Source organism: Passer montanus, unplaced genomic scaffold (assembly GCF_014805655.1).
Source record: "Passer montanus isolate IOZ18808 unplaced genomic scaffold, ASM1480565v1 scaffold24, whole genome shotgun sequence".
NCBI classification, from domain to species: domain Eukaryota; kingdom Metazoa; phylum Chordata; class Aves; order Passeriformes; family Passeridae; genus Passer; species Passer montanus.
In genome coordinates this window covers 521,505-767,690 of record NW_024367037.1, presented here as the reverse complement: position 1 = coordinate 767,690, position 246,186 = coordinate 521,505, and the positions used below count along the sequence as shown (strand labels likewise).

At 38.9% G+C, this 246,186-nt stretch overlaps 1 protein-coding gene across 3 annotated transcripts; it reads left to right on the top strand.

Annotated features, from left to right (window-relative positions):
• Nucleotides 1-2,782: 2,782 nt before the first annotated feature.
• On the top strand, nucleotides 2,783-160,006 carry PTPN3 (protein tyrosine phosphatase non-receptor type 3). 3 transcript variants are annotated; one of them, XM_039711167.1, is made up of 27 exons: nucleotides 2,783-2,843; nucleotides 70,566-70,720; nucleotides 81,911-82,018; nucleotides 82,157-82,214; nucleotides 83,294-83,372; nucleotides 84,726-84,770; nucleotides 85,698-85,750; nucleotides 94,545-94,665; nucleotides 98,832-98,919; nucleotides 102,893-102,981; nucleotides 108,179-108,242; nucleotides 113,399-113,571; nucleotides 118,517-118,651; nucleotides 120,136-120,312; nucleotides 129,572-129,595; nucleotides 131,434-131,632; nucleotides 132,616-132,693; nucleotides 133,673-133,729; nucleotides 138,354-138,510; nucleotides 140,169-140,335; nucleotides 142,932-143,022; nucleotides 143,270-143,331; nucleotides 144,176-144,322; nucleotides 146,441-146,569; nucleotides 152,467-152,612; nucleotides 153,223-153,358; nucleotides 157,231-160,006. In XM_039711167.1, the coding sequence occupies exons 1-27, from the start codon at nucleotides 2,795-2,797 to the stop codon at nucleotides 157,306-157,308; spliced, it is 2,865 nt and encodes a 954-aa protein (XP_039567101.1). In that variant the 5' UTR covers nucleotides 2,783-2,794; the 3' UTR covers nucleotides 157,309-160,006. The 3 variants fall into 3 exon arrangements, with proteins under 3 accessions (XP_039567101.1, XP_039567102.1, XP_039567103.1); XM_039711168.1 differs by having other exon boundaries at nucleotides 2,784-2,843; nucleotides 82,172-82,214; XM_039711169.1 differs by lacking the exons at nucleotides 2,783-2,843; nucleotides 70,566-70,720; nucleotides 81,911-82,018; ... (3 more) ...; nucleotides 85,698-85,750; nucleotides 94,545-94,665 and having other exon boundaries at nucleotides 98,834-98,914.
• The last annotated feature ends 86,180 nt before the right edge of the window (nucleotides 160,007-246,186 follow it).

The following is a 246,186-nucleotide window of genomic DNA, read 5'->3' as shown; positions in this document are numbered from 1 at the left end:
CAGACAATGCAAATGAATACACACTTCTGCAAACACTCTTCCAAGAGTTCCTGAACTCATAGCTCCAAGTTATTTACCTGAAGTCACCTACTGCAACTGTATGTATTCAGACAATGCAAATGAATACACACTTCTGCAAACTCTTCCAAGAGTTCCTGAACTCACAGCTCCAAGTTATTTACCTCACACTATAAATTGTCAATGCAGTAACCTTAGGACATCCTAGAACATGACGCTGAAGTTAGCGGATTACGGAGTAAGAAGCAAGTAGGTTATGCATTTATTATATGCATTATTATCTTGGTCTATAATAATGCTGGCTAGCCACGTTAAGTCATGTAGAGAATTATGTTTCAAGACTCTGGTAAGCTTTTGGAATGTGTCAGTATTAAGTGCAATCAAAGGGCATTTCACAAAAAGCTATTTCTCCACAACCACTTATCTTCAGTTCAGCATTGCCCAGCTTAATCTCTGGGTTATCACCCATGTTGAGGATTTTAGTATAAGCAGGACAGCGGACAAATAAATATCTATTGAGAACTGTCCTACAGAAAGAGGATGCAGAGGGAAAAAGCAGTAACTTTGCTTCTTCAGAGACCACACAAACAATATAAGTCCTGAAAGCTTTTGCAAATTTGTTTTACTTTTCAAGCTTATACGAGTCCTCAAGAATGTTGCCATCATTTGAGATGCCTTCAGCCTGATGGTGAAAGTGCAAGGGTTATGGCAGCAGAAGCACAGGCAGGAAAGCCAAAGCAGATCCTCTTGCTCTTCTCACAGCTCATCTACTCCTGTCTTACCAAGCGGAGCAGGTGGAAAATTATTTGCTCTAATCTCCAGGGTAAAATAAGTTCACTGTTGTGCCCTTTACAATGCTCCTCATTGAGAAAGGCTCCTCAATGAACAACTTTGCAGAAGTGGGTGAAAGCATGCACAGAACCACAAAATGGTTTGGACTGGAAGAGACCTTTAAAGGTCATCTAACCCAAGCCCTCTGCCGTGGGCAGGCAAATTTTTCACTAGACCGGGTTCCTTATAGTACTGACCAGTCTGACCTTGGACACTTCCAGTGATGGAGCAGCCACAACTTCTCTGGGCACCCCTTTCATTTTGTTCACTGAAGTATTAAAATAAGTATAAGGCTCCCATATGAGTGAATTTAACCTCTGGAAAGCACAATTTTACATCAATCTTTTCAATCTTACCTGCACATGAATAAAATGAAACAAAGCCAATCTTTGTAAGCCTTGTTGAGCTTCAGTTTTCAAAGAGAGAGAAAGAAAATGAGGGTGAGGATTTAGACCTATTGAGTATAATGTAAGTAGTCACAGGCTGTAAAATGAGAGATTTTATTAACCTAGGTGAAAGAAAAGCAGGAAATTGCCATATTATATAATTTTCCCACTGAGGAGCCTCTGGTGGATTTGTTATTTCCAGGAGGGCGTAGTGATCCTAGAAGTGAGAATTGATTTAAATTTTTCTCTCATCATTCTGTTGTGAAAATAGACTCTGAGCTTTTGCCAGATTCTGTAGGAGTATCTCTTTTTTAAAATCATTATTACAATCAGGTCAAGTTCTTCTTAAACAAAACACTTTATAGGCTTAAAATCTCATATGCTCAGTGTTTATTGTCTGCCACATCCCAATATTTTACAAGTGTCCTATAATGATAGCTTCCTCTTTCATGCTGCATTTTGTAAAGAGATTTCAAAGCATTTCCCAAAGAAAGTGTACTGTAATTAGGCATGTGATAGAGATGGGGAAACAGAAACAACAAGAGGTAAAGCAATTTGCCCAAGGTGACAGGACAAATTAGAGGCAGAGTCAGGCATAAATCCCATGTCTCCTGGTTTTTCCTTCCTTGCTAACCACAGCCTCACTTGGAGATGGTATCACCAGCTTGTAAAAGCAGTGGGGAACTGCTATGGGAGTACTGCAAGATGTAGCCTGATGTGAAGCTGATATGGGATCAGAATCAGGGTCCACCTGCAGTTCTTCTTGGTCACAGGGGTAACAGGTAAATGTTAACTGACCTGAGAGGGGCTTGCAAAGCAGTGCTGGAGGCTCCTCACTGAACCTTGGGTGGATAGAGGGGCTGCTGAAAGGCAGAGCAACCTCCATGGCTGCTGCATGGAGGAATCCTCCCTGCAAACACTGAGGCAATAATAACCTCATGTTCCTGGGGATGCATTCCTCAGAATTCAGGCCCACACAATTTTTCCCCTTCAGCAGTGATCAGAGTGGGGACAGAGGAGTCTGTAGAGCAATGTGGAGCTGCTTTGTCCCACAGGACACTGTTCCTTGGAGAGATGCAGTGGCAGCCCTCACCACCTTATTGCACAGCAGAAGGATTCCTGCATTCCCACAGTGCAGCAACCTCCAAACTCTACCGCTATTTGTGGTTTATTTGGCACGTTAAGATTGATTTGAAATTATTTCCCGTGCATTTGCAAACCTAGCAAGTAGTTTCCCTTTAAAGTGCACCAGCTGTGACATTGGGCAGGTTCTGTAATTTCAAATGAGGCGCTAAGAGACTACTCCTTTCAACAGCTTTTTTTGTAATGAGGGTGGGTACCTGTTGCAATGAATCAATTAAAACTCTTCTGACACACAAGCTGTGTGTTGCCAGACCCGTTTCACAGGTTTCTCAGGAGGGAGGATAACATGTGACAGCACACAGAGGAGCCAAGAGTACTGGAGGAGATCAGAAGCCTGCATGAGTGAGCTGAGCTTTCCAAAATATTTTCTTAAAGCTCTATTCAAGGGACCACTGACCTCTGCAACAGACAGCACCATGGTGGAGCAAGAGATGCTGCTATCGTGTGCCTATCCTCAAGAAAAGTGTAAGTGACCAAACATGATTTTGTATAAGAAATGAAACATTGGAGGACATTGGAGGAAGGAAATGAAAGAAATTATCTAGGTTGTATAATTGAAAAGACTGAGGGAGTAGAGGGGAAATGCTGAAAGAAGGAAATAAGGAAGCTATTAACTTTATATTGTAGGCATGCAATTGAAATGCGATTAGTGTGCTTGCAAGCAAAAGAAAGGATGCTTGTATGCACAACTCTGATATAAAAGCTTCTTGAAGAAACTTGCTTTAATCTTCGTCTTTGTATTTGCAAAGTGCTGTGGTGTGGAGCTGCTTGTGTGGTAGAGAACAAGAACAATGAGCTTTGATTTAGTTAAGGAGCAGACTGGAGTGCAAAGAGAGCATTTTCAAGAACGACATGATGTGATTAAAACCAACAGTTTAGGCTTTTTTAACAGTGCAATGCCTGTTTTTCCTAAGACAGCGGCATGCTTTCTGATATTTTATCCAAAAATCAGCTGAAATTAGGGTACAGTGGGAATATACCCAAATCCATCCCTCCTTCCTGAAAGCATGCTGTCACAGAACCGCTTTGTGAACAAGAAATTTTATTTTTATTACTAGAAAATATGATACAGACAACAAACCAAATAAAATCTGTATGTATTGGCTTTTAAAATGTCTGGGAATGTTTTAAAAGACTAGTGAAATAACCAAGTCAGATTTCCAGCATGCTAAAGATGAGTATGACAGTAAAGTAGAAATGTAGCTGACTACAATAAAGTCGAGTAACTAAGTGTAGACTGGACATGTCTGAACAAAATATTAAGCAAATGTAGAAATGGAACTGGTATGTCCTGAAGCCACTTCAGTGCGCTGCCAGAACAAAATTCAGTGCAAAAAAAACCCCAAAACCAACCTCTTCCTTTCAACTGAAGAAATATTGCTTTTTGAACGGCCCAACTTGCTTCATGAGGAGGTTATTTAAAATTTATTCCATATTGAAGGATTGTCTTTGTTCTGTTTGTAAAAGTGTCACTTTGTACAGGGCTTTGCATTCATTTTTGGGAGCAGAATAGGACAGGGATGTCAGCAAAATGCAGTTTACCTGTGGAGAGACGTTTTCACTTTTGTTTTGTTTTTTATTCCCTGCTTTGTATATGCAAAAGGCAAGAGAGAGATAAAAATCATCCTTACCACAGTGTCCTCTTGAGCTGACTTAGAACCTCATAACCAACTGACTGTGACAGAATTTAAATGAAACCTGGAGTTAAAATATCTGTGCTATTAAAAAAAAAAACAACCAAACCACACTTTCCTTTCTGCTGCCTAGTGTCCTATTAAAGGTTTTTAAAAAGCAGGATGACAATACTTTATTTTTAGCTTTGCTGTAACCCCAGCAATATAAATGATTGGTTTTGTTTCATGGCCTGTTTGGTTTTTTTGGGGTTTTTTTGTTTGTTTTTTTGTTTTGTTTTGGTTTGGTTTTTTGTTTGTTTGTTTGTTTGTTTGTTTGTTTGTTTGTTTGTTTGTTTGTTTGTTTGTTTGTTTGTTTGTTTGTTTGTTTGTTTGTTTGTTTTTGGTTTTTTTGGGTTTTTTTGTGTTGTTCATTTTAATGTTAAATAGAAAATGGGAGTCATAGTGGGTTAAAATCATCCAACTGACTTTTATGGAAGACTTAAAAATTCACTGAACCTCTCAAATTGCTCAGTTTTGTGTATAGAATTTAACTTCTTACTGTGTGTCATTGTATTTGCAAGCATGTGAGAGATTTCTCAGTCTCAGTCTGGCTGTCAAATTCACAGAAATGTGACATGCGGCGCTGTAGGGGCTGAAAAAATTGTTTAAAGAAGTCAAATCAAGCGCAAAGGAACTAAAACCACAGGAGAAGGAACCCATGTAGTACCTCAGGATGGATGAGCTGGGTCCACTAATTGCTCCTTCTGGTGGCATGAATCAGCAGTGACCCCCTGAAGCCAACTGAGTTGCCCCATGGGCTCAGGAAAGGACTATGTGGAGGACCAGCCTTGCTGCATTTACAGTATTAAGCTCTTGCCCAGACCAGGTAGGGTGTGTATCTGATGTGTTAAAAAGACAAACACAACACTGAATGGGTCCATTCTAGCTGTAAAGGGTCAAATTATGCCTCAGTGGGTGATGCTTTTCAGCTCAAAACTAAGTGATGTCTTGGATTGATCCAAAAGGTCAACCTGCTGGAGATTTAAGCTTATAAATAAAAACCTGAGTCTTTTAAGAAATTCTTTCTGCTAAGCATGGTATGTCTTTGGAAGCCTGGACCTACTTATTGGGAGCTGTTGGTTTTCTACCTGTTGCTATGAGAAGTCAACAAGAAACTCAAAACTTTATGCCTGAACCAAAGGTCTAGCTGTCTGTAATGATGCGTTTCTATCTGCCTTCTGCTTAATGCCATTTGTCTCCCCAAAAGTCTTGCAAGGAAAAACTAAGAAATTAGGGGGTTTTTGACCTCTAATACACACCAGAATGGTCAGAACATTGAAAAATCAGCCTGTAGTTAGTCACAGGGCATGCTTTTCATAGAAATGTGGGGGTCTAGTGCTGTAGTGTCCTGTTATTCAGTCCGCAGGTGAATAATTTATCTTCCCTTGCAGGGAATATGAGCTGGGGTTTTCTGTGGTCTGTAGCCTTATTTCACCAGGTATTTGGAGCAAACCTTGTTGAAGTCATTAGAAATTCCCTTGGCAGAGGCGGCTTTCAAAGGAAAACAACAGTAAATTAGCCATTACAATGGATTTTACTCTTCTTAGAAAGAAAAAAGTGTATCAAATATGTTGCTGCTCCTAGAACAGGATAAACAGACTTCTAAACTACATCACATACTTACAGAGTATTCCTAAATAGCTGCTTGTAAATGTAAATTTCTAAGGAAATAACAGAAGCTATCTTTTTTGCACTTCTCCCTTTGTGTTATTATTTATTTTAATAATGGTTTTATTTTTTTTTTTTCTGTATTTTGAATATCTTATGTTAGGCTGCTTCTTTAAGTAATATTTGTACATCCCCAAAGCCAAAATATAGATTTTTTTTACTTATTTATTTTTTAACTCTAGAAGAGCATATGACAGAAATACTCTGGTCTAATCCTTTATTTAAAAAACCCAGAAGTACAACCAACTAAACAAAAAAAAAAAAAGAAAAGAAAAAAGCCAAATCAAAACAAACAGTAACTCACCAATAAACAAACAAAAAAACCTCAAAAAAAACCGCTCACACTTTTGTGCTTGTACTTTAATTTTCTGTCACGCAGTTAATAACTACTTTTTTTCAATTATTCAAAAAGCAAACCAACTTTCTGTTAGAACCAAACAAAGATATTTCAATCAAAAATTGTGTTTGTAGTGCGGGTTGGGGTTTTTTTGTTTGTTTTCTTGTTTTTGACCACTGTTTCTCAGCTATGAAATGACAAACACACTTTCAGGATGGCTTACTTAGATTTCAGATTTGGAAAAAACATTGTACAATTGATACATTTCGGTCTTGCTCTCTAAGAGCAGCACTGTGGTGTTATGCGTGTGCTGATGAGAAGATGTGGGAAATATCTGTTCTCTGTCTTGAGAAGACAAAAATATGGTGGTTGTCTAGGAGGAGTATTTAAAAAGTCTTTATCTGAAACAGTTTTCCCAGACACTTGCTCATTCTCAGTCTCATTTTTTTTATTTTTTTAATTTTCAAATCAAAATGTTTTATTTGATCATGTCAGAAGACATTATTTTAGAGTTAGACTTTTAAATTAATGATCATCCTCAAAGCAGGGTGATTCCCTGTTAGCAATATCACTTTTTTTAATCACTTCTCTAATTTGACTGTAAATACTTCTTTTCTTTTCTTTTCTTTGGATTGTGGATTAACATATTAAATCATGTCAGACTAAGAAGCGGTTTCAGGTGGATCCCAAGAAAAACAGCCCTAGCTGTCTTCTGATGAACAGCTACCTTTTCTAGACCTAACAGGGAATCAATTTCTAATCTATCCAACACACTCTTTGTAAGTTCCAGCAAATGCACAGTTTGAATTAAAATGCCATGTGCAGTTAAATTGCATGTCTTGGAGAAATCAAAATATACTGTTCCAATACAGATACAGTTCTTGAACAGAGCTGTCATGCTGTCAAAACAAAAGATTTATTTAAGGAAATCTATTTTCCAGGGAACTGTGCTGCCTGTCAGCTTTTTTGGCTGATTTTTTTGATATCTTGCCAAATTAACACATCAGTTTATGTCAACCCAATCTACAGCTGTAGTCAGCTAATAGGAAATGAAGTCTGTATCACTCCTTAATTTCTGAAGATCAGATATGTCCAAAGAAGTGAAAATAAACTGAAAACAAGCCAAAAGCAATACACATGCTATTCACATGCTTCTTCACTCAGAGCCACATTGAAAGATACTTCCATGTGAATTCCTGTGTGTTGAATTATCTTTGGAAGAAGGGCTTATGCACTGCAATGGTGGAGCCCAGGCAGATACATAAGATGGACAAATGTGCCTGTCAAAGGTTACAGAGAAGCATATTTGGGGAAACAGCCTAAGTTATGTTCTTCCTGAGTCGAATGGCCACTAAAAATCTTCTCTCCATAAAGTTGGTGCAACCACTGCTGACTACTCGTTCTGCACAGATTATCTTAGCTGTCCCAGAAAAATGCCAGGCTTAGCTGGAAAAGGAGATGGAGCAAACGCCCAAACTCTGCAGGCTCCTCCAGGGGCCTGGCAGCTGCATAAAGGCTGCTCAGGAGCCCGGAGGATGCAGGGACTTTGCCCACACAGCATCCTTGTGTTTAATGTTTTGCTGTTTGTGCTGCTGTGGTAACGCGGGTGGGAATGCTACCAGCAGCTGGAGGCGTGCAGCTCCCCGTGTAGGAAGATGGGCTCTGAGGGACAGTGGGCAGCTGGCCTAGGCTAGCTCTGCAAGAAAGAGAAAAAATGTTCAGGGAGAAAGCAGCAGAAGGAAGTTTAAAATGGACTCGGAATATATCTGTGGTATCGCTCAGGATACTTGCCGCATCTTAAAGGCATCATACACACATCTATGGCCCACACATCTAGTCCTGGGTCCAGGAAGGTTTCTGACTCTCTTGAGGTTTTTTTTTCTTCAATCACATCTGCAAGTATCTTCGTTACTTTTGCGGTACGGGATTCCCAAAGGGTGGAGGCTCTACTGCCCTGGTCACATAAAGCTGTTGGTAGTGAGGTGTCTACTTGTATTTCTCAGCATACCATGGCACAACCTTGCCTATGAAAAATAAAACAAAAAAACCAAAACAAAAAACCCCACAAACCAACCCTGCTATCATAGTTTTGGCCCAGTTATGCTGTCAAAGTTGTAGTGATGTAACTGAGAACAAAATTTTGCATGGTGTTTCCTTCCAGAGTGATGGAGTTGGGAGCACTGCAGTCTGCAGGGGGCTCTATCCCTTGCTGCTCATTTAAAAGGAGCAAGGTGTCAAATCCATACCAGATTTTCTGATCTGGGACTTGGCCCAGCTGAGACATTTAAGATTAAAATCCCAACAAAGGTGATGGTGATTAAGTTCAAAAACTTATTTGCTCTTCAATTTACCATGATCTTGAAGCTGTTTGTCTGTTTATATCCTAAGATGTCTCAGCCTTAGTAGAGTTGAGTGAGTAATTCAAATGTCACTTTGTACGTACCTCTAACTAAGCCTATTGTAGGGACAATTGGTCCCACAAATGTGCTCTAGCCATACTCAGCTTTCAGGGACATATTTCTCACCTTATTATGTGCAGTGACTCTTGCTGCCAAAATTTAAAATTCCTGTTCTCTGCCCAAGCACTTCATAGTAGACTGAGTATTTACTTCAGAGAACTTGAAGACTTTCATTCCCTATTTGAACAGAGAATGTTCAAATCTTTTCAGCCTCTTGAGACAAATCCATGCCAGCAGCAGAGAGGCTACTCTGGCAACAGGCAGTCCCACTTCAACCATGCCACCAGCCTGGTGCTGGTTACTCATTCCAAGCAGAGCTGGACAAGCTGGAGTTTTAGTTTCCCTGCTAGGACTTTTTTCTTGTCATTCACATTCAACCATCAGTGGTTAAAACACAGAAAACCAAGAAGAGACAAGGCCAGAAACCTGGATGCCCTGATGGCAGGTGAGTGTCCTGAGCATGAGGAAACCTGACTCAGTTGCCTAATATGCTCTTTCTCTTTACGGACTCGTGCTTCTTGGAATGTTTCCTGCACAGTTGCAGATGGAGGATGTGAAGCACATCCCTCCAGCCCACTCAGACTGACCTACTTTAGAGCTGCTAAAGGCATAACCTTGGGGGGAAGGAAGATGGGCAGGAACAGCAGCCCCCTTCCCACGCACACTCTGCAGCCAAAGCACGGAACCAGACTTAGGACAACCAATTCCCAGGTCACTGCTTTAGCAGCAGGGTCTCCTATGGTTGTGCGGAAACTGTGGCAAAGAGGGAACATTAAAAAGCTTAAGGCCTGCACAGTTCTCTGAAAGGAAGGAGAAAAAAAGGAAAAGAAAAATAAATAAAAGGGGCAAAAAAGCCAAAAAAGTTATATTTTGGAACAGATCCAGTTTGCAGATCCCAAACAAATGCAAGTATCTCCTTGCAGGTCTGAGAGGTAGGCGAGGTAGGCTTTAAGGTTGCTCTCCCCACCCAGCCAGCTTTATTGGCTAGGTCTGTGCAGGTACATGCTAAGCTCCTTGGGGTTGTTATTGCTAGCTCCTAACACTCTTTGTGCACTTTATAGATCTGTTGCTCAGGATTCAGACTCTGCTCAAAGGCTTGAGATCTTAAACATGGGGTATTACACCAAGTTAACGCTGAGTCACCAAAGCCCTTTATTGAATCTGCCCCAGTGCATTTTTCAGGCTGATTTGCAGAGCAGCAGGGATTATTACCAGGAGTAACTGGGTTAATAACAGGGCCTTCTAGAGAGAAAGCAATTTGTAACACCTCTGATACTTTGACTGAAACATGTTTATTATCCCCGTTCCCAGTTATGTAACAGGCAGAAAAATATATATAAAAAAATTCTTCTCCTTGCAGAAATCTCTGCAGTACCTGCTGTCTGCATGGCCACTGTATCCTGTTTGCTCAGACTTACATGGTTAAGTAACATCCTGGAACATCCTCAGCAGAATGGCCCTGGAGTTTTGGTAGCTGGACATGGGTTAAAAAAATAAATGCAATAAGCACACACATACAGAAAACCCCCAAAAGGAAACAAAACACTAAAAAACCCCCAAACATCAAAACAAATGAACCCCCCCCCCCCACCCCAACAACAACAGAAAAGACAAAAAGACATTTATCTTCACTCTGAACAGACAGTTGTTGCACACTTGAAGTCTGACAGATGTGGTTTTCTGGCAAGTGGGTGAGGAAAAAAGCAATATCTTGAATCATGTTAGGGAGAAGGGTGAGTCTTTTCTTCTTCAGTTTGAGAGATAAAGATTTGAAAACTTTCAAAGTTGTCCTTAGCAGCTCTACACGCAACATATGGTCCTTCCTGAGCTTTTGACTGTTCCCAATGTGGGACTCTGCCAAATGAAAGTTAAACAAAAGCTACCCTTACAAAAATATTTAGGAAGCCCTGTTTTAGAAGTGACTGCACATGTTGGCTGTGACTCAGAGCACACCCACACACTGGGTAGATAGATTAGCATCTAAACCACTAGGCAAGTTCCAATTCTTGCTCAGAAGGTCAAAAAAGCCTGGGAAATGTCCACTGCTCCCTTTCTCCTCAGAACAATTATTTTTTTCCAGATTACAAAGTCATTTTGGATGGCACTGAAACAGTGAAGTCAACTGATTTATTGTCATAAACAATTGTGTTCCAAGTTGGGAACAAATTTTGTAATTTCAGAACAAGACAAAGTAGAGATCAAAAAAATTTTAAAATAGGAAAAGGAAAAAAAAAAGTTAATGAAAAGACCCAACACTCGAAAAGCCAAACCGTTTCCTTTCGTTTGGTTTCTTTTAACATTTGTTTTTGCTGCACAGAAACCAATAGGATTCATAAAACTTTTGCTAGGGAGGTACGTATTAATTGAAGAGAGATGAAAGCCAAAAGTGTCCTTGATAATGTTTTGTCCAGAATTGGAAAAGGTCAAATCTGATGTAGTTTTCTTTTTTTTTTTTTAATTTGGTGTCATATTATGAGACCACAGCAGCTCAAAATACTGAGACTGCTATCTGCATTTCCCTTGGCTTCCACATACTGTAGTTGGCCTGTTTCCAAGTCCCCTGTGGCTGAAATCCCTGCACATCCTTTGGTGTTGTTAGGAAGGAAATGGATGCCCACCTTCCCTACCCTTCCTCCCATCCTGAGGAGACAGAGGGATGAAGCTGGGAAACAGCTAATAGCACTAGGAGCATTTATTAGGCTAGAAATTGAGTTGTCCTGAAGTTTGAGGTACCTCCTATCCAGGAGAGAGAAAAAGGCTACCAATAAAAATTTTCCATAGCGGTGCATGTTTTATGAGTTGTGGCTAAAAGGCTCTTAGTACAGAACTAGAAGTTGTGGATTGTCCTGAAGACCAAGGTTTAGTCTGTTCTAGAAACTTCAGACATTCATGCAACCTAAAACATTAATAAGAATTTTTTTGACATCAAAGTAAAGAAAATAAACTTCTAGAGATGACAAAAAATATGTAAACAAGAGAGAGGCAGAAGTCAGAACTAAAAACACTTTACAGGTTTCCAGCCACGGTATCATATCAAATCTGATTGCAAAGGGAAGCTGGCTAGTTTGGTAATTCTTGTGACACTGGGCATTCTAAGATAGCTCCGGGCTTCCTTCTGTGCTTCATTCTGTACTTTTACTGTTGTGGCTGAGATAATGAGACGGAAAATAACACATGGTGGGAATGGAGAGTGACAGCAGAGTCTGAGTGGAAGAAAACACTTTTTCCTTTTTCTTTTTAATGATAATGGGGGGGAAAGGGTCAGAAAAGCACAATGATGTGAGTTTCAGTAATATAGAAACAACCTGGAGTTATATTCACTGTTGCAGACTTGACGTGGAGGAAATACAACAGATCCACAAGATGTATGGATGGCCATTATTAATATATCAGCTGTACAAGCAAAACAGGGATTAGTTAAATCGTTATTAATAGTTAATCCCTTGCAAAACCAGGGGCGGAAATACTAACTCACCTTGATGGCTTGTGGTTTGGATTTCTTTTCCCACAGTGTGGCTTTTCACTGAGCTGCCTGTTGTTCTCTGTGATTCAGAGACAAATGGCCTTATGACCCCCCTAGAGAACCCTTTCCCAACGATAAAACCAGCAGGAATGAGAAAGAGGAAAAATAAATGGCATGAAGGAGATGGCTTTTCTATTTTCATTCCTCCCACCGGTGCTGTGTGAGAGGCAGTCCAAGAAATTGGACAAAAACCAACGTAAGTGTCTAGAACCAATGTTCAGTAAAACTTGCTGTTCTGCATTTACAGTGCCATTTCAACAAGTTAGGTCTTGTTCCCTCTTCCAGAGTAACCATCATGTGTTCAACAGTGAGGGTGCTCTTGCCAAAACATTTTTCTTATCAGGATTATTCTTTTGCATGATAAAATATCAAAGACTCTGTGAGATTAATCTTTTGAACTTTGCCTGTTAATAAACACAGAATTCTCTCTGGCCTCAGAAATGTTTTCCAGTAACTCTTTTTCTTCAAGTGGAAGTTTTGAAGTTTATCAGAACTATTTCGGACACTATCCTTACTTGCATTCTTCTTTATTGAGAAAAAGAAAACAACCACCTTTCATTACAATTATTTTTCATTTTCATTCAATTTTATTTTACTTATTAAATTAAAGAGAGCACGCCTTTTCCTCTCTGCTTTCCCTGAAGGTAGGAACTAGTCAAACATCCTACAAGCAGCTCATGCTCAGAGAAAGCAATACTGGGAAATTTTGCTAGGCTTTGCTAGAGAGAAATTATCCAGGGGGAAGAAAAAAGCATGTGGCTGTAGGAAGGTGTTGGAGATCACCCTCAGGAGCAGTCAAGGACCCCCAGGCATGCCGTGTGACAGCCATCATGGTCATGGCACAGGACAGGCTGGCAGCACCTGCATCCCTCTTGTTTTGTAACTATCTGAGACGGCAGGAAGATACTGCCCATTAAGTCTTTTTCAATATATAGCTTCTGTGACAGAAAAGCCTATGGAATCTATGGTTCTGCTCTGCCATTTTGGATTTGGCCTATGGTATTTGTTTGTATGTTGTGGGAGGGCTCAGGGAAGTTGTCTTCCTTCCACATCTCAGTATCATAGTTTGCTGTTTTTCCTTGCTACTTCCACATCAGTTTTTTCTTTCTGTGCAATATCATCACTGATGATCACTGTGGGCTCTGCTCCTGGCCATGAGAGGAGAAGCCCTTGGATGAGGGCTGATGACCAGCCTCTCCCCAGAGAGGCCAGAAGGGGGGAATGCTGTATTGAGTTTGCAGGGTGAGGTTTTGGTAGCCAGAGAGGGGGCTACAGGCATGGATTATGTGAGAAGTTAACAGAAAATTTCCGCATGTTTGATAAAGCCAATGCCAGGGGGCTCCAAAATGGACCCTCTGCTGGCCAAGGCTGAGCCTGTCAGCAGCAATGGCAGGACTTCTGGACAACATATTTAATAAGGGGGAAAACTTACACCACAAAAGCAACTGCAGCCAGAGAGAGGAGTGGGAATACGTGAGCTGAACAGCCCTGCAGACCCAAGGTCAGTGGAGATGGAGGGACAGGAGGTGCTCCAGCACTGGAGCAGTGGTTCCCCTGCAACCTGTGTTGCAGACCATGGCTAGGCAGATGTGCTTCTGCAGCTCAGGGAGGAGCACAGTGGAGCAGAGATCCACCTGAACTCATGGAGCCCACCCAGGGCAGGGGGAGGCACCTGAAGGACCCTATGGGAAGCCCAGGCTGGAGCAGGCTCTTGACAGGACCTGTGGAGAGAGGAGTCTACATGGGAGCAGGGTTGCTGTCAGGACTTGTGACCCCTGGGGGACCCACACGGGAGCAGCCTGTTCCTGAAGGACTACGTCCTGTGGGAGGGACTCATTGCTTTAATGAGCACTTGGTTTCCAGTCAGAGTCAGCCTTCCACAGATGGCTTTTACCTCCAAAATGCTCCTGGTGGGGAAGTGCCAGGCCTTCCCACTGCCTCTGGACTCAGATGAAGGCTGCGAGGGCTCAGTCCAAATCTGTGTGGAAACAGGGTCTTTGTTACCTGGTGAACCTCAGGCAACACCTTGCATCAGTCCTGAAGTTTTACTCACCTTACACACCTTGCTGCTGTGATTCCCTCCAACTCTCCCTGAAGAGCCCCACTGGTATATGGTATTTATAGCTAATGTGCTCTGGCCACCTCAGGAGAAAGATGAGCAGGTTTCTCCTGATGTGCCTTCTTGAATGACCTTCTGTAACTTGATCTCCCTGACCCACAGGACAGCATGCAGAAGAATGCTCCTTGCAAAGTGCAAAGTGTGGCCCCCATATCTGTTCTCTTGGTCAGACCAGACCTGAGGGAAAACTTGTAGGGAGCTGTCAAGTTGCCATACTGCAGGCAGGTCAGGAAAAAAAGTGGGAGAATGTACAGGCTCCCAGCGGCAGAATGGACAACAGTTTCCAGCTTCCAGAGGGACAATTAATTGAATACTACTGTCATTTCTGCCTTTCTACTGTTGGGGTTTTTTTTCTGCTGTGTAAAGGAATAGCAGCAGTAGGAACTGACAGACAGCAATCATTTATCCCATCTCCAGCTGGTAATATATAACATATATGTGTAAAGTGAAATATTAATTTTCAGCTATACAAAAGGAGAGGTGGTGGTGTCCGTAATAGAAAAAAAAATATTTTTAGCAATATAAACTGTACTCCTATTAACATTGCAGTTAATATGCCATTTTCTTAATTGTATTTGATACCATTAAGCTGGAACTGTTTGTTTTTTTAACAATAACTTTTATTGCTATTGTGGTATTATTGCCTGAATTTTTAATGAGGCCAGTGAAACAGTATTCATCAGTTTAATTTCTCTGAAGCATTTTGTCAACTCTAGGATATTGACAAAAAATTATATAAAAGAAATATCTGAGGCATGAAGGAGAGCATATTAGCAGCAATCGAGTTTATGTTTATCATCTTTACAACCTCATCGGTACACATGGTTCTTTGTAGGCAAATATAATGACATTCCTGTGCTTTTTCTGTAGTAGGCAATAATCTATCAGCTGACTCATTCTCCTGATTTGATTTTACATCCTCAGATAATCTAATATTGAAAACCTGGAAAGATGCATCAGATTGGTTACTGTGATGAGTAAGCAAACAGCATGAGCCTCAGGCTCTCAGTGGAAAGGCAAGGCTGTATTTTAATCTCAGACTCATAATTTGGTATTTTCATACCACATATTTTTTAAAGATTTCCACCAAACCTTCTAACAGATTTAATCTTGTGTAGCCAAGGGAGGAAAACAGGTCTGTGAGATGTTGTTTGAATCAAGTATGTCCCTATATCCACTGAGAGCATGTCAGCGCTGTAACAAAACTCTTGCAAATTCTACCTGCTGCCCCCATAGCCATAGTTCTTTCCTAAACTGGGGAGCAGGTGTTTACAAAACATGAGTGTTGATTCCCACCAGAGTGATAAGGAAGAGCAAGTAAGCTAAAAACTGACAGCAGAGTGCATCTACTTGGCAAGTTCTGTGTGCTTGAAGAAAAGACAGCTATCAAATTGGACTTGTTACACTAGCTTCTTCCCTTCATGTGCTAGCTTACTCCCTCCTGAAAGATGCTTGCATCCCTTTCTGCTGTTACTTGTCTGCATGGAATGAATCTGCTGTATTTTGTGCCAGAAAAAATGAGTTAAACAGAAATCTGATTCATGAAACTGGAATCTTGAGAGCAGAATCTTCCTGGCAAAGGGGACTCCTCTCCTCTCTGGTCGGGTTAGTACTGATGATTCTTCTGGAAAGGAATACTTAATAAATAACAAACTATAGAATATAAAGTTATATCAGTGTAGGAGATGTTACTATCACCCTCAGGGCACAGAGGGAGCACAGCCTGCCTGTGTTGATTGAAACAGGGCAATTCCTAACCCTGCAGTCCATGTGATTCTGGGTACATGGAAAATTTGTCTTTATAAGGGCATGGCAAATTCCTTCCTTGCTTCTGTGCCACTGGAAGATCTGTCTACTGTTTCCAAGATGGGTGTAGTGATTTTCCTGAATCTGAGCCACAAGACATCTGCTGGAGGACCAAAGGGAGGAGAAATTCTGCGAGTAATTCATGGTGGCAGATGATAACAGCTTCCACAGGGCTCTGAGCTGTCTGCTGTGGGAGGGGACCAGGCACAGCAGGCAGGCAGCTGGGGCCCAGCCCAGTGCAGCAATACCACCTTCAAAACAGCCTGAGCTGCCTTCCCTCTTTGCCTCTCCAGGGTTTCATGCCCACACCAGCACACCTACTGCCCACCATGTGCTCCCCTACCCCACAGGGGAGGTGCTCATGGCTGGAGACCCCTTGTATGGTGTTCCATACCTGGGCACACCACCTCATGGCTTGGGCTCCCTTCTGAGTCTCTACAAAGGCAGGGTCAGGCCACTGGCTCCATGCCAGCTTTAGAAAAGCTTTGATAATGTCTTGTACCTCCAGAAATTGTCCTCATGTATTTCTTTGCTGTCTTCAAGAAAATGCCTGGGGGCCATGTGTCCTGGGTGGGTGTAGGACACGTTAAGGAATCTTGGTTTCTTTTGGCGTAATCTGCTGTCAGCCAGGGACTGTAAAATGCACAGAGCTGCAAAGGTACTTCAATGTCATTAGCTTAGCAAAAAAATAAAATGTTCCTATTATAAAAACAAACTGGCAGCTGGCTGTACAGTGGTCCCAAACTGGAAATGACTAGCAGCTTTTAAAAGAAAGTCCAGTCCATCATGCCTGAAAAGTACCTAAGAAAGAAGGGGAAAGAGCAGATAAAGCAAACAGGACAAATGAAAGATACTACTTTCATTTTCTGGTAGTATGCCAGTTTGAAATTGCTGGATATTAGCAAGGTGAAAGGTGTGAATTACAATGACAAAAGAGTCATTAGGCCAATTTTCAACAAATATCCTCAAACTTTGCCTTGTTTCTGATGTAATATAATCTCATTTTAGATCTATGTTTATGTTAAAAGGGGTGAGTTAACCCTCTTGGTAATTGCAGACCAGTTTATCCTGCTTTTGCTTGCAGTGAGGGAATACTGTCATGGGGCAGTTGCTACAGAGCACTCGATACACCCTGGTTTTGTTGCCTTGCACAGGCAATCACGCTGTCACCTGGCTCTGAACTGTCCCCCTAACCCCATGGATTTGCACACCCAGGCAGCAAACCTGGCTGAGAACCACTTACAGTGGAGAGTTTTGTTTTGAAGAGAAAACCGTGAGGTGGGAGCTCACCAGGAGCTGCTCCAAAAAATGTCTTGTTTCCTCTGTCAATCATTTACAAGACTGGTTTTCCAATTTTGGCGGTTTTTTCTGTTTAAATGGCTTTGGGCTTTACACCATGTTTCCGTCAGGCTTGCAGAGCAACCTGGTTTTTTTAAACCCTACTTTCAACCCTTCTTAAGTGTGATCTTCATTCTTCCTCTGCCTTGGGCTGTATGAGCCCCTAGTGCAACCATTCCTAGTGGGATCCCAGTATTGCCACACCTTCCCTGCCTAGCTCACAGAAAAGCCCAGCTGCACTTGCAAGTTTAAGGCTGCTCCTGTGGAAGACATATAAGTGATTAACTAATAACCTCTGAAGTTTTTACAAAACATGACTGATTCTTCTATTCACAGTCATAGTAACTATAAAAAAGGATGAAATGGGTTTAGTGTTCTATCTCTGAATACTTCTTTGAAAGCACAAGCACAAGTTTGCAGCCTAGACCTCCATCACTGTTTGGGAGCAATGTTCTGTGTGATGGGGAGGCTTTTTCTTCTCTTTCAGGCCCTGCCTTTTTGCAATTCAAACTTCTTCATAATTCTCACAGATCATTCAGCCTCAGTAGATTTCTAGATTAAATAATAACAGCTTGGACTCCTTTTCTTATTTTCTTTTTTTTTCCTCTGTGATCAAATGTGGGAAGAGACATCCTTTTAGACCATTCCTAGCTGAAGACAATTCCTGAACATTTGTCTTCCCTAGTGTTTCTTCAGAGCCTTATCCTTGTCTCTATTTTTCCATTTCTCGTTTCTTTAAAAGTTTTGGATTTGCCTTATGTGTTCAGCCAGAACACATCACATAGAGAACCTGAACTCCCCAACACTGTTGATGAGCTGATTTGTAAGTGGTGGGACCATAATCAGAAATTCTGGTGCAAATTCTCCCATATTTAATAAGATTTATATTTGTTCTTATACCCCTAACTGTCTGTCAATAGAGTTTCTTTTCCAACTTCACTTACAAGCCTACTTTTCTGAGACTGTAAGAATTGACATATTCTGACACATTTCATCAAAACTAGATTCAAAACCTTTTGGGGGTGTGGGAAGAGAGAAGGAAGACAGGCAACCAGAGACACACTGAGAGAATGATAATGTAATCCTTATTTTCTTAGGACACCAAAGTGTATCACAGACAACTTTTTCATCCTCCACAATATTCCAAAATAAAAATTTAGTGAATCTGAATAAAAGGTCACAATTTGAGTTTGTCTAATGGAAACATTTCAATAAATAAAAAAGTGTGGTTTTTTCATTCTTTTCACATCATCTGAAATCTCTCAACTAGTTTCTTTATTCACTGGTCAAGATTCAGAAAAAGCAATTAAATGAAAAGCAGGGAAATACAAATCTTTATCTTATGTAAATAACAGGATCAACTCTGTTTTCTGATTATGATGACAAAGGCCATAGCTCTTCTGTTCATCTGTATTTTCAATGCAAAACCATTCTGAGTGTTGCTCTTTCTAACCAATGATGCAATTCCACTGTTAGGATGGAAAGCTCCACAGCTTTCCCGAGTAGGGGATCATACTACAGCTTTAGGAGTTTTTTCCTTCTTTCTTTCTTTCTTTCTTTGGACTTTGATTAAAGCTGGTGAAAATTATACTTTTCCTTCTTCTTGGGAATCCAAAGATACCAAGTGAGGACAAATGGAGAAAAAAATGTTCTAAATGTTCCACAGTGGCAAAACAAACAAAAAAAAAAAACCACAAAAAAAACCCCAAAAAACAACCCCCTCCCCCAAAAAACCCAAACCCACCCAATAAAAAGTTTTGGAAACAGTTAAAATCTTTTGTTTAGGAATAAAATTGAGTTTGAAAGTTCACTTTCCATTGCTGCCACATGGCTTTTAAGATCCAGTGAGAGGAGGGACCAGCTGTGAGATATGTCTGGAAACCTCTGAATCAACAGGGATTTGAGGCTTTCCAGCTCTGTACTGCGGAGTCTAAAGCTAAGGTTCAGTGAAGATAAAACCTCAGGGTCACCAGCCCCTTGTTTCTGCAGCCGAAACCTTGGGGATTATTTTTCACTCCATGTGGCAAGGCTGTGCAGGAATCTGACTGAAAAACCCACAAGTAATTACAAGCATTACAAGATGTGGGAGCACCAGAGCCCACTGAGTATCTTCTCAGGAAGTCTTATTTCCCTGTTCTTTAACAGTTACATTTTGGAGGACCATTTTAGTTCTCAGAAATTTAATTTTCCAGTAAAAATATTTTGTTGGAAAATCCCATGACCCCGATTTCTGCTGCCTTTATTAAACAGGTTCATTCTGAGACAGAGGAATTTGGGAGCAAATAGGTTGCAAATGTGGTGGACTTGCAGAGAGCAGAGGACTTACTACTTAGACATCTTGAGGTTGCACTATAATGGGTGCTGTCCTACCAGGTGCTATGACTACACCTTGTGTATTATACAGGTTTAGCCACATTTTTGAGAGCTATTATTAATGCTGAGTTGCAGCATACGCCTTTGGAAGCAGTACAGTCAATGCATACCTGCTTACAGCGAGAAACAAAAAAGCCTCAAATTTCCTCTTGGCTGGCTCCTTCCTCCTCCACCCAACTCGGTTCGTGCCATTCTAAAACAGAAGTTGACATCAAGTCATTTTCTATTGTTGGAAAAACAGTCATAAGAAAACCCACATCCCTTGTTGTAAAAGCATTGGAAGGTTGTGGAGCAGGTAAATTTGAGGACTGCTTCTTTTTAGATTGTTTGCAAATGTGTCATCCTCATTTTTTGCCCTCACCTACTATTATTTTAGCAGTGGTAGTAGGAATGGGCACCTTAGCCACTTTCTAATCAAATTAACCATGCTTCCTCCCACTCAGATGGAAGTCTGGTTGGATTTGCCACCTTGGATATATGCCCTATGGACATGAGTTCAGAGGCACTTTACCCATTCTCACAGCTTCAGTTGGCTTGTTGCTGAGGTCTAATTCTGTGGTAGTTGTCGGTGATACTTTTGCACGGCTGCACAAAGGTGTATTAGCTACTGTACCAAAAAACCCCAAGCAATTTAACTCAGCTGAGATGATCAGACTTGTTATTAAATGCAGAAATCAGAAGCAAAGAACAGGATAACTGAGATTGGCAGGTTAGCAAGGAGAATGTCTGAAGAATTTGGATTTGGCTCATTCTATTTTCAGGTGAAGTCACATGGGTTTTGAAATAGCTGTAGAATAGGCATGTGTCAAACTGCAGTTCTCTTCTGCACAGAAACTTGGATGGTTCAGGCTCTCTGCTGGGATTTATCAGGACAGCTCCAGTTATTTCAGTGGTGATTTGATACTTCACAATAACTAAGGGGTTTTTGCCTAAGGTATGTTTCATCTTACAGTCTTAATTGTGCAGATAGAAAAGATTATTTTTCAGGAAGGTTTTATAACCCAAAGTCTAATTTTGGATTTACTCTGGTATAACCAAGAAGAAAAAACAAATCAGATTTTCTATTTAAGATGCTTGTGTTTTAATTGCTTTTTATCTATTTCTGTACTAAAGTTGTGCTGATTTCCAGCTTCATTAATTAATCGATGCCATGAGTGTAGCATCTGCAAAAGATGAATTTTCTAATACTCCCTTTGGAAATGGTTCTTCTTAAACCACCAGGTATTTAAAGCCACATTTCTGTCTGAGATGGATTCATTTTAGGGAAAATCCCTGCATAATTAAAAAATATTTTTGGATTTTTTTATTTATTCACAATTTTGTAATATGCCTGAAACTCATTAGGTTGCAAGACTTCATTTATTAGAATATCCTTGAGCAGGAGCAATTGCAGTAAGATTCACTTCATTAAAGACAAATGTAATCCTTACAGTAATCGACATACTGTTCTTCACAGTGAAGAACTTCATTAAACAATTTTGATTTGAGGCAGAAACCTGCAAAAAAAAAATAAAAGAACAAAACAACACAACCTCAAAGTCAAGGTTACCAGCTTTCTTTTGTCCTTTCTTTCCCAGTGGCTTTGCCACTAGGTTTTCTCTCCAGATATCATAATATGAAGCCACTGGCTTCATCTTACGATACCTGGAGAGAAAACCTAGTGGCAAATTATCACTGGCTTCAATAAACAATTAAGTTTTCATGCATTATGTTAGCTGTACATCCAGTCTAAGCTGTGGCTTTACCTTTAGGACCACTGGTAATGTTGCAGTTGTCACTGAATCAGTGTTGGAGTAATTTTGTAAATAAATACATCTATTTTTAAAAGAAAGAGCAGCTGTTCTTTTGAGGCTACCCAACTATTTCACATCAGTTCATCCTGTGGATCAAGGCATATAGAAGAGGTAGAAGCTGAAGGTGTGTTCCGCCCGCTCTCTTCCCTCTTTTCCTGGAGAAATGCTGGAGGTTTCAGAGCTATCATGTGTTGGAGTGCACTTCATACACCCTTTCCCAATGGTTACCTCCAGCACCAGGGCCCAGGCAGGTGCAGAGCAGGAGGCAGAAGCGACAGACTTCCTTGCTAGTTGGCCCTGCTATGGTTTATGCCTTTAGAAATGCCCTTTTTCTTCCAGGACAGGATCCAGTACAGGGCTAAATGCCAGTTCCCTGCTGCTTGTGCAATCAGTTTGTATGTTCCAGTTGACTTAGAGATGAAAAAGCCACAGGGTTACACTATCTCTGTACAGCACCTAAATCATTATTCTTCTCCAAAGAGACTTCAAATTCACATAGATTACTGCTTAGCAACAAGTGTAAGTCTTCAGCAGACCCACCCAAGCCTGAAGAGAATGTCTCCCTAATACACAGGACTGGGCAAGTCCAGACCAAGCCATAGCTTCCAATCACCATCAGGAGTACTCACAAACCTGTGTGTGAAGTAGCAGCCCAGCATTCAGTGATGATCTACCTTTCTTAGTGTGAGTATTTCCAGTGGACATGTTACAGATTAACCAGGCAGAGAGGCATTTATCCAGGGACCAGGCTTTCCCAAAATGGTATTTCACAAAATCTCAGAATGGTTCAGGTTGGGAGAGACTACAGTGGGTCATCTGGTCCAATCTCCATGCTCAAGCACATGCACAGGTTTGTGTCCAGATGGTTTGTGAATATCTCCAGTGAGGGAGACTCTACAACCTCTCTGGGCAACCTGTTGCAGTGCTCAGTCACCTGCATAGTAAAGAAGTTCTTCATATTCAGGTGGAACTTCCTGAGTGTCATTTTCTGCCCATTATCTTATTGCTCAGCACTGCTGAGAAGGGCCTGAATCCATCTGCTTCAGATAGTAATTGCCTTCAGTTTTTGTTTTTCTTAAGGTCATGCAGGAATCCAGCTGAGCAACTGAGCACTGTGAACATTTCTTTACCAATACAAATATTAGCAGATTACTGAAAGTTATGCATGAAAAATGCAATTATAAATTAAATCCTACCCTGATTAATTCTAAAGATCCAACTTTCACAGCAGTAGTTTTGGGATTTGTTATCACAAGGTGCTGAACATTTTGTTTATTGCTGTGATTGAAAGTTATTTAGCACCGTAACAAACTAGGAAAAGTTGAAGCCCTTGAAATGAAGTTGCACCTACTCTCATCAGGCCATACATTGGGGTGAGGAAATAAAAGGTCCCGTCTTTTGATCCTGAAACATAGCCAGAGAGCTTTACAGCCTTATAAGTTTGGGGAACCCAGTGTGTGATGTTCATGTGCCTTTTCCTTGCAGCTAAGCTCAAAAGCACTGAGGTTCAGGAAAGCTCTAAGAGAAAAGAAGGGCAATGTTGTGATAGCATCTTCCTTCAAAACATGCAGTCCCTAAAAGGCCATGACATTTACACCCCTATTCCTTTCTGAACTTAATAGCCTCTGCTATTGGAGCCCCCTGTGACTCTCAAGATTTATTTATCCCAAGAAGCATTACACATTCAATAGTTCTGTTTTGGATAGTGTGACTATTGGTATTTCAGCTTTACAAACAGTTGTATGCAGATGATGAGATATGTATGGGTGTAATGTTGTACATGTGTGTAGGGTAGCTGACTGCCCAGTCACCAGTCCCAAGGCCAGTGGGAAGAGAGGGTCACCATGGAGGCACAGCCATCACAGCAGCACTTGACATTGGATTTCAGCACAGTTGTGGCCAACAAGGGTCCCAGTCAGTGGCTGGTTGATAGCAATACTTGGGAGCAGAGGAAGGTTGCTTGGTTTGATCTCTGGAGATCATAGCTGCTCAGAGCCTGGCACTCACTCCCCGGTACTAGGTTATCTGCAGCATGAGTCTCTAGATGACTCTGTGGGTAAAAAAGTCACAGCTCTGGGCAGCCAGGGCTGGCTGCATCCGTGCAGGTCACTCAGAGCTCAACTACAGCAGCAGCAGCAGCAAGCACAGTGTGGCCAGGCCAACCTGAACAGCCTGGCACCTCCTGGGGTCTGCAAGCACACTGGGAGCAAGCAGAGTTGAAGTCACCCCTACCACGGGCAGTACTTGCTGCAGCCAGGGAAAGAAAAGGGTAAACTCAGACCCAGATGCTTTTTGTTCCTGTTGGAAACAAATACAATGAAAAATTTACTGTAAAACAACAGTGGTAGCTGTATGAGCTGGTCAAAACTGCAGTTAGAGTTTGCTTTCCCTCTCCTTCTCTGGTATCAGCATGGAATAATACACTTTCTGCCTGTGATAATGTTTCCTATGTTATTTTTTCCATATAATAATGCACTAACATTCATTAATTTTCTTAAAGAATGGAATGTTTGCTTCCTTCCTGCATTTGGCATTAGTTAATGAAGTGCTAGCAAATGTTAACTTAATTCTCAAAGATCTGTTCTTTCATTTTTCTAATTAAGTTTAATGCAGCCAAATGCATATGGGGGAAATCTTATTCCTATATTGGAAACAAATGGAAGAATCAGCATCATATAAATGTTAATTTCAAAGCTGTTAGTTGATAAAAATAGGAGTAATTACTGTGTTCTTCAGAATAAACTGGAAGAGCATAAAATTCATCTTGAGTCTAAAATTTAGAAGTCAGTGGGGTAGCAACCTTCAAACTGCTCATTAAAGCATGTTTAAAACCCATATTAAACTTATGCAACACACCTCAGTTGAAAATTTATGCATGTATTTACCATGTTCCCATTAATTATCTTAGGGAAATCTGAAAATAAAACTAGAAAATATCAGTCAGTGTTATAAGTATTTGATCAAACCTGTTGATATGCTTTGCTGGTCCAGCTATGTTTCATTAAATGTCACAAAAAAAATTAATTTTACTTGGCTGTGATGATTTTATTGCTCAGTGGTGAAGGAGAACTACTTTTTTACCCAGTTTCAGGGAGCTATGAAAGCTATGGAAGAAAATGTGGAGTGTAGTCTCCCTCATTTTGCTCTAGTCCCTTTGCACTTTTAGCAACGTCAGGAAGAAGTTTCCTCTCACCTTCAATGAAGAAATAGATTGGACCCTAAGCCCCCAGTCCAGCAAGTCCTTATGCACACTGACAGCTTCATCAAGGAGCCAAATGGTTATCACAGTAGGAAATGCCAAGGAGAGGTCCAAGGACCCAGTTGACAGGTGGGGAAAGCTAGGGATCTAGCCCTTGGCTAAAAAAATGACAGCCATGGACACTGGCTATAGTTACGTAGGACAGGTCCAGACTTCACCCAGAAGTCATAAGCAGTTATAACTTGCAGGTCGTGAAGTTTCTGCTCTCAGCTTATACAGGAGCTGATGTTTTTATTTTTTTTTTTAAATATGGCTCATTTGGATCCAGGGTCTGAGCCTCCTCAGGGTTGCAGGGGAGGCAAATCCTCAGACCTGCCAGCCAATAGACTGAATGAGGGCTGGTCCCACAGTCTCAGTGCACGTGGCACTGTGCAGCACTGTCCAAACACAGGAGATCTATGTGTGACTAGGAGCTGCTCTTTTTCCCTAGACTCTGTGAGTGTACAAAGAGTAGTGAGATAGAGACAGGATTATAGTGTGTGTATCTGCCTGTTACTACCATATGTTTCCAAAAATATTGCTATCATTGTGGGATTCCTGAGAGTAGAGAGGTCTCTCATTACACAAGATGATCCAGAACTGGTATCTGATCTACAGTACTGAATAATTTAGACAAGATTACCACTGTAGCTAGAAAACTAAAATTAAGATTTCACAACTTTCCGGAGAATTCTACCAAATTCCACCTGCACAAAGGTGCTGCCCATGACAGAAACTATAGTAGCATTGCTCATGTCCAAAGGGAGGTGAAATCCTCTTTGTGATAAGCTTGTGTGTGCAGTTATGGGTGTACCTGTAATTATAGGCAACAAGAAACAGCGTGGCTTGCTCAATAATGCACCTCCTCCCATCGTGACAGACACAGACAGGAACATGCCACATGATGGAGTGGTCACACTCTTATTCCTCCTCTTTCTTTCAGGGCTTTTGGCTCCCCTCTGTGACGTTAACTCATCTCCTCTGTTCAGTCTCAGTTTTGAGCTCTTCTGGCTGCTAAACAGCCAAGGACCTCCAGCAGCCAACATGTCTCTCAAGCCCTCAATTTATGTTGCTTCCTCTCTGCAGAGAATCTATTTTGATCTACACCGTAAGGCTCAAACACTTCTAGAAGTGTGTCATCATAACAAAGATAAGTGGCAAAATAGAAGCAGTTTTTGGGACCATCCTTGGGAAATGGCAAGCTGCTTTCTGAAAAGAAAAAGGCAAAACTTGAAAATTACATCAAAAAATAACTGTGCAGTGGGAGGGCTGCAATACACATCAGAAAAGATTTGAAAGAGGAAAAACTATGTTACTGAATGAGATCTGTAGATACGGGATCTGTATTTTCTGTTCAACTATTTTGGCTATTACTGCATGTGATTTCAGTGTCTATACACCAGAAACCACATCAGCAACAATGAACCCTCAGCTCAGTTTACCAGGGCTAATGCAGCTGGGAATTCCACTGTTTTCTTTACAGCTTATGTCACATAGTTTAAAACAAAAACAAAAAACCACCCAAATCAAAACCCCTTCATTTCCAGAAGTCGTAAATTGTTATTACCACGCTGCAACCTAGTGTAAACAGGTTCCTGGCCCATGACTAAGGCTGGTCGGCTGCCCTGCAATGCAAACAGCAGCGTGGATCTCTTCCAAAGGCGTTGTTGGATGCAGAAAAGCCTCTGCTTTCTTAGAGTTCCAGACTTCCAGTTTACAGTTGCTTGCTTGATTGAAAGCTTCAGGTTTGGGGCATTTCTACAGAGAGCTTGAGCGCTGGAAATCTGGAGCTTTACAAAAACCTGCGGGATTACCGGGGACAGCCAGGTCGGGGTTTAGGTAAAGGGCACACCTCCAGCAAACGAAGGAATGCGTCTCCCCGGAGGTGCAAGCCTGTGTAAATACCAGCCGAGGTGCACAGAGCAGGACGGGCACTTTCTGCAGCAGTGGCATTTTCCCTCTTTCCCCGCGCCCCGCCCGGCGCCGCTCCCGGCGGGAAGCGCGGACGGGCCGCGGGCAGCAGAGGGCGGCACAGGACTTGTGCAGAGGCGCATCAGCATCGTCCTCCAGCGGAACGGGATAAAGCAGCCTCACAGACATACCGGTGAACTAGATCTGTTAGCTTAAAAGCTAATTTTATGTTTATGTCTTTCTCTCTTCCCATTTTAGGGGGGAAAAAAGGAAACAAAACCTGCAGCAGCATTTCCATAACCTTATGAACTCTCAGAAATACTAAACTCTGAGAGGGGTTGAGCGGTTTTTTTTTGTGGTTTTTTTTGTGTTTGTTTGTTTGTTTTTGGTTTTGTTTTTGTTTTGTTGGGTTTTTTTCTTTTTTTTTTTCTTTTTTTTTCTTTTTGGGCTTTTTGTTTTGTGGGGTTTTTTCCCCCAGCTCTTTCTGAGAATGTTAATTTCGTCTGTGACTTTCTTTTAGCAACTTGAGGCCCCTTTCTTAGACTTTGCTCTTGTGGTCTGACTGATCTCAGCTCTGTGATTTGTGAAGACTTTTATTGCCTGTGGATGTCAGAGTATTTGCTGTTGCAGACATACATTCTTTGGGAGGCAGTTTAAGTGTGAAGGGTTTATGAGAATTACACTTCCTGCAGGTTTGTCACCAGAGTTGCTCCTGACTCATCCATGAGTTACCCACCTGCAAAGCAGCGCTCCTCTCCCACAACCAGCATATTCATGCACAAAATTACTCACAGATATCTTTCTACTATTGTTCACACCCTCTCTTCAGTTCGAGTGTTGACTTTATTCAACAGATATTTCCTTTTGCATCCAAAGTGAGATTGTGCTGTTTTTTACTTGTAGTGCTAGAAAGTGATCAGGGCTGTGCAGGAGGTTTATGCTGTTCTTTTCAATCATCAAGCACTGTAAATGACCTATGAAAATCCCCACAATGCAGGCAGAAATTGAAGCGATGTATTTTCTATTTAGAAAGATGCAACAGACATGCTGGTGTACACTGCAGAGGTTCTATGACCGAGCACAGCATGGTCAATTCATCTAATAAAATTTTACTTCTCTGTACAAAATCTGCTTGCTTGAGTTTTGCACTTCAGAATCCAATAGAAACCTGTAAACTTTGTGGCTGCCTTGGACAGTGTATCCATTTGACTGGATGTCTCTGGAAGTAATGCCTGTGCTCTGCGGTCTCCTCTGTGCCTCAAGTATCCAGACCATTATTTTTTAACATGGACCCTTGCTATATGTACTAGTTGTCAATTTAAATGAAATTCCATTATTCCATCATAAGAAAGGTATTTTTGGCCTCCAAGAAAGCAGTTTATATTGACTCATCAGTATGGCCTGCTAGCCAAGCATAGCTTTTCTCCTTACCCTTTAGGTAAGGTACTAAGAAGGCAAGTAGCCAACAGAAAGACAGGGAAAATATGAATTGATACAAACCTAGAAATACAAGGTTGGCAAAAATCCAAAGTATTGTGGCTGTTAAAAACTAGTGGTTTTCCTGGCTCAAACTCCTTCAAAACCACTCAAGACATCATGGGATTTGTTTCATTTTAGGTTTTTTATTAAATATTAATGAGTTTGTGGTGCCATCATAGGAAATGCTGTAATACAATTTCACACAGGTTTCCTATTTTTTTCTGACACACATTTATTGTATTTTCCATCAGTTTTCCAAGGTACTGAAAACATAGGCAGCAGTTTTCTGAAGAAAAGAATTTTCTGGAAGATTATCACCACAAACAAACAAGCAAAAACCCAAACACCTCTTTTTCTTTAGCCATTTAACTGAATGTAAATTGAACTAGGAGACCACACCTAGATTGTCACCAAACGAATTAATGCAACAAGGAAAGAAAGTGGTGCTTGTGGGTAGTGCCTCACTACAATTCTGCCATCATGTGGAAACTATATATTGAATTTTAAATGTTGCCAACTTCTATTAAGAGGATAGAGTTTCATTTATGTTTGAAATATAAAATAAAATCACAACCTCTCTAGGGCAAAGGAGAAGAGCTGGTGGGAAGAAAGCTTTATGTTTGGGAACAGGAGACTAACCCTCTAAAGCATCATTCCTCAGATTAGATTAGACTTGTAATATAGATCTCTTTAGTAGGCCCTAGAAATTAGGACAAATGAGTTTCATATAATTTTGCTTCAATTTCTTAATATTACTGAGAGGTCTTCAAACTGGGGCAGAGTCAGATAAAATATCTCTCTCCTCTGAGATGGCTAATAATAGTGGTTTAAGGGATTTGTTTCTGAGCCTTACTCCCAGTCACCAGAAAAAGCATTCTTTAAATATAATCTATTTGCTCATTCTCGGCTAAATGTATGACCATAATAGAAGTGTTTTCCTCCATTCTATATGCTCATAAACTCCTATGTTGCAGTTTCAGAATGGAAAGTTTTATTTGGTTGATCATACCATCTTATATTAATTATAAGATCATTTCCTTCCTTTCAGCAAAAAAACGAATTACATCTGGAACCCCACTCATCTATGGGCCAAATTGTTTTTTTCCTTTCAAGCTATTTATTTTTCAAGCCATTTCCTCATGTTGCATTTCTGAAAATGATAAAATAAATAGAAAATACAGTTTGTGGGCAGGTATGGTCCTTTGCCTGCATTTTAAAGTGGAGTAAATCACAAATCTGTCTTCTGCATAAAGGAAGATTTTTTGGGTTACCAGAAAACAGAACTGTTGACTGTTTAAAAAAGTAGTTCATGATATTATGAAACAGAAAGGCCTGGTTTCTCAGGCAGTCAGCATCATAGACTTTTTTGCTATGACTCAGCTTTACCAAGTCATTTGAGTTCATGCTCAATTTATTTTGTTGCATTAATCATTTTCAAGTTGTCCTCAGAAGTGACTGACAGGCAATGCTTTCCAGTGCTTAGATCCCTGGTGTCACTTTCTAAGTCTAAACTCTCATATTGTCCCTGAAATACAATCTGGAGTGACTTCAAGATATTGAAAAAACAGGTCCCATAGAAAACTTCTTGCACAGTTGGGCTGATGGTGATTTTTATTTCCTGCACTTCATTTCTCTCCTATGATGTGTAGTTACAGAGCGGTTTTGTCTGATACAAGAAAAAAAAAAATTTTATACCAAATGCTCTTTTCACTGGAAATATAAAGACAATAAAATGATGGCTCCTTAACAAATTTTTAAAACTAGCCCTTAAACTTACAAGTGCATAGAAATGTGTTTTAACTACATGCATATGAACAGTCCTCTTCAGTTTCCATGGGACTCTTTATGGGCACAGAATAAAGCACCTGGGCATGTGCAGTTTAGAGTCCCTAAGTACATAATGTGATTTTTTTAATACCCATTTCAATAGAAAGTTACTAGTTTTTTACTAGGGGGCTTCTTATTCCCACCCTTTATTAGAATATAAATAAGTAAGATTTTAAAGAGACTAAAATGGTTATTGATTTTTAATATATACCAATGCCTTCCTGACTGAAAATTTTAATGAAAATCAATCTTCATATTTTATACCCTTGGCAAAATGTTTTTTTCAGCATGAAACATTATACTGAAACAAGTTCTCTTTGTTACACAAAGTACAAAAAAATATTTCAAAAGTATCTACCTTCATATGAAAATGGCATAAGTTTTGCTCCAGTGTTATATAGATTACCACTGTCAATTTCTTCAAATAATTCTTTAACAAAACTCACCAAGGCTCCTTATAATAAGTCCATCAAAAAATTAGAGCTATAATATTTTACTTAAGGCTCTTTTTCTAGGTCTTTGCTATAAAAAGTAAATAACTAGTTCTGAATATTTGCAAGCTTTTGATGTGAAAATCTGTGCTAGTTCCATTAATATTTAGGCACTTGGTACTGCAGGTATCAACGAAATTTTTGCATGAAGTTTAGTGTTGCAAAGTTAATGGCAATAGCATTCTACAGCCCCACAAAATAGTTTATGTACTAAATACTCCTATTCCAGCATGGACTACAAATCTCATTTCATTCTACACTAAGTTATGAGTGTTATGAAAGTGGGTTATTTGAAACTGCATGCCCTTAAAAATACTAGATTTTCATGGGTATATATCTAAACATATTACACACATTTTCCATGCTGGCAAATATCTCACATGTGGAAGATATTTAACTCCAAGGGATACCAGGACAGACCCGTGAAACCCCTAAAAGGCATGCACAGGTTGCAGAGAAAAGGATGCATTGCCCTCTCTGCCACAAATCTCCAGAGACTCCCAGACAAATGTGACTTGCAGGAAATGCCGATGTTGTTGTTACGACTCATCACATAAATAAGCACGGGGAGATCACAAGCTCTTCAGCATTTGCTTCAGGCCTGCTGTATCTTTTCCATTTCTTTGAGCTGCACTTCCCGAATTTCACAATAGATGGGAGGAAAGATTTTTATAACCTAAGTTCTATAACCTTAATGCTGGTTGTCAGCACAGTTGCCAAGGTTGAATTTATTGAAGATGCTAACTCAAAGAAACTCTTGATATAACAGTTGTCTTGGTATTGACAGGAAGAAATCAGCCAGACCTGCACCCTCTCACATATAATATTGTTATATTTCTGTACTGTTTTTATCTATTTTTTATCTTTTACCTTCTACCTTTATGTGTATGTTTTCAAGGTGAGGTTATATACTCTCCAGATGATCTGAATAGCAACACAGGACAAGTTAAATTCAGGTACAGTTAAAATATTCCCCCTTAATTACTCCTTTGGTGTCATTATAATCAATGTAAACTGTTCCATTAACAAGCTACCAGAGAGCTTATGAACAGCTTGTGCTAAACCAGGGATTGAAGGGCAGCTTAAGCTCCAAGCTCTATTGCTCTGGCAGGATGAGCTTGGGCAATGCTGCACAGCAGTCACCCATGCCAAGGGGAAAACCCTCTGCTCTCATCCCGGGCTCACTCCTAAGAGCCAGCCAATTCATTCAAGCTGGAGACAGGAGAAAGGCTGGCTGGATTGGGTTCCTAATTGCTTTTAAATACCAGAAGCTTTTTGTGGTTTCATATCAGAAAAATGATGCCAAAATTTCCAGGGAAAGAAAGCTGCTGTTTGTTTTGTTTATTCTGAGAAATAAATAATTGTTTAAGTTTTTCTCTACAGATATTTGCAACAGAGCAGCAATGAAGTTCATTCTTCTTATCTCTTTAGAAATATGCATATGTGATGCAGGAGAGGGGAAATGGGAAAAAATAGGTTATCTTTTTATCATTATTTTGAAGTTTCTTTTCAATTTTTCAAATATGCAAAGAAAATCTCTTGAAGTTGTGTGACATATTTTTGCATATAAGCACTCAGAAGCTTCATATAGCAATATATCACCCCTTAAACCCACAAACCTTTTAGCAGTCTATCTGACTTACTTTTTCACTTCATGCAAATCATGACTGAAATTAGAAATGACCTTCAGAGACAGCACTGCAAATGATAGGAAGAACATTTGCAATGTAGTCTCTGGCTTTATATTTCCAAAGGACCTTGTAAAATTCTTCACTTCCTTGCCTGTGCTGTTTTGGTGGCCAGCAAAGCAGAAGTCATTATGTTTGTTTTACCTCTCTAATGACCATGCTTTGCCAGACATGTGTCTGTAAGATACATCAGTTCTTTAAAAACAAATTGTGTCATGTAGTAAAAAAAAAAATAGTTTAAAAGCATTGTGTCAAAGGCTATTTCTGTTCTCAGCTGTTAAAATCCTAGCACGACTTTGCTATTTTCTTTGCCTTTAGAAAGCTGCTGATCTTATATTAGTAAGTGAGCCTAACTTTACAGTTGGAACAAATGATGAAATACAGTGAAATCAATAGTAACAGTGTTAAAGTAAATATTGTGCAGAAAAATAAATGTTACTATTTATGAATCAGGAAAGGTCACAGGCTATAGAAAATAATGAGCGCATTTATCTGAATACTGTATCAGAGTCAAACTGAAAGCTCTCTGATCTGAGTCACCCCTTTGCAAATGCTTCTCTCTTATATTGCTTATAATGGAAACAACTTGTGTAGCCTTTGCCTTTGCTGTCACTGAGGCATAGCTGTAGGACCCCATCATATAGCCCTCACTCCCCTTTAATTCAAGTGGAGCTTTGTTTGATGATAAAACTATTGCAGCAGGGAGCTATATTTAAAACTCAGTGACTCATTCATCTTATGCCCTTTTTTGGAGTCATTAGTGGGTCATATAACTGTATATATTTCATTCAAATTTCCATTTATACTCCCTACCTAGAATTGTAGCTATTTTGTTCCAAATAATTCTCTGACAAGAACAGCAGCCTCTATCTAACCCACTGTAAGCAACTCCTGCCACCTCCCCTTCCCCTCACACCCCCACCCCCACTTTATTTTGTGGTCTGTTCCCTGACAATTTTTTAACAGAGTCTATCTGAAATTTCCAGATAACAGAATACCAGGTTACAGCAGTGTTCAGTGTGTGCTACTTGGAGCTATTGACTCATAAAGAAAGGTTTGGAGAAGTGTCAGGAATAATTTGCATAAAGGCCAAATATCCTACTCTTATCAGCTTAATTTGTTTCTTTCCATACTTATAATAGTCTTTCAGTAACTAGAAAATTTCAAAAATTCTTTTGCTTTGTCATTTCCATCCAGTAAACAAGTTACTATCTTTTTTCTTTTCCTTTTTGAATAGATATGAAAACTTAAGGTTTGTTTAAATAACAAACACATCAGTTTATACAGAATCTTATGCTAAAATATCTTTATGGACAAGCATCAGCAATGAAATCAGCTCTGCTTTGAAAACAGTTTTCTTAGCTATCAGGCTTTACAGACATATAGTGCTGCCAGAGGAAATGTTGCTGATTATGTCATATTGTAATTCAAGAATTATAAAAATTTCACATGGAGTGGAAGGCATGAAAGGAAGAACATGTGATGGTCCTATACATTTTTTTATTTATAAGGATGGTGGTCAACCAAGAGTACACAAACTCTTTACATCAGCAAACTAGTCCACACAGGATCCGTATGCATCTGAGCATCAAAAACTAGAGATCCCAGTGGAACTAGGTTCCTAGTGGCACCCAAAATACTTGTTTTGCTCCTACCTTTCCTAATAAAATGGCCAAACACCTATATGTGATCCTTTAAAAATCAGTATGTCTTCCTTCACCATCCTGAAGATTTCAGAGCCATTAGATGCCACTCTTACCACATGTCTAATCTAGAAATGCTGGCATTCATTTTTTGCTAGGAAAGTAAGAGATAATTATTAGATTTCTTTCTCTAAATAAAGCAGTTCTAAAGGTTGCTTAGGCACCTGGTCACTCTGGGGAAAATATGCCACACTCTGCTTGGAATAATTAGAAATGAGAGCACTTGACTGCAGTGCTGGGACCTGGATAATAAATTTTGTTCCTATTTACTCTGGACAGGAATGAGTCAATCTAAGTATCTAAAGTAGAAACTCAGAACCTGTTGTCCTGTTTTTGCCTTGCAAGGACATCAGCTTCACTGCAAATTCCATCACAAGATGATTCAGGGAGAAGAAAACTAAGCACCTTTGTCTGGATAACTTTGTGCTGCCTCAAATATGAACTTTTGAGAAATCATGTTGAACTTAAGAAATGTTTTTTTGTAACAGAGGACAAAAATCAGGAGGTTATGTTTCTTCTTAAAAGTGGCAAATTTTTTAACTCAGTTTAGTAACCTCCAAAAAGATAGCTTTGTGACAAGGAATATGTAATATTCCAATATTAAAAGGGATGCTGTAATTGAGGAGTTTGCCAGGAGGTCAGAATTGTAAATCTGAATTATTTTAACACCTTTCAATTGATCTTTTTCAATTCTTCTCTATGTGTGTAATCCACAGAATGATGACAATATTTTCAGAGCATCAGATCATTTCTCATGAGAGTTAGTTCGTAAGTATGAACAGCATGAAAAGTCAGGTACAGCAAGGGTATCTAGAAAGTCTAAAGTGGGATTTGGATGACATCTAAAACTCCTGTATCTCAACCCTTTATGTTTACCAAACAAACTACAGACCTTGGGGCTGCACCTGGGGCTGCAATGCACAGTCTATGTCCCTCGAGTTCCACTCCTGCCCACACTCACATTTGCAGTAACAGGGCTGTGAAACCACAGCCTGGAGAATACCTGGTCCTGATTAGAATCCAGAAATAAGGCACATAAATCTTACCTGCATGCAAGAACACTCCTGTGGAAACAGATCCCAAGTGAACAGAGGTGGCTCTCTGGAGCACCTGAGGCAGAGATGTGAGATTGAACAGGTAGCTGTGTAGGGAGAGCTTCCAGCCACTGACAGCGGCATCTCTCTGCTGAAGACAGAGACCAAGCACTCCTGATTCAATGTGCTGACAGTTTTCCAACACAACATGAACTGGAAAACCTTCCCTACATACTCTGTTGAACCAGCCCAAGAGCTGAATATAGGATTTTATTCCATAGCCGGCATCTGTATGTTCAATGCTACAAAATTCAGCTTTTAAGTTCTTTGATACACTCTGCTTTTTTTGTGTCTGTCACAACAAATAGCACCAGACATATCTGAGACACGCTTGGAGGGCTCATAGGAGGATAACTTCTCCAGCTGATTTATATCCTAAATACCTGGAGCAAAAGACCTCATAGTTACTGAAAGTTACTGGAAGTTCATAGTTAAATTTAGAACTTCATCTCATCCCTCCAAAAAAGGAACTCATTAGTATTTTCACTGTATAGGTTTTTAAAACATCAGCCTGCAAAATCAATTAGTCTAGCCAAGCTTTTGACTTCCCCAGACTCCAGACCTAATTCTGTATGTCTTCTCCCTTTAGGTACATTATAACCCCATGTGCTACTGGACTGAATTGTGCTGAATACAAAAATGCTGAGGCATTTGCACATTTCATTAAGAACCTCTTAACAGAAGTATAGTTAAGGAGGTTTTTTTGTGTTTGGCTCTTTTTTTGTTTTGTTTTGGTTTTTTGGGTATTTTATTTTTTTTTTGCATTGATTGTAACCTTTAGAAAAAAAGCTGCTCTATTACTCATCTACTGAAACATAGTTTCCTTGTCATGGGGTGAGGAGTGGGTGTGAAGAGAGACCTGTTTTTTTGGTGGCAGGTATTTCCCCCCCATTTTCGAGTGTTAATGAACACCATTGTATGATAACACAAGCAAAAGGGAAGGTTTTTTGTTCCATTCATACAGGACACCGAGTAACGCAGAAGCACTTCTGTCACTAATTGGCCTGTGTGCCATCTGTTGGAAGGTGCTTTTGATTGTCACAGTGGTCACAGCAGTGCCACAAGCAATGCAGGCAGAAACAGTTGCCCAGTTAAACACCCCGGGTAGAAAAGGTTCACAAAGAACTTGCAAGTGCAGAGTTCTGCCTTTTTAAAGGAGAAATCTGATTGCAGTAGGTGTGTATATAACAACAAATTAGGAGACTGGTCCAGCCTCTCTTAATTAGAGTGATTTTATAGGATATCAGGCAGTGGTGAGACAGAGGATGGCAGCTAAATCTGGCCTACCTTGCAATGTAAATCAGAAGAGCAAAATAAGCTTTAGGTTTTCTTGGTTTTGGTTTTTTTTTCCCTTATGGGACATCTCAAGTCTCATCATTAAGGCTTGTTGGTTGTCTGCTAAATTCAGAACAGTACTTCTCAAGAACCAGGACAGTGACACGTTAGGTTTGAAGACTTTTATTCCACCTTGTTTATATACATGTGAATCAGGAAAAGAAAAAAAGAGAAGGCACTTACTCAATCTGTGACTAAAAATAATGTATTGCAGCATATGATATTCTGAGTTGACTTAAATATCACACTTTCCAAGAGTGTATATAGTGCTATTTTACTTATTTTGGCCTGCAGCACAGTGTCTGTACTAAAGCTTGTGTGCTCGCCCCTCACTTTAAAGCTGACACAACCAGTACAAAATTAAAATTGACAGCCTGATCAACAACATTCCCCACCCACACCATGCAAATCAATCAACCAGAACGACAAGAAAAGTGCCCAACACTCCCTAAAGGCTCAATTCCATATCTTTTAAGCTTCAATTAAAGCAGCTTTCTTCAATGCTCCATCTCAAATTCAAATGATGCAGAACTTAAAATGGACTCCTGTTTTACTTCAGGGAGTGGTAATTTTGAAAGGAACGAAGTATGTTTTACAGAAAATTAGCATAGTACCATGTTGCTTCTCTTCTGCAGCTATATTAAATATATATGCTGGGTTCATTTAAATAAGATTCATTTAAATATGCTTTTCATGGTTAATTGCTAAATGTAAAACATTTGCAAATTTTAGACAAAACAAAAATTATTTGACACTTCTTTCCTATGAATTATACTTTTTGATTAAAAAAGATATGTCCTGGAGTGGGGAAATACTGTTATAAGTTAATGAAAAAAAATTATAGGAGTTCCATCAATGTGTGACCTTCTTTCATAATTTACGATTGTTTTATATTACTAATAAGAGGAAACTTTTGAGTGGCCATAAGGAGCAGTAAAGGAAGACTATGCCAAAATGATAATTTGAGACAAACATTTGTCAGTAACAGAAAGGCCAATATTCATGTAAATACATATTCAGTGTACTACTGATCAGATAACTAAAGTAGATATAAAAATGATTACTCCATTTTTTATGCACCTACATGCAAAGTAATTTCCCAGCTATGTGTTTTAATGTATCAAAGTTTAAATGGCTGAGTTGATTGTACTTTCATTGTTTCCCTTAGAAATACTTTTTTGCAGCCTGGTACAACTTCCACTCTTTAGGTCTAAGTGGAACATTGTAGGCATATCCCCAGCTGCAATTTTTTCCTGCACCCTTCCACTCTGTTTAACCAATATTTCACGATACACATTTCATGAATCAGCACATGACTTGCTTCATACATGCTTGTAAGTAAATGCAAGCACTTTCAAAAATGTCAGCCAAAGCGTGGGAGGAGGATAATATCCATGAAGACTGTGCAAGCACATAAATTACTTTGGCCAGACAATTTACTGTCTAACTGCTGGGAACATTCACTGGCTGTGTGTATTCACACTCCCAGTCTGTGTTCATTTAAACTGGTGTTTTGTGATAGTGAGAACATACTTTAAGCCAGTTAGAATTTTTTTTTAAAGTTCACAATTGGTTTATGCTTTTAAAAGTGTTGTGAGCTTGAGATAGGGACAGTGGTTAGAACTTTAGTGTCTCTTGAAGTGAAGTTTATTCTGTGCTTGCATAGGCAGATCTATCTATAAAGCAGAGCGACCACAGCTCAGATTGCCAAATATTTTTCTTATAGAGATCCTGCTTTTGTTACAACTGTGCCAGAATGTAATTATTTGGGATGAAGTTTCACATCATGAGTTTCTGCCTCTGGCTGAACTGATCATAATTTTGCCTTTTCAAGAAGAATTACAGTAAGGAATTGCTAATTAAAAATAATCACCCAAAGTCCCTATTTGTAATCACCTTTTGAGTAGCTTTAGCATATCCATGATTCTGACAGCAAGGAGTCCTTTGTTGACAAGAAGGAATTTCTCATAAATTTGGCTGATTAAGTCCCGAAAATCTCTATGTGCACACATATTTTATAGAATCATAAAAGGGTTTGTGTTGAAAAGGACCTTAAAGATCTGGTTCCAACCACCCTGCCATTGGGGGGGATACCTTCCACTAGACCAGGTGGCTCAGAGATCCACCCACACTGCCCTTTAACACTTCTTCGGACAGAAAATTGACAGCTTTTTACAGTTGTACACTTTTCCTCAAATCACAACTGGCTAACCTAACTGCAGAATTTATCTATATTAAAAGTAACACAGGTTTTTTCCTCATCTGGTTTTAATCAGTACCTGATCTCTGTCTAGGCAGCTGCTCAGATTGCCCTCAGAGATGTTTGTTACCATGACAGCACTTCTGTGTGATGCTGAGGAAGTTACTCCAGCTGGACATCTTTCCTCTTATCAGTAACTGAGCTTTTTTAATTTTTTTTTTTTGAGTAAACAGACCAGAGGTACATGTTGTGATTTCTTTTTATTTAAAGAAGTACTCAGAGATATGAACAAACACACTCAGAAATTTAGTGAAAAACTGTGTCCTAGATGTCTTCAGCTGGCTACTCAAGAGTATGAGAACAGACATCCAGTCTGTAGGGATTAACATGTCCAGTGAAGGGTGAAGCAGCTGTTGAAACATGCAGTGAATGGGAGATGATCCTGCAAAAAGAGAGTTTGTGTAATTACAGAAAATAATAATGCCTCAGCCACAAAAGGTGAAAATAACAGACACAGCTTTTATCCTGTTTGGTGTTTTTTTTTTTTTTGTTTTTTTTTTAATGGGGTTTATTTATTTGGATGGAGTTTTTGTTGTTGTTGTTGTGGTTTTTTTTTTCCCTGAGAGGAGTAGTGGTTTTTCTTTTTGACTTGAGGTTGTTATTCTCATGGAATTAGTACCCTGTCCACATTTTTGATTGTGTGATAGGAAAACAAATTACACTAAATTAATTAATACTTATCTAATTTAGCACAACTTTAACAAGTAGGTGATGAGTAGAGGATTCAGAACTGTTTGCTATAAGCTGATACCACATTTGGAGGGACAAATCGCCTCTTGGTGAGAGACAGTACTTCTATGGTGTCACATGTGTGGCAGTCCTAGGTATTAAATTATTTTTTCTCTTCCATGGTCTTAATCACTATAGGATTCTCTGCCTTTCTATAAAGTCAAGGAATTTGGGAAAGTGATTTCCAAGAACAGGATTTTTGAGCTGAAAGTAATTGTGTGCAATAGAAAGCTGCAGTCTGTTCCTATTATATCTGCTACTCCCAATCAAAAGTGGGGGTTACTCTTCTTCACTGGCATGACTGACAGCACTTGATGAAATATGTAATAGTTTTTACTCAGGGGAAGACAGGGATTACATATTTCCTTCAAGGCCCAGCAGTAGAATTTCTGATGTTTGTAATGAAAGAGTTTTCTGCTGCACAGATTTGGACTTGAGTCCAGGAACTGTACCACTAAATCAAAAGCCTGATGCATTCGTATTTCATCTCTAAAGTCATCAGGCCCTGATTGTGATTAACTGGAATGGATAGGCTCTCATGCCTCTGAATTAATGCTCCTGGAGAACTACATGGGACTATGTGAAGGGCAAGATGCAGTAACCTTCAATACGGGGAGCAGCAGCAGCTTGGCCCTTGGTGGTGTGTTCCCTCTGTGTATGTGTTACGCACTGTTTTCCTGCACTCTCTCTAAAGGAAAAGATGATGACTATTGCTTGCAAAGTACTTTGGAAAATGCCAAGTATCAGTTCAAAGAAAATTTAACTTCCTTCCATGGGACACAAAGCGTTAGATTGGGCTAATCCTCACTTACTGAGTAGGAGAGGTTCTGGTGGAAACACAGTGACCTAAATCAGTGGGCTGATTTGGGATGGCAATGCCAATGCTTTTTAACACCCTTATTGCTGTAGAGTTAAATAAGCTCACATTCTGGAGTAATGTTATAGAATTAACAAGCGAACTAATTCTCACTCTGAATCTCAGAAACAGTTAAATAGAATGAAGCCTGTCAATATTCCATTAAGATTTAAATGCATGGAAAATTAAGTTTATGTACCTTTAATAAATGATGGGAGATTAGATTATTAGATAGTTTCCTCAAACATTTGGGAAAGATCATTTTTCAGTGTAGATATTAGTGAACACGAGTGTAAGACAGAACCATTCAGAGAAGGCTGTAGGCAATCTGCAAAACCCTATGAATCAGCTGTGCTGAGCATCAGTGGGCATGGTACCTGGTGGGAAAGCCTGTGACACACCTATGCTTCTCCCAGTACTCAAATTCAGATAGGCAGTGCTGTGTAGACACGCTCACACCGGCTCCCATTCTTCTGCCTCCATGTTACTTTCCCCAAACCAGCCAAGAACGTGGCATCCCAAGGAATGGCTCACTAGAAGGGCAGTACAGATGAGCAGATGGCAAGAGCTAAGTTGCATTTTGGAATGCCCCATCTCCACAGCAGACATATTTATACAGTGCACTGCTACATAGCGGTCCCTGAACTAAGCTTGGAAAGGCAATTTGGAATTTGAAACACATACAGCTATGTCAAGGGATCGTCTGATAAGCTTTTCTCGGGCTTGTCTCTGGGGTTTTTTTCTGGATCTGGGTCTGTTGCAGGGAGCTTCTGGTGCATCAGTTCACTCTCTCCCTGTTCCCACCCCTGCATTTGAGTTAACAGAGATGGCTGAAGGAAGGGGCCAAAACAGACCAGGAGAGCACCATCCCGTTTTCACACCGTTTTGGAGGGTTTTTCTGAATACTTTAACCCGGACTGTTTCATTGATCTCACGTACAGTCGCATTAGCACAAAGGCACAAGTACCAAGCACCTGGAAATTTCTTTACAACTGGAGAAAACATGCCACGGGATTGCTCGGCCACTGCTTCAGTTAATTAGCGCTGCAGAAAGGCTAATTTAATTAGCACGGGTGTCGAGTTGCCCTGACACAGTTACTCCTGCGGCAGGAGCGGAGCTGATCCCTCGGCAGGGCGCAGCAGCCCGGCGGGGAGCAGGGACGCCAGGGAAGCAGGAGGCTCCACACGCATCCCACGCCTTGGCCGCCTCGCCAGGCCTGCCCTGCTCCTGCCGCGACGGGAGGGGTGGCGCGGGCCGTGCCACCAGCTGCGGGCCGTGGTGACACTTGGCACCTCCTGTGTCGGCCCCGTTCTTCCCCAGGCGATGCACGAGGAATCGCATGCCCGGTTCCTCGTCCCCCGGCAGGGTCCGCAGCCTGTGCCAAGCTCGTGCCGGCCCGGGAGGAGCTGTGGCCAGGGAGGGACCCGGGCGGGACCGCGGCGACCGCGGCCGTGCGGGAACAGGTGGCGGCGGGGCAGGCCCCGCCAGGGCTGCTGCGGAGCGGGAAGGGAGGCGAGGGAAGAGCCCCAGCCCCGCCATCCGCGGTGACCCCGCTCCGGTTCCCCCGTGGAATCGGCGGAAAGCGCCGAAGGGCTCCGAGCGGAGCCGAGGCGGAGCGCAGCGCCGGGACGGGCGGGGGCCCGGGACGGCCGGCCGGCCGCTCCCTCCGCCGGCGCGGGGCGCGGGGAAAGTTGGCGCCGCCGGGGCGCCTCCGGGAGGCGGGGGCGGCGGTGCCGCCGGGGCCGCCTCCGTGCCTCCCTCCTCCTCCTCCTTCTCCTGCACCTCGGCGGGGCGGCGGAGCGCCCGGGCGGGCGGCTGGCCCCGCGCCGGTCCTTGGCTGTCAGCCGGGAGCGCGGGGGCGAGCGCTGCTCCCGGCGGCTGGCGCGGGGGAAAGCGAACGGGAAGGTGCCGGGCTGGGCCGGGCTGGGTGTCAGCCCGCCGAGCCGAGCCGTGCCGTGCCCTCGGGGGGCGGCCCTGCTCCGCTCCGCGTTGTCGCTCCGTTTTCTGTTCCGCTCCGCGCCGTGTGTGTTCAGCGCCGGGCACCGGGAAGAGGACCGGGAAGGTCCGGTCCCGTCCCGTCCCGTCCCCGGGCTCCCCTGCGCTCGCTTTTGCTGCCTGTTAATGTAGGACGAGTTTGGCTTCTCTGTTCCCCATAAATCGTCGGCAGGACACCCGGCTTCAGAGTACTGTGGAGCCCCGAGTGCCTCGGGCGTGTTGAGGAGCCGGAGGAGCGCTGCGGAGCGGCCCGGCCCCTGCCCCGGTGGCTCTGCCGAGGGATCAGAGCCCAAAGCCCGGGGATGCAGAACCTCAGGCTGGTTAGCAGCAGCTGCCCCGCCACGAAGGCTGCCGGGGCTCCGCTTTTCAGCGCTTTGGGTGCTGACTTGCCCTGTGGAGATACAAAAATATCCAGTATATCTGTAATACGTCTAAGATATATAATATATCCATATATGTCAAGTGTGGCAGCTGTTTGCCTCACTGGTGTTATGGAACAGATGCAACAGCAGTAAAGTAGGATGCTTCTTGTAATATAAAATTCTCATTCATCTTGTAGCACTTCTTGTTTCCTCTCTTGAATCAACTTATCTGAAGTAATTAGTCAGTCTCTCCTTCTGTTGCTCCTTGCTTTCCTCTCTTTCATAGATACAGTTGGGATGTTTTTGTCTTCCCTACTATGATGGTCTCTTCCCTTGTGTCACAAATTGCTACTGCTCTAATACCTGTGTAACAGAAAGCAGAACAAGTTAGTTCTTTAATGCCATTAAATATTGGTACTGCTACTCTGTTAATCACAAACTGTCTTTATAGCAGAAATACCTCTATTACTGAAGTATTAATTTTGCACAGCCTTGCATTGAAAGATTATTTATAAACAGTGAATGTAGATGTGAATGCTACTTAGCACTTTACTTTTTCCCTTTTTCTTCAACAAAATTTTTCTGAAACTAGTTGTACAAGAAGCAAGTTTGTCCCTGTTACCTGAGTGGGTTTGATCATAAGGGAAACAGCCAACAAATAGAACTGTGAAGAGTCTCCTCAGTTACCACATCTAGAAAGGCTTGCTCACCAATGCAATACAAATGCTAAATTTTTGTGATGTCGACATTCTCTGGCATTGTCCTGTGGCAAAAATGTCTTGATAAGTTGGTGACAAATACCTAAATACATTTTTGTTTTCTAGTTCATAAGAAAAAATGTAACACTCCACATAGTTCTAAGTACACTTAACAGAAGAGCTCATTTGAAGGACCAACTTGTGATGATAAGATTAATTTTGTTTCATTAAATACTCTAATATTGCTGGCAGTAGATTCCTGGACGAACTCTTAACACTTGTCATCTCTCTGACTTAATAAGCATTTCTAATGTTCCCATATCAACTTTTTTCATATTCTAAGATGGGGACAGTTCATTATTTTACGACATAAATTTGGGTAATATCACAGTGACATGTTGTACTTTACAATACTAAACTCTTTACCTTCATGCTTCCAAAATACTTTTAGTACAAAGAGAGATGCTGATAAAGCTGTAGTTAAGTGATGTCCTAGTAAATTGCAAAACTCCGTGACTGCTTCTCAATTCATCATTTTGTATTATTGGTGTAATATGCTTAAAGCAGTAGACAGAAGCAACAAAAAAGTAGTAACAAAAAAGCTAGTGGTAGCATCATCATCTTCTTGAATATGTTCATGACTTACCACGTGATAAATAATGTTTTCAACCAATCTAGGAGTCTGAAATATCAGCTGATTGCTAAAGACCTTGGGTGGACTGTTTTTCTAGTAGTCAGTGTTATAGCAGAGACAGTTGTGCAGAGTTTTCTAAGCTGTGACCTACTTTTAACACTGATGGGTAAATGATAGCTTTACATAGACACCAGAGGAGTAACCTTACATAGGTACAACACCAAAAGTCTTGTGCACAGAAGCCATTGATGTTAGATTCTCCAAGGTGGACTAAATACCAGTGCAGTGAGCAGTTCTTCTGTTTTGTCACTTCATTCACGAATAATGTTTGCCATGTTGGCATCTATGCATAGGGGTATTTGTTCATTAAACTCTGCCAGTTAAAAGTAAAATGTAGTTTAGTGGTGATGTTTACCACAGCTATCAGTCTCATTGTTTTAAATGTGGTAAATATCAATTGCAAGTTTTATAGAAACCTTGTGGTGTGGGTTTGGTTTTAGTTGTTGGGGGTTTTTTGTTTGTTTGTTTGTTTTTTAACTGAGAAACACATTTATTCCCTAAGCTTCATAACTGTGAACTTAAGAACTGATTTCTGTCAGAGGCAACACTGTGTGCTCATCTGCTGGAAAGTTCACACAGGAAAATGACAGTGCAACATTTTTCAGTTGTTTTCCCAAAACTACAGCTTTGAGTATATTAAGCAAAAAATATTTCTTTTGCTTCCTCCTTGTATTTGTTGGTGTTTGTAGCATTGGTTTCTCTTCTGGCTACCTATGTGTAGCAGTGCAGTGTACATTTTGTTCCATGGTGTTGAGTGCATGATGTTAGTCAGCAAGGGAGATTTGGCACAGCACTGATGAGAAGCCATAGGTCTGGCATTTTTGCCCCTGATGGAAGCATCTTGGGATGGAGCATGGGATGGTTCACTTGAATAGGAATCAATCAAGTAACTTTGAACTGGGCTTGTCTCTTTAAGAGAGAGACAGAATTTAGGCAACTTAATCCAGGCGAGGGAAGCATCAGTATCAACTAGAAGTTCTCTGCCTGCAGTTTTGTCTTGGAGTTGGATGCTTTTCATGATCTGTAGTGTTTTCCTGTTCTCGAATCCTAGAAGTCAGAAGGTGTATGCGGGCTTTCCTCATGACAAATGGGAATTTAGGGGAGGTAAATTATTCTTCTGTTGAGGTGTCTACTAAGGAGAAAGAGCAGGCACACAAGCAGTTGGAGTGGAGATGTGCTGCAAGTTTCATCCTGACATACCTTGACACAATTGATTCTAATCTCCCTATACCCTAAGATACCATTGCCTTCAATCAGCATGTACTGAACCTCACTGAGTAGTTCTAATTTCTATTATTAGCATTGTAATATGAAACTCAAGTCACGTGCTCACTATGGGACTTTGTGTTCCTTCTCTTTCTTCTTTTTGTATCCTGGCATTCATGAAATGCTACGAAATCAGATACTATAGAAAACATTGTCTAATAGCTTGCTTTATAAAGCTTTTTTTTTTGTCTTAATTTTTCTTCCTTTTGTCAAACTGCATTCACAATCTTGAAGAGCCTTCTCCCTGCAGAAAACACTGATACTTAGCACATAATTTGATTGCTTGAGTTGTACTGAAATCTGGTCCATGCTGAAATTTGGTCATGCCTGTCTGCTAGATTTTGGTTTAGATTTCCAAAGATTACACATGAGTAATGGTAACAAAGGGTTCCTGACTTCTGGGTCAAGAGGAATCAAGAGAGACTTGAAAACCTTGTAGGTTCTTGGGGCACTGCTGTACTGTTATTCACCTGGTGAGTCTCACGTGCTCTTGGCTTACAAGTTAAAGATGTCCCAAAATATGGGCTCTGGGCATACATTTGTAATACAGATTATCCCTCTGGTGCTCCTCTGGAAGATGTGAGGTATTTTTTAATCAGTTTCCAGAAAAAAAGTTGAAAAATATATGAGCAGAACTGTATCAGCCTCTTCACTGGTCTTAGAGTTCCTCTGGCTTTGTCTGTCACACTTCTGTGGTTTGAGGGCCTTCTTGTCTCACATTGGCTTACTATCCCTTCTCAGCATGTGTCTCCATCCAGTAACAATATTTCTCCTTTTAAGAAATGCAGTTCTTCTGTCCAAGAACTGTCACCACTGATTTAACAGGAGAGCATATCACTGCATAAAGGATGTGGTGGCTCTCTGCAGGCTCTAGGTCCTTAAGTCTGAACCAGCACATTATCCTAATGGCCTCTGTTTAAAATGAAAATCATTAGGAGTGGTCTTGTCTGGTGGAGCTCTCTGACTAAGTTCCCTCTCTTAAACTTCTGCAAATATCTCTTCAATATGAAGATTATAGAACATTAGATAGATAATGCAGTTTTACAAATACAACAGAAATCCCAGAAGCAGTGAAGCTTGTGCATGCCATGGCATATGTTAATCTGTCATATTGGCTGTAATTTCATCAGTTCCCTCTCTTGGCAAGTTTATGTTTGATACAAGCACAGCAACATATGTTAGAGGGGGAGAGAGTGTCCTAAACTTTGAATTATGCCTAAAAACACTTCTGAGGAAACTGTGGTTTTCAGAATTTGGATTTGAGAAGAACTCTTCAAGATAAGTGATCTTAATCCCTTTTTTGGCAAGAGGAGTATTAGGCTTTCTAAAAGGTGTTTTGCCAGAAATGAACTGTGTCCCTTTCCCTTCATCACAAAGTTGAAATACAGCCAAGCTAGTTGCATGCTTGCTTGTATTGACCAATTCAGTGACTATGTTTCAAGAGGCAAGGTAGTAACCCTTGTCACAGCTGCCTGCTCTATCATCTTTGTCAACAGCCAGCTTTTATCTTACTAATTCAAGCTGATGGCTGGTGCACTCTGAAATCGGTTATGTAATTATTCTCAATCAATACTGTGTTACTAAGGTAGTAACTTACCAGCCACAGGTTCAGTCACTAGTTTTGTTTTTGGAATTCTCCCACTAATATTAAGTGGTGTTGCTCATAGAAATTAATAAAAAGTGAAAGAAAAGCCAGTCCTCAATTCAAACCTGTACATGTGTGTTATCTTAGTGAAAGATAAAGTTTTACAAGGAGTTCAAGAGGTTTTTAATAATGCAAGATGAAAATAAAATCAGTGTGGTTTTAAGTTCTCTGCTAGAAGAAGAAAAATAGGTGTACAGAAAGTGATTCCAACTCTGTTCTTCTATTGCAATGTAATGTAAAACTAATTGTGTATTCTTTCTTTCAGTTCATGTAACCTTTCAAACTAAAATATTTAATTTCTGATGTTAAGGTGGACAATACAAAACATGCTTCACTGTTATATTTTCTGAAGGAGAAGCAAAGGTAAAATTTGTGTGAAATCATAAAATGCTTCAGACTTCACCGCTGGCAAATACAGTTGCAGTGTTTTGGTGGTAGCTCTAATTCTTGTGATTCTGAGTGGTGCCAGTAGTAGTACTAAGCAAGGCTTGTGCCTCAACAATATGGTTTAAAGGTCAAATTAAACATACATGTGCACAAAGGAAAGCTACCTTTTAAGGTTTTGTCCCGCAAGATACAAAAAGCCCCTTTTCTTTTCAAGTAATTAATTATTTATTTTTAAGCAGACTTTTTTCTTTTCTTAGCCTGAGCAAGACTTTGAAAAATAGTTCTAGAGAAGGAGCAGCTGTGAGCTGAAGTATTTCACTACTGAGTCAAATGCTGTTTTATTTGCACTTTGAAGTATGAAAGTAGTTATGATTTGACATCTTGTTCATTGATTTCCTGCTATCCTCTCCCTCCACCCCCAGAGAGATTTTAATCTGGTGTGTGCAGTGTTATGGAAAGCCAGTGGTTCATAACACCAAGCTGTGATGAGTAACCATGGCTATTTCCCTAGCAAGTTATGTGATACAGTTACACTCTCTGGAATGACGCATTTTATGAATCAAAGCTGGGAGCCTGAGCTGTGACTTGTATACATGTGGGATTTCCTACTGTAGTGCTGTTCTTGTGTTGTTTGCCTACAGTTCTGTGACTATGGATCCTCTTGTTCAACATGGGCTGTTCCCCAGGGATTGGCCAAATATGCAGAGGTCTGACCTCTACAGTTTCACTCAGTTTTGGTGGTTTTTTTCTTTTAAACTTAAGGTTTTTATTCCATGTATGTACAGTAGTATTCTGTTGCTACATCTGTGTCAGTCTAAATGATTCTCATAATTTTTGTGATTTGCTTTTTTTTTTTTTTGCATATTCTTACATAGATGGGGAAGGACTATGCTTCTGGAACTGTAATGGTGTAGATAGAGCACTGCTTTTGATTGAGGCAGATGTGAATGTGTACCTGAAGTTAAGGACACACAAGTGTTGGGGTTTTTTTGCCATGCTTTCAATGCTAGTGGTTTGGAAGAAACTATCTTCCTGACTGTGTTGCTGATATTCTAACTAGCACATTAAGAGCCTGTAGTTAAGGCAGACTGTACTTTGGTCAAGTTGAAGATCAGCTAGCACATGCTAAAGTACAGCTTGCCTTATCTTCACATTGTTCTTTCAGAATACGTGAGTCCATGTTTACTGTAGGAAAGAAAGGCATCTTTGAACAACCTAGTGAGCACAAGCTGTACTTATTGGGTTTCAGAGGTTCTTGTAGGATTTTGCGCATGCTTCTAGCTATATATCTATATATATATATGTCTGAATAAATAATAAATCAGTAAAGATTTATTAACACACTTTGGAAACTTGTTTAAAAACATTTGTCCAGCATCCTGGCCAACTGGGTGCATTAAGTTCATAGTCATGGTATAGTTCAAGCTTTTGTGATGTCCCTGGCTTCTTATTTTTGGGTTGTGTCAGTGTATTGCGTTGATTGTCAGAAGACTTTAAGGGGATAAAACTATTGAACTCTGATAGTTTCCTCTTTCACATAGAATTGTGTGGGCTACTGCTGTTTGATTAAGGTTTCCACCCTTTCCTGTGCCTAACTCAATTTTAAGTCTTGATTCTCTCCATTTGTGAATCAGTGCAGTTGCTTATTAGAACAATCCTTCTATTAATGATAGTGTAAACCTGGTTGCCATTTTAGTATCTGTTCTGCCCATTGCCACTTCAGTCTATGACATTCTCAGATGCCCGAAAAAGATGTCACAATTAGCACTTGATGGAAACTCAAGTTGGTGAGCTTGACTTTGGGTAGAGCATAAGCCACTCTAAAAATTGTCTTTTGCATTATTCTATTAATAGTTAGTTTGAAAAGAGATCATGTATTTTGAGAATATTTTTACAGAAAGACCTTACTGTTTTAATGGTCATAAACTTTTCTATCTTTACACCATGATTTTGTAAGTGTAGGTTATTTTGTGTGGTGCCTGAAAATGATGCTAAGAATTTAGCCACGCATGACTGCTTAGTTAAAAAAAATAAGTTTTCAATGTATTTAATAAAATAAAAAATGCAGTAGTAGAACAAGACAGCATAGGCTGCTTGAAGAGGTATGCAGCATTTGATGGCTGCTTCATAGAAAGTTGCAAGCCAGTGATAAAAATTCAGTACTTGTTTATAACCTAGAATTGTGGAGTACAGTTTGGGGTGGAATCAATCCTTTCTGGCTTACCCCAGAAGTATAGGTAATTTGATGTATCACTGAGAAAATCTAGATGTGCAAATGTTAGTCAACTCTTAGTTTGTGAAAATACTTGTGATACTGTAATTTGTGTATATAAAATTAACAGTTTTTAACAAGACTACACATAGGTGTAGGGTTTTATATTTGCAGCCACACTGGAAGTTTTTTCCTTCTTCTTTCTTTCTTTCAGATTTGTTTGACTTCAGCAACACAGTTTTTCTTTGAAGTAGTTTCCAGAAAATTTAATAAGTGGAGGAAATTTTTGTGAGAGCACTAGTAACCAAGAAACCAAAAATCCCTGACATGTTTTAGAACTCCTTAGAAGACTCTTGTAGTAAAGCAGCTGTCCTAATTGTAGCTTTCTATTAATTAAATTCAATGTTTTTGAAGTTTATTCTCCAGCTTTGGTTAATGTACTTCCTATTCATATTGTAAATGCACATCTGGAGAAGAGGTACCTATCTTAAGGAAGCTGGTTTGGCACTTGGCAGCTGATAAGGCTCCAGGATTAAGGGAAGCACAGTGGCTCTTGCTAACTAGGAAGTGATTCAGTGTTTGATAGTGGGAAAAGCTATAGGTTGTGTGTTGTGGTTTTTGGTTTTTTTTTTCTTATACCTTTTTTGAACAGATAGTTCTTTATTATTTTTCAGATAAATATTTAATCTTTCAATTCATTCATGTGATACGTGGTGCCTTTGACCAAAGGTACGAAATAACTGATGTATCATGTTCAGTGTCCTGTTACTGTTCAGTTCCAGAGCCTGAACTGGCCAACAGCATTCTGCTTCTCACCAGTGCCCTGCACGTATCAGGAGTAACTCCTTGGAATAAATTGGGAACACCATACTTTTGTTGGAGCAGATTGCATAGGGTTGCAGCCTCACAGTTATCTCACAGTTATTTCTCCTTGTCACTATGAACAGAAGAACATAGAGTTGTTTAAAATTATTGGTAAACTGGTAAACCCTGTTTATTGCATGTTAATATATCTTGACTTTAAATCCTGAGATAGCAGGACATTTGATTTTACTGTGAGTGTCATTCATCTAACTATACTTGGTTTCTAAACAAATTTATCTGGTTTGTGAGCCATCAAAGGTCTCATGGTAATCAAACAGTGATGCAGCAGAACATGAAGTTGGGCATATTCAGAATTAGGAAAATTTTCTTCACCAAGTGAATTAGCAAGCTTTGGAACAGGCTGTCCAGGGAAGTGGTGGAGTCACCATCCCTGGGGATATTTACAAGGCATGTAGATGTGGCACTTAGGGACATGGATGAGTGGTGTCAGTGATAGACTAATGGCTGGACTTGATGATCCTAGAGATCTTTTCCAGCCTAAGTGATTCTATGATTCTGGTAAAGGTAATGGATCACTAGAATAACTTCTTCTTATTTGTGTTGACTTCTTGATTCTGAAAACACAATATAAATAAAGTTTCTTCAAAACAACCCTCTATCTTCTTGGAGCAAAAGGGTTGCAGAAGAGTTGTGATTGTTTTGTGCAGGAAACCAACCTTTCTCATGATGTGTTACCCATTTTCTTTAGCTTATAAAGGAGGACTCTAACCCTTTATTAAAAGAAGTTTTGAAGGATAATATGCTCTGAAAACACAATTTTTGGAGATTAATTAATGCGATCTTAAAAGCAAGCCTCTAGAATCTGTTGTATTGGGGTCTAAAGTTAGCTCTGTCACCAAGTACTCTCAGAATCAAGTGATTTTGTTACTATTATCAGTTACAATTTCTGTTACTTGTTAACCAGTGCGTGCTACCTTGGGCTGACTTGGAGTAGTGTCGTGTTGTGTACTACAGTAATCCTTATTTGGTTTTGCTTTTTTTCTTTTGCTGATTACCCAGGAAGTAAATCTTTCCTGGTATAAAACAACTGGCTTAAAGTTTCTCTTTTGGGTGTCTAAGTAAGCTGCCCAAGACAATTACAAGCTGTGTTAAGTGGGTATGAAGGAAATAAATCCTCATGTTGCTTAGTCTTAAAGGTGTGCAGCACTGCGTGTTTATTATCATCACCTCATTTACCAAAGGCAAAAGTAGATTTTTTTGGCCCATGTTTGTCCCCTCTGCCCCCAGACATTTATGAACACATTCATGTAACCACCAAACATGGTCTGTCTCCTCCACTGCTTATCATCATAGAATCATTGAATGGTTTGGGTTGGAAGGGACCTTAAAGATCATCAAGTTCCAACCTCTGTGTTGTGTGCAAGGACACCTTCCACTAGAACAGGTTGCTTAAATCGCCATCCAACCTGGCCTTGATCCCCACAGGAAAGAATTTTGTCCTAATACCTAATCTGAATCTACTCTCTCCTAGTTTAAAGGCACTCCCCCTTGTCCTGTCACTGTGCTCAGTGACAAGATTCCCTCTCCTTCTGTAGTCCACCTTTAGGGACTAGAAGGCTCAGTTTATTTAATTAAGCAAAATTACTTCTAAGGTCAAGATACTATGTTTATTCTTATAACGTTTTTTTACAAGAGTAGATAGGAGGCCTAATGTTGAAGCTCTGAAGAAAGTGTCACCTCAGTTGTGTAGATGGTCACAGCACTGCAGGAGTCCTGTGTCTATCAGTGGTCCTCAGCTGCCATGTGCCAGCACCCAGAGCTGTGAAATGGCCTCTCTTGCTTAGAGACGGCATTCCTTGAAGCACATTTGCTTTTCTTTTCTGGAAGTGTGGAGAAAAACTGGCTTTACAACCATCTGCAGGTTATAAGGCAAAGTTGAACTTTTAACATGGGTAATAAAAAAAAGCCTGTTTTACTGGATTGATTAGAGGCAACTTCAAGGCAATTGGTGAATGTGCGCTTGCCAGCAGATAAGGTTAGACAGCATGAGGAGCCTGGCTTTATTAATGTCCTTTTCCATTCATTGAGATCCCTTTTGGCAGTTGATGTGTGAGAAGTAAACGAGGTGCAGGTTTGTTTCTTCATATGCTGATGTGCTGTCAGGTGACCTCAAGCAACCTTGGGTCAAATAAACACTCCACTCCTGAGTTTTGCTGTTTAAAAAGCGTGCTTGTTGTCCATCCCTGCACCTGTAATGTTCGATCCTCTTGGTTTCAACACATTTTTTATGTATAATGTCTTACAGACCTCAAGCTGTGAACTACATCAAGAGGTTACTGCCTGCCCTAGGGCTGGGGCTTCTGGGAGAGGCTCTGCAGATATCTGTATTGCTCTGCCCACAGGGCAGAGAGTGAGCAGCTGCTTGATTTATGTTCAGTCACTACCTACCCTTGTGCTCTCTGCATCCTCTGTCTGATGGCTGGGCAGGACTGGCAGTACGGAGGAATGTGTGGGAATCACAAAGGCCTGGGATCTGGGAGAGGAGGGGAAGGGCTCAGGCTTGGAGAGTTGGCAGCTTGGAACTCTAAGAGATGAGAGTAGTGGTAGGTGCATGCTCAGAGGCATTTTGGAATGCCTGTGTGACTCTCTTAGGATAGTGGATGGTGCCAGAGGTACTCACAAAAGGGATCACCAATATATTACCAAGTTATTTAATAAGAAATATGGGACTTTACCAGTTACATCTATTATAAACCTGTAGTTACTCAAAATAAATATTCTGCAGACAATAAATTCTATTATTCTGCTTTTATTTGCAGGATGCTTACATTTACTGGTTTTTGGGGGTTTTTTTGTTTGTTTTTTTTTTTTTTTTTTATTTGATTGCTTGTTTTTTTTTTTTTTTTTTTTTTTTTTTTTTTTAATTCGATGCCTGTATGTAAGGGGAAAAATAATATTTGCTTTGAGAACTGTATAATCTGGGAATAGATTATGTAGAGAAGTATTGAAATCTTCCTTGCTGGAATTATTCAAGGTTTGACCTGATGGGACCTTGGAAAATCTATTTTAAAGCCCTACTTGCAAGAACAGTTAGATCAGATGATCTCCAGAGGTCCCTTTCAACCCAGATTTTTCTATGATTCTGTGATCTAGGTCATATATGGCCAAGTTTTTCTAAAATATTTGTGGTAGCCTAATGGAAATTACATTAATCTTGTTAAAAATAAAGGATAATCTTGTTAAAATAAAGGATATTTTTTCTGTTGAAAATAAATTGGTGGGAAATAAGTTCACCAATGCAATACTGTTGCCAGTGTACAATGATAAACTTACTAAAAGAATTCACATTGTTGTTCTATATTAGAGAAATAGTTACAATGCTGATTCTCTGTTATTTTTACTTATATGAGAGCAGAAAGAGCTCTTAGTGAGGTTGCATCTTGTAAGGAGTTTGCTTGATGCACACCATGCTGCTTGAGTAGTGTTTAACAACCTAATTTCACACCTAATCAGAAAGCATTTGACTAATAGTAGCAAATACTTTCCACCCCCTATTTATTATTGGTTATAAGTAAATGATGAATACCTGAATGAAGATTTTATGGCTGATGGCATGTTGTGGATGTATATATATGAAAATAACATATATATTGATATGTTTGTTGCCGGAAGCATTTGACTAATAGTAGCAAATACTTTCCTTCCCCCATTTATTATTGGTTATATGCTAATGATGAATACCTGAAGGAATATTTCATGGCAGATGGCAAGTTGTGGATGTATATGTATGAAAATAACATATATAACATATATAAACATATATGTTTGTTGCCGAACAAATTGAACATGTTAAGACAAGCTTGTAAATGGTGGAGCTATATTTGTTTCAAAACACTTTAAAGTAAGCATATCCTGTTTGTAGTTACTTTCTGGGCATTTTTGTTGGTGGATTTTTTTTTTTTTAATTTGTTTGTCTGTCTATTTTCCAAATTGGCCAGCTGTAGTGGTTGGCTTTCTTGGTGGAAGTATTTTTTGGTTTTGTCCCAGCAATTCATTGTAGAAATTGTTACAAAGTCAATGTAATCTATTGGCATTCCCTGTATGACATTTCAAATTAGCCTTTCAAATTTTGCCAAAGTAATTCTGTTGTCTGCTTGGTTCAGGAAATAATCCTGAGTTCTGTGGTGATGTCTGTGCATATACTATGTAAAATTTGTATAGAAGACCTAAAAATTTAGACCTGGCTTTCTGAGTGGAACTTAAGGATCTCATACTGGAGATAGCAAAATCCTGTAATCTACTTCATGGGAAAGTATACTTAAATATTCAAAACCTTTTATGTTAACCTGTGACTGATTTGCATGCAAAATTAGGTGCAGGGACTATCTGGTTTAGTTATGATTTGGCTTGAGTATATTTAGCAAGTTTTAAATACTGTTTCCAGTGCTTAGCTTTGCAATAGAAGAGGAGTATATATAAGGATCTACTTCGCAAGCATGTTTTATAATGACTCATCAGGTTATTTTTTAAATTTTTTCTTTCTTTTCATTAAGCAAGAGAAAGTATTTCAAGCAGGGAGAAAAACAGTTACAAGGTCAGCATTTCTCTAAATGAAAACTTTGTAATTTTTTTTACCTGGTGTTGCTAATGATTTATTCTTTTCTTTGTTGCTTGTTTAAATTATTTTATATCTTTATTTTCTTTGCATTTAGATCAGCCCTACTTTTTTTGTTTTCCTGGCACCTAACCACTTCAGGACCTGCTCTTGAAGTGGGCAGAAAGGCATTTGCGTTGTGCTTGCCTTCCAGAAGAGATGTTTGATGTAGAAGTTTTTTATTCTTAGCATAATTGCAGCCATCACCGACCATGTTCGAATAGCGCTGCTCCAGGCACTGCTGTGCTGTCACCTTTCTCTGGATACCTAGATCTATAATTAACTACTGTTAGCACAATTACAAATATTATAATTTAGGTGACAGCTCCCTTTAACAGGGCAGGGAAGCGGGGAGAAATCTTCGAACGGGTTAGTCCTAGAGTAGAGGAGCGGGTGGTTTTGGACGCCTCCCGTCAGCAGGAGCCCACCGTGCCGGGGCTTTCCCTGGAGTTTGTTCCGGGACAGGGCTCCCGCTGCGTCAGCGCGGCTCGCAGGTGCTCTGGCAGCGCCCCCATCTCCTTGGGGAGCCTCTGCCCGGCCCTGGTTAATGAGTAGCTTGGACCTCCGTGTTCCCAGCGTGGGGCGGTGTCACCGCGGCAGAGTGGGCAGGGTGTGCTGGGCTGGGGACCTGCGGCCACGCTTTTGGGGCTGGCAGTGGGCCCAGCAGAGCCAGGCTTCTCTTCCAAGCTCAGTTTCCAAGCCTCTTTTGCAGGTTTGCATGGCTGAAAACCAGAGGAAAGTAGCCATCTAAATCTGCATTTTGGAATTTTTTAATCCTTTCTTTACTACATTTGTAATGGCAGTTGTATTACTGAATTTTGTGGCAGCTGAACTTCTAACTTTTCCCTAAAGTTCTACAGCTTCCTAAGGATTTAATTTTACTTCAACTACATTGATATTCTGCTCTTTCTGCTCTCCAAGTGTTTGATTAATTGATCAAAACAGTTTTGGAGTTTTTTTCTGAAGCAAATTACAGTATGATTCCTCTGATTCCACCTACATGAGTAAGAATGCACATTTCTTTTTACAAGCTTAGTACGCTACAGTGCTTGTATAATTTTGTGCATCTTTGATAATGTTGCCAGTTTTTTTCCTTCGTGGCTTAATTTTGCTCAATTGAGCAAAAGTTCTTGGAGATAAGAAGGTGATAGTTTGCTAAACTGTTGCATACTGAAAGCTTGAGGTAGGAGAAAGTAATTATTACGGTCTGTGATGATGGTTGTAGTAATACCACCAGAAAGAGTTGCCATCCTTATTCTTCTGAGGTTTTCATTTCCCTCTCCTTCTGGAGATACTAATAAGGTGGAGCTGAGGAACTGGTCTCAAAGCATTAAAAGTGAATGATGGCAAAATATTTTATACTGTGGCAGATCAAACCTTTATCTGTAAAACAAGATGTTAAGACCTGTATTTAAGTTTAGTAGTGCATGTCTGGCACAGAAGTTAAGATGTGCATGTGGTCACTGTTAGCTGTCTGTACATGAATAATTTGAGTCATGTTGGAGAAAAAGGTGACAAATTCAGTAGTAAGAGGATACCAGATAGGTGAATGAGATGCATCTGACTCCTCACCCAGCTGTGCAGATAACATTTCTTGAGAGTGGCTGGGACTAAGAAGTGCTTTTAAGGAAGTACTTCTGACTCAGCATGAAATCATACTAACATTTATGAAGGGAAACCCACAAAGACACTGAAACTTCAATGGGTATTTTAAAAACCAAGCAACCATGACCTCCCAAAAAAAACCCAAACCAAAAAAATGCCTCAAACACCATATTTTATTTCATAATAATCAATTCAATGGTTTAACATCTCTCCTTTTTTATAGTGGTAGTAGGAATTTGTACAAATCCTAAATGCATTTTTTCTTTGTTGCCTGGCACTGATCTAGTTCTTCACGACTAAACTTCATTCATTTTTTTAAAGATGCTAGGTAAGTCCCTTTCACTATCTTATCTAATTTCTTCTTCTTCCAACCTCTGCATGGTTGTCATACCTGTGTTACCATCTGCTTTGTTCCATCCCATTATGCTTTTATTCATCCAGCACTAGTTTTTATGTCTGGTCTTCTGCTTATTCTACTTGAAACCCCCTGTATTCTTCAGAGCCTGCACTAGTTCCTGATTCAATTAGTCTTATCAGTCCTGATTTATTTTTACATTTGAATATCATCTGATATAATGCTTTTGAAATTTATGGAAATTTATATCATATCATGAATATGATAAGAAGTAAACCAGGAGGCATTCCCTTTTTGATTTTTCCTCGAGGTTTTGAAGTGCTTCCCAGCCAGAGCTCTGCTGTGAAGATCTCTTAGACCTCCCTTCTGAACGTGCTGCTGCAATTCACTTTGGCTGCTTTGTGTTTGCTGGTTCAGGGTAGGCAGCCAGCTTGTCATTACGTTCAGTCCCCAGCAAAACTGTCCTGCCAATTATTCTTTCTAGTCTTGCAAATTGCCTTTACTTTGAAAGAATTTCTGTTCTTGTCATATTGCTTCAAGAGGGGGCCTCTGTGCTGCTGCATGAATTTAACCCGGTTGAAGGTTACATACCTTGCAAGTTTTGGCTAGATCTGGCAGTTAATTTGCAGTGCATGCTGAAGCTGAATCCCCACCCCATTTTTGCAAAGGACAAACTTGCTTGGGTGAAATACTAGGTTTTATTAATAGTAGGAAAGTGTATGTGGCGTAGGTCAGAATTTGTACTTTGATTCCAAAGATCATGTAGCAGTTGAGAGCATTCAGCATGTGTAAATATTGATGTCACATTCAGAAAGATCTCGTGGGCAAGCAGACCACTTACTCGGTCAGGACAAGCTACCAGGAAAGCAATTAAGATTAAATAAACTAAGCTGGGTATTTTTATTTAGGTGTAATTTAGTGTAGGCAGTCTGGAATAGGGGTCATTACCTTTGTTACTGATTACAGCATAAGCTTAAATATTAGAGATCTATGTAAAGATTTAGCTAATAGCTTTCAAAATCAAGTTGCTAATCTGTTTTATTCAGTTGCTAAGGTAAAATAAGCTTGATGACATTGAAGAACCCATTTCAAATTAATTTCTCCTTTAAAGCTTTCATGATGATCAGCTATTTCCAGGAAAAAAGGCTGGTTTGTCATTGATTTGCTGTACTGCTCATTTCTGGTCAATTGGCTAGTCTTTAGCAAAACTAGAAATACAGCACTGTGTTTTCAAGTAGTCCTTGTTTTGATGCCTGTCCTTTCAAGTGCACTTCTGGTGTATTGCTGGGTCATGAAAGAAATACAAAGGCAAAAAACCATTAGTAGTTGTGGACTTCTGTCCTGTTTCTCATTCCAGCTGTTCTGTGACCATGGCTCTAACCTGATGAGATACTGCAGTCAATCCCCTCTACCTCTCCCAGTCCTTCTACATTAGGTTTTAAGGAATTTGCCTGTGGGGAGGCATTGCCCATTACTTCTGCATTGCAAAAGTGCTGAGCAGTGAGGAAAGTGGGAGAGATACCGGATCTCAGGACTGTAAGCAGAGCTCTCCTTTTTTTGCTCCTGTTTCAGTATAAACCAGCAATGCTGGCCTAGTGCCTGCATTCCTCTGTAATCGGTTGCCACAGCATGCTAAGATTGCTTGTGGGAAGCAGATAAATATTCTACCTGCCAGCCAGGAATACAAAAACTTGAATAGAAAGGCTTGGGGCATGTCAGATCTACTTGGCAAAATTTGGTGTGTTTGCTTGAAAATGCTTGGCATTGTCTTGTGCACTGAATGATTTGAAACTTAAAAACTAATCTAGCCTCTGAATTATAAACTTTGAAAAATAGCAGCAATTGATACATAGGGATGCACCAAAGCTGTGTTGAATCCTGACTGGGAGGTCGCTTTTTGGCTCTTTCAAGGTTGAAGTTATTAATATGTTGAAAGGAAGAAAATGACCAAGAGATAGCTGCCACTGGGTTTGCAGTGGAGGGAAGATGCAGGCGCCTCTATTTTAGGTGAATGCTTTTTGGAGCAGTTTCCTTCTAGTGTGGTGCACCATAGTCCCAGGGTGTGTGTTAATCTTGTAGGGTGGTGAAAAAATGGTCTAACAGGGATGTAAAGATGTAAGTGTTTAGATTTTGCTGGTTTGAAACATACACTGTTTAAATACTGATGGAAAACCAGAAAGCACAAATTGTTTGCAAGCTAGGACGTGTTCTGTAGTATGTTTACTTTATTTTTTCTTCACTGTATGGAGGAATTACTTTCTTCTTTTAAATCAAGGATGTCCAAGCATTCAGGAATTGGAAAAATGTCTATCCAGTTTGGGTGGCAGTCTTGCTTTTTTTTGTTTGCCTATTCTCTTTGTGCAGGAGGTGGAGGACTTGTGCAAAAGCTACAGAGCTGCAGTCAGTGCTACTGCAGGTCCTGGAGAACAGTTTGATCTTATTGATAACAAAATCTTGTGACACTAGATGTTTTGAAGTCTGTGAAACAAACTGAAAAGGGAAGAAAGAGGTGTGCTTTGGTAAGCTTAAAATACAAATATTTCTGTTAGTCATAAATGCGGGAGGAAGAGGAGATGAAGAGAGGAAAGAATGGCAGTCAGCTGTTCATCTCTGGCAATTGTTTACAAAATGCAGACATTCCTAGACCAGCTTTCCGCAGTGTGTGTTTGCTTTTTCTTCTTGACTTACAAATCAAATATAATGGGTTGGGTTGAGAGGGGCCTTAAAAATCACCTAGTTCCAGATCCCCTACCATGAGCAGGAATACCTTCCACCAGACCATGTTGCTCAAAGCTCTATGCTGCCTGGTCTTGAGCTCTTCCAGGGGTGGGGCATCCAGAGCTTCTGTGAGCAGCTCATTCTAGTGCCTCACCATCCCAATATCTAAACTGAATTTCTCCTCTTTTAGCCTAAGTCATTACCTACCCCTTTTCCTATCACTACATGCCCATGTAATAGTTGTAAATTTTCTGGAGTTGTTCTCCCTTAGTCCCCTCACAGGGCAAATAAGCATTTATGATTAATAAAACCAAAGATACATTAACATTTTTGGTTTTATTAATCTGAATTTGTAGAAACAAGATGTTGTGATCAAAGTATCAGGAGGTATTTTAATTTTATCATGTTTAGGTTTTGATTATAAGATGCAAGAATTCTGCAGCAAATTTTTAAATTCTTTCCTGAAGATCATGAAGTAGAATATTGTGTAATTCCTTTGACTGGTTTTGTGAGACTTGAGGATCTCCTGAACTTGTCATTTCAAACAGTCCTGGAGTATAAATTGCATTATAGAATTGTAGTCTTTAAAGAAATACTTTTTTCTGTGCATATAGTGTGAAGTTCCCTTCATAACATAACTTTCAATTTCCAGATTGCTATTGTGTCCTTCCTTTTTCTTTTGAAGGAAGAATTGCTGTCATTTGATTATTTTACCATTTAGTCTTTTTCAACAGTATTCTGTGGTCAACTGCAGATTGCCTGTGCTGTGTTCTAAATCCCTTTGAGGACCTTTTGAAGCCATAGGTTTTATAACAGAAGTTTTCTGTCATGCTTAACGGAATATATTTCAAAAGTTTGCATCACAATGTGTATTATAAAATATATGAAACTGGAATGTATAGAAAATAGTTCTGTGAAGTTTTAAGCTTTAAATTCTAAAAGAAATGTCTGGGTTCATAAAGATAATTTGTAGTAATTCTGAAGAATTTTTTGTTGATTAACACAATTTACAAGGTAGGTTTTCTTCTGAGATCTGAAATGTTTTCTTGCAAAAAGTATGGACTGGGGTTTTTTGTTGCTGGTGATGAGACGTTTTCTTCCCAAGCTTCAATGGTACACAGTCCTCTGTTGTGTTGAGAAGCATATTGAGTATTGCCTACAGTGGAAAACACCATGTAACAGTGGCAGGTCTTGATCCACTACTCAAGTGTGCCCATGCATGAAGGAAACTTCAGTCATCTGTAATTTCAGGCTATTTCTTAACAATCCAGCACTGATTTTTGTGTGGAATTTCTGTTCTCCTTAAAAGCTGAGTTAGCTTTTTGTGGCATTAGTACTCATTAATACTCTCACATCCATAATTAAGGTGTTTTCTTTCCTTCTTTCCCCCTTGGCAAAAAATGGCAGTCACCACTGCCATCAGCATCTTTCTGAGCTGACAGATTTAAGAGCCATTCAGTCCTTCTGTAGAAGAACAAGTTCTTAAGTGTATCCACAGTCCAGTTACCTACCCCTGCTTTTTCAAAGTTTTCAAAAGTATGCTTTGGCAATTATTTCTTTCCTGGTCCATGTTAAATTTGGGGAGGAGGAAAGCAACTGGTTTGCAAAATGTCAATAGTGCCAGCACCAGGAATAGAATATGGACATTTAGAATCACAGCCTTATGTTGAGTCTATACTCTGTTCTGCCTACAATCTGCTCTTCACCTGCTCCTTAAAAAACAGCTTAAATTTCTTTTGCTTTGTGAGGTACAGTGACATCAGTCCTGTTGAAAAGACTGAAATCTTTGATAACTGTAGCTTTGACAAGCAAACATACTGTGTTAATTGGAGGCAAAAATTATAAAAGGTCTCTTTTATTTGTCTGGTTAATATGCACAGGAAAAAATTACTCTAGACATGTATTTGAGAGATGAGGAGAGGATTGCTTTAGAAAGCTGTTGTTTGAGGTTTTTTTTAAACATGCCTGTACTCATAACAGTAATTTTCTGCAGTTTGTGATTCTCTCTTTTTTTTTTTTTTGATAGACCATCGTCATGCTGCATTGGCAAATAAATGTTTCAAGGTAGATCAGTAGACTTTCAGCTCATAGGTGGAGGACAGCAGTTCGAAGTTGCTATCAGAAAAGAGCATGTCTCACATATGGAGCATTATATGGAGACTTGATGCTTTTCTGACACCTTCAGCAACATTCTCAAAAGTGAAAATTATATGTATTTGTTTATATTATCTTATAGGATGTAGAGATATATATTAACCTGTAAGCATAGTGTGAGATTTGTGTGAATAATCCCAGTTTTACTTTAGGGTGTTTTTAAAACCAGAAATAGAACAGATAGTTTCTAGACTGTTTGATTAGTATCATACTGTAGATATAGTAAAAAAGTAGAATTTCCCTCTAAAAGCATGTTTTGGAAATATGTTTTAATCCTTAAAGCTTTGGTTATTTTTTTACATCTCATCCTGAATCTGTTATGCAAATGATTATAATTCTGCTTAAATATAACAGCTTTACTTGGCAGGAGAATTGACATGATGGTTCTTGTTTCATGTTATATGTCATACAAAAGTTTCTTGACATACAGTTCATTGCTAATGGAATATGAGGTATTTTTTGTATTTCAGTTTTGATATGGTGATTAATTTGATAATTAAGTTTTCTGAGTATTTTAGTTGCTTGTCTTTATAAATTTCAGTGGTGAATGCTTATTTACTTGGTTTTGAAAATTTGAAGGCATAAATTATTTATTCTATGTACGCTCGTATATTTATGGGAAATGTTGATAGCTGGGCACTGCAGTGCTCAGCTTTCACTTTGACTCAGTGTTCACTTCCACTCTTCAGCTGTTGTTAGTGTAAGGCACTACCAAACTGGGGAAGGTGAACTTTGGCTTTCATTCTGCAGTTTGAATGCAACATTGTTAGTTACCTCCCAAAGGCATTATTTGGAAGATGAAGTAGTGGTAGCCCTTGCATTTTTTGGTGAGATGATGTTCTTTTGTTCTGTGGTCTGCTTAAAGCTGAGGCGGGCAATGGAGGAAGCCATTGAGTTCCTGAGCTCTTTAATTGGCAGCATGCAGGAAGTGAAGTAGCATGCTGTTTACTGTCCTCAACACACTGGCTGAAGGTGTTATTTTATGAACTTTTTAAATAAACATCATAAAGATCTCTGACATGAGCACTAAAAAATGTGAAAGCATTATAAGTGTTTCTTGTTCTCACCTGCATTTCACAGTATTTTAGCAGTGTAGGGAGCAGGTTTCTTGCTTTTTCTTCCCACTAGTTTTTCTACTCTCAATCGTTCTGCATGCAGTAGATACCATGTCTTTACCTGTGCTAATCCTGTGTCTCAGGTCTAGCAATCATATCTCAGGTCTAGCAATAATTCTCTTTGAAATGACACATTGGATCCTACAATGCCTTACCTTCATGGATTTATTGTATGTATGCAAAAGAACATTTGTGAAATTGGCATGACCAGATGTATACCCTTGAAGTTTGAGGAGTTATTCATACAATCTTGTTTGATCCTTTGCAAATGTGACCAAAATATTTACCTCATAATTTGGAATAAAGGATGTTAAAACCACAAGATCTGAACAACACTGAAATTTATGATCAGTATTCTTTTTCCACCAATAAGCTCTTCTAGAATTTAGTTACCTTTAGGTTATCTGATTTCAAGATTAAGTTTTCAGATAAGCAGTCTCTGTTGCTGAACATGTTGCTGAAAGGCTGGGATAATCCTTCGAAGCCCCAGTCCCCCATGTAAAGGCTATTACTATGTAAAGAGTATGGTTATTTTGGTCGAATAATCTCTGTTACCCTGTGATGGCAGCCTGTTCTGCTTCTTCAGTCTTAACAGCAAGAACTGTTGGGATGCCTGAAGCTGTGCATGTTTTACGACTCTTTGGGTAAAAATCTTTTTGGTAAATCTTTGCAGGTAAAACACACCTTTTTCAAAAGGGGAGGAGGGAGAGAAATAAAGGGTCTTAGAAAAGTTGAAATGAAATCTTTGTCTCTAAAACTTGTATTGGAATAATGTATGTGTAAGTATATACAGAACAAGTGTTTGATGTGGCTATTCCTTTTTTTTAAGGATAATTTGGTCACTTAGTGTTTTTACTCTGCCACTGTAGGATGGTTCCCAACAGAAATAATGTTCCCAGTGCAGCTGCATGAGTGTACATAGGTCCCAGGCAGCAGAAGAACTGAATTAAGGATGGGTGGCTTACTGTGGTGCATGGCTTTTCTGCACCAGATACTGCAGCTGCTTACACTGCTGGCATTGCCTTCAGTATGGTATGGGTTTAGTGGCATCTCAGGGACGTATCAGTCAGGGTACAGTATAATGCTACAACTGAAAGGCATATTTCCTTTCCCGTCCATCTCTTCCTGTCTGTCTTTGACATTCATGTGTGGTCTTGCTGAATCCATAGTTTAAAATAGCTGGATTTCCTCTGAAAACATTTTGCAATATGGATTTACCAGGGTTGTGTTATAATGAAAAGCTAAATGAAGTGCAGGGAAGGCTTGCAAATCACTTAATTACACAATTTTATGCACTAATTAAGCATCTAATGTCTTGTAGTTGTGTAGGGATTTTTTTTTAAATTTATTCACCTGCATATATTGGATTCTCTTCTAAGAGGCAGTGACTGCTGTAGATAGGTAGGTACCTGATTCCTAGACACAGGAACAAATCTAGTTTATTTACTTACTGGCTTTTAAAAGTGAAATAAAAAGCTAGATTCCAATTCTGTGCTGGTTAGAAGAGGAAAGAGTATTCACAATTATTTGTGGTCTGGTTTTTGTTTTTTAGAATGATCCTTTCTTCCTTGTTCCTACCTTCATTGAAACTAAAATGCTTTGAAGTACATTCTGAATAAACAAACAGAGGTGTCATACTGTATGTGGTCTACCCTGAAGGCTTATTTGTGGGTGAACTCCATCATTAAGGGCTATTAAATGAAGAAGAGGTATCATTATATTTTACTGTGGAAGGATGTTTTCTCTCCTCTGTTCTGTACTGGTTCTGGTATATTATGGGCTGGCAATGTGTGTTATGCCTGTTTGAGGTGTAACTTCAAAATGCCTGTGTTTTTTGCTTATATGGAATAATTTTGTGTGAAGAATCTCTGCCTATAGGTTTTCTTTTCCTGGAAAACCTAAGACAATAACTAGAATAATTTAAGCCTTATTAGTACAATTTTTGATATAATTCTTAGAATATTTTGCAAGACCTGTTGGTTACTTACACGTTAGATAAATAATTTTGCTGTGCTTGAAAATATCATAGGTGTCAGCCACTGGAAATAAATCTAAGAAAGCCAAATATTTAATTTTATTAATGTTGATTTTAACCTTGGTATGAAGAGTCTCTATTATAATGATATTGCTGCCTTTATTAAAGAGCAGTGGTTTGAAAACTTGCAGCCACTGCTTTGGAAGTTGTGTGTGTATCTACATACATGCACCAACTTTCAACATGGATATTAACCTTTATTCCTGTTCTAAGGAAGGCCATGCTGCAACAAGTCTTTTATTCTTTGTTTCTCAGTTTGGAGGTATTTTATACCATAAGCTGTAAGGCTTAATCATCTAAGGTTTTCATGCTTGTTCTATATTTATGATTTAATTGCTTTGGATGAGATTTTTTTTTAGCTTTTTTTTTTTCCCCAAGTGATGTGAAGTTTCATCATGCTGCTTCTGGCTTCCACATTTACTTCATATCTAATTTGTATGAATATGTCAGGAAACCTTTGTGAGGAAATAACTACAAATAAGGATAAAATGGTGACCTGCACACACTGCTCAAAATGAAGTTTATCTTTTACTTTGGTTGTTGCTTTAGTAATGCCCAGTAATTTGTATTGTGGTCAATACCTCTTGGGATTTTCCCAAGCAAAATAGAAAAGCCGAATTTTTTATTAATAGGGAGGCATCTAGTTTCCTATTGGGAATGTAGAAAAGATGAAGCATTTCCTCTGCAGAAGGTGGAAGCAGAACCTGGTTTTCAAACACAGTGAGTTAAGCCTAATCCTTCTGTTTGGAAAATCTGGCTGAATAATTTAGTCCTCGTTAAGATGCACTGATGATAGATAGGGCTTTGAGGTGTGTAAGTAATTCTTAACTACATGGGCTGATGCATGCTGAAGAGCATTTGTATCAGTTGTCTTAGGGATATACATTGTCACAAAGATACTTTTACTTTGTTATACCTCTTTCCATTCCCGTGTCATTTATTCTGTACCTTTTAAGTAAAGGAACAGATAACCATGAAATGTAACTTTTATTGAAAGGACGCACAAGACTTGGCCATGTCTTTAGTGCTACTGTTTTCCCCTTCCTTGTCAGGGGTGGTCACTCAGACAATGAAAGTGGGTTGGAAGCACTATCCTTTTTGTATATGACATTCCCACAGATGTATATGATTTTTGAGAAGCCACCATTTTTAGTCAAGACTGTAATTAACTGAGGAAACTTAGTGCAGTAGTCTCGTCCTACAAAAAACCCCATGAGTGTACCCATTTACAGGAGTAAATTATTCCTACTGACCTGAAGAAGTGGAGGCAATAAATAATTTATTTAAAAAAAACCAAACCCTCAAACAATTACAAACCCAACAAAACTATTAACAGTTATACACAGTGGGATTATATGTAGAATGCCCTTGAGTGTACACTCAGCAAATCTCCCCTTGATTTAATTAATTGGTAAAAAAGAAGTTAATGGCAGCTATATTGATAATGGAGTCTTAAGTTTTTTTAGCAGCAATTTCCGAGCAGTTGGAAAGAAATAAAATGCTGATATGGAAAAAAAAGTATTTTTAAAAGTCAGTCTTCAATACAAAAGATGAGAAAAACATGTTGTTTTTGTTCTGCTTGACTGCAGCATTACTGTAGGAGAAGGCATGCATAACCAAACTTGTCCAGAAATGTGTTTAATGTACTTGGAAAACATTAACTTCTTTCCATAGCTGTACTTGTATTTGTTTCTCCTGTAAGCCTACTGCATGATTTCATTATGGGATAGAATTTCACATGTTTGTTTTATACTTTATAACTGTGAAAATAACTGTGTTTTCAGTGTGGTTTGTTTGTTTACTTAAAATATACTTCCCAACTTCCTATATTTTTTTAGGGAAAACATGCTTATTTTAGGGAAAGGGAAACAAATATTGAAGTATTGACTTGTAGATTATATCAAATTGTCTTCCAGCTTTTTAAAATTTGGTTTCATTTCTGAATCAGCCTCCTTCCTGAGGCTACAAACAGGAACTGAGATTTGCATGTAATGACTGGTTCTGGTTGCTCAGGGCTGGAGGGTGATTCTAGGGCTTAAGAGCCCTTGTCTTGGAAGTATGAGGTTTCTGGTTGTGCTGGGGATCTCAGTGGCCCCTCTCCCCTCCCAAAAGCAGTTGCCATTGCAGGTTCCTTCATATGATTCTACATGTTGCACTGGGGTCCATAAGCCATTCCAGTAATTTAGCCCGATGTAAAATACAGCTTTAAACAGCTCACTTATGGATGAAAAGTCATGGAGCAGGTGCCAACAACTCAGCTGCTCACCTGTCTCCTGTTCTCCTTCCCTTGCCCTTTAGGCTAGGGATTTCACTGAGTGTTTCCTTGCAGGCACGCTGAGGCGGGACATGCGGAGTGGTGTGTGCAGGTTCCTGCGCGTGACACTCATAACACAGCTCCCTGAGGAGCTCGCTTGGCACATTGGTGCTCAAGGCCATGGAGGTGGGAAGTAGAAGCTGTGGCTTTCTCTGCTGGGGACTCCAGCTGGTAACAGTTTCCTAGGGCTTGATTAGTCCCCTTGAGCTCCAGTTGACTGATAGCTGTGGCATCCGAACACTCAGCCATTTGTCCCTGTCTTGGCACAGTTCCTGTGGTCAGCTGGCTTTGTCAAGGACAGCCTCAGCTGGGGCTCTTTGCTTGCCATAAGCACAAACCCTGAACTCTGTGTTCCTGATGTCATTTTACATAAAATGGTAAAAATAAAGGAATTTCAGGTTTTCATTTCTGAACGCAATGCAAACTGGTTATGCTAGCAAGTTTGAATTTCTCATGATGAATTTCCACTTTACTGCTTCCCTTGGGGAATTGGGCATATAATCCAGCATCCAGCAGATCACCTGAAGGCGTTAAACCAGAGGTAACCGAAAAACTAGCACAAGACTACAAATTCCAAACTAAACACCTCTCATTTCATAACGAACTGCAGTATGTAGGTATGTGTTACTGTTAGTTCTTGGATAACTTAGGTTATCCAGGAGCCAGGCTAGGTTTCCTACAGAGGAACCATGGTATGAAATGGACCTGTAATTACTTGTGCTACTATGCACAGTCACTTAAATAAAAATCATCAGTTTGATTTATTCAGGTTTGGTTATTTTTTTGTTGTGTTTTTTGTTTTGTTTGGTTTTTTTTTCAGTTATAAGAGTTTTCTTTTTTTGCTGGTGGTTTTTTTTTCCTTTTTTTTCTGGATAGCAAGCACATATACATTTAAATCTTATTAATGCTATTTTATTGGCTTCTGCATTTGAAGCTCAAACAGATGAGTAGCAAGATCTGGCTATATTGTAACACTTGAAAAAAAAAAGCTGTGCTGGAGAGGGATTAGAGTCAGGTATCAAAACATCTGAAGGGTCTCCAAGTGTAACTTAATCTGAAGCATGTTCTGCACTAGGGCTTCAGGGGCTCAGTCCTGTTTGCTCCCTCTCTCTGGGTAGATCAGGAGCGGGGTGCTCTGTAATCTGAAGGGTCTCCAAGTGTAACTTAATCTGAAGCATGTTCTGCACTAGGGCTTCAGGGGCTCAGTCCTGTTTGCTCCCTCTCTCTGGGTAGATCAGGAGCGGGGTGCTGGAGCCTCATGTGGACTGTTGTGCTCTGCTGAAGCCTGACAAAGTTCGAATATAATTAGGGAGAAGAGAAAGGTAGAAGTGTGAGATAGGTTGGGCGTTATAAGCAAAAGGGTCAAATAGCCTTTTTTCCAGGAATGGAGAAGTCTGTGTCCTGGCACCATTAGGTGTTGCAATGCAAACCGAGCCCTTAAGGCCAAGGCTGATGAAGCTGTGAATCTGGCTACCAAAACATTCTCTCTCATCTAGTGTCTGGCCCACAGTGAAGGATAACCTTCCACTTACCCATCAGTGGACTAGTGGGTAGAGAGCTATTTCTGAAGATGAGCAGGTGAACACAGTGCTGAATAAATAGTTCAAAACTTAGCTGCTAGGAAATTAGAGACTGTGAGATTGAAGGCTTCCTCTGTAATCATCGTTTGTCATCAACTGTCTGTATACTCTTGATAATTGGATAACTGTATGTTTTATTTAACATCAACCATTCCTGAATTAACCCATTTTTTGGATATTAAAAAAACCCAAAACCAAAACTATGATTAAATGCAGACGGTATATCAAGAAAAGTTTCAAAGCAATAGGAGTATTTGGTGGTTTATATGGAAATATTTTTCATAATTCTCCTAAAGCTTACCTCTTCCTTTTTATCCCCTCATTTAAAAAAAATAAAAGAAAAAGCCAGTGCAAAGAAACATCCAAAATCCCCAACCTTTTCTGAGGAAAAAAAATGCATGCTGGCTAAAAAATGAGTTTTGATAGCTTACAGTTTTGATTTTAGAAAATATACAATAGTGAACAATCAACTGGCTGAAAAAAAACCCCATGAGAGTGTTGTTGGAAGTGTTGAATGCTGATGTGTGTCTGACTTCTGAGCTGTCTGTGAGAAGGCAATTGTTTTAGCTGCTTCTGAGTATAGATTACACAGAGATGAGTGGGGAAGGATCACTGCGCTGCTTTGTTGTCTTTGCAACCCCAAAAAGACCACTTTATACAATTTTACATTTCATGGCTCTTTATGCTTTTCATGCTTCACTTTCAAAGAGCTATGTAGTAGAAGCAATGCTTAGGTATTTTAAGTGATTTTTTTTTTCCCTAAATTGTTCTATTTCTGTAGCTGCAAAAAAGAAAAGCCATCCTGTGTTTTAAGGCAGATATACAAAAAAGGAGAGATGGCAAAATAGTGCTCATATAGGTCCTGTCTTGCTTGGCCAGCAGTCTACATAACACTCATATTGTGCAAGTCCCTTTGTAGCTGTCCTCTTATAAGTGAGGAATGGTTTGGTAATTGGTATGGTAATTAACCTGGAAAACTATCCTCTGCTTCGCTTGCCAACTGGCTTTAAACGCTATGATGTTAATTGGTAAACTGATCCAGTGAAGGGAGGCTTGAAATGTTTACAGGCTTGTCTGAATGAAATTCACCTCTTATTTCAATGAATGGCTTTTTCTGTTTGAGGGGATGTTCTTTTGTTTGTTTTAATTTGTAAATACTGTTTTTTAGAGGTTTGGTTTTCATGAAGAGTTTGTTTGCTTTTTTTATTTTTTTTTTTAAAAAGCCTAAACAACAAAGTAAGTTTTTTCTTGTGGCATGTTCTTCTTTGATATGAATTTCTGGCTTCATGAATTTATGTATGCTAGACTGCAATATTGACATGTTCTGAGAGTTAGTTCTTCTTGCCTTACATATGGTGTTTGCGTATATATTCCTGAAACAAAGTGTTACTTGGTAGAACCTGAGTTGCATTAACTTAAGACTGTTTTGTCAGTTGAGAGTAAACAGAATTATTGTAGTGGAACTTGTATTGTAAATCCAGAAATATATAGGAAATCTAAAAGGGAGTAAGGGGTTTCCTAGTTACAGATGATAAAAACTTGTCTTGATGTTGTCTTCTTACTTTATAGTAGGTGTTTGGGGTTTTTTACGGATTTAAACTAAGGCAGTGACTCATCCCTAACCCAGGTATATATTGCAGGGATTACCTGTAATTCTCTTGACAATGTTCACATTTACAACATGGGAACCCCTCTATATTTATGCATTTATGATCTGGTTTACAACAGGCTAATTTTACAACTTATTCTTCTCTATAAGAAGCATTTGTTAACTTGGGGTGTAATGAGGTCTTCATGATGTTGTAAGTTACTCTGAAAAGCAAACATAGAGAATTCTAAGAACTGTCATTAAACATAATTTTTGTTTTATAGGTTATTCAGCAATAGTTATGAACTCCCGTTTACGAGCCTTAGGTGGGAGGATAAATAACATACGAGCATCAGAGCTACCAAAAGAGAAAACCCGATCAGAAATAATCTGTAACGTCCACTTTTTGGATGGCTCAGTACAAAGCTTCAAAGTCAACGTAAGTTTGGAAAACTTTCTTTTTAAATACATAGAAATTTGTCTGAAAGCTGCAGATGAAATATGGGACCCTGAGGCATGGTATTTCCAAAAGATGTTGAAGATGTAGCTTTGTTGTAACAAATTGCACAATTACTGCTTATGAAGTGGATTTAAAAAGTGCTGTTTTAATTTACTTTCAAGCCAACCAACTTCAATGTCATAAAATCATGGCATGCAGATTGTATCTGGAAAAAGGTCTATATGATATGGGAACCACGAAGAAACAGATATGGTGATCATTATCAACTATGAATAAGTAATTAATATTAAAAGGGAACTCCCGAACTGGGATGTGCTTCTGCTTCAAAGGACTAGTAAAAAGGACTCCTCCTTATAAATTCCTGTAATGATGTCAGTACATATTTTCAGAAATGCAAAGGTGATATAAACAGTGAAGATGTTGTGGCTCAGTGGGATTGTTCTGTTCAGTCTTTTGTACTTGAATGCAGTCTCTTTATTTGGGTGTGGGGAGGGAAAGGGGATTAATGAAGGTTTGTACTCTGTATTTTTAGTGTATTCCATTGTGCAAGGTTTATAACCTTTAGTACTGATTTAAAATATCAATTCATTTTTAAATGAAAGCAACGGAAACTTCTCAATCAGCTTTCAATAGAATTATTTTATCATGCAGAAAAAGTGTGGATAAATTTAATTAGAATTGTGTGTCAGATTTGTGTGTATTTCTTTATATAATACTTATTTTATTCAATTTACCTTATTTGAGAAGAAGGATTTTGCTGAGGAAGCTATATTGTTTAGATATCTCAGACTACACTGTGTTTTCTAATAGGACATTCAAAACTGCACCCAAAAATTGTATTTTCCCAAGTCTTGTTACAGTTCTGTGCAGACTGATTTTGTTTTTAACTTTGTCTGTTGGCTATTGGCTATTAATTGAAACATAAATTATCTGATAGGTTGAAAAAGTTATTTTCACCATAGTATATCCAGAATTAGTCTCATTTTAGTATGTATTTTACATGCTCTGTGTTCATATATGTGTGTAATATTGGGGAGTGGAGTAGAAGGAGAGTAAGTAAGAGAAGGGCCAACATGTTAGTATACAGTTTCCATTCTTTGTCTCCAGCATGCCCTAGGAATTGTCTTGTCTGTCAGTGAACTGGCATAATTGCCGCCTGCCCTGCACAAGGATCTGTGTAAAGTGAAGAATTCAAAATGGTTTTAAATCCGTGCATAGTAGTATATTTGTTCTTTGTTTACACAGCTTTGGGTGTAGTGCTTGGCCTGAAGTCCAGCACTATACAAGTGAAATTTCCTTCCCATTTCCTCCTTTAGGCAGTGAGTGCAAAATGGGAGCCATTGAGGAACTGTGTAGATCTTAAAGCAGCCTTCTGGTACCTAAAGAAAGCTGGAGAGGGACTTTGTGCAAGAGCATGTAGTGATACAACAAGTGGGGGACTAGCTTCCAACTGAGAGAGGGTAGATATAGATGAGCTCTAAGGAAGAAATTCTTTGCTGTGAGGGTGGTGAGGCACTGGAATGGGTTGCCCAGAGAAGTTGCAGTTGTCCCATCCTTGAAAGTGTTCAAGACCAGGCTGGATGGGGCTTGGAACAACTTGGAGTAGTGGAAGGTGTCCCTGGCCATGGTAGGGCAGTTGGAACCTGATGACACTTAAGGTTCCAACCAAAACCATTCTATGATTTTTTGAAATTCTGAACCCAACTGATTTCTCTCCCTCCCTTCAGCATGTCCTTAGGGTACCACTGCTGGTTACCTCCTCCATCCAGGAATTGTAAGAGCCTCCTTTACTGCAGCTGAGATGCTGAACCGCACAGGGGTGATATAGGACTCATTACTGCTCTACATGAAACAGGCAGGGAGTGCAGCTACCCTGCTGTGTTATGGACTAAGGAAAGGGTTTCGCAGATTTATGTTCTTTGAGTACTGAGCTGGTAATGAGGAGGGTTGCACTTTTCTGTGAGGATGGCCCTTCTTGATTATCTAACCTTGATATCAGCCTAGGAATAGGCTTTGCCACACTCTGGTAGTATTATAAGGTCCATTTCTCAAAAGTTTGTGAAACCAGCTGCAGAAAATTTGTATCCAAGTTCTGCTTACGTTAGCAGAAAAATTCAGCCTGACTCTATGTTTGCGTGTTTATTTTAATTGCCAACATAATTCAGTTTTATCTGTGTGAGCAAAGAATAGCTTGGGTCTGCAGTCAGTCTGGTCATGAACTGAAGGGCATGTACTTATTGAAAAACAGTAAGTTTTGCTCTGAACAGATTTGCCCCACTAGTGAAGTTTTTCTTTGTTGCTTTAGAGAAACTGTTTCTTGTATCAAGATGTTTTTCTCCACATTTAATTCATTTCTGGATGAGATGTTAATTGACAGTTCCATATTTTAAAGAAATTAAATATGCATATAACATGGCATAATTATCCAGAAGACAAATTAGCAGAAATGTATTAAATGATGTAGTAGTACATTATTAAAATGAAGGTGCTTTCTGAAGTGACTAGACATCGATCCATGGATAAAAAAACCTACTGTGTCTTTTGGATATTTAAAATAAGTTTTCTAGTGTTTTTTTTTACTTTCTCTGCTTTTACAATTGCTGAAATATGTTGAATTTTTTTGAGAACTAGACCTGAATAGGATCACCTCTTTTAAAGCACAGAGTTCAGTGTTTTCTCTTTAAAAGAACTTCAGTATTATCAGTGGAAAATTAAGGTTGGGAATTCTTCAGGTTTGTTTGTGGTCTAGTGGTACCTGGTTGTGATCTATGAATGCTTAAAGTTTGGATAGATGTTACACTTTGAACTAACATTAGGCTAATATTTACATATACGTAAGTATGCTTTATGTTCATTGACATAATTATATTTTTCATCAACAAATAGTAGAAAGTAAAAGTGGAAAAGCAGAATACTTGAAGCTTGGCCTTTGTCCATATGATAGCATAAGTGGAATTGGAGAGTTCTCCCATTCTAATGACAGTGTGATAGAAACAACTGAGCATTGCTTTGTCATGTAGCAGCTCTCTGAACACAGAATTCTTACTGCAAAAGGATTTCTTTCTTTCAAAGTCGTAAGGGGATTATATAGGAAAATAATATTAAAGAAATCTCATGGGTAAGAAGAAACTTTAAATAAATTTGCTCTAAGTTTAAACAAATAGATGTTCTTATGTTGTCATCTCTGTTATCATGTTGACAATGTACATATGCTCAAGACTACAAAATACGGAGTGGGTTTAAATTTAGTAGAAAGATAATTGATTAAATCGTCTAAACTTACAACACTGAGAACAACTTATATATTTTGGAATTTAGCACTAACATCTTTAAAATGTATCTCAAAATACTGAATCTTTCAGAGAATAGAACAGAGAGAATAGATATAAAACTTTCTTTTCTAGGAACAAGATCTTTATAGAACTCACAGAGATGATTTTAATCAATTTTTGTTACCAAATGGCATGGCACTTTTGCAGTTATACCTATATGTGTCTTTCTTCTTTGTCATTCTGATTAATAATACTTCAGATGTTTGTTTTTCCAGTGGTTCTGTCTGTAGGAGGGTGAATAAAAACCAAGTATTGTAAAACTGGACAAAGGAAAAAGGAAGGTAGATTTTGCATATGGATATAACCAGAGGAACTTTCTATCTATATAGAAGCCTGAAGATAGCTGGATAATTTCCTTTCTTAAAAGTTGTTCTTGTTAATAATTTATGCCAAAGAATATTGGTATTCTGACCAGCTGTAAACAAAGACTTAATTGCAAGATAGCAGTGCTGTTTTTCTCCTGGACTTGTTACTTTGGCAGAGTGGTGAAGTGATTGGCTATTTTGTTCAATTTTTTATATAAAAGTGTTATTCTACAGTTTGAGTGAGCCTGAAATTTGGATTAATGGTATCACAAAGAGTTCATCAGTATAACCTGTGGTATGTGCTGATTTTAGGTCATCATTATCAAGAAAATTCACATGGGAGAACAGACAGACATTCCACTACATTGCTTACAGTCCACAGAGTATGTTAACTATGCAAGGCTGACATGGCCTTTCTTGTTTTACTGTTATGTTTCAGTACTTGGATGGAATGTGTCCAAAGTCCAGGCAAAGAATAGAAAGTGCATGGAAGCTGAGAGTTGGAAATGTTCTTTCAAAACCACATTTGAGGCAAAGGCTTGACTGCATTTGGTACTGAATGTTGCACTTGACTTTAGTTATATCCAGGCTTTCTTGAAGCTTCCTAGTAGATTTCAGGTGTTTCAGTTTTATGCTAAGGTTAACACACCTCTCTACCTACTGTCACCTCTGTCTTGTCCTAAGACTATAATGCATAGGCATTTCACCTGGAGAAAATGTTAGCTATCATTCTGATATATAGACAATTTTCTGATACACCATATATGAGTGTGTTTAATAGGTATTTATTATATTATGTATATTACATTGTGCAGTAATGCAAATCTGTCTGTAACTTTTGATATAAACATGCAGGATTTTCTGGTTTTGCTCTACTTTGAGTCATTTACCAGGAATGAACACTTGGGAAGCATCTCTCAAGTAAACTGACTTTTGAGAAGGTATAAAACTGACAGCCTCAGATCACTTCTGAATTGCATTGTCTAAGTTAGTGTTTTTGTCTTGTTACCTGGGACTTTTGCTTTTAGACTAGTTGGCTTTTAGTAATAGTGCTTCCATCTAGAAATAAAATTATGAGGCTATAATAATTCAAAAAGTTGCATGAATTGAAGCTTGAATTGTAAGGAATGTTTTTCCTTTACTTCCACCTCAGTTAAGTTTCTTCTTCAAGTATTTGAGAAGGAATATGATGGTTAAAATGAACACCCATAATTAGTCTTGGTATATTTAAAATAATGGATAGAGGTACAAGTCTTAGAGGTTCTTTTTGATTGTGGGTGTGAGTGTTATAATTTTAAACCAATCATAGAAAAAATGCAATGATGCAGAATTTTTTCTATGTCTGTCACCAGGTTTTCCTACTGGATATTGTTTAATAATACAAGATGGTTTAATGCTACTCTGTGTCCCTGCATGTTGAAAGAACTGCTATATGAAGTTTCAGGCTGGCAACAAATATTTAGTTTTGTATTGTGTCACGTCAGTATACTCTACTGGAAAGCAGTAAGACAGTATGAAATTTGATGATGCCTCTGAGGACAGTGAGAAAGTGATCTGCCCTACAGCAGGCTTGTTAGTCTTAGCCCTTTGTGGGGCAAGACTTCATAATAAACGCTGAAGGAAAGAATTAGTGGAGGGGAAATTTTTCCAAAGTTAGAATGGAATGACTAACCTCATATATATGTTTGTTTTAAATAATTTTTGTGAGGCAGAGGAAATGCAGTGGGTTAAAACTCTGTCCTTGGATAAATATTTTGTATGACCTTTATGTAGGAAAATACTGTGCTAAAGTGTATGGAATCTAGAAATGTTACAGGATGGGCCAGGAGCTGGCTGAGGAGATGGCTGTGGATCTTGCTGAAAAGGAGGTATTAAATAGTGCAAGGACATTAAAGGGAATTCTTGACTGTCAAATTTCCTTAATGTGTTGCTTTTGAAACTTTTTCAAAAAATCAAAAGTATTAAGTTTGAGGCCTTATTAACAACAAAAAGATACAGGAATATGAGGTAGCAGGTTATCTTGAACAAGGAGTAATTGCAGTGAGGGAAATCAGTAGTGTAAACTAATAGCTTTTATGAGATGAGGTAATGTTTTTTTAAGCTCAGTTTTCAGTTGCAAACAATAGAGAACAGTGGCAGTCTGCAGACTGAGCTGCTCATGTGTTACTGTTCTGAAAAAGGTGAGTGCTTTCATACACCAGGCAAGAATCTTCAGCAAATGTCAAGGAAGTATTAGCAATGTTAGTCTTGGCATTGAGGCAACCCTCCAGGGAATGTCACATGTGGATGGATCCTGGCCACTTGCAGACAAAAGAGGCAAGTTCCAGTCAGGCAGGCTTAGAAAGTAAAACTAGGGTACTCTGCAGAAGACTGGACCTTAGGAAAAGCCTGTTCTGTTTATTCTAGATGAACAAAATCTTCCACGGTTAAATAAGAGTATCAGGTCAGTAAATAAATTCCAGGAAGAGAAAAGGACAGAGATAGCAGAAGAGCAAATTAGCTGTGTGTTAAATTACTGCGGAAATTAAAAGAAAGTGGTAGCACTGTGTTCAGGCTCATGCATCTTTTAGGACCAAAGAACATAGGCTGTCTGGCTGTGAATGAGTGTTACAGGCTAAATTAGGTAAGGATGACCTCAAACAGCATGTACAGGGCAGTGTATAGTGTGTCTGAAGTAGACTGAATTTGCAAAAGCTTAGGTAGTGCTTAACTGGGAGGTTATCATTACCAGAGAGGGCGGCAAAGCTTCTTCAGAGGACAGGGAGATACACTTTATATTGCACTGTCCTCTGAAATTGTCACTTTGTACCACTTACCTTGTAGAAGTTAACCTGAAGAACTTTACATGCAGATTTACCTCTTTAGTCCAAGGTTCTAACAATTTCACCCTAGTTTTTGCAGTTCTCAGGGCAGTGAGTCTTGATCACTCCAGGTTCTAGGCAGTATTTCACATTAAAAAGTAATGAATGGCTTTTTTCTCTTCACAATTGCTTAACTTACCAGAAATTGAATTTGACTAAGTTAAATTCCCTAAATGTAGGAACTTGTTGTGGCATTGGTAGAATGTAACAGGTGCTAATTATGAGTGCTTTAAGTATTAATTTTTGGCCTGTCCAACATAAGTTGTAATTGATTTGAAGACAGATTTAAATGGAGGTGAATAGTGTGTGGTTATGAGGTGGTTGATGCAAAGCTTTTAACAGTTCAGAATAAAGATTGGTAGATATCATGAAGGTGAAATAAATGGAAAGTTCTTTTCAGGTGGAAACACACAAACTTCTTGAAAATGTTTCTTTTCAGTAAAAACTTGGAAGTTCTTAAGGTTATCTGAAGAGCTTGTGTCATTATAGCAGTGCAGGCTAGTGAAGAAAATACATAATTTTTAAAATTATACTGTAGAAAAACAGGTGCTTAATTAGGAATGCTTTAAATATTTACCCTAATGGTTGGTAGGACTGATCAAGAAGAACTTGATCCTAATGCCGATATAGCTGAGCAGTGTTCTTGTTGGTTTTGCACTCCTATGGCACAGGGCAGTGAAAATAGGATGTGTTGTAAAGCACTCGACACAGTATAATATTTGAATATGCTCTGGCTATGAATTGTATTGGAATGGATGTCAAAATTTGGAAGTGGTGATGTCACATGCTTAGTCTGCCTCACTTTGCACCCAGATCCCAAAACTGTTAATTTACAAAGTAAGTTGAAGATTGTGCAGCATGAGTTATGTGGCCATTTTCAGGTATATAGACTGCTTTAAGAAACATTTGAATTATTTTTCAATGCCAAAATTAAGGAAATAAACATTTCCTTGAAAAACAACAAACCCCCTTATAACTGGGAATTTTAACAAGACTTGAACAATTTAAAACAATATTTTTCACTTAGCTTAGATTTCTTGACTGGGTACTTGATCTAGGCACTGGGAAAAAAAACCTGTGCATTTAGTGCCAGAGGGCAAGAACTGGAACCACATAAAAGTAATGCTGGAAATTATTTTTTTCTAGGAAATGTGATGAGGCAGAAGAAGTAAATAGATGTGTAGGTGGATGAGACTAGTGCTGGCTGAGCAGCTGAGTTTAGGGTTGAGAGACCCATGGGAACATTGCAAAGAGAGAACTCTGCTGAGAAAGATGTCATAGTGGGGAGCTTGCTTGTCTTTACAGAGAAACAATGAGAAGGCTTAGCAATTCATATATGTTGGGGGAGAGGCAGGAATGCAATTGTGAGGAGATAGGGAGAGAGAAGGTGAAGGCATCTGAATTGGGATGAAAGACTGGGAGCATGAAAATTGAGAAAGGAATTTGGAGATAATGCTGCTGTGAAGAAAGGAGACCAAAAAGAATAAGAAGTATTGAAATTCAAACTAAAAATTAGCAGAAGAATCCGCCCTCTGTGGTCTTGTTCCTGCTCCATTTATAATGAAACCTAACATTCCTGAACACCTTCTTTCATCAAAGTATCTATCCCATCCCCTGTAATTACTGCTTTTGGTCATAATATAGCTTTAGGAGCTCGTTTAGTGCTGTCAAAAGTGCACACCATAGGTTGCACTTTTTAGTGCAAGAGAATTAGGCTTCTCAGTTGTGCAGGTGTCATGATGACACTTAAAAGTGTTTTAACTTTCTGCTTATAAAAACCCAGCCCTGGGGAAATTAATATGGTCAGTGCTAAAGATGAGCTTACTGATGTCAGGAGATGCCCATTATTTCAGAGGGCACAATCTGCTGTTTCCATGGGGCCCTCTTGTGTGCACATATGGACAATTTCTGATGGACAAATCTCAGTCTGCATGGTGGAGGCAATGCCACTGATGGATAGAGCTTCCTGACAAGTGCATGGTGCCATGGCTTTGTGTGACAAGGAATGCATGGTTGCGTGACCATTACCTGTCACTGGCAGTTCAGTTTCTAAGCTGGATGTTAGGCCTATGCTATTTCAGAAAAAAGTGGGATTTGATCAGTACTGTGGTTTGACTATGCCAGCAGCCTGTTTGAAAGGTGAGGAGTGGGAATGTGCAGCTGGGGTAGAAGGAGAGCACAAAGCTGCTGCTCTTAGTGGCCACACAGCCTTTACAGACCTGTGTGGACTCACACTGATTGTGAGATCTCAATTATTTTCTCTGAAAGTTAGATAAGATGGGAGAGTGCTGGAGAGGGAAAAGTAGTCTCAACAGCTGGGTGTTGCCTACGTTGTTTTCTCTACATGTGACTTTACTCCAGAAAAATGGGCATAGCTTTTCATGGGAGGCCAACAGCCTGATATGGTAATGCTGAGCATTCAAGTCACAAATGAGCTGCTACGAGTTCTACTCTAGCAGTAGAAAATGTTGGATAATCCTCCAAAATAACATGGGCCAAGTGGGTGTCCTTTGCTTGAAATTTTGTTTTTCTTTTCCCATCTTTTTAAATAGGAAGAATGCTCCTATGAGATAAGGGAAGACTATGGAATATGATGTGGTTTAAAACATTCAATCACTACAGTGTTGTACCCTATTAAAAAAATCATAAAAATCTGTATTCTGAACAGGAATTACTGGGCTTCTCTATTATAAAAAAAGTTTAAGCCAAGAATTAAATTGGTTTATAAGTGAACATTCTTACATACTGAGCAAGACTGGGGTCAGCCACAGTAATGTGGCTTAATGCATTAAGTCCTTTGTTTCAAGAGATTATTTTCAAAAAAATCAAGAAGTTTTCGTAAGAAATCAGAACATAGTAAAACCAGACGTGAATTTTTAAGGAATTTGTTCAAGAGTAAAGTGCTTGTCTTTTGCAGTTCAAATAATTTTCCTCTGAGTTTTTGTTTGTTTGGTTTGGGGGTTTTTTGTGTTGGGGTTTTTAATGTGTGCAGATTATGTCTGCTTTTAATAGAGACATTTTGAAAAATCTTAAAGTAATAAGGAAACTTTTTTCCTTTGATTTTCTTTTTTTTCCAATAAAAAAGGCAAACTGGCCTGATTTTTGCTCTGTCTGGCAATTCTGTTTATAAAAATCTAGAGCTATGATGCCATACAGCTCTGCACTCACCAAATACCATCGCAGGCAAAACAGACTGAACTTAGGGATAATGATTGAATTTACTACAAACAAAAACAGAGCAGGATAAGAAGTAAAATAAAACTTAAAACCACCTTCCCACCAGTCATTTCTCCTTCTCAGGCTCTACCTTCTCCCCTGCAGTGGCACAGGGAGACAGGGAATGGGATTTTGGTCAGTTTGCCACAGGTTGGTTGTCCTACTCCTCAGGGAGAGGAGTCCTTCCCCTGCTCCACCATTGGGTCCCTCTCACAGGAGACAGTTCTCCACAAATTTCTTCAATGGGCTTCCTACAGGCCACAGTTCTTCACAAATTGCTGCAATATGGATCACTCTTCCCTGAGGTGCAGTCCTTCAGGGCTACAGGTTCTACCAGCAAACCTTCTCCAGTGTGGGTTTCTCTCTTCATGGGTCTGCCTGTCCCTGCCAGGAGCCTGTTCCACCCCTGACTTCTTATCGATTCACAAGCTCCTTTCAAGCATCCCTGCTCCGGCATGGGATCCTCCACAGGCTGCAGGTGGATCTCTGCCTCTCTTGTGGGACTCCATGGGCTGCAGGGACCGAGCTGCTTCACCATGGTCTGCAGGGGAATCTTTGCTCAGGTGCCTCTCCAGTACCAAAATCTAGCCAACAAAGCCAATACAGCAACCTCTCTATTACTTATTGGCATATTTAGGGTTGCAGTCTTGTTGAGGGGATTTGTTTTTTTTTTTTTTTTTGATTCTGTGTTTGGTGGCTTTTTTGAATAGAATTGATTCATAGTGTTATTTGGGAGAAGCTAGTTAATCTGTTCTCCACAATGCTGTGGCATGGAGATTCTTTTTTGGTTTGGGGGGAATGATACCAGCCTTAGACTTCTGAACTCTGCTGCCTGTTTGATGCCGTGTTGTACCAGTTCTTCTGTGATTCCTGTCATGGGGGACATCTAGGCAGAAAATAGGATGGCTCAGTAGCAGCTGAGCATGTGGACACTAAGGGGCAGATGAGAATGCAGGCTAATGTATGGGATCTTGTGGCTGGATCACAGGATCCCCCTCCTTTTTTCCCCCATCCTGGTGTATACTTACTTTGCCTTTCATTAGGTGATGTGGAAGCACAGCGTGCTGCTTTGAGGTGACAGCAGGGGCCAGAGCAGCCCGATGTGTCTGTAGGACATCAATACAGGCTGCCACTCCAGGGCAGGGCATGGCTCCCACTGTGGGCAAGAGACAGGTGACCTGCTTACAATTAACCTGCTGCACTCACATCAAGGGCTGGAATACATGTCTGTTCCTATTAGGGAATTTCATGTGCCTAAAGTATTTTAGAAAGAAACCCAAACTTTTATCAGAATAAAGTTCTTATTGCTGAAAAACTTTGAATTGATGAATTAGCAGCTATTTTATTCATGAGTAATACTAGGGAAAAAACCAAAACCAAATTAGTTTCAATTAATTGTATCTTAAAAAAATATAAGTATTGCAGATTTCACTTGTAAACTTTTCTTGTTTTCAGAAACAAGACACTGGACAGATTTTGTTGGATATGACCTATAACCAGCTGGGTGTGACAGAGAAGGAATATTTTGGTTTACAGCAAAATGAAACTTCAGTGGATTCACCTGTAAGTGTAGTAAATAATAATGTGTGTGCATGTATATGTGTGTATAAATATATACACATGTATGTATACACACATATTCATGCACACACATGCACATAAACAGTATTTGTTTGTAAATATTTTTAATCTATCTAATAGTTTTTCATTTCACAGCGATGGCTGGAACCAAGCAAACCTATTAGAAAACAGTTAAAAGGTAAGACTTATTTTTACTATTTTGATTGTAACTCTGCAGTTCTGTTTTTCTATGTTGTTATGGCTAGAACAAGAGCATATTGTCCAGATGGTGGATTTTTCTTCAATAGCAACTCTTATGTCTGCCAGTCTTTTCAGCAGATCCTTCTACTTCTCCTTACTCCTGAGTGGAAATAAGACCCGTTAGATCATTAACTTTGATGCTATAATGCAGCTAAACCTGGTTTCTGAGCAGCGTTAGACATGCTTAGAGGGCCATGAAAGCAGTAGTCATATTGTGGTGCCAGTGAATTCCTCCTGAGAGGGAAGCAAAGGAAGAGGGTTTTGATTGAGGGAGGAATAGCCAGATTCGTGTGTAGGTTCTGACAATTTCTTGTGTCACATACAATAAGAAACCCCAAATTTATGCATTTTTATTAAAAAATAACCAACCAAAAAAACTAATGCCACACACTTCCAGGTTCCTCTGTTGTTCTAGTATGTCTTGTTTTATACAACTTTGGGTAATACAGAATGCCTACCAAGAGGGATAGGCCAGCCAACATAACCCTGGTCAGAGAGCAGCTTAGGAGTGGCACTGTCCAAGTTTGTGCTGTGACACTTGAGATAACATTTTTCAGCACTCTCATTTCTACCTTGTGCTAGAGATGATGCCTTTTTTTTTTTTTCAATTCATATACAAAAGCAGCATGTTGGACTTCTGTAACTGAATGTATTTATCAGTTAGATAGAACTGAGCATTATCCCAACTGAGATACCTTTAATGTATTTAGTGCTTTTCTCTCTTCTAATACTTAGGAGGCAAAGGAAGCTCAATAATGCCTTCTATGCAAAGTAGCATATGCTAAGTACTTTAAATGAAAACATTACTACATTTGAGAGTATTTTCTTCTCAAAGTTGATGTAGTTGGTGTTGGGGCATCAGGAGAGACTTTGCATAGTTTCTTTGAGTTTCATGAATAAAATACATGAGATTTCTATGTGGTTGTTCATGTAATTTTTCTGTAAATATAGAAATGAAAATATTATGCTCTTTCAATTTTAAACTAAATATTGATTTGCTCTTCTAAAATATTGCAGGAGGTTTTCCCTGCACGCTTCATTTTCGTGTAAGGTTTTTTATACCCGATCCTAACACACTTCAGCAAGAACAAACCAGGTAACTTCTGTTTGGCGTTTGCTTTCATGAACTAAGAATGTGTCTTGCCCATGTCTGCAGCTTGGCAAATTATGCTTTATGACATAGATAACTTTCTGTTACTCTTGGTATTGAATGCATTTGGAATGGAGAGATTAATGCCATGCTCACAATGAGTAGTTTCTGATATACACAGCTTACAACACAGATACAGCTGGAGTGTAAGTTAGTACTAAGATGTAGGTGTTAAAAGTACATTTATTTGCATCTTGAATTTTTTTTTTGAGTCTGCATGCCCTAGGTCTATCTGTCTTAGGCAATTTGTATCAACACTGAGTCAGTTTTGAACATGTGTAGTAGATTTAATGCTGAGGGTGTGGGAGGGTGGGGTTTATTTTTTTTGGGAAAGAACAGATAACAGTTCTCATTTTCTCATTTGTCCATTACTTGTAGCATGCAAAGATGTATAATGCTTCAGTTTACAGTAGACTTCTGTAATTTTTAATCCTGTCTCTAAGTTTATGGGGTGATGGGGTGCATGAATTGTAAGCAGTTTTCAGTTAATTTGTTACAAGATTTTAATTGAATACTTGTTTTTGTTCAGTGCCTGTAATTTGGAGTTTAGAATTTGAAGGCACACGTTAATCTGGCCATTAATCTGACATTTCTGTAGCACTTTCATTGTTTATTAATTTCAGCGACTTGGGAATATAAATAGTACAAAATGTGAAATTATATTTCTTGTAGAAAATGTGGCTTTTGGCCTGTTTTGGTATTTGTTAATCATGTTTTAAGCTGTTCTGCAGTTTATAACTGAAATTATTCAAATATCTGCTCTCTAAGGTTCTTCACATGCCCACTCTTCACTATCACTATAAACTAACATTGTCAAACACACTAATAAGAGGAAGACTGAACTGGTCTTGGAGAATTGTTTAAGAGCTTTTTGTTAGCATATGGTGCTAGAGAAATTTCTCATCCTCCACTGAGTATCTCCAAGATAGACTCACAGTCAAACCTTGATTGAGATTAATTTTTTTTTTAATGCCTTTTTTTTTAAAATTTGCATTCAAAATGACTATTCCAGGAAGAAAAAGAGCCTATTTCAGTGGTGATTTGGTTTTTCTAGTGTTAATTGTGACATTAATACCGTGGCCCTGGAGTTGCAGTAGAGACTGCCAAAGATCCTTAAAAATGTTGTGAGAGTAAGTGGGTGTATGATTGCATATTTGTAAATGCCACTAATATTTGTTCATCTGTTTGTATAGCTTGCTGGGAAATCTAATGAAGTAAAACTAATATATGTAGCTATTAAAATCATACAATTTAAAAATAAATGTAAATTTGTTTCTTTTCCAAAAAAATATTTTCTAGGCATTTGTTCTTTCTGCAGTTGAAGATTGATATTGCAGAAGGAAGGTAATAAGAATCTTCACTTTCTCTATAATTCTTTTAAAAATAAAATCAAAAAGCCGTTGACCTGAGGGCATGGTTGCTGTAAAATTATCCTAGTTATCCCATAAATATGCCTTGTGAGACATTGCTTTAAAGGAAATTGACATTGCTAGGAAATGTTACAAATTTTCTCATAGCTCACTTGTTAAGAACAATTTAGAAGTCTCTTGTGAATGAGCTATAGGAGATGCTGTGTGTCAACAAGCTCAACATCAGCCACAGAGATATTTATGCAAGGCTTGGTGTGCCAGGCATGGAATTCTAAACCTGGGGACCCACTACCTAGTGCAGTAATCAGGAGTAGCAATGGGCAGTTCATGCTAGAATTTCTCATTATTTCAGGGTTATATTACCTATATGGTGGGCATATACCCAGTGGTTTATTTGGCTGTGATTTCTGTGTGTCTGTACACTAAAAAAAAAGTAGAAAGAAAAACATGGTCCAAGTATTTGCTGCCAGTTGCAATGTCAGTTGCCTACAGGTGTTGTCTTTTTTCTTTCATAGAGTCAGTTTTGGTCATAAGATCAGAGCTGTCTTTGTGCTTGGCATTTGGGTAATTTTAGTGTTTGTGTCTAGTTTTAAATACACCAGAATGCAGCTATTAAAGTAATGTCCAGAGCCCCATAAAAGTCTTTTCTCCTTTTTCTTTCCTGACTAAGCATCCAGCAAGAGTTTGAGCATGTCCTTTTCTGATTAGTTCCTTCCATTCACTTAAGGGACTGTTTAATATCTGGTTGTACTCTGCTTTAACAATCAAACTTAGTAAGAAAAAAATCAGATACTCTTTTGAAGATAAATTAGTCTGTGCATACTGAACTAATTGTGAGACAGTTTCAATAAGACATACATATAGTCTATGATTAAATAAAATATTTTCCTCTAATTTCCAGGTTGTCATGCCCCATTAGTTCTGCTGTTGTCTTGGCATCATATGCAGTACAATGTAAGTAATTACCAATCGTTATTTTGTTAATAAATTGATTTGACCAACTACTTTCTTGGCTGTTTGGCACTGAAAAGTCAGGAAAGATTTCTTTCCTTATCTATTAATGCGGAGTATTTGGTATGTAGGTGAAGGTTATTAAAGCAGCCTGCAGAGACAGTCTAAATAGAAAAAGAATGCATCTTAGGCCTGTAAAAAAAAGTTGATACAAGAATAGTGTTACTATTTATGTGTGCTTCTGACTGCTGACAAAAAAGTCAGGTTTGCATTGTCAATGGAAACAAAACTGTGAAACTTACTGTGTGTTACAATAGCTATGGGAAAGCATTCCAAGGGAATAAGTGGTCATCTAGAGAACAGATAAGAGGAAGGTAAACTCATGATTAAGAAACTACAGTGTTCTTACACAATGTTTGTTTCATAGAATTTGGTTTGTTACTTATGTAAAACTGGCCCTTTGCAACACATTTAAGGTGACTTCACATATAAGAACTTCCATCCTTCTCATCTGCTTTCAGCTGGCAAAAAAAAATCAAATTATGATACTAGATGATGATTCTTCCACTATCATCTGTAGGAAAACCAAATTGGAGTCTGACAATGCCTCACAAGCATCTTCAACAGATAGTGGAAAACAGCTGGAGGAAGACCTTTCTCATTAAACAAATAAAGAAAAAAAAAACATGTTGGGGGTTTACTGGCGTTTGCATATTTGTTAAAATAGTCAGGGGAAAATAAGTGAGAATAGTTGTGTAATTATTTGGCTGAATCTCATTTCTTTTGTGGAAAGACTAAAAAGCCCCACAGAAACAACTGAGGTAATTTCTGTTTGAAATAAGAACCAAGCTAAAATAATTAAAGTGTGGTTTTCAAAGAGGAATGTGATAAACTCTTAGTATCTGTTGAAACCCTAAGAGTCAATGAAACGTTTGTTTTTAAGTTTAAGCATATCATATGTTGCATCCTTTTATAAAATGAAATTGTAATCAGATTCAACCTTCAGTAAGAACAGTTGACATTTTCCTCATTTCCCATAGTCCCAGTTTTGGTGCCAAAAGAAATGCATCCTGCTCTGGTGTTTCTGAGGCCCAGTAAGGGCACTTGAAGACTGAAACACTCTGCACCATTAGGATTGCTAAATGAATTGGTGATCCAATTCTGCTAAAGCTCAAAAATGAAGAATGCAAAGGTTTTATCAAAAGGGAAATTAATCATGTCATATCTAGTGTATCCCAAAGTTGTTTCTGCTTCCCCCTTCAGTTTTACGACTATTCCCTTTTTAGTACTTAGGCTAAATGCAGTCGTCTGTACTAAAGGAGAATGATAGAAGGACGGTGAAGATTGTCAAAGGGTGCTAATGTGTTTTAATCATTGTCTTTCATGGTGGATTCTGGATTTTCCATTGAGCTATTTATCTGTTTTTTCTAACTCCTGATAGTGCTGCTTTTACCAAGTGGTAGGGATTTTTTTTCTGTTTCTTTTTATTTTTTAATTAAAAAAGCACAGCACAAAAAACCCCGAACCCAAAAGTAACTACTTTTTGCTATCTGATTTCCTTTCTGTTGCTGTTCGTGTGATACAGATATTTATTCTCTGCATTGGTATGGAATGAAATGTTTAATAGACATATTCCCTTAAGTTTGTTTTTTTGCTTTTACCTGAAGATGGCGGCATAGGAAAGAGATTTTTGAAATCAAGGGGTTTGGTCTCCTTACTGAGTCATGTTTGCTGTGATTCCTTTTTTAAGTAGTTTTCTATTAGCATTTTAATTTCTAATCATACTCAGTAAGGAAAGCTGAAGTTCTTGGTATGAGGTAGCTGCTTATGAGAAATCCATTGTTTCAGGTTGCCATGAATCAGTTCTACCTGGGCTATTTACTGCCACTTCTTGATGGCTTTCAGGCTTCTCTCTCCTTTGTAGCTCTCCTTGTATGCAGAAGGGGAAATCCTTGCTGTCTGACAACCTTGTGGGTTGTTTATTTAAAAGGTGTAGCAGTTGTTGCTGACTGGAGGGCTGAGGCAGATCAGTGTATGAAGTCTGGTGTTTGATATTTCTTCTCTTGCTTTTTAACTAAATTTTTTTCCATGTGCTGACTGTATGGTTGGCCTTCAGAGGCTTTGTCTGAGTTTTGCAAGGGGACAGTTTTTGGTGATATCTTCTGGGATGCTGCTTCTCTGTAGTGCCCTGTGTGCAGACATTTGGTTCTGAAAAAAAGCTCTGACGTGTCCCTCTGCCCTGCTGCAGCACACCCTGTGTTGCCTGGTGGGGCTAAGTTACAGGGGAATGCAAGTGGGTGTGAATACTGTGTCTGAAGAACATGTGACTGAACCTGATTACGAACATACTTCAGCCACTTCAGGAATAAGCTGTTAGTGTATTATCAGGAATGTACTTTGTGACAAAACAGTCAGTGGATTTTGAAATATTTTTTCTTTAAGAAGAACTTGTTAAGGTGCATTTCAAATAATTTCATCATTGTGAAGTTGGAAGGATACACTCATACTGAAAAAACTTGATTAGTCATGTGTTTTTACTAGTGCAAAATGGGAATGTTGTACTGTCTATAAAACCAAATAAGGAAACCTATACAGTACGATTATTCCTTTTTAAAAATTTCAAATGGTGATTTAGCACCATTTGTTTTCTATCACTTCATGTAGCAAATTGCCATTTCCAGGCCATTGTTTAAATGCCCAGCTTCTGGTATGTAAGAAATCCCATGGGATTTGTGAGAATATGCTCTTATGTTAATAAATCCATTGCTGACTTGGGACTTGAATCTGAAGCACAGCAGTAAAGTTAGCCAAGATGTTATGAATGCTTCTAAGGTTATTTTTTCCTGAGCATCAATTGCTCTTGTCTTGTGCAGTACTGCTCCTCTCAGCCCTGCTTTGAGACCCAGGAATCACCTCCAGCTCACTACTATCTGTCTTTGGGACTTTGATCAGAAAGGGGTTGACTGGTTGCTAGGGATTCAAATGTACTTTAACCTCTTCTAAGGAAAGGAGGGCTGGTGATGATGAGGAGTCAAGGCAAGCTGAGCTTAGTGTGAAAGTCTCTCAGGAGTTGGGAATAAGAGTGTTAAAATTTTGGGAGTGCCAGAAGATTGATGCCCCAGAGATCGAGGTGGACTGTGCGACTTAGAGAAACATCAACACCACAGTGAGGCCTGACTCTTTTTTCTGACTTGCCATCATTTTGCATTACTTTATAAAAATTGGGTTGACCCCTCACACTTCCTAGTTTATGGAAGCCTCTCTATTTTCATGGTTAGCACTTGGGGATTTTTCTGTGTGTGCTCCCCACCTATGCTTTCTTGAAGTGAAATAGTGCTCATAAGGACATCTCATATAAGCTGAGAGATTTGCTTACAGATCAGCCAGGTTTCTGCTTCTTTCCAGGGCACCTTTAACCCTTAGAATCAAAATCAGACTGGATTAGTAGAGAGAACTTTGAGCTGAATTTCCAGTGTTTGAAATTACTTACTAGATGGGTTGGGTAGTCTGACAATTGTGTGCATGTCACATCTGTTCTTCTGAAGCCTGCATCAGTGCTGTTCAGCCAGAGGTACCTTTTATCATATCTTAGAGTACCTGTCGTCAGCAGTGCCAGTGTTATCTGTGTGAGATTGATAATGCTCCCAGTACAAGAATCAGCTTGGAGAGATTAATTGAAAAACATTCACATTTCCTTCCATATGGTTCACTGAATCTGAATTCTAGATTGCTGCCCCTGAGCTTGCTAGCATCTCTGTACAACAGATCATCTAAGAGTGTCCTGGTTGTTTATGTACAGCAACCTTCCAGCTCTTTTGGGCTGGTTTTCCTTAGTTATGTTTTACACTTGTGTTAGGCAATACAGAAGCCACTTCAGGAGATCATTGCTTCAAGTATTGTTTGTGATGATCTTCCATTAAGCCACAAATAATTTTTTGAACTGTAGCACTTCAAAACAAGGTACAGACTCCAGAGTGGAGAACCCCAGATTGGGATTCTGGCCGGTGTTGTAGCTGAAGGAGCTGACTTTCTGCAGTGCCTCTTAAATTTGATACTACTATTCTTCTCTATTTTTAAGTTGGATGAACTTATTAAATATTTTTGTATAACATAACTAAAAAGGGGGAAAGAAGAGTTTCTCAAGGTCAAAGTTCATGTAATACAGTATTACACTCATGGTAACCGCCTCGAGTTGCACCAGGCAAGGTTTAGGTTCTGTATTAGTAAACATTTCTTCACCAAAAGGGTTGTCAGGCATTGGAAGAGGCTGTCCAGGTAAGTGGTGAAGTCATCATTCCAGGAGGTATTTAAAAAATGTGTAGATGTGGCACAGAGGGATATGGTTTAATGTGGGCTTGTCAGTTCTGGGTTAAGGGTTGGACTCAATGGTCTTAGAGGTCTTGTCCAGCCCAAATGACTTTGTGATTCTCAAATGATTAATGTTCAATGCTGAGAAACAATGTATACGTATGACAGAGGATCAGATGCATTAATTTGGTAAAGCCTTACAATGTTTTGGGAGTATTGGTAACTATTCCTTTAAGTGTTTTATCCCAATACCTCCTCAAAATGAATACTCTTTTTACTTTGGATCATACTTTGCTTTTTGCAGTAGTTTTTTTGATTGTGTCTGTATGGTTTCTGAAGTATATATTGTATTTGAGATGCAGAAACAGCAGCTCAGTATAATTTATAGTTTCTAATTTGTTTCTTCCTTTTCCTTGTGACTGTGGTTTTGTGTTGCTGTTTGACTGTGTCTGGGTTTTGAGCTGCTGATTTTTATTTTTTAGTTCTTTTAATAAAAGGCATTACAATGACTGGCTCATTTTTCATTCTGGGGTGGTAAATAACTTGGAGACTACCATTGTGCATGCATAGTTTTCTTTATTTTTCCTCTACAAATGTTCCTTTGTTTTTATTAATGCCTAATTTCTCATTCTGTCTTACCACAAAATGGCCAGCTGTTGTAAGTGGTCATAAGCAGCTATTTACAGTCATGCCTAGGCTGAACATTTTGTAAGGGCTCTTGAGTGTGAAGCATTATTTCCTTTTACAAAACAAATTAATTTTAACTCACATGATAGCTAGTTCTACTTGTCCTGTAGGGCATCACAATTACTTAGGGACTGAGTGGGTTCGTGTTCATGTTCGCATCCTTATTTGGATACAGGTTCCACTTGTTGAAACACCTTTCCTTTCAACATTCACTTCTGAGGGTTTTGGTCCTTTTAGGAATTTCTCTCTGAAAACCATTTTCAACATGGTGTCATTTTGCTCATTCTAATGTACCATTTTAGTGTGTCTGTAGTAAGTGGCTGCATTTTTATGTTGCTTCTTTGAAACTGAATTCTGCTGTAGCAGATTATTTTTTGATTCCAGAAACATTTTAATAATTGACTAATTTTTAGTTACTGTTGAGAAACATTTTATGCTAGAAAGTTCATCTTTCTTTGTTCTCTTTTTGTTCCTTGCCAAGAAGTAATCACTTAAAATTTCTAGACTGATTAAACTGTATAGATTAAGTATTTTTTCTTTTTGTACCTCCGTTTTCATATGAAGATAAATTAACCATTAGCCTTTAATACTACATTTCACGCTCATCTCAAGAATGTGAGGTTTTTGGGTTTTTTTCTGTCCTGATTTGGAGGCCAGTCATATGATCCTAACTATGTTTTAATCCCGGACTGCAGTTTTGTACGTGAGGATTTTTACAATTTATGTGCAAGACTCTTCCTGTGGTTTGTTTATTCTGTTGCCCTGTGAACTTGATCTTTATATGTAGTTATCCTTTTTTTTTTAAACAGACAACTCAATTCACTTTTGTGCTTTATTCATTTTACCTACAATATTAAAATTGCTATAAAGTTACAAATTCAATATGAACCTGCTGGATTCTTTTCTGATACACTTCTCAGGTCTATAGAAAATCGATATTTAACCAGTTTCTAAAGACTAGTTTTTGTAGGCATTACATTGGGTAAATTTGCCCAAATTACCTATAACTGATTTCTCATCATGGTTAGCCAATGAGCCATTCATACATTTCCCTTTTTCTATCTGAAGTTACTTGAAATGCCCATGTGCAGAAATAAGTTCTGGTGCTATTTCTTTGTGTGCAGTTCTTTTTCTTACTATTTATAAGCTAAGTCTGTAGATTTGGAGAACAATGTCATCTGCACCTTGAAGGATATCTGAACAAATTGCTTTTGAAAAAAGTATGAAGAATTTATGGCTTGTTTAGGCTTCAATAAGGCTTAGACAGATCCTATATTCTGTAAACATGTATGATTTCAAGACTTGTATTTCAAGTACTTATAAGCCCTTATTTTGTTGAAAGTTTGTATAACTATTGTTTCAGCATGTCAGCATGGCTACTTGGCTATTGAACTCTGCTTTTACTAGAAATTCAAAAATAAACATCCTATTTTTACTGAATATGACCTTCTAAATTAAAGGTCCATCATATTCCTTCCTTTAAAGATTTTCATATTAGATATCTAACTCTAAAATATAATATGCTGATATTCAAATATAAGGGGTTTGTTTGTTTTTTGACTTGTCCTTGGTTCCAATTTCTCTCACTGTGCTCTGTATTGTTTACCATTTATAATAAATTAAGGAGCAACAATAGTCTAGAATGGAGATAGGTTAAAATATTATTATTTTTATGCTCTATCTTCATTGAGTTAGTATCTGCTGACTCGTGATCAGAGCAGAAACTATGTCAGGAGAAACTCAGATTAGAAGTAGGTCTTTAATATTTCTTGCCCTTCTTCTCTCTTCTGGAGAAATCCAGTAAAGAGATAGAAGCATCATGGGTTATTATTCCTGCCGAGGTCTTGATATGTCCTAACTTTCTTCCCTACTCGGATAATTAAATCTTACACAAGATCATTAATCTTGCAAGATGTTTCTCTTCTACTGCAACAGCTGGCTAGGGAGTTGGAGAAGCTAAATTGCTCCCCTTGTTGGCATGGCCTCAGGTAGCAAGAGAGAAAAAACCCAGTGTAGCTTATTTAGAAGATTAGAAAGAAGACTACCTCATAATGTATGGAGGAGTAACAGTTGTCCCTTTTAGAGAAGATAAAATTACAGTAAAAATATATTTTCCTATTGCAAAGAAAATTGAAATAGAAAACTGTGTTATCTTATTCCTGACAATCTGGTCTTTTCCCATTGGCAAGACTGGTATTCAAGCTGGCTGCAGCAAACCTTAAAGATGTAGATTGTTTCATAGAAAAGATTGGTTGTGTTAATGACTGCTAAAGGAAAGGATCCTCAATCAACTACTGTAATTGTGAAATTGTGGGTTTTATTTTACACTGGTATTAGCATACTATTTATTTCTAAAAGTTTCAAATTTTCACTTCTGTTGTTGTTGCCTTAGATTTAGCATTGTCAGGCTTGGACTTTTGTCAATATATGGATATTCCTAAAAATCATTTCAGTTTCTTAGGATACTTCTGCATTGTCTGCCTTGGTTGATTTGGTGTTTTTTTGTTTTGTTTTTATTCGTTCTTGGTTTTTTGTTTTTCTTCAGATAAATTTTACAGTAATGTTAAAATACATGTTTTGGCTCTCATGGAAAATATGTAGTCTTTTGCCTGCCACTTGCTAATTAATTTCAAGTTTAGGCTAACTTTTAAGGGAAAGAACTAAGCATGCAATACTTTGTGCATTTAAAGTAAATCAGTTTCTCTTTCTCATTCCCTTTTTTATTTAAATATTTCTTTTGATACAGACAATTAGGTGTCCAACTATGTTAGCTTTTGACTGCATTTCCCTGAGAATTGTATTGTATCATTGTAGTTCCATTTTCTGGACCATATAAATCATGCAGTTTGAATATACATATAAGTGGCAAATATTAGTTATCCCCTGCATTACAGATCCTGCATAATTACTAGGTATAAGTTATTTCTCATGTTCTCCTCATGCCACTCAGCTTGACTCACTTAAATATCTCTTCCGTACTTTCAAAAAAAATTTTTTGGAAAAAAGTGTTAATATTATTGATAGTATATCCTAAAAGTGTGTTCTTGAACTTTGATTTAGTTGAGGAGCTTTCAATGCTGAATTGTTTGCAGCCTATCAGTTACTTTCTTTTGTGTTAATTTGCAAATCATACCAATAACTTCTGGGAAATTTTAAGGCTTTATAATCACTATTCCATACTCCTTATGAAAAAGAGGGTTAATACAGCTTATAGTTATTTACTTTTTGTAGCCACTTGGTAATGTTATGTGTCAATCAACAGTTATTTCACATTTTCTCTTAAATAATTCACAGCTGAATTTCTAGGACAGGGATATAGTTGGTGGTAGAGTGATTTCCACCTGAATTTGGGAAGAGTGGATGCTTTTTAAATGACAGATCTTGTTGAAGACTTCTAATGTGTTCTAGTCAAGTAAATGTGTCAAATTTATTTCATTTGCCATCTCTTACCAAAGCAGTTTGGTGTTCTCTGATGTTAAAGTGCTGCACGTCTGTGTCAGCACAGCACATGACATCTGTCTGGTGCGTTACAGGTTGTGATGCAAAAGTGAGGCTACATAAGTAACTAAATAAGGTACTGAGTCATTCAGTGTCTGAGATGATAGTTATGGTAAGTGTATTTTGAAAAAAATCTTACCTTGCTGAGGTCATACAGTTCTCGATGTTCGACACTTCTTGTCTGTTGGGAAATAATTGGTAATTTCGTAGTGTTCCCGTATGGGTTTTAATGAGAAGAAATTTCTTCTAAACAAAAATCCAATTAACTGTGAAAACTGTATATGTGTTTCTTGTTTCTTAACAGCACAACTTGGAGACTATAATGCTTCAGTGCATTGTTCAGGATATCTTTCAAATTACAACTTTATACCGGAACAGAACAAAGATTTTCTTACCAAAGTAGAAACGCTACATGAGCAACACAGGTAATATGAACTTTTAGTTCTCTCTCACCTCTTGAGCTTAAAAAAAAAAATGTCAAAAGGAAGACTCAAGTTCTTAGTAGTTTCATTGCAACAGCCAGTTGTATTTCATATATATTCTGTTAAATGAAATACTTGGGTTTATCATAGAGATGCTAGATTAATTATATTCAGAGTATGATGCCAATGTTTTGAAACGTTTTAATAAATTTCTGGTTATAATCTCTGGGAGATTAGTTAGCCTTAAATTCATTCAAGGCAACAATCTAGAACACTATACTAGATGTTTGAGGAATTTGCTGCATGAAGAACATTTGATCATTTTTCAAATTCTATAGATTTTTTTTTGTCTATATATGTGGAAAAAAACTCCCAAGAAATGCCATAACTATAAAGCACTTCAATTAACTTTGTGCTTTCACTCCCCTCTCCTGAGTGTAATACAAAAGCTGCAACAGATTATTCCAGTCAGTGCACTGCTAATTATTTTTTCTGACCCTGCTGATTTGTCTCTTGTAAGATTGCAGCTTTGGAATTAGTAGTGTTGATCAGATATTTGCAAGCTGAATGCAAATATACCAATCTAAGAAATTGTCTGTGAGCAAATGAAATCCAAATCTCTGTAGACTTTTTTTTCTCTATTTGTATCTTGACTGCAGCAGAGCTAATTGCCTGCTCTCTTAGTTTCTTTGATTTATACCCTGAAATATTTCCATTTTCATGTCTTCCTACTGTCTCTCAGCAGTATCTTTCAATACTCTTACTATTCCCTCTGGTTTCTTTACTGCTAGTGGGTGTAGTGAGTAGTTCTGAACTTCACGTGTGCTCCCTAGCCATTCAGAGCAGGCCTTGTCATTTATGGAGTAAAAGAGCATAACCACTGAAGTCTTAAGTCCAACTGTCCTTTCTGTTGGCTGCTTTCCTAACAGTTCCTTTCCTAACAGTTTGTGTTCAGGCACACAACAGCTGATGCTTCTACTCCTTCCAAATTAATTTGCAGTTTCCAGTAGGCTCAGTAGTTTTTGAGGGGGACTTTTAAACAGGAATGAGCAAACCTGCTTGTCTTTAGGAAGGAGTGACCTTGGAGGCCACTGAGGGAAGTTTCTGAAGAGTCTTGGATTGGCTGGGTTGAGCTCATCTATTTAGTGCTGTGGTAGCCAGAGATATAACGCTGGTTATGTTCTGCAGAGGAAGGATCAGGTGTTAGCATTGGTCCAGACTGAGGTGTGGTGGGGTCTGTTGGAAAGACTGCTTTCTTGTCTGTGTCCTTGCAGTGATATCAATGCTTTCATTGAATGTCATTGGTGGAGTGAAGGTAATTGAAAGTCTGAATAAAAATATGAGTGGATTGGACTGGAAAAAACATTCTGTTGGCTGCTTTCCTAACAGTTCGTGTTCAGGCACACAACAGCTGATGCTTCTACTCCTTCCAAATTAATTTGCAGTTTCCAGTAGGCTCAGTAGTTTTTGAGGGGGACTTTTAAACAGGAATGAGCAAACCTGCTTGTCTTTAGGAAGGAGTGACCTTGGAGGCCACTGAGGGAAGTTTCTGAAGAGTCTTGGATTGGCTGGGTTGAGCTCATCTATTTAGTGCTGTGGTAGCCAGAGATATAACGCTGGTTATGTTCTGCAGAGGAAGGATCAGGTGTTAGCATTGGTCCAGACTGAGGTGTGGTGGGGTCTGTTGGAAAGACTGCTTTCTTGTCTGTGTCCTTGCAGTGATATCAATGCTTTCATTGAGTGTCATTGGTGGAGTGAAGCCTTGATGGTTGAGAAGTTTAACTTCCATATTGGAACTAACAGAGATGTTGGTAATTGAAAGTATTAATAAAAATATGAGTGGATTGGACTTGAAAAAACGTTTCTTTATTGTTTTAACACCTCTTTTGAAACTTAACTCTTAAGGCCAACTTACTTTAGAGTGCAGGGAGAAGCAGACAAATTATTGTATATTCTGGCAGTATTTCTTGTATACTCCTTTGGCATTCATATGTCTCAGACATGAATTTGACTAGATCAGTGCCAAGAACATACTTGACAAGAATGGTTCTGGTGTTCTTCAGAGCTGCTGGGAAGGAAAGATAGAAAGGAAGAGTTTACTTTTTTAACCCTTGAGAGAACATTGTTTCTTTGGAATGAGATTTCTGCCAACCTGGAATAAAAAATATTGCTGTAAACCATGTAGGTTATCTGTAAATAATTGTAGCTTTGAAGCTGGTATTCTTGTATTATACAGGGTTTCAAAGCCAATCCTGTAAACATCTATTATTTTTTCATTCTTTAGAGTCCATCCTTTGGGAAACTTTCACAAAGGAAAACAAAAAAAGGCTTGAATTGCTGAAATACAGGCTTGAGAAGTTGTGTTACGTGTTGTAACTCAGTGCAAGGTTTTTGTTACCTAGGTCTTATGTTGTTTTTCAAAATCTGAGGAAGTATTTCCTGAACAAGTTCATGTCACACTGTTCAGTGGACAGTATGTAGCTGTTAAGAAAGCAGCTATTGTCATGTTGAACTGGTATAGCTTCAGAAATTTTCCTTTTGTGTTCATCCCTAAATCCATAGGGAGATTTTTCTGTATATAGTTGGTTCTAACGTGGTTTTCCTGCTGTGTTTTGCTTAGTGAAATAAGCAGCCTGAGATCTTAGGATGCAGATATCGTCCAAATTGTTTAGGTTGTCATAGTGCTTGCTAGATCCTGCCATCAGTTTGACGAGAAGGATGCATTTGTAACTAAATAGGATGCTTATATTCCAGATGAGGTTTACTAGTCCTTGGGTATCAACAGCTATAAACATTGGAACATCAAGACCAGTTTCCTCTTGCCTGTTTATCTCACTGAATAATTGCCATCTGCTTAGGGACCTGAAGGCTTTGTTTCACCTCTAATTGAGTAGGAGGGTGTAACAATAATGAGTAAAAACCCTGAGTCTGTGCTGAGATACTTCTTGGCCCTTCAAGACACAAGGCATGACTAGTCTGATGTAGATGTAGTATGCAAATTGAGAATTAAAATTTGCAGGCATATCTTGTTAGTGTGCAGAAGACCTTCTGAACAAAGTACTTGATCAAATTATTTAAAATGACAGTAATGTACTCCTGCAAACGTATTCAGCATCTTTTTATATAACCAAATGGGCATTTCACATTGGTTTGCTTCTGTAATTTTCTGACACAGTGAAAGATACAGGGTCTATAAAGTTTTTCAGAATCAAGGTAACAATAATCAGTATACATGTACATCTGAGAAACCAGTTGGGGATTGTGACAAACAGCAGTTTTCTTCATCGTTGCTCTCTTTTTTCCTGATATTATGCCATCCTCAAGCCACACTGGCCGTGGCTTTCATGTTCAAGGTACCTTTCAGTTTTCTGCAGCATGATGTAATATTTCCTAGAGTGGCTGTTTGAGGGCATTGTATTTTGATGGCTTTGCATTTAAAAAGAGGGATATTAATTGGAAGTAACAGATGCTGGAGTTCTTCAGATAACGCAATGTTACATGAACTTTTTGCAGGTTGTACCTAAATTACATTTGATTAATGTAATTTTATGCATGTTGTTTTGGAAGCTTACCTATCAAAGTGTTGTTTTTACCTGTACTTATAGAAGCTTTCTTGAAGATGAGAAGGTCAAATGCTTTTATTATTTTAATGTCTTAGCTGCAGGACAGAAAAATATTTTAGGACTTACAGATTTTAGGTAAACTCAGAGGGCTTTTCCTCAGTGAGTTTCATAACTTTAACTTTTAATTTGTTCTTCCCCCTTTATTTTATTAGTACACTTGTGCTTCTTATCTTTCTTCTACATGACTTCTTTCTGAGAGACTATGACATATACAATATTTACAGATACAGCTTCTTATTAAAAAGTCAGATTTTATAGGGGAATTGTTTCCTCATGCCTTTGAACATAACAGATAACAAAGATTTTTCTAAAAATAGCTAGTCCAGAGTGGCTAAGGTAATAAAATCACATATAATTAACTTAATTTTTTGGGAGTATTTTGGCAGGGCCATCACCAGTAAAAAAGTTGTGGCACTACCTAATATGGGGTTTTTCTCAGACACTGGACTTGGGCTTTCTTATGTTTTTATGCATTTGGAATAAATATAATATAATTTTTTTTAACTTTTCTGTGGTTCATATTTATTATTTTTTCCCTTCTTCTAGTGGCCTCAAGCAATCTGAAGCAGAGTCCTGCTATATAAATATAGCAAGAACACTTGAATTCTACGGAGTGGAATTGCACAGTGGTAGAGTATGTTTACATTGTAATTTTTCCCTTGGAAAGTAAATTTATATGCTTTTTTTAACATTAATTAATAGTAGTAAAAAAAGAGTAATATTTAAGTACTGACTTTATCATGTGTTATTTTTAAGTAGAGCTGGGTAATTTTTCAATAACTTATGTGTGACATAGGTGATAGAATTTCAACCAAATAAGCTAGAACTCATCAAAAGTGTAACAAAGTATTTTTAAGACAAACTATTTAATTACTGCAATATATTTTACTTAATAATTTTACAAAGGTTTCTGAGTGTCTTACCATGAAAGAAAATGAATGCTCTGATTAATGCTATTAGTTGGCAGGTGTTTTAAGAGTTTCATTTCTCTGAATTTCTAGCACTAATTTCTCAAATGTTAAGAATATAGAGGGTTTTGGGTTTTTTTTTTTTTTTGTTTCGGTTGGGGGGTTTTTTTGTGTTTTTTTGTGGTTTGTGTTTTTTTGTTTTTTGTTTGTTTGTTTAAATTTCTGTATTCCCAGATTCCAGGCTAAATTTAAGTATTTAACAGCTTGAGCAATGACCAGTAAAAATGTATTTGAACTCTTTTAGATACAAGGTATTCGTTGATAAGAAACATGTCTTGCTATTTCAATGTCTACTGCAATTTAATGGTTTGATTACACTATTCATCCGAAGTGAATCCCCAAAATACTCTTTTATTTGCATCCTAGGTTGCAAGCAATCTTTTGTGCTTCTGTGCAATAGTAAATTGGTTTTGTGTAAGACTTGTAGTGTGAAAACCAAAGGAAGTGTACTGCAGATAATTGATTTCCTAGGTGAAGATGACTTCCAGTTTTCCTAACGTTTTTGTGAGGTTTGTTAATAATCCTGACACTAAGAGTTATAATGAAAAATTAATAAATTTATTTAATGATGAGGAAGGAATAAAATGAGTCATTTGCTTCCTTCAACGTATTTTCTTCTTGTTTTTCTTTATGCTGCCAGAAATAAGTGAGTGTTGCATTGGATTTCTAGAAATTCCTAAAGTACTTCTGTATGAAGCCGCTGTAATTACATTCATATTCATGAAATGCAGTGCTCAAAAGCTTTTTTTAATAATGGAGAAAAGTAGAAAGGAAAGGAAATTATCTTAGTAAATCTGACTTTGTATAGTCTGTCCATTGGGTCATCTCTCACCTTTCTATTTTATTGAAGAAGCTCTTAGTGTCATACTTGAGATCACTATATGCACTTAACTTGATTGGATATTTTCCTTTTAAATTCTGTTATAGCCTAGTATTTTGATAAGCCAACTTGAGTGCTAAGACTTCCACACTAGACTGTGACCAGTCTCATAATATTGGTGGGATGTCGTTTCTGAAAGCTCTTCCAATTTTCATTGTCCTTCCTAAGCTGCAGGCCACTGAACTGCTGCTTCACAGAGGCTACTATGTCCTGCCCCTGCTTTGGCAGAGATTTTTACAGTGCCTTCTGATATCCTCCCCCACTCAGGACTGCTTTTACCTCTTCCTTCCAGTTTTGTCACATCCCAGTGCCTTGACCAGATTGAGCAGGGGCTAATTAAACTGCATCCCTGTGAAAGGCTTTATCTCTGTGGATTCTGATGATCTTGTTCCTCTTAGATTGTCTATGACAAGAGAACCAGGTAACACCTGGCTTTTGTACTAATGGCCCAAAGACGCTGGTGCTCCTGTGCTGGTGGTTGAGAGTGGGATACTTTTGGATAATGTTTCTTGAAGAGCAGATGGATATATAGCTTCCTTTTTTTTTTTTATGATATAAAGTTAAATATTTAATGTGTGAGCCTTTTTTTCAGCAACTTAGTGAACATGCAACTTCAATCTGAGCTCAGTTTTCATCTGCAAACACTTCTGCTTTTTTTCTGATGAAAAATCGGAACTGCTAAAATATTAAAATATGCGATAGTGTTAGGAGACTTGAGAGAGTGAATTCAATATCTTAAAACTATATTGATATTTCTTGAATTTCTAATCTCCTTTTCACTCTGGACCACTATCCCCTCTGCTCAATAATTAATCTGCTGTTAGCTTATCCTTGATTTTTACTCAGAGAGTTGAAGATATGGAAATAATATTGATTCAACAAATTTCCTATCTTCAAAAATCAAAATGGTAATTGTAAATTAAATCGAATATGAATCTGTACTTAACTAGGTAGATGCCTGGCATAATAATTTATCTTTACAAATTTTATTATCTTCTTCATGATACCTGTTTTTTAACAAAAATATGCATGTTATTTCTTTGTTATGCAATTTAACAGCTTGATGTTTTGAAAGGGAAATAACTGTACATCAATATCATATTTCATATAAGAGACACTCTCTCTATGCTATTCCAGCATCTTGATTTTGTGTTTCTTAGGCTCAATACAAGAGAATTCATAATAACAAATAGCATGGGAGCTTAGTGGTTTGGGCTGGTGCAGAGGAGTGTTAGGAATCAACTTTGTTCTGACAAAGCTTCTGGAGAAAATAGAGCAGTTTAGTCTCATTAATCCCTATCAAGTGTTTTAGATAATCCTTTATTTCTACTTAATAATGTAGATTTTAAGGTTTTACTTTTAAAGCTGTTTTTTCTTCACAGTATTGATTTTTCAAAGCAGGAACCTGGAGTAAGCACAAAGTGCTAATAATACAATTTTCTACCCTGCTTTGGGTTTGCCATATCATGGCAGAAACAGCTAACCTGTAGGCAGTTAATCGCCTGAATACGTCAGTGTTCTTCCCAAGTATTAAAATACAGGGATGTCAGTTTTGGATTCCTGTATTATGCTTTGCAAATTAGTTTTGACTTCACTAATTCATGGGCCTGTATCAAACTTCTATTCAACTGTTTTTAAAGGATTTATTGTAGACTTTCCACAGTATTGCCAGAGCACATGCTACTTGTTCTATTTTCCCAAACTTTACTAGTATAAAGAAATTGGGATTGGACATGGAGGAAAGCCATATATTAGTTGAGCCCAGAGTACCATCTAGAGGAGCAACAGTGCTACTGAAGGCTTTAAGAGAATCTGTTACCATTGGCTGTCCTTTAAAAACAGTCTGAAACTGCTTTTGAGTCAAACCTGATATTTTAAACAATGGATTCTATTTACATGTTGATTTATGCATTTAGCTCTGTTTAGAAATCTGTGTAATTGTACATTAATGTGTATTGATCATAAGAAATGGGAAGCCAAGGTTTGTAACTTCTTTAACATCAGTCTGAGTTTAGGCTCAAAATGACCATTCAGCATTCTCCTCTCTGCATTTTTGTTTGTTTGTTTTTTTTTTAACTCAAATGTTTTCTTCTATGGAATAATGTGTTTTCTCTTGAGTACCTCAGTACCTAGAAATGGTTGTAAAACTATGTGGGGTTTTTTTTCCCCAGATGCATATGTTAAGCTAACGCACAGCTTTTGTTTTAGCTAATAATGGATTTCATTTAGTGTATGAAATATTCATGTACACATGTATTTCTCCAACATATTCTCATATGGAAAATTGTGGTCACCTCTTGTGCAGTCTTCCTTGATAAGACCTTTTAGGAAAAAGTAAGGAATTATTTCCTCTCTTTTTTAAAACAGCATGTAATCAGGTAATTTTTGTCAGTTCCCAAAATTCTGTGACATTTACCTGACTAATCTTGGGAAGTATTTGAACTTCTTTCCTGAAATTAGTAAAGCTAGACTTGCAAATTTACTCTTGATACAGATCTAAGGAGCAACCAGGCTACTAGGATGAACATTACAACTTTTAATGAATGAATAATATTTTGAATGTGTAATAGATACCCTCAAAGGAAAGAGATGTGCAAAAATCAAAACTCAAAAATGTCATTGATTTCATTGCTCAGTTTTAAATTCCTCAGTTTATTCCTAGCAATTTAGGTATAGAAAGCTTGAAAATACATTTATTAATAGATAAATGTGTATGACACAAGCTGCATCTGTGTTCTTACATTATTTTTCTTTTTTAGGATCTCCATAATCTAGATCTTATGATTGGGATTGCATCCAGTGGAATTGCTGTATATAGAAAACTCATCTGTACAAGCTTCTATCCCTGGTAAATTCCTGTATTGTAAAGAAATGTGTCCAGTTTTTTTCAATCTTACTTCCATTTGCTTTCACATTTTTTCCAAAGAAGCCTGCAATACTTATATTTGTTCTTTATGGAGTATTGTGGTATTTCCTTGTGCTTAGATAAAAACGAAAACTTACCTAGGCTTTTAAATCTTTAAGGCTTTTGATGTCCTTGCACTGTGTGAAGTCTTGATCAAGTTAATTGACATACAAGTATGAGTACATTATTAGGAAAACCTTGTGGTCTTGGAGATTTGCTGCTGTTATGCTCAATAATATGTCTCTTTTAAAACAAGCAAAACCAATCAGTATTGCTATTAAAGTTCAGCCCCTAATTCAGTCTGAATTAAGTTCAGTCTGAATTTCTTAACATGGCATTCAGCAAGAAGATACTTCTTGGAGTAGAAATGTAAAATGAGGTTTTTGGAGTTTCAGGTTTACAGGAAGTAGGCTAATATAATTTAGACATTTTTAAATCTCATCAAATATGGGTACATAACATTAACAAGCAGAGAGACTTGCACATTATTCTCTGATACATAAAACATTAGAATGCATGATTGTGCTGTAGAAAATAACCTCTGCAAAGAAATAATGGGCACAAGAACTCTAATGTGAATGACATGAGAAGTTATGTAAGCTGCAGTTTTTTTGAAGCGCTTTTGGGCTTTATTAGTTATACCATACTAAAAATTGTAACCTGAATAAGAAATTATATGCAGGCTGGGCATTTCCTTAAAGTTTTTTTATTAGATCAGAAAGAAGTTTTTTTTCAATCTTTCTTTTTTAATGAAGTATGAACCTTTTTTTAATGTTTGATAAAGCCATAATTTTGTCATGTTATATATGAGTTCTTTGTTTAATTTGTAACAAAAACATTATCATTTTTCTGGATAACTTTTTTGGTAGGATAGTACAGTGTTCTTAATGATGACAGAAAAATGCATTCCAAGGGGTCGTACTTGCTTTTTGGCCCTTAATTATACAAAAAAAAACCAACTCCCTAGCTGTATTCTTTAAATACTAGTGTCATTCCATCCTTTCATTTATGAACCCAACCAAACAGCTTTTTCCTATAGAAAAGCAATAAAATCAGTTTCAATTAAAATTCTATAGGAAAATATACTGCATGGTCTCTGGATATACTTTTTTTTCTTTGCTGTGAGTTGCATTTTAACTCCCTAGGATATATTGCAATCACCCTGGATAAATGCATGTCAGTAATGTTCTCATGCAGCAGCACAGTGAAAACTTGTATGTTTCCATTTCTAATGCACATTGAAGCATAAAAGACTGGTCTTTCGTCTTTGTGTCTTGAGTGTTGCTCTTTCATACATCAACCTCTCAACTTCTTTGAACTGCTGCAGGTTTTAAAAACTGCCAGTTGGAGGCACATTTTCTGTCTTCTGCCAGTCTTGTTCTGCCAACCTAATTGACCTAAGTAAGATATGAATTGATAACAGTTGTTCCTGAAAATCACTCAGTAATGGCATTTTAAAGTCTCTGACTATATGAATTTTTTCAAGGAAGGGAAAGATAGTTTATAGCACACAAGACAGGAGGAATCTACAGCTTCCTGTGCTACTTTTACTCCTTCAGAGCACAGAGGAATAAAACACAGATGCTAAAACATTTTTCACAAAAGCCTATTCTCATTTACAGAAAAAAATTGAGGGAAGTAAAACTCACAGGTTTTTCAGTTCAAATAATTCCCACTCTAAAATATGAGGTTTAGGCAGTAATATTTTCAGTTGACAGCTGATGCAGTTATTCCAAGCTTTCCTACTCGCTTACTTTCTCGCTCCCTCTCTCTCTAAAAATTTCTTTTCATCTTTAAAGCAAAAGCTCCCTATACAGCGGCAAACTTTTTGATATTTTATTTCTAGCATTTTCTTGAAGGAGTTAATTATCATTCTTTGTTCAGGAATGGTGTCCATTCCCTGATCCCACCAAAACAAGCAAACACTGAAAACCACCAGAGCGGAGTTGCTTGGAATGTATTTGTAGTATGGATTCTCACTTTCATTTTAGATCTCAAAGCAGGATATATTTCTGTAATGCCTGAAGTGGTATTTATTTAGGCTCTTTATGTAACACCGTTTGTATGTAGTGGTTTTTCCTATGGACTCTGCAAACTTCACCATTAACGAGTTAGAACTCAAGGTGGCAGCAAACACCATCAAAGCACTCTTTCCAATATTTCAAGTAAAATACTCTGCAGTGGATGACAACAATACAACTATGCCATATGGTAGCAGTCAAAGGGGACCAAAGTTTTCAGGAACAGAGGCAGTGAGAGAGTTCTGCCTTGGCAAAAAGATGCTTTTCAATCAGAGCAACCTACGTAAAGAGCTGACTGATTAGTCAGTGACAATGCAAGTCAAGATAGGTTTAAAAAATAGCTTTGGATTTAATGCAGTATTTTGTGCACTCGCAGAGTTATTCTCAAGGGTGCTTAACTGTTATGTGGTAATTTCCAGATGATTTTGCAAGTAAAATATTAATGGCAAAAACATACAAGCATTCTCTATATCAGCAGCAACTAAAGTTAGGTATTAAATGCTTTTTTGTGTATGCAGTTTCACTGCTTTGAAAACTTCAGAGAAACTGCTTGAGGAATGCATAATGCATTGCTAGTTAAAACTTGGAAAACAAGTATCTTGCATAGCAAATTGGACAGAATCTTTCTTCAGTGGCAAAGTATAGGATTTACAGGTAAAGAAACTTTTTCTTTCTTCAAGTCACAAGTACCAGCTGTTAGTACTAAATTCTAGGACAGGACTGCCAGTTTAATCAAAAATTAACGATTCTGTGGCCCACACAGTAAAAAAACTATTTTGATGCTTGTGAATTATAGGAAGATAGGACCCAAAAGATCCATGATTCTTAATATACTACAACTAGTGAGCACTTTTCAAGTAAACCATGAAATTTAATGATTTGTGAATGATGCATAGTCACTGAACAGATTATTGGTGAAAGAGGAGGGCTGCTGAGCCACCAGTTATAATAACAGTAACTGCATTCTATTAATATAATTTTTGGGTATGGCATCTTCAAGAACTTGTTAAGTCTAAGTGCTTTGACACTTTAATCTCCTATATTTTTTTCTAGATTTTTCTAGGTGTGAACATTTAGTCAATTTGTGGGCATAACATTGCAAATGATTTTTAGTTATTGTAAAATAAAAATGTCAGAGTAGCAAGTGTTCCTCATGCCTGAACTAAATAGCTTTAGTTGTAATTTAAGGAGACTGAATGGAATTGAGAGGGGTTTTCTATTTAGGAGAGTGTCAGAATAAAGAGACTTTGTGCCCTGATTTGACTTGAAGTGATTATACAGTCACACACTGAATCATGCAGGTTGTTTTGGTTTTGATGGGGTTTTGGTAGTTGTTTGTTTGTTTGGGTTTTTTTTTTAAATAAAAGCAGGGTGTAGTGGAGAGCTATTGAGGGAGTTTTGGTACTTTAGGATGCTGGCTCCTTTTTGTTGTTGGGTGGAGGGCTTTTTACTTAGTCTGCAGGGTTAGTTTTCTGTGTCCTGCATTTCAGCTGGCTTCATGTTGAGGTAAGACTAGACCATGATGGCAACTTTGGAATAACTCCAAAAACTTGTTGGTTGAAGTTTAGTCTAAGTCAAGAAATATGGTTAGAAAGAACCAGAAGCACAAAACTTGAGTGGTACTAGTTCAGGCAGAGTAGCACTAGAATCAAGAAAGAATTAGTATAAAATCCTAAGGAAATACAACTGAAAATTTATATGACTTGTCAGATAGTTTAGAATAAAGAGCTTTTAGATGAGTAATGCAGATCACAGATGTTTGAGGTAACAAGTCAAATGACACGAGTATTTTCAGAGTTGGCTTAACAGAAGAGGTGGATATAATTTCAACTTTCCATTAATTTTCACACCAGTTTTTCTGGTCAAAGAATAGTGTTGAAATACTTGTTTCGTTGTGGTTCTGTAATTGATGGAGAAAAGCATTTTCTGAAAATGGCACACACTGTTTTCCACCTCTTGTGCAAGAAGAGGGATAGGTAATTCCACTAATATTCTTGTTAGTAACTGGCAAATATATTCTCCTGTATCCATGAAGGATGCTGCTCTGTAACTCAAGTGCCTCTCCCATGAGCAGTGGGGAATGAATTTTTATGCCATCTTGCTTGATGAGAGTAGTGCAAAAACTGTGCCAAAGGGAGAGGACTTTGAACAAAGTTCATACCTGATATCTAACATCCTGTGAAGCATCCATTCATGAAAAGATGAGACTTCTAGCAGTAAATTTACAAAACCCTTTCATAATTTTTTTTTCAGACACATATGACTTGATCAGACCTTAAATAGATTTCCTAAAGGCCTCCGTAGGATTCTAGCTGACCATAGATCAGAGATTTCTTTGTCTAAAAATGCAGGTTTTCAGTTACTGAAGTAGAATTATTGCAGAGAAAATTTAGGTATTTTAGACAAATCATGTTTTGCTGTGAGAAGCTGTGCAGGTGGGTTTGTTTAATTTAGCAAAACTGATAAGTGCATAATTAAAATGAAAATTGCTTGAGTACTAATTCCAGTTGTAATCTTTACCTTAGAAAATATGCATTCACACTGTGTATATTTAAAAAGATGTGTTCAGTTCTAAAATTACCACATAAATTACATAGCAATGTTAATGAAGTGAAAAATATATTAACACTTATTCCTACAGTTTTCATCCTTCTAAAATTATGATTTTATCTAGAGATTTTGTTTAGTGATTAAGATAAATACATTATATCTTTCACATTATGAAACCAATTCTACAAAGCCTCTGCAAAGTTTCAGTTGTTGTAAGACTAACCTTGTCATGTCATTGGGGTCTTAAATTTTGTTCCTTTAGTCACAGTTGTCATATGACTCTAAAGTTATACAAAAGTTGACACATTTAACATTTGTGCAGCTTAGTGTAGAAGATGTCATCAAGTTTTTTGCTGCAAGAATAGATTTGGTGGGAGAGAACTGCTGTGAACTATTTAAAGATTAAACGAGGACATCTATTTGCCACTCAACACAAGAGATGGCTGCATATTATTCATTGAATATTTTACAGCTCTAATCTTTCAGGCTTACTGTACACAGTATTAGTTTTCATTGTTTTATCACTCTAAATATTGCTTGGTATTTCATGGCCTGTTTCTGTCTTTTAGGGTGAACATTTTAAAAATTTCCTTTAAAAGGAAAAAGTTTTTTATACAACAACGGCAAAAACATGTAAGTAGTCCTCTAATTTTGTTTTGCTCCAGTGACCATATTCAATCTTTTATATTGAATATAACCTACAAACTACTGATCAAAAGGCTCTGTTGGGGTAATGCCTTTGAAACTCTGTTTTGTTAACTTGGTCTTGCTATTCTGGTCTGCTTATTCCCTCTCTTTTTCCCTTTTATTGTTTCTTTTCCAACACTGAATCCCTCTACTTTCAGTCTGTTAGACTGTATCTTTCCCATGGAGGTTTCTTCTCCCTTGGAGGCTTAGAGTAAATGCAGATCTCCATCCTTTCTCCAATATCTATTAATATAGCATATTTCCTCTTTTTCATCAGCATCTGCTACTCTTTTCCTTGTTGCTCTCCCTGCCCTGTAGAGTTCCTTAATACAGTGAATCTACTAAACAATCTACTAAGCAACTGCTTGGCCCATCTAGAGTTCTCACTCTAGGAGGAGTTTGTGAAGTCCCTTCAGCTTATGGGGCTCAGAGCTCTGGAAGAAAGCAAGGTTTCTGGAGGAAAGGAGAGCTTTGCAGATGAAAAACATGAGGTTTAAAAGGTGAATAGCCCACCTCCTGCTGTGTGTAACATGGAGGGCTTTAGGAGTTGGCAAATTATGTGAAGATAGTTTATAAAACAGATGTAAAATTTTTCAGCTGTTAAGAGATGACTTCTGTTTGTTGCTTTGTGCTCTTTGCAGAACAATTGAAATATTAGTCTAATGGGGAAGGAAATCTTGATTACTGATTATTACTGTGCTGCCACAATATTAAAAAAAAAAAGATATCTTTTTTACAAAGAGCATAGATTGTTTAATATAACCGAAAAAAAAGACTTCTCAGAAACTAGTGATCAGCAGATGTATACATATTTTAATTCAGTTGAGGACAAAACTTAGTAAAAGTTTAACTTGTACCTAAAGTTCATGGAGGCTCTTTATGGTAGTACACAAGCTCTTAAATTTATAGGAGCTGTGTTACAAGACCACCTCTTGACCCACATAGATTAGAAGGTCTGCTGAACACAGCTTTCTCTGGAGGCCTTTTTTTTTTACCCAAAAGGAAAATGTTTTCTTCTTTTTTCTCTTTGTTGTGTACTCCTTTTTTCCCAGTTTGGTGGACTCTTTGAAATTTGAAATACATGTAACTTTTCAGGATTCACATTTAAAAAGAGTTAGTATACAGAGATAGTGGTACTGCACTAATGCTTGCACACACACATAGCATGCACAGGGCGTGTCCTTACACACTGCAGGGGAATCTTAAGGGCTTTGTTCCTAGCTGTAAGTTTGTAAATATGTTGTTTATATGCAGACATGTCACAGTCTGTTCATGTATATTTCACTGCATGAAGAAATGAGTGGATCATAGACCATTCTACTCACTTGTGAGTATAAACACTTGCAAGTAGTAACTTCTTTCCTGGCTTTGAGGATTAAAAAATTTACTGATAAATAATAATTTCAAAATCTAAATATTTTCTAATATACAGATAAGTACAAGCTTTCAGACAGCAGTTTCCAAATGTGTCTGTGAGAATAAATGTAATAACAGAACTCTCTGAGAAGGATTTGTAAAACAGGGCTTGGAACTCAATTTTAAGTCTCTTCCAACCCTAACAATTCTATGATTTTCTGAAAATGAGTATACTCACAGTAGTTTTGTAATGTGGAAGAATAAAGAGTCAATATAGAACTATCTGTGGACTTAATGTGAAATATGTGTGTTCATTACATAAAGACTGCTGTCAAAAGTAGAATTTTTGTCTCTGGAGACCTGTGTCACTTTTGAAGAGAGCAGCAATCTTAATTTGTTCAATTAAACATTTGATAAATGATGACAGTTCAAGGCTCTTGATTCTTTTAGCTAACCTTCTCTTAAGTGATCATAGTTCTTTGTTTCATAACCTTCGGAGGTGACAGTAATGCACGCAATGTCACACTTAAAGAGCTACAGAACTGTAAGAAAAGTTCTTACAAGGCCAGCTGCATAATCCTTCTCAGTTCATGTGAAAAAGCAGACCAGGTGTGCCACTAAATCTGTAGGTACATCCATCCTTGTCAGCCCCCTTTGTTTGAAATTTAGGGCATCAAGCGTGCAGTGCTCCAGTGGTATTGCTTGGAAAAGCTTGCTGGTGCCATGCAGTGGGAGAGAGGGGCGTGGAGTCCTCGGGGTTTCACCAGAATAGTGGGGTGCTTGAGAGGTGTGTGAGGGCAGATGACTGCATTGGTGTCAGTCTTCAAAATAATCAGTTTTTTGCTTGGAAAAACAGAAGCAAATAGGTAAATGAATCTGGAAGTAAGGAAGATGAAAGAGTGTGAGGAAAACAGAGCAAATATGGTATATTCATAGGCAAGGTTTGACTAAAGATGATGAGAGTGCTGTAGAACCTCTTTTATATCTTATATGTTGTATGTAGATTCTTTACAAAAAGAATCTACACAGATTCTAGAGAAAGTTCTCAAAAGCAATGGATTTGCAGTCCCCTGGGATGTTGCATGTTTCATTGATTTGTTCTCATTTCATTTATTCAATTTTTCTTTCCTTATGCATATTTTCTGAAAAATCTACTTATCTCAATCTTTCCCTTCTACTCACCTTCTCTTTTACCCTCCCACTGCTCCAGTCTGTTGTTCAGCTACTTGATTAGGAGTATGCAGTATTTATTTTTCTACTGAAGAGCCAAATAAGGACTGGGGAGCAAGACTGATGAATCAGTGAATGTCTGATGCTAAAGAAGCTCATGACATATAGGCTTAATGAGAATAAGGACTGGGGAGCAAGACTGATGAATCAGTGAATGTCTGATGCTCATGACATATAGGCTTAATGAGGGGTGCAGGATTTAAGGTAGGAATAGGAACTATGCTGTTTACAGGCAACATTTTGTACCTTTCAGGAATGAAATTTTATTTTCAATGTGCTTATCTAATACTTAAAAACAACTTCATTTGCTGCATACTAAAATATATCTTCACTTTTTATGCTGTAGATATTTTCAGATTTTCTGTTAATGGAGTAGGCATACAACTGATGCAGAAATTCTTCCATATGTTGAACTAGCAAAACATTTTAATTATGTGGAATTGTTCCCTTTACCTCAAATTTCTCTAATCCTCATTTTTTGATAATCATGAAAATGCCATTCCTATAGAATTTGAGTTGAGAATTATGGTGGGCATTAGATCCTTTGATCCCACTAGAATTCTCCTCACCTTTAAAAAAGTACACTGATTTAACAGCATAACTTGCAAGGTGGCCTGTTAGTGAGGCAGGTTGTTATTAACAAAAGATTATCTTAGTCTAAAAATTGAATAATTTTTTATGAAACTTCTCAAAATATTTTTTTCTAGCTTAAATCCATATTGAAACTTTCAGCCCACTTAAAGGCTGCTAAGAAGGTTCTGTGGCAACTGAAAAGCACGCTCATAACCAGCAAAATTAATTGCTGCTATCAAACCTAAATTTAAAAACAGATATTAGATGTACTTAGTTGCTTATCTTTATACTGTAGCTTCTCAGTATAATTGAGATGTTTGGATAAAATAATTTTTGTGGTAATTGAAAGGCCAGTGCTTCAGGCCAACAAAAACATTTATACATTTCTTTTATTTGTCTGCTGGAGTAGCAAAACCCTTCAAGTGGTATTCAACCAACAGAGAGTATGTCAGAAGTAGTATTTGTCATTAAATCCTTGTGATGTATGCTTTACGTATTTCAAGAAACTCTGAGTTAAGATTTGCTCTGCTTTCCTGCTTTATTTTATGTAACTACTAAGAAGCAATTGTGGTGAACTGACAAATTGTTTCCAGTATGCAAGAGACTCAAATAACAAACCCACATCTTGAAAAGAAAATACGTTTTAAATGCTTTAATGGTTATAGGGAAAATGTTCCTTGAAGACTGTAATCAGTTAAATGCTTTTCAGTGCTTATGTAAAATCAAGAGAAAATATTTTTCTCTCTCTCTCAAGTCTCACTGTTTTTCTTAAAAGCGTGTCTGAAGCCACAGATTCTTGGGACTAGACATTAAGTGATTTGCAAAATGCAGGATTGGTCTCAGATAGTTGTCATTTGTAAAAGGCTACCTAGAAATAAAAAGAACACAAGAAAAACAGATTGACTGTACCAGCCAAAATGGTTTGTAGTTACTTCCCAACAGGATTGTTGCTGTGAACAAGCAAAAGGTTGCCTGTCTAATTATATGTTGAGATGTCAAAATCAGTCATAATTTAGAGGAGTTAGGAAAGATGAGTGATGAAAACGTGTTTTTTCACTAAGTGCTGAGCTATGCTGGCAATTGACTCAGGTCTCACGTTACATTTATTTCTACTCTTTGCTTTGCTCTCATTCCACTTTCTTTCCATCAATAACTAGATTAACTAACCAAAGCTTTCTCTTGTACAAAACTCTTGGGATAAACATTGGTGGCACAATTACATTGTACTCACGTTTCACTGGCACTCTGGCCCTGAAGTTACTTGTGAGAGTTTGCATCGAGACATGCAAGTTTTATATTCTGCTGCCTTCTGAACCTCCTCATTGTGACATCACATTATCATCCAAGCAGGAGTGGATTTCTACAGCAGTCGCAGCAGCTCCAGTCCCATCACAACTATTTTCTTTCCCCAAAGAAAGATCACTGTTAACATCTTCAGTTTCTTCTGAAAGACTATCAAGAATATGCTTTTTGCATACTTATGGCACTTGAAAGAACATTATTGAATTGAAGCCTTACGTGAAGAGTTTGAATTCAAAGAATGAGGGTTTTTTTTCTTTTGAAATTGCACCCTTAAGGGAATGTTCTAAAGAATTTTGTTTGTCTTAAGAAGTCAAAATCTCACTGGAAACCTGAAAATATATTTATCAGTATAACATGATACTCATATATACAAAATTTTTACAACTCTATACTTAAATGTTTTATTAACATTTCATGAACTTGTAAAGTGCACATTTTGCAGTCTGGAATTTCAAATAGTCACAGAAGTATTTTGGTCATCTCCAGCTCAAAATCTACTATATGCTGTTTTTTTGTTTGTTTGTTTGCCACAATGTATTTTTCATGTTTAAGCTTAAAATAATTCTATTGGTTTTTTATGACCTTGTTTACTGTTTCATCTACTTGTATATGTTGAAACATGGTGTTCCCTACTGTTGCAGAATGAATCCAGAGAGCATATTGTTGCCTTCAACATGTTAAATTACAGAGCATGCAAAAATCTTTGGAAATCTTGTGTAGAGCATCACACATTTTTTCAGGCAAAGAAGTCACTACCTCATGAAAAAAAGATATTATCACATTATTGGACTCTGGGTTCTAGAAATCCAGCAAAGTAAGTATTGTGTGAAAGCACGTTTTGCTCTATGATGGGAATGGGAGGATTTGTGTCAGTAATAGCTCAAGTTGGAGTGGCAGAGTTCAGTCCTGACAATAGCTTAACACAACTATATATGAACCATTTGACAAGTTATATGGCTGTGGTTTCACTTTCTGCAGTGTAATCTCCTTACAGTAGAATTTTTCTTATGACTGCCTCAAAAGGTGTTTGGATCTAAGTTTTACTATTATTTATTCAACTTGTTGCTTCAGTCTGAAGTATAAAAACACTGGAAAGGAAAAATGTCCTGTAGCTAATGATCCGGTAAGAGAATTTGCAGAACAGAAATGTTTGAAATGCTTAGCCATTAGTGTCATGTGCACATTCTGTTTAATATGTTAGGGCAATTTCTGGAGTGCATAACACCAACCAGTTATTACTGACACAAAGATGAAAAACTTTCTTCCATTCAGGTATTCAAGATACCCCTGTTGTGACACTTCTAATCCTTTATTTGTCTCATTGGATTCTTCTAGTTACAGAGCACTAGAACCACTAGTTTCCTAGTGTTGTCTAAGATCTAGTTACCAAGAAGTAATTCTTTAGAGCCTGTGATTTTCCTATATGAAGCTGGGATTATTCCTCCCCTGTGCAGTAACTGGGCTCTATTTTCATTGCAGTTAAGCTGCCAGTTTATTGTCCAGTCACATGACTTTGCAATGTCCTTCTCTATTTCTTTGCAGTTGGCCCTTGTTTTGGCTATCCTGTGTGACTTTTTTTTACACTGCTCTTTTATTTTAGGGGCTTTTACATTTTTTTGACAAGTATATTTATTTGACAGTCACAGCTATTTCTTCCATTATGTTTATTTGTTCTGTTGTTACATTTATCAGCAATACAGCTCCAAAGATGTCATGTCCTGTGTCTTCAATGTCTCATCCATCCCATCCAAATCCTCCTTCCCCACCCCCAAAAAACATTCTGTATGGAAACATACTAAAAATATTTCATATTAATAGTGAATGAAAAAGAAAGTCTTGTGTCATTATCTTTCCTGAATGTGAGATTCTGGGGGGCTTCTTGAACCCTTTGGTGATCTGTAGACTCTCTAGAAACCTGCTTGTTCTCATGATTTTTGGAGAAGTATTTTTGTTTTCTTTTTGTTCGTAGGTAGTGTGTTTTTGTGAGTTTTTTGTAGTGTATTCACTTAACAGTTTAACTTTACATATAATTTGTCAAACTGATTTTCTGTCTTCTATTGGATAAGCTTCAACTTCTGAATGATATCAACATGCTTCAAATGGCTTCTCAGACATTGGTGGCTTCCTGACTTTTCACACTCTGATGTTCTTCAACTTCTGAATGATATCAACATGCTTCAAATGGCTTCTCAGACTTTGGTGGCTTCCTGACTTTTCACACTGTGATGTCTCTTCATACTGCAGAAATTAATACCAAGTGCACTGGTATTGCTTGTAAATGAAGCATTTGACCTTTGAGGGCAATGTAGGAATTCTGATAAAATGTTGTGCTTTCTGCTGGAGTATAATTCCATGTTTTCACCTAGTATTAGATCATAGCTGGATGATCTGGTTTCTAAGTCCTGGAAAAGAAAAGTAGTTGTACAAACAGTATTCTAATTTTATAACATTTTAAAAATCCCTTTTTTTAGAATTAACTCATTTATGGAGTGTTATGACCTTGTTTTTCCTGAAGTGGAGGTGTTGAGATGACTCAAAGTTTGTTGGATTGTCAGGTCCTGGAGTCCTTTATTTCTTTCAAATCCGTAAAGAGATTGAAAATCCTGGACCTCCTATAGGACAGATATATACACACAGGTATTCCACAGCCTTTCTAATCGTAAGAAAGAAAACAGTATGAGTTCCAAAGGGTACCAGTTTAGTATCATTTCATCTTTTTACAAAACATTTTATTTTTGACACATCTGCTGTTACAGTTTCTTAATAGTCTGTAGCATACAGGACAGTTCTCATTGTTGATCTGAATTACTAAGAAATAATTATTTTCAAATAATTTCAATGCTCTGAGGCATTGTCTGTACTGTACTAATTCCTTACTTAGACTTCTAAGGAATCTCCAGAGGGAGAATCAGTTATAGAGACACCTTTCATCAGCTTAGGATAACCTCTTTGGCCTTATTTATACCAGCAGTAAGCATGAATTTTGGGATCTACATGAAGAAGAAGTAACTCAGCAATCACTGCTGTGAAAGGCTCCTTAACTACACAAGAAGCAACAGTAATTTTGAAAAGCTTTGAGTAGTTCCTATGAACTCAGCAAATTATTTTCTCAAAAGATTTAAGAAAAATGGTGGAAAAAATCACTTCTGAGGTCATATTTCACATATTGAAAATTTTTACTTTCCAACTTCTTTATGATTGTGGAATGTTGTAAGATTTTCCATGTTCCTTTTCAAGGATGGCTCTGACCTTATGTGGAAATTACACAACCAAAGAAGAGATTCTGCATTCTCTCTTATGAAAGGGAACAAATTTTTGCATTGTATAAATGAAACAAACACAGACAAACGCTTATGTGGAAATTACACAACCAAAGAAGAGATTCTGCATTCTCTCTTATAAAGGGAACAAAATTTTGCATTGTATAAATGAAGCAAACATAGACAAACCAAACCACAAAACCAAATGTGCACACAAAAGCTCCACTGACCACAACGTGCAGTCCTGGAGGTTTTAAGATTGACTTGTATTCAAGAATTCTTTTCATGCAGCTTCCATCAGCTTTGGAGGGTGTGACATTCAGGTTACCATCTTAAGTATCACAGGTTTTCCTATGGAATTTATGGCTTTCTTGTTCTATATTCTTCTGTCCTTATTGAGGCAGATAGCCTGGCATTTATTGCATCATTTCAGATAGTTGCAGTACTTGAGTTACAATTTCTCATTTGCACATACCTGTGCCCTTCTTGATTCTCCTAGCTTAAGGTACTAGAAGCATTCCATTTAAATTAGGCTGCTCAGTTGTATGAATCACCTGTAAGCCTTGTTCAAGGAACAGACTGAATCACATCTCCCAGATTCTGAGAGGTAAATTTTGGACTGAAAGCTGAATAACCTCTCCTAGACACATTCTCATTTCTTGTTGAAAAGCTTAAAAATGTTTCTGTAGTTTTCACTGAGAATAGCCTCAGAAATAGATAGGAGAAAGGAAGCATCATTTCCAGATAGTACAGTGCATTCCAGAAAGGCTTTGGCAGCCTCCCAGAATGTTTGCTGAGAAATATGCTGATATTTGGCATTTGAAGGGCAGCTACTTGAATTCAGGAGATTATTTATCTTCTGTGCCTTAACTGAAATATCTAGAGACATACTCTATAAGTGATTTTGTGGTTAGGATTAGGGGTTTAAGATTAGAATTAGGGTTTAGGGTTCTGGCTTCCATCACATAAGTTATGTTGCACTTCAAGTTGTCTGTGTTGGAAAATGCCTCAACAGCCACTTATGAAAATGAAAAGCTTATTAATGTGGAGTTCTTCACAATGCATTTTTCATAACACATCATCTTTTTCCAGTCTTTCCCTCTGCTCCAACTATGTAAGGCTTCTTTGAAAGACATCTGTCTCTGAAGATGATGAGTAGCTGGTACCTTGTCATTGTATTCAAAAGTCATAGAAAAATAAGATGGGTAGCATAGCCAAAAGCTTCTCCTGAGCTGATGAACTTTGTTTACTAAGCATGGACACATACATGGATAGCTGATTGTAGTATGTAGATGCTTCATACCAAGTTTTTCTTCTGTTTTCTATACTTGGAGAAGCTTTTAAAGTACATTTAGAAGATGAAAGAATTGATTTCCTTTAAAATCATGATCAAGATATATGAAATACTTCAGTATATATTAAAAAAAAATTATGGGTTGCTTTTTCTTTTACTTATATTAGCAATAAGTAATACAATGCAAAGCATGCTTAAGGTTTGATTTTCTCATAATACCCACAGCTTTGGTAACATTTTTATTTTCTTTTTTTTTAAATGCTATGGAAAATTGAGACTTTTCAGCTCTGTAGTAAGATCCTTACTTAGCCTGCTTGCCCAGCTGCCCATTATGTACAGTTCAGGGCTTAATAGGCCAAAGGTGTTTTGTCTGTAACTAATAAATTGTTTCTTCCATGAGAAATCCTAGGCCTGTAAACTTAAGGGTGAGGAGCTTATCTCTCAGCTCAACTTGTGGAATGTTGTACAAAATTATGCGTAACAGTGAGTTTATCTCAATTTCATTCTACTTAAGATTTTCTTTATGCTGTGTATTTTGACTATTAAGATACTTTTACTGCTTTCCTGGCTGTGATTCTTATCCTGTTGCAGCCCTTTTCTTCTCAGATTCTTGTCAAAAGAAGCAGTCCAGACCTGGACATCCTATTTTCCTGTCGTTTTTTTTTTTTAATGGTTTATCTCTATAAGGAATACATCACTTAAAGGTGGCTTCCTTCCACAATAGAGTGTAATCTGGTTTAGCTCTTAATTGATGAGGCAGCAGGTAGAGGGTGAAGTTGTCCTGTGCTCACTGAAGCTCTTGCTGAATTGCTACCTCTTTGTGAATATTAACAGGGAAGCTTCACAACATATTACCTGTATTTGAACTGTGTTTTGTGAGGCACTTAGTTCAGTGCCAGTAGGGGATACTGAATTTCCTGTTTTCCCCTCTGTCCTCTTAAACACAATTGGGTTAAAAATAATTCTCAGAAAAAGTTATTTTTGCACAGGCTTCTGATAAGCAATGTAGCAGGGATTAACAATCACTTTTATTGTCACAAATGAGGGACAGCAAATGTCTCTGTGAGAATGTATATGTATAAGTAAGGAGGGGTAGGCACAAGGGGATGCTTTAAATTATGAAGTGGAATTTCATAGGCATATTTTATTTAATTTATGTATTCTATGCAAAATAACTCACATAAAGCTGTTTTATATCTTTTCAGGTCTGTAAACAACCAGTACTGCAGAAAAGTGATAGGTGGGATGGTTTGGAACCCGTCTATGAGAAGATCCTTATCAGTTGAGCACCTAGAGACCAAAAGCCTTCCTTCCCGATCACCTCCTGTTACCCCCAATTGGTAAATCAATTTTCAGCCTTTTCCACACCTTCTAGCCTCCTACTGTTTCTAATTGTATGTGCTCTAGCAGAGTAATTATGTAGTGTGTACATATATATTTAAACATTTTTATTCTGAGAATGTATATGACAACAGAAGGGTGGGTGTCACCTCAACTTTAGCAAGGCTTTCATGCTGTCTGCCAAAATCTTTTACCCAGGTTAAGACATTATGTTTCTGGATGGGTGGACAACAGGGTGGTTAAAAAAATGTTAAAAAATGGACTAAGAGGAGAGTTGTTAATGGGTCACACTCAACCTGGACAACAACAAAAAGGAGATGACTGCAGGGGTTGCTCTTCAGACCATGTCCTGCTTAACCTCTTTATGACTTGGAGGAGGCAATGATATGCTTGATCATAAAGTTTGCAGATGGCACCAAACTGGGGGGTGAGTCAATAAGCCTGGGGCCAGGGCTGCTCTCCAACGTGATCTCAATAATCTGCAAAAATGAGCCATTAGGAAATGTGTGAACTTCAACAGAGACAAACATAGTGTCCTGGGAAATAAGAACCCAGTGTAACAGTCTTGTCTGCAGTGCAGCTTTCTGGAAAACAGCCCGGTAATCTTTATAGGCAGAAGTGGTACATGAGCCATCTGGTATGCCCTGACAGCAAACAAGTCCAACCTGGCAGAATTGACAGAGTTGTAGATAGTAGGTCACTGGAAGTGGTAGCCCCTTTTGGCCCAGCATTCTCTAGATTTTATTAGAATGCTGCAGCCCTTTTCGTCTGCAAATATAAAACAGACACAAACTGGAGCAAGCTCAGCAAAGACCACCAGTTCCGAGGTAGTCAGGAGGTTGGTGCACCTACCCTGTGGGTAGAGGCTGACATAGTGGCACATGTCCAAGCTGGAGAAGCAGGATTTTCCCAGATGCCTAATAACAGCCCAGAATTACTTAGGAGGAGGCCAACTACAGGGTTACGCCAGGTTTTTCACTACTGCGTAGTGGGAGAATGGGGCAACAAGTATATGTTGAAATAAAGGAGGTTTTGTCATGATATAATGGAAAAACTGCTTCACCACATGAACAGTCATTGCCTGGGAAAGTTTTGTGGTCTCCATCCTTCAGATTTTTTGAGATATAAGTGAATAAAACCTTAAGCAGCCTGCTCGGGCCTTAGTTGACCCTGCTTTGAGCAGATTGGACTAGGTGACCCCCATTAGTCCTTTCCAACCAGAATTATCCTATGATTGATGTAATAATATAAATTGCATTTTACAGGGGGAGAAACACAAATTAGTTCAGTGTACTGAACTAACAGTGTATGATTGCCTAGTATACCATACAGAATGCTTAAAAATTGATTAATTTGAATTGAGACTTACAGGCGTGGTGTGAAGATTCAGATCATAACTGCAATACGATAGAAGTTTTTCTTTTATAAAGTTTCATGAAATATTCTAATCTTCCTGCTTGTGTTTGTATTCTGTATTTTTAAGGCGGAGTCCTAGACTACGTCACGAAATCCGCAAACCACGGCACTCATCTGTAGATAACCTTACGAACGAGATTAGTTATATTACTGAAACAGAGGATGTCTTTTACACATACAAGGGCTCTCCAACGTCAAAGGACAGTGATTCAGAGTTCTCTCAGAACCGTAGTCCACAGAGGAGGTAAGGTCTTCTGCAAACAATCCATTGCCTATTTTGATTATTTTAAAAGCACCAAACAAAAAACCCAAAGAGCTGTAGTGTGAAACAATCACAATCAATTGCAATGCTACAATGAGTTCAAACATGCATAAGCTTTAATTTGACCCATTGCTATACTGCAAATGCTATGACACAAGATGCAAGTCAAAAGCATACCAACCCTTCATCATTAAATAATACATAGTAGTTGAGCTATTAGTAAAATTAGAACTACTACTAAGGCATGTCTGTTCAAATCTGTAATATCCTGTTTCCTAGTAGCTTTTGCAAGCCCTTTCCTACCTGTCAGAAACTCTTTTTTTGTGGGGAGAAAGACTTAGCGAACTCTTTTAAGAGTTCACTCACGTTCCACATCATCATCTCAGCCTTGTCAGTTGAAGAGGTATTGCATTTGATTATACACAAGAACGTCATAATGCTGGTGGTCATCCATCTTTTTCTTCAGAGCAACTGTCGATGGCTTGTCTAAAGGCAGTGTCTGCTTTTTGGGTGTATTCCTTGAGGACCTACTTTGTTCTCCTCTGCATTGCCTTAACAACTGCTAGATTTGCTGCCAGTTGAAGCACCTGTCTTTGTGCACTCTGATTATTTCTTTGTTAATGTATTATATGTATAGCTACACTAATTTCTCAATGAATATCAGATTATCACAATATCAGCTTCAGAAATAATGTACGAAGTCATTAATTGTTCAATCTCAAAAAGAAAACAGCTACTTTAAAACTTACAGCTGGGGAGAATGCTAAATATTGAAATGCATGTTCCTTTTTAATATTGCAAAAGAAAAATAGTTTTTAGTGATGCTTAGTGACTTTAAGGCGAGGTATATTTTGAGAAGCAATATCCTAACGGAAGTTGATAGGACTCACCTGCCTCTGTGACAGTGCGCAGGAACTAAATATAGCTTTAAATTCTGATTGAAACTATTTTCTTTAAATTCTCTAATAATATTATTGTGACATTATAGCAGAGAGTTTTCAGTTTACAAAAAAAAAGGGAAAATTGACACGTTGTATGCATATTTGGATTTTGTCACTCTTTTGAGTATATTAAGGATTTTAAGTTTGTCACTTCATTTTTCTATATTTCTGACTGGAAGGCAGCTGAATCGTAATCGTACATGTTAGTACAAATGGCTGTAGTAGCCATTTGTATGGCTACTACATTATGATGACATGGTAATACATAAAATTTAAGCCTTTAGATTTTGTGAATAGTCATACATAGGAAAACATGTCTTTGCTGTGTTTAAAGTTTGCAGATGATACACTTTTAGAAGTATTTTCTGAATAAAAATATTGAGAGGCAAACATAAGAGATGATTAAGGTAGAAGCTGTAGACAGAACATGCTGTGTTTTGTGACTGGTAAATTGTGTCCTGCCAGCTAGTACATTGTAGGACTTTTTGTTCTCCTTTTTCTTTTCTTCCCCTGTAGTTTTCCTTTGCTTCCTGTTTCAGTTATCTTATACTACTGAGAATGGAGTGGAAATGCCGGCCTTCATGTCTTTTCTCAGACAATGAAAAAAAGGATGTTCTAAATTTGAAAATAGCACATTCATGTATTTTCTGAGCCCTAGTGACTGTGCTGAATCTTAGTAATAACACTCACTGTGGAGATTTTTACTGTTACTACCACATATAAATAATTGCTTTTTTTCTTACATCTTATCCCAAATGCACTATCAGTTTTTTGGGTATGTTTATAATATTTGATACTCTGCGGGTAAATTTAAAAAATGCCTGCATAAATCTGAGTAATTAAATTCAATTTGTGTGTTTTGGAAGAAGAATGGAATAAATGATTCTTTGTTGTACTGAATGTTAGATTTTTGTGAAGTCAAATAGTCATTAATAATTTCCCTTTTAACAACTGAGGTAAAATAGTAGCCATTAAAAAACCCCTGCTTTTTCTCTACACTGAAGTTGGTTAGTCCACATTTCAGTTTTTTTCCTTTTGCAGTCTTACAATAGTTATTACTTATTTAACTTCCTTTGTTGAAAGATGCAAAGTGAAATTAAGTATGTTTATGTACAAAATTTTTCCTTCCATGGAATGCTGTGTTGATGGATGAAATCGTACCCTATCAGCTAAATCTGTTTTGTAAGAAAAAAGTTTACCTTGCATATCCAGTATTAAATATGGACGTTTCCCCTGGGCTTTTGCCATATATTGAACAGGTCGAACCCACAGCTGGTTATTTTTAAAGGCAGACTGATGGACTTGTCCAGGGAATTCTTTTTTACTGCATTTTTTGCTTTGTCTAGCCTGGTATAGTGCTTGAAGATTACCACTGTTGCAGTCTGTCTTGATAAAGGTACCACTGCAGTTTCCAAATTTGGAATAAGGAGAGACTCAGAGATGTAGAGGAGCAAGTCATCCTTGCTGATTTGCCTTCCCTGACACCACTGTGATCTGTATGCTACTGTGTCACTTAAGGGGCAAAGGTACAGGAAAAATAAAATAGTCATACTGAAGTATGTGACATTATTTCAATATCATGTTAGGAAATTCCAAAACATCCTTGATTTATGCAGTAACCTTCAAATCAAACTTGGTTTTAACTGGGGCAGTAGACTAGTTGTTTTGGAATCATGCACTTTGACATGCTTGATCTTTTATCAGGTATTAGGTTTTTTGCTGAGAGGCTGCACTGGCCATCCCCAGTGCAAGGTCTGGTTCTTGCATTGGTAGCTTTAAAAAAGAAAAAAAATTAAAATGCAACTTAATGTGTGTATAATTCTTCATACATGAATTCTTAGAAGAAGCTAAAAGAATAACTCCTTAAAATAAACTAGCCTGCCCTTTACCCTCAAGAAATAAGTGAAAATTTAAACTTCTATAATGATTTTGCTGGTGTTTTTATGTTAAGGTATTTGGTGTAAATTAAAAATGTCATTTTAAATGTTTCAATAATACACTTCTTGAACACTTGGTGAACTTGAAATACCAAGGTCTGCCATGAACACTTAAAGCCAATGTAACCAAATACTATTTATGGATCTTTGGACTTTATTTTTTCTTGTTTTCATTTTTTCCTTTCTTTTTTCTCAAGCATCTTTGGGTACATGAGGTGATACAGATGTTCACCCTTCACTAGGCAATGAGAAATGAAAACTGAAAACCACTGTTGTGTAATGCTTTTAACTTCCAAGAACTCAAGTGTGGGAAGCTGCATGGTGTTCTACCATTCAGTATGAAAGAGGAGTATACTCCACTCTTCTCTGTTCATGGACTTAAGATTTTTATGGCTTTGTGGGAAGACCCATGTTGTGGCCAGCACCTGCACCCGCCCCTTTACTGAATGTTAGTAATCTCGGGTTTCTATAAGAAAAGAAGGTGTTATGTGCAAAGGATCACTGAAAGAAAGAGTAATTTATTTTGGCAGGTCAAGATAATCTTAGTCATGTTACCTGTATAGGAGTTGTTTCCCCTTTCCTTTATATGTGGAGAAGAGCTTATTTTTGACCTTGTGAATTCAGGTTTAATGGCTTGTGCTTTTAAAAATATTTTTAAATTGTTTTTTTATATCATAGATTAAATTCTTTGGAGTGTTAATATAGCTGTTGTTTGCCCTCTTAATGCCTTTCTTCCTGTTTTTGAATGCACTTTTCTGAATGGGAAGGGTACTTGTCAGGAAGAATATATAAATTTGCATTGGTTTAGCCAGCAACCAAGCACCTCGCTCATTCCCTCACCAATGGAATCAGAATTGCAAAAGCTAGAAAGCCCATAGCCTGAGATAAAGACAGTTAAAGAGGGAAAGCAAAAGCCATGCACAGAAGCAAAACAAAACTAGGAATTAATTCTCTGCTTCCCATGCGCAGGCAAGTGTTCAACCCTCTCTGGGAGATCAGGGCTCCCTCACATATAGTAGTAACTTAAGACAAACTCCATTACTGCAAGTTCTCCTTCTTCCAACTTCTTTTCCTCACTTTATACACTGAGCATGATGTCATATGGTCTGGAATATCGCTTTGGTCAATTGGGGTCACTTGTCCTGGCTGTGTCTCCTCCCAACCTCCCAAGCACCCAAAACTTCCTCACCAGCATGGCAGTATGAAACGCAGCAAAGGCCTTGGCTCCGTGTAAGCCCTGCTCAGCAATAACAAAAATATCTCTGTTTTATCAGCCCTGCACAAATCCAAAACACAATTCAGCATCAATCCAAAACAGGGCCCTATACTGGACACTGTGAAGAAAATTACCTCAGCCAAAACCAGCACAGTATACAAGGTGCTAAAGAAAAAAAATAACTGGCTTGTTGACTTGGAAAAGTAACTTGATAAGCTGTGTGGAGGAGGGTCTTGTTATCTGATTTGTATTCAGTTTCTCCTGTTCACCTTGTAATTAAATAAACTGAACATGTCTGTTTGGTTTGGAACAGCGGATTGTGTAGGAGCAAGTGTTTTGGTACTTTTTAAAGTAGATTTGCTGGCCTAAGAGAAAAGATTAGTGAAATTTTCTGTCGATTATTGTAAAACATATTTCTAAGTGATAAGGTATAGTAACAGTCAGCAAGAAAAGCTTCCTGACAGGTGAAATTATATAGATCATATATTTAGAGTCATACATTGATTGATGAGATAAATCTGGCAAGTTATTCACAGGTGCAAGCGTATGATGCATGAGAACCAGAAGGCTGGGGGAGTTGAGGAGGGGTTGGTCACACTGTTGCCTTGCTCTGCCAAAAGAGGATTATCAGGAAGATAGAGAGCCAACTCTTCTTGGAGATGCAGAGCAAAAACGTGAGGCATTGGTCTCTAGCAAGTTATAGCTAGGGAAATGCTCAAAAGATAATGGGGGGGCGGGGGAATCACATTTTGATTATTTAAACCTTTTTATACATCAGCAAAAAGGTGGAGTTTTTTCCATCCTTGGAAAACCTCAAAACACAACACGGCAAGGACCCGAATACCCTCATCTAGTTTTGATGCCTATTCTTTGAATAAGAGTTTAAGTGACCTCTCAGGTTCCCTTCCAATATAAATTATTTTGAGTCTGTAATTCTTCTTGTTATAAATGCAATCTATCTCTTCATAAACTTTTGTCTGAAATGCTTGCAAAGCTATAAGCATCTTTCAATTTACATTGTAGAACAATCTTTTGCTAGTGATACAGATGGAATAACGTGTGCAGCCCCAGCATTACAGGGGAAGGAAATGGAATGATGAACTAATATACAAAACGGAAATTCACTTGCACTGTGCTATGAATTTCTGGAAGTGCACATATGTTCCTAGTGTGAGTGTGATGTATCATCTGGTGAAGGTATTGCACTGAAAATAGATTTCCTGAACGGATGCTGCATTTGTTCAATTCTTTTAGCTTAGCATTTGATAGACAATCACTGTGGCTGCATAGTGAGCTTTGGTGAATGTACTAAGGGAACACATCATTAGTTTAACTAAAATATGACTTTTCATGAGAGGAAAATTTTTGAAGCTTTACTGTTGGTAAAAGTACTCTTCAGATTTATCCAGCTGAGTCCCCATAGCTACTTTTTGGGTAGAAAATTGCAAATAAGTGAAACCCCCCCACCAATTTTAAACTGTTATTTATCCTTAGTACTTAATCATATACAGATATGATAATTTCTTTGTTTCTACAAAATCTGTTGCATTTTGCAAAATTCTGTTGTCCTTGTTTGTGTACTTCAGCCTTTCTCAATGAAGAGATCCTAATACTAGACAGTGGAGCTGGGAATATTTCAATTATTTTCAAATTAGAATTATAATGCTTCTACTAATAGAATTTAAGTTTTACATGCTTTTCCACCCAAATATACATGAAAATAGTATGTGTATATATTTTGCTTAGATGCAAACTTTGCTTTTTAAATATATATCCTTATTCAAATGTACTACACTTTCCTTGTCAGTTGACAATGCAATAATTTTTTGCATCTAAATGGAAAGTCTCAAAGTTGAATTGCAAATCTGTGATAAGGCAAACCTGCAGCAATCCAAGCAGTTGCTGTGTATCAAAACACATGAAACTTTCTTGGCAAGCCAGTAAACTGGGTACAGTCAATTGAGGCAATGCAGAGTAACAAAGTATCCCTTTAAGGTGATGGTAGCAGCTTACAAATGTGAATGACTGGAATTTCTAGGAAATCACTGAAAAGCTTGTGTATGCCATGAAGTCCTCGAGTTTTCTATACTGATTCTCTTGATTATACAGTACAAAAAACTTATGACACCTTACACAGTTATTCTCTTCACAGAGAATAATCTGTGTATAAATTCCTCTAAAAGGCGTTGCAGTAAATAGCTTCCACTTATTTTGCTTATGAATAAAAAAAACCCAGTGTAATGGTGAGCTTCAGAAAAGAGGTGATAATGGAAGTGCTGGCATACTCACTTTCCCCAGCCCTGCAGGTGTTACAATGAAAGAAGCTTTAAGGACCTCAAGAACAGCACAAGGGCAAAACCTACAGATGTTTCCTTCAGTTGTTTGTAAAGGGGGAGTTTTGCTACAGTGCTATTGTTTCAGTTGACCCTTTTCTCTCGGGGTTTTATTCTGCTGTAATTTATCATCCTTGGTTCTCAGAATAGCAAAATTGCCTGGTAGGTCACACCAAAATGAGGAGGAGGGGTCTTTCCTTAAAACCTTTCCATTCTGTCCTTTTGATAGCAGAGGAGAGTTAGACTTTTCAGGGCAAAGACATATATTTAAAGGTAATTGTCAATAGATCAATCCATACTGAATGCAAGATTGCAATGGCATAATTTTAGTTATATTGTGAAGTGAGGAAGAGAAATTACCTCAAGTTTTGAAGAGTTTGCTTGTTTGCTGCACCAATGGAAAGCTTAATCTCCTTGCAAGGAAGAGCTCTCTTCCTTGATGAAAAAGTTGAATGGCTGGTCTGGTGAGTGTTGTCTTTTACTGACTTAAAATACAGTACCTTGTATGTTGTGAAATGAGGAATATGGCTTAGTAAACTGTGCAACACTGTGTAGCCAAAAAAAAAATCACCTAGTTATTCATGTTTAGGGTATTTTAACATACTGCTGAGTAATTAAATTATAGAAATACTATTTAACTGTGTTGGAGTGCAAAATTCTGCAGCTCTAGCATGCTGACCTACTGAGGATTTTAGGAAGACAGAGATGTACTGTCTCTGATGAATTCTTTTAGACACTGAATTTGGTCACTTTTCTTCCAAAAATATTTGGTCACCTTTCTTCCCAATTTAAAAGGTTACAGAACTTCCCATCAGTCTTTTAGAGCTAATGTGTTTGAATTAAATTGCAATAATTACAACAAATAAATCTACATCAAATAGTACTAAGAATTTATATCCTACATTCAATTTTCCAAAGGTAGAGATAATGAAAAATTTACTGTAAGTTTATAGGAGGTCTATGAATGAAAGCCCAAGTTGTTTTTTTTCTTTCTCAAACTGCCTCTTTTTCTTGGGAAGATAGAGTGGAGATTATATATTAAAACCAGGGTATTATATTGATTGTCATCACAATTCCATGTCTGTACATTTTTGATGAAGACTCTTGAAAGGGTTAACTCTGGGTGCTTTTGATTCTGCACAGGATTTGGTAATTAAGCTGCAGGTCTCCTGTGGCAAAATGTAAAAAAAAATGTACAGTTTCATTGGTCTTTGCCTTACAAGGAAATCCTTTAGCTTAATGAAAATAAATTCAATGTTTCTTTATTTTTAGTGTGACTTCCTAAGGAAATAAGGCTTATGTCATTGTACAGCCCCTTTGCTTCTGTTTCCACTTGAGAATATTTGGACAATGCAATCAAATGTAATGTAGGAGATGAGTTTTTGAACATGCAAGGTTTCTCAAGATTAGTGAAAGTCAGTGACTAGGCAGGAAAGAAAATCCCAAAACTTCAAGATGACATTGTCCTCTCACTGAGGAGTTAAAGTACAACTTCACTATTTGTCTCATTTAGATGCAGGCTGGTCAGGCAGCAGGTGAGTTTGCATTCCCATAGGATCTGCTTATACTTAGAGGGTAAAAATTCTCTGGGGATTGTGGACAAACAGAACCAGAAATATCAGTGGGTAAGTGGGGGTGGATGTCAGTGGGGTCAGAAGTTAGATATGACTGCAATAAAAGGGGAAGAATCTTAATGTTTTGAAAGGATTAAAAGTACACAGAACTCAAACCTCCAAAATTCCTCAGGGATCAAGCCTTACCATCTCCGCCTTTCAATGAAGAATTTCTTAATATTGTCAAATTACATGCAAGAAATCTTAACTAGACTGATTCTGGTGCTATTTTTACTGTCATTTTAGTGAAATGTAGTATGTAACTCTTAGTATTAAGGATGATTTAGAGTGCATGAGTTGAAAATTTAACTGTAGACTATGAATGGCCTCCTATAATTTGTCAATTCAGCAAGTCTTCTTTCAAACAGAACTGCTTCACATATTTTATCCAGCATGGACATATACCACTCCAGGATTTTTTGGTCACACCTTAAATGAATTTGTAAAATTATCCAGTCTGCCTTAAACTTTGCTTTTTTGGTAACTTTTACTTTAAAATTAGTTTTAATAGCACTGTTATTGTTTTAATTTATGCCATATCACTTAACTTGCTGTTTGAGGTGATTTTTGATGATGTTAATTGAATGCATTGGAAAATGCGGTGCAGTGCAAATTTTGATTTCCCTTCTAGATTGTCCTCATTGCTACAACCACTTCTTCTTTCATTATGCTTTTTCTCAAAGTTTTCTGTCAACACCTTCTGTGCTCTTACTTCATGAGAATAAGCATTGGAAATGTCAAGCTTCTGAAGCCACCTGTGCTCATTTCTGGCTACATAAACATAAAGATCTTGCCACATTTTGACTTTTACAAAATACAATCGGTGACATCTATAGTCATTGTAATCCGCACTAAAATGTTCTAAAATGCTGTAGTGTGTCGGGTTAAATGATTGCCTGTGTAAACTCCTGCATAGTTTGAGTTGCAGTAGCAGATGTGTGCTGCCTGTATTGGGCTTCTATCAAAAGCTGAAGTGAGTGATCAGAGCTGCCCTGGGATTTTTGCTGAGTGTCTCATAAACACCCTAGTTATCTGATTCAGACTTTCACCATAGGTTTAAGTATTCTTTAATTTATTATAAGCATAACTTTTGGCTTTTATGCAGGCTTTTTTTTTTAATTGGAGATCAGTTCTTGTTTTCTTGAAGATTTAATTTCTGTTCATTTAATGGGTTTTTTGTGTTTGTGGCTTTTTTTACCAGGTCATCTGAACAAGAATCACCAAAGTGAGTTTTCTTTATGCTTTGTTCTATCTCTTTAAGATAAATGATGAAATATATAACTTCAACTGACTTTTCAAAGTAGTGGTTTTGTATGATTAAAAGACACAAACGTATAAATCAATGAGGATTGTAAAGTTTTTGGCTCAGGATTTGGAAACTTTTAAGTTGTAATAGATCTCTCATCACTATTAACAAAAAAAGTTGCTTAGAAGCTGTTACAAAAGTTTAATAATGCAAAAATCCACTGGTAATTTTATGTGGTGACTCTTTATATAGTGCCAGATGACATTGACTGAAATAATATTTTTCTGGTATTGTTAGATTTCTTTTCTACATTAAAAAAATCATTACATTGGCTGTAATTGCAATTTTTAAGTGAAATGGTTTTTTTTTACTGTGTTCTGAAAAAATTATTAGGATGTTTTTACATACACAGAGTTCCTTCTTGCTTAACATTGACTTTATCAGAATCATGAAAAGTCTTGGAAACTATCAGATAAAACCAGAATTTTGACAGTGTAATTGTATTTCACTACTTCAAAGCATTCTGAAACTTTTAATGCATTCAGAAAGTGCCACTTTCTGTAGTAACTGAAAATACTGCATGAAACACCTCATTGTCATTGCCAAGTACACATAGTCTAAGTGAAAGTCAGAGGTATTATGGCAGGAATACATTTCCTTGATGGCATCTTTCAGGACATTTGCATTTGTTTTGATCAGATTTTCACAGGCCAAAAAACAAGTGGCTGCAATATCAAAGTTTGCTGCAATACAATGTTAAAAGCTACACTCCTTGGAGTGTGGAATTACTTCTTCATTGACAGCTCAAAATGGCTGCTGGAAACAGCTCAAAACAGCTAACATATATCGACAAATACCAAAGCAGAAATAAATGTTTGAATTTACAAATTTTAATGCCAAGGTTTACTTGGCAAAACATGTACTTCTTTAACACTGTCAAAATGTGATGCTGCTGTACCTTAAGCTTTCCCCAAGGCAGATATCTTCCCGTTAGGTGGTTATAAGGATGGAGCAGTTGGTCTGTATGGTATCCGTGAGTTTGGTCCAGTTAAAGAAGGGGATTGGTTGTATGAGAGGTCTGCATGTGATCCTTTACATGAGAGGGAATGTAGCTAAATGAATGTTTGGGAACTCCTGGAGAACCATCGGGCAACTTGGCCAATTCCCAGATTTGAGCGTTTTGGTTACTGACTTTTCTTATCATTGAATGCTGAAGTTCTTGAATGCAGATCTGTACCCTAAGTTAGTTCTGGGTCCTTTAGTGTGGCTATAACTACCTCAATGACACAATACTTTTAACTGCAATTAAACCTTTCATTGTCACTTAATTTCCTATTTCTCTGACAATTTACCCGGCTTTTCTGCAAACTGTCTCCTCCCACAGAGATAAGGTTGACATGGCACTTGTAAGATGGAGGTATCTTTAAAAAAAAACTACATGCTTTTCAGGAATGAGAGTGGAATCACAGCAAAAGATTTTTCATGGATAAAATTGGCAACTGAAATGCCTTTTCCTTGCAGCTCAGCCCTCTCCATGTGTTACTGTGAATTCCTGTACCACTGCAACAGTGCCTTTCACTGCTCACATCCAAATAATTTGCTTAAAATGGTTTTGCTATTCCAGAATTTTTGAACATTTTTCTGGATGTCCACTGATCAAATGATAGGCTTAGACCACACTCCAGTCCTGTTTCCCTGCACTTCCACTAAGTAGTGGTGTTAAATCTTTTAAGTCTTAGAACTTGCTCTTTTTAAATACTTTAATTTAAAAATTTGGATAACAGTACCTTTATAATATTTATCCTTTCAAAATAAAGGAACGTATTGGGAAACAGTCCGACGCGGAGCTCTCTGACCCGTCTCTCACCTAAAGCCTTGGCTCGGTCTCCCAATGGAGTTGGCAACATTTCTGGCTCTTACCCACTGGAAGGGGTGGATAAGCAGTTCCTAGAAACGTATGACAACGTTACGAAAAGCAGCTCGACAGAAGACTCCAGCCAGTACTACTGCGATAAGGTGTGTGCACTTGTGTGTCAGGGCTAGCAGGGAGTGTGACTTTGAGCTGCAGTTTGGGAATGTGCAAAGTGGTGGCTGTATTTCAGGATGGACATATTTTATGTAGTAATCAGAGTAGATCTCATGTTGCTACTCATATTTATCCAAGGTTGTGTGATAGACAAGCTTACCAAGTGCATTGGTTTCCAAAGTGTCCAGCGTTCTAGAAGCTTCAGGGAAAGTTCCTAGTGGAGTAGAAATCCTTACATTATTAAATCTTGTTTCTTCCAAGGGAAAAAAATATCAGCTAACTAAGTTGCTATCTGTCTGAAAAGCAGACACAGCTTTGCTTTATCCCAGGCATCTCTTAAGGATGGCTAAACATCATCCTTTTGAGTTCTGACTTGGCTGGAGAGCAGCTGCTCCCTGCTAACATTATGGTCGTGGATCATTACTTCCCCAGCCTGTTCCAGAGGGGTTCTGCCTAAAAGTGGGCACTTAGAATTAATTAAAGCAACTAATTAAAATCAGTTAGAATAGTTCTGTCATTTCCAACATTTCTGTTAGCTGCTGGCACTTCTTAATTCTGCCTTGTGAATCTGTTGCATAAATACAAACCTATTTAAAGGAGAAAAGTCAAGGGGAAAATGGTCACTTTATAGTTCTTGGAGTAGAATAATTTCTGTTCATATGTTGCACCTAAGCTTTTAATGACAACACGTTGGAACTCCAATAGGATTTATCAATTGGGAAGGAAAGCTGAGAGTAACTGTTAGGACAGAGCAACCAGAAAACGTTTGCTGAGATGTACGTTGTTATTTTTACTATTTAAAAAGTTGCTACCCTAGGTATATTCTACAACCATATCCTCTTCCTATTTCAAAGGTGTATTTACATAGAGTATTTTTGTTCAGCACTTCTAAATTTGGATGCACTGTTATCTAATTTGCTGATATTTTCTTCTAAAAATCAGAATATTTTCTTTCTTTTTCTATATATTGCAGAATGACCTAATTGAGGGAGATTTACTTTTGGTGCGTATCATACCAGATGAAGAAGGGAAGTTTGGATTTAATCTAAAGGTAAACCAGCTGTCTTTTAATTATTTTTAAATGCTTTATGGATAAGATGTTTTTACTTCATAATTTTTAAACTTTTTTTAGTATAATGATTTGGAGAAAGCAGTCTGTTTTACAGGAATGTCCTATGGACTGAGAGTTTTTAGAAGTGGCAGCCTAATCCTTAAGTGCTAAAGCAACACTTACAGAAATAAGGATCTAATAGTTCTCTGGTTTTCAGTTGCATATATTATGGGCATGGCACATATCCAAGGCACACTGCATATTTGGCTGTTGAAATATGAACTCAAAAGCCTAATTTAAGGCATTGACTTTTGGAAAATTGGACCTCTGTATTATTAAAAAAAATAATTTGTGCTGTTCCATTTAATTATACCCATTAGAAATCATATTGAAAATGTGAAAACTAATTTGTGAAGAAAATTTAAATTAGTATTGATAATTGACAAACATTGTAAATGTTTTACATTCCCTCACTGAAATTCCATTTAAGCAGAGTATTATAAATGTGCCATAATATCAAAATTAGAGTAGAGTTTGGTCATTTCACCTTGGCTGTTTATTGGTGATGTAAAGAGACTGAAGGAGTACAGTTGTCTGGAACTTTGATCCTACCAAATTCCTTGCACATTTGTCACAAAATCTAAGAAAACTGGCTGCCTTGGAATTTCAAATGTTTAATTAGGCTTGCTTCAAGCACAGAGTTACAAAAAATGTTCCATTTTATCTGTTTATGCCTATTAAAATATATGGCCTGAAAGAGTCATCCAATCTAGTTTACTGGAAATTGGTACATTTAAGGACACCACAACCTACCCCATAATTCCCCATTTACTGATGAAAATCCAATCCTACCAACCCTGTCCATGATGGCACAGCATAAAAAAATATATATAAAAAGAAAATAAGCAATTATTTCTGTTAAATGCTGCTTATTCTTAATGATAGATTTATGGTTGCTATTTACTTGACATTCCTCTAGGGTGGAATAGATCAGAAAATGCCACTGCTGGTATCAAGAATAACTCCAGGATCACCTGTAAGTAAATTCTTGACACTTTCAATCCCTTCCATTGCTACTCCTTCCACCTCTCAAAGGTCTGTCTGTCACAGAAATTTGGACACCTGTAGCCAGTATGAGATAGCAGCAGAACTGTTCTCATCAGGAATTGGTTTAACCGGTGATTTCTTAAACCAAAGATTAAAAGATCTGGAAGAGTTTGTCAAACCAGATATAAGTAGAAAGTATATTTGTGTTCTCCTGTCATCTCAAAAAGTGCATCCTGAACTGGAAAATGCTTGATGAGGGGCAAGAACTGGGGAAAAGGAACACCATTTACTGAAGAAGTCAATAATTTGGGCCCCTGCACCCTAGAAAAAATAGCTGGTTTGAGGGAGATGTAGTAGGGATCTGCAAGATTAGGAGCACTGTGAAAAAGGAATTCCAGCAGAAATATGGACTACTAAATTAAGAATTAAGTTTGTGAAGGTCAGGTTCTTCATGTTTGGTGAAGTATTTCTTTGTGCAGAAGATAGTAGACCTGTGAAACTCCTTGACAAAGGATGTGTGGTTAAAATAATTTTGTGTGTGGTCAGGGCAGGTCAAATACTTGGGGAAAAAAGCTATTGTTATTAACTAAGCTAGCCACAATAGTCTGAGGAAATCCTTAGGGCTAAAATTATTTATAGGATGGGAGAGTACTTGGCAGGAGAGAGGGAGCATATATTTGCTCTGTTCCTATTTTTCCATAGACTTTTTGCTTATGGAAATATTTATAGACTGGGTGAAATGTTTATAAGAATCAGCAGAGTCATTGAGTTCTTCTGTTAAATTGTGAAATAATAATACTAGGAACATAAAATATTTTTAAACTTTTTTCTATATAATTATTACATAAATTTGTGAGGACAAATGTTATATCAAATATTTCACTTGCCTTTTTTTCCAAACTATATTTCCTAACTCTCATAAAATAATTTCAGTGCAGACTTATTAGGAAATATTACTGACTTAATCCTAAAAATACAGTGCACTCTGAATCTTCTGACTCTTCTGAAATTTGATAAGCAGTCACAGGACTTATATCTAAATGTCATGATGCTAATCCAACTGAAACAGATTGCTTGAGAAGTTATATTTTTGTCACATTTATGATTTTTGGTCTGACTTACACAGTTCATAGCACTCCTTTATGAGCTATAATAATTATTTGAAAAAGTGTTTGGTAGGAAATGATAATAACTTATATCTAGGAATTGAAAATAAAACAGTTCCTAAGACATTTCATGGTCAACCTAGTAAATATTCTAAGGGTGATTTGATATTCTGAAATTATATAGAGCAAACATGCTCATTCTGCAATTAGAGAATGAAAGCAGTTATTCCAGAGGCAGTCATTTTCTTTGGCAGATTCGGCTGGTCTTCTGGAATGTATTGATCTGTATTTTTTTCTCTTGGATTGAAAAAGGGCTGGACTTCCAACTTTAAACACTTCATTGAAGTGTCGCCCTTTGGTGTCATAGACATGGACAAGCAACCAATTATCTCTCTAGTCTGGTAAACCAACAAGTGAGCAAGTTACCAGGATTGCAGAAAAAAATTGGAAGCAGCTATCCAATATGTAATACTCAGTAGCACTGTTAGGGAAATCATGTAATATTGTAGCAAGAGGAAAATAATATACTTAATTTTAGAGCATAGCGGTGTTAACATTGATGATATTGTTTTCGATAAACAAAATTTTACCTGTTCTTTACTGTTTCATGAAATGTAGCTGATATTTCAAAGTTCAAATTTAAGTCTATGGAATGCATTTTGATATTATTTTAGCTCAGTTATGCCCTACCTTTATTTCTCCGATTTTAACGTCCTCTGGATTCCCTCATTACCCTGTAAACTGTCTTCAGGGATGCTATTCGATAATATTATTTGCTAAGATTATTTCTCAGGTTTGTAGGCCACCTTTTTCTCACTTTCCTACAAAAATATGTGCATTTTTTGTAGAGGAGGGGAAGCAAACCTACTCCCCAAAATAAGGCAACATTTTCCTTTTCACATCCTTTAAAAAAAAATCTTCTAATAAAGCAGCAATGTAGTATGCTGGGAAAATTGAAGGATGGAGTACCCAAAATTTTTGTGAAAGCACATTTTAGTGAAGGAGCAACCATTTATTGCATCTGTTTGGTTAGAGGGTTTTTTAAAATTAAAGTTCTATACAGATTTTTTCACAAACAGTATTAATGCTCTCAGGTGCTAAAAAGGTCATTGTAGTTTCATTTAATAGAACTTTTAATGGAAAAAGAGCATGCATGCTCCTTGGAGCAATAGCAGGTGATTAGCAGAAAATGACACCTTGTGTGTATCAATAGGACAGAGAGCCTTTGACATAAGAAATTGCCTGGAAAAGCTCAGACTCTGAAAAGTCTATAAATTATGCTTGCATAGGAGGAATTAATTCTCCTTTGAGATATATTTTATATAGTCAGATGATTCAAATAAGAAAGCTGATGCATTAACATATCACATGATTAAGAAAGTTTGTTTGAGCTAATATATTAGTCTCTGTAGTAAAGGCTAATAGCAGCCAGCTGAGAAATGTAAATTATAGGCAAATATAGGAGATCCAAAACCATTCCTTCCCAGTTCTTGCTGACGTCTTGACTCTCCTAGACTGACCTGATATAGTCTTTTTATCACCTATATTTTCAAATTTTTCTATTTCAGAGAGAAAAACGTAACAATATTTAAGAGTGATTAAATTAGTCATTCATAGTTACATTCTTTAGTCTTGCCTTTGTAAATTGTACAAAATATGGCAAGGGTTTTCTTAGGGACCTGTGAATACCTAGTTAAATCAGTGTTGAAGAACATCATGGATGTTCTTAATTCCCATTCTTTTACTGTTTACATTTTTTATGAATCATTGTCAATCTTCCCTATCCTTCATTATCTTGTTTCCTTATTTCTATAGAAAAAGTTGGGGGCAATTATTCCTTCTTTAAATTTTTAATTAGCTTTTCTGCATGGGATTTTTCCTCTTACATGCATCTTTCTTCTCTCTTGCTTCTTTCTCTTCTTCTTTGTCTGTTTTTTGGCACTAAGACAGGTCTTAATTTTTCCTTAACTTTGTTTGCTGGTACAAATTACTCCCAATTTATTTTCCTGACATTCTTGCCTCTATTTTTTTTTATTCTGCATTTTTTATCTTGTTGATTTTTTTTTTGGTTATAATTTCTTCTTTCCATCTCTTATTTACTAGTTGCTAATATCAATATATTAGGAGCCATCAGTGCAGGACACAATCGGGATTGGATTCAATTTTAATATCTTGTTCATAGGGGATTGGTAGTGGTTGTTTGGTAGGGCTAATAATATTGGATGAATAAAGCTCAAGGAAGCTGTGCTGGCTTTGAAGGAAATACAGGGAACACCTGTGAAAAAATAAAAACAATAAAGGTCTATATCTCATGAATACAATAAATGAAATGAAGTATTTATATATCACTTGTGTAGCTGGAGACTTCCTAGACAAAATAAAGATTAGGATAGAAATTATGAAAAATTGTTACATTACTTGACACTCAAAGATTGTAAAATCCTGCATATTCTTATTAGAGAAGCACAGAAAGTTGGAAGGGACCTGGAGGTCCTCTTGTCCAATCCCCTCTGCTCAAGAATCATTTAGAGTCAGTTGCCCAGGACCATATCCAGATGGCTTTTAAGGGCTCTGAGGTGGGAGACTCCACAATATCTCTGGGCAACCTGCTGGAGTGCTCAGTCACCACAGCAGTAGAACTGTTTCCTGATGCTTGAATGGAGATTCCTGTGTTCCATTTTGAGCTCTTTGCCTCTTATCCTGTCACTGAGCACTGCTGAGAATTTGGCTTCATCATCTCTGTGTCTTCCATTTAAGTATTTATGTACATTGCAAAATCCCCTTGAGCCTTTTCTTCTCTAGGCTAAATACTCCCAGCTCTCTGAGTCTTCCTTCATGCAAGAGGTGCTCTATAGTTCGTTAGACATCCTTGTAGAATCATCATCATATTCTGGCCCTAGCTTTAATTGCTTTGTGCTCGACATGGGGCTAAGCATACAAAGATCTGTGGCAAAAAAAAAAGCCAAATAAACCCTGGAGTCCAGCAGGTATTCTAAATCTAAAGAAGACTCTACAAAGTAACAAAGATATGAAATGTGTGTGGATATCTTTGAAATTTAAAAAGTGTATGCCTGGGGTATATCATGTTACTTAAATCATGTTAGTAAAAATCATGTTTGGACTTCTTAGTATTCACTGCATGAAAAGTGAACTGGATTATCTCATGTGCCCAAAACACTTTATCCAGAAATTCAGAGTTGTTGAGGCTTGGAGTCTGAAATACAGATCTTTGAGAGCAATCTGATGATGGCCGTTTGATTAATGTGAATTCCTTTTAAAGCTATCAATATGTTGTTTGAATTGTTTGTTCCTTATTGTCAGGGGGAGGCTTTGAAGCATGAGAGCTTTAGAGCTGAAACCTTTGACAGAACCTCTGATAGAGAATATGAAATGTTGCCAGGAGAACAGTGAAGACTTTTTTTACATGATTTACTTATTATCCTGATATGTTCCTGCTTGTACAACTGGTTGTGATGACATTAATGTGTTTCTTTGGTCTTGAAACAGGCTGATAAATGCATTCCAAAGCTGAATGAAGGTGATCAGATAGTATTAATTAATGGCCGAGATATCTCAGAGCACACGCATGACCAGGTGGTCATGTTCATAAAAGCCAGCAGAGAATCTCACACGAGAGAACTTGCACTTTTGGTCAGGAGGAAAGGTAACTGGGCTAATTTTATTCACTTCTAATGTTTTTGAGATTGTTGCTCTTATGATTGGTGGTGTACTCTCTTCTGTTTGCATAAACATGTTCTCAGTGCACTTGGAATAGGTTTGTGCAAAGAGTAGATCTCACTAAATTTGAATTAGTAGTACAAGTAGTTTAAACTATGTAGGTTTTACCACTGCTACAAAGAGTCTTGCAAGTTAGAATTTCTTCTTACTTTTTGTTCCAAAAATCTCTGAGAATAAATAGTCCCTTGAAAAAAAAAAATTAGTGACGTGGGGTGTTGGTTTTTTTTGTAAATAAGGCATAATTTTAAAGCCCCCCCAGCTGCAGATTTGCAAAAACTCATGGGCTGTTCCCCTGCCCAATTATGTGATGAAACAGGTCAAATAAGCTGCTCCTCACTGCATTCTTGCAGTAGACATTTTGTGACAATACTGAGATAAACTTGTGCTGGTTGCTTGCAGAGCTGCTGCCTGCAAAGAGGAGACAATCTTTGAAATATGCAGGGTCTTAAACCTGTTTAAAAATGGAAAATTCATCCAGCTTGGCATTGCTTGCTCCATATTTAAACACCTGTAGATCCCAAGAGCTTTTAGATGATGTCAAACTGTAAATTTGTTATTTGCTTTCCTTAAAAGGTATGGTAAGACATTAGCACACACAATTGCACAGAGTTTCTGAGGGGATTAGGCATTACTAGGAAATAAGAGGTAATGAAATAGCCTAAGTGATATGTACTTCTGTAACATTGGCTTTATTTAAAACTTCTTGTGTTTCTACGATAGATGGGCTCTTTATTTTGTTTTCCACTGGCTTTATGCAGCATTTAGTTTTCCCTTAATTTTCTAGTCCCCTTCCAACTTGCAGATAAGAGAAATCTGCTGTTATCTAAAGGTGACCTGTGGCCCCATAGCAGTCATTTTTTGTAGGCATGAGCATAACCAGCTCCTAATTCTCTGAAGTTTGGCAGGTATGATGTGTTCCCATCACTGCAGAGGATAACCACAGCTGGACATGTCTGGTGATACAATACATTTCATAGAGACAAAACTGCTATGCAGATTACTTCTTGAATGTTTGTCATGTTCTTCAATAGCAAGGAATGTTGTAGAAAATGGACTAATAATTCTTGTTAACTTTAGTTCATTTCTTCAATGCTAGCATAAGAAATTGCAAAAGATAATTCTTTGTCTTCTCTAATGGCAAAGGAGTGTGATGAAGGGATTTTTGCCTTTGTTTTGCTGTTGGAGGTCCAAACTGAAAGAAGTGTCTTGTAGAAATATTCCACTAATTATGATCTACACTTTTTTAGGTTAAACTTCCTTGTTTTTTACCGTGGTGGATGTGGTGTTTCATTAGTCTATTTAGCAGTTCATTAGGTAAGACAAGGTTGCAAAAACCTCCTTGTGCTAGGAATTCAAGTTCTTTGCCTTCATAAACAGGCATTTGGAGTTTCTTTCAGAAAGGTCTTAGGGACATTATACTGTTTATAGTTTCTACAGTAATATAATACAAAAAGAAATGTGATTAAATGTGTCGCTATTTGCTTTTCTGAGGTTTTGCAAACTGTTCTTATTTCAAGCTGGTAAATTTTTATATCTGCAAAAAACACATTAATGCTCTATTATAACTTCATATGCATCTTTCAGTGGTCAAACAGTTTGTGGATCCCATATCAGAAGATGAAGCTGATTCCCACACTCTGCCAGAATCTATTCTTCCTGTCTGTTCTGAATATGGTGGTGATACACTGGAGGAGTCTATGGAGCAGCTAAGAAGAGGGCTAGAAAGTGGGACTGTCCTTATTCAGTTTGAGGTAGGTAATACTTATCTCTGTAATGCTGTTAGGGTAGAACAGTAGCTGTAACCAGGGAGAATTGAGGGGCTGTAATTAGTTGCAAATCTCATTGTTCCTGTTCAATCTTATCTCAAGACAGCAACAATTTCACTTGCCCAACAGTTTCACACTTCACTACTTACAATAGGGAAGAATGAGTTTTAAGTTTAACACAAAATACCATTTGCTGAGAGAAATGTCTTTAAATGAATATGTTTCTGGCTCAAGTACCCCAAGTTCACTAAATCAGTATTTTTTTGCAGTTGTTTAATTAGGTAGAGTAGTGGGATTTTAACAGAGGTCAGTCTTGTACTTTGTTTCCTTTTCTATGTTCTTCAATATGTTAGCAAGGAAGGTCATAGAAAACTAGCTAATAAAATATTTTATATTTTATTGAATTAGTTTCTTCAGAGTTAGTGTAAGAAATTCCAAAGGATAATTCATCTGCTTCTCTAATGTCAGTGGAGTGCAGTATGTATGTTTGTGCTTGCTTTACTGTTGTAGATTCAAACACTTGTAGTAGCTCTGAATAAACCTTAGTTTATTATGATTTATAAAATTGGCATTGAGTTCTGGAGTAACCCCTTCTGTCACTGAAAACTTGTAGAACAACACTAAAATTTCTTTCTCCTTTTGATATTTTTTTCCTTCACTGTCTCTTTTTAAAGCTGGAAAATTTCATGGTAACAGCTGAAGAGCTGTGGTTTGTATATTGTATAAGCACTCTTTTTATGAAAATTCCTTTCTCTCTATGATTTCTGAGAATTAAAATTCCCCTGGTTTTAAGGAATTGTAGACACTGGTTCATAACTGCTTTCCAAAATCCACAGTACTGGATACAATGCAGCAATTACAATGAATCTGTTGCCTATTGAAGGAATAGCTCAAAAATATGAACTGACCTTTCAATATCTTCCTAACTGTCAAATTATTGACTAAATTTGTACACAAATTTCCTGTAGTGAACTTCATAGGATATTTGATCCTTTATGATATTCTGATATATGATATTATGATATTCATAGGATATTTGATCCTATATTTTATCATTTTTATGGCACTGTTTATAAAAGGATTTTACAGAAAAACTGCAAAAGCTTTTTGAAATATAATAAACTAGGGTACAGCTTAGTGATCTTCTTGCTTTGAGTTTGTTGTTAGTGATCTTCAGAAGCAGAGGCAATGGCAGTGTCTCCTCATCAGCTTTGGTGACTCAAACTCTTCATTCAGTTCAGTAAAATAGTAAATAATTAGCCAGTAGACTGTGAATAATCAAGTTTTTCCAGAATATCTTCCTCAATTTAGTCAGAATTTAAGAAGTCTGTCAATAGCAAGTGATAGTTTACCAGACGACAGTGAAGCTCAAGAATGGTTACTTGACTTAAAATTATTTTTCTTGTCTTCCTAAAAAAGGCAGAAATTGCAACCTGGATCTAATAAAGTGGAGCTTGACTTATAACAGATAGAAGCTTTTCCATTACATATATTATCTTTCTTCTCTGGCTTGTTTATGTTGTATAAGTCGAAAAGTGCAGTGAGCTTTAAATACAGAGTTTTAAGATCCAACAAATCTCAGTAGAATAAATATTTTTGCATGTTGCTCTTTTTCTCTTAACCAGAAAGTAGGGTATTTTAGCCTCCTATTTGTTTCATTCCATTTTGTATATAGAACAATATTCAAAATCTTCATTAAACATGTGAGTTCATATATAATGAACTCTTTGGTAAGTGTTCAGTGAAGGATATAAAACTCTGGCACAGCTAAATTTAATAACTCGGTTGTAAGGTGCTTTCATGCATATTTAATACACAAAAGCTATAGTTGTATAATTACAGTTCTTGTGGGTTTGTTTGGTTTTGTTGCTGTTGTTTCCCCTCTGTGCCTTTTTTTTGTCGTGTTTGATGTACATAGAAGCAAAAGTCATTAGGGTTTGAAAACACCTCCAAGATAATAGAGTCCAGCCATTAACCTTACACCAACTTCAAAATTTTGGTTATACACACATTATATAGACCTCATTTCATATGTCCATTTACTCCAGATAAAGTCTGCAACATAGGGGTTGGCCCAAAAGCAAAGTCACATATTAAGAGATTGTGATACATTGGAGTTGTGGTTTTTTAGGTACTTGCAGGATTGAATTGGATGCATAAACTTTTCTGAAATTTTTATGTTATAGTTGATTCCAGAGAATAAGTCTGCAGCTATTTTGTTTGTTCTGATGCTATTCACTGCTCCCTTGTTCCACCCTCAACCACTGTTGTCCTTCTGGTCTGCAGTTCTAAAAGCAAAAGGCAAACTTGCAGAGCAGTGGTTTATATCAATGGTGCTCACATGCTGGTTTTGCTTTTTTCCCAGAAATTCTTCTAGCTGTCCTGATGGACTAGCAGTAACAGAAATTCTTGTCATGTTAAATACAAGCACCTCTCAAGTGAATTTTGCAGACGGATAGGAAAAACATTGAAGAAAATATGGAATTTTTTTCAGTCTATGCATTTTTGTGTGAATGTAATTAGTGTGTGTATAGCATAATCACATCCCCCAAATCCTATAATGTTTCATTCTACTTTGCAGCAACTCTATAGAAAGAAACCAGGATTGGCTGTTACATGTGCAAAGGTACCTCAGAATATGGACAAGAATAGATACAAAGATGTTCTACCTTGTGAGTCTAAAGTACAGTTTCTGCCTATTTTGCTTTTTAAAACTGCTGTATTGTAGTTGCTGATTAAAGATTTCATTATATAATTGAAGTAATGTAATTGGTCATTTTATTTTGTAAAAGGTAATTTATTCTGTTTGTACTCTGCTGTTTGTGTTTCTGCAAGTCCTCAGGGGTTTTTTTAACTTAATAGAGGGGAAGTATGTCTCTTAATTGCTAATTTTATTCCCTCTTTCTTGTGTGAGTGCAGATGATGCCACAAGGATAATATTGCAAGGAGATGAAGATTACATTAATGCAAATTACGTGAATGTAAGTCATACAGAGACCTGCATTTACTCACTTTCTGTATTACTAAAGCAGAAAAAAATTGGCTTTTTTAGGGAATGAGGATATTTTGTTTTAATTTGGTGGATTGGTAAATGTGAAAGCTACAAAATTTCATAACCTAAAAAGTCGTGAACAGGTTGTGAAACAGGTGAGCATCCTAATACACAGTGGGTGCTACCATGTAGGGATACACTGTGATATGTGCAGAGTCTTTAACCAGTAAAAATAGTTTTATTTTTCCATATACTTCAAATGCTGAGGTTATCTCCAAAAAACTAAGCCCTTTTTCCCTCTAGAACCACTTATGCCTAATAGCTATGCTATGCAGGATCCAGAAGATAAACTAGAGCCTTGATTTCCTTAATCAATCAAGTGTAGGCTAGGAGTCAGAGAAAAAAGAGGCAAAATGTGTATATATTTCTGTCAGAAAGCACCTTAATCACAGATTCAGTTATTAACTTCCTGTGTTTAATATCAGGCAATAAACAGCTTTTGCTATACTTTTGGTGTATATACCCTGCCATCATTCCTTATTAAATATTAAAATTTAGAAAGCTTTGCAGTTTCAAGTTTTCAAGTACATTTTCACTAATAATCTTCTGCTCATAGTTCAGCATGAAGGACTATAGAATCTGTGCTTTACATCTGTTCTGAATTAAAGATTTAAAAGTTTTTCATATAAAATATTGTAATCTTGATTGTCTTATTACTCTGCTTTTTGCCTTAATCCTCCCTCAAAGCTTCTTGTTTGAATGAAATGCAAAAGTTAAAAAAGTACCTGAGTGGTACAAGCAAACTTATCATAGTGTTTTTTTTCCCTCTGTAGATGGAAATTCCTTCTGCTGGCATTGTGAACCGGTACATTGCTACTCAGGGGCCTCTTCCACACACATGTGCACACTTCTGGCAAGTAGTCTGGGATCACAAATTATCACTGATCATCATGCTAACAACACTCACCGAACGAGGACGGGTAAGTACCCAGGCCCTTTTGTGCTGAAAAGTGTACTGTACCTTTGAACTGTTTTCCATTGTTATGGTTAAATAACCCTAAAAGAGGCCAACTTGTTCTGTTGAATTATTCTTCTGAGAGCCAGGCTCTCTGAATTACTTAGAGCAGATAGTCCTCAATTTGCTTTTTGGTATGCTGCTTTGCAAACAAACCAGCTGTCGGAAAAAAAGAAATCACTGCATTCACTCTGTTATGCTGATCAGACAGGTACTACATGCTGTTTTTTTCTCCGTGAGCATTGGCCTCCATGTGGCAGTTTCTCTCCAGAAGATTCAGAAAATATCTGGAAGCATTGAGTGGGTTGGGCAAACCTTGTAGTCTAGCTGTAAAAAGGAGTCTGACTTTGTGGTATTTACTAGTGGTCAGACTTGAGCTAGCTTTTTATTTACATCTCAGGTTTCTTCCTAGAATTGCTTTGATAATTATTTTAATTATGTTTTGATAAATTCTGTCTCTCCTTGAATTTTGTAATAGCACAGTGAAAATCTGATGTGTTTTGATTTAATTTGTCTTTTGTAGTTTTAAAGATTAAGTTTTTATATTAAATGGGAAGGTATTGGTTTTAAAATTTTAGAAGCTGAAAACTCAACAGTTGGATTTTTAAGAGGTGGAGAAGGTGGTGACTCCTGTATGCCCTCACTGCAGCCTTTATATGTATTTCGTATGTGATCTGTCCTACATTATCAAATTTATCTGGCATCCCAGTCAAAACCCAGTGTTTTTAGAAAGCAAGGGAGTGAGTATTTTTTTTTTTAGGTCTTAAACAGCATAAATATTGAGATACAAGGAAGTGGAGTTAAGCAACAATCAGGTTTTAACCACAGTCACATTGTGTAGCTGCTCATGGAAGCAGACATTATTGAACATCACCTGACATAGAAATGCTCCCTTCCTCTTTTGATTGTATTGGTGTAATAATTTCTTTGTATTGAGGAGGAACACAGATTAATAATAGTCTGGAGTTCATACAGGTAGTTGGAAACTTCAAGGCAATTGTTGATAGCTTCTAATCATCCTGCTGATACCTTTGTACACCAGACTCATTTATGAGTTTTGTTTGCTTTCAGAAGTTATTTAGATTTGGCCACTTTGTGGGTGAACTTGCAGGTATAGAAAAATATGTATACTCTTGTTAAGAATATTCCCAGAGGCAAATGCCAAACACTTTCCTAGTACTGGAGGTTTTACATTCCAGACTATCTCTTTCCAATGGTATTAAGATTTGTATGATAGGATTTTTTTTTTTCTCCTCAGTAATGTTCATTTTTTTCAGAAATGAATATATTATTTTGGCTTAAATTTGAAGGGGAAAGTAGTTAAGATAAATTAGCACTGTAAAACTTTCAGGCATAATGGTTATAATTTGGATTTCAAACCTGTGAAAACTTGGATTTTATTAAAGATAAAATCAAGAAATTTTAATTTTCCAAAAATTCCAGCTCATGTGACTCTATCAATTTAAAAGTTACAGACTAAAATAACTTTGAACTTTGTGCAAGTTGCAGTGTCACATCAAAATTTTAATAATTTCCACAGGTGGAGATTCCACATTATCATAGGGCTTTTTGTTTCTGTACTTGTCCTTCTTTGTGGAATATTTTTGCCAACATCTAGTCAGAATTTCCCTTATAGCTTCTTTAGAGTTGCCTCTTGTCCTTTCATTGTTCACTTTGAAGAAAAGTGTGGTTTTGCCTTTGCTGTAACCTGCTATTAGATGGCTAAAGTTAGTTTGACATTTAACCCCTGCACTTCTTTTCTTAAAACAGAATAAATGCATCTTTATTCTCCCACATTGCGCCTTGAGAAGTCATTCTTGCAATTACAGATAAGCAGCAGACAAAGTATTATGCAGCCAATTTACCTGAATATTTATTATAAATCACTAAAACAGAAGTTTATGGGGAACTTAGCCTATTTTGTCCTGTTATTTTTCAATTTGAATGGGAAAAAGTCTAACCAGCAAGCTAAAACAGATTTTGTACCATTCCTTGAATTCCCTGAACAACAACACAAAAAGGAAGGCTGGAAATGGAAGGGCTGAAAACAACAGTCTTGACATGTGCCTAATTTCTCTTACAGACCAAGTGTCATCAGTATTGGCCTGATCCACCAGATGTAATGGAATATGGCTGCTTCCGTGTCAGGTGCCACTCTGAAGACTGCACAATTGCTTATGTTGTCAGAGAAATGGTCATTACCCACATTGAGGTAAATGCTCCTTGCCTTTAATTATCCCCAGACAAGCTGAATGAACACATTTATAGATTGGGTAGATAAAGACTGTGTTTTTGGCAATGTATATGCGTATATCTCTGTGTGTGGATATGATGTGTGTCTATATACACACAGACACCTACATTTTTAAAAATAGAATATGTGTATATTATATGGGTCAACATGGTATAATTATTTCGTTAGAGCTTCTTCAAAGACACACTTTTTGAAATTCTATAATACGTTGTGCTGTACAGGTACTGCAATAAGCACCATAAGGAAGTTTAGTGCTTTTTTTTAAACAGTTCTGCAATCACTGACTCTTCATAAGTACTTTGATTTATAAAGAGAGTTCTTTTCCTAAGTAACTCTGCTCTTTCAAGGATGAAATATGGGTCACTTTGTTAATAGCACATGCAGCTAGAACAGCTAATAAAGAAGTGAAGCTTAATAAAGTTGTTTTGAGAGAAGATGCAGAATCTCACCAGTTTCTTTACATTGTCTTTAGTCAGATTTTAAAAAGTAAAAAAAGTCCATATGTATCTCAATTGAAATGTGTCCAATTTATGAAGAATACTTATATTCCATAACCCGTAATACTTTCCTGCTAATGTTTAGGCAGCATTAGCAAAACACAGCATATTAACTTGTGTTGTGAAATCTGTGTTCAGGTCACATCTGGACTTCCCACAACCTGAATTGTAGGGGTTGAAGTTTGGTTTTTGTTTCTGAGTTGACCTGCATTTCTTATACGTTTCCCTTCTTCCCTCTTTTCCAAAGTTCCATAGTCATAGGTATTTTCTACAAAGATGAAGGAATTATGCTATCATAAGATGAGTAAGAAATCACTGTATACTGACCAAAGACTAACTTTTTAGTCAGTCTTTTAAACTTCTGTGTAGTTAAGCAGCTTTTACTGTTACCAGAATTGCTAGTAGTAATAGAAAGTAGTAGGCAAGGAAAAGGCAATATCTGTTTTAAAATATAATATTTAATCCATGTTCTTACAGCCAGATGACCAATCCTTTACTCTCATACATTTGTAACTTGACATTCTCTCACTTGACAGTGCATCCAAATTTGCTTTAATGTGATTAAGCTTTCCTTTGCAGTCAAACATGTGAGATGTCAGATGTCAGTACTTAAAGGTTTTTCAGTTAAGACAGTTTACATTACTTCTGTTTCTAGATATGATAAACTGCCCAGTCAGGGAGCAGCATGATATTTGTTTCTGTATTTTGGCCAATTACTCCATAAGTGATAAACCTGAATTTCAGCACAGAAGAAATTATCCTCATAAAAGTAGTATTGCAACTATATATACCCAAAGTTTTAGTCATTTTTACTCAAATTATTTATTCATTTGTAACCTTCCTAAATCTCTTTAAATGAAGAAAGGTTTCCTGCCTTTTCTTTCTAAAACCAAGATTGAAAGCTATCCGGTAGCACTAAGTTTGGGGGTTTTTGGGGTTGGTTGAGGCTTTTTATTTTTTAAAAACTCTTCAGAGTCCTTTGGGGACCAGAACAAACAGACCAAAGGAAAGAAATCATGTAGTGAGAGTGCAGAGTTCATCACACAGTGCACTGTTTTGCAAATTGAGATACGTGTTTCTTTATGGTCCTTGACAGAATAGCATAAGAGGCCTGAAACAAATTTTCATTGTTTCCTTTGAGATAAGTGCCTTGCAGTGTATGATTGGCCATTAAATCTCACTGGTTTTGAAACATAAAGAACCAAATAACAAAAGTAAGTGAGAAATGTGATGGCAAGCATGTACAGCAGCATAACATAATGTGTGAATATCACATAATGTGTAAACAGTTGTCCAAGAAATGACAAATGCCCTTGCCAGAGTATCTACTCTTTAGAAACTGGGCTTTACCCCGATCGTTCAGACTCAGCTTTCAAGGTATGTTTGTGAAGCTCAGTGACAAAGAGCTCACCTTTTCCTGCTTAGAAAATAAAAAGACCATTTCAGGGTAGTTCTACATTATTGAAATTATGTTATAACTTCTGTGAAAAAGGACATTAACTGAAACATTGAAATGCAAAATCAATTGCTTAGTTTTAACATAAGTAAGAATTAAGGTTGACATTTCAAGTTTAAATTTCCTACTTTCCATATGATTATTATGATTCTGTGTGTTGATTTTCTGAAGAGCACACAAATCTTTTATTAATCAGGGAGAGTCTGTCATTTAAGGAGAATGAAACAAGGAAGTTTGCCTTTTGATGTAATTATAATGATCAAGGCTGCAAACTGCAGAAGGATGAAGAATGGGTACTTTTGTGGCCGAAGGTCTTCACAGTACAGCTGTATTACAAATGTATTTGAAACACTACCTGTGACAGCCATACTCTGTAAGGAATTTCAGCCCAAATGACAGATTCACTGGAAAAGATGATGTGCTTCTGAGCAAAATCTAGGATGTTAGCTTAACCACAATGAAGCTGCTTCTGCAGTTAGATGTCTTGAATTTGTCCAGGAGGGGTAGGAACAAGTACATAGTTTTGTTAGGGATTTTTTTGCTGAACAGCTTTGCTGTAATGACAGCAAAGAAGCACAATAACAAAGAGCTGGTGTCTTACACCTCTATAGCTCCTTACTAAATAAATGTGGATCAATGCCATGAAGAAGCCAAATGTTGGCCAAAGGGCTGGTGATAAAATGGGCAAATTACTGAAGTGTCACGGGAGTCTGTTGTTTGGGCCAATTTTTTTTAATCCATAATTTTTAAACTGATTTGGAGAAATAGCAAATACATGATTTCCATTGAAATTAGTCCACATGAATAAAAAAAAATCAATAATTTTGGAATAGCAAGGTGTAGAAGGTCAAGTTAAACAAAAATAGCAACCAAGCCATAAGCAGCTGTTGCTGTCTCACTTCCTCTAAAGCTCATCAATCAGGACTAATAAAGCCAGATTTTTATGAAGAAAAATTATACATTTGTCAGTCATTAGGATCACTGTCATTGAAAACCTCAGTGCTAAAAGAAATAACTGTGGAAAAGATTTAAACTGAGTTGCAGAGAATAGTGGTTTGATTAAAAACTTGAATATGAGAAGTTACCTTTTATTTTCCATTATCAGATTTTTATAAAGGAGCAAGATCTGAGAGGAATAGTGTTTAAATATAAGTATTACTAACAGAACATATACAGTAGGGCTAGCTATGGAACCAGTAACTACAATTCTAGCATTTTTTTCATGTAGAAGTGCTAGATTTTAGTAGCTATGATGGTCTTTTAATGTAAGTTATTTCCATGTGGGGTGTTGTTTGGCTGACATTTTCTGTATTTAAAAACTGACTTTCACTATTCTTGAAGATAATATGTTTTTAAAAAAGCCAAAAACCCTGCTAAAAGTAACTTCAAAAATCTGGACTTCATCAGACTACTGCTTTGACATTTTCTGCAAGAGAGATAAAAACTCAGACATAGAAAAACTAATTGTAACATATAAAAATATATTTACTGTTTACACTAGGTTTAAATTGCTAATAAAACATAAAGTGTTTTAAATACTTGTGCATTTTGGAAAGCAAGTGGAAAGCAGTGTAGTCAAGTTCCAGCATTTTGAATCATCTCAGAAGAGCTCAACAAAATAATGAAAACTGATCATGTTAAAGCACAAATAGTTCGAAGGCTACACTGAGGCTTGAGGCAAACCTGGAATAATAACAAACACCTAAAATGGTCTCTCAGGATGATTAGGGCACATAACAGAAATTGAAGATGCTTACACCAAAAGCAACAGCTGTGAGGACTAAGTGCATGTTCTCAGTGTATTCTTACTCTGAGTCTTAACATATGTAACATATCTTTTGTACCTAACGTGTGTAAACTATTTGACTAAATGCAGTTCACTCTATTTGAGCCTGAAGTACTGATAAGCAAAAATTAAGCCAGCTCTTTCCTTTGTTCTAAGCTTTTAAAATGGCTTGTTGCTTCTACAGTTCATTGTCAGGGTTTCTCAGGTGTGCCACTGGCACTTATCCATATTGTGTAGCTTTAAGTTCTTGAAGTACATGGAAAGCAACTGGATATTCAGTCTTGGATAATTCAAATTAATCAAGTCTTTGTTTCACCAGGATGCTGTAATTCAAACATCTCTGATTTAAGAGAATCAGCTCAAACTGTTACATGTAATTGCTGCTTTATCTCATTTCCCTTTTGAAGAGGTTCTGTTTAAGCAAGTGCAGATTTTCAGAGGACTTTTTAATGACATTTTATATATATATTTTTGTATTTTTTTTAATCTATGGCATTTCAGAAAAAAGTGAATGGTAATCATTTCATCAAGGTCAGCATTTCCTACTCATTAGAGCTGGGTAGCAAAAGGCCATGCATGCTTTTTCATGCAGAGATCCTGGTCATTGTGCATCTTTTGATGACATGGATGGTGGATCCCCATGTAATTTGTATTACAATGAGCTTGGTCATTAAAGTTAGATTACGTTGTCCATGTGGGCCTTATGCTGTACCTTTTAATTGTTGATTGCTCATGTTTTGCTTTTAAGAAGCAAATTATGAGCTGTGTCATTTTTCTTTTTGTCCCTGTGGGCAATTGTAAATTTCTGCAATTGCTTTGACTGGAAAAAATGTATTCCCTAAGACTCCACTTAGTACAGAGGTACTACTTATTCCATCTTTTATGTCCTACTAGCCTGTTCCCTGGGAGTAGAACATCCTCAAGTGGGAGAGGAAAACAAGCAGCTGAAGACATTTAAAACAGGTCCTATATTTCAGCAGTTGTGTACAGAAGAGAAAAGGGGAAAAACCTTTTAAAGTCACTAGCATCACAAAAACATTCCTGTGTGGACCACTAGGGAAAGGCCAACTTTTATCCACTAATCCAATTATATAGGAGAGTTTTATTTCAGAAAGGTGCAAAATGTTAAGTCTGATAATGGACATAAATTCAATGCAGGTAACAGCTTAACTATTGCAAAACGTGTGGAAGGAATAAGATTTGAAGACTTGTCTCAGTTTGTGAAGATTGACATCCTCACTGCATGATGCTTCAGAGCTCATGAGCATCTTAGGTCTTTTCCTTCCCACCCTAACCATTAGTTATATCTGTAACACATCAGTTCAGCTCCATCCGAATGCAGAGATGATTGAGTGATTTCATAATCAGAATTAACAAAAAGCTAAACTGAAAGGACTTCTGTGAAACTTCAGAGATTTTACATATAATTCAAAAATTAAAGAAAAGAATTCTTTGTACAACAGAATCTTTTAACTAATTATATTGCTTCCATACAGGAAAGTATTCTCCTGTGGATCATACAGATGTCATTCATATATGTACAATAAGCATGTATGTATGAATGATATGTATATATCTATATATACTATTTTCTATCAGAAACCAGATTTAGCAAGTGTTGCAGGCAACTTAATTATACCTGAATCTGTGAGTGTGCAGAGATATATTTACAGTGGACTGTATAGCCCTAAATCCCTGTTATATTGATATTGTTCTCAGTAGTTCTGCTGTTCTCCGTTGTTTCTTCCAACCAGGTCTAAACTATTGTGCAGTACTGTTATGTTTATGTCTTATAGCATTTTACCTCAGGTGAATCAATGATGTCAAAGTATAACAGGTCAACAGTCAATAAATCAAAAAAATAAAGTGTTTAGATCACAGAAGTTAAACTTGATACCTCATTTATTTAGAAAATGTTGTGCCTTATGAATTCTTTCCAAGAATTACATGTCCACATTTCACAATGAATTTTAAAATCACAAACATTTTCTACAACATCTACCTCTTATTTCATCTGCAGAAAACACTTGCTGTGAAAAATATTATTTGTATCTTGTAAAGATTAATACAGGAGTCGTAACACTGGCCATTTTTAAAAAACTTTACTGTATTTTAGACAGAACAACAGCACACCGTCACCCATCTTCAGTATGTAGCTTGGCCTGATCATGGCGTTCCTGATGACTCCATGGACTTCTTGGAGTTTGTGACCTTTATGAGGCCAAAGAGAGTAAAGAATGAGCCAGTTCTTGTTCACTGCAGGTACTTGTGTTTTAAAACTCTGATTATAGATCCTTGAATGAGATGAAAATGTTAAACTGTGCAATATGAGCATTTACTGCTGATGATGGAAATACTGATGTTCTATCTAAAGGATGAGTTTACTTTGTCTCCCTTTCTCCTGCAACCTTTTTGTGAAATGGCTTAGTCACATAATTATCACAGATCTGATAATCTGCAATTTAGTATGTTTTCTGATTTTTATCCTTTACCACTGTTGTAATCTTATTTTGAATGGTAATGCTAAAATTCTTTTCCTGCTGTTCAAGTGTGTGTCATAAAAGCAGTTAATTAGATCTTACCTTTTTTAAGACAAAAATATAAAACCTGTACAGTTTGAGCAGTTTAATTGTCTAAAAATTAATCTACTTTAGGTGAGGTTTTAGTTTTATTTATATTTTAAAATATTTTCTTTTTAGTAATTGTCAGAAAATATTGCTGAAGTTGCTGTAAAAATAAACTTTGCACTCTCTTTGGATTTTATTAGGGTCTTCCTGCAATTTCTAAGTCTGTCCTACTATTAAGACTGATATGAATTTGATGTATTGCAAAAACCTAATTTTATAGACTATTCTCCTGTTGTGTTTCACAGCGCAGGAATCGGTCGCACCGGTGTGTTGGTCACTATGGAAACAGCCATGTGCTTAATTGAAAGGAACCAGCCTGTTTATCCACTGGATATTGTACGGAAAATGCGAGACCAGAGAGCTATGATGGTGCAAACATCAGTAAGTGATGGAAAGGAAGCATCATTTTCTGTACTTATACTGGACTTGTCAAGTTATAAAACTGGTCCAAAATTTTATAAAGGATCTAGTAGTATGAATCTTCAGTTGCCATTATATATCAAACTTTATATATCAAATAAATTTAGCATAATGTAGCATAGTGGCAAAGGCTGCTTTGCTAATGAAGCATGTATTTTTCTATTTTTAAAATATTTCTTATCTTGCCATGAAAATGTGATTTATTTTGATACATTGTAAGTAGTCAGAATGCCCAAAGTCAGACTTGTACTGATCATCTGTTCCTGGTCCTTTGTCTAAATTCTCTGCAAGAAGATAGAATAAATTTTTGCTTTTTATTCTAGTACAGAATACCATAGGAAGTTATTAACTTGAAGGTAAAATCAAAAGTGTTTGTGGCCTGGTTTGAAAAGAAGGAAGTGGCTTTTCAAACGGACACTTTAGAGTAGAAATTCTATAAGAACATATAGATTCTTTAAAATTTTTGCCAATACCCGGTTGGAAAAAAATTAAGGGCATGTTGTGTAGCACCAGTAATGGAAACATGAAAGTAGATGGCAATTTTAAGATAAAACTGATACAGCTTGAGTTCATGAGAGTAATTTTTTGTCAGCTTTGGAAATGAGCATATTAACATTAGAGATGGATGAAAGATGAGAGATAGTTCTTTCTTTAGGAGAGGCTAGATAACAAGAATTCTGAGTGTGGGTTATCTTGCAGAGCTAAATGCCCTATAAGAAATGAAAATAAGGGGGTTTAGACATGGAAAGCCAACAATTAAATTGGGCATTTCTGTCTCATCTTACAAATAAAACGCCTGAAATGCATTGAAATAAAATCCATTTGATCACAAAAAAAAGTTAACTTAAAAAGACAAATTCTATTCATTAACAAGTTAATGACTGCAGAAATTAGCATTATGACTAGATGTGGGGAATGTCTTGGATCATCAAAGGGCATAAAGGTGTCAGGATCTGCCGTTGCCTGTGTACCATTAGAGTGCTCAGTGAGCAGAGCTTGTCCGTGCCTGCTGCTGGGACTGGTGCTCCTTGCCACAGGAGTGCACCCTCTGGAAGAGGGTGGCGACTGTGTGGTTGAAAAGAAGTGATTTGAAGGGTGCTCTGCCTTACCTTGCTGAAGTGGAAGCTGAGCTGGTGACAAAGGTGGTCATGAGATGAAATACACTAGCTTCACGTTTGAGGAAGCTGAGTGTTAACTTCTGGAGTTGCACCCGTCTATACCCCTCAGTTTCTAAAATTACCTAAACAAATTCAAGCTTCAACATTCTAGAAGTGGTCCTCTTTTTGAGAATCAGGCATAAAGAGCTGAAGTAAACTTGAGCTTGCCAGAAGACTGAATCCCATTTTTTTTACAACAGAAATCAGCCAGAATTGTCCTTTCACTCCACACTTTGACATAGCTGAAGAATATAGGGAATAGTTATAAATATAGCTACAGTCAGACTCCCAGTGTGGAAAACAAATATCTAAAATAGGATTCTTTACCTTGCTTGCTGTGTTACACAGTTTGCTGTCACCACAATCAGGAAAAGGATGATCTGTCGTACCAATACTGTGAACCTAAATTTGCTTGTTGTTTCTGAAGAAGGCAGATACTATTGTGAAAAGCCAGTGAGCAAAATTAGCATTATATGCTGTAAATTAGACACAGAAGCAAGCACTCAGCTGTGAGAAAACAGAATAACAGAAAGCTGCATGTTAATATTTCGATCTATCCTGGGTGCACTATCCCATTCCCATCCTGCGTTCCAGCTAGCCTCACTGCTCATATTTGAAATCCTGCTTAGAGTGTCTGGGAGAAGCTAGAGATTATTCAGTTGCAATAAAGGGATTGTTCAATTTTAATAGCCTTGCCTAAAGCATGTTGAACTGCCCTGTGGGGATTGTGTGTATGCTCCATTTCTAAGGTGATATGATTTGCCAGATACATGTTGTGCCAGGGCACAGTCAAAAAGAATGGACGGATCAGAGCTATTACCTGGTCAGTTCAGTGTCTGTTGTTAATCATGTGGAAGCTGTAGCTTCTCAAAGACCAGTAATTTTGTTATCATGAGCAGCAAAAATAGCTTAAACCAAAATGCTTAAACTGTAACAAAATTGGTGTAACTGGCCTTTCAAAATATTTAAAAAAAAATTAACCAATAAAGAGAAATTAGGTATCGAAGCAATACAAAATACAGTGCTTAGGATGTGCATAATACAAGTAGCTATCAGCTGAGTGAGCAGTAGGAATAAATGCAACAGATAACAGCAAAAAAAACAAGTAGTCAGAGGAAGCAATGGTGAAGTGCTCATTCTTTTATTTGTTCAGTAACTTGATCACACAAGTTAACAGAAGTATAGAACAGAGAGCTAAATACCACACCTGGCTTGTTCAGGCAGTAGAAATATGGAAATGACAATAACAGTGAAGATACAAGTCAAGGTAATTAAGAAATAAGAACAAAATGATATTGAAGGTGGGAGTAATTGACTGAAAGGTTGAAAGAAAAGCCAGGAAAACTGCAATGCAGAAAACTCATTTTCACCTTCCTGTTTTCCTTAAGTTTTTCTGTACTTAAAAGAAAATGTATTGTGTTATGTTATGGACAAGAATGACATTCCAAACCACTGGTATATAAAGACAACGTAAGGTCCTTCACAGTCCAAATGTTATCTTTTAGCCCTGCTCTTTGGGAGATGTTGGGAGAAAGTTTGCAGATGCTTCAGAAGTTGATGGAAGCTGACAATACAAGGGCAGCTGGGAGAACATTTCAAAGATGGAAAAAGGGTTATTAAAAATGTGAAGCTTTGCTTCTCTGAATATATGACAGAACTTTGGAGAAAAGGGTTCATTTGGGGGCTTGACAATAGTACTTTCACAGAAGAAGTGAGGATACTTTGATCTTTGCAAATTCTTTTAAATTTCAATCATCTTGTGTTCTCAGGATTGTGTTAGTCAAAAAAATTTATTCAGGCTACCTGGATTTTTAGTTCTGCACTAGTCCTATTGATAATGTCTCCATGTATCACTTTTTAGGAAGAGGCTTACAGGCTAATTGTTTTTAACAAATAGGTACCATTACAAGGTTGTAGAAGAGCTAGTCTTTGTAATAGTATAATGCAAAAAAGAAACTCTGATTTGTGAAGACTTGAAGATCTAATTGAGATCAAAATGTTGGGTGAAAGAAGAATTAATGTGGCTGCTGATCTTCAAAAATATTAATTTGAAAGGTTTTGATCCCCTTCTGTTACAAAAGGAGATATGTGGTCTGATCAAAAATTGAAAATAAAGTGACTCCTTCTGCAGTACTGTAGGTTGTTTGGGGAAAAAAAAAAAAGAGTTCAGTTAGGTAGTTGCACCTATAGATCCTATATGTCAACTTTAAATATGCCCAGTAATATGCAGCTGCAGGATTGGCAAGCTCAGAATACTTGTAATAATCAGATAACTACCAATCCCCCCCCAAAATAGATGAGATGTATAAAGAAGGTAAATATCATGTTAAATTTAGTCAAATTTAATTTAGTTAAATTTAGTCAAATGCATAGTTTTTACAAATAATTCATTTTCCCTGAAAATTAAGCACATATTATTTTAGTTTGGGGAACTATATTTTCCTTGGTGTGTGATTTTTTAATGCTTGTCCTTCAAGGAAGAGTAAATGTCAGCTTTGTTTACTGCAAACACAGACAGAAGAGCAGGATTTTCTCCTCCCATCCTTGTAGCCCCTCTCCTGTCATTGCTCAGGAAAAAAGGAAGCTGTGGAACTGTTAGTCCTATTCAATAATACTGTCTAATCAGCAGTTTAACTGAACATCTGTAAATGTTTTTGTGTTTTCTTTCCTCCACAGAGTCAATACAAATTTGTTTGTGAAGCTATTCTTCGTGTTTACAAAGAAGGATTGGTTCGACCACTGGATTCTAGTTAGCACAGCAGTGAAGGATGTCTTTTTTTGCGTAAAAAACCTGCTCTTTAAGTAAAGTAAGGGCTTGTTTCTGAAAGCAACCAGAACGGACTAGAAGCCCATGAAAAGACAGATGAGCACATTTGAACTGTGGCACTTTAAATTTCTCAAGAAGATTGCTAAATCATGTACAGTATAACAAAGTCACATAGATAAATATATGACAGCAATTGTGTGTAATATGCTTTATTCACATAGACAACCATAAACAATCATGGAAACCTTAACACATATCTTTTACTGCCTTAAAACACCCTTTACTTTGGAAGTTACAAAGTTCCTTGTTTTTCCTTTGAAATAGCAAAAGGAAAACTCCTATTATTGAAATGATACTCCCTAAGAAGGTATTTAATATATTTGTATTGTATGAAAGCTCATTGAATATTTGTAAATTTCTCATTGGGATACTAAATATCCATGGAACTGTAACCTTGACTAAAAGGCTGATGAAGAGTTTAAAGGCTAATGCATAACTACTGAGCTGGAGAAATTTAGTATTCAGTTACCGTAAATCTATTAGTGAGTATGCCAGCTGTTATAATATGCTGCTTACAAATCACATCTACTGTATGTGATGTGATAATAATGCTGCAGTTAGGCATTTATGCAGATGGTACAGTCTACATCTCTTGTTGATCAATTTTAGTTGCAACTTGCCCTTTTGACAGTGACCTACTTCTTACAGTTTTGGTTATTGCATCCCTTTTCTTCTGTTTCTGCTGTCCATCTCCTTTATACTTTTCACTGCTGTTTCTATATGTGGACTGAAAACATTTTAACTTAAAATGAGGTTTCATTCTCTGTCATGTTTGTTTCCATGTGTATTTATGAGTTTTCAGATGTAAATGTGGATTAATGTTGCACACAAGTACTAGACTTTTGACTTACTGTATATGCAAAGTAGTCTAATCCAATACTGGAAGAAAAACTACTACTGAACCCATCAAATATGTTGCTGCTATTTCGAGGTGTGAAGCTTACAAGGGCACAGGTGTTGCTAGTGTTCAGATGGTGATAAAATGTTGACTTGCTGCCCTCCAGCAAAGCGCTCTTACCCGGCAAAACACGACTCCCTTTTGCAAGAGTTCTCCAGATTTACTGTGTTTCTTGCTTATACAGAAATGCAGTTAAATTCACCTGAAGATTTACATGGAAAGAAATAATGAATTTGTACTTTGATGAATAATTCACCCTAAGGTACACTGGTCTCTATTTCATTTCAGATGGGAGAATTGGACTTTCTGAACAGTATAACCACATTTGTATAATGTTAAATTATTTTGTGTGTGCTTTTTGATTAACCTGAGATAGTTATTAATTTTTGATAGTGTTTAAAAAATATTCTAAGGGACTGTTTAAAACTCTGTTATTTAAAAAATTAGTCCTAAATAGGGAAGAATTTTTATGGGGCATATTAGCCAGATGTTTATATGTATAAAAGAGAAAATTAGATAATTCTTTTTTTCAGAGAGATATATATGCACACACATATTCAGATGTATTTTAGAATTATGGTTTGTATTATAGATATTACCATTTATAGCTGGAGTTTCATTATAGAAACTATCACAGCTGTACAATATGTGTCTCTCATGTCACTGGAAGACTGTTTTTTTCCCCCAGGAGATAACTAGAAAGTGCATGTAGGATGAGCTAAATTACTGACTTGTCTTTCGTAGGCTTGGTCCTTTCTCCAAGATTACATTTTTAGCTATAGCTGAAGAAGATATCTGGTTACTGTTTATTGATCAAAAGAGTTTTAATTGAGATGTGCGGAGTAGTTGGCAACATGGAAACCTTCTTGGCTTCTTAGGTTGAATGGTGAATAGGTTTGTGCTCATCTTTACATAGTGGATTCCAAGTTTCACTTTGACTGGAGTTTTCTGTAATATATGGATCATTGTCATCTTGCTCGATTGGGCATAGATTAAAAACCAAAAGACTGGTTCACTCTTACCTTACTAAATTGTGTCAGGTAGCTCAATCAGTCTGTGATTCCAAATGTAAAATGGTAATGGACATGCACATATTACTTGGCAAGCTTTGTTATGTGCGTGCCTGTCTGTTAAAACGTATCTCTTTTTTTTTTTTTTTTTAAGTTTTCCTCTGCCCAGGTCTCAGAGTCATCCCTTACAGCTGGCATGACTTGCATTTAATAGTTTGTGAAGAAGTGAAAAAAGGCAACAAAATAAATTGTAAGAAAATATTCAGAGCATCTTTGTGACATACGTGTCTTTCATGGAAGTACTCATGTTTTCTTTGTGTTCAAGGTTATTCCTATATTCCATTTGCTATTTATGTTTCTTCATGTTTAATATGTACTTACCAAAGCACTGTAAATGTATTTCTTGTATAGCTCCAGTCTCAAGATACATGGTATAGGCTTGACTTGGGTTAGTATGTGTGCATTTAAATGATGACTGTCATATTGTGACAACAAATGCTGCTCTTGTTTTGGTAAACTTGAATGGGTTTGGTAATACCATTGGGGAGCTCTTAATACCATTGGGATTTTAATAACTTGTTTGGAATTGCTGGTCACAAGGAGAATACTCAAAGCTATATAAATAGTAATCTCTGTAAGTTTTTTGGGTTTTTTGTGTTTTTGTTGTTTTTTTTTTAAATACCTGGGAGGAAATATTAACTACGCAAGTATCTTGTATATTGTGTCCATCTTTATTTCAGTCGTGCTGGGTTTTGCACATGTACCTGTAGGATCCATATGGGAGAATTGAAGGGGTTTTGTCTTCTCTCTGTGTAGTGTGTGATGACTGTGTAGTGTGATGCACTGAATGAAGTATGCTTTAGATCTGATCTTGCAATGAAACATAATTATGAAAACATCTTCCCGCTGGCTTTTGTTTTCGCAAAAATTAAGAAATCATGAAGATATAGATTTAAAATTGACCAATTTGGGGGGATTTTGGTGGGAGTTAAAACTTGTGAGCACAAAGTTTTTAATTGTCAAGCAGTTGGCAAGTGGTAGAAGATGCTATGAAGAAAAGATTCTGTATAACCTTCATAAACATTTTACCCTTGATTTTTCCTGTGCTGGCATGGTCATGACAATAAGTATTCAAAATGTCTGGTGTGGTGGTGGTGGATGAAGAGGGAGCAATAAACCCTTGAGATTTTCATCACTGTGAAATACACTAACATTTATTTCTACAGAATTAAACAAATTTTAACTTAGTTGCTTTATATTTGATGTGGAAGTAACTAAACTGCCTATTCAGCATGTCTTCAGAAATCTCACAGGGGAACACTTCTGAGATAGAGGTGAAAGGGACAGATTTTGCTATTTGTTAAAAGTAAGAAAAACAGTGCCCTAAACCATGAATGCCTTTTGTGTAACCAGATGTATGAAATACAAGTCATTAAAATACAACCAAACCTTGAATAGTGGTGGTCTACAAAAAAAAAAAAAAAAAAAAAAAGTAATCTAGGGGTTTGCTTTTTATTATCCTGTCTTTTAGGTGTTGATACTAAAGTATATGCAGTCAAAATGTACCCATGAATTCAGCAATAAGTCTTCATATACACTCAGTTTTTTAACTGTTGGTTTTCCTTTTTCCCCTCATATTTCCTACTATGCAGTACTTGGTTAAATATACATGTATTTTAAAAGAACTCTATTTCTGAACTATATAATGAACTTTGCATTGGCTTTATTGCAAGTATAGTATACTTTTTTACGAAAAAGCTCTTCCCTGTATACAGTATTCTTATGTCAGACTAAATGCATAAATGTTAAAAATAGATGCACATGGTTCATAATCAGTCAATTATAATTTAAACCATTTAAACATAGTTATTTCACTGATAATGGCTTTATTTTTCTATCCTGAAATGTAGCATTTCAGTGCAAGTTTATTTAATTCTTTCAGTCTTTCCAGAAAACATGTGCTGGGAAATGTTTGTATTTTGATTAGTAACCTGCAACCAGTCTACTTGGTTAAAAGCATTTCTTAATTGAAGCTATATAGAAGGCAAAGTTTTCATTAAATATTTTGTTCAAGGCCAAGTGAATGATTAATTCATTATATAAAACAATGTTTTGATTATATGGGTTTCTTGCATTTAAGTTCTGACACTGATAATGCTCAGCCATCTCAAATGGCTGTTTTAACTGTAGATTACATTAACAGTTTAAATATACCAATCTAATGCAATATAATTTAGTTTTAGTGTACTTTAACACTGTATAAGTTTCAAACAATAGCATCTGCAACCACTGAAGCCTGTCATTCTAAAGAAAAAGTAAATTTCTCTGAATCATAAGTACCACATATCAATGGATTTAGCCATTTTTCAGCTCAGACTAACTCTGTGACAGTAGCACTCTTTACCACTCATGTAAAGAGCAAATGTTGAGGGTCAGCAATACTATGGGAAAAACAAATTGTATGGTCTGTAAGAGACCAGGAAATATTATCTTTTTTTCTTTTTTTTTTTTTTTTAAGAAAAATTCATCTTGAGAGGGGACATTTTCTTGCCAACTACTCGGATAAGAGTACTGTTTGTGCTTTATTTTGGTTTTAGTTGCAGGTTAATCTTTAATTAAAGTTGTATTTAAAATATTAAAGTGTTTATTTTAATATACATTAGTGAGACACTTCAGGTTACTGTTAACTGCTTAACTTGTGTTTACTTGACTTACATGATTTTGTTTCTTGAAATGTCATTGTTTTGCCTTATTAAATCACTTTGAGGTTTCCTACAAGTGTAAAACTGGCTTTGTCTCAGACAGGCAAAGTGATGTTACTGTTGCTTAAGAAAGGATCTTTTTTTTCACCTGCTGAAGGGGCAGTGTGGTGTTCAGACCAGTCTCAAACTGATCTCTTTTCTAAACAGTGCTGCTAGCAGGGGTTGAAATCATAAAGATATATGGAAAAGCATGTAAGAAATGTTTTCCTCGGGGCAGATAAGACCTGGGTTTAACTTACATATAAAAAGAGAAAAAAAGATCAAACATTGTGAACATGAAAATGCTTTTAACAGATAAAGTAGGGGTGGGAAATATATGATTTTTATCTACTATATTGTCTGTTTTCATTTGATGTCTTTTTCTGAGACATAAATGAAACCTGCACTTGGCTGGGTGACTGTTGAGGTTGCCCTGCATGGTTAAGAGGAGGAAGATGCTTTGTTAGGGCTATTAAACCCCTTACCTAACATCAGCTACCAACTTAAGCCAGAGTAGCATCATATTTCTCTCAGCCTTCTGCAGAATAAACATTTTATAAATAGTCCTTGGAGCTTGCTCTCCGAAGCATCAGGAAGCAGGCTTGCACCAAGCTAGAATTTATGCTTTAAAATAAAATCTAAAAAAAATTTAAAACCTAAATTTTCAAGTAAGGAATGACTAAGTACCAAATTCTGTACAAAACATACTTTTTCAAAGGAAAAGAAAAGTAGTTTTTCTTACAAGATGCAAAGGTTAGCTGCTAGAAGTGCCTTCTTAGCTGTGGGTGCAGCTTACCTAGTCATAAAGCAAATTGGCTCTCAGCTAGTGTGCAGTATGGCCACTAAAGCACAGAAGGTGCATCATCAGCCCAAATGCCTCATTATTTGTCAACTTTCTTGCACATGGTTGGTTGCAATCCTGATTCAGGAAGTAAGGAAAAAGGGTTGCCTGCCTTTGGGAAAGAGACTGAAATCTCCTGCACAGTAAATCCACAGCCTGTATTGATCTTAGTGGGGTTGTACTTGTACTATGTAACCTCAGCAGTCTAGTTCAAAGTGAGATCAGGTGTATCTACATGGGTTTGCAAGGATATCAAAGCACCTCATTCCAAAAAAAACCACAAAAATCTCAGCCCAGCAGTCTTAATTGCAGTAGGCTTCAGTTAAGCAGCAGGTGAGTGTGGCAGCACTTGGGTTAGTCCTGATCAGTGCCCTTCTAATTCAGAGCTTTGTATACATGATTGAAAACTTGGGGTTTAGCAGGATCTGAATTACTGTCTGTAGAAATCAGGTGGGGAATTAGTATATGCACTCAAATGTAAATCTATCTCTAATCCCAGTTTTGCAAAATAAATGATGAGGATCAGTGCTTACATTCCAGTAACCTGTGCAGTGAACACTAAACATAATTTATTTAGGCTTTCACACTTCATTGTGTAACCTTAATAGAGAAATACAAGGTGTATAATGGGGACAGCCCTATAAAAGCTAAAAGTCTGTCTGCCATTCATTCTCACAAATGATGTAATGGTTAAAACTGATTTTGATTACAACTGATATGGAAAATTGTCTATAGTACTGGAATAAATTGCTTAGCAGTTGGGAAAGCTGAAGTTGTTTGGGATTTTTTTGCAAGTTTGAAGAATATTTTACTATTCTAGTCACTAAGCTTGTATTTTCATATAAGTTCAGTTAGCATTTTTGTCAGAGAGTTTTGTCAGCAAAATCTTGGAAGGTAATATCCATTTAGGGACTCTAGCTGGAGGTTTTTAAATTTTCTTTTTCTTTTCCTGTAGCACTCTATAGTTTCTTCTAAGATCTTAGGTGCCAGTGCAGTAAAGGAATAAAAGAATTTATTTGATGTATTTGGAAGGTAAGGAAAGAGATTATTTTGTACCCTATGCTGTACTTTTCTTTTAAATAATTTGAAATGTAAATTGATGTTGCTATTACAAAGTTTAATTTATTGTTTAAAAGTATAGACACTCTTGAATGTATAATTTTTCTTTTTTATTTTTATAGGAATAAAGGGTTGGTTAATGTTTTCAGTAGAGCTTTCTTGGGGTTTGGAACTGTTTTGAACAAAAATATAGCCACCATTTTATGCAGATTGGTTATATGGCTAATGGTGAAATAAAACATTTTTGGCTATATGGTTTTACTGTGGCTTATTCAAAAAGCAAATAAGAATTCCATTAAAAAGTTAGTGGCCTTTTTGATAGGAAAGGCATCATCTAAGAAATCACACATGGATCCAGCTTGAATTTTGTCTAAGCAATCAAGCTTATAGGGGAAATGTCTGGTCGATATACCACAGTAAAAAAAAGAAAACAAGCAAGTCACAAAATCTTCGGAATATTTCACTTGCAGCAAGTTCTGTGAAAGAGGATTGTCTTGATTAATTAGGTGAATAAACCTTTGCAGTCGTGTCATGCAAGGCCACATAACCATTAGAGTGCAGATTTTCTTTTTTGCTCCTACATATGAAATCTGCAGCCTGTCCTTCCTTTTGGGATTTCACGTGTTCTCAGGGTACTCACCAGGCATGTCTGAGTAATCTTCTACACCGTCTGTTGCCCCATGGTGGTTATCACGTTTTCACAACAAATCAGAGCCCAGTGATGCTGTTCTTGAATTATTTCTGTTTACATGCACATTGAAATTCAAGTTCATAAGTTTCAAAATAGAGAACACATTGAATGAAACACTAACAGATGGATAGAGCATTGACCTGAAAATATGTTTGGGATTTTAAGAACTGGGATGGTTGTTAGCCAGCACGTTTTGCTGTTTACAAGGTGTGGCTCTGCTTACTGATTAGTCTTTTCAAGCTTGAGGCCAATAACCCTTCATGATGAACTTATGAATTCAATAAAATCTCAGTGAAAGGAAGCACAAGGCCAAAACCACCTGTCTGGACAGTTTGGACGCGTGATATGCGTGCACGTTGGAATCTCTTTACAGGTACGTAGAAGCTCTTCAAGATGAAGGTTTTGCTGGAAGTCCAAATGAAGCCATTTATGGAAAGATGTACTGATATCTTCACAGGTTGATAGCAAGATAGGGTGCAAGAAGAGCCATTTGGAGGAGATAAGGCAGAAGTAAACTCCAAGCTTGTAGCTGTATCATAGCCAATTGGTAGAGGGGAGAAGAGGACTTTAACTTGCTGAGTGTTACACATGATTTTTGAACATGAAGGTGTTCCATTCCTCCATACAAGCTTTAAAATCCTTATAGTACTGGCTACCCCACAGAGGAGTGAGGTGCTCCACTGGGAAGCCAGTATGGAAGTATGGAAGGGGTGCCTTTACGTAACTCAAAAAGACTCCTAACAAGCAGTCACAGGCAAGAGAACCTCCCTTCTAACAGTCTTGCTTGAATTTGTAACAGTTGGGAATATAAATGTCAAATGGCATTCGCAGTATATATGTTATTTTCATGTCTAGCTTTTTCATGCCTTAGTTCAGTGATATTAATATTTTCAAGCAGTGACTCAATTTAGCTTATGTTCTTTTTGTACTCAAAGTAAAATATTTTAACATATAATAAAAATCATCAATATCTGGTTTCATGTCCATTTGGGATTACATTTTGTTTTTTGGTTTTTTTTGGTCAGTTCTAGTATAATGTAATTAAACTGGGTTTCATGTACTAAAAAATAAATATGCAAAGATGGCATGTGCAAAAGCCGATCTGCTAAGAAAACCTGTTTCTTCATTTTGAGTGGCAAAATTCAAAGTTCACAATTCAAAGTTCACAATTTGTTAAAATGAACCCTGCGAGAATAGCTGAAAGTCATTTGAGGAGATTGGGGTCATTGCTGCTGGTCTCTGGGTTCAGAGCCAGTTCAGATTCCTAGGTCCACCTTCAGGAATAAGAGGCACCAATATTCAACTGGAGCATGGTAAAGGGCCTCTGTACCCCTGTGTGGCCTGACACTGCTACTGGGGAGCTCGAATACCTGCAACACTCTATTTCTAAGCAAAGGTGTTCTGATTTATTTCTATTTCATTGAGTTTAGCACCCACCCACAAAAGATGCAGCATCATTTATAACAGGAGCCTTTTAGTTCATCTGTGCATCAGCTGCAGTTAAAAAAATTAGTTAATTGGCACTAATAGGAAAAGGTTTCCTCAGCACTAGCTGTCTCTCCAGCCCAAGGGTTAATTGCTTAAGGACAGTCAGGTTACACTGGCACAAATGATGGTGTGAACTGGGGTGTCAGAGGGTAATAACAGGATGGAAAGGTGTGTGAAAACCCTCACTGTATACTTCGATGTAGCCCAAAGTGTTGTGGGAATAGGAATGCTGATTGCTAATGGGTTTGTTCCTGCTTAAGTGTAATTTTGGCCTTCAGAGCTTTCTGTGTCTGTACAAATGCCCTGTTCTTTTAGACCTGATAAATTCTCATTTAAATACTGAATGTTACTCCTTGCTAAGTGGTTTGTCCTTTTTGAACATGAGAGTCCTCAGCTCTGATCTGGGTAACTCTGCTCATCCATGTTCATACAAATGTCATGGAAATGTAGTGTAGCTCTTTAGCTTTGCATTCAATTATACAGATTCCAAGTTAGCATAAGGTTGCTGCTTTCAAATGGGGCCAATTTGCTTACATATAATACTTAGCTTAAAAGGATGCAGTGACTCCAGCATTCAGGTAACCATGCCAAAACTGAAATACATTTTGCCTACAAAATTATTTGTTGCTGCCTCCTGGCTGGTTGTGTTTGTTTTGCTTTGGTTTTTTTTCAGATTCAGGGCTTAATTGTTTTAATCAGTGCTGCTGGGTTGATTTTTCAATTGTTTTGTGATGTTTTTCATGTTTTGTTTTAGGTTTTTGTTTTGTTTAGTTTTTGGTTTTTTTTAGTTTTAGAAACACTATTACCAGCCCACACTGTACTGCTGAGGACACTTGCATTTTGAATAGAGGATGTTTTGTCGAGGATAAGAACAGCTCTCAGTACTGTGCTATTCCATCTCTGCTAACTCAGTAATTCTGCCTGCTCTATCAAATGAGATGTCAGTGCATGAGCAAATGTCTCAGGCACCCAGCTAGGAAACTGCCTCCTCTGTAGGAGCTCTTGCTTATGCAGTGGATATTTCCCCTGCTTTGGTAAGAAAAGCAGGAACTGAGGAGAGCTAGAACGTCCAGCTGAAGGAAAGTTAGGACTGAACGCAGCCTAGATGCTGTGCAGGAAAACTGCAGAACCCAAGTGTTATCAGACCTGCTGAAGACTGGAGGATAACCATTTACAAGGAGCTTGCTATGCTTCTTCCTCCTCCCCATTCCCCTTGGACTTCCCCTTGGCAAGTGTTCTTACAGGAGTCCTAAAGATTTGTTTAAATGGCATTACTTTCAAATATTATCTCTTTATCAAGACAGGATAGGAAGGGGGTGTATATATAGAGAGAGATACATGTGGATGTGAGCACATATATAGAAAGAGAAATCTGAACATTTAAGTGAATAACAAAAGTAGCTCCAAAAATGGGCAGAGACACATATATTCAGTTTGACATCTCAACCATAAACAGTATTAAAAAGGGTCAGTCTAAAATGAAGCTGGCCGTACAGGCAATATAAAATAATATGTATAAATAAGGAATGGGGTTTTTCTAGTGTGCTACAGTAGTTTTTGTCCTGAAGTAAAAACTTGATTCAAACTAATGAAAAAAAATCTGTGTATAAAATGGTTTTATTATTTATATGCATAGGATTTTGCTTTTGTAGATTCCTGTAATACATGCATAATTTACTACTGCAAGTGACACTGAATCTTGCTTGCTTTATTGCCATCTCTGTAAACTGTTTGCTCTTCTGTCATTACAAGGTTATGCAGATTGAGGATTATTTTACGGGTAATAACTTAGGAAAGTGATTTTCTGGTATTTCAGGGAGTTTAGATGGCAGATAATAGGGAAAATAAAATACTTTATGTAGCAATGGTTGCATTCTGTGTATATTCAAGCACTGGTTTACATGTCATGCCGTTTGCCCTAATCAAGCCAATTATTATTCAAGTTTGTAATCTGATGCAGTTAGGGTGCTTGATGCTGAGCACATAACTATCAAATGCAGTCCCCCTTCCAATGACTTTTTGGATTAGCTCAGAGGAGGGACGAACAGTTTATTCACACACAGTCAACCAAGCAATGGTATATAAGGAAACAGAGGTGTGACACAAGGGTTAATATAGGAGAAAATAACTTCTTTACTAACTGCTCAATTACAGAAATGAGGCAGATATAACTTCAGCAGATATTTGAAGAGCAGAAGTTTAGCTGTGTGAACTGATGGAATTACCAAAGCATCAAAGTGCAAAGGGAATGATACTCCATGGAACCTGGATTATCCAAGTATAGCGAGCAAGAGAGCATAAAGTCAAAGAAACTGGAAGTTCAGCACTGGCAACGTGCCTTGAGAGGAAGCCCACAGTGCTTTCTGCACAGAGCTCTTTCTGCAAAGATAATTGAAACCCTGGGCACAACCTTGTTCTCACTGTGTTCCTGTTGCTTCACAGAAATTGCTCCTTCATGGAATTGTGCTAATTGTTTAAAATTCTAGCAGAAAAAGGTATTGGTAGATTTTATGCATTCCTTGTTGGGTACAGTGGGAGAATGTAGCTAGAGCTGAAGTTCAGCAGAAGAGCATACGTTTCTGTGTAGCTCCCCACAAATGAGGTACTGTGTCTTGTTGCTAAGTAAAGTTTGTTTCACAGTCATGTGAGATGTGGTAATTTGTTTTTCCCCTAGGGTTAGGTGCAAAATCTCACGGCCACAAAGGAAAACTATTGGATGAGGGAAGAGAATTTGAGGGCCAAGTTGTAGTCGTCCGCCTATGCCAGAGCTGATGCCAGAATTCCCAGGCTGACTACCAGAATGATTTACCCATATTCCATGGGATGCCCTAGCTGTGGAAAAGACTCTGTGGAGCACAGTACTAGAAGATTTTCACACTAAAAATGATTGGATTGCTGCCTGTGGCTGGTGGCAAGGAAGCAATAGGTTTGGATGGCTGCATGAGTACTAGGCAATTTACAAGATGGGGAAACATTTGGTTATCCCATGAATTTTTCTCACCCCACTCGAGTGTGGCCAACTCGCTATCCTCTCCAAAAGAAGGATTCATTGCAGAGCTGCACTCTGCTCCCCCTTTAGCAGTGATTGTCCCTTCCTTATCCTAGTTTGCTCTCCTCCACCACTCACAACACATGTGCCTCCCCTGCACATGCAGCATGCACTTCTAAATTCTGGTCATGCTGAGTGGGTAGAAGTGGGTGAGTTGCTGTTGTGCTGGAACAGATGGTGTCTGCAATGCAGCCACTAGTTATGTTCATGTGTTGTAGGAGGTTGCTAAAGGAAAATTTAGAGTTTTTGTTGAAAAGGTTGGTTACTTTTCTCTTAATTATTTGGATTGAAACAATTGGGAAGTTGAGGTTAGTTTGTTGGGTTTTTTCAGTGCCAGTGGTTTTCAGTTGTTTGATTTATTTAGAGGACATGTACTGAGCCAAGGTAACCCATGGAGGAGAGGAATCTAAACAATGGTTTTTTTGTGTCTTGATAGCTAAGATTTCTGAACCACAATCCACAACTTCCAGGTGCTCCCATCTTCTTCTGTTATGTTCCCATCACTTATTGAAAGCAAGACCCCTACTTAGGTCAGCTGCCCCTCATACTATGCCTGCCCAGCCTGGTACCATGCCCATGTTCCCTCACAAGGAAAAGCCTGCAGCCACCCACTGGGTTTCCCCTGTGGATCCCTGAAATCTCTCAGACTCATGCCTCTCATCAGAACTTCTCTAGGCCTACACGTCCATCTTTAGGCAGCTGCAGCACTGAGACTCTCCTCACCACTCTCTGCCCCCAGGGTTGGCATGTTGTGCCCCTGTCCTCAGAGACCCTGCCCCTCCATGTAGGTGATAATTCACATATGTTGTATGGTTTTCACAGCTTAATTTTTCTTGCTGAATGGTGTAAGATAATTATCAGCCAGTTTCACATCTTAGATCTCTGCCTGCACCTCCCCACACTCGGCTGTGTGTGGATGGAGGCTGACAACTCTGCCTTTACGAAACCTTTCCTTGCTCAACCCCATGACTAATGCACATAATTATTTTTAAAGCAGCTCTGGATGCCACTGCAGTATGCTTTCATGTGCACACTGAAATATGTATTTACATTCATCTGGTGTTTGTGCACCCCAGATTTCCTTGTAAGCCTTATTCCTACTGTGCTGTTTAAAAAAATACTTTGCAGCACCTGTGTCATGGTGGGGAGCCAGTGAGAGTGATCTGGATAGCCAGACAAAGTAGTGACTGTAATATATACAAATAAAGAGAAACGTTTAAAGAGATCTAATTTCATGGCACATTATTAAGCTCCTGTATTATCAAAGTCCCCTGAGGTTCCTCTATTTCACTCAGTGACCAATTATTTCTCCTTTCCAAACCTAGCTGGATGTGGGAAAAAAAAGCCCAGCTCAAACCCAAAACTATGAAGAGGGGATCACAAAAAAATCCCCAAATCATGCCCACAAGACTCTCTCTGATTTTATATTCTGGTATGGCAATGTGTTAAAAACTGGATTGATTTGATGTAGGTTTTATTAATGAGTTGGAGATGTTGGTTGCTTGTAACACGTTTGCTTACTGCAGGTTCACATAGAATTAGATCATTTGTTCCAGTGCCTTTCTAGGAGTGGCAATTGAAGCCACTTGCTCTGTTATCACTGGACATTGAAGTAATTTTTTTAAGGACCATTTTGCTCTTCTGTTTCCCATTATCCAGTGCCATTTTTTCTCCAAGTGCTCAACAAAAATTTCTGATCATTCTGACATGTTCTCCCATAGGCTGATAAGAAATCTGGGTACATTTCCTCATGTCTAATCAGTTAAACAAGCCCTCAGGCATTTTCTACCTTACCAGAGTACCCTATGGCTTGTTCTCTTCTGGTATCACCTTAGCTCTTTTCCTGGGTGTTATTCTTCTGCCCATCCACTCCTAGCTGTGTCTTTTTCAGTGCAAAGTAGAATGAATTGTTCCATTTCTCAGGTCTAGCCGCTCCCTTCCCTCTGAGCAGTGATCTCTATTTTCTTGCTAATGCATTAATTTACATACTTTCCTGGTGATATTGCTGTTGTCTGGGCCTGTTATCTGTCTTTGGCCTTTGATTTTACCCTTATAAATTAATGCTCTTCTGTCGTGCTTCTCCTGAATAGCTTCCCCTAGGTCCTATTTTTCTATTCTTCTCAAGTCTCAGGCTGTTTCATAGCTCCTAGCAGAGCCAAGTTGCTCTCCTGCTATGCTTCCTCCGCACTGGCTGTGTGTGTGTGTGTGTGTGTGTGTGTGTGTGTGTGTGTGTGTGTGTGTGTTTTTAATACTGTTTCTTCAGAGAGCTACCTATCCTCCATACCTCCCTCTTCCCTTTAACTTTGCAGAATATCATTTCCATCATATCCCAAGAAGCTCTTGAATCTCTTTCCTGTTTCATAGCTTTGTGCTGGGAAGGGAGAAGGCTACTGAAGTCTTCAGCTAATGACTTAATGTTTCTTTTTTTAAGAAAATAATTTAAAACTCTATACCTAATAGAGCTTCTTATAGATGACCTGTAGCAGACCTCTCATGTGTCCCAGGCTGCTGTTTTCATTTTTCTTACTAACTAGAGACTTCTAAGTTTATCCTGTGTCCTGTCAGACTAAAAACAATATATGTATTTTTAAAAATTATTCATTGACATACCAAACTTATTATTTTACTCTTGCTTGCCCTTTACAAACAGCTATAAACTTATTCCAAAATAGTCCAGCCACAGGTGTCACCTATCAAGTTTGGGATTCCAATTGCTTTGAAATCAATTGCTTTAACTCCTTCACTACTGCTCTGTTTGCTTTTTAAAGGGAACCTTTCCTCAGGGTGTTTTTATTTTTAAAATAAATTAAACTAGTAAGTAGTAGTAGTAAGGTAGTAAGTTTTGCTTAAAAAAAAGTAGTAATTTTTGCTAAAAAGCAATCCTAGGAAAGCTGCTGGCTTTCTTTGCACTCAGTGCACACATGCAATGGAGCACAGAGGGAGCCTGATACAATGGGATGGGAGCAGCCTCTGGGTGTGGCAGTGAGGCAGGAAAAGCATTCTTGTATCAGGGCAAGAGGACAGTTTTGGGAAAAAAGGTTCAGGACATCCTCCCTGAATAACCCTAACCTCTGTTCATATTTAACAAAAGAAGTCCAAACCTGCAAACAAACTAACTAACAAAAGCAGCCCACACCAAGAGCTCTGACGTGGTTCATTCTTGCAGGCCTTTGAAGAAGCACACAGGAAACACTTGGCATGTCCTGCTCACCACCTGAGCCTTCCAGCTGTCCTGGGCTCTAACTCTGCTCCAGCCTTAGCTCAGTGCAGCCTCCTCAGGAGGCTCCCTTGCTCCTCAGAGCACGCCTGCTGCTGCTTGCTGAGGATAGAGGAGGGAGCCCAGCAGTGACTGATGTGAGCACGGGAATGCAGCTGGCACAGGAGCCTGAGGGAGCTGCTGTGTCTGGTCTGGATCATAACACTGCATCTGTCTTGTCAGGCTGCCCATCAGAGCTGAGAAGAAAAGCAAGTGGTTCTGCATTTTTGTTATTTAATCTCCGCTGTTTAGCAGCAGCTAAGCATAAAATCCCAAAAGGTTTCAGAAGAAGGTTATTGTGAATTAATGGGGCTGTTTTCTTTTGCTTTGCAGCCCACAGCATTGATTAGCTCAAGCAAAATATGTCACTGTGACATTTTATCCTCTTCCTTGAAAATGGATCAAGGCAATTAGGAGGCTGGAGAAGCAGGTTACCCCAGCTGCTTCCTGCCTCACCAGGGGCTCCTACAAAATCTCTTGGCACTTTAGGACTGCTTGGATTTTATATGTGGTTTGTAGATGGGAGTTTTTTGCACATCAGTTTACTACTCATAATGAATCCAAGAACAATATAGATGGATTTCTGTAGTCCCCATGCCTCACTTTCAAGGGGGCAATGTGGTAATGCATGCAGTGATTGTTTAATGCCCCCATACATCTTTTCCCTCAACTGGGGATGAAGCCATGAGCTGAGCAGCAGCTCTGTGCACTAAAACCCACTTGCTGTCCAGCCCACCTGGCCTATCTGCCATTGATTCCTGATGAATAAAACAGGAAGACTACTTTGCTTGCTGTTTTCAAAGTGCAAGGTGGTACTCTGAAAGCTGACCCAAATGATTTCCATCGACATTTCTCTTAGATAAATTGGGCTTTCACAGTTATTGTGGAACGTGCTGGCTATTCACAGGAGTAAAGAACTTCTCACCATGAGAAAGAATACTTCCAATAAAAATAATGATTTTTAGTCAATCCAGATATCATAATGCTTCCTGAATTACATTTTAGCTTTTACCAGGCAGGCTCTCTTTCCTGACATTGCCCACGGGGAGCAGCAGTCTTCCTCCTACCTTATACCCAGTGAGGAATGTTTTGTGTGAGCCTGAGTGGGAGCCCTAGTGTGCCAGAGAGACTAGTCTAAAAAATGACAAGGTACAGCTTTTATCAGGCCCTCAGTGGCACTTACAGCTAAAACCACTCCAGTATTTTTTTTCCAACCCCACTTTCATCTCATTTTCCATGAAAACTATTAAAAATGTGACTTTTTTTCATCAAACATTTTCCCTCAGGCTAAAAATTCATTTGCTGCCCTTCTGAAATTCTTGTTTGTTGGACCTCAGGGGAGAAATGCAATATCTGAGCCTGGGATACTGCAGTAGCACATGTACAATATTCTGACAAGAAATTGGAAAGTGAATCTATTGTATTTGCATCTCACAGCAGCTGACATTAATGTGCAAAGTTAAAATGAATCCAAGCGATATCATAGATTAATGATCAATACTGAAGCAGGTTGTTTACTCAGTAATCAGAAAGGCTAATGATGATTAGTTCTGTCTGGAAATACACTGGCCTTCAATAAGTAACATATTTATCTCCTTGCATAAATGAATTATGTCTTAAATCAGTAAAAAAACTAAACAAAATCTTTCCTTCTAGCTGTATGGTGGAAGCCTTAGAGACAGTCTGTGTTTTTTTGTTTTTTTAAACAGCAGTAAGGGTTTGGAAAGCTAAGCCTGTTGGAACACTTGTACAAGCAGCAATTGGAAAGAAGTATGCTGTGAATAGAGCTGATCCAGAGCAGCAGTTTCAGCCTGGCATGGCCATTACCTGAATTGGCTGCTGAGCAGTGCAGGCCCTAGTCCCTGCATTTATACAACTGCTGAGTTGCTCCCCAGAGCCTGTGAGTGGGAATGGAGAGCTCTGTGCTCCCTCTCCTTCCCCCTTTCCTTTCCCTGGTTTCTAGATGTGCACAGTGCCTTGAACCAGCAGGGATGCATGTGTATCCTGAGGCAGAAAATTTGGTGGGGGGGGGTTTCACAAATTCCCTTAGTGCACAGAGGCTGGAAAATAAGTAGCCCTTTGTGCCTGAAACTAAAATAACACTGAAGAAAACATCTGCAACTTGTCAGAGCAGGGAGATGAGCAGCTCCCAGAGCAGTGTGGCACCCATTAAATGGATGCTCAGGCAGCCCAGGCTACAATATGTCCTTAGATGAGCATTTTCCCATCCAGTGGAGTGGGATGGCATTTTCCCAGCTACAGCTGGTGCCCAGGTGGATTCAGCAGCTCCTGCAAAGGGACTTGCCAGGATTCAACTCAGCCAACCCTCTGGTTAGAGAGGAACACAGAAAGGAGAGGCAGGGCACTCTGGGCCTGTGCACCCAGCAGAGCTGCAGCAAGGCCAGGCTGATCCCTCTGCGGAGGGCAGAAGTGGCTCCAGGAGGTGCCCATGAAATGCTGCCAGCAGGTAGAGCCAGCCGTGCTTTGAGCCTGGTGGCCACAGTGTTTCACTCCGGGAAGCTCCTCAGCAGCAGGCAGTGGTGGGATGGGCAGGGCACGAGCAGGGCCACTGGCACCTGGGGAATGTCAAAATCCTGCTGGGAAACGGTCACAGATTTACAAGCCTGTAAGTGTGGAGAACACAGGTTTGCTGCTCACGAGGATGGGCTCCTAGAGCGGAGGCTGCTGGAAAGGAGGGAAGAGCTGGCACTGCAGGCAGTGCTGGGGATGTTGCTATGGCCACCAGTGAAGTGGAGAGGGGGGGCAAGCAGGAGTGCAGAGTGGTGCTGATATGGCAGCTGCAAAGCAAAAACCTCTATTAATCATCTTGGGGATAGTCCCTGCTGATCAGCAGCGCAGAGCAGCCCAGCCTCCAGCTGAAACCTCTGACAAAGTTCTACTGTTGTTTTGCTGCATGTGAGCAGAAATGTAAAGAACGTGTATGAGTGTGTGTGTGTGTGAGTGTATGCATGGCCTGTGTCTGTGTCTGCTGCTGCAGTGTTGAGGGGGAATTTAGTTAATAACAGAAGCTATGCAGAATTTTTTGCCCCCTTTGGTCTTCTGTAAGGTGCTGCTAGCCAAGTTGGTGTGGTCTCTGCTACAGTGCACTGGGCTTGCATGTAGCTGGAAAAATGTTTTCCATTCCCATGTATTATTCACTGTAAGATCTGAATATTTTATCTAAGGCAGGTTCTTGATATTCACTTGCACTCACTTTCTTTCTTTCTTTCCCTTTCCTCCTCCACAGCCCAGAGAACAACTAAGGTGAAAATACAAAGTCAGTATCTAACTTGTCTCCTGCAAGCAAGGAGAGTGAGAGATGCTGATGGAAGCTGGCTGTAATTGAGAACAACTGTTGTATGGAGAAGGCAAGGCTGGGAGACATGTAAGAAGGTCTTGTTTCTTGCTTCAGTGCTCAGAAATATGTGGATAATTTATTCTTGGGATGAGAGGTTCTGAAGAAAGAGATGCAGGCAGCAGACACCTCTTCTCTGGGAGGTTTTCCTCCATTAGGTATCCTTTAACTTCTATTTCTGCTGCACATAACATTTTGGCACATAACAGGGGACACGTGCTCAAGTTCAAGAACAGTGGCTGAAAGGTGACACGTCTCTCTGGAGCTTACAGGTATAAACCTGCTGGCTTCTGTAGTGCTTGAGAGAGAGCTCTGTCACCAACCCATGTATGGCTGGACACACCACTTGATCCTGTGTAATCATGAGAATTTCTAAGTGGGAAATGCCTCTTGCTGTGCCAAATTGCCTTGCCATTTCTAATTGCAAAACCTTCCCTGCAACCATGGGTAAGCAAAGGGGATTCCCAGGCAGCTCACACAGCAGGTTTTACAGATGTTGTGTGGTCTCTGCATTTAATGTGATGGCTTAATTTATTCAAGTGCAGGGCTAGAACCAGCAAATAACCGCTGGAAAGCCCTGCAAATGGCCAGCTCTAATCAGCAAGGTGGTCGTGGGTTCATCTCAAAACTCTTCGGCTGGAAGCCGTGTCCTTAGGAAAGGAAGGGATCCCAGAGGATGCCTAATCTTACATGTGGGATGAGTCTTCCTAACAGCCTTCCAGCAAATTCCCAGAGAAATCCCAGCACTTCGGAAGTCAAATGGCTTCAAAAAAGAGGAGGGAGCTTTTTGAGCCCTAAGCCAGACCTTTCATGTTTTTGTTAGTCAGAATGTTCAGAACAGAAATATTCTGCTTTGAGAAGCTGGGCTTTGTTTTCTTACTGGGGCTGATGCTGTTTTGGTATGCAAAGAGTAATCATCATTTCTGCAGTATCCAGACATTTCCCCCCATTGACATTTGCAGATGTCACTGGTGGGTTTGTTGACTTGATGCTAGTGGAGAAAACCCACTCCTTGCTTTTTCATCCTATGTAAAGACAGTGAGCATTTTAAAGTGCAGTTTTTCTGGCTATAATGTGCCAGCTGGACAAATATTCTTTTCCCTCCCCTCTCCACTGACACCTTGCTGGAGACGAAGATTTGCTCTGGTCAGCTTGATGAATAAATTGAAGAGGTGTGGGCCTCTTTGCTTACTGGTTTTTCTCATCTCCATCACTTTCATGTGGCAACTGGTCTTTTGGAGCATGCACAGTTTTGAATTACAGCAGTTATCAAGTGTTCAGACTGCAAGGTCAGCTCACTGCTGAAGAGCCAAACTGGTCTTTGTGGTTTCCTTAACTGGTGGAGCACCAACATCTCTTTGGTAGCAGAGGTGGTTGCTCGCAGGAAATAACTCATCAATAACTCAAAAATAACTTTTGAGAACTTGCATCACTCTTTTTAGGCAGCATGTTCTCGGCACCCATTATTTCTCCCAGGCACTAATAATTTCTTTTTTTCTGACCTTTTAAGTCTCCCTTCTCCCAGCACACCCTAAAGAAGTTCAACACAATATGCTGATACTCTGTGCTCTCCTTAAAATTCACAATGCTGACTAGCCAAGCAGCTGTACAAGGAATGAAACACAGAGCCCCAGTCCAGATCCTCAGTGCTGGGAAATGTGATCGTGGGATTTTTTGTAGTTACAAACTCTTTCACTCCCAAGCTGCCTTCATGCTGCAGCTGTACAAGTGGTTTCAAGCTTCACTGTATAAACACTCTCAGTTTTTCTAATTGGAAAGGATTGTGATGAAAACTGAGTGTTGCAATGGCCTTTCACAGAAGCACAAATAACCTTTTAGAGGACAAGTAACAGATGACAGGATTGAAAAGCTGATGCGTTGTCCTTGTGCAGTCCCAGGTAAATGTAAGGGGTCCTAGCAAATGTGTCAGTCTTTCCACTTGAAAAAAATCCTTGTCCTTTTCCACCTGGCACTGAGCCAAACTGTAGCAAACCTTTGGTTTACCTTTCTACTGAAGCAGACCAGATTATCGGCTGCTCAAAGCCCATCTTCTTTTATTTTTGTGCATTTACTAACTTTAGACCCAAGGTCATCTCAAACTGTGTACAAAGATACCTCTTCTGAAAGCAATTTCATTTCTTTGAGCCCAGAGTTGTGGTTTTGAAGGGTTTCTGTCAAAATATGGGGAATAAACATCCCAGCAAGCTCCCACAGTCATGATTTCTTTCAAAATGAGAATCCTTTATTAAAAAAAAAAATTAAAAAGCTCCAATCCCTAACAGTACAATATCTTTTTGAAGACTAAAAACTTGCTCATTAGAAATAGGCAATCTAACAGGGCCACCTAGTGATTTCCTTACCGACAAGACACAGCAAGGACCATGGCAGATCCCAGCCTAGTCACCAACCTGCTCCCTGCAGACAAGGAGGAACCAAGAAGGACAAGCTGGTGCCTGTGCTCCCTGGCACTCTGGGGTCCCCATCAGAAACTGGCCTCAGAGATCTCTTCACAATGTCTTGGCTCAAAGAGAGCACCTGCTCTGGATGGATTAATGCTGTTTCTAGGGAGAGGAAACCAATCATTGGCTCTTATGAAAGAGCCTGCACCAGAACCGACCTCCCAAAGCTCGAGATAATACCTTCTCTGGCAAGGAAGGTTACCAGATTGTTCTGAGGCAAAATTGTGACTAAATCCAGATGTCTTTATACTTGCTTCACTTTTTTTTAGGGCTTTCTGACAAACCATATAACCCCTTCATTGCTTTTTGCTGCCTGATTTCTCTGTGCCTGTAAGGGCAGTGTGATCAGCACACTGCAGGCTGCAACTTTGCATGAAAAGCTTGGCACTTGGCTATGCTTCAAGGAAAGCCCTTTATTTCTCCTATCAATTCCCCGGCAGCCAGATGCACTTCACCACCTGACTGACAGAACTGTAAGTGTGATAGGATTCACGCCTGAGGAAGAAGCCTGGAGACAGCAGAGTTAAAACATTGAGCAGATTCACTGGTTTCTCGTGGAGCTCCCACGCAGGCTGTTTGGCTCAACACTCTGGTCACGTTTTGAGGGAATACAGGTGAGTAAAATCATCTTGGCTGCTCACCCTCAGCATCTGTGGAAGAGCAGTTATGAGCCCATTCAATGACTAAGATGAAGACAGGCCATGAGGTCTTTGCAGAAGTTGGCAAATTGGCCTAAGAGGTCTTCAGTATGTATTTTCTGCTAGGAAAAAGCTAGCCCAGGTCAGCTGAGGCAATCTTCTTTTGGCAGCCCACTGTTTCCTGGGACTGTGGGAATGTGTGCATGTTTTCCAAGGAGCAAATTTGGTTTCAGTGATCATCTGATGAAGCCCACGCTTCATGTGCAAGCTGCCTTCATCAGGCACGACCGCGGACTCGCAGTGTCTACACTGAGACCTGGCAGGGGCTCTGCCAGGGTTTCCTACTGCTCTGACAGGCCGTGGGGTTTTCTTTGGAAACAGGAGGAAGCTCTGATGGCAGTTTATCACATCATTATCAAGGAGGTTGATGAAAACTCACTCAGCCGTCCTTGTGCTGGCTGCTACATTCCTTTTTTCTATGACTCACAGTTCAAATAATAGCATAGGTCTGTGTGTGTCACATTTGCACATAACTTGTACAGATTTGTAAGTGCAAAGATAGATGTGCCCTGGGCTTTATTTGAACATGCTTTTACTTAGGGGGAAATTGAAATTAAACAGTCTTCAGAGTTTCTTGCTCCACAAGAAGGCAGAATCTCAAAAGATGAGCAGTTCACTCTGTGCTGTCTTTGCCTTGTTACCCTAATATTTGCAGAGGAGTATTATGTTTGATCAGACATTTTTCATTACTTAGAACAAAATCTCCACTAGTAAATATTTAAAAAGAATTTTTAATTTATTTTTTTTTTAATCTGAGTTTAGGTCCTAGAAAGACATGATAATATCCCTTCTGTTTCCCAACGCTGTGGAAAATGCACAATCACCATCTCTTTTGTAGGACAGTGGAGCAGCAGAGATAATACTGAGTGATTCACCCAGGACTGGTTCAGCAGCAGTGTCAGGCAAATGACCATGACCCTGACTCTGTGGCCTGCTCTAGGAGCTGGAGCAAGACTCTGCCTTGTGAATGGTATGAGTCCCATCAAGTCCTCTTAAAGAATAACATTTTCCATGATTTCTGGAAAATCATCCATCTGGCCAGCTGTTGCCCAGCATGCTTCTCTTTTCTGTCTCTTGCATGTAGGAACTGCTGCACCTGGACTCTGGGATCTCAGAGTTACCTGGGCATGTCCAGGGTGTGCTGCAACCCTCAGGTGCCATACAGCTAAAAATGAGCAGCAGACACAACTTCTCCTCTTAAGGGTTTTACTGGGGCCCCCAATACCCACATTCACAATTTTCTAAATACCAATGTAATAACCCAGATATATGATCCCAGATCAGCTTCAAGTATTTTGCATCAGAACAACATAAGCTGATTACTTTTTCCTCAATTCATCCAGCTTTATTTCTTCTAGGTAAGCAGAATTGCTGGATTTGATATTTAGCTGACTAAGTTCCACAAAGCCTGATCAGGCTAATGCAAATGAGGTGCATGGATTGTAATCATCCCTGCAGAATGAAAGATGGCAATGTGGCATGGCACAACTATGAGAGGTAGGGAATCACCACATTGGTCCTGTATATCTCCCAGGTCCACAAAGAGTTCAAGCAGTGGTTAAGACCTCTAAATTGCAAAGCAATTAGTGTGTTACAATTAAATATGAAATGCTTCTCTTTCAGTGGTTTTATTCACATTTATAAATCTCATTTATATCTCAGCTGTTTTTTTGGTGACCATAGGAGGTATCACTGCTGGACTGCTGTTCTTTTTGTAGCAAGACAAAGCCAAGCCATTTGTGCAAAGGGATGTTCTGCAATGCTGCAGCTGCTACAGTGAAACTCTGGCTGCACCAGGAGAGACTGCATTGCATCATGGGCTGTGCAGGAGAGAGTGAAGCATGAATTCCTGTGAGACATCTTGGTGTTGTATCATATATGCACTACTGGACTTGGGCTTGAACACATGGATTTAAATCCATTCACTCAAGCACAACTTCCTTTCTCTTGGAGCAGGCAGCTATTCAGTGTCAGCCACAGCAGCACACCAGCCTTGCTGTAATGCTGGTGGGAGGGCTGATGGACATGTCCTGCTCTGCTGCAGATGTGCTTGGCAACCCCAAAAAAGCAGCAAAGTCAGCAGCCAGCAATGCTGGAACCTGGACAGTGGCTGGGTGTGAGGGGAAGGCAGGTGGGCAGGAATGGAGATCTGTGACTCCTCTTGGCAGAGGTGGAATTTCCCCACAGCTCCTGCCCATTCATTAACCTTGTGTCTGTTCTTTCACCAGCAGCCAGAAAGGTCAAGCCTTGAGTACGGATCCACACCAAGGCTTTCCTGCACTCACCTCTGTTGTCACAGCAAAGACTGGGGATTTTGCCTGCCACAGTCTGAAACTATTTAAGAGACACAGATGCTATCAAAGCTCTCTTTGCTAATGGAAGGTGGTTTGTGCTTTTATGTTGCCTTCTGAAAGAGTCTTGATTTGACATCCAAGGAGTTACAAGAGTGTCATGCTGATACCTTTCTGTTGCTGTGGCACCTTGAAAATAGGCTAACAAAGTCACACTAATTTTGCCCCTTATAGTTAAATTGTCAGGCTTTCTTGTAAAGCTGTACATGCCCTTTCATAAAAGTCTGAATGGTTTCATTAGCCTAAGAGGTTTTTGTGTGGCAATTTTGCCAGGGAAATTGCAGGCTCTTCTTTGCATTTATGGCACAGTAGAGTTGTGGGGTAGGAAAGGATGTGGTATAGGCTACCCTATCATGCTAAATTACTCTGGGCAGACCACTCCCACAAAACCAGCATCATTTTATTCACAGTCCATCTGACCTGCTGCCCTGGGTACATCATCAGAGGGCTTTGTCATCCAGATTTTCCAGAGTTGCATCTTCTTTTCCTGTATTTCCGGTGACACACCAGTGTTGTAGAGCACAGAGATCACTTGGGGGAGCAGCCATAGATGAGGAGCAGGGGGAAGCAAGAGATCAGCAGCAATTACTGCTACAGGAGCTTCTGCCCCAGCCCTAGCAGGACTGAGTGATTGATTTGCCCCGAGTAAAATGGGATATGACTTCTCACAGGACAGCTCTAATCCAGAATACATGACTGGATTTGTAAGCAGAGAGATTCAAAGGAAATAAACCCTTTGAAGAACCTTGTCCAACCCATTCTGAATACATGTGTGTCTGTGAGGGCTGCTGGCTTTTCCTTTTTCTTCTCTTCAGATTGGTGTATGTGAAAATTGAAAAAAACCCTCCAACCCTAAGCGCAGTTAGCCTTAATATTCAAGAGCTAAAAATCTGTCCCCACTCAAACCTGTGAGATGCTTTCAGCTTACTGAGGCGTCCCTGGCCCAGTGTATCAGAGTGTAAAATGTGGGGCCAGTGAGAGTGCACAGCACAGATCAATGTTCCTGATACCTCTCCCTGCTGCTTGCAGGTGACCCTGTTGCCTCACATACTCATCCTTGCGCCTGTGCAGATGGACCTGGCAGTGCTAATCAAACCCAGGATTTTCAAGCAGTTTGTGAAAAGGGGCAGAGCTGTTTTTCCAGAGGAAGGAAACAATGGAAAATGAGCAATAATTAAGTGCTTTGACCTTGCAGTGACTGTGAGTGGCCCTGACTCTCAGTGTTCAGAAGTGAAACATGAAAAACTTTTCTTTCACAGGTCACAGAGTAATTGCAAAGAAAAGAAACATCCTGCCAGCCTTAAGCAGGTGGGAAGATGTTCAGGCCTTGGCTGCCATCCCCCTGCTACCACATTCAGCTGGCAGACTCATCTGGAATCCAGTCAGAGGGAAAGGGCTTGAAAGGGTTGAAAACCTGTTTGTTTGGCAAAGAGACCCAGCTCCAATAGTCACTGCAAGCACTGTTCACCTGCAGGAATTGCACTCCTTTTGCTCCTTCCTCTCACTACAAGGTCATGTCCAGGACATCACCAAAGTTTTGATTTCTCAGGTAAAAATTAACAGGTTTTAATTTGTACTTTTACCCTTTCCCTTTTGGACTTCACCTGAAATGCTTTCACATGCTGCTTTTACCACACAGATATACAAAAGATTAAACAGGATAGGAATAAAAAAAATCAGGAATCTGGTCGAAATCACCTTTGTGGAAGCAAAGAACTATATCAACAGTACTGCACACATCAGTAAAAGATGGTTACATTTGATGGAAAAGTGTTTTCATTCAGCCATTCAACAGAGTGAGTCCAATGTCAATAAAAACAGTAATTCAGAAAATAATTTCCCTCACTGTGTTTGGAAGCTGATGTGCACACTCATATAAATGTGTGTTGACTCTATGTGTATGCCTCATACACCAATACTTGATTTTATTACTGCCTTTCAGCCGCATATTAGCTCTTTGCTTCAGTTTCTAATTAATCAGCATCTGCAAACGTCATGAACATGGTATTCATCTTTTCTAATCATCCATGCAGATGTGAAATGGAACCCATCCTGAAGAGGGTTCCCTGAAAGGCTTTTGCCATATCCCTGATGACCCAAGGACTGACTTTACAAGGCAGATGGCTGAACCTCCCCTCTGGCATTACCTTTGTGGGTGACAAAGTAAATCTCTGTCTAAAAGCACTTTTCCCACATCTCTTCCCTCAGCATCCTGGGCCCTCTGAGCTTTCCTGAGTCTGCCCACCTGCAGAAACTTTTGAGGCAGCATTGATGCTTTACACTTCTGTGAAGAGAGAGCAGAGTGCATTTTGGTGTTTTGCTGGGCGGGAGTGCAAAGTTTGCTGCAACTAGTAATGTAATTTTATTTTTTAAAAATCTTATGTTGTGTGCTGACAACTACCACTCCCAAGCCAGGCTATTCTTTCATATGGTCAGCACTTCAAGCCCCATGTCCTGGAGTAGCCTATTAAAAAGCTGGTTTATATCAGCCCAGCTTCTTGTGGAACTCACACACTTATCCTGTGGTACCTTAAAATTCTGCCTTAGCTGCATTGCTCAAAAGAAGAGAAACAGAATTTGAATGATTAGTTAGATGCTAGCTTACTTGTTTGGTGAGCTGGTTGAAAGCCTTTCTATCGTCTGTAACATTTGGCTTTCTTTTAGATTGTTTGTTTGTTTGTCTATCTTGCCACTGGCATATTGTCCAGAGATTGATACTAAATTCTTTTCTAAAATACAGTGTTATCTCTTCTGAATTGATGTACTCAATTCAGTACCTAGTATAATTTGGAAACAGCTCAAACTGCATGCCTTTAATGTGACAGCATTTTGTCTGATTTTCCACCTTTCTCCAGTTTCCTCTGGAATGCACCCAAAACAGCTCAGTGTCATCAGCAAATCTTGGAAGTGGAACTCAATTTCAAACAGTGGAGAATGGTTTATGGAGCTTGGTGTGCTCCTGTCTGCTTTTATTTTAAGCACTCATGTAATGTTTAACTGAGACCAATACAGCTTCATTTTTAAGCCAGTGATGCCAAACTGTGAAGGCCTCACACAGCTCTGTTATCTTCTGTATCCATGAACCCTGGTCCCACCCAAAAGATGCAAATATTTCTTGAGTGGGCACCATCTCCTGTGCTGCTGGCACTGCCTTGTTCCTGGAGCCTGGTCTTTCTGTTGCATAAAGCATTTGCAGATTTCAAAGCCAGTTTAAGAAATATTTCTGTTATTTTTTCTAATCCTTAAACCAGTATCCTGGGGCTTTGCCTAGATTGCAAATATCAAAGAGCTGATTGAAACGCTCTGGACTCTCCTGACCTCATAAGGAAAGCTCTGTAATCCTTTAGTGGTGCAGGCATTAGTTTCTCCTGAGCTATGATGATTTATGGGCAGGAGAGGACAGTTTTGCGTGTGAAAAGCTGTATAGCTTCTCTCAGGAGGAGAAGCTCCTTTTGGGCCTTACCATGTGGATGATGACTGGGTTTGTCACTTGCAGCTCCCCAACAGGGCTACTCCTCATGGGCTGCAGTGGCTCTCACTGCTGTACGCACAGCCAGCCCCCTGTGTGATTGCAGGGTCCTGCCTGCCTCCTGAGGGGGCTGCACTTCCCAAATACACACACACTAGGTGTGGGTGATGCAGCCAGAAAAGCTGGTGTTTATGCACAGGTAAGTAAGACCCTGTTTGTTCCCAGCCAGGTGCAAGGCTGTATGAAGCAACAAGAGTGGCAACAAGAGCCTCCCTTCACACTCTGTTTTCAGGACCAGGCTGGAGCACAGCAGCTTTTGCTGCTTGTCCCCAGGTCAGTCTGGACTGTGGCAGGGAAAAAGCAGTGTGTGCTCAGAAGTGATAGCCTGGAAGTGCCAACATTTTTATTGCCCTGCAGTCCCCTTCCATAGGTATCACATGTTGCCTGTTGAGCATCCCTATCCTGAAGAAGAAATATCCCCCTATCAGCACATTGGGGTGATTGCAAAAAGAGGGTAGGGTGGAAAAATAAAAAGAAAAAAGAAAAAAAGCAGCTCAGACCTGTGTGAAATTGCCAAGTACATTAAGACCTCTCATCACAAGCAAAGCAGTCTTGACCCAGGGATTTTAATTTAATTTAATTTAATTTAATTTAATTTAATTTAATTTAATTCCGATTAACAGAAACTTTTAATATCTACTTTGGCTATTGAGGGGAAAAATAAGAGGCTGATAAATGAAACAAACCCTGAGGAAAATGTCCTTCTTCAGGACATTTCTCATACTGGTCTTCAGTCCAACATTTCTTCTCCACCTTTCCTGGTCACCACTTCCCAGCATGTTACTCTCAATCCCTCCCTGTCCCTTTGGGTGAGGTGAGAGGTGATCCCTGAGGTTGGGCTGGCGCACAGCAGGTTTTTTTTCTGCTGATCCATGCCACCCACTGCTCCTCATCGTGTTGTGGGTCCTTCATGGGCTGCAGTCTCTCCAGGGCTCTCCTCAGCAAAGGGATCCACCACACAGGTCTCCAGCCCTGCTCCCTGCCTCCCTAATTTCCCCAGATTTTTGAAGTCAGAGCAGTAAACTGTTGTTATCCCTGTACTGTCCAAATTTATTCTCAACCTGACACATGAAGCCTTTTCTTCAAATCAGGTTATGTTTCTTTTCCTTGAGCTTGCAGTTTGTCCATGCTGGCTCAGAGGGTTTTTTCCCACATTACTGGTGGTCTTCAACTTTCTTTTAGTGTTTCTTTTTCCAGGTGGAAGTGCTAAACTTGTAAGATATAAGCTCTCACTTTGAGAATTCCTGGCTGAATAGTTCTTATTTTGACACACATCAAAACCTCTCCTTTTCAAGTATTCAAGGCACATTTTAGGTGTATGACTCTTAAATATCCTCTCTCAGGTTTATGTGAGAAATTTGTGGAGTGTGTGCTCAGCTGAAGGAGCACTTCTCTGGAGTTTACTGTTGAAATGAAAAAGGTGTGGATGTTCTCTGGAAAATACAAACTGCTCAGCACGTAGAGCAGTACCCCTGAGTCACTGGGATGCAAAAATTGCTGCTATCTCTTTTCCTCTGTTCCTCTTAAGGGACTCAAGACACAGCAGTTTGTTTATATTGATTAATTAGTAACTGTGCAGCTTACTACAGTTTTTGAACTAGCTATGAATGCTTGATCAAACATGGCAAAGGACTGTAGCAGAGATATCTGCAAGATAGTCATGGAATACCAGGAATGATTTTTTGGTAATGAGTTCACTGACAGAACCATGCTTCCTATCTACATCCAGAAATGGATAAGGAGCAATTTTCTTGGCCATTTAATAATGTAGGGAAGATACTGGCAACATGTCTATCCATTCAGGTTAAAATTCCCCAACTCTGTTGTTTGTTTTTGGATACAGGCATAAAAAAGCTCCTCTTTGGTGGGCTAAGAAGTCTTTGCAGATGGAAAACACTCCAGTCTCTGACCTCCACTGCACTAACCCAGAAATACACTTCTGTTATTCTTCAGATATTGTGTCTTTGAGAAGAGACCGTTCATCTTTATCTCCATGTTCCTAGATCCCTTTCACTGCAGGTAGGTTGTTCCTGTACAAATTATTGTTACAAATCTGTTTGGTACAAAGCAAACATCCTCCCTGACTGAAGCCAAATGTATGTGCATGCTCAATGAATGCATGCTGTCCTGAACAAAGGCTCTGCTGTGCCATGGAGGAGTGAGGAGGTTGATACAGGCTGCCACTTTTACAGAACACAAGGGGTCTCAGCCTAAACAAGACAGATGGGCTCTTCAGAGCTTGCTCCCACATACTGGAGAGCACAGCAGGCAAGGTCATCCTTGCTGCAGCATTGTGTGTGAAATCCCTTTCCAAACACGCATAGTTGCTCACAGTTGGCCTGGTGGAAATGATCTGTGTCCCCTTCTGATCCTCAGAGGGCTCAAAACAGGCAGAAAACAGTGGGCAGTCTGACCATTCTGTGCCTTGAACATGAGGTCCTGGGCACAGGGCACTTACACTGCAGATGCTCTGAAAAAACCCCAAAAGGTGCCCTCTGCATGTTGCAGCTGCCCTGGGCTTTGGGGGATCACTGCAAGCTGCTTTCCAGAGGTTGGCAGGAGGCAGACATTGCTCACCCCTCTGCACCACCATCATTCCACCCATAAAAAACCCTGCTGTCCTTGGGCTGCTCAACAGGGCTGCTCAGGGGCAGCTCTGACTCCCCCGGTGCCGCTGTCTCCTCGGCTGTCTCCATCACGGCGTGGGCACCGCTGCAATGGTCTCAGCAAGGGCTCAGCCCCTGAGCCTCTGAATTTTTCACCTTCAGCTACCGAGAACTGGGTGTTTGCTTATCTAATCTGAGGCTTGTTTTATGAAACTTACCTCTGTTGAAACTTGGCTTTTCTGTTAAGTCCTTTGATCTACGTTGTGCTGCTTTGGGAAAGGCTGGGCCAGTCCTGTGTTGGTCTGAGTTACTTCAGTGCAGTGCTGGTTGCTGTACCCTGATTTTTCTGGATGGCCCAAGAAAAGGTGCTGGCAGGTCTTATAAAATCTAAATATTAAATAATATTTTGCTGCCCCTCATGAGGATTAAATCACAGGAAAAATGTACTGTACTTGGAGCAGGAGCCTGGCCAGTGTCATGTGTCTGCAAAGACACAGTCACAAATCCTTTCTCAGCTAAATCCCAAGTATAAAGTAAGTTAAAGAAAAAATCCCAAGCAATAACAGCAAAAAAACAAAAACCATACCAAAACCCAAACCTCACAAAACCAAAATACAAAAACTAACAAAAAACCAAAACAAAAACGCCCACAAACAAACAAAAAACCCCAAATAAACAAAACAAAAAAATACAAAAGGAAAAAAACCCCTACAGATTATCTCTGCTGTATATTAATATCTGAGCTGTTACTTACATGTGTAATAGCTTGGGAGCTGACTGTGCTGCAGTCATTGAACTTCATCTTACAGATTAAATGAAAGTTGTTTTCATGAAAATTTTCTCTGACCCATCTACAGGGAAAGTCACTGCTGGCTTTTTTATCTTGTCTTCACATCCTGCTGAGACAGCAGTGCTGAAGCCAGAAGTTGCTCAAATGAAAGACTTTGCTGTCTGTTTTGTCACAGTAAAGCGTTGTGGAAAGGCAATGTTTGAGGATGGTGACTCCAAGAAGTCATCCCAGCATTAGTTTCTGTTGCAGAAGTGCCAGACATGCCTTAAAATCAGCTCTCATAGCCCTTGGAGATGATATTCATGGCAGACACATCCTACTCCAACTTCTGTGTGCTTTACTAGCAGTAGAGACTTATTTCCTGAAAAGTTTTGCCTGTTTGGAATATGTTTGCAGGGAGAAAACAACTAGCAAGAATTTAATATACAACAAATTGAGCTGGATGTAGCTGTTTGCTGCTGGTTTTGTTCTTTCAGCTGCACCAGCCATGGGAATAAATCAAACCTGTTTCAAAGAGGAATGCACTCCTAGTCCTTAGATGTAAAAAAAGCTTTTTAAATTCAAAGTGTACCTCAAGAATTTCTGGAGGGCTTGTAGCAAAAATTTGTGCAGACCTGTGCAAAACATCCCATTCCTTGCACCTGAGGAAAGCAAGTGATGCAACCTTACTTAGCATTACAATTGACTGACACTGACAGCTGAAGATAAAATAAAATGATCACCTACCAGCGGAATATCTGAGATCTTTGAACGTCTGATGCTTGTTGACTTCTAAGGAGTCACCTCTATCTGTTGAGCACTTTAAAGAATGGAACTTCTTAATAAAGAAGTGGGAGGACATATCTATTCGTCCTCCCCAGCAGCTGTGTTGTGTCATCCATTACAGATGAGAGGCCAGTTTTGTAACTGGTGCAAACAATTGTTAACTCTGTATTGGTGAAAATAACAAGCTCATTCTGATTTGTTCCAGCAGGCTTTTATTTCATCCATTTCTGTCATGAGTCCATTAATAGATGAGTGTAGGGACCTCAGCTTTTGGGGATTTTCATGGCACAGGCATGGCAGCAAGCTGTACTCTCGTGAGTACCCCACTGCTGTATTCCAGCCCTTGCCACACAAACTGCTTTGGGCCATGGAAATGCCATGGCCACAACCACCAGGTTCTTTGCCCTGGCACCAGTGATGTACCAGGTTATTATCCCATGCCAAGAGCAGCAGCCAGCTGAAGTGCTGTCACTGTGGGAGAGAGACTGAGCCAAACCCGCTGAGCAGTCAAGGATATGGAACTGGGGAGAAATTGGTACAGATTTGTTAAACTTCCCCCTAAAGCTGACTCCACTGAGGATGCAAAAGGCGGATTTCCTAAAATATGAAAGGAACGACTCTTTCTGCCATGATTGGTGGCTGAAGGCAAACACTCTTTGATTGAATTAATAAAACTACTACCTTTATAATGCTGTGGTTGAAGGCTCTCCAGATAAGACACTGACTCACAGGACTACTCTTGCTCATCCTTTTCAGCCCGAGCAGGGGAAGGACATGTGCAGAGGTATGACACATTTGAATCTCAAGCAAGTGGGAGAGGTACCCTTTTTTCACATTCCAACTTCAATGTCAGGAACAAATTGATATGCTGGTCAATTCCAGGATTCTAAATACGAATGTTTGCATTAGTAAATTAGGTAGCCTTATTTTGCATGAATTTTCAAGTTCTCTTCTTATTTCCTGCTTTGTTTTAAAAATAAAAGGTCAAAAGTAGAGCTGAGCAAGGAGTTTGAGTGGGAAGGGGGATGAAATGGATATCTAAACTGAAAATTTGGATGGAGAAATAATTCTCTTGCATCTTTTTTTTGTTTGCTTGGGGGTTTGCTTTAAAATGAAGGAGAGAAAAAATCTCACCAGTTTGACTCCAAAGAAGGCCTTTTGTATTAAACCTGCTCTGTGAAATTTGGGGGTTATTTCATTACTTTTTAGATGCATTCTCACAATTTATGTTTTAAAAAATTATGTTAATATAAAAGGACTATCATATTTTTATTGAGAAAGCCAAAACAAATTGGCCCCCTAATGTCTTTGTTTTGGCAAAAGGTGTTAATTTGATTTTCTCTGTATTTGTGGTTTCTTTTAATAGAGATTTGTGTTTCTGGTCAACTTTGTTATAAACTCTACATCAATGTAGGCAGTGTGTAGTAATAAAGAAGAGAAAAATAAAGATGTATTTTCATAACTCTCAGAAGAATTTTCAAAAAACTTGTCTTTCTGCTTTCTAGTTAATCGAAATTTTCTTCCCTTGATGCACTACTTTCAAGGGCAAAACCAAAGGGCATATTCTGAGCTCAGTTCCCGTGAAGAAATGTGCATGATAGTCACTGCCCACTTCCTGCAAATGTATTTTCTGAAGGTCTCTCCTGGGTTTTTACATGTTTGTTTCCTTAGTTTTTTAATCAACTGTTTTTCTCAATTGTTTTACTTATGCCATTTAACATGCACACAAAGAGCTCTGTGTAAACTATAACAGGAAATTACCACATAGCCAAATTACTGTTAATGTATCAAAGTAAGTGTATCCTTTTTTCTCCTAAAACTGTGTGGACTATGGCACAATTTCTATGTTAAACAGTAAAGAAAGTGTATTATTTGTTTTGTGCTTCCTTCAGTTTCTCTCAAGCAGAGGTCAAAGGAGACTTTCATTAGCTGGGGACTTTCATTTTCTTGAAATTAGGTTCATGGTAAAATTACAGCTAAATACAGATTACTAAAGGTCTCCCTCCAAAAATCCCAACTCCAAGGGAAAATGAGACAAAAATCCAAACCCCTCAAAAAAACCCCCCGAAACCAAACCCCAATGAAGGCTTATCAACATTTAGAAAAACAAAAGCCTAGTAATGCTCATCAGAAAATTGAAGATCTTCTTGTTCTTTTCTGATTAAGGAACCAGACATTGTCTTTTTCATGGTGGTACCTTACAGAAAGAAGGGTAAATCCTCAGGCAACCATATCAGACAAAGGACCTTTGTTAAAAACCTACTTATCATTATTGCTTGGAAAAGTGCTGAAACTGCAGTAACATGTCCCATAATAAATTTACAAGCAGTTGTGCCATTGCTTCTCACTGTGTATCTACACAGACTCTTGAGGTGTGAAAACAGATAAATCCTGGGTAAAGAAATCAAATTTTTTGCTGTCTTGTAATAAATGGCATAAAGAAAGATGAGGCATGCAATAGTGCCTCTGTGTAGGGGAAATACTTGTCTGCAGTTATAATTTAATTACTGATACACATGGATTTGTTAGACGAACTTTATGCCCTAGGGTGTGGGTGGAAAGCCCAAGGACGGGAGTACTTGCATACTTACCCAACTGATCTTCCATGTGATGGAATAAAGAACAAATCTAGGTACGTACAATCTGGAAACACACATACAACACAGAACTTATAGGATTATAAGGAGAAGGGAAAGAACATAGCAGGACAGAGTTTCACACAGCAGTGTCAGAATCCCATGTAGAACACTTACAAACTTATTCACTAAGTTACAGCTGCTTTGAAACAGGGGTGTCAGGCAAGGACTCTGCTGTACCATGCCCTTCTTAGTAATTTGCTGATCTTTGGTTACTGAAAATCAAATGTAGATCTTTTTGGTTTTGCACATTCACATTCTCTGAAATAAAACGTATTAACTTAAAAATTCTGGAGTTTGATTTTTATCTCGCCTTTGTGCTTGATTCTGGAAAATGCATGACTAGTTTAGTCAGGTCTACTATAAATCAGATGTAATTTTAAAACTAACATAAAACGTTCTTATTCAGAGGAAAATAGTGAGGTGAAAATACAATGGATGTAACATCTCCCTCTATTCCCCTCACATTTTCCATTGATGCCTTCCAGTGATGAGAAATGCACCATTATGTAAATTTCTTGCTGGGATTCTGTTTCTGGGAGACATTTTTTGGTTTAAGTGCTCCTTTGGTAATCCATATTTAGCTGAATTTTTACCACGAACCTAAATATCAAGAAAATGCAAGTCCCCAGCTAATGAAAGTCTCCTTTGACCTCTGCTTTTGAGAGAAACTGAAGGAAGCATAAAACAAATAATACACTTTCTTTACTGTTTAATGTAGAAATTGCGTCATAATCCATAATTTGAACAATTCCATAAAACTAAAAATAACTTTGTAGCCAGAGCGGATGTCACATTTTTACTTCTGTGTACATCTTTCCACAGCCTAATGAGATGCTATTTCCATACGACAACCCAGGGCATCACTTGGCACAGGTGGCTGCACTCACTGGACCTAGGGCAATGTGGATGTGAGAACTTGCAACAGGAATGTCCACACTGCCTGTGCTGCTGCGCAGGGAATGTCCCTGCAGAGAGCTGAGAGGCAGCGCCGGCGCTGAGCTAAGCTCACATGCTCTGCTTGGTTTTGTGCTTTTTTAAACAATAGTAGAAAAAATACCAGGAAATATTTGCTTGGTGTTTCACTCTTTATGACAGCTTTTATAATACTTTATGTAGCAAATTTGTGTTAAGAAGCTTCTGTAAATGAATATTGCCTAAATTTTTCCCCAGGGGAAAGTAATGTGTCTTTTAAGACATGTTGTAGTCCTTCTCTCCATGTTTTTCTCTCATGGAATCCAATATAACCATTCTTTATATATTTTCTGGATCGCCAATTCTCTTTGCTACTATTCTCTTTGGAGAGAAAAAGTTCAGGAAATAGACTGAGATATGGATGAGGAGAAATAAAATAGAAAGTGTCTCCCAGGCATAAGTTACACTTTTTGAAATTGATACATCTGGGAACATCCAAAAAAGAAATATTAGAGTATGTGATTTCCCACATCCCTGTTTCTGACAGTCTCTAAAGATGAGTATTCAAAAGCATTTCAAATTCAACCTATAGAGTATCAAAAAAAGATAATTATCATTCCAAGGTTTTAAATTGCTTGCCAGTAAGATCCAGGGGGGAATTCCAGGTGGATTGTTCTTTTCTTTTCAGGGGTGAGTGGAGGACAACAACTGGATTTTGAATCTTGCTAATTTTGAATTAAGATGTATTTTAAAAAACCTGAACTACAGCAGGGCTGGTGGGAAGATGTTTCTCTTCAGTGTGGTATGGGTCAAAACCAGATTTTGACCCTGGATTGCTGCCTTTTAGGAAGTTTAGAGACTGGAGCCCAGGTGTCTCCTTTAGGCTTTCCTTTAAGAACTTTGCATTCTGACGGCACATTGAATGTCAGTTGGTTTGGATGGTACTTTAGACTATGGGGATGAGTTTTAAAGTTTTGCTAACTCCAACTGGATTTATTCAAGTGTGTGTATTAAATAGCTGCAAAAGGAATTTATTCACAAAGATCTTGTGTAGACTTAGAGACAGTAAGACAAGCAATGTGCATTTCTGTATTTCATCTATATCTCTCTGTGTGTGCATGTGTGTGTGTGTAAAATAAGTCACAGGAATACTGGCAATTCGCTGTGTTCACTCATAGATGGCACTAGAAATTCTTGTAATTCCTGTCTTTGGAAAGCAAGTAAAATAATTTTTACTTTTCTACCAATAGATGGAAGTAGTAATGTCTTTGCTACTTATGGACTGACTCAAGGAGTAATGTTTTCCTCTTCCTTTCTCTATTTAGTTAAAAAATATAATGCAAGCAAACAATCCTCCAAATCCCAATTTTCCCACCAACACCTCTCAAAGAGCAACCCTCTCCCCTAAAACAACAGTACTGAGTTTATTTCAATACACAGGCAGAGCAAGCTAGCAGAAGTAAAAGGAGAAATCAACGTGATTTTGAAAGGAGAATTCTGGCATTCTCCTGTTCCCAAACAAGTTGGAGAGCCAGATAATCTACCTGTGTCCCCCATTTTTATATCTCTATCTTTCCATCTGAAATCAAACCCTGAATGTGATGCAACACAGTGACCATGCTGCCTGCCAGCTGCTCTCAGGTGTTCATTCTATCCTCATCAGTATTCTTGAGATAATGCTAAATGCATGAAAATTAGGGCAAATGGTCTAATTTCATCACATTTAAATTAGGTTACATTCACCTCTGATAGCTAAACTTAGAAATTGTCCTCCTTAGTATCCCAGCATTTTTCCTCCTATACAATGCAGATTTTACTGTTTTAATTGAAAATTATCAAGCATGCAGGGCTGATGGCCTCCTAGATTGATGCTACTGGAAATAAGCACTTCAGGAGAAGGTGAATGAGGCACTGTCCAAAATGAAAGGATGTACTGAGAGCCCCTGAAAGGGTGAATACATCTCTTATTAATGTACAGCAAGGGCACCAGGATGAATAGGGCTGTGTGTGTATCTCTTCGTGTTTTGATGAGCTGAATGAATTAGGCTGTCTCAAAGGTTTATCAGTTCCCTTTCTTGGCTGAGTGAGTTTTTCCTTTGACAGAATAAGGGAAGAGACCCAAAAGTTATCAGCTGTATTTTTCTCACCTCACGTTCCTTGGTTGCCTTTCAATGGTGATATGCACATCTATGTGCTCATGAGGAAAGAAAAGCCTGAAATCTGCACACATGGGAAAAGAATTCCTGCTTGTAAGAACTAGCTCAGCAACTCAGCAAGGCAGCATTCTCTCAGATACTCTGCAGCACTGAAAACAACCTCTTCTCCAGCTCTGTTCCCACCCTCCAGCTTCGTGCTGCTTAAACACTGCACACAGGAACCCTATACACCAGAAAATTAATGGACTGCACACCATTCCCTGCTACATAATATTTTCTGTCTCCCAAGGGTCATGAATGGTACCAATGGCAAGGCTTTTTTTGCATCTGTCTGCCTTGTTCTGTAGGTATTCCTGAAGTTACTCTTGTTAGGGAAAACATTGCAAACCCTTAAACTGCTCACTTGCGTCTGCCTTGGCAAGGTCTCCTGCATGGCCATTCCTTGGGGATGTGCCTTCTTGCACTCGGAACATTTCACTCCATATCAAAACAGACTAGATGAGTCTTCTCTAGTAGTTAATTTTCAGTAGGGCCTCCAACATACAGATCTTTGAGGAGATGAAAGTAAGGAAAAAAACCCCAGTTTTCAATATAAGTTATAATATAAAAGAAAAGTTTTAGTTTTGTTTTTGAATACTCATCTTCCCTTTCCTAAGAATTATTTTTCTTGACAGCTCTTTTAAATTGCTCATTCCCTGTATTACCTTGACTTTTAACATCATCCCTGTACTTGATGGCAGCAATACTTATTTATCAATCTTTATTGTTTATACTAAAAAGAAGAAAATTAGTGAAAAGCAAATAATATTGAGAAATAACTAGGACTTTGCTTCTTTCCAAGGAGAGTAAAGCAGATTTGTTGAAACAGGTCAATACACCCAACAAAAGGATGAGCTCTGTGGTGCTAAGGGCTATGTTTTATTAACTTTATGAAGTTTGATAGCCTAATGTTAATTTATTTAGCTGGGCTTTCTTTTTTTGTTCATTTACTTAGTTTTTCTCTAGTCTGAGTAGCTCTGCAGAGCTGCTCCAGAGTTTTGTCATTTTAATAGTTAGAAACCTTTAGTTTCCATAACATTCATTTATGGCTACTTTACTGCTATTATAACTATTTTTAACTGGATCTCTCCTTTTGGAGTCTGTCTACTTTCCGGTCTGGAGCACAGAACTGTCGATGTCTATTTGCCCTCTGAAGACCTATGATTATAAAGTGCCATATTGTATACCATATAAAAAAGAGCTTTAAAAAGTAGCTTTAAAAGTAGCTTTAAAAAAGCTACTATTTTCACATAGAGAGAAAAAAGAAGCTTGTTCAGAGACTGGTGAGAAGGTGCATTCTCAGGCAGCACATCTGCACATCCCAGCATGAGTTTGTTTGGTCTACTGGACACTAATATTTGTGCTCACAGTCATATTAGCAATGCAGTATGTTTCCTTATCACCTGAAAAGCAGTTTTCTGATGTGGAGACTGGACAATAAAAGGCTACCTCATCCCATGACAAAAAGTTACATTAGCTTCAAGATATTTCCTGTTCTTCCTGTCGAGAAATTTGCAAGTTTAGCTCCAAAAAGTGAAAATATTTCTTAGCCAGCTCCCCAATGGTTAGCAAAGTTATCTAAGAGGAAAATGCCCAGCTTCAATTCTCTACTCCGCCCTGCTGCAGTGTCACACTTAGACCCAAGTTACTCATTTATTGTCAGTCGGTGAACAGCTTCTTAGTGGTTCAAGTAGCAGCCACTGGGCGCGCTGGTTGTGCTCAGAAATCTCACCCAGAGCGTGAATTACTTTGCTGTGAAATGTTTCCATTTGGGGGAATCATCATGAATAGCTGTGTTGTCAAAACAATCTCTGCTGGCGCCTGACGAGCGACCAAGGAGCTCGCGCACAAGCGCTTGCAGGAGCGTGCGCGGCAGGGACAGCGACACGGGCTGGCAGAGAGATTCTCTTGGAAACCATGCAGAAAGCTGATGAACTCCCTGAACCTACAGTGCATGCTCTCAGCTCCCTCCCAAGTCAAGGGTAAATGGGAGCTGCCTCTGCCGGGGGGACACCAATCTGTGACTACTTATGTGTGCTCCTTGTAAATGCAAAAAAAGCTGTAGGACAGCAGCTGTGGGAAAGCCACCTGAAGGGCAAGGGGTGCCTGTGGCCACACCGGCCTTCAGCCAGATCCACATTCAGCCATGAGCAGAATCCACCTGAGACTATAAGAGCCCTTCCTGAGCAACGCTCAAGAGCAAGATCCTGTCCCAGCTACTCAGTATTATTGTCTCCACACTGACAACTACTTTTTCCCCCATTGAAACAGCACAGTCAATAGAAATGCCAAGGAGAAAAAGCACTTCTGAATGAGGCAAGGGTAAAATTTCTGGACTTTAAATTTTCATTTCTTGTCCATTAAACTGGAATTCAAAAGCAAAATCAGTCTGGGGTGGGGAGCGTTTTTATTGTTAGCTGTTGTGTAAAGTGAGCTTTGACATCTATTCATTAGTACTCACATGAAAATATAAGTTTCTTCTTGCAATGTTTTAGAGACACACAGCTTAAAATCACAGGTATTCTAGGCAGATTTTATTTAAAAAAATATTACTGCAAATAGTACATATCTGAAACACATTGAAAGGAAAAGTCCACACTTTCATTTTCCTAGATTGAGTATTTAATTCTGTTTTGCATGAAATTTTGAATCTGCATCTTCTGTCAATAGAGGAGAAAAAGGTGTTTTGGGAATGGCAAAGCCCAGCTGGCAGTGCGAGGGACAAAGAGAAGACACAGACACTTCCCAAACTTGTTATTCCAATTTTAATTTTAGGTTACTGTACCCTTAAGAGAAACAAAAATTCATTGGTTCCTGCACTAATGCTGCTCAGTAGCTACAATGCGACTAGAAAAGACATGTAACCCCACTTGCTGTCTTGTATCCTGTATACTTATACTTGTATACTGAACCTAGACAGCCCGAAGTCAAGTCAAGACATTGTCCTGAGTGTGGGTGTTGCTGCCTTGGTAAACAGAAACTGAGATTTGTATAACCAGGAATATTGCTAAAGTAATAAAAGTTCATGGAAGCTGCAACCAGAGAGAATTTAGATACAGAATAATTAACCATGAAATTATGATCTCAGCCAAAAAAGAAGTGCCAAGATTCATTCAACTAATTTCAGAGGCTTTTTTTCATGGTCATTATAAAGACAGATAGGAGAAAAACAATCTTATCTTTCATTTCTCCTCCCACTGTGCAAGAGAGTGACTGCCATTACTTTTTAAGCTCATTTGTCTGAAATTACACTCACTGGTAAAAAGATAAGACAGTTTAGGGTATAAAAAAGAAATAACAAGCCTGATTCGTGGATGTCAGCTATTTGCAGCAATATCACAGGGATTTGTGCACAAAGATCAACGACTGGAAAGTCCCATCAGCTGTTGGCAGGGAGGCAGGTGCAGCATGACATCCCTGTGACAGTGCTTATGCCATGGTCAAGTCTGACTCAACTTCTGCAGAACCACCTGGAAATTTTCAGGACTTTGAATCGACCTTGATTTTTAAATTTTTATTATTTTTTTCCATCTATGTTGTTCTGAAAATCACTGTGAAAAGGACTCTGTGATTAGACCTGTGGAAGTTGAACATGTGTGTGGGTGCTCCAAACTATTCACAGTGGCTGTGGGCTGGAATACAAGAGTGGGTGAAGTTTTTGCAGCAGAGGAAAAAGCATTTTAAAAATGGCAAATATCTTAAATAGAGACCGTACCATCTTTTAACATTTTTTTTTGTTTTCTGAGAAATGCATTTCAGCTTTTTATTCTGTGAAATATCTATCTTATAGATTATACTGTAACATTCTTTTTCATGGCTGAATCATATAAAGTTAAACAGAAATTAAAAAGGGGGGCCAGATGGAAGATCTGGGGAGGCACAAAAACACTGTGCAGTTGGTAAGAGTTAACTAAAAAAAGCCTGTTCACCCAGAATTGACATGTCCAAGTGCAAGAGCAGAGGCAAGGCCTGCTCTGGAGGAAAAAAACAAAAGGAGGTAAAGTCAGAGTCTGGTCTATAGCTACTCCATGAAGAGGCTGTGGATGACCTTAGGATATGAATACTAAAATAAGGGTAGAAGCATTTAAGACTGAGATCAACATGAAGATGTTTTTTGTTGAGGGCAGAAGCTACAAATACGGATAGACTTAAAATTTTTGCTGATATAGAACTTGGGTTTTTACAAGAGCATGACAAATCATGTTTAATAAACTCTGTCTCATTTGCAGTTAAATTCTGTCTCCAATTTGAAAGAAAATAATGTGTCTTTCACAGAATTGTCAAGGGTGGAAGAAACCTCCAAGATCATCTCGTCCAGCTGTCAACCCGACACCACCACAATCGCATCTAAACCAAATCTCCAAGTGCCACATCCAGACGCCTCCTCTGTTCCAGATGCAGTGACTCCACCATCTCCCCAGGCAAGTTATTCCAATGCTTGACTGCTCTTTCAGTGACTTTTTTTTCTTAATATCCAATCTGAACCTTCCCTCACACCACTGAAGGCTGTTTCCCCTCGTCCTTCCTCTTGAGACATGACAGAAGAGCCTGAGCCCCACCTCACTACAGCCTCCTTTCAGGTAATGACAGAGGGCAATGAGCCTCCTTTTCTCCAGGATAAACAACCCCAGCTCCCTCAGCTGCTCCACACAGGACTTGTGCTCCAGGCCCTTCACCAGCTTCCTTGTCCTTCTCTGCACACAGACCAGCACATCAATGTTCTTTTTGCAGCAAGGGACCCAAAGAACACAGTACTCAAGGTGGGACTTCACCAGCTGTTAGGGAATTTATAAACAGAAGAGGGAAGAAAACTGCCTGCAGCTTCTGAGTGCTGTGTACATTCGCAAAGCTCCAAGAGATTTCACTTTTAATAAGTGACATGGAACATGAATAGCAGAACATTTGCAAAACATAACTTTAATGTGACCAGAGCACTTTCCCACTGTTTTTTTCAGGAAAAAATCAGGGAAAAATTCATCGGGTGGAGGAAAAAAATATGTACCATGTGGAATTAGTATAGGGTTAGACACAAGAAGCCTTGGTTCATGTAGCTCCTTGGATGACCCACCTGACTGGCTGGAGGCCTGGTGCTGGGAAGAGCTTTTCCAACATGAAGCTTGTGTTGGACAAGCTTTGAGCTCGGTGCTCAGACAAAGTCCAATGCAAGGCTGGGAAGTTCCAGGCTGAGTTTGTCTGGCCACTCATTTTGTCATGCACTGGAGTGAAGGAGGCAAGCCCAAAAACCTGTAAGATCCCTTGTGGGCTGGGAACTGTGCATTCCTCAGGGCAGGGAGCCCTCAGCAAACTGTACCCACCAGGCAAGATGTCATCAGGACAAACCCACATATATTCTGCCACAGATTTACAAAATGGATGTGGGACCCTTCCCACAGCTCTCACAGCCAGCAGGAGCTCTGCCAACACGCCATGGAGCTCCTGAAGCCTGGAGAGGTCAGTGCCTGCAGGACACCGTTGTTGCAAGCAACACCCGAGTGCAGCTACCTTCAGAAAGGAAAGGCCATGGGGAAACAAAAGGAATAAAATATTAATTTAAATTGTATTTGATCAATTTTTAATATGATGACACCAATGAATTGAAGGCCAAATCTACTTTCATTAGAAAATGGAATTACAGTATTTTGTAAAATGAAACCAAAGCTGGGATTTTGAAGAGTAGGGATTTTTTCCTGAGCTCTACTCCAGCAGCAATACTGTGAGTCACTCATTTCAGCGAATAATAGCCCTGTGTTCCACTCTTTGGTGCTTTCACATAATTTACATTAATTTGTGAACGCAGGTCTCTTGTACTGGATAAGCTGCTTTTCAAGGTGACATACAGCCATTGTGGCTTCTCACAGAATCTGTGACAATTAGGAGATTTTCTATTTTACCCACTTTCATTCTGGGAACACTAAATATGGCAAATCAAGATAAAATATTGACCTGCCTGTGAAAAGAAATGTGATTCAGTTTGAAGAATAGGGTGTTTTTCACACATGAAGAACATTACATCCCCTTTTTTAAACAGTGTTTTGCAGGCCTGGGGTTAATGTGCAGTCTGAATTTGTCCCTGCTGGCAAAGGGTTTGTCAATGTACAGTATATTTTCCTTCAGATCCAGAAGAAATTAATATATTCTCCTTCAAACTGTAAGCTATATGTTGGCATAAATAAGTGACTGTTTTAGGAAGAGAGAAGATAGTAAGTTGGAAGGGCTGATGCTCTAGCTGCATCTTTTTTATTATTATTGGGTTTTTTCTACTTGATTAGCTAGAATCACGCAAGTTGGACAAACAGATTAAATTAGGATTTGTAATTTCTATTGCATGCCAGCTGCAAGAGAGAGGTCTTACTTATCTCAGTCTTACAGGTAACGCTGTTTAAAACATCTATGTTAGAAAAGAAAAAAAAGGCCAAAACCAACAAAAGCAAACCACGAAGACCTTTTGTTTGGCTTAGACCTCTGTGTTCTAAATCCAGGGAAAAAGCCTTGATTATGCAGCCCTTACAGAAAGCATCAAGGTACATACACTGACTTTCATGATGAGAAGAAAGAACAGAGATCAGAGTCTGAATTTTCCAACATACAATGGTGCTTTTTCCAAACACCAAAAGATAGTGTTTGGCTTTTCAACAAAATCAGTAGGAACCGCATCCTCTAAATATGCTTCAGTTTTCTTTAAAACTACAGAGCATAAATGGGGCATCCAGAAATGAAGTCAGATGGGAGCTGCATGTTAGCGATGAAGGGACGTGGGTGCAAACCTCTGCAAGCAGCTCAGAGCAACAGTTCCTGAAGTTTCCACAAACCTGTGGCTGTCAAGCATGACTGCTCACTCTTTGTCTTATTCTGCACTGATGAACTTCCTACTTTAGTTCATCTTTTAATTTAAACTAGAAATAATCATATGCAGAATTGTGTATGCATATGCCTGGTGTCTTAGAGTCTGCCAAGCAAGCTGCTGCTGATATATTCCCTGAAAATGGCAGGGCCCCTGCAGCTGCCTGCTCCATCCCCCTCTCCTCCCCTCCCTGCCCCTCAGGGTGCATGCCCTTGGCCAGCAGCCTCTGCTGGGGCTGGGGCAATGGCTGGAAAAGCTGGGCCACAGATTTGGAAAGTGTGTTTTTATGGCTTTTCAATCTTATAACATTTTTTTATGTCAGTGGGAGTGGAAAGAGGGACATTCAAGACTACCACCAAAATACAGTCAGGATTGTCTGTGGTTTGTTTATTTTATGTTTTGTGCTTTCTCAAGCTGCTGGTCATTTGTGTTTTCCTTTGAGTGCTGCCTTTTGATGGGCTTCACTCAGGGTCTTGTGCTGGCTGCTTTATTTATCCGTTTATCACCAAAATGTTTGCTGCAGTGAAACTTCTGGCTGCTGAGACTCCATCGACCCACTGCAGCTCTGAGCAGCACTACCTGTGCCACTTGGCATTTTTCTAAAGGCAATCTTTGATTCTACAGTTTTTCCAGCTAACTAGTGTACTTGATAGCTTAAATGTACTGCTCATCCAAGAGGCATAGAAATCTTTGATACTGGAAAATACCCAGATTTCTCCTTAGAATACTGATTTAGATTTCAATTGGAACTTTGGCTCTGAGGTAGTGCTAACATTGAATTGGTACCTTCTTGCTAGCTTTTACCTTCCTTTCCCTGTTGTTTTAAAGCTCTGCTGTAGCCAGCATCAGGGTCAGACCTAAAATATGGAGGAGCTGCTGAGTGCATTTACAGTCCCTCAGGCTCTTGTGTGCCTAAGCCTTTGGGGTACCGACACCAAGCTGGGCACACCCCCAGTCACTTCACAGCAGGAGCTGAAAGTCTTGCCAGTCCACTCTTGAGGACCTGAGCAGACTCAGCAAGTGGTTCCTCATGCATCTGCTCTGGGCATTGTCCCTGCTCCTTTCCTCTCCCTGCCTTCAGGGCTTAAAAGGTGCCTGAGAGCAAGACTTACCTTAATATTTAGGACAGTATCTGTGCTTCCCTCCCTACCCAGAGGATGAAATAACCTCTGTTCCCTCAGGGAAACTCCCTGCCACCAACATGTCTGCATGTGTTGCCTGGTGCCTGCATGGGTAGGGAGACCTGGCCCAGAGCACCCAAAAAAAGATTATGTTCAAGCATGGCTCCCCATGCATTTTGCTACCAGGCTACAAAAGATCTCCACCTAATTTTTCCAGAAATGTATGAATAAATTTCCCATATTTATTCCTCACCTTGATTTATTTTCTTACTGAGGCAGTCAGTGCGTGGTTTAGCTATTATATCCCAGCTGGCAAGGGTTTTGTTTGATGTTGTTGTTAATTTTGCTGGATTGGAAAGTGCTCCTGTGAAGGACGCTGTCTGAATGAGCAGTGCTGTTATTTATTAGTGCTCACACATTTGCACACCGATCATGAAGGACAAGATGATTTCTGTCGAAGTCAGGAAAAGACAGCATGGGTTGTTCAGGCAGAGAGTAACCTTGAAAGTGCCAGCAGAGAATGAAGCTGCCTCACTAGATGGGGAATAGTAGGGAAGTTTGCTGTATTGAGCAAGAGTGAGCAGGATTTAGTGAATTAAGAGAGAGGGGAATAAATTTCTATCTTAAGGGCATGTTGAGCTCGTATAATATCTCTGCTTGCAAGGACTTGTCCTCTCCTAGAGTCAGCATATATATATATATTCTGCTTTTATATAAATACAGCCAGTATAACTTATGTAAGAATTTTGGTCTAGGATTTATACAACTATTATAAATATTTGTGTTCAGTATTTATAGTATTCTATATTTGTATATACATATTATTGTAACTATATATAGAATACATTATCGTAATTTTACAAATTATTTGTGTCATAAACCCGTAATAGAATGAGGCTGTAGTAGTTTATATTTTAACAGTTTATATTTTAAATTCTCATTATTAGGAGTAGAATACTTGTCCTGCTCATTAACAATATGGCAGTAGTTAGAGCAGAGCTGCAGATGCAGGACTTTTTTTTATTTTGCATTTCCTTGTAGCATCAAAACTTTTATAAAAGCACTTTTTTGTTTTATTTCAAAAGGTGTTGATTCAGCTAAATTAAAAACCCTTGGTTAAATTGATACATTTTGTTTTCATGCAGTTGATGTGGGTTTTATTTTGACCTCATAGAAATATAGAGCATTTGATTAAATTGGAATGGATTATGTCAACTTTATATTTCCTGTATAATGATAGTATTATGTCAGTGTTAGGTACCATCCTATTAATTTTATCAGATTTAAATGTGCCTTTATTCTGTCCCTTGGGAATACCATTGTGTTTGGTTTTCTGTCCTGGTTCTATACAAGCAAACAGAACCCAGAGAAATCAAAATTTCCTAATGGTGCCAGAATTTATTTTGCCAGACCTTAATTATCTTAAATTGAGGTTCAATTTTATGAAAAACTGATTAATAATTCTTATAATTTCTGTAGGGTTTGCTTTCAGTGTAGTGAGTGCCACACCCCCATCAATGTCCTTTGACACAAAATGAGTGCAGAATGAGACTTCTCAGCAGGGCAGTAGGGGCATGTGAGCAACACTTCAGAGTACAAAAGAAGCGGGCCTGAAGAGATACTCTCAGAATCACAACCTAGTTTTTCCGTGCTGAATCAAAATGCCGTAGTTCAGGAGTTTTTTGCTCTTTCCTCTTTTCTCAGGCCTCAAGGCTTGGGAGAGGTATTTTGGCAGCCATCTATACAGGTAGGGGAAAGAGAAGCAATAGCTACCAGCTGGCTGCAGAGAGTCACTTGTAAAACAGAAATATAAAAGAGCTTGCCTGGATTTTTCCCCCTCCTAATTAGGTGATTTGTGACTATATTCTTATCAGTGACCTTGTTAATGCATCTGTAACCATTCTCATTAGCTTCTGAGTTATCCTTGGGATTTGCCTAATGAGAGTATGCACTATCAGGACGTCAGATGCATTGCATAGTGGCTCTCACTGGCAGCATAATTTCCAGAGAGAACAGTCTGTGTGGGACTGGCTAAGAGGGAAGAAATGGGCTACGTGAAATAGATGCATTCATTGATCCCTATAACATATTTTGCAATTTTCTAATTTATCAGTAAACCTAAGTGGTGACAAGGCAGGGTATTTCAGTGCCCTCCGTGCTGAAAAAGCTGATCCTGGCAGTGCTGAGGGTAGTCATGCAGACAAGCAGGAGAGATGGGCTAGAGTTAAGAGATACTTGCAACACAGTGCAAATGATATTGTCACAGCAGTTACTTTAGGATTTATGTTTTGGTGTACCCACTATTTAAAAGTGTCAGTTTCAACAATTACAAAAAAAATCCATGCAAAACAAATCCCTGTTTTCATTACAGCAAGTGATTGGAAAGTGAGCCACAGAGTGTCATGAGCCATGAGGTATTTAGTTTGATTCCTTAAAATGGAACAGAAATTAGAATTCTAAAGGCTATTTGATGAGAATGAGAACAACCTGAGAAAAACTGGATCACATATGAGCAGGTGATTCTTCTTTGACTTGCTCTGATCTAGTCCTGTGTAGTCCTCTGCTTTAGTCCTGAGTACTCACACAAATGATGTGCAAAATCCTACCAGATCCATTTTATACACATGGAAAAGATTATGGAATCATAGAATCATAGAATATACTCAGTTGGAAGGGACTCATCAGGATCATTGAGTCCAGCTCCTGGCCTTGCAAAGGACCACTCCAAGAGTGACACCATGTGTCTAAGAGCATCGTCCAACACTTTCTGAGCTCTGTTAGGTTGGTGCTGTGACCATTTCCCTGGGGAGCTTGTTCCAGTGTCTGAACACCCTCTGAGTGAAGAACCTGTCCCTGATATCCAACCTAAACCTCTCCTGACACAACTTCAGGCCATTTCCTGAGGTTCTGTCACTGGTCACCACAGAGAAGAGGTCAGTGTCTGTCCCTCCCCTTCCCCTCATGAGGAATTTGTAACTGTGATGAGGTCTCCCCTCAGTCTGCTCTTCTCCAGGCTGAACAGACCAAGTGATCTCAACTGCTTCTCATTCAACTTCCCCTCAAGACTCTTCACCACCTTTGTAGTATCTCTTGGATGGTGTCCAACAACTCAATATCTTTTTCATATTGTGGTGCCCGAAACTGCCCCCAGCCCTCAAGGCAAGGCCACCCCAGCTCAGAGCAGAGCAGGACAATCCCCTCCTTTGCCCAGCTAGTGATGCTGTGCCTGATGCCTCCCAGGACATGCTTGGCCCTCCTGGCTGCCAGGGCACTGCTGACTCATACTCAACCTGCCATCTACACGTGGTCTAGATGGATCTGTGGAGAAGCTCTCGGCATTTCCCATTTGCAGCAATTTACATGCTTGCAGCCCCAGCTGGAATTGAAATTTGCAATGAACTGATCTAATGTAGATCTAAGTAGTATCTTGTGAGCATAAGGACCCATTACCACACACAAAGGCACTGCACTGAAGAGAGCTTTTGCTGATGTCCTTGCTGAGTACCACTGCAACATACGCTTAGCTGTGCCGTGCTTGGCTGTGGAGCTCATCTTGGAGGTGTCTCATCCAGGTGTGTTACCCTGGTCACTGAGCATCTTCTCCAAGCCTCCCTTGTGGCATCACCTTGGGAAAATGGGGAGCAGCAGTGCCAGCACCGCAGTGGGAAGCCCACAGGCAGCAACAGTGATGCTGTTGGAGGCCAGACATGTTGTCTTCTCGTGGGCACCGTGCACAAAATGCTAAACTTGTTTGACTTGTCACATTGCTCACTCTGCACTCAGCATGATGACCTTTCCACCAATGACAGCTTTTTTTCTGTTTGCTTCAAAGTTGTCAAAGCTGCTGTTCCCCATGAGTTCTCTATTGGCAGTGTTACTAGTATACCCAGGCCATTTCCACTCCATTGTGCTTATTGAACATGGACACGAATTTAATGAACCCTCCCTGGTGCCAAGCAGCAGGTCTTTGTGCTACCCAGGGCATGTGGGGAGGGGGAAATTTTTCTGTGTCAGTGGACGAGGTTAGAATGATGGCAAGGCAGCTCAGCCCTGAATTAATGAAAGTGATCTTGATTGTTTGATCTGCAGCCAACTTACTCCCAGCCTGGAGAAAAAGTGAGGCCTGGAATGGGCACATGTCACTGCAACCTGAGGATTGTAGATGGGAAAAAAAAAAAAAAAAAAAAAAAAAAGTGACCTGAATATGTTTCTCTTTTTTGCCACTTCTTTTTCTCTTTCCTTTCATAAAGGCTTGAAATTGGCAACTTCCAATGGAAACAACATGCCACTCTTCAACCAGAGCCCTGAAAGTGTATGGCACACTACTGTATACTTAGCTCTTCCCCTCCTCTACTATGCAAATTGGCTTCTTTTTTTTTGCTTTGGGTAGTTTAATGTTCATTTTGTCCCAGGAGAGACAGCTAAGTCTTGCATTATGAATACATTAGCTGTAGCTTCTTTCTCTCTGTCAGTTTTTTCTCTTCATCATCAGATTCTCCAACTCCATTCCAAAATTTAACTTATTATTTAAAAAAATCTTATTCTGCAAGTGCTGAGGCTGTTCTCCCTCCACCTGCAGTTCCATAAAAGATGTGCTCTAAGGGCTGGACTATTTTCAGTGCAATACATCCCCATTCTGGGACAGAGGGTTGCAGGAAGAAGCACTCCAACCTGCCTTGTGGGAATGGCTTGCCTTTACACCTTGCATTCAGAAGGCAAGGAGAGAAACTCTTCTAGCTGCTTTCCCCCAAACTAAACACAGGGAGCAGGGCCAAAAAGCAGATTACACCATATATGAACAAACAAGGATCAGGACCACACCACCCATCCCAGAGATATAGTCAGCTCCTTATACACAGTCTTCTTACTCAGGGGTTGTGGCCAAGCCAAGGTGCAGCCAGCGAGTTTGGTGATGGCAGCCTTGTATGGTACCTCCAGAGGGTAATCAAGGGGCCTTAAATGTACTGTCAAGCTATTACAATTGCTAATTATTAGAGTGCTAACTATGTGACCACAATTCATTCCGCTGCTCCTTTGACCTGAGCAGGCTGTTTACCAGCTAAGCTACCCCTGACACCAGTGTGAATTGGCTGCCTGTTGAGACTTCATATGGAGAGAAGGAAGCAAACTCCAAAGCATGCTCCAGGACCTGTATTCTGTGTCATGCTTAAGTGGGATTTTTGTTGCTCTGTGCCTTTTACAACCTGGATTAGAGGCATTTGCAGTTGTACACCTCCTCTGTTGCAGACTCTATGTTCCTGCCTTCCGTGTGCTGTAGGGAGAGGAGGAGGAGGATGAGCAGTGAAACTGCAGCAGCACTAAGGAGCACAGCAATGTCAGTGCCAGCAGGCAGAGAGGGGCTGACATGCAGAGAGACCAATTTAGCCATGCTGAGCCAAGGGCTCACTTCAGCTGGACAGAGCCAGACACAAACTTTGCTTCCCAACAAGTGCCTTTGCCTTGTGCTTTCATAGCTGCTAAGTAAGGGTACGAGACCAATTTAGCCATGCTGAGCCAAGGGCTCACTTCAGCTGGACAGAGCCAGAGCAAACTTTGCTTCCCAATAAGTGCCTTTGCCTTATGCTTTCATAGCTGCTAAATAAGGGTATTCTGGCAGAACCATTAAAGCCAGGGAAGTGTATGACTTTCATCAGGATCACACACAGCTTTGACTCAAAATATATCCTTTGGCTATGATCTTTAAACCAGTTGTATACACTACTTTTTATTTGTCTTTTTTTTTTTTTTTAAACATGCTGAAATTGATAAACAGAGGCACTCAGGCAGCTTTGGGGCTAAATCCCCTCATAAGAAGTGGAACTCAGATAAACAGCTTAAACAAAGAGCTGCCATTATCTTGCCTGTAAGGTGTTAATAAGGATTCTCTGCATCATTTCAAACTGTAAAGGTTATGTAGGAAAGGTATATCTCTATGGTGCCAGTAAAATACTGACTGCAGCCAAAAGAAGACCTGGATATGAACACTGACTCAAAGTGAACCAGTACTGTAGCAGACATGCTTTTTAAAATAGGACTGCGTTTGCTTTAGCAGGTGCAGCAGTAACAGAGCCATGAGAGTTCTGCCTGTTTGATTTGCTCTGGGAAGGTACTTATAAGGGAGTTGGGGCCTACAGTATCGTTGTGGTGATTTATTGTTATTCAGCAGATTAGCTCAGATATCATTCTTCTCATGAGTCCTCTGTTCTTTCAGTAGAGTTGTGTGTGCCAACCAGCTGAAATTGCACGTCAGCTATGTGTTCATGTCTTGTTTTTTCCATTGCTCTCACCAAACCATCTGTGTTTGACCAGTGGAAGTAATATTCCTTGTGCAAATCAAAGCCACGTGCCAAAGCAATATACTCATGATATTGAGTCTGGGGGATCCTTCCATCAAATGTGCAACATTGCCATGAATTTGCAAAGATTATTCCATCTTTACCTAAAATACAGAATTTCAATCCGTGCTTTCAAGTCCTAATAGGAATTGTGAGACAACAACTTGCATGTGGGATATTTTCCTGTAATTGTTGTAATTTTATTTCTAAGAAAAAGAGATTCTGCTTTTTCTAGACATACTATTTCTTATTTAAGGGACAAAAGACATATTATCAGTATTTCATTTCTTCACTCTTCTATCTTCTAAAAAACCCTATTAATACTTATCTCTCTGCATTTCCCCTGAAACAACTGGGTTATGGAATGTTTAATAGCTTTATCTTCTTTAGTTAATTCCCTGTGGTTTAGAAAATCCCCAGTCTGACAGTGCCTTGAACTTTTTACAGCACTCCTCATTGGAGGATCCCAGAGTTCTTTAGCAGCAAGTCTAAATACAACTTTACATTACCTTGAGTAAAAAAAGGGAAAGTAAGAAAAACTTGCATGTGGGAGGAAACAAGTGACAAAAGCTGAGGAAAAGGCTGAGGTACATTATGCCTTTTTTGCCTCCATCTTCAATAGTAAGGCCATTGTTCTCTGGATATGCAGCCCCCTGAGCTGGGAGATGAATGGAGAGCAGAACGAAGCATAATCCAAGGAGAAATGATCAGTTACCTGTCATGAGACTTAGACACACACAAGGCTATGGGGCCAGATGGAATGGAGGGAGCTGGCAGATGTGCTCACTGAGTCACTTTCCATCATTTACCAGTAGTCCTGGTTACTCGGTGAGATCCCAGTTGACAAGACATGAGAAAATGTGACACCCTTCCACAAGGAAGTTCAAAGCAGAATTCAGGGAACTCCAAGCCTGTCAGCTGGGGAAGGTCATGGAGCAGATAATCCTGGGTGCCATCATGTGACACATGCAAGACAGCCGGGGGATGAGGTCCAGCCCACAAGGATTTATGAAAGGCAGGTCCTGCTTGACCAACCAGTCCTTCTATGATAAGGTGACCCACCTAGTGAATGAGGGAAAGGTTATGGGTTTTTTACCTAGACTTTATTAAAGCCTTTGACACCCTTTCCCACTGCATTGTCCTGGAGAAACTGTCTGTCCATGGCTTGGACAGGTGCACTGTTCACTGGGTTAAGAACTGTCTGGATGATCAGGCCCAGAGAGCGGAGGTGAATGGTGAGACATCAGTGGGTCACCAGTGGTGTTCACCAGGACTCAGTATTGGTCCTGGTCCTGTTTACCACCTTTATCCATGATCTGGATGAGGGGATCAAGTGCACCCTCAGGCTGTTTGCAGACAACACCAAGTTGGGCAGGAGTGCTGATCTGCCAGAGTGCAGAAAGGCTCTGCAGAAGGATATGGACAGGCTGGGTCAATGGAACCAGACCAGTGGTGTGAGGTCCACTACGGCAAAATGCTGCTGGGTTCTGCCCTTGGGTCACAATAACCCCAGACAGTGCTACAGACTGGGGACAGAGAGGCTGGAAGGCTGCCCAGAGGAAAAGGACCTGGGGTGCAGGTCAGCAGCAGCTGGACATGAGCCAGTGTGTGCCCAAGTGGCCAAGAAGAACAATGGCATCCTGGCCTGTATCATAAACAGTGTGGCCAGCAGGAGCAGGGCACTTATGCCCCTGTACTCAGTAGTGCACTCAGAGGCTGCATTTGGAATCCTGTGTTCAGTTTTGGGGTAGAGTGTCCAGAGAAGGGCAATGAAGCTGGAGAAGGGTCTGGAGAAGAAGTCCAATGAGGAGAATCTGAGGGAGCTAGGGTTGTTTAATCTGGAGAAAAGGAAGTTCAGGAGGGCTCTCTACAACTATGTGAATAGAGGCTGTAGGAAGATGGGGTTTGGTCTCTTCTCCCAGGTACCAAGTAACAGGAGGAGAGAAAATGGCCTCATGTTGTGCCAGGAGAAGTTTAAATTGGATATTACGGAAAAATTTCTGCACTGAAAGAGTTTTTAGGCTTTGCCACAGGCTGCCCAGGGAAGAGATTTAGTCAACATCCCTGAAGGTGTGTAAAAGACATGTAGATATGGCACTGAGAGACATGGTTTACAGTCATGTGCTTGACTTGTGGTTTAACTCACTGATTTTAAATGTTGTTTCCAATCTAAGTGATTGTATATTTCTAGGAAAAATTGTATCTGTCTCAGATCAGGAAGCCAAAGGGCTTGTTCAGTTCTGTTCTGCAGACTTTGACTGCTCAAGTCTACCAAGGGACGTTCTCTTCTCGTGAATACATTATCTTCCTTCTTTGCTTCCATTAATGGTATTTTTCAACCTAGTCAGTCCATCTTTTGAGATAAAGCAGGCTTTGGAGAGCTTCTAACATGCACCTGCCTCTGCAGTCTAATTAAACAGGCTTTGAGATTTTGAGTGAGAAGTTATGCAGTGCAAGCTTCTGCTACATGGAGCTGGTAACCAAACTTTCCATCCCCTGCAATCTCTTGCAGAAAGGAATCACAGCAGTTTGGGGGTTTCTTCACAAAATTTGCCTGTTTGGTAGATTAGCTGGCTACATAGGGTGGTAAACCGGCAAGTCTTAAGGAGATGTATTCACATGAATTTATCATAATAATTAGCCAAAAAAAGGGAATCAGATCAGAAGGTGTGGATTTTCTGCACTATTAGTTAAAAACTCATGGACCAAAAATCTCTGAACACTATATGTGCATCTCTGAGTCTCAGACCTGAGCCTGAGCCTCTCCTTAGGTGTGATTTTTACCCTTCTGACCAGCATAGGTCTTGAAACATTACTTAGGGACATGCAAGTTACAGGCTGGGAAATTTCCCTTTTCTGAAGCCTGAAGCTCTGTAGGCCACCAGCAATTATGCTTGGTCCTGCTGGACATTCAGACACATCCTCAACAGGAAGGGAAAAGGGAGGTTTGGTGATTCCAGCTCACTGCAGCATGGCAGTAGAGGTTCTTCTCCCAGGTTCACTGATACTTCATTGGTAAATGAAATTGGATTCTTAACATACCTTAAACTGAAACTGTCTTTTGAGTTGGAGACCAGTTCACTGGGATGCAACATGACACACAAGTTAAATCCAGGTCAGGTTTCTTATCCATGATTCCTAATGGTCCAATACAGAGCCCAAACAGTATTACTGGATAATAATCCCTACTTCCCTGATGCCAAACCAAGACAGAGTGAAACAAGAGTGAAACAAGAGCATATAGTGATATCCAGGTGTCCATATTTATTAGGCAAATCTAGGAACAACCCTGAGGATTCCAAGCTATTTGTGTTGGTGAGGCAAGGCAGGCAGTGTTTTCAGTTCATTATCAAAAAAAAGTAGTGAAAGCTGATTTATTTGTCAGGTAACAGAAAACTCTGTTGGATACTGAACTGTAGTCTCTGCCTAATTTCATAGCTGTGCCCTCTTTAATTAGCAGTATGTGGTGAATTAACATTTTAGGAATTCACAGAGGAATAATTAATATGCTAATGTTGTTTGTAATAATCTACATAAAAGCTTCATAACAAGTTTGGTGGTTTAGGCGGGCCAGAAAAATTAAAAAATACTCAAATAAACAGCTGCTTCTCTTCAGGAAAAGATATCCCTAATATCAGTGCTATGGCAAATGGGTGTTTATAACTAGCATCAATAAAGCAAGGAAGGACATAAAATTAGTAAAGTGTCAGTAGAAGGGCAGCTGTGGGGTTTTTTACAGCTATCTTCATTGGAGAGACAAGAAGAGGAGATGTAGCACATGTGAATGGTAGAAAGTGTACCTTTCTGAAGGCAGGAGATGGTCTCTTTCTGCAAGGACCATTGCCTGAAAGCTAGAGGGTATCTGCAGTCAGGCCTGGAGGTGATGCTTTCTCTGCATTGCCTTCACAGGGTGGATTTAGCCTGAATCAGGAGTCATCATCTCTGGAAGGGAGATCCTCTCTCCCATGTTGCACTGTTTGATTACAACTCAGAGCCATAGCACCAGAAGGACAGAGGAAACTCACAGTGCATAGGGTACACAGATTTCTAAAGTCTACAAACTAGGAGAAGTTGTGAACATGAACTGTGGAGAAGGATGTATCTGGAAGGGAAAAACCTGAAAACATATTTCAGTAGCATTAAGTAACAGTGTCCCAGAAGCTCACCCAAGAGTAAGGATATGTACATGTTCTAAAGAAACAAAATATATTTCCCCACTCTAAATACTCACCTTGCAACATCCAATGTAATGTATTTACCCCCTACGCAGAAAGGGGGATGTTAAAAGCAGTGACAAGCTGCTGTTCACTCCTCCAGAGACAGATGAATATTTCCAACCTAGTTTTGTAAATCAAAACCATCCAGGCATAGTCCTAGCTACATTTGCCCGTGTGTCTCAACGGTAATCCAGCATCTAAATACTCACCTTGCAACATCCAATGTAATGTATTTACCCCCTACGCAGAAAGGGGGATGTTAAAAGCAGTGACAAGCTGCTGTTCACTCCTCCAGAGACAGATGAATATTTCCAACCTAGTTTTGTAAATCAAAATCATCCAGGCATAGTCCTAGCTATGTGTGTGCCCGTGTGTCTCAACGGTAATCCAGCGAAGCCTCCAACCTCCTTCAGGTTTACATAGGGGGAAGATCCCCAGGGATAAGCTAAAGGGACTGCAAATAAAACAGGCTTGAAGTCCTTAGAGAGAAAGCTTTGCAGCAATGCAAGTGTGTTCATAATGATAGGTGTTGCTTTCCTACTCAATACGTGCTTATTTAAAAAATTTACAGTCAGATGCTGTAAATATAAATCACTGTTTTAGTACTCATTTAATAAAAAATAAACCAATGCAGATATTCCACTGGGAAAGCTCGGGTATGTTTTTCAAGATCCCTAAAGCCAAGAAATTCTCATCTGCTTCATTTAAGAAGTAATAATTGTTTGTATTTGCTCTTGGAGGCAGAGGCACCAAATCAGAAGGGATTTAGGAGGACTCCATCTTCCAGGACTCAGGGGGATTCCGCATATGTTGCACATAATAAACACAAATTCAGTAAGTGTTGTTTTGTGATGTTTTCTGGCTTCACCCTGCCTTGACTGAGACACAGCTATCTTTGCAAATGGCACTTTGGGTTCTGTGCCAGGGAACAGTAATGGTAATGACAGGTCTCATTGCAAAGGCACAGTAAGGTTAATCAAAATGCAGACGACGAGTTCTTAAACTCTTTTTAAGCTGAATTGTGTGTATGAGGCTGTTGAGTGGCTGTTTTGCATTATGGGTGTTAATGACAGTGAAGGTCAGCAAGGGAGAATAAGCTGATATTCTCCATAAAGAGAGAATACTGTGTTAGAGCCATGCAACACAATGCCCTTCCTCTTTCCACCTACCACTTTGTTAAGCTGGATTTCAGCTGTTGTTCAACAGTAACTAAAACCAATGGCGGTGTGTATTGGGTGCAGATGGCAGGGTGTTACCAGCACAGATAGACCTATTGACTGTTGAAAACCTTCTTGAAAACACAGTAAGAAGCAGCCAGTGACTGTCCTGTGCCAAACAGCCAGGTCTGCATTGGGCCCACATACAGCTGAGCCCATCAGCCAGTGATGGGCACATCATGGACAGCTCAAACCTTTGCACTGCTTGGGGTGGGGTGATGAGGAACCAGGTATGAAGGAGTGAAGCTGAGTCTAAGAAAAAAGCACTGTGTGGGTAGGGAGAAAGGCTTGTTTCCTTTTTCATTTTTTTTTTAACTTTGTTTCTCACTACTCAAATCTATTTTAATTGGCAGTAAATTAGCTTTATTATCCCCAGGTTTCTTTGCCTGAGATGGCAGCTGGCAAACAATCTCCTTGTCTTTACCTCAGCCTCCCAGCATTTTCATCATTTTTTCTCCCCTGACCCTGTTGGGAAGGAGGAACGAGAGAGTCGCAGGCTGGATGCCTGGCTGCTGGCCAAGGTTAGCGTAAGTGAATATCCAAGTGGTTTATTTACTGGGTCCCTTCTCATTCCAGTCTTATACCTGACACTGTTTGCCTCCCTAGTCCATACTTCATGTTCTACTCTTGTCTCGCTGCCAGCTTTTCAGCACCGCTGCCTCTGAGCTGGGAGGAATCTGATTTTTCAGAACTGCATGGGGAGGTGGAGTAATCTGGTCTGCCTGTGGCAAGGGTGGGATTTAGGAAGGACCTGCCGAAAGCTGACACATGAAACATAATGGGGTGGAGAGAAAACGATACACATCAGCTAGGGGAGATGTTTTCTATGTGTCTGGCACAAAGGTAAGTGCCTGCTATCAGGTGGCTTCAGTTCCATATCCCTGTTTACTTGGTAGCGTAGCTGATGTGCAGTCAAGTCTTATTGGGACAGTGCCATATCTCCTGTGTAAATACTTATTATAGGAGGGAAGACTATATGTGTTTAAAAAATACATGGGAAGGAGGATAATTTTGACTCAGCTGCTTATCTGCTTGGTATTGGCATCAAATATAGTTGGTATCACCAAAAATTATTTTTAGAAATCGCACAGAACACATTACTTTCATACAGACCTATCCAGTTTTTATGTTTGGTATTCCTGGGTACATTTATTCCATCAATTCCACATTACAATGCATTTGCACATGGTACACTGTTTTTGGGTTTTTTCCCTGAAAAGTCTCCATTATTAGCAATAGCTTCCTGTAAGGCATCATGTTTCTGTGTGCTAGTTCTTTGAGTGCCTTTGCCATACAGTATTTATCAAGATAACAGATCAAGGCATACTCTGGGATAATTATATTAAGTAAATGGCAGACTCATTTCCCTGAGAGGACCTTTGTGGAAAGAGCTTATTGCTGGAAATTTAGAAAAAGGTTTTAATGTATAAGCTGTTAGGTGCTTTGCATCTCCTCCAATTTAGTTACTTTGACATACATCCTAGAATTCCTGTGGCAAACAAAAGTGAGAACCAGATTCTATGTCCAGGTAATTTATTGTGAAAGTTTGTAATTGTGTAGATAGTCACGTAGATAGTCACTCTTTGAGTGCTAGTTGCTTGCCAGAATCAGCTCCTGACCATCAGCATTTAAGTATGGTGTGTTTCTAAGAAGGCTTACCTCAGACTGCATAGGGTAAATCTGTGACACGGCAAGGGCAATATTAGGATGTACTCATCTAGGAAGTGAAGAGGAATAGGCAAAAGCTTGGGTAAATATTTACCCCAGGAAATGATTACTTTTATTATTACTGAGAGGGGTTGGGGAAGGGTTAGCATATTGAGTTTCTATCTACTAAACCCAAAAATGGGTGAGGCGCATCTATTAGCATGTGGGCACCAAGGTGTTTTCTCCTCTTCCTTTGCATCCTAGCATAGATGTTGTATGATTATGTCAGTGAGCTGACCAGATAGTTAGACAAGGCAGGTAGCTAAGTTATTGAGTCATGTTCAGTGTCATATCCTGCCAAATTCACTTGATAGGTACTATAAAAATACCTTCTCTTACAAATAATCTGTCATCGTGAAGTGCTTCTGCTTCTGACTGAGTTGTGCAGCTTTACTTCTCTGCCTACATCTATGGAGCTACTGAGTGAAAGGGGTTTCATCCACCACAGAGTCTTTCCCACTCTTTTTGGGATCTCCCTGTCCATAGAGGAGGATCATTAGATCTCCCTGTCCACAGCTAAGGGTTTTTGCTATGGAGCTGGAGTCTACAGAAGTGTAGCATAAGTTTTGTGCCAGCTTTTTGTACAGGTGATTTTTCATGGACAGGTGATCAGCAGACTAATATGAGGGGAAAAAAGAAGAGGGTTGGATAAAAATATAAATTACAATATACTTATTGGAGTGACACAAAGCCTTGATCACACTTATGGGCCAAAGTGATTTCTGTGGGCAATTCTCATACTATACTCTATAGGTGTGAACTTTATCCATTGTATGAAATGGGATATATTTGGCAAATGATCTTTATTAATTTCTTTGAAAAAATGGTGCATTATGAATAATCATGTCATCTTAATTCCTTGTTATTCTTATTTTAGCAATGATTATTTGTAATGTTTACTTGGGACATTTTTATTTACTGACTTTCTCTGAGAAATACCTAGCAGACCAACAACTGTCAGCAGTGCTCTATCATCTTTCCTCATAGCTTAAAGATGGGCAGAAAAGCATTCTGAGTCTCTTACAGGCATTGAAGTTCTGTGTCAGGATCATAATTTGTGGCAGAAGGGTTCCTTGTAGGCCAGATCTACTCACAGGTGAAAAACCCAAATTCTTCTTCAAGTAAAATGTCTAAAGAATCAAGGATAGCATAAGACATCTCATCACACTGTAATGCCAGGCACCACTTTCACAGCTGATGAGGAATCCAGCTGATTCCCACTGCTTCTCACAATACAGGGAGGCTGAGACTTTAAATATTCATCCAGATGGCACCTATGTGTGAGCTGAGCCACTTTGCCCAGCTGGACGTGCCTCCCAGACCTGGAACAAACAGATGCAAAACTTATTAATTCAATGGAGCTTAACTGTGAACCTGAGCACTGTGTCTCTTCTCAAAGCATCCCGTGTTGCTCAGGATCTTCTCACAATTTCACTTTCTCTACTGGTAAATAAAGAAAAACATGGAAGCCTAAAAGTTGTCCAACCCTCCATATATATTTGTAACCTTCTAATAGCCTGGAAAACCTTAAAATCTTAAGAAGCTTGCCATAATTACCATTTTAAATAAACAACCATCATTGTTATTCACTAAAAGTAATTGGCATCTCAAGAAATAAAAAGTAAAATTTCACTTTATGGAAGAGGTTTTTTTTTAAATTAAGCACTTAATGTCATTCCAGGAATCCAAGATCCATTTTCTTTTCCTCATTTAAGGTCTAATCAACACCTGCAGAGACAGCATTGTGTTATTTGTGTTTGTATTGATGTGAGTGCATCTTCCTTAACTAATGGGCTGGAAGGTTTTATATTGGTGTATTTAAATTTGCTATTCATGGTTATAATGAAGTTAGCAAGGCAAAGAACTTTGGGATTTCCCAAAGTATAAGGAGGCTTGATTCCCTTTGAAGAGTGAGACTTGTGTTGCAACTTGTGGAAACACCAGGATTCAGGACAAAAGTGCAGCACAGAAGGGCTTGTTTGTAGTATTTGTCTTATTCAAACTGGAAGACGCCTCTAATTTAATTTTGAACTTCCTGAAATGAGTGTCTAGTCTAACAAACTTATCTCTTCTACAGTTGGTGGTAGTTTTAGTTAACAATTCTTCCTTCTGGTCTCAAGCAGCTGACAATGCCTGTCTTTGTGGAGCACAGATAGGATACATGGACTATAGGGATCAGGGCAAGTAAGATAGGGTTAGCTGCTGATATTTCAAACATCTGTAAGTCCAAGTGGGAAGCCCAAAATGACAGACAGGCTTCTGAAACAAAGTTACTGGAAACAAACATACTTTGGGTAACACAGAAAACATTGCCTACTTCTTATGTTAGAAGTAAGTTCTAGAAAGAAGGAAACAAGTGGCTGAGTACAATGCAGACTACAAGGCTTGGCCCCATTCTCCACACAGATCCTGCATCATTTCAGGTATTACAAACTACCTGGTCCTCAGCTGTTCCCCAGATGTGTGGGGATCTCCTGTAAGCTTTGAGTCTTGTCCTGCTAGTGCTGATAGATAGATAGTCCTATTTTTATCCAAGATGCTTTGTACCATCTGAAAATGGAATAGGAGCCCATGTTCAATCAATTGAAATGCCTCTGTATATTCTGTCAGCAAACTACCCCTTTTCCAATAGCTGCATTTCTGGGAGCCTGCAGTGTGGAGCAGGAGGAGATACACCAGCTGTGCCTGAAACACAGACCCAGATGAGGCTTACAAATGACAGGCCATGGAGTATTTTGAAAGCTTCTATTATTCCAGCTTTTCAAGGAAGATGCAAACCTTTTCGTTTTTTTAAACACAGGGAGCTTCTCTTTAGTTTCTGTGTCAACAGGAGATTTCTCCACAATAGTAATTGAAATCCCAGATATAGCTGCACTTTTTATTCATGTTTAGTAAGGAATTTAGGCTGTGAAGTGGAACACTACTTAACAGTGTCTGTGCATCAGCCAGAAAAAGGCATACTGCAGCAGGATGCTAAAAATGTGATACAGTGAACAAAAATATATGGGAAACCACATACCTCTACCACCCTTTGTAACACCCTGTCCTTCTTGATCAGTGATAGTCAATCCCCAGATATTCTGAAACCTGCAAAAGCATAAAAGAAGCAACAAGTGGTATGATCCTTTGAAGAAATTGAAAATAGGCTCCATTTTTCTCTCTCAAATGCAAGAAAAAGAAGTGGTGGTTTCTTTTTCCAGGTTACACCTTTTCTATCTTGTCTTTTCTGAGACCAAATTTGCTTAGATTATTTTATAGGCAAGCTCTGCCTGAATGGCAGACCTCAGAGGGTCATGATCAGCAGAGCAGAATCCAGCTGGAGGTGTGTAGTCAGTGGTGTTTTCCAGGATCAATACTGGCTCCAGTCTTATTCTAGTGGTTTATCAATGACCTGGACAAAGGAATAGAATGTACCCTGAGCATGTTTACTGATGGTACAAAACTGGGGGGAATGGCAGATACCCATGAAGCCTGAGCTTCCATTCAGGACCTTGGGAGGCTGGAGAATTGGGTGAAGAGAAACCTGATGAGGTTCAACAAGGGCCAGTGCAGGGTCCTGCACCTGGGGTGGAAAAATCCCAAATCCCAGCACAGGCTGGGGTGTGACCCACTGGAGAGCAGCTCTGCAGAGAAGGCCCTGGGAGTCTTGCTGGATGACAAGCTGGCCATGAGCCAGCAGAGCCCTTGTGGCCAGGAGGGCCAGTGGGATCCTGGGGTGCTTTGGGAAGAGTGTGGCCAGCAGGTCAAGGGAGGTGATCCTGCCCCTCTACTTGGCTCTAGTGAGGCACATCTGGAGTGCTGTGTCCGGTTCTGGGCTCCTCAGCACAAGACAAGGAGGTGATGGAGAGGCTCCAGCAGAGACCACAAAGATGATTTGGGGTCTGGAGCATCTCTCTTGTGAGGAGAGACTGGGAATGTTTTGCCTGGACAAGGCAAAGAAGACTGAGAGGGGATCCCATTAAATCATGTATCTATCTCAAAGGTGGGTGTTAAGAGGAGGGTACCAGACAGTTTTGGTGGTGTCAAGTAACAGGATGAGGAGCAATGGACATAAACTCAACCACAACCTCAACATGTGGAAAAACTGCTTCACATTGAGGGTGGCAGAGCACTGGAACAGGCTGCCCTGGGAGGTTGTATAGTCTCCCTCTCTGAAGACATTCAAGTGACCTAGACACATTCTTGTGTAACCTGCTCTAGGTGACTCTGCCTTAGCAGGGGGGTTGGATTGGGTGATCTCCAGAGGTCACTTCAAACCCTACCAATTCTGTGATATTGTGATTTCAAAAAAGAAGAGAAGTTCACATTAAGTGACTAGAGGAATTGAGAGAAGGATAAAAGGAAAACAAGAGTTATGAGAGAGCCAAAATTACAGAAAGAAGTAGCTCTGGAAGTTCACACCTGAAGCTAATATGTACTTTGGTTATACCAGTACACAGACACAGACAGAGGTTCCTGATCTGATGAGATGAGATGTCAGCAGCAGAAGCAAACAGAAAACTTCAGAGACTTTCTAGCAAAACCACAGGCATTGTTAAAGAATACAAAACCAGATCTGCTATTTATAACATTTATCAAAAAGTGTAAGGCCATACAGGCTTGTCTTACAAAGATTGCCCTAAAATTAAAAAAGTTTCTGAAAGACATTCTAGGTGTCATCTACTGGTCCACTGTCTGTGCCAGAAAGAACCACATGATTTTTCCTTATCCATTGGCTTTGCAAAGGCTGCTTCTCCAGGGTCTCCATCTGCCTTCTTCCTGCGTGTCATTCACACCCAACACCAATGGAACCACAGAGATGACACTGCAGAGGTATCTGTGGCCGCCTGGTCATTCACAGTAACCCATGTCTCAGTGCCTGTGCGGGGCACACTGCAGTTCTCCTGCCCTGCAGCTGAGGTGTTCCTCAGGGCTAAGCACCGAGTCGCTGCAGTTCCTCATACCAGTCACTTGGGAGCACAAGCACACATAAACACAAAAACGTGCTGAATCTGTTGGGTTGCAGGTGATTCCAATGTGTATTAGCTGGATGCCTTCAGCATGGGAAGGAAGATGAATTTTGCATTTCTGAAAGGAGCAAACCAAACCATAGATCCACTCGAACCCCAGCTATGAAGGATTTGGGGTCTAGACACAGATTAGTGCTTAACAATTTGCCAATTTCTAACCACTCTCCAATATCCTCTTACTGTTTTTTTTTTCTTTTGTTTTCATTTAACCATGTGTCAAAGCACTGAAGCAGCTTGTTGCTCTGCTATGATTGCCAGCTGCTCAAGAATATATGGCACAAAAGCAGTTTTGGTGCTTGGATAGGAAAATATTGTTGGCTGTATTGGATACCAGCAGATGGCAATTTCCCTCTTTCTGTCATCACATAACACATTTTCAGTGAGTTGTTTCAGCCAAAAAATGAAAACCAGTCATGTGCTTTAAGTAACCTGAGTTTGTTTTGAGTAAACTTGACTTTCTTTTCCTATTCTCCTTAGCCATCCTTACATCATTTCAGATCCCAAGGAACTGGACATGGCTTCAACCCCCACTAAGCACAGGTTATCTGGGGACAAAATTGACAGCCACCTGGCATAGTCACATGTAGGTCACGTGTAGGTTCCCTGCGAATTTGCACTGTTGCTCTGTGCTCGTTTCCATTTCTCTTTCAGTTTGGTGAAAAAAAGCCTTCTTGCATTATTTATTCCTGCAGCGAGGCGCATTGTCTGCATGTCCTGTGCTGAGTCAGAAACTAGCAATATATAAGGTGACTGTACACAGCAGGCAGTGCTGAAGGGCCGTGGTGCTTGCCAAGTAGAGAGCTACGATGGTAGAAAGAGAGGGGCTGTCATCCCCCCATGCACATGACAAAACCTTTTGTTGCATGACCACAGTTTTAGTTCCAGGAAACTGTGTCTGGCACACAAAGCAGATAGTACCTAGTTTATGGGTAAACATAAATTTTTGTTGTTCTTTTATCGTTTAATGGGCTATTACCAAGTGCTGTACATGCCATGAGTTATTCCTTGTTTTGTGGGCCTTTATGTGGTACTTGACGAACACTTTTATTTGCCATGCTCCTTCAGTCAGAGAGGGACAATCCTGATGGATGCACTTTGGCAGCAGTGACTCCACAGTTCGTGGCCATTAAAAAAGAGCTTGGCTTGTCTTTAGCAGAGGTAGGGAGAGAAACCAGCCCTTGAAGACTTCATTCAGGAGCTGTGGTCTTAAGATGGACTGGGACAGGGGGGACTGTTCTCCCTGCTGCACGGCTTGCTTTGCAGGTTTCCCACAAACTGTTTTTTTATCACAGATTAATATTTGTATTTTAAAAGCAATACAAATCTACACATTGGTCCATCCTGGAGCAGAGTTCTTTGAAAAACACACGAGATGTGATAGAGACGAATCAGCAATCTGGTATATAGAAGTGAAGTAGGGAAGTGGAATACTTTTAAATTTCCTTGGTGATTTCAGTATTAGCGCAGATAAGCTTTGGCATTTCACTTTGAAAGTTGGTTGCTGGTTTTCTTTTTTTTTCATGTACACTTTAGTTCTATCCTTTAATTTATTACCTAATTCTAAGAGGTCTATTATATAATGTCTTAGATTTTCAAAATATGAATGAGAAAATACGAGGCTGTTTCTCTTCCCCCTCACCAGTGCTGAGGGATAAAACAAGGTCCTACTCATATACATGACTCATTCAAATCCATGTGCCACAGCACTGGGGCTAAACACAATGCCTTTGGTGTATGTTACTGAAGCCAAGGAAATGCCTCTCTGGGAAGGTGTAGGACCATCACAGCTTTTCAAGTGGGTCATCTTGCATTAGGTCAGCAATAGGGTAGGACACCCAGCAGTGAGGCAGCAGCACAGCAGCACCTGAGTCACAGCTGGGTACCTGTGAAACTTGCTGCACAGGGCCTGCCTGTGCTGGTCACTGAAGTGAGTGAAATCCTACAGACTGGGAGCTATGAGATACGAGGAGTGGCCTCACTGATAAGTCAGTCAAAAATGTCATTAAATGTTGTTTTGCCTCATTTCCTTCATTCAAGTAATTTTCTTTTCTCTCTCATTTAGTGTTAACTGGAATAAAGAAAATCATTTTGTAAACATTTTGTCATGTCAGACATCAGCTTTTGCCCTAAATTTTAGTTCTAGTAATTTTTTGCATGATTGGTATGATTTGAAACCAGTATTTTCTTTCTGTAAAACTGATTTTTTTCTTCAAAAAAGTTTTATCATTTTTCTTCTCTTTTATCCTTCTCTATGCACAGCTCTTTTCCAGTCACCCTGACAACGGCAAGGCTAAATACTGAGTATCAAAAGGCAGCCTTTTTCATATTGCACTGTGAAAAGTCCACTCATGTAGCCAGAATGATTACTGTCAGGCTGAGTATTGCCTGATGACCATATTGTTCTGTGTCTAAAAAAAAAAAATACAAGTGTTCTTATATGGGCTTTCCCCTTTATGACTCCACTCAGGCCACAGTTGTCATTGATGATGTTGGGTTAGCATTGAAGGGATCTGACTTGTCAAGGCTTACACTTTTAAATGATTGGATTTTCTGAGGTTTTATCTAGATTAATATTTTTTCACTTTCTGGAATGTGGTTCTTAATTATCCCTTTCTTTCCCTTTTTCCATATGCTATGGACACATGTGGTAACTTAAGGCAAGAAAGCTTCTGTTGACAATCCATGCTGTATTTCCCATAAGTAATAACTGTCAGTCCAGACCTAGAAGAACTGAACCCATCTGTTTGATGTATGATCAGGTCATTTTTTTAGTCTGTGACAGAACATCCACCCAAACATGAGTAAAATAGAAATTAGGCAGTTGGATTTCTATAAATAAAACCATCTACAGTAATGGTAAATACTGAATATCACTATATGGCTATTTTATGTCTGGATATGCTTAAAATAACAAGGTTCTCAAAACTCTAAACATTATACAACACCAGCAACGTACACAGGATTTTGGGAAGTTTCCTTGCTGCATGTGACAAGTAATACAAGAAAAAGCGAGAAATAATTTCCTATTTAATTTCATTTATTTCTTTAACTCAGTTGTTTATGTGACAAAAAAGAGATGCTATCAATGTATAGGAATGTAGCCAAACATGCATTTAATTGCCAAAGAAGAGAAGGTTGCCTGTTTCTAGGGGAACATTATAAATGTTTGCATGAGATAAAATAATGGGTTTTGAACATCTGTTTTACATTATAAATATATGTGTGCAAACACACACCCTCCTCTATTGCTTTCCACAGCCTTTCTAAAAGGTATCTGAGTATTCACCAGTATAATAAGGGGGTTTCTAGTGATAGGCCACTTCTTTAGAAAACTAGGCCATCTTCTTTAGAAAACTTAGTCCCACTGATAAAATAATGGGTTTTGAACATCTGTTTTACATTATAAATATATGTGTGCAAACACACACCCTCCTCTATTGCTTTCCACAGCCTTTCTAAAAGGTATCTGAGTATTCACCAGTATAATAAGGGGGTTTCTAGTGATAGGCCACTTCTTTAGAAAACTAGGCCTAGTCCCACCGGATTTCCAGAGATTTGGGTGTGCATCCCCCTGGTCTCTGAAGCATCATCCTGAATCTCCTGGGTAGCAGAGGTGCCAGACTGTGTGTCGTTCAAGGTGGTGGGCACAATGTGCTCTGCCCTGCTAGGGTGGAGGTGCACCCTGTCATGCCAGACAGCACAACACAAAGGTTCCAGAGGACACCAGATCCTGGGCCACCAGCCCATTCCTGGACAAAGAATGACACCTTCTTCACCCCTGATGGCACACCCAAATCTGAGCCCCAGGCAGGGGACAGGACTGTGGCAATTAAGAACAAGCAGGCCCTGTGAAGCTGTGGACCATCATCTCCTGGAGCCTCCTGAGAGCCTGGCCACCTCCCCACTGCAGCAGCACTCTGTATTCAAGGCCACAGCCTTTTTAATGATGGTTGTGTGGGGAGGGACAGACGTCTCCCCTGGTCCCTCTCTGACTAACTCCGGGTGGCTGACGTAGCCTTGGCAATTGAGGAGCGGCGGCTGACTCACCGCGGTGCTGGGAGCACTCGGGGAAACATGCCAGGGACAACTCAGGGTGATGGATTTCGGACCCAGCAGCTTCTCCCTGTAGCTCCCCGACAGTAAACCTCAGCAGCACGTCCCAGCCAGCCAGAGTGGTTTTATTACTGGTACTTATATTTTTAGAGTTTGTTCCATGACAAAGCACCAAGGCCTAACCCCCACAAACAGTGCATGATTAATAACCCAGGCAGGGCAGACTGCTATAAAATTACTACATTTTCAGTTTGAAGATCCCCATTTAGTGAGTGAAGTACCTGCCATTGAGATCCCTGGTATTCCCATCTGGACTGAGGCAGGATAACAGAATATTATTCTGAATTGGAAGAGAACCACAAGGATCATCAAATCCAGTTCTGGAGTGAATGGCCCATATGGGGATCAAACCCACAACACCAGCATTATTAGTACCATGCTCTAACCAACCGAGCAATAAGCAATAAACTCCCAAGAGAGAAAATAAAAGTTGAGGAACTTTGATAAGAATCAATCAACTAAACAGAAAAACAACTGGAAAGGAGGTTTTACGATGTAACACACTTGCATGCCAACTTTTTCCACTATTCTCTCAGGGTCCCGATGGAACTGCTGATACAGCTACACACAAAATTAAGCAAGACCAAAGTTTTTTATATATCCTAGAACAGAGATCTGATCAAGCATTAAGTTTCTTTTTTGTTTAAAACACAGTCCATTTCTTTAGCCCTCCTCTTGGTATTTCAGTCTTTAAAACAAAACAGATAGCTGTTGTTTTATTTGTAAAACCCAGGCAGTTTCCTCTGTGTTTCTTGCTAAATTTGGCAGGAGTGTACGTGTTACAGCATGACCTCAGTACAGGCCTTTCCTGCTGTGTTAGGGCAGGGGGTTATGTGGGTTTCCCTGGGGCTATGGATCACAAATGTCTTATAGGGGACCAATACAGACTTTTGTATATCATTATAATATAAACGTATTATGATGATTTTTTTTAGCTGAGCAAAAGAACAAGAAGTGTGGCTTCTCAAGGACCTAGAGCCCTTCATGTTCTCTGAAAAAACTTAAGCTGAAACTTCACCTGGGAAAATGAGATTGAAGGTGAACAGAGTAAGATGACTTTCTGATTCCACAAAGAAAATCTTACATGTATTATGCATACCCTCAGCAGCAAATGTGAAGCTTTGACAGTTTTCTGTTATAATTTTAGTTCAGCTCTTCTACTTTATCTTATAATGGTGAGGGTATCTTCATTTGTTTATTCAAATAATCACTGAAACAGGTACCGAGCAAAAAAATAAATGTCTATATTCACATTATGTTGTAGCAATTCTCTTTTTTGTCTGTGAAAACTGTAAACAAAAGCTGACACAGCATTAATAAGCTACTGTCAGTGTAATTAATATGAAGAAGAGACACGTTTCCCAAAGGAATGCCTAATCCTTTTCATTTCTATTTATCACAGCAACTTACTAGTAAACAAATCTGTGTTTATTTTACTTCATGTAACCTATTCCCTCTTATTTCCAAAACAGGGCTCACTCCAGCAAAGTCTTGCTACCATAGCTACCAGGCTACCTATACTTACAGCAAGACCTGTGTCTCTTCTTGTTTGCTTCTGCAGGGGGGAGTTAATCTGTATAAGCACAAAGGAGCAAAGCCTCTGTATCTTACATGGCTTAAAGAATAAATATTTGTTTAATATTTATTCAGATGTGGCAGATCGCTTAAAGGAATGAGAATAATATGGAGATGCTTTATGATACTATTAGTAATAGCATATAAGTTTGAAACACAGGAGTGTCTAACCCCAGCATTCAGTGTGGTTATACCTGGATGTCACTGTCCTGGTGTAGGCCATGGATTTTTGCGCAGTTAAATAACAACTGTGCTGTCGGGAAAAGGTTTTTCTATAACCTGAGGAGTTTCATGATGTTGCAAGAATTCTGGAGTCGGTAACAGATGTCAGTCAAACCCAGAGTTTGCCCCAGCAGAGATAAAGAAGCTTAAGCAGCAAGGCTGGGAGGAGCCCTTCAGGCACCCGTGGGTACAAGGGTGGGTAATCAGTGCTCATGTGACTTGATACTCAGCTGCAGCCTCTGCTAGCAACCTCTGAATCAGATGTGCCTGCCATTTCCCTCAATTCAAGGGGCTAAGGATGAGAAAATTTAATGGAAAATTAAGAGTGCTTATCTAGTCATGAAATAACGGTGTTACTTATAAACACTGAAGCAGACACAGAAAGTTTAACAGCAATATATTATAGAAAAATTTAAATGCAGACTGCTTCGACAGATTTTTTTTTAATATAGAAAAGTCACTTTTATCAAAAAAATTGATCTGTCTGCCAGTTATTCTAGATATATTCAAAATGCAATTGTAAATATATTAGATTGAGATAGTGTCTGGTATTTCCAAAAAGCAATACAGGGCACAGAGCCAGTGAATTGCAGGGTTTTTATGAGGATGCAGTGCCTGTAACTAATGGATGGTCAAAGATTTTGAAGTGCTGTTCTACCCAGAGGAGAATCACGCTCAGCCTGACTGGGGAGGCAACAGTTTCATCTCAAGTAATTTCATACCACAATCATCATGGTTTTCTGCTTAAGCAGGTGATGGTCTTCATTCAGGCCTTTCATTTTGATTCTGCAATGTTGACATTACTGATGTTAAAATTATACACATTAATTAGTAGTGCTCCATTATGTCCCATTCCAAAAGCCTGAAAGGAACAGTGATGTAATGGTTACTCATAGACTTGATTCTGCATCTGCTAAAACCCTCAGGAATCACTAAGTGCCCTGGCAGTCCTGGTAGTAGACAGAGGGAACCAGTGCCTGTGGCATCATGAGCAAGCACTGTGTATCTTCATACCGCTGCCCACTGCAACCTCAACTCACCCCATGGCCATCAATCTACCAGCAAAACTGTCAGAAGCTGGAATGCTACAAAACAGCTTGTGACTAATTTTTTATCTTACCAACCTGACACACACTGTCCATGTTTATTTCTCTTACTCTATCCACTGTCCCAAACATGATTCATTAAGGTTAAGGATTCTTCTCTCTTCATGCATCAGTCATTCTAAGCTGCATTAGTTCAACTCCAGTGTATTTAAGGATTTATCATTAATTTAATACAGCTTTTACTGAGATTTGTAAATGTAAAGTACAATCTAAAGACTAACCATTAATAATTGTCAGATCCTTCTTAAAATTATACAAGTACATCCATATTTTGCCCCAGCTGCCATCCTTGCTGGGAATACAATTTCTGCATCAAATTTTATCTGTAGAGAGATGGATGTGGGTTGTCCAGAGCAATTTGTTTCAGACACCTGTGTTAATTTCAAGCTCTGTGCTGCACCATGTAATGCCCTTCTCTGCCTGATGCCCCCTTTCTGTGTGTGTGCTCAGCAATAGTGTGCATCATCTCAGTAGATAAAGTTTTGTCCTCAGCTTCCTGGAAACACAAAGTACCCTTTATCAGGGACTCAGTGTTTTCTGCACTGTAATTGTGGCATCAGATGTGATTTTGCCACACCTTGCAGGGCAAAATCACATCTGAAGGGGCAGTGTGGGGCAATTCTTCTGCTTCTTCTGCAGCCCATTTGCAAATATTCAGTCAGTCCAAATATCACATCTTACTTGGACTGGATTTTGCATACACTTGTGTGCTAGTGAAAAAGAGCAAAGATAACTGTGCAACAGAGAACTCCCTCAGGGAAGAAGTAGTGGTGGAGAGGAGCCCACACCAAAAACTTATTTTCTACATAATTTCCATGCTTCAGCCACAAGGTCTGCTGTTGAGGATTTACTGAGATGAGACACACACACACACCTTTGGCTTTAATGATATTTGTGGAAGAGCGATGCACTGTATTCCAAAGCCTTTAAGAATTCTGTGGAGCTCTTTTTTCAGGCAATATTGCTGCAAGTTTGAAGGAGCCAATGTTGGGTGAGTCAGAGCTGGAGAATTTCACACGTGACTTTGACAGAAGGTAAAATTTCATATTTTCCTGTCAAAAGTGTAACACTTAGAAAAAACTCAGGTCTTCAAGAAAAATGTTTCATCCAGGGAATACTTAATCTTGCTGTGGGTTGGCAGGGCATGCCCCATTTACACTCCTTTTCCTGCTCAGATTGTCCACTGGAGTAGGTGACACTTCCAGCAGACTTACCCTGGGGATGACACTTCCACATACCTCTTCCTTAATGGAAGATAAGTTTGCAAAGGACTAACCAGCACTAAAAACTGGGGAAAAAATATGCTTTCATGTTTGATTTTCTGTTCCAAATCTTATTCCATTACATGTTGATGATTTGTTCTAAGAGTTGATGACCAGATAAGAGTGGTAAATTTTCCCTCCCACTTGAAGAGAGTTTGATGGAACTTTACTTGTTCAGAATAAAATCTCTCAAGTATCAGACTGCTCATCTCTGTCAGCCAGCAAAGGTTGACCTGAATTATGTCTACCAATCTGCAGTAGAATAGTAGGCACCATCTCATCATCAACTAGAACTGAAATAAACCCCCAGTGTTGGATATCAGATAAAAACATAATGAGTGACACATTTATTCCATTTACAGGAAAAAATCAGTTTGATCATAGGATTATTAAATATTAAACTGTGGTATTTACCACTCTTGCACATTTTAGGTGCCTGTTTCAATCAGGAATAGGGAGATTCACTTCTTAAGTAGTAAAAATCCCTTTCTTCTGCTGTATATGACATAAAACATAAAATAGATTTGCTTCTATTTCCTGCACTGCTAGAACCTGAACAAGAACTTTTGATTTGTTGTTCAACTCAAAAATAATTATTTTTTTTTGTTTATAGACATCATCCTCTTTACTTAATTCAATAAAAGCCATAGACATTTAAATTTAAGCATTCTGCGACTGTTAAAAAGAAGGTAAATAGTAATTTTGAGTAGCTCATTTCAAATACAATCTTAATGGGCCAAATACTGTTAGCAGACCTTATACTGATTTCTGGTTATTTGAATTTTATTCTCACACTGCTGAAATAATTCTCACATGACTGAAATAGTACATATATTCAGTAGAACAAATAAACTTTTAATGAAATATAAAGCCTCCATAGATCATGTGAAACAGTATTCAAGCACATTTAGCTTTATATTGCCACAGCTAAAACTTATACCTGAATGGGAGCACATGATGAGACAACAGAGAAATACAATTGCTGCCACTGAAAAAGTGTTTAAGCTACAAATACTGTAAATGAAATAGTTTTGACAGATAGGAAAAATGAAATGTGGATCTACCATCAGGAAAGATAAAATATACAGTAAACAACATTTTGAGAATAGTGAAATATAATAAGCAAGTTTTAATATGGTCTATTTGCACATTTTTCATCTTCTTTTTTTTTTTAAATTTTATTACAGACTTGGTTATGACTTAGCTTCCAGGCTATTCTTCTTCAAAATCCAGACAAACCACTTCACAGAATTTTATAATAAATATGTCTGGGAAAAGTCTTCTGTGAACAAGTCAGTTTAAAAATATTCTTCAGCATGTATATTTGTTTTGGTGGTTGTTACTCATCATTTCTCAAAGCCCTGAGGAATTCATTAACACTTTTTTAGCTAGTACTTTTTATCTTTCAGCAGTTCATTTCTTTGTGACATAGGTACATGTGTTTGTGGGAGTGTGCAGAGGATAAATTCTATGCACCAAAATACTTTAAAATGAGAAAAAGAAAAGTTAATTAATCCAAATGTTCAATAGAAATGAAAAATTAATCCCACTCTGCCTGAAAATGTGCAAGGAAAACTAAATAATTTTGCATGTAGAGATATGTTTTCTCTCTTTTTTTTACTTTACCACCACCACTTCATAGCACATCTTCTTCCTTCAGATCTATCTACAGAAATCTTTTTAAAGGCTCATTATTTGCTTTTTATCCATGTATTTGCTTGGTGAATCCCATTCAATCTTCATCTGATCTCCATGCTCTATCTCATTCTCTATCTCCTGTCTACCTCCTATTGTTCCTGTTCCTATGCCTTCTCTTCTGCAAGCCTATGACTTGTCCCATTTTCACCTAAATCATATATTTTTTTTTCCGCCAGGATTGCCCAGGATATATGGAGAGCTTGGAGTTTGCCTGGAGCAGAGATGTGGGACATAATGGAAACCAAGATTTTACAATTGGTCTTGTGGAACAGCCTTTATAACAGGAAACGGGGCAGAATTTGTATATTTATAAATTAATTTTTAAAAATATTTTACCATAAAGTTTTCATTACCAGCATTTTCTTGCTGCTTGGAATAACACCACACAACTGCATGTGTGCTCACTTGTTAAAAAAGTGTATGTTTTTGAAGGGATTTCAAATGCAGGTTGAGCACATATGTATGTACACACAAATATGTTTGTGTGTTTAGGTTAATCCTGATTTATTATCTAAAGAAGAATTCAGTGGTTTAGATGTAAGTTTTTATGATTCATTCACTGGCCCTTTTATTTATTCATGTAGTTTTACTTTAAGCCCTTAAGCTATCATAGATATTTTATGTGACAGTACTTAATTGTGTTCATCCACCAGAAATGCTGATTGAAAATTAAAATGTTCCTGCTCATTTCTTTCTGGGGATATGCACATTGAAGATTAATAGATTCATTTTTATTACGTACATGAAAGAAACATGACTTGTTAAGATGGTGAAATCCTTAAATTGATAGTTTCATAACTAGAGAGTCTACCTGAAGCAGTTAGTTTGGGCTTTAATGGGTGTTCCACTTTAGCCATGATCAGCTCACTAGCAGTCCTAGTACTTGAGCTTTATCTTCATTATCAGTTTAATGAACTGAAAAAAAAAAGAGAGGACCAAGCTAAGAGCATGAACCTTCCACAAAGGTATGCTGAAACTCATTATAAGTAAGGTAAATTCATTAAGCAGGGGGTAAACTGCCTTTCAAGGCAGATGAGGTCCATTCCTGCTTTTTTCTTGGGAAAGGAACAATGGAGGAGAAATGAGGGATCCCACAACATAGCTCCTTGGAAGAGTAGATGAAGGGTGTTTTAATTTCAGTGCATCCCACTGCAACATGTTGGTGTCTATCGAGTGAACAGAACAGATGGCCAGGCTGTCCTTGGTCCTCTTTCTCCTGTCCTCAAGGAGTGTTGGGAGCAGTCCCTTTCTTATTGCCTATCCCTCGCCCCTCCCCTCTGGAGCGGTGATTTTTACCCTCCTTTCCTTGCAGAACTGGACGGGGTTTGAGGGGCAGAGCCAGTGCTGAAGCCCTTGAGAAGAAAAGTCCCTTCAGGGTGTGAGTGCCCTGCTCTTGCCCTGGGCCACTTGACAGCAAGCACTTCCCCACTGCTGTCATCCTCCCTGAGGTAAAGAAGGCATGAGAAAAATTAGACTGGGCCTGAGGTCCATAGACCTCCCTGGTTTATTTCCTGGCTGAGGAAAATCACATCCCATTTTCAGTCTCAAAGAGAAAGAGATTCATCTACTTTTCTTTCTTGGCTGAAGCTCAATGGGACGAGTTATGACTAGGAGGAAAGAAGGGAAGGCTAGAGAGGCACTGCCTATAAGGCAAGTATATCAAAGAAATATGATCTAAATTCACAACTTACTGAATATCTGGGGTCCTCCTGAGCACCTGGATGTGGCATGTCCACTTTGGGCTTTAACCCACCCAGTTCCTCATAGTCTTATACAGTTGTGTTGAGGGAAAGATAAATATTTGCTATAGTTACACATTTAACCCCAGGGACAGCATGCCTTTGACCTTGAAAGACAAGAGCAGAGTTTTTGCTTTTGAGCTAGGCCTGTCCTAGTTGGGAAATGAATGTTGGGTATCTTCAGCTGCTAAAGCATTCATTTCTGCCTGAAATAAAAATGAAAAGGAGGTAATGGCCAGTTTTGCTGGGTAGATGCTAGTCTAAAGGCTGGGTTCAGTATGTTGGGTATGGATCAAATGCCTGTGAAACACTTACCCTGGAGATAAATGTGCTCCCAGACATCCAAGTATTTCACTGTTTGAGTACCTCACATCCTGTGACAAATCAGAAATATTGGTAGAGAAATAGAAAAAATCATGTTGGTTTTTGGATTTCTTTAGCCCAGTTGCATAATATTAGTCGTTATGGTCTTACATTAAGAGATTTTTCAGAAGAAATATACTCCTTGTGCTTAAGATTAAGTTAATATATATGAAATGTCTATTTTTGCTGCAATATGTTCTCCTGCTGACCACAAGAAAAGAAAATTGGGAAGAGGAAATCCCCTTCTGACTTATAGGATCAAAATACAGAATCATGTGGAAAACTGAATACATTTCCAGATTTTATGGTTTGCCATCAGCTCCATCACTGGGACTAGCAGATCTGCACCACATAGAGCAAGGTAAGTAAAATATCCCAAGTACAAAATGGAAGTGGGTTTGGTGGCTTCATTTTGAATTGCACCCAACTACTCAGAGGGAGCATGACACCTATTTACAAATGTTAAATGGTTTAGGATTCAATGCATCGCTCTTCTCTCTAAACACATGCATCACAGCCGTGAAAAAGTGATGTTAGTCGTAAGTTCAAGCCTTGTGCCCAACATTCCCCAACTGGCAAGTCTTTAATTACATTAACATTCACATTTGCTTGTTCCCATGTTCCTAAAATGAAGATTAATCTTCATCATGTCAAAGTTCTGAATGTCACAGGATTTCTGTAGTCATCATTCACAATATGTGCCAGGAAGTAATAGTGAAAGCAATTCCAGCTGTTGGTATGGAAGTCTGGAGGTTGATGAGAACTAATTACACAATCATTTGAGAAGAAACATGTAGTGCTAACCCACTTCTTGATATGTATAACTTTGTTAATGCTTTGCTTAAATTTTGAAATAGCAATGTGATTTCTACAAGCTGTAATGCATGCTTTGTTCCTAGTTAGTGTCTGCAGGCAGTAGAATTGTTGGGGACATAGTAGGTAGAGAAGGTAAGTTGCTATAAATTGAAAAAATAATTGAAAGTTCTGAATTCTGAGTAAGAATTGTGCTCTGTGCTATAATTTGGTGGAGGGGCATTCGTGATTTATGTTAGCAATAAAGAAAATAACTTTTAACAATGTAGCTGCTTTATTAATGTAGTTATTAATTTATTCTTTATTATGCATGTAAAGAGAGATGAATTATCTCATAAACATCCTTTCCTAAAGACTGTGCACTAAATGAATGGTAAACAAAGCTGTGGTTGCAGCAGCAGGTAGGAATAGGAAAAATGTTATTGTGCAGAGCAAGATAAAGAATGCCTTGGACTGAGAACCAGCGTCAAAGATTCTGCATTGCTCTTATGGCTTTCAGCCTTTTTATTCAACTGCAGCTACTTTCCTGTTTCTCCTTATTTCTGGTAGAAGATGTATTAAGCAAAGGTTAGCAAGTTCCTGAAGCTGAAGTGACAGCAGAAGAGCAGGACAGGTAACAGAAAAATTAGCAACTTCTACAGCTCCATATGTTGATGCACAAAGAGCATTTGAGCTGCTGATTTCAGACTTCTCCCCTAGTGAAATCCTTCTGGAATATGGGTAAATGTTTGGGGGTTTCTTTTACTTTAAATTGTTGTGGTTGTTGAGGAAATGTCTAAATGCTGTTGTGATGTCATAAACACCCAATTTCAATTTTTCCATGAGGAGAGAGCTAAAGAGTCCATGTTCTGCTAAGGCTTGGATGTGTTTTCAGTTGTTCCATAGCAAGTCTTAGGCAGATAGGGACTGTTCCTGCAGTTGTATGAAAGCTCAGTTAGCCCAGGCAGCCTTCACCCCATGGAATTACTCCATCCCATGAAACTCCTCTGCACTGGCATTTGGCCTGAGCTGACAGAAAGGCAGTGCAGCTACTAAATTACCTTGCCCAGATGTGCTCCAGATGGAGAGAAAGGTGATGCAGGCTGCTCTTATGGGGCTGCTGCACTCAGTGCCTTGTGAGGGGTAGGTCGTGGTCCCTGTGCTTGTTCTGTGTGAGCCTTTGTCAGGACTAAACTCTCTCCCACAAGTCCTTCACCCTGGGGGGTGAATCCTGGGCAGAGATGCAACAAAAGGAAGTCAGAAAGCAGCACATTGAGGAATTGGAAAGACATAGCTCTGGTCTGAAGCGGTGCAGTAGAAGGGCAGAAATTGAACGTGCAGCACTTGGGAAGGAGGTGGTTTAATTTCCTTCAAATACAATAAATTAACATCACATTTCCTGAGTGTAGCTGGGACTTTACCTATTGTTCTTTCCCACACTGAAAATTTCAAAGTCAAAACCACAAGAAGACAGCTGATTTGGAGACATCAAGCTTAACCAACTCCCATTTATTAAAAGTTGAATTCAGCACTAACGTGCTGCTGTTGCACTTCTGTTGCTCTGCCATGACAACTTCTGACTTTGCAGCAGACTCCCTCTAGACAATGCAGGAGTGCTCACTGCAGAAAGGAGATTTGTGCTACTCCTGCAGTGCATCACCTACTTTGTGCTATTAGCAGTTAGAAAGCTTTCAGTATGACTCTTCTCTGTGTATTAGACCAGACAGCAGGGGCTGTCCTTTCAGCTGGCAGCCTGGCTATTGCTCTGCACCAAACAAGCCCCGGTCAGAAGGAATCCCTCCCCCTCCTCATGTTTTGCTGTCCTTTTACTTACAGTACTGCAAGTCAGGTAGAGGGACCTGAAACCACAAGTTGGAAGAGGGAATAGGACATCAATTGCAGCAGCAATGCAGTCCTAGATCAGACTGAACTGACATAGAAATGGCACTCTCCAGAGCTATGCAAGGTTATTCCCAGACACTTAGCAGAAGTGGTCCATTGAAGTCTGGCCTTTTTTCCAGGGGACATCACATCCTAACTACATGACATTCATTTTTTTATCTTTCCATTAGTGGTAACAAGCTAGTTTATGACTGATTCACCAACTATCTTTCATCACGTATGTTCTGCTCATGCCTACCCAAAGCACCTAGTATTTGATTGTCCCCACAGCACTGCAGTCCCTGCTACTCACAGGCTGAGCAGGTTGATATGAATAGAGTTCATCCCAGACCCACCTGAAATTCAACACTTCCCATGTTCAGAGGGATTGTTAGGCCTGCCCTTACCATAGCTGGCTATCAAATGCCACTGTTGAGTAGATTACTCTGTGCTGGAAGCAATCTCAGCTGCTGGCTGAAGATATTTTATTCTGCTAGCAAGGAGGAGGGGTTTGGTTTTTCATAGGGCACATACGTATTTTGAGTACATGGACAAACCAGAGAGGGAGATGATACAAGAGACATCATAAAATTATATATATTTTTAATCAGTTCAAGAGTGATTGATTACTTACCAGAAGAGCAATCAAACCATTTTAGGAGCATTTGTTTTCAAATTGCTTGTATCTGGCAATCAAATGGAATAATAGATCTGTGTGGGGGCATGACTGACAGAGTGACTTGCATTACAACTTGCTGGAATAGCATAAATGTTCAATCTAGGCTCAGTTAACCTATAATAAAACTGTAAAATAGGTGCTGGCTTTGTGGAATCAGTGGCAAGCACCACATACTGGTTGCACACAAACTCCCTGTACCTCAGGACATGCACTGAGCCTGAAACTGGTACCATTTTCCCCGATTGAAAGGCAACAGTATACTTGAGATAGATCTGCCCAGGTTCTCTTACAGTTTCTCAGAAATGCACTTATCTCATCCCTGGAGAGTGTTTACAGAAATATATTTACTTAAAATGCATGCAAAGGATTTCCAAAATGCAGATAAATTATGAAATGCTCAGTAACACAAACTAGGAGAGGTGGTCTCAGTACATTTTGTATATTTTCTAAGACATTTGGGATTCAAATACATACCTGGTGAGGTCTGCAGAGGTATCACAGTGAGCTGAAACCTGCAAAAATAAATTACAAGCTATTTAGATATTTCAGAAAACCTTCCTAAATACATAATAATTTTCTTTAGAAACCCAGTGCTTCCAGAAATCTTTCTCATTTCTCATATCTGTAAATGCATATACAATGCAGAACACAGCTCCAAGGGAAAGGAATTTACTGTAAACCAAGTCCTTCTCATAAGTGATTTGGATGAGCAGAGTGAAATTTAGAATTTGAACCACTGCTGGTAAATAATTGAGCCCCAGACTTCAGGATAATGAAATGTTTTTGAAATCTTCCAGCCCATCTCTGTTTACAAGAACATTTAAAAAAATTATGCTTATATTAAAAAAAAAAAAAAACCACTACATTTTTCCTTTGCAAAAGGATCAATATTACAATAATTGCATAAATGAGACCTTGATGGTGAATGCAAATACAAAGCCACTTAAAGTGATTTTTGCTCCACTTGATTGTATTGGTTTGTTAAATTCATTACTGGTTTGCAGTATTTTGGCTTCATCTCTCTCTCTTCAGTTACTGTGGCATCAAACTCTCCTAGGTTCCCCTCCCCTACCATTACATCATTAACACTCTCCTAAAAGCTCCAATGTACAATCTCTACCCCAAAATTGATGTCTAGTGACAGATAATAGCAAAGAGTAGTTAGCTAGCAATCCTTTTAGATGTGGCTGGAACACTGACTGTTGAGCCAAGCCATGAAGCTATAGAGATGCAGATTCCTTTGCCTCTAACAGCTGGTGAGCACTGAGCAAGACAATACTGAAAGGATCTTCTTCTGAAAGATGTCTTGCTTGTTGTGCTGTGAAGCTGTCAGAAAGGTCTGCAGAATCATAGGATGGTTTGGGTTGGAAGGACCTCAGAGATGTTCTAGTTCCAACCCTCTGCCATGAGTAGAGATGCCACCCACTGGAGCAGGGCTCAAAGCCCCATCCTGCCTGGCCTTGAACAATGCCAGGAATGGGACATCCACAACTTCTCTGGGCAACCTGCTCCAGTGTCACTAGTGCCACCAGTGTCACAGGCTTTGCACAACTCCATGTACATGCCATCTGGTTTAGTAGCTTAACTAATTGTAATAGGGAGTAAAATCCTGGATTTCTCCTGATTTTGGTCTTTGCTGACAATCCAGGATGGTTCCAAAGGTGAAGATTGCACTGGGCTGACTCTGAGTGTCACATCTAGCAGGATCCTGCCTGGTGCTGCAGAGAGCATCAGAAGTGATAAGTAAATTCAGTGAGGCCCTTTCTGCTCAGCCACCAGCCAAAGCCAAAAATTTTTAAGGCAGATGAACAGCAGAGGCAGATGGTATTGCCTGAGTTACAGGGACAGCTTTAACTAGTGTGCATCTAACACTGGGACTACACTGCTCCCAACCTAAACTACAAATTGGCCTAAGCACAACAGAAATTGAGAAAAAAATGGGGTACAAGGCACTTCTACATTGCATGTTCACCCTAATTGCAGGTCTAGAGACCTTTCTTGCTTGTTAGACTTTTAATTTATCGTTTGTCTTCAAAGGCTCCTCCTACCAGTCAGGTCCTCACTCTGCAGACCTAAAATAATTCTACAGACAATTATTTTAGTCTTGTCTGACAGTAAATATAAGGATGAGTTGGTTTTGATGTTGCAGAGATGCCTCAGACTAACTTGTTTATATTTACTTTTTTGAAGGAAGGAGGGACTCAATCTTAGCTGACACAAGTTGGTCATTTCCAAAAGCAAGACTGAAATTTTGGAAACTTTCTCTAAAAATCTCCATTATGTTAGTGCTTGTGTACTAGCTTAGTCCTGCTCACACTGCTCACACAGTGTGAGGGACATTTTAATGCCTAACCTGCACAGGACTAGAGAAAAACCACATTTGATGGGGTGCTGACAGGAGAACCACACAACCTAGATGGGACATACTAGGAATGGTGTCACATAAGGCTTTTATCTATAAGGTGACTTTGTGCTGTTCAGCATGACTTCACTTCTTGGCCAAATCTCCAGTTTTGCTTTGCTCTTTGATTAATGCTAAGCCATAATGACTGGTGTCTGGCTTTTTCCTCTTACAGTCTTGCTTTTGCAAGAAGAAATGTCCAGAAGAATGTCCAGAAAAAAGTTTCCTTCTTACTTCACCTTACTGCATATACATAGCCAGGCGTCCTGATTTCAGCTGGGATAGAGTTAATTTTCTTCCTAGCAGCTGGTACAGAGCTGTGTTTTGGGTTTAGCACAAGAATAATGTTGGTAGCACACTGATGACTTGGTTGTTGCTTAGCAGTGCTTACCTCAAGTCAAGGACTTTTCAGCATTCCAGGGTCTGCCAGTGGGGAGGTGCGTGGGAGGGAGCAGAGTCTGGAGAGCTGACCCAAACTGTCCAAAGGGATATTCCATAGCACAGAATGCTGGGTTACTGAGGGGGGCTGATCACTGCTCAGGAACAGGGTCTGGCATCAGTCAGCATGTGGTGAGCAACTGCACTGTGCATCAATTGTGTTTCTTGGGTTTTATTTCTCTCTCTTTTTGTTACCACCATCTTCATTACATGTTGATGATGATGATGAGGATGAGGATGATGGGTTTTTTCATTTATTAAACTGGGTTCTTATCTCAACTCACAAGTTCTATCCTTTTTGTCCAAAGGGATATTCCATAGCACAGAATGCTGGGTTACTGAGGGGGGCTGATCACTGCTCAGGAACAGGGTCTGGCATCAGTCAGCATGTGGTGAGCAACTGCACTGTGCATCAATTGTGTTTCTTGGGTTTTATTTCTCTCTCTTTTTGTTACCACCATCTTCATTACATCTTGATGATGATGATGATGAGGATGAGGATGACGATGATGGGTTTTTTCATTTATTAAACTGGGTTCTTATCTCAACTCACAAGTTCTATCCTTTTTTTTCAAATTCTCTTCCCCAACCTACCTGGGGCAGGGTGAGGAGTGAGATAGCAGCTCCCTGGTTCTTAGTTGTCAGCTGGGGCTAAACTATTTAAAGTTTGATATCAGGTCAATATGTTTCCTAGAAGCCACAGGAGTGCCACTCAAGAGGGAACTGGTGGGTAAAGGTCTACTGATACCCCATTCAAAAGTGTTGTAGACAGAGCATCTCACAGTGAGATGCCTTTGCATTCTTTGTGCAATATGGGTAAGTTACTTCACCGCCTGCCTAGGTAATGGCAGCTTTTAAGTAATACAGACCTCTCAAAGGAGGCAGAAGTTTGTTTCTCTTATTTTAGTACAAATTTCCAATGTAAGTATGTTTTGTTCAGTGTAAAGTTTAACTTTCTTTTAAGAAGAGTTTGACACCATCTTCACACCATCAAGACAATACCTGAATTTTGTGGTGCTGAGGCTTCATGGCACTGAAGTGTATTATCTGATTGCTGAAGACAAAAACCTGATGAAAAAGGCAGCCTGTGCTGTAGGAAGGACAAGGAAATGGAGAGTAAGATTTGGAAAGTTACAGAGTGAAGGACTTTAATTCCAAAATCTCAGCTGACCTCATAGAGCGATACCATACCGCACTGTTTAAAAATAGTCTGCACAGAACAGAGGAGAAAATTTAATGCAAAATCCACTGTCAGTAAAGGGTTACCCTTAAAACTGCATTTTAAACTTGATTTCAGAGATAATTGCAAAACTAAATGTGCCTATTTTTAATATAATTCCTCCTACCAAAGAAATCCCAGAAGAATGGGAAGTAGTACCTGTTTATAGGCAAAACTGGTGCTTATTGCAGTTATGCTACATGCAAAAACTGCTACATAAAGCTTGTTCAAGTCTCATAAATTGATAGCTCTTTGCAAAGCAGTGGCCTCTGAAGGTCTCCAAAGTGACACACAGAATTATAGCAGAATTACCAGTGTTCTCAAATTTCTTGGTATAAGAGAGAGAAAAATATTAAATTATTCTCCACTATGTCTGACTTATATCAGACAATAATATGTGATTTTTATTATGAAGTGTTGATTGTGAGCCAATCAAGCTGTATTATGCTGTACTGGGCACCGGCATGTATAGGAAATAGCAGAAAAGATTTAGGATAATGGAGTGCAAACAGACATGCAAAAGCAAAAAAAGAAAGAAGAGTGGGGCACAGAGAAACAAAACATGTACAGCAGCAATTTCTAGGAATCTGCTGGTCTAACAGAGTTTGTAGGAGAACATCTTGCCACCTGTGTGGCCTAAACCAGTGCGTGTCTCTGGGTCACACTGAAAGCTGTGGGGTTAAAAATCAGGCCCTAGATGCTTCTGTTCTTTCCATTAAAATGTAACTTTGTCAATTAAAAAACAAGCTAACCTGATTTTCCTGGGCACCTGCTGTTTTCATGGCCTGTGGCATCCTGGCCTGTATTGGAGGTAGTGTGGCCAGCAGGACCAGGGATGTGATTCTTCCCCTGTAATTGCCACTCAAATCCTGTGTTCAGTTTTGGGCCCTTCCCTGCAAGAAAGACACTGTGGTGCTGGGGCATGTCCAGGGAAAGGCAACAAAGGAGCTGAAGGGTCTGGGGCACAACTCTGATGAGGGGTGGCTGAGGGAACTGGGGTTGTTCAGCCTGGAGAAGGGGAAGCTCAAGGGGGTCTTATTGCCCTATAACTATCTGAAAGGGGATTGTGGCCAGGTGGGGGTCAGCCTCTTCTCCCATATCTCAAGTGACAGGATGAGAGGAAGCAGCTTCAAGTTGTGGCAGAGGAAGTTTCGATTAAATATTAGGGAAAAATTATTCACAGAAGGTTTTGTCAAGCATTGGCATGAGCTGCCCAAGGAAGAGGTTGAGTCACCATCCCTGGAGGTGTTTAAAAAACATGTAGATGTGGCACTGAGACACATGGTTTAATGACATGGACTTGGCAGAACTGGGTTAATGGTTGGACTTGATGACCTTAGAGATCTCTTCCAAACTCAACATTTCTATTATTCCACTGCACCAGGATTCATTTTGGAGGGGAATTTAAGGTGGAATTATGCCCAGACACCTCCCAGGAGCTACTGCATGCCAGCTAAGGCAGCAGAACAGTGAGCACCTATGCTTCTCATCCACAGCAGTTTATTGCTAAAAATATGTGAACAAGCTGAAATCAGCAGTGGTTTGGGGTTTTGAGCTGCTGGAGCTCTGGAAAAGTGGCACTGCCTCTGTCACCGGGCCAGTAATGTCTAGTGGAAGTACCAGCATAGCTACCAATAATTAAATCACAATTAAATCACAATGACCAGAAGGCAGAACCTTAATTCTCATGTGTTATACAACACAGGCACTGGCCTGAGACCCACAGAGATCATTAGGAGTGACCATGTTGGCCATCAGGGTATGAGAAAAAATCCCAAGGTATTTTAATTAGGTTGGAAACCAAACCCCCCAGGGCAGGAATACACAGAGACACACATACCATTCTCCTTGCATACTATGTGGATGTGATGGCTTTGCCAATGAACTCTGGATAGTAAGCCCGTGCCCAGGGAAAGCAAGCAGACATGGCACAGATTATATGGCTGAGTGGCAAGTGCTATGCTGCTCCTGAAAGTGCCCTGCAGTCCTCCAGCAACTTATGTTCATTTTGTTCCTTTATTCTGTACTATGCTATTAAAGCAGCGCTGCTGCCTGCAAGCAGCTGTGCATTACCACACAGATAACCTCTGACTGAAGCTGGCACAGCAGCAGAGCTGTTGGCAGAACACTGCTGCAGCTGCACCAGACTGGGGAGGCAGGAGAGAGGGAACTGTGCTGAACTCTTGGTTTCTTCTTCACCGTTAGGTGCTCTAGGCAGTCGCAGCACTCACAGCAAATCTGGTTGTGCTACTTGCCCTGTATTTCTCCAAAACTACAGACTGATTTTAAAGCCAGTGTTTGGGAAACAACTTGTAGTCATGTGAGATTAAAAGAAGCAGTAGTTTGTGCATTCATGGATACCAGCAGCTGAGGAAATGGTGTATGCATGCTCTGAACTGTTTCTTTTTCTTACAGTAACACATATTAATAATTCTCTGCTTGGGAAAACAAAGGCGCAAACTCTCCCAAACTGCAAAGTACGGCAGTTCTATAAGAACAGTGTCTTCATAGATGGTCCTTGAACAATCACTGGAGATATGCCTGAGAGAGGGAGTGCTTGCAGTATCTGAGGATAGGGTGGGAAACCTCACAAAACGTGCACTGTGCCCCTTGATCTTGATGAGCAAAGTCTCCTGGAGCTTCAGACCCTTATGCCAGTGGGGTTGTCACAAATATTCTCAGCATAAGGATGCTTGTATGTGGAGCTGTTCTACCTCTTAGTCAGAAGCACTGAAATGCTGCTTCTGCATTCAGCTTCAAAGTGAGATTAACAATCTGATATGTATTGTAGCAAGGTGCTTTAGTACAAATTCCTCTTTTCTGTCTTCTGAAGAGAAGAGCTGAGTGGAGTTAGTTCATGGCACATTTTTCTGAGCCAAGGATTACCTTCAGCTTTGTAACTTTGACATTGAATCCTCTTGTGTGACACATTTTCCAGCAACAAACAGCCAAGCACTCCCTATGCATGAAGAAGGTAGGACCACGGTTCCTTCCAGCTACAAGCCCAAATAATTTTCATTTAATAATTCTAGGTAGACTTTAAACAAGGACAATTTTAGAGGTAAAAATCAGCATAAAATTGCTATTATGAAGACAGGCAAATCTCTGGCTGAATTATTTTTACCTTCACGTAACATATAAATTTCTTGCAGCATGATACCTCCATCAGGGAAGAGGACTGAGGGCAGCTCAGCTTAACCAGGCTGTCTTTGCCCTGGAAGAAAAAGAATGGTGGTAGTTCATCTGCAGCTGCTGTGGTGGAAACAAAGAGTCCTTTCATAACCTGCAGAGCTTTGCACATATATCTTCTACATATGCCTGACTCTCCTTTAGAGTCGGGTTTCTTTATGTTGCTGCAAATTGCTTGCAGAGAACTTAAATTTCACTTTTAAGGTAGTACTGAACTGCCAGAGAGGCCCCAGAGATTGGTAGCAACAGGACCAAAAGTTAAACGTGACCTTTGCAGTACCTAATTTATGAGAACCTCTCTGCCTCCAAGGAGACACTTGCATGCCTATTCTTCCCGTCCTGTTGAGTTACCAGCAGTAGTTTCTAGCCTGACTGGGGAGCTGCAAGTCACCTGCAATCAACCAAATTTGCATCCTGCTGCAGCAGTCGAGTCAGGCAATGTCTTAGGCACTTATCAAGAGCTACAGGGCAGAAGCTCCATCTGCCATCTAGAACATTATCATGGGGGAAGATGGTACCTTATATCCATGTCTTGTTGAAAATCCCAGAGCAGAGTAGGAGCTTCTCACTGGTAGGGTTTTGTTTGGTTGGGTATGTTTGATTATTTTTGCAGCTTCTGCATAAAATCCAGTGGCAGTCTTGAGAGTCCTGATGAATCAAAGGCTCAAAGCTCAGCTGAATGCCCATTGTCACTGCAGGTATTTGCATCCCCTCTGTTCTGATTAAACTCTTCCAGCAAGGTGGCAGAGTTTCCACAGGGAGATGCAGCTTGCTGGTTTCTTGTTGGAAACTGAACCCCCGAGAGCAGCTGTCCCACTGCTAAGAAAACTCTGCACCTTGGAAGGGTCTAGGGACATGGAAACTAAGAGTGCAACAGCTGCCATCACTGTTCCAAATGTCAACGGCTGGATTTTGTTCTGTGCCCTGTCCCATCAGTCCAGCAGGCTCAGACAATGATTACTGAAGGCAGCTCACCCCTTTCCATGGGCAGAAGCATCCTCATCTCCTGAATTGTACTAAGTTTTAGCAGAAACACAGTACATGATCACTTAGCCCAGCTGGGAGAGGAGAACCTTATTGCATGGGACAATGCCCAATTGCAGGTGCAGGTTTTGGGTCAGATACAGTGGACCTAGGAACCTTCAAGGCAGTGACAGTCAAGCTGTTTGGTTTTGGCTGTTGCTGGAATTTTGCTGAAGTCTAAGTCCATTTTCATTTGTTGGATAAATTGCAAACCCAGCTCCATTGAATGAACTGCAAACACAATCCCTGTTCCATTTTGGATAAACAGGTATCAAAGCACTGTCTTGCAAGTAGTTGGAATTTTATGTGAAATGTCTTCACAACAGATGAGTGAGTGGCAAACTGCACGCCTATGTACCAAAGCAGTGGCAGTGCCCTGTAGGCATAGCTTAAAAAGAGCTACACCACCCCCTCCTCCTCAGTAATTGCTGAATGCACATAATCAGGTATTCTTCATTTTCTGTTACAAGATTTCCCTGGTTTAATTTTCTCTTTGCTGTTGAAACCTATTAAAAGAAAATGATGGAGCAAGCAACTAGAACTTATAGGTGTAATGTTCTGTTGTTTCCATAATCACACGAAAATAAAGTCCAATGGATCATGTAGTAGAAAAATGAAGGAAATCTGAGCACCATCTCAGCAGTGTTTGCTTAATGAGTATAAGACAGTGTTGATAACAATATTTCTTGTTGGTGGTACTTTATCATGTGATGGGGACTGCATTATGCAGGTCTAATTCTGGTTTGTGTTTTTTAATATATTTTAATGAAGAAAAGTAGATCTCACTGCTCTTAATGAGTGTACTTATCACTTGTAGGTAGAAGGAAGGGGAAGGAAATAGCTTTGGGGAAAAGAAAAAAGAAACATCTTCTATGAGAATATGAAGACAATAAGGGAGACTTTCATAGAATGGTACATTTGGACCTTCTATGTGCTTTTCCACCAGCCACACAGATCTCTGTGTAACAAACCCAGTTTCACAAGAAAAGTGCTTCCAGTCTTGAAATCTAGTTTCAAATACATTGAACACATTCAGGGACAGTTGCTTTTCAAAAGGCACTCTTACAGATATTTTCACATCTGTATATCTTTTGGTAATATTCCTGCAGACCTAGGGCTCTCATGTGAATGCAGACGCCCAAGGGCATTTACATGCATAAGGTATGCATGTAAGCATAAGCTTCTAATTTATGCCTTTGGGCTGATATGAGTGAGAAACTGCAGCAAAAATCTTTGTTTGAATTTCTTAATAAGGTTCAGAGGGATTTTAGTTATAAATGGTATTGTGAATGCGAAACAAAAAAACCAAAAGTTGTTCTTTTTGAG

Excerpts from the sequence above, each read along its gene's own strand:
- PTPN3 (XM_039711167.1), top strand. The coding sequence starts at position 2,795 with ATGGTGGAGCAAGAGATGCTGCTATCGTGTGCCTATCCTCAAGAAAAG. Across the intron at positions 83,373-84,725 it reads CTTCAGCAAGAACAAACCAG|GCATTTGTTCTTTCTGCAGT; the intron begins GTAACTTCTGTT and ends AATATTTTCTAG. Across the intron at positions 85,751-94,544 it reads GGCATCATATGCAGTACAAT|CACAACTTGGAGACTATAAT; the intron begins GTAAGTAATTAC and ends GTTTCTTAACAG.